The 243,793-nt window shown below is 47.0% G+C and overlaps 7 protein-coding genes across 16 annotated transcripts; 5 read left to right on the top strand and 2 right to left on the bottom strand.

Moving 5' to 3' along the window:
* Positions 1–3,658: 3,658 nt before the first annotated feature.
* Positions 3,659–117,200, bottom strand: PI4KA (phosphatidylinositol 4-kinase alpha). The gene is made up of 55 exons (XM_007091068.2): positions 116,909–117,200; positions 101,316–101,432; positions 96,876–96,969; positions 94,360–94,448; positions 92,334–92,406; positions 91,467–91,726; positions 90,869–90,935; positions 87,047–87,195; positions 85,340–85,405; positions 84,678–84,774; positions 82,862–83,053; positions 82,244–82,344; positions 81,257–81,386; positions 80,136–80,268; positions 78,779–78,874; positions 78,229–78,412; positions 77,673–77,776; positions 75,101–75,269; positions 72,855–72,905; positions 50,980–51,088; positions 50,483–50,619; positions 50,167–50,300; positions 47,098–47,180; positions 39,637–39,707; positions 39,429–39,553; positions 38,128–38,209; positions 37,820–37,903; positions 36,510–36,599; positions 34,260–34,379; positions 31,114–31,206; positions 29,525–29,681; positions 29,166–29,293; positions 23,898–24,056; positions 23,464–23,615; positions 21,941–22,048; positions 21,183–21,310; positions 19,691–19,810; positions 19,450–19,529; positions 19,159–19,352; positions 18,063–18,153; positions 17,524–17,691; positions 16,756–16,809; positions 14,033–14,153; positions 12,249–12,378; positions 11,231–11,301; positions 9,927–9,999; positions 9,771–9,841; positions 8,606–8,715; positions 8,047–8,151; positions 7,829–7,954; positions 7,269–7,389; positions 6,629–6,788; positions 5,756–5,845; positions 5,221–5,304; positions 3,659–4,117 (listed from the first exon to the last, which is right to left on the bottom strand). The coding sequence occupies exons 1-55, from the start codon at positions 117,098–117,100 to the stop codon at positions 4,066–4,068; spliced, it is 6,345 nt and encodes a 2,114-aa protein (XP_007091130.2). The 5' UTR covers positions 117,101–117,200; the 3' UTR covers positions 3,659–4,065.
* On the top strand, positions 59,201–68,233 carry SERPIND1 (serpin family D member 1). The gene is made up of 4 exons (XM_007091067.3): positions 59,201–60,119; positions 64,134–64,407; positions 66,354–66,498; positions 67,396–68,233. The coding sequence occupies exons 1-4, from the start codon at positions 59,201–59,203 to the stop codon at positions 67,585–67,587; spliced, it is 1,530 nt and encodes a 509-aa protein (XP_007091129.3). The 3' UTR covers positions 67,588–68,233.
* A 176-nt stretch (positions 117,201–117,376) lies between the features above and the next one.
* Positions 117,377–143,671, top strand: SNAP29 (synaptosome associated protein 29). Its single transcript, XM_007091070.3, has 5 exons — positions 117,377–117,811; positions 126,866–127,062; positions 132,856–132,941; positions 135,329–135,427; positions 140,315–143,671. Exons 1-5 carry the CDS (start codon positions 117,575–117,577, stop codon positions 140,470–140,472), a joined length of 777 nt encoding a protein of 258 aa, XP_007091132.2. The 5' UTR covers positions 117,377–117,574; the 3' UTR covers positions 140,473–143,671.
* Positions 143,672–163,325: 19,654 nt separating this feature from the next.
* On the top strand, positions 163,326–200,456 carry CRKL (CRK like proto-oncogene, adaptor protein). 3 transcript variants are annotated; one of them, XM_042961498.1, is made up of 4 exons: positions 163,326–164,239; positions 174,836–175,301; positions 194,280–194,384; positions 195,462–195,577. In XM_042961498.1, exons 1-4 carry the CDS (start codon positions 163,929–163,931, stop codon positions 195,465–195,467), a joined length of 888 nt encoding a protein of 295 aa, XP_042817432.1. In that variant the 5' UTR covers positions 163,326–163,928; the 3' UTR covers positions 195,468–195,577. The 3 variants fall into 3 exon arrangements, with proteins under 3 accessions (XP_042817432.1, XP_042817431.1, XP_007091128.1); XM_042961497.1 differs by lacking the exon at positions 195,462–195,577 and having other exon boundaries at positions 194,280–195,016; XM_007091066.3 differs by lacking the exons at positions 194,280–194,384; positions 195,462–195,577 and adding an exon at positions 196,858–200,456 and having other exon boundaries at positions 163,335–164,239.
* Positions 200,457–206,247: 5,791 nt separating this feature from the next.
* On the top strand, positions 206,248–220,930 carry AIFM3 (apoptosis inducing factor mitochondria associated 3). Of its 5 annotated transcripts, none has more exons than XM_042961829.1 (22): positions 206,255–206,303; positions 206,527–206,712; positions 208,174–208,294; positions 208,734–208,902; positions 213,039–213,252; positions 213,501–213,610; positions 213,827–213,936; positions 214,032–214,076; positions 214,305–214,401; positions 214,478–214,590; positions 214,871–214,957; positions 215,390–215,481; positions 215,590–215,720; positions 215,812–215,927; positions 216,041–216,112; positions 216,189–216,252; positions 216,844–216,920; positions 217,036–217,153; positions 218,561–218,659; positions 218,943–219,018; positions 219,568–219,672; positions 220,587–220,723. In XM_042961829.1, the coding sequence occupies exons 4-22, from the start codon at positions 208,872–208,874 to the stop codon at positions 220,624–220,626; spliced, it is 1,797 nt and encodes a 598-aa protein (XP_042817763.1). In that variant the 5' UTR covers positions 206,255–206,303; positions 206,527–206,712; positions 208,174–208,294; positions 208,734–208,871; the 3' UTR covers positions 220,627–220,723. The 5 variants fall into 5 exon arrangements, with proteins under 5 accessions (XP_042817764.1, XP_042817763.1, XP_042817767.1 ...); XM_042961833.1 differs by lacking the exon at positions 220,587–220,723 and adding an exon at positions 219,246–219,259 and having other exon boundaries at positions 219,568–219,645; XM_042961831.1 differs by lacking the exon at positions 214,032–214,076.
* Positions 220,931–221,012: 82 nt separating this feature from the next.
* Positions 221,013–239,475, top strand: LZTR1 (leucine zipper like transcription regulator 1). 4 transcript variants are annotated; one of them, XM_007091064.3, is made up of 21 exons: positions 221,013–222,100; positions 222,571–222,633; positions 226,032–226,088; positions 227,556–227,635; positions 228,127–228,235; positions 228,732–228,815; positions 229,851–229,908; positions 230,499–230,638; positions 232,582–232,783; positions 233,258–233,413; positions 233,554–233,664; positions 234,043–234,135; positions 234,317–234,412; positions 234,492–234,651; positions 234,862–235,031; positions 235,334–235,490; positions 236,378–236,504; positions 236,598–236,747; positions 237,409–237,514; positions 237,601–237,681; positions 237,962–239,475. In XM_007091064.3, exons 1-21 carry the CDS (start codon positions 221,901–221,903, stop codon positions 238,076–238,078), a joined length of 2,517 nt encoding a protein of 838 aa, XP_007091126.2. In that variant the 5' UTR covers positions 221,013–221,900; the 3' UTR covers positions 238,079–239,475. The 4 variants fall into 4 exon arrangements, with proteins under 4 accessions (XP_007091126.2, XP_042817761.1, XP_042817760.1 ...); XM_042961827.1 differs by having other exon boundaries at positions 234,492–235,031; positions 235,379–235,490; XM_042961826.1 differs by having other exon boundaries at positions 234,492–235,031.
* Positions 239,476–240,214: 739 nt separating this feature from the next.
* On the bottom strand, positions 240,215–242,954 carry THAP7 (THAP domain containing 7). The gene is made up of 5 exons (XM_042961834.1): positions 242,879–242,954; positions 242,627–242,706; positions 242,051–242,206; positions 241,121–241,261; positions 240,215–240,929 (listed from the first exon to the last, which is right to left on the bottom strand). Exons 2-5 carry the CDS (start codon positions 242,704–242,706, stop codon positions 240,365–240,367), a joined length of 942 nt encoding a protein of 313 aa, XP_042817768.1. The 5' UTR covers positions 242,879–242,954; the 3' UTR covers positions 240,215–240,364.
* Between the last annotated feature and the right edge of the window lie 839 nt (positions 242,955–243,793).

Genomic DNA, 243,793 nt, shown 5'->3' with positions numbered 1-243,793 from the left:
GTAGGAGATTCTCAGCTTTAGTGGACACGTCAGTTTTCCAAAGTGGTTGTAGCAGCTTGCACATCCACCAGCAGCTTCAGAGCATCCTGGTTGCTCCACATGCTCACGACACCTGATACTGTCTTTTCTGACACGCAGGTGGGTTAGTAGGTATCACGTTGTGGCTTTAACTTGCATTTTAAGCTGAACACCTTTTATTATTATTCAATGGCTCAAGATAATCTGTTTTGTGAAATGCCTCTTCAGCTCTTTGTCCATTTTTCTAGTCTGTGTCTTAACTGATTTTTAGTAGTTTCTTATAGAAGTCCTTTGAATATAGATACATGTACTGCAGACATCTTCCCAGGTTTGTGGCATGCTGGTTTTTTTTTTTTTTAATACTTTTTAAAAGCTGATTTGTTTGCATAATCTCTACACCCCACGTGGGATTTGAACTCATGACCCCAAGATCAAGAGTCACATGTTCTACCGACTGAGCCAGCCAGGCACCCCTGCCATCCCTTTTCAGATAGTTGAAATTAGTTTTTTTCCTTTTATGATTAGTGCTGGTTTTGGTTCTAAGAAATCTTTGTGTGTCCCAAAGTCATCAAGCCTGTATTTTCTCTTCTGTATTTTTTCCTAAAAGCCTTAAACTTTACCTTGAACATACAGCTCTACATTCCACCTGGAATTTTTATGTCTGATGTGACACAGGCACTGAGGATTATATTTGTTTTTCTATACTGATATCCAGTTGATGTGACACCATTATTGAAAAGACTATTCTTTCCCTACTGCCCTGCAATGTCTTTATGTATGTGGGTCTATTCCTGGACTTCTTTTCCATTGTAAACCACATTGTCTCAACTACTGTAGCTTATGGATAAGTTTCGATATCTAGGCTTGTTGGTCTTTAAGATTGTAATAGCTGTATTTTGACCTTTGTATTCCCATATAATTTTTAAAAAATATTTGAGAGAGAGAGAGAGAGAGAGCACGAGCAGGGGGAGGGTAGAGAGGGAGAGAGAGAATCCCAAGCAGGATCCAGACCCAGCATCGAGCCCGACATGGAATTCGATCCCACAACCCTGAGATCGTGACCAGAGCTGAAATCAAGAGTTGGGCGCTTGACTGAGCCACCCAGGCGCCCTTCCCATATACATTTTAGATGTGCCAGTTTCCACCATAAAACTTTCTGGGATTTTGATTGGTATTTGCAGTGAAACTACAGATCGATTTGGGGAGAATAATCTGTGGGATGTTGAATCTTCCAATCCATGACTATGTTACTCTATTCGTTTAGGTCTTCTCTCAACAATTGTACTTTTCAGTATTTCTTCTTTCATTAGATTTATTTTCTGATATTTGATGTTTTAGGATCCAACTCTAAATGATAGTTTTCTTTTGTTGTGAGATATATGTTGTACACATACACACACAACTTGACTTTTGTATATGAATCTGTATCCTATCACCTTGACTATAGATCATATTTATCATCTGGATTTTCACGTACACAAATGCCACTTCTGAGTTTTGTTTTTCCTTTCCAGATTCTTAAACTGTTTCCTTTTATTGCTTGACTGGGCTGACTAGGGCCTCCAGCACAAGGTCTTATAGGGTTGTATAAGGCACGTGTATACCTTGTTCTTTATCTCAGAGGCACCCAGTGCTCACCTATAAGCAGGATGGGTTTTTTGCAAACACATCAAGGAAGTTCCTGGTCCTCGGGGCATGGCTTTATTTCTAGTATACCCTATCCCAAGTGTAGACCAAATTTCCCTAATAAACTCCTCAGAGGCATCAGGCTCTTGGGTTAGTCTTTAGTCACCAATGTCATCAAAACAGGGATATTATTGTTCTTAAGACTGATTTATAGAACTTAGGTCTTTTAACTTATTTTTTAAGTAGGCGTCACGCCCAATGTGGGGCTTGAACTCACAACCCTGAGGTCAAGAATCGCATGTTCTACTGACTGAACCAGCCAGGCACCCCTGTTAAGATTATTATTATTTAAAGAAAAAGAGTAGGCAAGAGGGGAAGAGAGAGAGGGAGAGAATCCCAAGAGGGCTCCATGTTCAGCACAGAGTCTGATGTGGGACTTGATCCCATCACCCTGGGTCATGATCTGAGCTGAAATCTAAGAGTCAGATGCTCAACCAACAGATTTATTTGGTCCCCTCTCCTCCACCACCAGTTAAGATTTTTAAATTTGTTTTCAGTCTCTAAAGAGACCTTATTTTCTTGTCAGCTCACAGATTTAGATTTTCTGCCCAGTATTATAAATAGCATTTCTAATTTTTCAAGATATATAGTTTGCCATAATGCCAGAACCGTGTATGTTGCATTTGACTTCCTTTTTAAGGCCAATTTGACAAGTCTTTTCAAGGAGTGTGGTTTGAAATATTTCTACTATGTTTGAATATATTTCTACCATTTTACAATGTGTTTATATCCTGCTTTTTCTATGCTCTCCCCACCCTTATGTTCGGGTTGATCTTTCTCCAAATTACACCCTATTTTCTGGTATCTTTTTAAATTTTTTTTTATATTTTTATTAAAAATATTTTAAATGTTTATTTTAGAGAGCGCAAGCAGGGGAGGGGCAGAGAAAGAGGGAGGGAGACACAGAATCTGAAGCAGGCTCCAGGCTCTGAGCTGTCAGCACAGAGTCTGACACAGGGCTCGAACTCACGGACTATGAGATCATGACCTGAGCCGAAGTCACTCAACCGATTGAGCCACCCAGGTGCCCCTGTAGACTGCTTTTTGAACAGGCTTTGCATGAGGAATGGGGCATGAACCGTGAGATCATGACATGATCATGACAGTGTCTCTGCCCGTCAGGATCATGACATGAGCCAAAATCAAGAGTTGGACGCCTAACCAATCTATCCGGGCATTCCCTTTTGAATTTTTTAACTTACATAATTGGCTTTTTCATACTTTTTTTTTTCTTTTTTAAGTAGGCTCCACACCCAACATAGGGCTTGAACTCACAACCCTGAGATCAAGAGTTGCATGCTCTACCTATTGACTGAGCCAACCAGGCACCCCATATTTTTTTTGAATATACTGCTCAGGACTCAACTGTGCTTCCTGAAGCTGAGTATTTATGTTTATCACCAACTCTGGAATCCCACTGGAAGCTGACTGGAGCTTCTCCTTCAGCTTCCCCTTTTGCTTTATTTTGGTAATTTCATTGTTCTCTGGTTTTCTCTTCATCTAGATCTACTGCTTAAAGTTAAAAATGCTGTTTAAACTTTAGTGACATTTCCAGTTGCCCTGTGTCATCCTCTTCTTTTAGTTTGGGGTCTTCCTATCTGCTTAATTAGAGGGTCACAGTGGGTGGGAGTAGGTGGCTGTTGGGGGCTGGCTGCACAAAGGTTTTTGAGTCCTAGAGCAGAGGCAGGACATGGAGCCACACCTGTGCTGGCAAGAGACACAGATGGGGCGGTTGGGTGGCCTTTAACAGGAGCCGGAACAGAGCAGTTCAGGAAAATGCAGTGTGATTGTTGGTGCATCTGCGCTGTGATGAGTCAGTTGTGAAGCGCATTAACCTGGGCCCCTAGAGGCTTCCCGGTGGGCTGCACTCCGGGTGGGAGAGGGAACACTGCCCTGCTCCCTTCCCAGCATATCCAGGAATCACCCCTCAGCTGAAGGTACACCTGGCACTCCACACTTTTGCTGGTTTTTATTTTGTTCACATTGGTTAAATCTTAAGTTGAATATAATTTTTTATACACAAGAAAATACTTCATGTACCTAGGGAATGTGTTGGGAATGTGTCCAGTGCAAACGAATTATTCACACCCATGCAGAGAGTGTCGCCAGAGGATTGTCAGTCATCTTAGCCTCACATGTCACATGTGGGTCACACTAGGAAGGAATGGATTGCCAGGCTCTGCATGGTGGACTTTTGTCCTATTTGTCCTATAAAAATAATCCCAATGGATGGAATGATGGGGCCACCAGCAGTTCACCCCCTTTGACCACGCACAGCAGCCAGGATGGGGCTGTGCTCTCTCAGCTCTATGATTGTGGGATGGCTGGGGGGTAGCCATGATAGCTGGTCCAGCTCCACCCTCAGTAGGGGATGTCGTTCTGATAGTACTGGATCATGTCGTAGGTCCGGCTCCTGGAAGGAGAGTGGAGGGAGAGTGGAGGGAGGCTGTAAGGAGACTGTCTCGGGTCTGGGTCCCTCTCCCCACTGCGTCCTTCATGTCTGCCTGGAGAGCTGCATTTGGGAAGTGCCCCTTTTCTCCTCTCTGAAGGTGCAAATGCAAAATCGCAGACCCTCTAGCCTCCCTGCCAGCCTCTCTTCTAGGGACACTCCTTTCCCCACCTGTGACAATGACTGTGTGAGCCCCTTTCTGCTGTCTCCTCCTGGGCCTCCTCAGCCAAAAACCACTCTGTCCCACACTCTGGTAGGGGGAGTGTTAGCCAAAGATATTCGTGTCCCCAGACACAGTGAGTGACTCTGCCCCCTGGCCTGGCACGTGGCACGCAAACGACAGCTCATTCTCCTCCTGTCACACCCCGCAACCCACGCCCGTCCTACTCTGCCAACAAAACAATCGAGACCTCCCTCGTCCTGCCTTTTACACCCCTCTTGTCATGTTCCTCATGCTTGCCCTTGAGCTGCCTCCCGTTCCTCTGCTCCTGTTAGGCCCACCCCAGCCGGCTCGCCGTCTTCCTCGGATTCCATGTCTGCACCTCCCAGAGGGGAAGCTTGGCTCCCTGACTGCCCAGGTGCTCAGCCGCTCTGCCTTCAGAACTGGAACCCACCTCTTCTCATGGCTCCACTATCATAATGGCCAATTGGCCTGTCTCCACCCTGGGCCACCTGTCACTGCCCAGGCAGCAGCGTGAGGAAGGTGTGGGGAAGCAGGGGCGGGGCTGAGGCCTCTTCTGCTCCTCAGCCAGCCCACTGGGCTGTGCTCGCCTCCTTGCATGCCCTTTGCACCAGCAGCTTGCTTGGCCTCGCAGGCTGGGTCCCAGGTGGGCATGGTTTCTGGCCTTTAGGCCTCTGTTGGGTGTTCCCCTCAGCATAGCCCTGGCCCCTCTAACCCAGTACCCTGTCACTCCATGAGGGCTCCCTTCAGGACTTGTGGTACAGAGTACCCTGGGACAGCAGCATCTTCGTCACTTTGGCCCAGGCATGGCCCCACGCAAGGTGCCTGGAGAACATTGGTGTGTGGCAGCGGGCTCCGGAGGGGAAAGTGGAAGGGGGAGACTCACCTGTTACTGAGGAAGCAGCTCTGAATGACCTTCATGATGAAGTTCGCAGCCTCTCTCTCGGTCATGTTGGGGCTGAACCTGTGCCTGGGGGGCGAGGGCTGTGTCAGGGCTGTCCCCTGCCACCTGTGGAAACTGCTCCCTCTAGGCTACTCTCCCATGGGATGCGGTCTTGCTAACAGACCACTTAGCATTTGTGGGAATTTGTTCCCTCCTGGGAATAGCTGTAAGGGGGAGGGGCACTGTTCCCAGCTGGCTCTGGAGGGCCTGTCCCCTTCCCCAGCAGAGCCTAGGGCTAAGCCGCTGCAGCCTCAGGCTGGAGGTAGGGCCTGGCACTGCATCCTTGAGAAATGAAGGGATACCTGGAACATCCGCAGCCTGGTGCAGTGACAGCGCCTCACCAGGAACCCTGTCTGCTCTGGGGTTCTGAGGAGAGTGCTTGGCCTTGATAATGATCACATTTACCAGCACTTGAGAGGCTCCCACCTTGAGGGGACAACTGCCCCCCAAATGGCCTGCGCATCTGCCCAGGACCTACTTCAAGAGCTTGATTGTCTGGCCACGGAAGCAAGGCAGGCCGGTGTCCAACATGAGAGTGACCAGAGAGACAACTGCATCCATGTAGGGCCTGTGGAGAGACGGAGGGAAGGGGAAGGAGGCTGGCCTGAGCAGGGTGGCCTTGCCTGCACTCCTGCAGCCCAGCCACCACCCAACAGCTGCACGTAGCAGCCCACCTCCCTGCAGCTGCCAGGCGGGGGCCGCTCACACATCCTTGAATGGGCTGAGCATCCTGTCCCGGTCTGCCCACCTGAGGCCTCTGGCCATGGTTTCTGTGCCTGGCTGAGGAAGCGCAGGCGTGCAGGGCAAACATACCCTGACCCTCCTTTTCTCGTGGGGCAGGTGCACTGAGTGGGCGTGACGCAGGCTCCAACAGACTCTGGGTTGGAGTCCAGGCTGCTGTGTGGCCTTGGCTCTGTGACACTCTGAAGCCAGGACAGTAAGTCTTCAGGGTGCAGCTGGGAGGTGGCAGATGCTCACACTTGGGTGAAGGGGTGAATGGCGTGCTCACAGTGAGGAGCCCAAGGTGTTGGCAGGCAAGGCCACACCCAGGAGACTACAAAATGTGGTGGGACACTGACACCCGGAGCACTGACACCCAGAACAGAGACACTGGCACAGGTGGGCAGAGTGGTGATGGGAAAGCAAGGCCCAGGCTGCCTGGACCAGTAGGCATCCTCTCGCACCTGCCTTGCTCTCTCTGAACGGCAGTCCCTTGATCCACAAAGGAGCCTGAGACAGCCCCATGGGACCTCTGAGGGATCTTGCAGGACAAGCGGCACCCAGGACTGGTGCCTGACCACCCTCCTCCCCACTGTCTCGGTACCCCCACTGGCCCCTCCCTGGGGCTCACCGCACGGCCAGGTAGCCACGGACACACATCTCCATGAACCATTTGAAGGGCGTGGCCTCCATCTTGCCCCCCATGATCATCACCATCTCATCGGTCAGCTTGATGTCTGGTTCCCAGCCAAGGTTGCCACCCGGTGAGCTTTCAAACATGAAGCCAAAGTCTGCAAAACCCCCAAAGCCATTCGTGACAAGATCAGATGACAGGGCAGAGATACGGGCGTGCTTCAGCCAGGGCTTGGAGCCACAGGCTCCCCATACCCCACGAGCTGGCCACAGGCCATGTTTTCTTGGAGATGGTAGGGGCAGTGGGGCGGGGGGGTGACAGCAGGCAGGAGAGAAAAGAGGTTATGGAGGTGGGGAGCCAAGCTGGAGCGGAGATGAGACTGGCCCTGGGGCCAGATGAGCTGTGCTCTCCCTGGTTCCAGTTTTCAACCCCAGAGTGCCCCATGCACTGTGGTACCACTGCTACTCGCCCCCACAGCCTAGTGGCCAACAGCTCTGGTCTCAAAGCTGGACTTGAACCCTGACTGGCTGGGTGACCCGAGCATGCTTGGCTCCTCTGTGGGATGGGGATTGGTATCCTGCCCTGGGCTCTAGGGGGTGAAGGGAGAGGAGGAGGGTGGCTCTGGGAGCTGGCTGACCGATGTGGATGATGTGGCCCTTCTTGTCCAGCATGATGTTGCCGTTGTGCCTGTCCTTGATCTGCAGCAGGAACAGCAGGAGGCTGTAGGCAGCCATGCTCCGGATAAAGTTGTAGCGAGCCTGTGTGGAGAGGGCCCAGGTGCTCACGGATGGCCCTAAGGCTGTACCTCCCAGGACCTTTGGGCATTTTCCTGCCTTGTTCCTGGGACCCCAGGGCCTACAGGTGTTCTCTGGGCTCTTGTTTCTAGCCTTGGAGGTAGAGCCCAAATCAGCAGGCCAGATCTTGGGAACAGGAGTGACAAGTGACTGCGTCTGGGGGTTTAGGGGTTTAGCCCCTTCCTCCCACACCCACGAATTTGCTTTCTTCTGGGGAGTCCATCTCAAGGTTCCTTTGAATCCCAGAGAAGGTTATGAGGTGCCGTTGTTTTACCCCCAAACGTACAAGGACTCAGAAAAGCAGGGAAAGTGGGAAGCAGGGTGCTGGCCCATAAGCAGTGCTGGGAATGGTGGGATGGAGAGCACAAGCAACCTCTGGTCTGGGGGCTGCCCCGCTGGTCACCTGCTGGAAGGCCAGGGTGGACTCGTCCCCATACTGGCGTGTGAAGTAATCATACATGCCGAAGTCCGTCTGGCGGCCCAGCTGGTCCCGAGAGGTACAGTCGGGGATGCACTCAATCACTCCGCACTGGAGAGGAAGGGCCAGGTGCTGAGGCCTGCAGGCAGGACCTGTCTTGGCCTAAGGCATCGGGAACACCCCCTGGGCTCCTGGGAACTTACCCCAGGGGCGGTGGCCACCACCCGGTATGGGAAGACAAAGAGGTCCAGGCCAACCAGCTGGAAGATGTTCTTGAAAAGGTCAATAATCTGCAGGGCCAGCATATCCTGGAGACCAGGGAAACAAGGGGTGGTCAGCTGGCCGCCTCCTGTGCTCTAGTCCACATGACTGCTAGTAGCCCTGCCAGTGAAGAGGGAGAGAGGGAAGGAGAGAAAAGGGAGGCCATGGCCAAGCAGGAGTCTGGAGCATCTGGCCTCACTGCACACCATGCTGGGCTGGGCTCTGACCACCGGGCACCAGGCTAGACTAAGGCCATGCTGTCTAGTGGGGGATGCAAGTCAGGAGTGCCTGTCCTCCGAGGCAGTTCCCTCTGGGCGGCCAGGGGATGGGCAGTGGGTGGGAGCTGCTGGAGAGACCCCTGGGTTTGGCAGAAAGCCCTGGTTTCCTCTGTGGCACCTCAACCCAATGTGGGAAACAAAGATTGTGGTTCAGCATGTGAGGTGTGACCCCTAAATGCACCCGGAGCCTTGGGAAGAGGGCAGGCCTGGCCCCACTCACTACCTGTCGGCAGTCATCTCCCACTTTGAAGATGGCCGCCTGCCATGAGATCTTTTGGCCATCAGCCTCCTGTGTGCCACACTCGTCCTCAGAGTCTGAGCGGCACCGAAGACCTGTGTGTGGGCGGCGGAGAGGAAGCCAGTTAGCCTGGAGGCAGGGAGAGGCCCTCAGGGCCAGGGCAAGTCCTGCTCACCTGCCTGGAACCCTGGGAATCTTGGGGATTGTCTCTGCAAAGCCCCAAGGAGGCCAAATGAGGCCCAGGAGACAACTGGGGTCAGCAGATGGAGCCACGGGGCCAGGGATCTCTTCTGAAGAATGTTTAGGCTTAGATGGAACTGAAGATAGAGCCCCATTTTCATTGGAAATGGGGACCCAGGTATGTCTGGGATCAGCAGAGGGCACTATGAACTGGAGGGTAGAGGTGTGTGTCTGTCTGCATCCTGGGGTGCCTGGGAGGACCTGGGGGGCAGAGTGCAGGGAAGGCCATGGAAGGCATGTCCCCATACTGGCAGGGGACCACACCTCCTATTCTAAAATTCATGCCCACTCAAAACTGCAGAATGTGACCTTTTTTGGAAATAGTATCTTTGCATATGTAGTCAAGTTACTGAGGGTTAGGGTGGGCCCTTATCCAATGACTGGTGCCCTTATCAGATCAGGGAAATCTGGACACGGGGACACAGGGAGAAAGCCTTGAGAAGACAGAGGCAGAGGTCGGAATGACGAAGATGCCAAGCATCACCAAACTTGCCAGCAACCACCAGAAGCTGGGAGAAATACACGGAACAGATTCTACCCATCTTCAGAAGGAGCACGGCCTGGCCGACACCCCAATGTGGCACTTCTGGCCTCCAGAACTGTGAGAGAATAAATTTCTGTTGGTGAAGCCACCCAGGCTGTGTCACCTGCACGGCACCCCCCAAAGCTCTGGGCTACTCAGCCTCAGGAAGGTGCCTCCTGGACTCAATGGCTGACCTGGGGCCAGTCTCCAGGTGTCTCTGTCACCGTATATAAGCTCTGTGCCATTCCTAAACAAGGGCTCAGACCCAGCGTGGATGGATGTCATCTTTCACAGGGAGCTGGTAATAAACTAAATATGCCCCCTAAAACTGGCATCATCCAGAGAAAACACTTAGATCCCAAACCGTGTCAGAGTTTCTTCACTGACCTTCTTTTTCGAGTTCACTAACACCACATCGTTTCACTTTAAACTTAGCCAGATACGGGGCTTTTGCAGCACTGCAAAACAACAGAAGGAACATGGGTGCTGGAGCAAATGAGAACTTTGTGCAAGGGAACTGCCTAAAGACAGGCGGCCTCTCACCTCTGCATGGGTGTCCCGGACTTGTAGTCGATGTCCAATACAATGGCCTCGGGGTTGCTGGGCAGGTAGCAGCCTGTGCAGGGACAGAGGGCGAAGTTACAGGGAGCCCCTAAATGACTCCCCGCCCCCAGATGGGGCTTCTAGGTCCTCATCTGAGGCACAGATATTTTATCCTGTGGCCATTACAGGTCCATCCTCCCTGATCTGTGGTCTTTTCCTGGACCCTTCCTGATATCTAACAAAGGAGCTGCCACCTCCCAGGAGACACTTCTCCAGGAGGACACACCAACACTCAGCTTTACAGACTTAGCACACTGCTCCTCGGGGCCCGACTGGCCGACCAGTGCCAGGTGGGGAGCTGCCTGCTCTTACAGGGCATGTGCAGGAGCTTTCTACACTGCCTCCATTTACGTGGAACACCCTCAGTTCTTATACTCACCCACTGGCTGTAGCTCCCCTCTCTCAGCACACATGTCAAGTAGGGAGGACAAGAGAAAGCCTATTCCTGGTCAAGGAACTGGCAGTTCCCCTGGGGGGCTGGGGTGTGCTCCCTGAGACCCAGGAAGCGGGGGAGAGATCCTGGCTAGGGAGTGGGCTTCTAGGAGAGGCCCTGACACAGGAAGTCCTGGGACTCTTGGGAAGCAAAGCGAGGCCTTGCTGTGGGGTCAGGTGGGCTTTGCCACCAGGGGAATGAGGGGCAGAAGGAACATGCTGTTCCCTCAATGCCCTCACACCATCCTTCCCTGGCCAGTTCTGGTCTCTCTCCCAGGAGCACAATCTACTGCTCTGCCCTGGAGTCCTGGCTGGCTCCCCAGTGCCTCCAGGACAAGACCCGGCAGCATGGGCTGCAGGGGTCTGGGAGCCTGCTGACCAGGGAAACTGCAGCCTGTGTGGATGTCGAGCTTCTTTGAGCTGAGCTACTGTTTACACTGGGCAGGGCAGGTGGCTCAACAAGAGTCAAGGAAAGGTCAGCCAGTGTGGGCACCCTCAGCCCAGTACACCTGTGACACTCCCACCCATGCCCACAGTCTGTGCAGCCTGTGTTGCTCCTATTCCACTGGAGTTCAGGAAATTTCTAGAATCATGGCTGCCAAGGACAGTGTCTGGGCTTTAAGAAAAACAGAAAGCAACAAGGAAGATAAAGAGTATCTGCTGAGAAGTAGCTCTCAGCTCACCAGGCGCAGATTATGGAGAGGGACACCAGTGCCCCAGGGCCCAGGCTCATGTGGGCTGGCCGCCTCCCTGATCCCGGTGCCTACCCACACTGCCCACCCACAGGAAGAGGCCCATCTCATCCTGCTCACCAGGCTGCACTTTTACTTCAGACAGAGCCGACAGGCATGCCTTCTTTCTCTCGTCGCCTTTAGGGTAGGGCCTGAGAAACAGGACAGAAATGCTTTGCTTTGTCTCTGCAGGAACTGGCCTCTGGGGCTTCTGGGGGACAGCCCAGAGCCCCTCCTGTCTGATTCTCCTTTCCTCTCCTCCTAGTTTTAGCTACTACTGAAGGCTCTGCTAGACCAGTTCTTCCCAGACCAGGGTGGAGTTTTCTGGCTGTCACTGCCGCTTGCCTGTGTGGGGTGTGTGCATGTTGCTGTCAGAGGCACACAGGGGACACAGTTGGCTCCGGGGTCTATGCTCAAGTGCTGGCTCTGTTGTTTACTTGCAGCATGACCTTGGGCAGGCCCCTTTGTCTTTCTGCATCCCTAGGATGAGGATGACAGGGTAAAGTGGAATCAGGTGCCTGACATGATGCCCAGGAAACACCACCTCCCACTCCTTTATTTTTGCGGGCTAGAAGCTGCTGCATCACCGCTCTACTTAGTACCGGGCCCAGAAAAGGGCCTCAGGGCACACAGCCTAGGTCACTTGGTGACCAAGGGGCCAGGGAACAGCTCACGGAATGAGACACTTGAGAAAACAGGAAGCCAGTGCTCCCCCTGCCAGGGCCTCTCCCAGGCACTTGGCCAGTTGACTCCAGGGCCCCGTCCCACATAAACTGGCAGTGCCACAGATGTCCCAGGATGGCGTCAGCCCTCACAAATGGATGGCCCAGGAGGTAAATCAATAAAACAATATTGGGAGTTACAAATAAGTCTGGTTTTCCTAACACTCTTCAAAACTTGGAGAGAGCAGAGTGGCTTCAAGTTAGGGGACAGTATCTAGAATGAAAGATATGTTTTCTGAAATTTGCATGGCTGTGCATTTTGCTATACTTTCAAGAGACTTGAATTGCCAGGGCAGTGATTCCCAACCCTGGCTGTTCATTAGAACCAGTGTGGGCCCTCCATGCAATTCCCATAGGCCAGGACTGATGCCACTTACTTGATGATAGCAGACACATTGGTGATCTTGTTAAAGAAATCAAATTCCCGCTGGTAGAAGTCCTTGGCTGGGCCTGACAAGGAGCCTGTGATCTCCTCCACTAACTGCTCCAGGAGGTCGCCGATGTCAGCTGGCAGAGAAACCAAGAGGGTGAGCCTGCAGCCGTGCCACAGAAGGCCCTCAAGGAAACCCCACACATCTGCCAGATGTACAGTCCAGATGTCCAGGTGTCCCCCAGCAGCGAGGTCAGACATCCTGAGTGTGGTCTGCAGATGCCTGGAGGGTCCCTGGGACCCTTCAGCAGGCTCCCACCAGTCAAAACCACATTGACAGGCTGTTTGCCCTCCTTGCGTAGACACCTGCGAGGCTGTGCACAAGCCATTGGCCAAGGTGCTGGTGGTCACTGGATCCTTATGGCTCTGCTCCCACAGTATAAACAAAAGCCAGTGTCACTAAGAATATCCCTGGTGACGTGATGAGCATTGACTAATCTGACTGAACTCTACCCTGAGTGTATCTTTCTAACATTCTGTGTGTGATGAACTGGACAGTGTCCAGAGCCCCCTGCTGTATGTGAAGCACGCGGATGCTGTGGTCTCAAGGAACAGCATCTTGTGTTGGTGTGACTTTCGGGCTGAACTAATCTCTTTTTTCAGGGAACATCATTTTTTACTTGAAAGAGTGACTGACAGACAAAAGTAGAGTTATTTGGACTTAGGTACATGGGAGATATTTTCTTAAAAATCAACAAGTCGAATCTGCCATTTAAGGAAAACTACAAAGTTTTGGAAAACTTGCATCTGTGCCGGTGAGCTTGACAGCTCCCCACCACTTGACAATGTTTCTGTTTGGTAAGGCCAGTGGGGCACAGGCAAATGTGAGTTTGAATGCTGTGAAATCCTGTGGGGGGTGTAGTGAGTGCTGGGTAGACCAATGGGCTTCAAAGAAAGAGCACGAGAAACTCGCTGCCATGATTTCAAATCCACATCACAATTCACCTTTAAGAAAACTATCACTTGTTGTGTTTGGTGCAGTATCAGCAGAGACTACGAGACCACCTATAGTGACCAGAAAGACCACTAAAATGGTCCTCCTTTTTCTAGCCACGTGTCTGTACCAGGCTGAATTCCCCTCATTTACTTCAACCAAACAACAGGGTAAATGCAGAAGCAGAATGAGAGTCCTGCTGTCTTTTACTAAAGATGCTGTGGCATTATTACAGACATTAAAGAGATCTGTAAATCTGTAAAGCAACACCACTCTTCTTATTTTTGAGTTTGAGAGTCGTTTTTCATAAAAATGTTATTTACGTTAATATGTGATGGGCTTGTATTATTTTTTAAATGTCTTGGTTCTCATGTCTAACATTGGTTAACACTGAGAACCAAAGCCCACATAAACCAAAGGTCTCCGGGGGCCTCACTAGTTTTTAAGGGTGTGATGATGTGAAGATGTGGGCAACCTCTGAGGACTGCCTTGGGTGGTTGCCTCGCCCCCATATGGAGTCACTGGGTCAAGCGCAGGGTGAGGAGAGCCTCGGCCTGACCAGGAGGCTCTCACATGTGCTTGGGGAGCTGCAGGATGGTGCCAGGGTGGGCAGGACGTCTGGAGGGGAGGATAGCAAAGCCTTCACGAAGGAGGAGGATCCTGCTCCCGCTGGGTGTTCAAAGGTGAGAATTCCCACCAAAGGATGGGAAGCAGAGGGAACCATGGGCTGGGACAGCACGGGCCTAGGAGGGTTAAAGTTGGGGGGTGAGGCCTGAGCGAAGATGACAAATACTCACGGTCCTTCTGGTGCCCTTCTTCATCCAGATAGATGTTAGTTTTCATGTTCCAGATAAACTGGTGTGCCAGAAGCTGGGATTTGGACGCTGCCCACAGAATATACTCCCGTACGTAGCCCATCTATAGGAGAACAAGGTCACCATCAGCTCAGGCCTGGGCGCCTCTCCACCACAAGACACTCTTACCCAGTGTAGGAGTAGACTCCTAGCACTTGCAGACCCAGCAAGAAGGCCCAGTGGTTTCCGGCTGTGTGAGCAAGCTTGTCTGGTTATGTGTGAGCCCAGCCTACATAGGCCAAGTTCCAGCTGGCTAGCTGGCCGGTGGGGCAGATGGAGCCCCACGTGATGGTGTCTTCAATATAGGAAGGAGCCGGCTTTTGTTTCCCCTGTGACTTCCCCTAGATTCTAAGAACCATGACTCTCCAACTAATTTCTGCTGTTGTCAAGTATGAGGAATGAGTAGGTTGGGGACTAAAACTCAGTTATAAGCTGGTTGTTTGGAACAATGTTCCACAGTGATGGGCAGGTTCCAAAAAAATTCTAATACACAGATACTTCATGAGTTGACACACGATGGCCACTATCCTAAGGACCTTTCCTCTTTCTTCTTCTTAGTCGTATTCTACTACTCATAACTCCAAGTTTTAATTGCCCTTTTTTTAAAATTAAAAAATTTGCTTGTTTACTTATTTTTGAGAGAGACAGACCACAAGTAAGGGAGGGGCAGAGAGAGGGAGACACATAATCCAAAGTGGTCTCCAGGCTCTGAGTTGTCAGCACAGAGCCCATTGCGGGGCTCAGACTCACAAACCATGAGATCGTGACCTAAGCTGAAGTCAGACACTTAACCGACTGAGCCACCTAGGCATTCCTTAATTACCCTGTCTTAAGGTTTAAAAAGGTGCTGGCCTTTCTGGAAGACTCCTGGAGGAGTGGCTTCTCTCCTCCCACCACAGTAGTCTGTGGCCTCCCATCTGGTAAAGTATTTTGGGGACAGATGTCCTCAACTTGGCTGGGTGGGCTTACCTAGTAGGTTAAACTTCAAATAACTCCTCGCTATGGGTTTCCCACTGCTAACCCAGTAAAAGGATCTAAAGATAAACTATGAATATTCAACTTGTAGTCTGCTTAAAAGTTTGTGGAGTTTCCGAATTGGTGGAGAGGCTGGGAGAGCCAGGCGCCTGAAGAGCGTGGAAACTCCACAGCCTTCCCACATCCCTTGCCCTATACTGCCCTCGCACCTGGCTGTTCGTTGATTATGTCCTTTTATGATGCACCGGTAATCCAGTCAGTTTTGCTGAGACCACAGAAGGGGACTCAGTGCAGTAACGAACAGACTACAACAGGGAAGTGGAAACCGGCAGCCGTCTGAACAAGGAGGAAGTGTCATCAGTCACTGAGGCCCACCGAGGCTTCTAGCTTTGGGAAAGGTTTTAGCATTTTATTCTTGTGTATCCTTTCTTTTTTTCATTTTAAAAAATGTTTATTTATTTTGAGACAGAAAGAGAGTGTGAGTGGGGGAAAAGTGCAGAGAGAGAGGAGAAAGAGAAAATCCCAAGCAGGCTCTGCACTGTCAGCACAATATCAAAACCACCTGCTCAGAATTGGAGGGCTTTTGGCAGCTACCTAGCTAAAACAGGACTCAGTGTTTCAAGAGAAGTTGGCTGCAGTTCTAGAAGCACTTTGGTCTATGGACCAAGACAGAGCATCCTGCCAATCTGGGAGGAAGAAGCTAGCCCTGGGATACCCAGCCACAGTGCTCATAGCCACCACAGTGAGACACAGCACTTGCTGCTACTGCAAGGACTCAGCCAGGACACAGGGGAGTCTGGTGTCTTATGCAGTGGGGAACAGAATCAGCAGGAACAGGAAAGGGGCAGATGTTGCTGCTACACTTAGACTCAAGCACAGGTCAGGGGGCCAGTGCTGGGATGAAGCACGGGCAGTGTGGGTTCTGGGTTGTGGTCACCTCCAGAGGGGTTTCTGTGCCAGGCCCTGTGGTTAGGTATCTTATGTACAAGTGCTATATGTGATGGGTTGAACTGTGCCCCCCAATTCATGTGCTGAATTTGTATGCCTTAGTGCCTCAAAATATGATGGTGTCTGGAGACGGGCCTTTAAAGAGGTGATTAAGTTAAAATGAGATCATTAGGGTGACACTTAGTCCAGTGTGGTGTCCTTATAAGAGGAGATTAGGACACATACACACAGAGAGAAGACCATGTGAGGACAGAGGGACAAGGCAGCCATCTGCAAACCAACCCTCAGGAGAAACCAACCCTACAGGCACCTTGATCTCCAACTCTGAGCCTCCAGAACAATGAGAAGTACATTTCCATTGTTTTAACCCCCCACTCTGTGGTTCTCTGCTATAGCAGCCCAAGCACACTAATACCTCCATCATTTTGTTTGAGCCTCCCTGCTTCTGACTGAAGAAACGAGGGAGCTAGATTCAGGGACTGAGGAAGTGGCTAGCAATACTTCTAGGGCCCACCCACCCTGCACAGCAGATGGGGCCTCAGGGTGAGACAGGGTGAGTGGGGCCTCCTGGCCATGAGCACCGGCCACAATCATGGTGGGGGTGTGTGTGAGAGGAGCTCAGAGACCAGGTCACAGCTTGGCAGCCCTGCTTCCAAGGCCCCATCCCTGTTGCTGAGGACCCCCTCCGGACTGCCCAGCACGGCTCTCAGAGGGAAGGACAGCACATGTTGGCACAGCCTTACCTTGTCATACCTGAGGGCCTGCACAATCTGGGGGATGTAGAATAGGATAGCATCCTGCAAAGGAGGAGGACAAGTGATAATGACTTCCAGGAAGGGAAGACAATTCCTTACCTCCAGGAAGGTGATAACAAACTCAACACAGATGGCTGTCCCAGGGCCCCACTCCAACCTGGAACAGCCCTGATGTCACTGAGCCCATGGGATACCATCTCACTGGAGATCACAGAGGACTGAGAACTGCGGAAAGTCCAGAGGGTGGCAAAGAAAATGGCCAACGACTTGAAACACATGATGGGTGAGAAAAGGCAAAAGGAACAAGGCTCCTGTGCCTGCGATGACAGGTGAAGTGCCAGCTCATGTATGTTCCCTGCTGGGGGCCTGCTTGGGGACAAGGGCTGAGGTTCTAGCAGACCCCTGTGTTGGGGCCTCCACGAGTCAGCTACCAAATCTGTCACTGTGGCTGTCTCATGGGATCCCCCGACCTCCCAAAAGCCCACTGCTGGAACCAAACTCAAATTCAACTTCCTTCTGTAACTCAAACACCAAATTAAAATTAAAAAACAAGTAATACCAATAAACATATCTGAGTCAGAACTAAATCTGTCTTCTATGACTGCCTGGACAGAAACAGGGTGAAGACATGCTCTAAGATGGACCGATGTTTCATCAGGCCTACATCAAGTGGAGATAAAGCCTGTCCTTACTGTCTCCACCTAAACACTGCCAGATAGTCCCACCGAGGCTGATTCAGGCAGGATGTGGGCTCACCGGAGGGAAGGACCGCAGGACTTTCACCCCGTACTGGGCCGTGAGAGGGTGCGGTGGGTACATGCTGGAGAAGTAGGAGAGGCCTGTGGGAGGGTCTGCGGGTGCCCAGCACAGCACATGGCTGAGCTCAGGGGCGTCGGCATCGATGGTGTGCCAGGTGACCAGAAACTAGGAAGGAAGCAGGGAAATGGTCTGGCACAGGGAGTTCCTGAGGGCCCTCTGGAAATACCCGGCCCCACCCCATATCTCAGGGATGGCCCCAGATGATAATAATAAAGCACTTATAATAATGTGGGGAAATACTTCTCATATATTATGTAAAGTAGCATAATTTCAACTAGGGTAAAGTATGTTCGATATTTTTCTGCTGTAAGCATAATAAATGCCTCATTTGAGAAGTGGAAAACACAGGAAATTAGAAACATCATTCTACCACTGAGGCTGCTAGGTTTTCCTAACACTTCTAGGTTCCAGGTGTTTCTGGAGGCAGTTCTGTTTTTGTGCAGTTTGAGCCCAGGCCCCAGCACGTGCTATACTACCTTGATAGCTTCGGGAATGTCACTAACGGCTCCTGGGTCCAACCGAACGAGACGGGTCACTTCGTTGCCGATGGCTTCTGTGTTCTTAAACCTAGGGCACAAAAAGGGTGTGAAGGAGATGGCCTTTCCTGCCTCCATGTAACGGGGTGGAAGAACCCTGAACTGGAGGGATGCAGATTAATGCCAAGTGACCCCTAAACACTCTACACTACTGACATATTGGTAACTCTGAACATGAATGTTTGTAATAAAGAGCACTATGATTGGCTATGACAAAATGCCAGAACTATCTAAAACAGGAATTATCCTATATTCCTCATTCAAAAGACATCCCCTTCTATAGTCCTTGCTTTCAGAACGCCCCCTTGCCCTGGCCCCCAAAGCAGCCTGTCCATGGCATGGCGAGGCCACAGGCCAGAAGGTACATCCATAGATGGGAGGGTGGATGCAAGTTTTTAGGGGTCATGACCCCAGGCTAACACAAGGTAGACTTTCCATGAACACTGTCAAGCTGTGGTCCTAATCCAGAGGACTGCATTAGAACCAGAAGAAGGAAGCAGTGAGTAGGCAAGTGTGTGCTCAAGGGAAAGAAATGTCCACTCCTGGACGTGGGGTGGATGCACTCCCCCTGGTGGGATTTAACACAGGGGCCTGGGAGGCCCCTCTCAGCTACTGGTTTTGTCCTTGGCAGAGCTACCAGGGAGAGTTCACAGGACACTCGGTTGCAGGCCACCTCCTGTGAGTAGCCTGCTGAAGACCTCTGGGAACAAAGCCCAAAGGATCCCCAGGCCTGCTTCCCTGTAGTGACAGCCTCCATGTGCTTCCTTTCTTCCTTGAATAGGACTGCAGCCCTGAATGTGCTCTGATGTTTCCTGCTTGGGCTCTGGGATATTAGGACATCCCAGGCAGGAATCCATGCTGTGTAACCAACCACTGCATAGAGAGACTGGGTCAACATCCAGGGCAGAGGACCAGACCACTACGATTGCTTCCCCAACCATCCTTGGCAGTGACCACGTCATATTCCTTCCCACTCAGGTACCCTTGGACTGGACTCTGGCAAGGCCCTCATCAGGCAGGTAGGACTAGGGCCCACCTGGCTGGCAGCTGCACGGCCAGGTAAGGAGAGATGCTCCAGGCAAGGTTAACATTGTCTTTCCACTGCTTCTCGCTCAGGCTGATATATTTGGACCTCCAGTTGGCCACGCTGTTCTCTCCAGCCTGGTCCAGCTCCAACTCCGGGGCCGACAATGGGTTGTACCATGTGATGAGACGCTCAATCTCAGTGGCCTGGTGAGATGAGACATCGATATGCCATCTGCGTGCACCCATGTGCCACGCTGCTCCTGTCCTCAGTGCTGTGGGCATATGGCAGGTGTCACCTTACCAGCAGGGACAGCAGCAGCGTCCTGCGCTTCATGTAGTACTTGTGCAGCTGGGAGCCCCGGTTAGTCTTCTTGGACATGCCTGTGGAGAAAGAGAAGGCACAAGTGTGTTATTCAGAGTTCACTGACCTACCCTTCATTTCTAGAACCTAGAAGAAGCTGTCTTTCAGCATTCTGCCCACTGTCTGAGCTGCCAGGATATGACTCAGACCCAAGGGACCTATCAGCAAACCTTTAACCGACCTGACTTCTTTGAGATGGTGGACATGCCACTGGACAGGGGGTAGGTGTTGATCCAGCCTTGAGTGGCCTGTTGCCGAGAGCCAACCGCTATGTCCAGATTGCTCCGGGTGTCTTGGTTATCTGTGGGCAAACACATTACTGCTTCCAGAATGAGGTGTCTAGACTTTCACCAAGGGCAGGAAGGGAGAGACACGGTGTTGAAGAAATGATTTGCAGAAGAAAAACAACAGCCAAGATTTTTGTTTTTTTTAATATAAGCTCTACACCCAATGTGGGGCTTGAAGTCATGACCCCAAGATCAAAAGTTGCATGCTCTACTGACCGAGTTAGCCAGGTACTCCTAGGAAGTTTTTAACCATTCAACATGTAAAGCCTACTAAAATGTATTACATTCCTCCTAGGATTCAAAATGGAATAAAACAAATGTGAGTGGTGATACTGATAAATTACAAACAGCTCTCTCATCTCTAGCATCATGTTGCTTTTTAATACGGTGGCAACTTGGGACCCTTGCAGGCAGGCAAGAAGAGATGCTGGCCCTGCTCTATGTGGAGCCAGGAAGTTGACTCCGGAAATCACTGCTTGCTTTTCCCTTTCCTTTTTTCTTTCCCTTTCCCATTTATTGATAGAGAGCGAGCAAGTTGGGGAGAGGGGCAGAGGAAGAGAGAGAATCTTAGGCAAGCTCCATGCTCAGTGTGGAGACTGATGTAGGGCTTAATCCCATGACCTTGGGATCATGACCTGAGCCAAAATCAAGTCAGACGCTCAACTGACTGAGCCCCCCAAGTGCCCCATCCCTTCCTTTTCCTATAGTCAGGTTGTCAGCTGTGGGTCTGTCTGCAGAAACTGTACTCCTCACCCCTAATTTGTGCTGTGTAATCAGCTATGTGCTCAGAGAAACAAGAACATGTTTCTTTGTGGAGGTTTGTGGCTTGCTTACACCTTACCTTTTCTTTAACCTTATCTACCCTAACTTGCTCCTATTCATCTTTGAAGCTCAGCTGTCACCTCTTCCAAAAAACTGTCCCTATCTCCCCAACTCTGGTGGGCCAAGTGCCTGTCCTTGAGGGGTACTCCCATGATCCCCTCATGCTGACATCACCTGTAGATTTGATTATCTTCTACCAGATGAGAGCAGATGGTGCCTTATTCATCTTGGCATATGGGACTTATCCAAGTATTGGTCTGTCAGATATGCAGGGGGGGGGGGGGGCTGGTGAACTGGGCTGGTGCTGGGAGAAGTTACATGGAATGGCCTCTGCTCAGGGCCTTCTACACTCATTCATGCTTGTCAGCTAGGGCTGGAGGACAAGTGGTGGCCAGGCAGGCTTTGGGCCTCTGGTGACCATGCAGCATGGCTAAGGCCTGGGCTCAGTGAGACTCTCACTATTCTAACCAGACTCCTTCAGGGCTTCCCACTGCACCCCACTGTCCCGCCTGCACCTATGTGTCCCCACCACCCACGAGCAGCTGTGCTGAGAACAATGCTCACCTGGGGGAACAAGCTGGCTGGCAGTCAGGTACTTCTTATCAGAGAACATGGCTGTCCAAAATTTAATCATAATGCTTATGTCTTCACGTAGCCTCTTTTCTCCTTGAGTGGGGAACTTTGGGGGGCAACTTCAAACAACCACAAGAGGACAAGAGTTGAGTGCCTGGAGTCTGGGACTAGAAGCCACATGTATTATAAAGCGTGTGAGAGGTGACACAAGTGGTCTCTTAATGACCAAAGGTGAGCCCAGAGCTGGTCATCAGCAACAATTATCTCATTAATTTGCAAGGAAAAGCGTGATGATTTTCTGAGCTTTCATAGTTGCCTCCACCACTATCCCCAGCACCGTCGACAGCCCTTGGCTGCATGGTGTGCTTGTGGTGGGTCCTGCAACTGCAGCTGTCTCCATACAACACAACCTACACACTCGCAGAGCCCCGGGCAGCGGGTGATTGCAATTCTTTGAGCAATAACCACTCCTAGGAACTGGAAAGTTAAATGAATGCACAGTTGAGCTGGGGGAAAACATGTGTGCATCTTGTAGAGAGGCTAGCTCTAACTAAGTGCACACATGGAAACATGGCACAGGGCTGAAGATGTTCAAATCCTGGACCACCAGAGCCACAGAACAAGGAGGGCAGTGCATAAATCAGGCAAAACCATTTCTGCCGTGACTTCCTGGGATCTGGGACAACTGGGGGCACTGGGTGCAGTGGGCTGTCACTGCACATGGTGCACAGCACAGCTGGGGGAAGTACCTGAAGTAGTCAAAGGCGGTTGAGTAGATCTTCTCGCGAAGCACGTTGCGAATGGTCGCGTTTGGGACCACATCGGCGTGCAGAAGGGCCAGCCCCAGAGTCAGCAGTCTACAAGAGAACACTGGGGGCTGAGTCAGAGTGTGGAGGGCCCAGGAACGTCCCAGGGTCCCTAGCTCCTGTGCAAACCACTTGGCCCTTGGGCATATCTCTGGATGACAGAGCTCTCAGGTGCCAGGACTGTGGCACCAGCCAAGTTACTGCCATTCAGGTTTATTGTACCAGAAATGTCTCAGGAAAGGTTTTTTAAAACCATCACTTTAATTGGGGGCAAATGAACAAGTTGTGTGTTCATCTACCTTGGCCAGAAGCTCGTCTATCTCCAAACTATATGCAAACTACTTCCTGAGTGCAGTCACCAATAAGTGCTACAAAGGTTAGAACATTTAATTCAAGCTAAAAGAAAAATATATTTACCAAGCACCTGGTTTCTGCCAGGTCAGGGCTACTCAATGGGCATCTACAGATGGTGTTGGTCTGTGATGAGTTAGTACAGAAACTGAGGGGATTACCCGCTCATTTCTATAGCAATTTCACATTGTTATGACAGTCCAGTGTGAATCCTTTCCTAGTAATTCATTCTCATGCATTTTATAAAGGTACAGGTCTATGATGGGCAGGAAATGAAGGGAACAGAGTACTAGCCCTTCCCTGCAGTAGTCTGAGAAGCATGGTCCCAGAGGGCTGCAGGAACATGGGTCTGGAGCTCAGGGGAGGGGTGGAAAGAACTGGTGTTGGCAGTGGGCAGCAGGAAGGGGTACAGGCAGGAAGAGTGGCATACTTTGAAAGGGGGCCCCTCACCCTTCCTCCAACTGACCACCCAGGCACCTGAAGGCTGTCCCCACACCAGACTGACCCTGCCTGCTGTGTCCATAGCACCTGGCCTGAGCCTGCCCACTAGGCCACGTACCCCATAAAGGGGGTATCCCCTGGTGGGGTTGATATTTTGCATGTCTTGGCAAAAATCGACTTGCTGTAGTCAGCATGATCAGAAGTTTTCCATGAACATTTCAGAGGAGTAAAGTGACTGCCCTAAGTCACTGCCAGCCTCCCAGTCTGAGCTTGTCATACCTGGGTTCTGCTACATCACCTGTTTTTTAATCACCACTATGTTACCAAAATCCTTTTGCTGCTATCCACCCCCAAACAATTTAGAAAGGCTGCCCAACATTTGGTTGCCCAAGGTCCATGAGTGAACCACCTTCTTGAACACTCCCCTGCTGAGGACAGCATGCTGGCTGACTTCCTCAGCCCTGGAAGGGCATGGAAGGCAAAGTCATTCCATTCAGGTCCCCTTCCCAGGAGCCCTGCATGTACTAGGGGCTTGGTCAGTTTCTGGCAAAAAAAAAAAAAAAAAAAAAGACCAAGCATGGGAACCTCCTGTGGACTACAGCACCAACAACTCTGGTAGAAAATTTCACCCACACCGTCCCTGCCACCATCATAGGAGGAGGAGAGGCTCTCACTTGAAGCGAGGCCCGATGGCTGCCACGTGACGGTTCATGCTCCCCTTGGCCCCACCGATGTTCAGGGACATGGAGCGCTGCAGCAGGCTGGAGAAGATCTCCACTTGGTCGGAGCTGCAGTACTTGGCGATCTCGAACCGCTGCACCAGGAACTGAGTGGGAAAGAGAACATGTCGCTGCTGGGGCCTGGCCTGCCCACCTACAGAGCCAGCATAGCCAACTGATGTGGGGCTCTGGGCCAACAGAATGGTGGGTATGGGTCTTCGGGCAAGTGCAATGAGTCCAGCAGAGGCCTGGGCAGAAGGCAGGAACAGCCAACCCTCCTCCCCAGGTAAGGCGTCTTAAACCTGGAGTCCCATGCTTACTGGGCCACTGGCCCCAAGGGGAGCCCCTGACCTCCTGCTAGGGTGGGCGGAGCCTGAGGAAGCACTTACGTCAATCCAGATGTAGTGGGGGGTCACTTCGGGGGCACACGGTTTGGGTTGACTGGCTTCCGATGCTGCCAGGGGGTCTGCTTCCTTTATCTCCGCGGAAAACAGGCCGAACTTCTGCTCCACTGTCATCTGCCAGGCTCCTGCCATCTCCCGCATAAACTGCAAGCATACAATGACCATTAGTGCCTCTGCGAAGCATAGAAAAGTACTTACTGTTGTTTAATTTTAAAAGGACTATGTGCTTAATGAACAAAATAGAAAACCAAAGAAAGTATGAAATAAAAAATAAAGATCACCTATGATCCAACTTCCCAGCCGTTTTCTACTAAAAAGCCCATTCTCGAAATATCAGTAGGCCAGGTGCTATAGTCCTGCTTTGTGGTGTCAGCACACCTGGGATGTGCCTAATGCCACGTGGACTCTCAACAGGCTCCGCCTGGCTGAATCTTCCTAATAATCCTGAAACCATCTATGGTTCCAGAGGTGAGCAGGGCCTCCAAACTAGCAAAGGCAGGACTGGATTTTGCTTCTGGAGCCCAGTTCCTTTTCTTCATCCCACGCAAACCCTGCACATCAGCTTCATGCCACTAATCAGGCCCAGGGAATAACTGCGGGAGCCAAACTGAGTCTGCAACTGCCACCGGGTGGTTCTACAGGGGAGCAGCCTCCCCTTTTGGCCTGACAACACCAGGCAGCAACATGGAGGGCATCCAGACCCGTTGCAGAGAGGCGGCAACTGAGGCTTGGTGCCCAGGGTAAACGCCCTGGCTCCTGCCCAGTATCCATCCCTGCCTTTATTATGGTTTTATTTAGGGAGGCCAAGTAGCTGGTCACCAGTACCCCCACCCAGGCTTCTGCTGGTTAGGGTGGTCAATGGTTCTCATTAGCAATAATCTAGTGCTAGCTGACATCAACAGACATCGACTGAGTCAAGGTCAGGGCAGCTAGCATCCTCTACCCTCCTTCTTGCTTAGAGGCATAGAAGCCATCTGGAGGTCCTGAAGGTGAGGACAGTCCAGATGCTAAGGGTGGCAGAGTTGCAAATGTGAGCCAAGCTATCAACGAGCTGCACGTGACACCAGGAGCATAGCCCCTGGTGGTCAAGGCATTGTGTCCAGTTTCTGTTTCCTGCAGCCAAATGTAAGTCTTATGTTAGAGGAAGAAACCGCAGGGCTAACAGGCCTGATGAGCCACAGTCAAGGCTGCACGCCCACTCATTTGTTGAACATGCACATCCTGGTTGCTGCCTCTGGGCCTGGTTGCTTCCCCTCCAGGCTCTGGGAATGGAGCAGTGAATAAGACAAACATCCACCCAGTTTACAGCAGGCTACAGACAGCAAGAGAAGATACAGATATTAGACACTGATCAAAGCTAAGGGGGAAAACAGAGCCATGAAAGGGCTTGGAAGAATGAATGAATCGATGGTTGTGTGTTCTAGAACAGGGTAGGCAGGGGACAGCTAAGACAAACCCTGAAGGAGATGCAGGAGTGAGGAATGCAGCTGCCTGAAAAGAACACTGAAGGAGAGGGAAGAGCTCTCCCAACCTAAAGCAGGAGCACGCCTGGAGGGCAGGGGCAGTAGGGACCCCAGTGTGCCTATAGCAGGTCAAGCAAGGGGAGCAGAGGGGCCTTGCAGATTACAGAAACAAGTGTGCCTTCTACTCTGAGTGGGCATGGGCAGCACTGGCAGGTCTGGGGCATAGGGGGGACCTGACACGACCCATATTTTACTGACTTGCTCTGAGCGCATGTGGAGAAGGCAGAGAGGGCCTGGGTAGAAGCAGGGAGGCCAGGGCCTGCCCTAAGTCCAGGGCAAACGAAGGATACTGGGACCAGGGGGCAGGAGTGGGATGCTGGGAAGTGGTCAGCTTCTGGATATACTTTCAAGGTAAAAAGGTAAATCTGACAGGATTTGCTGAGGGTCATTTGTGGTTAGTGCAAAAAGGGGAGTCAGGGATGGCAGTAAGGACTTTGAGCAGCGGGAAGGACTGTCATTCACAGAGATTTGGAGGCAGATGGGTGGAGGTGAGGGGTTAGTTCATTCGTTTTGAGTCATGAATTTGAGCACCATACCAAGGGATCAGCATTCTTTCCAATCTTAGTGAGATAAGGGCCCCAGACTCTCACAAGGAAGATCTTCATGCTGAGATGAGCCCAACAAGCTCATAGCTCTCTCTCTCCCGTGACTGCAGGAGACATCAGGATTCCATCAGTGACTGTCTCTAAAGTTGGAGTTATGAATGATTTTCGTTTTTTTCATTATGCTCATATCTTCCAACTTCTCTATAATGAACACACATTGCTTTCATAATAGAAAAAATTAAAAACCAGAAGCCAACAATACAAAAGACACTGAAACAAAAGTTAAGTCTGTCCAAGATGTTGCTGGGCCTGGACAACAGGTCCTTGCAGAGGTAGAGACAGGGAATGAGAGGAGATAGATGGACTTCAGTCCCAAGTGAACAGCAAGAATGATCTGGAGGATATAAAAACCATGCCTATCTGGACGGCTGAGGAATCGCAGATGAGAAAGCCACAAAGAACTGATTTACAGAGACTTCACCAGGAAGCAGCAAGCTCCAGCAGCTCGTGGGCCAGTGCTGGGTCTGGACACAAGTGAGTGGACAAGGCCTGCCAAAGGCCAAGATACCTGAAGCCAGCAGAGCTCCTGCTGATAGCAGAGGAAATAGATCAGAGTTTAAAAGATCCCAAATGAAACAGCAATTTGCTTGACATAAAATCCTTTCATGACCCCTCTTCTCTCATTTTTTTTTTTTAATTTTTTTTTTTTTCAACGTTTTTTATTTATTTTTGGGACAGAGAGAGACAGAGCATGAACGGGGGAGGGGCAGAGAGAGAGGGAGACACAGAATCGGAAACAGGCTCCAGGCTCCGAGCCATCAGCCCAGAGCCTGACGCGGGGCTCGAACTCACGGACCGCGAGATCGTGACCTGGCTGAAGTCGGACGCTTAACCGACTGCGCCACCCAGGCGCCCCCCCCTTCTCTCATTTTGATGGGGGAAGGGGGAAAGGGAGGTGAAATTGGGTAAAAGCAAGAAGAATCCATCCTTTTGGCCAAGACTAACCCCTAGGGGTCAGTGACCTTCATTTTAGTCACCTGACATAAGAAAGACCTATATTCTGGGAAAATAAACAGCAGTGCCCCTCAGTCTCCACTGCTTTTCTTTCCTTAAAAAAATTTTTTTTTAACATTTATTTATTTTTGAGAAACAGAGTGAGACAAAGTGTGAGTGGGGGAGGGGCAGAAAGAGAAGGAGGGGCAGAATCTGAAGCAGGCTCCAGGTTCTGAGCAAATGGTCAGCACAGAGCCTGATGAGGGGCTTGAACCCACGAAATGTGAGATCATGACCTGAGCCGAAGTTGGACGCTCAACTGACTGAGCCACCCAGGTGCCCCTCCACTGCTTTTCTATATACAGAGTCCAGAACAAAACAAAAACATTTAAACACTAAAGAAAAAAAAAAATCAACAGAAACAAACCCACAGATGACCTTGATACTAGAACAAACCAGATAAAAATTTTAAAATAAATATTACAAATATGACCAAATATTTATAGGTAAAGATGAAAAGACTAGGTGAAGACACAGAGAATCTCAGCAGAGAAATACAAACTATAAAAAAGAAACAAAAATTTTATGGGGCACTTGGGTGGCTTAGTTGATTGACTTTGGCTCAGGTCATGACCTCATGGCTTGTGAGTTTGAGCCTTGCATCAGGCTGCTTGCTGCTGTAAGTGTGGAGCCCGCTTCAGATCCTCTGTCCCCCTCTCTCTTTGCCCCTCCCCCTACTTATGCTCTCCCTCTTAAAGTAAGAGAAGAGCACTCCCAGCCAAAAGCAGGAGCTTCTTTTAGTAAAAAAACAAAAAAAAAACAAAAAAACAACAAAAAAACCCCCACACACATACAAAAATTCTAGACCTGAGAATTACAATATCTGAAATAAAATATATATAAGATGGCTTAACAACAGGAAAAATAAGGTATTAGAAAATAGCACTAAACTGGAAGACACACCAATTAAAATGAACCAAAATGAAATGAGAGAGAGATAAAAGTGAAAAGCACTGAAGAGAACATTAATGATCAAGGGACAATATGAAGTCACCAACATATGTGTGTGGAATTGAAATCCCAAAATGAGACGAGAGAATGGAGAAATATTTAAAGAAATACTAAAATTTTCCAAGTTTGATGAAAAAATCTAAATCTCTAAATTTAAGAAGCTCAATAAATCGCAAAGGGATAAATACACAGAAAACCACATACCAAAGTCAAACTATTAAAAATTGAAGATAAAAGGAAACATCCTAAAAGTAACCAAAAGGAAAAACAAAAAACAGGGAACAGAAAAAGAAAATACCCCTTTGACCACTTATCTCAATTCATCTTAAGAAACACAGAGAGGCACCTGGGTGGCTCAGTGGGTTAAGCGTCCAGCTTCAGCTCAGGTCATGATCTCAAGGATGATGGGGTTGAGCCCCGTGTCAGGCTCTGTGCTGACAGTTTAGGGCCTGCTTCGGATTCTATGTCTCCCTCTCTCTCTGTCCCTCCCCTGCTTGCGCTTTCTCTCTCTCTCTCTCAAAAATAAACATTAAAAAAAAAAACAACAGAAAAGAAGCTGCCAAATTCCCTGTTAGGAAAATTAACGAGATCTGCAAAAAATACAACAGTTCTTAGGTATTCATCCAATCACCTGAAAGGGTGTGTATCACCTTACCTGGGGGCTTCCTCCAGTAGCAACTTCAGAACTATGGACACCAGGAAGGCTGCCCCTACCAAAGGTAGCAGGCCAAGAGAAATGTCTTTGTGGACAAATACAAATGCTCCCAATTACATCCCATGTGTTCTACTCTCAGAGAAATGGCTCCCTCTACTGAGATTTTGAAAAACAACAACTTCTGGGCACCACTAGGATCCTTTCAACACACACACATATATATATGTATATAGTATATAGTGTGTGTGTGTGTATGTATGCATACATACATGTATGTATGTATGTGTGTGTGTGTGTGTGTGTATATATATGTATACATATATACATATACATATGGTCACTGTGGTCTCCATTAAGCCTGGTGGTTAGGCATTAATATCACAATCTTACATACAAGGACACTGAGGCCTCAAAGGGTGAGGGGCTTGCCCAGGGTCTCCAAGCTTGTCAGCCAAGCAGCCAGGCCAAGCTCTCTCCATCTCTGATGAGCCCCACCCTCAGGAGCTGAACACAGCCAGTGTCCTACCGGCACTTCCACTCCATTCTTGCCAGCCAGTAGCCACTCCCAGCAGGCCAGGGCAGTCTCCATGCCATGCTCGTTGAACATCCGGAGGGGACCCCAACACAGATGATGGAGGAGCTGTGGGTCACAATCTGCAACCAAACAAATGCTGTTCAGAAGAAGCTTTGAACAAAGGCTGAATCCTATGCTTGCCTCCCCACATCAACAAGACAGAGCACCAGGTGGGCCAGAGATTGTTTACTTCCAACCCTGGGAAACATCACAGAGATCTCTATTGGGGGAGCTCCAGCTCACTAAAGAAGATGAAGGTAAATACTCATTTCTAAATGAGCCCAGAGTTCCCTAGTGCCTCTGTCTGTTACCTTTGCTGCTGATGAGCATTGCTGTCAGCTTGAACATGGCCTGTGTGTAGTGCTGGGGATTACTGAGATCTAATGCTGTATTCAGCTCCTGGACCATCATTTTGTTCAGGTCAGATATCTGGCCAGTGGCATCTGAGAACCGAATCATTCCATACACCTGCAAGAAGCACACTCGTCAAGAGAATCATACATAATCCAGGCATATGGGCAAGGTGTGACTAGAGTCTCACTCTCTCATACTGGAGCTTGTGGGTACAGACAGTGACAGACTTGTTTCAACAATGCTACCACTGCTCACACCTTTCTAGGGAACTTGTCTTTTAGCGCTGTGTGTAGGCATTCCCTTCATTCTAGATGGTCCCTGAGGGCAGAGACCTGGTCTTGTCAATTTCACATTTCAGTAGCAAACTCCAGGTCTGAACCATGATAGGGCTGCATGAACGTGGGCTGAATGAATACAATTAGTGACTCAACCAAGAGCATCCTTACTATTTTTAAAGTTGTACATCATCCCCCCCCGCCAAAAAAAGTATGCTGCTCTCTTATTTATAAGACTTGACTATATAGAAAGAATCTGACTCCTTCCAAAAACCAAACCTACCCCCAAAGACAGACTTCCCACCACCACCTAGGTTATCAAAACAGGTGGAACAGGCCCTCAGAGCAATTCCCAGCAATGGAGGATGTAGGGTCAGCGTCAGCCTACTGGAGAGAGGAGCCCACCTGCCCAGGGCCCAGGAAGAGGAAGAGCAACTGCTGGAATGAGGGAGTCGCAGAGTAGGGGGGGGAAGACCCCACTCAAGACTAGGCACCAGTGGACTTGCAGGGACCTCTAAATAATGGCGTAGACTAGCGTCTGTGTTTTTATAGATTCAGAAACTGAGGCCCCAAGTGGTGAAGCAACTTGCTAGGCTGGGCTAAAGTGTGGCGTGGTAGACAAAAGCCCTCATAGTGATAAGATGTGGTTCCCGACCTCACTCTGCTTATGCGACTCTGGCAAGTTACTTCATTTTGAGAACTTCAGTTTCATTATCTGTGAAACTGGAATAATAGTCTGTATACCTTACTAACTGCCCCAGTTAGTACACAGCACTCAATGAATGTTTGCTGCCACTTAAAAAAGAAAAGCCAGAAAGGGGCACTTGGGTGGCTCAGTCCGTTAAGCAGTCGACTCTGGTTTTGGCTCAGGTCATGATCTCACAGTTTGTGGGTTCGAGCCCCACAATGCTGTGCTGACAGTGAAGAGCCTGCTTGGGATTTCCTCTCTTTCCTTCTTTCTCTGCCCCTCCCCGACCTGCTCTCTCTCAAAATAAATACATAAACTTAAAAAAAAAAAAAAAAAAAGAAAGAAAAGCCAGAAAAATAGAAAGCTTCAGCATGGCCAGAGTATATGTACATGAGGTCATCCCTTTGCAGAGGTGGTAGGTGGTAGTCATAAATGCTGCTGACTGGGCTGGTGAGTCCCAGGGCCCCATGGCTTCAAGTCCACATAAAATGAGTAAGTTCCAGAACCTGAGCTCGTTTTCCACTGGGAGGTGACTGGCAGTAGAGTGAGAGGAGACTTTGAAAGCCTGCGTCAGGATACGTACCTCGCCTGCATAGCGGTTGCGTAGATTCAGGGATGCCATGAAATTGGAATAATCTTTCTTCACACAGGCTGGGCGCTCTGTTAGCTGAGTTGCCTACAGAGAAATATCAAGAATTATTTCAGACCATTACCACATGTTTTCTTTGTGTTCACTATGGCTAAGCTTAAGTCCAATTAAGAAGTGAAGTTCAGATCCAGAGGTTATTAAAAATCTTCTATGCTGACAAGCTAATAAAATGAAATACTTTTAAATTTTTTTTTTAACATTTATTCATTTTTGAAAGAGAGAGACAGAGCATGAGTGGGGGAAGGACAGAGAAGAGAGGAAGACACAGAATTTGAAGCAGGCTCCAGGCTGTGAGTTTTCAGCACAGAGACCGACACAGGGCTTGAACCCACGAACCACGAGACCATGACCTGAGCCGAAGTTAGATGCTTATCCAACTTAGCCCACCCAGGCACCTCAAAAAGAAATACTTTAGAACACCTTCCAGTCTGATAAGAACCAAGGAAAAAGAATTTAAAAACATTTTTAGGATGAAAAATTTTCTGTGGAAAGCAGCTTGTGATAGAACTTCACTTTGCCACCCTGACTGCTTTCATCCCAGTGGTGAACAGGTCTTTTGCAAGAGAAATAATCATCAGATCATTATGAAAATCATCATAATCTGCAATGAAAATGCTGTGAAGTTAGTGCTCCCGGACTGTCTCCTCTGTGGGTGCGTGCTGGTGTGACTTGAAGATGGTGAATGGTGAAGTTGAGAGCATAGTGACAGTGAGCAGAAGCCAGCAGGGGCTTGGAGATACCCAATAGCTGCCAACAGTCTAAGAGCAGAAGACAAAAGGGGCGCACTCTGAGTACAATGGCAGCCCACAGGATGGGGAAAATATTTTCAGACCCCCCTTCACTTCCTCTGCTTCAGCTGCACCTCCCACCACTCGGGGTCCTGATGACTGCTCTCTCTTACCCTGGCTGGTCACTGCTACCATGCTCCTCACTGCCCTTCCCAACATCACTGAAGACTAAGAACATGCACTGAAGATTACCTTTCACCCCTTTAGCGCCTTTTACTATAAACCAACAAAACCTATCCACTTCTTGACATTCAGGTCCCACTGGGGAAAATGAATCTCTCAATAGTTGAAGTTTGAGGGATTATTTTTTGGAGGGAGCAGGCAGGTAGGGAGAAAGAGGGTCAAGAAAAGAAAATATGAAATTTGGGAAAACATAAGCAAGAACAAAAATACATGATTTTCTCATAAAATTATTAAGCTGGTCTATTTTGCAAAAGGTCATGTAACACTACTTTACATTTTTTGGAGACAGTGTGGCCTATGGCATCAAGCAGGCCTACACTGGAACCTGGCTCTGCCACCAACCAGCTATGACGCCCTAGGGAGGCCACTTGCTGTCCCTTAGCCTGAATATACTCCCCTGCAAAAATGTGGAAAACAATGGCCTTTTCACCAGGGATTCCGTGATATCTGCGCAGCCCCCAGACAGCAAATGGCCTGCACTGCAGCCTACCTCCCTCCCTGGTAGAACTACTCCAACTGTTTCGGCTCAGACGTCTGGTGCAGTGTGATGGGGAGGGCAGCCCTACAGGAGTTTTCTGACAGTCTCTATGCAGCAAGAGCCACTGGCCTGAGACCATGCTTCTCAAACACCCCCTAGGAGCTGCTGTTCCCTGAATGCCATGGGGAGATGTCACTCTGGTGGCCAGCAGGCTCCTGTGCTTTTCATGGAGCAGGGGCAGGTTGGCCAGGATCTCCATTACAACCAACAATCAGAACACACAATACATATATCCTTTCCTCCTCAGCAATAGAAAAGGGAAAACCACACCTAAATCTCTTTTTCTACAAAAAAAAGATTTAAATCTTTTAGGAAAAACTGACCTCTTACAAGCTAGCCTAGAAGAGGACAAGGAGTTGTCAAAGGCATTCTAAGGCATTCCCACTTCTGGCCTCTGCTTGTGTCCTCAGAGTGGTGGAGACCCAGCTCAGGGAGCTGATCTTACGCCGCTGGGCCTGGCCTGTGAGCACAGGGTGTGCTGGTGACACTGGTATCTTCAGAGAACATGGAGTGACCTCTGTGAGAGCTCTGAGGATGACACGGGCTGTGAGAAGACACTGGCTACCTGTGGCACTGCCCCAGCCTCCACAAGGAGGCTGAGAGCCCCCAGCCCGCCTAATGGGCTCCTCCCTTCCTGCTTAGACTTGTGGCCATGGTGAGAAGTGGCAGCGCCATCCTCCCTCCTCTGCACCCCCACCCTATCATGTCAAAGACATGATAAAAGACAGGCAGCAGCCTCTCCACCTCTCCACCCCGAGAGAGAGAGTTAAGAGGCACAGAGTTAAGAAGCACATAGCCACACTTGCTTGAGACAGACATCATGGTAGGCCCTAAGGCTGGGAGACACCAACATGCAACACCGCCAGTCAGATCACCTGCTGTCAATCTGCTACTTTGATCCGAAACTCTGATTTAACTAAGAAAGCACTACTTCACGGACGTGCTGCCCTCTAAAGTGATCTTCAGTGGAACAAGACCAAGTTGAAGATGTGTGTGCCAGTATGCTTTGGCACCTGCTGAAACAGGAAAATCCAGCAAACGTTTCCAATCAACATGACTATAAGATAATGCTGACCTTGTCTCAAAGAGATCAGTTTCCTTCCTTGTGGATACACAGAAATCCAAATCTGATATCATTAATGAATCAAGAAACAGTAAGGATGGGGAGCCTGGGTGGCTCAATTGGTTAAGTGTCCGACTTCGGCTCAGGTCATGATCTCATGGTTTGTGGGTTTGAGCCCTGCGTCGGGCTCTGTGCTGACAGCTCAGAGCCTGGTGCCTGCTTCAAATTCTGTGTCTCTGCCCCTCCCCCACTCATGCTCGGTCTGTCTCTCAAAAATAAATAATATTGAAAAAAAAAAGAAAAGAAAGAAAGAAACACAGTAAGGAAATGCCTGTTCTACTAACCTACTCTCTCTGAACCTGAGTATCTTACATGGGATTCCAATCTGCCTACTGCTAGCATGGCCGCATATATCAGAAAAAGCTACATATCAGCTTTGGTCTTGCCCCTCATATTGTGGCTCCCATTGCTGAAGGAGACTCCTGTTCCTCAGGAGGCACACACATACCCCGAGAGTGGTGTTCTGCTTGTTGTAGCCGGCAAAGTGAAGGATGCTTTCGGTGGCCATGGCCAGCCCCGTGTGCTGGGACAGTCCTGACACCCAGTTCTGATGTTTGTTCAGATATTCCTGAAGTCAGAAAAAAAAAAAGGCTGTTTTACTTTAAAGGTAAGAATAATACTTTATAAAATAAAGTGTGAGGTAGTAGAGCAAACATTGGTTCCAATGTTAGGTCCATCCCTTGCTGTGGGACCTTCAATAAATTAAAGCCCCCCCTTCCCCAACTGACTCTTGCTCATGTGTGAACGAGGACGATTTCCCCAGAGTGGCAGGCACACAGTAAATGTGACAGGACTGTTTATTCTTTGGACACATCCTTGCTGAGAATCTGCCACCTGCCAAGTCCTGTGCTAGATACCTGGAAAACAGTTGTAGAGTTCTAGTCCCACTGTCAACACGCAGGCAGTTGTACTGCTTGCCTGAGCAGCCCTGCTGTGAAGGAGCGACCCAACAAACAGCTGGAAGGCAGAGTAAGGGCCAGAATCTGCCTGGCCAACTAGTGGAAGGGGACACCTGGCAGAGCGTGGAGATGTGAGAAGGGCTTCTGCTCTGGGGACCATCAGGGGTCAGGGGTTAGCACTGCAGGAGCAACAAGTACAAGGGCTAGATGGCAGGCAGCCAGCCTGGGCCAGAGATGGGCCAGGCCTGAAAGGCCTTGTGTGCCAGGTGGAGTTTAGAGTGAGGCACAGGACTCCCCTCAGGAAAGTGCATGTGAGCACTGAGTTACAAAACTGTGCCAGTGGTTTTGGAGGGTTTATGGAGCCCCAGAAACCCAACCATGGACCCCGTGGCGATGGGGAGTGGCTAATGAGCAAAGGTAGCAGATTTGCTATTGACACAGGCCCAGCATGGTGGATGACTCAGGACAGGCTACAGTGACGTGTCCAGGCGGGTCGGGGACACTAAAGGTAGGCAGTGAGGGCCTGACAGGAGGTGGGGTAGGGTTCAGACAGACTAGATGTCCAGGGGAAGGGAAACAGAGCCTGGGGCAACACCAAAGGGAGGCCTGGTAGAAGTACCAAGACCAATTCAAGCCTCAAGCTTGTTCATTTTCCACTCCTTTCTTGGGCCATGGTTGAAGAAATAAACAGCTCTCCCAATTAAGGCCTTTTTTTTTTTTTTTTTGCTTAATGAACCCTTTTAGGAATGAAAGGGGCTTCCCCTGTTTAGAGCTCAGCCTTGGGAGCTGACGCCCCTTTCCTCCATGTGAACCAAAAGAAAAGTCAGTTCCCAAAAAGGAACAGTTTGAAAAAGTACCACAGTCTGAAGAATACTAGTGTATCCACTAGACAGTGACAGCTGTCAAGCTATAGGCATGGCCTAGTTACCAGGCCCATCGCTGTCCAGCTTAGCTGCTGAGTGCCTGACAGAAGGCTCCATTTTTTTCATTTCCCCAATTGCTCTAACCTCACCACTCCTACATCTTTGTGGAAGGAAGAACTTTAAGGCAACACAAGGCACCACCCATGGGTTCTTGCAAAATGTGTTTCCAAACAGCCTCCAAGCTGCTCGGTCCTTCCTGGATTCTGAACACAGAAACACTTTGGAACTAGCTTTATCTTAACAAATGTTGCTGAGGTCAACTTCACATGCTCCTCTAGATGCACCTTCTCTTTATTAAGCCAGATTTCTTCTAGTGGGATTTTTCTTCTTTAATCCCTTTTCAGGTGACTTTTTCCTCTCATGAATTGTGGTATTTTTGGTCCATCTCTGCTTGACCAGAATAATGGCTCACTTTGTAGTCATTTGTGTTCACACGTCAGCACTTTGGTCTGCAAAGGCTCATGTGCAACTCCACATACAGCCTGGATAGGGCTCTAATGGGACAGCAGCCTCACTCCAGCTCCAGCATTCGGCAGAGGTGCTGCTACTAGACTGGCAGGCCTCCTCACTCGCGCCCGGCCTGCCACACACCTGGCACCTACCTGGTGTGAGTGGTCAGTTCCCTGGGTCTGCCTGCCCACAGATCCCATCACACCTGCCCCGCTCACCCACAACCAGTACCCTTACCCCACAAGGTGTTCCTAACAAATAGCAGCCTCTGAGGTCTCTGTTATTCCCAGACACTAGGCTAATGTTTTTGGTCTCTGTTTATGCACATTAGCGCTGTTTCTATTTTGAGTTCACAGTCTATGAAAGTTCTCTGGATCACTGGAAGGAGCTTAACAAAATTGCTTTTTGGTGATTTCAAGAAAGTACCTGTAAGTGGGACTTGGTGACCGTAGGTGCCCACTTCATTGCCTCCTGTAGGATCATTCCACAGCGCGCCGCGAAGTCCTTCACGATGCTCTGGAAGAGGGTGTGATCAAGCCGAGGTCAGTGTATCTGGGCTGTCAGAGGATGTCAGCTACAAACTGTATTTAGTTACTTTTGAGGGCTGAAGTCATACCCCTAAAATGCATGTGTTGAAGCCCTAGCCCCCACTACCTCAGAATGTGACTGTATTTGAAGATGGTGCCTTTAAAGAGGTAATTAAGGTAAAATGGTATCATATGAGTGGACCCTAATCCAATCTGACTGTGTCCTCGTAAGAGAAGATTAGGACACAGGCACAGAGGGAAGACATGTGAGGACACAAGAACACGACAACCATCTAAAAGCCAAGGAGAGAGGTGTCTGAAGAAACAACCCCGCCAACACCCTGACCTCAGATCTCCAGCCCCCAGCACTGTGAGAAAACAAATTTCTGTTATTTAAGCCACTCAGTCTGTGGTACGTAATCATGGCAGCCCTAGCGAATGATTAGAGTGACTACGTTCTAACACTGAGCCTTGGGGTATAGGGCACAGACATCCTGGTCTGTGGTCCTGGTGTAAGGCTGGGCGGCAGGGCCTACACTAACAGTGCCTCACACGGCCACTGGGCAACATATGTCCTGAGTCATTAACTGAAGGAGAACGCAGGCCATGGCAGGTAAGAACCAGTGCAGGGGCCTCGTCACCGTGTGGGGAACTCCCTGCCCACAGCTGGAGGCCCAGAGGTTGGGACATGACCTGGCCCTAGGTCTGAGCTGTGGTCTGAGCTGAGCTTCAGTCAGCCACCATGAGGGCTCTGAGTCAGACCTCGCACAGCACAGCCTCCTTATCCGGAGCTACTTACTCCATCTATTTCCCACAGCACCACAAAAGGCGAAGTCGTTCCTCACTACCACAATGACAGGTAGTCTGCACACCTCACAGCAGTGAAGTTCATCTGACAGTCATACTTGCTCAGGCAGCTTTGAGAAGCTATAAACTGACAGGCAGCAGAAAACCTCTTTGGCAGCTGAACTAAGAAAGGGCTTAGAGTCAACACGGCTGTGGGGCAGGAGGAAGCTTAGTAGACAGTCCCAGCTGGGAGTGAGTCAGCACCCCACTCTTATTGTGAGACTTTCTCTCCTGCGGGCTGGGAGAGAACGCTCACACCTTAAACTTCTGGGGACTGAATGACACAGTGTGTGCAATGTGCCAGCCCTGACACTAGAGAAGGCAATGAAAATGGCTGTTAATTAGGAGACGGCTGCCACCTACCTCTCGGGCTTCACAGGTGTCTGGAACAGTGATCCGATAGGGGGCGTCAGGAATGTCGTAGTAAGGCTGGTCCTTGTGAATGTCCTGAAAACAACCAAGCTCCCTTTTCCAAACCACCTTCCCTGGGTGCCTCTGCTCATGCTGGGCAGCGGTGTTTGCCTCCATTCCCCACACCTGTCCGGTCTGTGACAGGCTTCCAAACTTACTGCAGCTCATTGGTAAAGGCCAGGACGGGATCTGGCTTCCCCACCCCCAATTTGGCCACTTGCAGCATAAATCAGGCTCTGGTATATGGCAGGGACACTCACAGCGCTCAATGACAGTGACAGGGTCTGGAGGATGTCCAGCATGGTCTTCAGCACTGTCCCGCTCCAGAGCAAGTGGGGAAACCTGCACAGACAGCCATATCTCAGGGTCCAGGAGACAAATCTTCAAGGAATCTGAGTTCCTTAAAGTGCTGCCTCGAGGGGTGGGGCAGGGTGGGGTAAAAGCCCCACCTCCTGCTGCCCAGCTGACGGTTGGAGGAGGTCAGGAGGTCTCCCAGGCAGGGCACTCTGTCAGAAACACCCCCTAGGCACTTGCCAGTCCCACTCTTCAGAGCCTAGATGTGGCCTCACGTGACCTGCTCTCAACCTAACATTGATACTGGCTGGGACATGCTCCCTCACTCCCCAAAGTGATCCTCCTTGTTTTTGACCAGGGGTCCCCAATATTTTTACATGATGGCAAAATAGAAAATGGCCATATTTGCATGACACTCTAGCTCAAAGAGAAGAAGCTGCTCCTGGATGTGGTGGCCAGGGTGAGGGGAGCAGACTCTGTATAGCTGTGACTCATCATGGCCCTCTGCTTAGGAGGTCCAGCTCAGACACATGTCATACACGTGCTAGACTTGCTTTCTGGCCCTGCCTAGACCAGGCGCACAGCACCTGCAGCAGGCTCCAGAACTCCTGGACGCTTGCATGGAGCTGAGGGCAGGCCCAGCGTGGCTGTTTGCTGCCTCTGGCCTTTACATTGCAGACAGGCTGGTCCAGCCCACCTTTGAGGGTTCTCGTCCATGTGGGGGCATGTCCCTTGAAAGTCTGCTTTGGCTCCCAGCACAGAGAGCCTGGAGTGGAAAAAGGTCTGTGTGGGCTCTCCTTCCTCTCTGAGGAGCCTGGAAGACACTGATTCTACCAGGGACCTCTGGCTGGGCTCTGGGGTAGGAGATATCGCTTAGGATGGCTGTGAGCTTCCCAGAGTGAGCCCAGAGAGGCCCTGTGGCAGGGGAGGGTGGGATGCAGAGACACAGAGACATAACACCCCTTGTCAGGAGCTGCACTGTAAGTAACATCAATAGCTCAGAGTAAGTAGAGGTTTCAGGACCAAACTTCAGACCCTGCAGCAAATTCCATGACATTCTGAGGGAGGCCGCATTGCCATTTGAGAGTTTAAATTCTGACTCCAATTTTGCTGCATTGATAATGTAAGGATGGTTCTTCCCTGATTCTAAACCTAGAGGTGCGCGCACACATGCGGGCTCTCTCTCTCTCACACACACACACACACACACACACACACACACACACACACACACACACACACAGCATTAGAAGGAAAATGAGCTTACTTATCCACTAGACCAGACAGATACTTGTCTGCCACCCTCCGTATCCTCTTGTGAATGTGGTTGAAGTTCACCAGGAGAAACTGCGCATGCCGCTCCAGCTCTTCCTCATTTTCCTTGGTCTTAGCCTGGAGATTCAGAAGAGACAGGTACAATAGGCGCCCTCCACATGCTTCCAGCAGACACACGCTCGCGCTCTGACAAGGCTTACTTTATCTGCCATCATGTTTAGGAAGGCATCAAATACTTTGTCTGCGACGGCAATCACACACTGCATCATCCCTGAAATGAGGAGGGAGTTTCCATGGGTCAGAAGCATCAAGAGAAAGAGACCAATCCTGGCTACTTTCAAACATAGTGTTTAGAAATGATTTTGGATTACAGACAAATGGCAGAGAGAGCACACAGTTCCCACATACCCTGGACCCAGTTTCTCCTGATATTAGCAGCTCAACTTGTCAAAACTAAGAAGTCGACACTGATATACCGTTAGCTCAACTTCAGGCTTTATTTGGATTTCCTGTTTTCCCACTAATGTCCCTTTTCTGTCCCAGGATCTAATGAAGATGCCATGTGGCATTACCCATCAGGTCTCCTTTGTCTCACACAATCTGTGCTGATTCCTTGGTCTGTTCTTGCCTTTCATGAACCGGACACTTCTGAAGAGCACAGGCATTTTGTAGGATGTCCCTCAATTTAGGTGTGTCTGATGTTTGCCTGTGATTAGACTAAGGTTACAGGGAAAGATTTTTTTCTTTTTTTGTATTAAGTAGGCTCCACACCCAGTGTGGAGTTCAATGCAGGGCTTGAACTCACAACCCTGAGATCAAGACATGAGCTGAGATCAAGAGTCAGATGCTTAACCGACTGAGCCATCCAGGTGCCCCTGGGGAAGATACTTTGAGGTCATGCAGACATCTCATTTCTCTTCAAGATTTTGCCCACATTTTAGTATCTGTCAGTGGGATGTGCTTGCAGAAGGCACTCTGGCTCTCACTAGGATTTTGTTTTCTTCATTTTTTCTACTTTTAGTAATTGGGATTCTGTAAGGAAGTTCTGTCCCTCTTTCCCCATGTTTGATGTATTCAATCATCTAATCAGTATAGACTCATAGATATTTATTTCAGTCACTGGGTCATAATCCAATACTGTCATTATTTGCTGCCCAAATTGTTCCAGCTTTGGCCATTGAGAACTCTTTCGGGGAGACTCAAGTCCTTGTGACATGCCCACATCCCTTTTCTTTTCTTCTTCCTTTCCCTTTTTTTCCTTTCACAGGACCTTCCTTTCTGGCACTACAAGGTGTCCCAGGCTCATCTTGTATTTTCCCTGCCCCAATTCTCTGTAGAATCAACCTTTTTTTCCTTGGACACTTGGTTCCTTTTAATGCAGAATGGTATTTAGAAAGCAAGATCTGAGCACTGGATGTGCTTGTTGCCACCAGAGTACAAAGCAGATTTTTTTTCAAGTTTATTTATTTTGTGACAGAGCGAGTGAGTGGGGTAGGGGCAGAGAGAGACGGAGAGACAGAGAATCCCAAGAAGGCTGCACACTGTCAGTGCACAGAGCCCAGTGAGGGGCTTGAACTCATGAACCGTGAGATCATGACCAGAGCTAAAATCAAGAGTCAGATACTTAACTGACTGATCCACCCAGGTGCCCCTATAAGGCAGATTTTAAAAAGCAACAGTACAGCACAAGCATCACAGTGCTGATGTAATAAAGTGCTGCTTGCCCACCAGTGCTGTCCCACTTATCCAGTGTCCTTTTTTTTTTTTTTTTTTTTAAAGATTTTATTTGGGGGTGGCACAGTTGGTTAAGCATCTGACTCCTGATCTCAGCTCAGGTCATGACCTTACAGTTTGTGAGTTTGAGCCCTCCATTGGGCTCTGCACTGATGGCATGGAGCCTACCTGGGATTTTGTCTCTCTTTCTCTCTGCCCCTCTCACTTGTGCGCACGTTCTCTCTCAAAGTAAATAAACTTAAAAAAAGTTTTCTTTAAGATTTTTTAAAAAGTCATCTCTACACCCAATGTGGGGCTTGAACTTACAGACCCTAGATCAAGAGTGGCATGCTCTACCAAGTGCGCCAGCCAGGAGCCCCATCCAGTGCCTTTAGGCTGGCTAAATGACAGAGCTGTAAGGTCAGCAGGGCAGAGAGATAAGGAGGTGCCGCACCTCTGTGCCCCAGGCAAAGCACAGAGCCGGAAACACAAAGATGCATCGCATGTGTTTTTTATGAGGATAAATGGGCCCCCAAAGCTCTCAGACATGGAAAATGATTAGTGTGATGTGGACAGATGCCCAAACAGGGAGAGGCTACTTTCTCAGAAGTTGGGTTGGTGGATGAAATCTTGTTTGGAGGGGTGTGTTTAGTGTAGTATCTTTTCATATAGCTCTAAGGAAACTGAAACTGTAAGTTTCTAATAAAAAACAATCAGATAGTAGTGGTCAGATGCCAGTCATCAACGCCCAGTAGCCTCTCTGGAGATTTTTACTTAAAAACAGCCACTTTGCTTTTTGCACTTTCCTTTTACACTTTAACTTGGGACTACCTCGGTCTTAGTCTGCACCGACTGACTAGGCAGCTGGCAGGCTGCATTCCAAGAACACATGGAGGCTGGGCTCACACCTGCACAGAGGAGGTGCCAGCCCTCCCCTTCGCAGGCTGCTAGATGCTTCTTATAACCTCCTTCCTGCTTGGTTCTGAAAACTCATGAGTAACACATCTCCATAGACATGTCCTTCCCACCTCTCATGTTTTAGGAGAGAAAAGGAAGAGGAAAGTACACTCAGTAAATATACATTTATTGGCTTAACCTAAGTGCCATACTCAGAACAAAAACAAATAACCCATTTGGAAATCATGTGGAAGAGTATGGTGTACTGTGAAAATTAAAAAGTGTCCATAAGGTGCACATCAGTTCCAGTGCAATTATGACAAAGTAACAGAAAAAACAGACCTTAGGAGAGAGAGGATGACATTTAGCTTTAGAAAGGTATCTTATTCTGTCTATAGATACTCTCAATAGGAGGCTGGCAAAATGTGGTAGGTTCTTAGGCCCCTTTGGGCTAGTAATCTCAATTTTTTTGTTGCCTACCTTCCCTCCTAGAGCCAAAGAAGCTCAGGGTGACCCAACTGTCTAGCACAAAACAACTGTTATATAAACAATGGGCATCTGGGTGGCTTGGTCGGTTTGGCCTCTGACTCTTGGTTTTAGCTCAGATCATGACATCACAGTTTGTGAGTTTGAGCCCCATGGAGGACTCTGCACTGGCAGTGTGAAGCCAGCTTAGGATTTTCTGTCTCCTTCTCTTTGTGCCCCTTTCCTGCTTTCTTTCTCAAAAATAAATAAATAAACATTAAAAAACAAAACAATGGGTGGATGGACAAGGGGAACAAATCAATGAACAGCTCAGTCAGTGGTTAACAGTGTCTCTACTATACTCTCAAGTGGTCCTTGGGCATGTGTGTGGGACTCTCTGAATGTGGGGCTTCCTCTTCCTGTGTCTACACCCTGGTGGGAGGGGTTTCCTACCTTACAAAATTGCTTGCCTGCATCTCCCACCATGGCCTCTAAAGAGCTCCTCCTCCTCTAATCCTTCCCCCTACTGCCAGCAGGGGGAGCTTCCAGAACCCATACACTACTTCCTTGCCTACTCCACAAAAATAAATAAACGCACCTAATTTCCTGACTGTCATGTAGGAGTGATGTGATAAGGGTTCTATAAAGGACTTACTGGACAAAGGTCTTATATGAAGCAGCACCTCAGAACCTTGGGGTGATTTTATTTTTTATTTTTAAAAGTTTTATTTTTACGTAATCTCTAGACCCAAGGTGAGACCCAAATTCATAACCTGGAGATCAAGAGTTGTACTCTCCACTGACTGAGCCAGCCACGTACCTCCTTGGGGTGATTTTTAAAAGGATTTCTTCAAGGACTGATTTTTCAACAATAGGAAAAATGGCAGAAAAATTATCTGGGGATTAATTCTCTACTGGCAAGAACAAGTTGATAGATTCTTCAGAGTGCCGAAAGAGCCTAAATGTCCATCAACTGATGAATGGATAAAGAAATTGTGGTTTATATACACAATGGAATACTACGTGGCAATGAGAAAAAATGAAATATGGCCTTTTGTAGCAACATGGATGGAACTGGTGAGTGTGATGCTAAGTGAAATAAGCCATACAGAGAAAGACAGATACCATATGGTTTCACTCTTATGTGGATCCTGAGAAACATAACAGAAACCCATGGGGGAGGGAAAAAAAAAAAAAAAAAAAAAAGAGGTTAGAGTGGGAGAGAGCCAAAGCATAAGAGACTGTTAAAAACTGAGAACAAACTGAGGGTTGATGGGGGGTGGGAGGGAGGGCAGGGTGGGAGGGAGGGCAGGGTGGGTGATGGGTATTGAGGAGGGCACCTTTTGGGATGAGCACTGGGTGTTGTATGGAAACCAATTTGACAGTAAATTTCATATATTAAAAAAATAAATAAATAAATAAATTAAAAAAAAAAAAAAAAGATTCTTCAGAGTGCCAATGACTTCTGGCATGGAAAGGTCTCCTCTCTACTTAATAATAAATTTATTGATTTTAAGAATTGTCAATTAGCAGTCTTTGAAATATTTACCCACACAGTTAATCAATCAGAACTCATGGCCATAATGTACCCAAATATTTAAGCACAATTATAAAACTGATCAAGTTCTTCTAAGCATATAATTAAAACATAGGTCTAACATTTCAGAGTCTCTTATATTTTTAAACACTTTAAAAATCAACACAGAGACCAAAGCAATGATGCTTAAAACCTGTCAGTGTCCTTATACTCAAACTGGTTAAACAGTGCCTATACTATGCATTTAATTTTTTTCTTTGCTATCTTTTTTAAATGTTTATTTTTGAGAGAGAGACACAGAGTGCGAGTGGGGGAGGGACAGAGACAGAGAGGGAGACACAGAATTGGAGGCAGGCTCCAGGCTCTGAGCTGTCAGCACAGAGCCCGACGCAGGGCTCAAATCCACAAAGTGTGAGATAATGACCTCAGCAGAAGTCAGACACCCAACGGAGTCACCCAGGTACCCCTATTTTTTTTTTTAATGTTTATTTATCTTTGAGAGAGAGACAGAGAGACAGAGAGACAGAGAGAGACAGAGAGAAACAGAGAGAGACAGAGTGTGAGTGGGGGAAGGGCAGAGAGAGAGGGAGACACAGAATCTGAAGCAGGTTCCAGGCTCTGAGCTGTCAGCACAGAGCCCGATGTGGGCTCGAACTCATGGACCGTGAGATCATGATCTGAGCCGAAGTCGGACGCTTAACTGACTGAGCTACCCAGATGCCCCTGTTATCTCAATTTTAATAGCTCTTCTTATTTTCATTCCTATTCTTATCTTAGGTTTGCCCTACTAGAATTCCAGTAAGTATAATATTTTAGTACCATCAGAGAGTTTCAATTATTTCTCTGTTTTCCCAGGAGTTTGCTTTTAGGACTGGTTGCAGCTGAGACCCTCTGTGCACTCAGGATCTGAGGACATTTGCATCATAGGACTTGCAAGTCTTTGTGTTTCATATAGATTTTCCTATTCTGAAACCTTCCCAGAAATGATGTGGCCCTTAAATCGGATGTTGCCCACAGGTCCTGACCTGCTGCCCTGACATTCTGACCTGGCCTGATGACACCACTGGAAACATTCATGGTCCTGAGCAGGGTCTCCTTATAACCAGCATGAACCATACTGAGGCATGAAGCCCTCGTGGAAGGTCTGGGTATCCTCACAATGAAGTCTCTAATAGCTACTCTCAGCTAACAGAGCACTTTTAACTAGCCATTCTGTGGGATGTCTCTGCCTATCACCTGCTGGGCACCCTTTCTACCTGTCAACTCTTGGAGACCAGGCATGACTTTATCGTGGGTGCCATGTCTCTCCTTGAACTGTGTAGCTCTTTCTTTGTGTTCCCTCTTTCCTGATTACATAAGAGAAACAACAACCTATCTCTACTTCACAAATACTTAGTGGAAAAAACAAACATTAGATATATATATCCTATGTATTATGTTATCACTACATATTATATCATAACATATATATAATATGTGTGTTATGTTATATGTGTGTATACACACACACACATTAGCATAACATATATATATGTTTTTTAGCATAACATATATATATGTTTTATATATATATATAAAACCTAGTATATTTGGATATACACATCCTAGTATATTTGCCCTTCTTTTAAGCAAAATATGTATTCATGTTCAAATTATGATACTTTGCCCACTGGGAGTCCTTTTATTTTTTTAAATATTTATTTTTGAGAGAGAAAGAGAACGTGCAAGTAGGAGAGGGGCAGAGAGACAGGGGGACAGAGGATCTGAAGTGGGCTCTGCACTGACAGCAGCGAGCCTGATGTGGGGTTTGAACTCATGAACTATGAGATGACCTCAGCCAAAGTCAAACGCTCAATCAACTGAGCCACCCAGGCACCTAGGAGTCCTTTTAAATTGGTTCTTAGTCCTCTTTGCCTGCTCTGGACATTTTTCCTATCTATCTATCTATCTAAACATTTATTTATTGGGGGGGAGGGGCAGAGAGAGGGAGACAGAGGATCCGAAGCAGACTCTGCCCTGTGAATGCAGAGCCCAATGCAAGGCTTGAACCCATGAACCATGAGATCATGGCCTGAGCCAAAATCAAGAGTCAGCTGCTTAACTGATTGAGTTAAGCCACCTAGGTGCCCCTACTCTGGACATTTAAAAAGCATAACTGCTCCCTGGCAACAATAAGATGCTCCAGGTTCATCAATGATTATTTGAGAAGCCCAGGATCCTTTCAGCATGGGATAGTATTAGAGACTGAAATTTGGGGGCTAGAGCATACTCAAGCATTGAGGGTAGGCAAGAGTGATGCTCCTTAAGGCTATATGGTTATGTTATACATTTTTGTTGTTATTTTTAAAAATTTATTTTTTATTTTTTATTTAAAAAAAAAATTTTTTTTAAACGTTTATTTATTTTTGAGACAGAGAAACAGAGCATGAACGGGGGAGGGGCAGAGAGACAGGGAGACACAGAATTGGAAGCAGGCTCCAGGCTCTGAGCTGTCAGCCCAGAGCCCGACGCGGGGCTCGAACTCACAGACCGCGAGATCGTGACCTGAGCTGAAGTCGGACGCTTAACCGACTGAGCCACCTAGGCGCCCCTAAAAAATTTTTAAATATTTTACATTTTGAGAGACAGAGACAGAGCATGAGAGGGGGAAGGGCTGAGAGAGTGAGAAACAGAATCTGAAGCAGGCTCCAGACTCTGAGCTGTCAGCACAGAGCCCAATGTGGGGCCCGGACCCACAAACTGCGAGATCATAACCTGAGCTGAAGTCGAACGCTCAGCCAGGTGAGCCATCCAGGTGTCCCTTGTTTTTTAAAGGCAATAGAAGTTTACTAAATATACTGCAAGAGAGTGGCAGGCAGGACAGCAGAGAAGAGGCATGAGGCAGTGGTGTGGAATATACTGCTAAGGTTCTATGTTTTATACTGACCTTTCCAATGTAGTATATAACTTCATAAAACTATTTTCTTCACAAAGACAGAAAATTGGTAGTATTCCTTTCTATACTATTAAAGCTCAATTCATCATTAGAGTACCACAATAATCGACTTACCAGATTTGTCTTTCTGAATAGCTTTATCTTCAAAGTAGCAGAACATTACCTGGAAGCGGTCAGGATCTGTTGAACGTAGTACCCTAGCAAGGAGGACAGTTTTGAGTAAATTTTAAAAAATCCAGGCCCTCCCTATCACAGATTTGGTACTGCCCAGAACTGCTGAGGCCATGAGGAACCAAGTGTCATAGACTCACATGGACTTTCTGGAGGACAATATCCACCATCTGTCATAACATTCCCACACTGTTCACCCAGCAACCCACCACTAATGATGCATCTTAAGGGTAATGTGCACAACAGTGCTGGCTGAATGTCCATCAGTAGGAAACTGGTCAGCGACACCAAAGTACACCTATTCAGTGGCACAACATGCAGTCACCAAAATGAAAGATAACTCCAGAAAAACATCGAAGATGCACTATTACATGAGAAAGCAAGGTGTGGAGAAAATGGGTACAGCATAATGTTAGTGACAGGTTGCCGAAAGGCCTCCATGTGCCTTCTGTGTGTAGGATATTTATGTTTGCATTTAAAATTTCTAGAAGGAAAAGTAAAACTATCAACAGCGGGTATCTCTGAATTCAGGGCCTGGGAAGTGAGACTTGTAGTTTTCATCTTTAGCGTCTTCTGTACCATTTCAATATTTTCCTTCTCTTTTTTTGGTTTATGCATCGTTTTTATTTTGAAAGTAAAAAATATCTTTTACTTTGGGGCAAAGATAGAAAAAGAAATGCATGCACTTGAACCATAGTCCCTGTGAAGGGCCATTCAGAGTTTGGGGGGCTCCACTAAGATAGTGCGGCACATGTGCACACAGGCAAGCACTTGGTGGAATCTATCTGTGGGCTTCTGCACCAACCTTTTGTGAGTCAAACTGCAGTAGGGCAGGCTGTGTGGCTTTAAGTGCATGCATTCTCAAGTGTTCACGTTCACACAGCTTTTATGTAATTGCTCACGTTGTCCACCTCGCTGTTTTAACATTCTCCTAATAACCAGTGGCTGGGAGTCTGAGCCAGGTTCTTGAATAAAGGCTTCAGGGTTGCTTCTCTGTGCTAACAGTGCTCGCAGAGGCCTGGCAGGCAACCTGGAGTGGGAACTGGGTTCTTGGGAGCTGCCTGTGGGCCGTCCCCTTATGGTCCTGCTCTACCAGCCCACTCAACAGCCTGTCGTGAGACCCCATTCGTGGGCACACTTGTGGGGAAGCAGGAGACAGCCCTGCTGGTGGGCACATGAGGCTGAGAGGGTCTGGAGACATCGCTTGTAGCCATTCAACTTAGGAGCAAACAAGGTTTTTGATCTGTGTTGGTTTGCTTGTTTTGTTTTGGTTGGGTTTCTCTTTGAAAATATACTCTTTATAATAAAAAGGATGAGAGAACTACACTAAGATGCTATAGGGAATGGTGGTGAGGTGAGTAGTTTTTCCTCTCCACTTATTTCCAAATTTGTGTGTAATGTTCTACTACTTTTATTAAAAAAAAAAAAAACAAAACTGTAATGAACAAAGAAAAGAAGGCCAAAAGCTCCTTAGCTCTGTGGGACTTTGGGGGAGAATGGTTCACTAGTTTTTAAATTTTGCTCTGTTGTGGCACCCTCAGGCTACCAAGCGGCCGGGAAAGGAGGACAGAGCTGGAAAGTAGGGGCTCACTCCCACTTACCCAAAAGAGCCTTAATCTAGGTTATATGTTGAGCTTCCTAGCAAGAGGTCTTTTACCAGAGGCTTTCATGGCACCAAACAAAGGTTTAAATAGTGGCATTTCCCAAATATTCCCCCTTTTAAGAACTACCAGTTTACTTTTCAAACCATTTGGTAAGGTTTATCCTATAACTTATTACACCTATCATGTGACTTCAACAAACAGATTATGTGTAACCTGACTTTTTTAAGTTTATTTATTTTTGAGAGAGAAAGAGAGAGACAGAGCATGAATGGGGGAGTGGCAGAGAGAGAGGGAGACACAGAATCGGAAGCAGGCTCCAGGCTCTGAGCTATCAGCCCAGAGCCCGACGCGGGGCTTGAACTCACGGACCGCGAGATCGTGACCTGAGCTGAAGTCGGACGCTTAACCGACTGAGCCACCCAGGAGTCCCTAACCTGACCTTTTTTGATGACAGGGATGCATCTTTCTGTAGCTAGTGTATTCAGCTGCAGCCCTATGGTGCCTCAGAGCTTACCATGGTGAATCTGTACCATCCACATAGGCAGCTGGGCTCTGAGCATCCTAGCTGCTTCCTCCAGTCTTCATTTACAAGAGGCAGCATGGCACAGTGCTTAACAGACTTGGATCTCAATCCAAATCAGGGTTTATTACCTTGGGTAACTTACTTAACTGTTCAGTGTCTCAGTTTCCTCATCTGTAAAATGGGTATGTAATAATGCCTACCCCATAGGCTTGTTGGAGAGCGTGTCAATACAGGCAACTTAGCACAGTGCCTGGTACGGTATAAGTACTCAATCTATGTTAATATTGGTGTTGTTATGATGACAATTATTACAGTTGTTAGGTCTGCTATGGTTACATATGTATCTTGAGCATCTGCTAACTGTGGGACTGTTTTGGGACAGGCCCCTTCCCATTTCCAATTTGCTGTTTGTACTCAGCTGTGATCCTGGAAACCAGTTCAATGAATGTCTTAGAACATTTTCAGTGAGGGCTGATCCCTAACAGGGGCTCTTAGTCAAGTGGACAGAGTTTGAAATATCTATCGTGATGGCTCAGAAGCCTATTCCCTATAAAGAGAGGATAAATAAGAGAGTTATAAGATGTGGTGTTTGGTGCTCAGGAGGGAGGAGCACACAAGAAAAGCAGAGGGTGTTTTTGTTTTTTGTCTTTTTTTTTTTTTTTTTGAGCAGCAGGCAAAAGTTTATTAGAGTATAAGATTAGAAAGTAAGAATAATAGGAAAGCTCTCTTTACAGAGACGGGACATTTGAAAGTGACTGCCTCTGTTTTTTGCTTTTTAAGAAAGCTTACATGTCTTAGGAGGAACTGAAGAGTCCCACCCCCAGAAGGCACAAATATATAAAAATTAGCTCCAGGGGCTGTATTGGGAGGTAAAGGCCTGTATACCTCATATATTCCAGCCGATAAACAGACAGGAGATAGGTGGACATGGCAAAGTCCAGCTTGTTGATGAGGGCGGACACTTCGGGGGCAGGGTCCAGCAGGTTGATGATGGTGCTGCGGAGCTCACTCAGTTCAGCCTAGGAGGAAATAAAAGGCTCAAGGGCTCACACAAGCACCTGGAGGGGAAAGCGGCCCTCCTCCAGGAGAGGTGGATAACATGTGATAACAAGGACAAAGAAAGGATCTGCCCATTGTTCAAGAAAGCTTAGCAAAATCCCTGCCCTGCATCATCTATCCTTGGCAGGGTGAGAATCCTTACAGGGGTGACTGTGTCGTTTTTCATGGCCGAGTTATACTGGAGGACGGAACGCAGTGGTTCTTTGCTGGGAAACGTGAGCAGGGGTGACTTGGTGGCTATTTCACAGACCCCCTCGTACCATTCTTCTGGCCAAAGTCCTGCAAGAGAGTGCCCATGAGTGAGACCACCACCTTGCTCAAGAATCACTATAGAGCAGTTGACAATGACCATTTCTACAGTCGTGGGTCCTTTGCTTGAGCCAATTACCCCAAAATGGGGCACAGAAATGAGTTTGTCTTCTAACTTGGATGTTTTTTTTTTTCTAAGATTCATGGTATTCTTAGAACCCTAAAATACACCTGGGAAGTATAACATTTGCATACACACTTGTAGGAAGCAGCAGCTGAATTTGAACTAGTTTTGAATGCATACACATTCATAATTAGGTAGAGTCCTACTTCCACCTTTGTTTTCACTCTGCACTCTTGTCTTCCCCAGAAGAGCAAGTATTGCCCTACCTGACCCCTCCACTGCGAATCCCATCAGCACAGAATAGAGCCAGAAGTCCCGGAAGAGCTTCTGCAACCGAGGTTTGGCTTCTTTGATGGGAGGCAACCTTCGGGTGAGCTGATATACCAAGGACAGAGGGAGAAAAGGAAGTTATTTGCTTGTAAGCCCTAAAACCTACAGATGTGAAATCAACCACAGATTCATTCTCCCAGAACCTGTCAGTCATTTTGGGTAGGAAAAGACACACTGAGCAGTGACCAACACCTCTTGATCAGTTCACTGGTAAATACTCACCCATTCGGCAAACATTTATTGAGTAGCTAATGTGCACCAGGCACCATGCCTGGGAGGTGAAAAGCCCCATTCCTGCAGAGGACTTGCTGCCTAGTTTGGAGGCAGGTGAGGAAATAATCACAGTGTGGCAGAGATCCTGGAGAAGGTGTCATGGGTCTCAATGTTACTATGCAAGGAACTCTTAGCCAGGCAGAGAAGAGAAAGCAGCCCATCCTGGGTAGGGCATGGAGGGCCTGGGGAGGCTGGACCTCAGGTGAACAGTTGTGACTGAAAAGAAAGTGTGATCGTGAGAAATCTCGTGGATCAAGGAGAAGTGGTTTTCAGATCTTTTCTGGCAGCGCAACTTTTCCAAACAATAATCTTGGGCAGAATCCCAAGATGTAAAACAGGTATAGGCAGAGTTGCTTAGGCACAGGAGTGAGAGGCTGAAGTCCCTGCATCCTTGCTCCAGGTGGTGTCCCGCCCAGTATAAAGCAGGCAGTAGCTTGTAGTTATGCAAAAAATGTTAAATTTGTGCACAGCACCTCACCTATTGGACAAACTGGTCCTCACAGAACCCCCAGAGGACGTCAAGCCTCCTACGGTGATAATCAACTTACGATGAGGGGTCTCTGCAACACAAACATTCATGAGTGCCAAGTATGGGCCAGGGTCACGGGGTAGGACACATGATGATACCATTGCTGGCAGGGGTGGGGGATCACAGAGAGAGATGGGCACCTAAACCCATGACTGGTAAGGACTATATAAACTGGTACACTATTTCCTGGAAAGCAATTTGGTAAAATGAATAAAAAATTCTAAATAATCCCATCATTTCACCAAAAATCTCCTCTCTAGCAATGTATCCAAAAAAATCTGAGTTAGGCACAAAAATGTTGTAAGATTTGTTAGAACAGAAAAAAAAAATAAGGGCACCTGGGTAGCTTAGTCAGTTAAGTGTCTAACTCTTGACCTCAGTTCAGGTCATTATTTCACAGTTCTTGGGTTCAAACCCCAAGTTGGGGACTGTCAGCACAGAGCCTGTTTGGATTCTCTCTTTCTCTCCCCCGCCGCATCCCTTCCCCTGTTCATGCTCTCTCTCTCAAAATAGATAAACTTAAAAAAAAAAAAAAAAAAGAGCTGGACGCTTAACTAAGTCACCCAGGCACCCCTGGATCCTGGATTTTAAAAAGCTATCAAAGAAAAATAAATAAATAAAAAGCTATCAAAGAAGTCATGGAGAAATCTGACTGGGATATGGCTGATATAAGAGAGGAGGATTGATTTTCCTAGATGTTAACAGTGGTGCAGAGTAGGGCAGAGACCCTTCCATTTAAGAGACAAAGCTCCAGCGCCCAGGGCTGAAGTGTTATGACTTCCACAACTCCCTTTCAAATACCTCAGGAGATACCCTCAGGGGGTGCACACACAGGGAATTAAGCAGATAAGGCAAAATAGTAACTGTTTTATCTAGGATGTTGGTATATGGATGTCCATTATTCAATTCTTCCAATTGCTCTGTATATTTTTAAATTTCATAATAAAAAGTTGGTGGGGCACCTGAGTGGCTTAGCCAGTTGGTTAAGCATCCAACTCTTGATTTCAGCTCCGGACATGATCTCATGGTTCCTGAGTTTGAGCCCTGCGTTGGGTTCTGTGCTGACAGTGCAGAGCCTGCTTGGGATTCTCTCTCTCCCTCCCTCTCTGCCCCTCCCCTGCTTGCTCTCTTTCTCTCTCTCATAATAAATAAACTTAAAAAAAAATTTAACAAAAAAAAGCTGTAAAACATACCTAACCATAAGGCAAGCCTTGTAACTAGAAAGAAAACAATGGAGTATGTGTGGCAGAAGGTACTGATTTACAGTGGGGGCCAAAACTATACACCTCCAATGGGGAACAGATCCAAAACTGTCAGAATTGTCAAGAAGGGCTGTCAACACTCAGTTACATGATCAGAAACCTAGATATGTAAGGGGCAACTGGGTGGCTTAGTCAGTTAAGCATCTGACTTTGGCTCAGATCATGGTCTCATGGTTTGTGGGTTTAAGCCCTGCTTCAAAATTCTCTCTCTCAGCCCCTCACTCACTCACACTATCTCTCTCAAATATAATAAGAATAAGAAAAAGAAATCAAGCTATGTAAGAAACATTATTTATTAGTTTAAAATAATCTAAGCAATATATACTCATAGAAAAGAAATTTCAGCAAAGAAGTACATAGAGTGAAAAAGGAACACTTTCTACCTGCCTTCCGTGTCCAATGTTAAAAGCTGGCTGCATCTCCTTCCAGACCTTTCCTGTGAATAAACTATGTGTGGTGAAAGTGATAATAGCTAACATTTACTGAGCATTTACTGAGCGCCGGGTGCCATTCTCTGTGCTTTCCACACATTATTACCTCATTTAATTTTCACAGCAACCTTATACAGTAGGTATAACTACTGTTTCAGAGAGGAGAACACAGAGGGCAGGAGGTGGGATTCCTGTCAGAGTAGCCAGTTCAGCCTTGGTGAAGCCCAGAGCAGATGGTGTGAACACAGCAGCGATGTGGTGGTCCAGAGAGACAACTTCCATGCAGAAAGAACAGCCAGTGCTAAAGCTCTGGTGGGGGGGGGGGGGGGGCAAGCTTAGTGTGTGAGAACAAGGTAGAGGTGGAGGGAGCTGGCCTGGAGCAGATTATTAGATCCCTGAAGATTCCAGACAGAGGTAATGGACACTCTGAGCCAGCGTAATGGTGCCCACACTGAAGTCCTAGTACTGAGTAGGAACGATGAAGATTCTGAGAAAGCAACGTGTGAGTAAAGCTACTGAGTGCTAACCTAGACCCAAATCCAGCCACTCTTGCCAGGTCTTGAACACAATGGACAGCCCTTTACATGCCAGAAATTTCTCAAAATGAGTAACACACAGACGCCCTGCTATGGGCTCCTTAAGAGCACCTACAGAGTCCTCAGAGAGTTATGTTCTCCCTTTAGAGGGTCTCTGGGTGACAAACACACTCTCAGGTACTAAAATCAGGGAGCAGCACTCTGTGACAAGTTGGTCTTCTAGGCAATCCAGAACATTCCTATAATAACATTTTATTTATTTATTTATTTATTTATTTATTTATTTATTTAGTGAGAGAGACAGAGGGAGAGGGAGAGATGGGGGGGGGGAGAGATGGAGGGAGGGAGGGAGGGAGGGAGAGAGAGAGGGAGAGGGAGAGGGAGAGAGAGAGGGAGAGGGAGAGAGAGAGGGAGAGAGAGAGGGAGAGAGAGAGGGAGAGAGAGAGGGAGAGAGAGAGGGAGAGAGAGAGGGAGAGAGAGAGGGAGAGAGAGAGGGAGAGAGAGAGGGAGAGAGAGAGGGAGAGAGAGAGGGAGAGAGGGAGAGAGGGAGAGAGAGAGGGAGAGAGAGAGAGAGAGAGAGAGAGAGAGAGAGAGAGAGAGAGAATCTTAAGCAAGCTCCACACTCAGCATGGAGCGTGACACAGGGCTCAATTCCACAACCCTGGGATCATGACCTGAGCCAAAACCAAGAGTCATATGCTCAACCAATTGAGCCACCCAGGTACTCCAATGATGTTTTAGATTACAGAATTTAAAATTAATTTTATGTATTTATTTATTTACTTATTTATTTTATTTATTTATTTAAAAAATTTTTTTTAACGTTTTTATTTATTTTTGAGACAGGGAGAGACAGAGCATGAACAGGGGAGGGTCAGAGAGAGGGAGACACAGGATCAGAATCTGAAACAGGCTCCAGGCCCTGAGCTGTCAGCACAGAGCCCAACGTGGGGCTCGAACTCACAGATCGCGAGCTCATGACCTGAGCCAAAGTCGGCTGCTTAACCGACTGAGCCACCCAGGCGCCCCTAAAACTAATTTTAAAGAGTGATCCTAGCCCCACAGATCCCTGTGAATGCCTAGGACCCGAAGTTTGGGAAGCACTGTTTGGTAATACCCTATCTGTCCTGCAAGCCTGGCACAGAACACAGTGAGTGAACCCTGACTGAAGAAAGTTCGGTGCCATGGTCTCCTTATGTTATAAATCACTCATCTCATTCCCTTCCTTCACTTTTCACAGAGGGACATGCTAATAGAAGCATGGGGACATGTGCCTAGTAGCCGCATTAGCCCTGGAGACCAGGGCCAGGTCAGACATGGAGATCATCCCAGTGGGAGAATTCAAAGCTAGAGGGCAGGCAGAGGGCCTCTGCTTTCAGGGGAACATTATAGCTACCCCCAATGCAACCAAGCCTCCAGAGCTCTGAAGAGTATGTCAATTATGTGGTGGCTTCAGCAAGGACTGTGTCCACAAGCAAATTGACACAGTGACAAGTCAGGGCTTCAAAACACCAGCTGCACCAGAACTGGGGCAGAGAAGTCAGAAGTCACTCAGCAGAGATCAAAGACACAGCCGAGGGGGTTTGTGCTGACAAAGCTAGTTGAATGGTGTTTGATTTAGGACATATTTACTTTGGAAAATACCCAATACCAGCCCAGCATCAAAGTTCACATTGAAACCCTGCTGGTGACCTTGGCTCATTTCATCTCTGCCACACTTCTCAGAAGCACAGAGGTGAGTTGGGTTTCTGACATTTCTGCTGATTATAAACTCTTATATGCGGTGGTTAGAGATGGGTAACTGGTGCATTTCTCTATCAAACTACAAGTTCAAAAAGCTTTCTACATCATCCTAAAAATGGAAAAATGTTTTTATTTTTTAGTCTGCCTATTGTAACATTCGTCAGTTACATTTTTGAGACAATTGACAAAATTGGAACAGGAACTAGAATAAAGTATTGTGCCTATGTTAGATTATTTTAAGTGGATAACTGTACTATGATGGTGCATGAAAATATCCTTGTCCTTAGGCACTTTTCCCTAAAATATTAGAATTTAAAGTGAGAGGGACGTACAAGTGACCTATTGTCAGAAAGTTCAGAAAAAAAAGAGTACACATGTGTGCCTGTGTGCACACCCATATACACACACACACACGCATACACACGGAGAGAGCCATAAAGCAACTGTTCTAAAATACAAAAGCTGGTGAAATCTGGGTGTACAGGGGTTGTTTTTTATGCTGATCTTTCAACTTCTGTAAGTTTGAAGTTATTTTAAAATGAAAGATTTTTTAAAAAAACTTCAGGCAGTTACTTCTCTCCCAACACATCTGCCCTCTTGGGGCCTGAAGACACACCCTGGAGGGACTAGGGTGTCCAGATGTTATGCTCTGATGCGTGATCAAAAAGGCTAAACCTGTTCCATACAATTGGCATGAGAAAGCGCCATATAAAGTTCCCAGAAAAGCAAACTTTTGAATGATTTACCTTTAAAAAATATTGCTTCTCTTCAAAGACAGTCATCTGGATTTAAACACAACTTAGTGATAGTTTTAAAGTGTCTTATATAATTCTTAATAATAAATGGCAAAATGACAGGAAGATGGGCCTTTTAGATCCTTAATTTAAAAAAAAATTTAATACTTATTTACTTCTGAGAGAGAGAGAGGCAGAGACAGAGACAGAATATGAGCCGGGGAGGGGCAGACAGAGAGGGAGACACAGAATCCAAAGCAGGCTCCAGGCTCTGAGCTGTCAGCACAGACGCCGAAGCAGGGCTTGAACCCAGGAACCGTGAGATCATGACCTGAGCTGAAGTTGGACACTTAACCGACTGAGCCACCCAGGTGCCCCTTAGATCCTTAATTTTAATCCACAAACAATATCAAAGAGCTTTTCTCCTTCCTCTAATAAGGGAATAATGAACACTATTTTTGGCTTTTTATCAGATAATGCAGAAACAGGGTATAAGAAGCTTCCAAATATACTACATGAATACATGAAAAAAACATGAATGTCTTCATCTCTGCCTCCTTATCTGGTCTCAGATTCCTTTTCCTGAACTCTTACTCATTCACGTTACTGTTGTTGTTTTCAACCTTGTTTTTATCTGAGAAGGATCCTTTTAAGTGCAGCCTAGAAAGGAGACTTTCATCACGTTGCTCACTTTCTTCTCTTTTTACAGTGTACTGCTATCAATATTCACGCCCAATTCTGTCTGGAAATTGGGCCCAGTTCTACCTGTAGCCAGACACATTAGAAGTTGTTTCCCGCAAGTGGGATAGGTGTGCAGCACGGTAGCCTCAGCTGGGTGCTGGTGGGGTGGGGGGGCGGTGTGGGGCAGGAAAAGACAGCGGACATTTTCGAAGTCAGAAACTGTGATTTGCCTTCTCCAAAATGTGTGATTCAAAAGTCTCTTGGTGGTGATTAGAACAGCATTTGAGCCGACTATTTTCACAGTACCATAGGGGAAGACCCAAGGAGGGAGACTAGGGGGCAGAGAAACCAGTCCTGGTGCTTCCAGGCAAACAGGTGGAGGTTCCACTGCCACGTATAGTGACACAAGGCTCAGTATTCTGGTATGTAAAATGCTGGAAGGATGAAGTTAAGTTGCACAGATGAAGTTCTTTGTATAGCACCTGGCATTCAGCAGACACTCTATCAAGAGCCACTGCTGTCATCAACATCAACAAAACCAAGAGCTTCCCAAGTGGAGTATCTGTATAGCTAGCCCCATTTCCAGGCCTAACAAGTCCAAATATTTATTTAACAGGTGCCAGTAACTCTTATCTGGCTTGGACTAGAAGCAGATATTCTGGTGATCAAATATCTACCTAACGGGAGATGGTTACACACACACAAACACACACACACACACACCCGAAACTTTACAAGACACAATTCTTCCATCTGGGCTCTTCAGAAGTGATGCTGGGATCACGTGTGATGGTGTAGCATTAAAAATGCCTGCTGTTGCTGTCCCAGAGAAACACAGAAGCATCAAATGATAGTTCATCTACCCAGGATGTAATTATTACACAGGAAGTAAGCAAGAGAAAGGTAAAGCCATTGGCAGGCAAAACTGATTTGACAAATCAAGGCACATCCTTCCTTGGAACAAGGCAAGGGATGGGTAAATAAAGACAGGCTTACTTACCACAGCATATATATTAAAAATTTATCTGGTTGATTTCAATAAAGGGACTGCCCCTCAGGCCTTTTAGTAAGAGCTGACATTACCCTAACACAGACCTTCTAAGTCTGGTAAGATTATTTCTAACTCAATGCTAGAAGCAGTTAAGTAATAAAGTTTTAGTAGTTCTCCTGCTAGCAGTGGGAGCCAAGTAACAGATGCAAAGAAGACAGCACATCTGCAGTAAGCCATATAACCTCACAGCTTCTGGGGCTCCAGGGGAAAGACGAGCCACCAGTCACCTTTCATTAGGCACCCAGAGGATCACTACATTACAACAAATTCCAAATCTTATGCAAATTACACAACCCCAAAATAATGACACAAATTTCACATTATCTTTAGGATATCTGTTTTCAGAAAAGCCTGGCCCGCATACATTTTGCAACATCTCCACTCAGGCCCCACCTCTTGGTGAAGCTTGGTGAAGCTCTCCTGGCACCCTGCTCCTACCACAGGAAGCAGAGCCGCACCGCAGCTCTGCACCCCTACCTGCTTTGGTAGTGTCCTTATGAGAGCCCCGTGCTGTATTGCACATCTGCTCCCCATCAGGCGGGCAGAACCCTTTGGTGGGGGAGACCTTTGTGCCTCCCGTGCCTAAAATATGTTGTTTGGAAACAGAAGACAAAGTTTAGTGAATGAATGAAAAAGAAACTCCCTGGGAATGCTAAGCCCCCAGGATTCTATATGGTTTTAGTTTTGCAAACCTTAAAGAAGGGATTCTCAAGTAGGGGTCCACAGATCCTTCAGGCAGGTTTATGAAACCACACAAAATATTAGTTACCTGTTTATCTTCACCAGCTTCTCTTAAAGTTCATGATCCTAAAATGGTTAAGCACTCTGACTCCCAGGGCACCTTCCTGGGTCAAAACCCAGATGACTGCTTGTCATCTGAGCAGTGTGGTAGCAGGTCCATGAGGCCACCTCTCACCATGTCATTGGTTTTCTCTCCCAGCTTTAGCTCTGCCAAAATGAAATGCCCATTCCAACCCCTCATCATTTCTCTCATCCTAACGTCTATATGTGGGAGCAACAGCCTGGCTGGTCAGCTTGAGAAAGGAGGGGAAGATTCTATATCCGCAGACCCCCAATGGGGGCAGTTAAATAGCAAAAACCTGAGCATGCCCCTTCTCCCTGCTGACTTCCACAAGGAAAATACGGTCACCAACGACTGGATCCCAGAGGGGGAGGAGGACGAGGACTACCTGGACCTGGAGAAGATATTCAGTGAAGATGATGACTATATTGACATCATCGATGCGGTTTCGCCAACCGATTCAGAGGCTGGCGAAGGGAACATCCTCCAGCTCTTCCAAGGCAAGAGCCGAATCCAGCGTCTCAACATCCTCAATGCAAAGTTTGCTTTCAACCTTTACAGAGCACTGAAGGAGCAGGCGCGTCCTTCCGACAACATCTTTATAGCCCCAGTGGGCATTTCCACCGCCATGGGTATGATTTCCTTTGGCCTGCAGGGGGAGACCTATGAACAAGTGCACTCGATTTTGCATTTTAAAGACTTTGTCAATGCCAGCAGCAAGTATGAGATCATGACCATTCACAATCTCTTCCGTAAGCTGACTCATCGCCTCTTCAGGAGGAATTTTGGGTACACACTGAGGTCAGTCAATGATCTTTATGTCCAAAAGCAATTTCCAATCCTGGATGACTTCAAAAGGAAAGTAAAAGAGTACTACTTTGCGGAGGCCCAGGAGGCTAACTTCTCAGACCCTGCCTTCATATCGAAAACCAATAACCACATTCTGAAGCTCACCAAGGGTCTCATAAAAGACGCTCTGGAGAATATAGACCCAGCTACTCAGATGATGATTCTAAACTGCATCTACTTTAAAGGTAAGAATAGCTGAGGCACCTGGGTGGCTCAGTCGGTTAAGCATCCGACTTTGGCTCAGGTTAGAATCTCATGGTTCGTGGGTTTGAGCCCTACGTTGGGCTCTGTGCTGACAGCTCAGAGCCTGGAGCCTGCTTCCGCATGTGCTCTCTCTCTCAAAAATAAATAAACATTAAAAAAAGAAAAATTTAAAGGTAAGAATAGCTTAAGTTTCTCAAAACAAATTCGCAACATACTTTTAGTGCACAGATGGACTGAACATCAAGAACTATATTCTAGAGGCTCCTGGGTGGCTCAGTCAGTGGAGTGTCTGACTTCAGCTCAGATCATGGTCTCATTGTTCGTGGGTTCAAGCCCCACATTGGGCTCCATGCTGACAGCGTAGAGCCTGCTTGGATTCTCTCTCTCTTCCCCCCTCTCTGCCCCTCTCCCATTCATGCTCGCTCACTCTCTCTCAAAATAAATAAACTATACAAAGTATTTTTAAAAAATGTTCTAGCTCTGATTTATCCAGGAAACCAAGACACAGGTTAGCTCACAGGGAAGACGAGGATGGGGTGATGGTGGCAGCTGACACTGAGCCCTAACTCTGTGCTTTATGCTCACTGAATCTCCACCAAAACCTTGTTATTAGTGTTGCATGTTACAGATGGAGCCGCTAAGGCACAGAGAAGTAAAATGAGGCTCCCAGGGCACACAGTCAATTAAGGGCAGAGCCAAGGTTGTCCCAGGTTGCTTTGTTAAATTGGAAGAAAAAATGAAAAACCTTTTTAGAATTTGGCCAGCCTAGATTTGAGGGTTTTTGGGGTGTTTTTTTTCATCTCCTTCCCCAATTATTGGTAAGCAGGAATATGGACAAGAGGCTGAAGACAGATGTATGAAAACTGTTCAGCTTGACTAACTGACATGAACACCTGCAACTCCTTTTTGGGATACTTATGCACTAATGGGCAGGAGGGGGCGGGGAAATATACTATTATTTCTAGACCAACTGTTCTGTGCCAGTCAAGAAAGGAGGACATTCCCCAACCCCACACCACTATGCACGTAGGACCCCTGGGATCCTAGAAATAAATTGGCAATGGACTTGTAAAACCCAGACCTCTTTCATAGTGCCCTCACTGGGACCTGAACCAGAAGAAACCTCTACCCCACTCTGCAAGCCTAGAGAGCCAGAGGGCAGACACAAGGAATGAGTCTACATCTCAACGACTCATGGTGACACACAATCACTCTCCTCTCTGCCACCAAGAACTGGCAGGCACCAGCTAGAGTCAGTCCCCCAGGCCTGGGAGGCCACGCTTCTTCGCTACTTAGCTCCAGTGCTGGTTATAGCAGCCCAGGGACGTGAAGGACAGGAGACCTCTCTTGGCTGCTGCTCTGAGGTGGTGGGGCTGCTGAAGGTAAGCCGAGACCTCCTCACAGCTGTGTCAGGTAGGCATTCTGCCAGATGGGCAAAGTAGGGCTGAAGCAGCCAAGACCACAGGAGGGACATGGAGGCTAAGCCAGGTCCCTGGGCTTCCCCCCCAAATGCCAGGCACACCGCTGGCCTTGTGGTGGGTAGATCAAAGGCTGAGGCTCTAGCAGGCTTGTGACAGACACACACACACATAAACTATATATACAGTGAACACATACATATAATTTTTATTACTGGCTGTAAGTATGTCTTTTGGAAGTGAGCAAACTGGAGTGTAAGCCCTGGCCTCACCACTCCCTATTCATGTGGCCTCAGGAAAGTCATTCAATGTCTCTGCGACTCAGTTTCCTCACCTTTATCACAGAGATGACAACATCTACTCTAACAGGGCTGTGTGCAGGACTGCAAGAGACAGTGATACAGTGCTAGCCCAGTATGTGGAATGTGGCAGGAGTTTAATGAACTTGAAGGAGTAAAACTGCAGATGTCAATGTCATATAATATATTAAATAGGTATGATATTGCTAGTGATGTTTACTCTGCTTCTATGGGCAACTAACCTATGTTTAGGAATGGCTTTAGAACAGCCAGTGTAAGTTACTTGGGCAGCATCAAGGCCCTCAGTCTTAATGGTCTGTGGGGCACCCCGGACACGAATGCCTATGCATTAGGGTAGCTGGATGATTAGGAATAGACAGAGAAACACAGCAGCAAGCCACTCGTGCCAGCATGGGCTTCAGAAATAACTAGGACAGTCAGTTTATGACCTCCTGCACACAGTGACCAGTGTAATGCCAAAGGGCAAAAGTGGCAAATATATGTGCGTCCTTTTCCCCTCATGTTGGATAGTCACTTAATTTAGTGTTGGAATCAGAGGGATGAAATGCTAATAGGAGTTAGTCTTTCATTGATGCTTATCAAAAAGAAAGGAAGGTCTAGAGGTGTACTTTATTTTATTTTATTTTATTTTATTTTATTTTATTTTATTTTGAGAGAAAGAGAGTGTGTGTGTGAGTGGGGGAGGGGCAGAGGGATAGAGGGAGAGAGAGAATCTTGGGCTCCACATCCAGCTCAGATCTGACACAGGGCTCAAAGTCATGACCGTGAGATCATGACCTGAGCCAAAATCAAGAGTTGGACACTTAACTGACTGAGCCACCCAGACGTCCCTAGAAGTGTAATTTTAATCACCAGCTTCTAAATCTGTTACTAATTTGATTTTTAATTACAAATGTTATAACCACATTGCAAAGCCAATAAAAACAGAGGTTGGGCCTCAGGAGGAAGTCAGAAGAATCCTAGGAGACATGTGACATCCGTGGTTGCAACAACCTGGGGGCAGGGGGAAGCACCCCTGGAATCTCAGGGGCAAAGGTCAAGGATGCTGCTAAACACCCTACAAGGCAGGACAGCCCCCACAACAGAGAACTTCCCAAATGTCAACAGTGCCGAGGCTGAGAAGCCTGGGGCAGAGGCCCGCACAGGGAGAAGGAAACCTAGCTCCCATCACAGGCAGGCTGTTTAAACCTCCTCCTAAAGAACCTCCAGCTTACCTCATCCCAGCAGTTCTAACTACCAACTGGAAACCTAGAACAAGTTACTTAGCCTCTTTGTGCCTCTGCTTCCTTGTCTGTAAAACAGGGCTAATAATAAAAAGCATGCACCTCATATGGTTGCTAGGAGGAAGGAATGAGTGATCCAGGAGAGATGCTTAGGGGAACGCAGGCACACTGCCAGTTCTCCATTGTCAGTCAGCAGTCATTAGTAGCTACCAGCACCTTAGAGCTAAAAGAGAGGCGTGCCTATTCCTGGATACAGTGTTACACCGGAATCTTTTTTTTTTTTTTTTTTTAGTTTAGTTATTTATTTTGAGAGAATAAGAGTGAGAGAGAGTGTGTGTGTGTGCAAACGAGGAAGGGGGGCAGAGAGAGAGAGGGAAACAAAGAATCCCTGGCACGTTCTGTGCTATTAGCATAGAGCCTGACCTGGGGCTTGATCTCACAAACCATGAGATCATGACCTGAATGGAAATCAAGAGTCAGATGCTTAACCGACTGAGCTATGTAGACACCCCACACCCAAATCTGATGTGAAGATCTGATGGCATCATCAGTGTGTGCAGCTAGTCCCTATGGAATCGCAGAGTGGAAAGGATGAAAGCCATCAAACTAGAGCTGTCATGAGAAAAAAGCTACTCTTTTTATAGATCAACAACAAGCAGAGGTCCAGGCATGTTAGGCATCTTGCTAGAGTCAAACAACTAGTTAGTGCCTGCATCTACACCAGAATTCATTCCAGTCTATTTCTCTACCATTATACGCTTCCTACAAGTATGTTAGCATTCTGACCTTCTTGGAATCATTTAGAACAGTGGTCCTCAAAGTGTGGTCTCTGGACCAGGAGCATCAGCATCACCTGGGAACTTGTTAGAAATCCAAGTTCTTGGCTCAAATCAGACCTACAGAACCAGGGACTCTGGGGGTGGGCCCTGTAGCCAGAACAAGTCCTTCGGGTGTTTCTGTTGTACACTTACATGTGTGGACCACTGCTTTAAAATAACATTTTAATAAAAGCCTTGTTCTTGTTGACTTTACAGGATCCTGGGTGAATAAATTCCCAGTAGAAATGACACACAACCACAACTTCCGACTCAGTGAACGAGAAGTAGTCAAAGTTTCCATGATGCAGACCAAGGGGAACTTTCTGGCCGCAAATGACCAGGAGCTGGACTGTGATGTCCTGCAGCTGGAGTATGTGGGGGGCATCAGCATGCTAATTGTGGTCCCTCACAAGCTGTCTGGGATGAAGACCCTTGAGACACAGCTGACACCGCAGGTGGTGGAGAGATGGCAGAAAAGCATGACAAACAGGTACTTTAAGCTGAATGTTCTTTTGATCTCTGGGAGGCTGGGAGAGCCCAGGAATACTGGGAACTTTGGTCATTTTAAGAAGGAAGCTGTGTGCACAAAAAAAAACAAGAACTGTTACACTGGGCCACTCTTGTTAATTCAGCCCAAATTTCCTGCTGAGAAGTAATCAGAAAGCATCTGTGAGAAACACATCTGCCTTCCCTATGACAGTTTCAGAAGTGAGGGGCAGGTGACTTTGTGCCAGTATGGAAACAATCCTGGCTCTGCCATCTAGTTGCTCTGTGGCTTTGAGCCCTGGCTTTGTCATCCGTAAAGGTAGCATGATTCCATGATTTCCCAGGGTCACAGAGAGAAATAAATAGAAATGTAATATTGAGCATCCCTCACAGCGCCTGGTGCCTGAGAGGTGTTCAACAAAGATGAGCTTTCCCTTTCCTGAGCAGGAAATCCTGTGGTCCTTGTAGCCTATTAAGGACATGTCACTCATGATTTTCCTCTTACTATTTATTACTCCATAGACAAAACTACAGGTTTTAAATATTTACTATGACTATTAGCGGATCATGGCAGAAAGAATAAAAAAGTTGTTTTTCTGCTTTATTTAATACTGGCTAGGCCCATATTAAGATATGAATTTGGTTCAGATTTCCTTTTGGGACAAGAATACAAAGAAATGAGGGATGCCTGGGTGGCTCAGTCGGTTGAGCATCTGACTCTTGATTTCGGCTCAGGTCATGAAGCCAGGGTCATGGGATTGAGCCCCATGTCGGGCTCTGAGCTCAGCATATGGCCTGCTTGAGATTCTCTTTCTCTCTCTCTCTGTCTCTCTCTGTCTCTCTCTGTCTCTCAAAAAGAAAACAAAAAAAGTCCCCTCTTGTGCCTGCATCCTTCTTAACCTCACTGCCCATGACCTCCTACCCTGAGCCAGGAAAGCCTAACCAGCCTGTCCATTCCATTCCTCAAGCCACCCCATACTGGCCTCCAAACAGCATTCCCAAAACACCCTCCCACTCCGCCTCCTCTTCTCATAAGCTCTCTGTGGGCTCCCTGCCCATGGGATGTGGCCTAGCTTCTTGGCTAGGCCCACAGACACAGCCCCCATCTAACCTGCTCCAGCCCTCCTCCTCTTTCCTCCCCACCTGCCAAGTGCCCCATTGTACCCCAGCCAGACCACAGCCTTAAGCTCCCTCCAGGCTTTGCTCATACCATCTCTCAAGCTGTGGCAGCCTCCAGGCCACAGGAATATCCCTCCTCCCCATCCCCTGTTGGATGGCTCCAGTACTTAGATCTATTCTAGTTGTTCAGACATTATCATACCACCTTTACAATTCTGTTGCTCCACACATGTGAGTACTGGCTTGGCAAAAGGAAAGCAAACTCTTGAAAAGGGGGACCATGTCTGATGTCCTCTTTATCTCCTTCATGTGCTGGACTTGGCCCTATGGGCACTAGAGTTGCTGTTTATCCATAAGGACTGAATGTGTTGAGGCAAGGACTGAGAACATTTAGCACTGTCTGGCAAATGAAGGCTTCTTTTTTCAGTACACTGACCAGATATTTAATTGCTTACTTAACGAAATAAGAAATGCCTAAAATCAAGGACCCAAACAAGAGAATTATTTTAGATACCCTCAAACCATAAACCAGTAACCATTCTGCTGCTGGCCAGGAAGGCAGGATGTGAATCCCACAGTATGGAGGAAATGACTGCACAGTACTAACCATACCTCCATTTTAAGGAACTGGAATCATAATGGATGGTCTCTCCCAAATCCTCAACTGACAGTACTAGGATGTGAATTTTAAGAAGTGCTGCATTAATTCTGTGGTAAAAGCAACCTGGGGTTGGTGGGAGAAAGGTAGGTTGTGGACATCTGAGGGAAAGACATGATTCTTGTATAACTTGTGGTTCAATAAAACTGGGCCCCCTTTCCTTCTCTGATCAGAACTCGAGAGGTGCTTCTGCCTAAATTCAAGCTGGAGAAGATCTACAACCTGGTGGAGGCCTTGAAGTCAATGGGAGTCACAGCACTGTTTGACAAAGACAGCAATATGGCAGGAATCTCAGACCACAGGATCACCATCGATCTGGTAATCTCTCCCCTTGTCCACCCTCTGCACCTGACCCCAGGATCTTCCCCCAGCAAAGCCTCCCTCCTGTCTCAGAGATGCTCAGGGGTGCTGGGTCTGCTCTCCCTGGGTCTGTCAGGCACTGAGTGGGCAGGGTAGTCTGTTTTAGGGAGCACCATGGTAGCCCCCATTCCCACTGACAGCAGAAAGAGATGGGGTGTGTGCTCCAATCTGTGAAATACCTACACCCAGCTGAATCATGAAAGGCTCATTAAATACATGCAGAGACACTGCATGACCTGCATGCTGAACTTAACACAACCACAGACACTTCACAAAAAAAGAGAGAATACCAGTCCAAACAACATGCAGATCGAGGCCCAACCCTTCTGGCAATGCACCTAGAGCTGCTCTCTTGCTGGCAGACCACTCATACTGTCACCAGTATGAGCGACTGTAATGTTGGAGTTTAAAGATACACACTGTTTAGGGGCGCCTGGGTGGCTCAGTTGGTTAAATGTCTGACTTCGGCTCAGGTCATGATCTCATGGTTTGTGAGTTTGAGCCACGTATCAGGGTCTGTGCTGGCAGCTCAGAGCCTGGAGCCTGCTTCATATTCTGTGTCTCCCTTTCTCTCAGTCCCTCTCCCACTCAAAATTTGTCTCTCTCAATCTCACAAAAATAAACATTAAAAAAAAAAAAAAGATACACAGTTTACACAACACAGGTTCTGAGCACAATTACTGCACCTGGAAGGAGGTGAGCAAGACCTTCAAGGGTCCTTCTGACCAGCTGTGGTTTGGGCCTTGTATGCGGTCTTTCCACCCTGAATGAAAGGAGACTCCACTCTATTCTCTATCCCTCCCTCTGTGTGCCCACTGATGGGATCTGACAACTTTCCTTTCCATTTTCAAACAGTTCAAGCACCAAGGTACCATCATGGTGAACGAAGAGGGCACCCAAGCTGCCGCCGTGACCACTGTGGGGTTCATGCCACTGTCTACCCAAGTCCGTTTCACTGTCGACCGCCCCTTCCTGTTCCTCATCTATGAGCACCGCACCAGCTGCCTACTCTTCATGGGGAGAGTTGCCAACCCCACCAAGTCTTAAAGGTGGAGGTCTGGGCATTTCAAGTGTTTTGGGGCCACTCTGTAATTCTGGTTCCATTCTAACAATGAGAACGGAGATGTTTTGCCATCATGGCTTTCATGGTTTATGCTACCATTCTGAAATCGAGGCCCATAGGAGACAAGAAATTTACAAACGACCAAGAAGCTCACTGGAATCAGTTCAGCACAGTGAATAATGCCAGCAGTTCATAGAAGTTAATGTACCTGTGACATGTCAGCTGTTACCTAGAGGGTGTCAACAACATACAGATGGGTTTACTCCCTCCTCCTCAGTGCAAACCTGTGGAGGTCCTGCCTGCACACCTCCTTACCCTGCAGTCCCCGTCCTTGAGCATTTGGCTCTATTACTCAAATTACCAGCGCTCCTCATCTGAACACAGAACACAGAAATGAGCTGCAGGACTAATTTCTCACCTCTCCCAAGGCTGGTGCCTAGGACAGACGCAACCTCATGACATTTAAGGGGTGACCTGGGTGTTAGCGCTTCATTCTCTCGAGGTTCAACCTTCCAAACTGATGCTAAATGTCATCTATATTTCTGCTATCACCTCACTGCTGCCCAGAAGACAGCATGTACACATGGCCATGCTTCCTACCTTAGCGATAAATAAATATCGCCACTTTTACTGTGTCTGTTATAATTTTCTATTTTTTCTCTATTGAGGCTCAAATAACTACGAAAAGCCAAATTCAAAACAGCTGACATCCCTAGGAATGACAGAAGTTGACAATAAGCAACTTGAGTTCTTCACAGTGACTTATGTGCTACACATGGGGCATGTTCCTCAGGATCAGGATGTGGTGAGTGAGGGGGCAAAGATGTTGTAGATGGGGCTTTGTGGAAATTCCTGAAATGCTAGTCTTTAAGTGGGGCACATGCTCCAGCTTTATGCCTGGACACAGGGAGACCGTCAGACAACTTCCTTTAGTAGGTCTGGTTTGAGAAAACAGGTGGCATCTGAGGAATATGTTTCCAGATCCTTCCTTACTTGGATAAGACGAGTGGAATCCAAAAAGGCTGCTCAGAATTCAAGAGTGGGGGCACCTCTGCAGTCTGGGGATTATGGGCAGTGACAGGGAGAGCATCCCAAGTGCTGTGTGGCTAACTCTGACCCCCACAGGAGAGGTTTTCTCTTCCCTTTTCTGCAGAGGAGGAAGACCAGGGTTTGAGCACAGGTTGGCTTGACTCCAGGGTCACCCGTGGAGTCTTGTCATAGAGGGTTTTAGACTCAGTGAGACCGATTCCAGTTATGGGGCAGCAAAAGCAGAGCACCTCATGCTCCCCATGGTAGGGGGCGCTGTGATGGGTGTGCAGGCAGGTTATCACTGAATCCTCATACCAGCTCTAGGGGTTCAAGCTGTTACCATCTTCTTTTGGCAGCTGAAGAAACAATTAAAGGTCACAGAGGAAACATGATCTGTCCCAGGCCCTCCTGTTAACTCTTAATACACCTCTCTACCTGCTTCCTTCCCAGCTTCCTGCACCAGAGCCTCCACCTCCTGTATTTACTGACCAGTGCAGGACTGAGGCTATGTCTTTCCCTATCACAGTCTCCTGTGCTCTTGGGAAGCCCTGAGCTTGCTGACACCCCACTCCTTGAATTCCTTCTCCAATTCACTTCCACACAGTCCTTTCAGGAAATGCTTGCCCTGCATTTTTTTTTCTGCTGGTTCCTCGTGCCCCTCCCATTCCTAAATGTGGCTCTCTCAAAAACTCTGCCTGTAGCCCTTTGCCATGCCTGTCCCCTACCCAAAAGGCAGCCGTCTCCCTTCCAATGTGACCTGTCCCACTTCGCTGGAGCCAGCCCTCCTCTGTGACCTGGCCCAGGTCAAGGCCCTCCATCCTCCATGCTTTTCATTCACCTACATCCACTCAGAATGCACTCAGACCCCCTTTTTCAGAAACTAGCTGATCCAGGTTTTAAGGCCATAGAGTATTAATTCAAAGCACAGACTCTGGGCCAGGCTGCCTGGGTCCCAACCCTGGCTCTGACAATTAGCAGCTGTGGGACGCTGAGGCAAGTTCTGTGCCTCAGTTTCCCTACCTATAAAATAGGGATAATAACAGCACCTACTTCGCAGCATTGTTATAAAAATTAAGGGAGTTAATGCTTGGAAGGGGTTTACGTGAGTGTTTGGTGCCTAGCAAGAGTTAGGTAAGGCCTTCTTATTACTATCTTTGGTGAGAAAGTACCTAGCCCAGGGGTTCCTAACTGGGGGTCCCTGGGTGGGTTTCTCCCACTCAGCTTCCTGAGATTAAATGCAAAATCTTGTGAAGAAATGCCTTTCTATGGAAAGAGAGGGCAAGGCTTTCAAAGGAGTCCATGACCTAAACTCTGTCAGTTCACAAACCTAATTTTACAGGCACTGAGAGAATAAATAACCTGCCCAAGGCTACAAAAATGACTAGTGGCACAGGTAAACTAACTCTCAGTGAAGTGCACAAATGTTTTCTGAGCAGGAAGCATATCTTATCAAATCACTGGTTTATGACAGTGGAGCACACAGGACTCTAAGCATTAGATACCTTTCAAGGTGCTTAATTAACACCTTGGCTAGACACCAAGAGAAGCAATTTAATCAGGATATTTCTAAAGAAATACTTTTCACAAACTTGCAGGTCAAAGATCACCAAACCTAAGCTCTGAAGGAGCCTCAGAGATAACGTGACCTGGCCTCCAGTGACTCCCTCCAGACTCTTAAGGTTACTGATAAGTCACTGATAAGCTGCATTTGGACAGACACCCAGGCTTCCTGCCCCAAACCCACTGGTTCTTCCACTGAACTAAGTACTTGGAGACACTCATCAAAAGATGCAAAACAGAGTACCTTTTTCCAAAAGAAAGGAAAGAAAGGAAAAAAAGAAAGAAAGGCAAACATTCTTTAAAAAACGCTTTGGAAACTAGTTTCTCCCAGAGGGTCCAAGGGGTAAACCAGAAAGCAAATACAAGATCCCATGATCTCTGTGCTCTTTGTTGAGCAATAGAATCAAATATTTGTTTCCTCCCCCGTAATATAACCATTAACTTTTGTTAAGACTACAATACTTATTCTATTCATGTAAAAGGTCACTGCAGTGGAGTAAACAAAGTACTTTAAGTGAGTGTGTGCTTGCCTATCACTGCTAACAGTCATGCCTACACTGACCCAACACTTCAGAGGTTCATCTCCATCTTTTTGAGAAGCTCTGTGAGCAGAGTAAGCATAGAGAAGCTGTGATGCTCACCCAGGATCACACACACAGTACCAGGAGTCCAACCCCAACGGTTGTGATCCTAAACCCTATGTATTCCCAGCCAACCTCATCAGTCATTGCTCCCAGGAAGTGCAGAGTGCCCTCTATGAATTTCTTCTATGCATTTATTTAAACTCTAAATGATAACAGCTACACATGCTGTACCCATGTGCCTGGGTCACAGAATTCTGGTGTTCAAACTCACTAGAATTCACTGAATCGAGTGTCACCCCAAACATGCTTCCTGGCTGCCAAAACCTGCTCTCTCATGGAGCCTGCTGCCAGCCCTTCTTGCCTCTAATAGGCCAGAAGAGTGCCATGGACTTTATGCCCCTCACCTTTCCCTCCATCCAAACAAAGGATCCATGTACAGTGGTACTTCTAAAACACAATTGTACACTAGTCAATATCAAGTATAAAGAGAAAATGTTTATGTTTTTAAAAACCAATGGAGATGGTGATGAAAAATACTGTGGCTGAGAGTCTTGGCCATTCTCAAATCCTCAAAGCCTGTGGGAGAGCACCTGATCACAGGTATGAAGGTGGTAAAATTCCCAAGGGGAAGTGAAAAGCCATCATTACAGGGAGGCAGCTACAGGTGCAAGCTACACAAGCAAACTTGTAGGCCCCCTTGTCCCCTCAGGCACATTCAGGAAAAGCAGACTGTCCTGACCCAGATGCAAGCCAAGTCAGCTCCTGCTCCAGAATTGGCCACTTATAGGGTGAGGGAGAAAGGAAAGGACAGGCAGAAGGAAGGTGAATAGAAGCAGAATGCACCACAATGTGCAACCTGTGACATCTTAAAGGTAAATGATAACAAACCAGTCAGTTTGTTATTTTTCACCCACCTTGGCCAGCTAAAATCAGACATCTAAGGTCTCCAGATTCTGAGTGATGATGTAGAATGCAATAAGTACAGAAACTTAGATCAGCAGAGGTGCCTCTCTGTCCACCTGCCTGACCTCTAGGCCCCTGGGTCACCCTGGCAGCTTGGGAGGTCAGCCCCTCTGGCGTTCCATGTGAAGGGACATGCATGTGAGTGCTCAACAGTCAAACTGCTGGGGGTGGGGTGAAGTGGGAAGGAACTGGAAGGCAGAATCAAGGGCTTAACTAGAAGGTAGATTTAGTGGAAGCTAGAGAATCACAGATGAAAACAAATACTAGAACCTGGGGCCCTGACTTAGGACTGGCAACTGGGAACTGAGAAAGGGGAAAACAATTTCCACAAAGGTCATATGGGAAGAGGTGGCTGTAGGTTAAGACAGGACAAAATGGAGACAGCCTCTCCACCATGGAAGTGCTATGGCAGAGGATGGGGCCTATGTTGGGAGCTGCCTACCATGGCAGTGGGCGGGACTGTACCCCAAAGTATGACCAGCCTGCTGTGTCAACAATGCCCCCACAGAGCGCACTGAGGGCTGCAGCTCCAAGAACCAGGCACCGTGCAGAGGCCCCAGGACTCATCTCACTGGAGGGGACCGAGAGGGGATGGAAGCAGAGCCTGCCCACCGTCAGTCAGAGGCACCAGAACAGGTTGTGAGACACAGGACAAACCCAGAGTCACACCTCAGACTTGGGAGCCACACAAGAGGGAACCACAGTGCGTTTCCTGGTCAACTGGCGAGGCGGCTCAGACAGAGCACGGAGAAAGGGAGTAAGGTGGTATGGCCACAGCAGGCACCTACCAATAGGACAGTCCCAGAACAGCTGGAGGTGGCACATGTACAGAATCACTGTGGCCCCCACGCAGCATTCTGCTAAGGAATTTGTGGTGTACCACTAGGCACCACTGAAAATATGGTCACGGTATCTGAAGTTTAAAACCACTCAGTTGATGGGAGGTGGGAGGGAGGGGAGGGAGGGGAGGGAGGGGAGGGTAGGTGATGGGTATTGAAGAGGGCATCTTTTGGGATGAGCACTGGGTGTTGTATGGAAACCAATTTGACAATAAATTTCATATATCAAAAAAAATAAAAATAAAAAATAAAACCACTCAGTTAATGAATACTCACCACAGCGATTACGGGAATGAGTACACCCAAGTTCCCCGCACTGCTAGAAGCCTAGAAAAGAATGGAATCGAGTCATCGGAAGCATGTATTTCTTTCATTAAAAGAGAAAAAGACAAACATAGTGTTAATTTCAAAGAAATTATGAGATACATACAAAGCGATATATAAACATGCTCAGCCATCATCATTTTAATAGCAAAAAAATGGGAAACATGTTAACCAGAACGATTACATAAATCATGGCCCCTGTGTATAATGAAATACCACACAGCTGTTAAAAAGACCGCTTTTGGGGCACCCAGGTGGCTTAGTCAGTTGAGCATCTGACTCGGTTTCGGCTCGGGTCATGATCTCATGGTTCGTGAGTTCAAGCCCTGCATCCCCTGCTTGGGATCATTTCTCTCCCCCTCTGTCTGCCCCTCCCCCATTCCTTTCTCTGTCTCTCAAAATAAATAAACTCGAAAAAAAAAAGACAACTTTCTGAAAAATATTTACTCATCCTTGGAAAGTCCCCACAGCAAAATCAGGATTTCAGAGTATGCTATAAGTCCCAATTATGTAAAATAAATATATTTGCATAAAAAAATCTAGGAAGGAGAGCACCTGGGTGGCTCTGTCAGTCTCTGTCAGTTAAGTGTCCAACTTTAGCTCAGGTCATAATTTCACAGTTTGTGAGTTTGAGCCCCACTGACAGCTCAGAGCCTGGAGCCTACTTCGGATTCTACAGTTCCTTCTCTGTCTGCTCCTCCCCCACTCATACTTTGTCTCTCTCTCTCTCACACACACAAAAATAAATAAACATTAAAAAATCTAGGAGGAAGTCTTTCAAAATGTCAGTAATGAGTAGAGGGATTATGGGTGCTTTTTACTTTATTAGTTATAGGTTTCTGCATCTTTTCTATAATAAACATATATTCTTTCCAAGTTATGGAAAATGTGGGGGTTACTTAAAAAATAACTAGAAAAAAAAATGAATAACTCTAAAAGGTAGGTTCCTGGAGGCTCCTGGGTGGCTTGGTTGGTAAAGCGTCCGACTTCAGCTCAGGTCATGATCTCACAGTTTGTGAGTTCAAGCTCCATGTCGGGTTTATGCTGACAGCTCAGAGCCCAGAGCCTTTCTCTGCTCCTCCCCCACTCGTGCTATCTCTCTCTCTCTCTCTCTCTCAAAAATAAATAAACATTAAAAAAAAATGTAAAAAAAGAAAAATAGAAATCAGTCACCCAGATTACTGTCGGAGGAGTCCAGCAGAGGAAGGCTAAATTAGAGTGAAGGGTTTCAGAACCCCATATTGTACCAGCTACTCCCCCTTGGCCAAGATTTTCACACAGAGGGCTCCTTTTCATTTAGTTTCCAACTTAGCTGTCACCTCCTCAGAACCTCACATAGCCCGATCTAAAATGCCCCTCACCTCACTGTCCCGTTTTGTTTTTGCTGTCTGCAGGAGAAGGCAATTTGCCTACTCACTTCCATATCCCCAGCACCCACAACAAGGGTCAAGAAACTGTGGCCGATGGCCAAGTATGACCCACCACCTGTTCTTAGAAATAAAGTTTCACAGGAGCACAGCCACCCACCCATTCTTTAACTGGCTTTATGCCACCAGAAGAGAGCTTAGTTGCAGCAGAGACTATATGGCTCACAGAGCCTAAAACAAATATAATCTGGCCCTTTACAGAAAAGGTGAGCTGATCCCTGATCTAGGCACACAGTAGGCAAACAGCAACTGTCTGGGGAAGGGGAAGGGGAAGGGGAAGGGGAAGGGGAAGGAGAGGAGGGGAGGTGGGAGGAAAAGACAAAGGAGGACAAAGGTGGGGAGTCTGGAAGAGAGACTGGTGCCAACATGACATGTCAAAGGGGAGATGATGGGAAAGGAGGCTTAACCCACTTCAACCCCCCTAATCTATTTGGGACCTTGAGACCTGTCGTTTTGTCTGTCCCTGTGGACCTGTCTCCCTGGAGAGCCCAAGATTAGGTCAGATCGGGCCCTTCTCATGTTGTCACTGAGTTCTGATGAAAGCCTCAGCCCCCTGACTTCATGATGACTGAGAGAAGAAAGAGTGGGGTCTGGGGGAATCCACACTAGGTTGCTGTCACTTACCACCCTGGGCTGAAGGAGGTAGCTGCTACTAGCCAGACATGGTCCTACAAAAAAACCACCCTCTCAGGATCCCTGAGAAGGAAGCTTAACCCCTTTGTTCTTGCATTTTACCAGATGCCCCAGGGTGACTGGCCTCCTCCTGCCTACCTTCAGGGCGGGTCCCTTCTCGCTGGCCCGCTCGCTGGCGCGCTTTCCCTCCAGCCCCAGCTGCACAAACAGCTCCAGCAAGTTCATGAGCAGCTCGTCCACAAGGTGCTCGTCCTGGATGTTGGCTGCAATGTTGGCCAGGGCATTGATCACTGCCAGGGAGCAGTGCCTGGTGGAGAGAGAAATGACAGCTGCCACAACACAAGGGCCTACACTGCAGGGGTGAGGCTGACTAACTCTTGCCTCATCACACCCCTCTCAGTGCCTGTGAACAGAGGAGCCCTCCAGAGGGGATGAACCTCTCTGTGAACACCAGCTCCTAAAGGAAAGTCAGCTGCTATAGAAATGGCTTTAACCTCTCCAGACATGCATTAAGGACCTTGGGGAACTGTTTAGGTTCCAGGAATCCACACCTATGGAACTTGTGAAGGTCTTAGGATACTGTTTTCTGAGTGTCGAGAGCCCATTACATAGCTAAAATCCTGGCTGGACCCTGCTTTCCTTTCAAATTATAGGTACCCTTAATTCACTATTACCATCTATAAAACTTTCCTTTGATGATCAGGTTCTTCCCCACGCTACCTCCAGCCCACAGCATTAGCTCACATCAGACACTTAGGAAGCACTCAGTGGCTCTGGGACAACCTACATCAGGACAGTGCTGGCCCCACGTAACCCCTGGACATGAAGCTGATGATGCCCTCCCCAGCCAGAGACAGCAAACCAGCAAGGCTGGCCTGGCTTCTGAAGGTGCTGGGGGCAGCCAGAACCTGCCACTTGCATGCTATGTGACCCCAGGTGAGAGGCTCATCTTTGAGTCTCAGTTTCCCCCTGAGTAAAGCAGGAATAAAATAATTCCTTCTTCACAGGGTTTAGGAGGAATGAAACACTATGTGTGAAATACTGAGCACACCATACCGTCTAACCCCTGGAAATCTCTGAGCAAACAGCACCCCCTTCACAGACACGTGAAATCCTGGGAGGTAAGGGAAAATAAATGGCAGTAAAAGCTTTCACTGGTAAGGAAGAGGACAAACCACTTCTAGTGGCAGTATCAGAAAAGGCTTAATGAAAGAGTGAACTGGAGTCAGAAGTTGAAGAGTTGGTAGGCATGGAGAAGGCCAAGTACTGCCCACAGCAGTAAGACAGAGGCAAGGGTCAGAAGGAAAACAGCAGGGGCAAAGACACAGAGGAGAAGATGTGAAGGCCAAGGAGGTACAGGAGTCACTTTCAGGACAAGGAAGCAATGAGGGAAAGAGTTGTTTTGGTCCATGTGTCAGTTTCTTCACAGAGACCAGAATAGATAAAGGGGAGGTGAGCTGACTGCCTCCCTAAACTAGTCCTTAGGCTGTTCTGGTAGCCTAGGCTCTCAATGGAGGCAGTGAGAAGGCAAAGAAATGACAATGCCAAGAGCTTGCATTTATCGAGAGCTTTCCCATATATGATCTCAATTATCCACACAACTAGAGACAGGCATTCATTTGACAGATGAAAATATGGAGGCACAGAGAAGGTGAGATCATTTTTGGAGGTCACACAGCCACACTCCCACCCACTAAATTGACTCAGAGAGAATTTCAGAGCGAGGCCTGCATGTAACGATCAGGAGGGGAGACCATAAATGCCAACAAAAGGGCAACATCTCTTCCTCCCTGCCTCACCTCTCTGTCCCTCTCTTCCCTTGATCTGTCAAACTCTATTGAGATCCTCCATATATGGAAAGATGTGCCCTGCCCTTATGACACTCCCAGTAAGGGCAAGGAATAGACAAGGAAGCATATCTTGGACTTCTGGAAAAACCAGCCAGACTTTACACAAATATCAAACATGTAAAGATGTAAAATGTCTACTCCCTTTGGCCCTCCAAATTCCACCTCTGGGAATCTATCCTGAGGAAAGCATCAGAGACACTCACAGATATGCAGCTATTAGATTGTTCAACGTAGCACTTGCCAGCAGAAAAACTGGAAAATAACATCCAAGCTAGGGACTAGTTAGAAATATCTCAGTGCTGGGGCACTTGGGTGGCTCACTTGGTTGGACGTCTGACTTTGGCTCAGGTCATGATCTCACGGTCTGTAAGTTCAAGCCCCATATTGGGCTCTGTGCTATAGCTCAGAACCTGGAGCCTGCTTCAGACTCTGTGTCTCCCTCTCTGCCCCTCGCCCACTCACGCTCTGTCTCTCTGTTTCAAAAATAAATAGACATTAAAAAAAAAATCTCCATGCTGCTATATGATGGAACACTACACAGCCATTAAAGATGACAGGCACATGGAGGAACGTTAATGGCATGGCTTATGTGCTGTTACATAAAAAAGTGGGTAAGCTGGGTGGACACTATGAGCCTGTCTGGAGTCACAGAGGGTTTGGGGTAATGACACTGACATGGTCAGCTCCAGATGGCAGTCGCATGGGGTCTTCCCCTCCTGGTTGTGAATGCACTAATTTGAAGCACATAATGCTTTTGTAGGAAGAAAAGTTTATTCAAAAAATAAATCCCCAAACTTCACACTTTCAAAGACGGCTAAAAACTGTCATGATCTAAGTGACAATGAGGTCTAGAGAGTTACCTATAGCCATGATCCTTGTAATCTTTAGTAGCTGAGTACACGACAGAGCTGGCCTTCACACTAATCTGCTGGAAGAGATTCCACACTTCCTGATAAATGTATTGCTGGAAGAGAGTGAGGGACAGTTAAACCATGTCATGACTTCTCCATGAAAGCACTCCTTGATACATGGAAAAGGCCCCATCATTCAGAGGGAAAGCTTCTGGAATCATGCATGGACCATAATAAGGCCCTGAAAGACCATCAAGGGCATCCATTCCTAAAGTTTTAGGCAAACCTCAAAGGCTAAAAGGGAGATGGTTTCAATGTAAATCCTATTACATGTTATTAACATCAGCATGAAATAAGTTTAAAGAAACCTCTTTTATCCCTAGCTCTTATGGAACCATGATACTATTCTCTTTTACTTGGAAAAAATCTCCCTGTTCAATGTCAAGACAGTTGTGAGTATTTAATTCTACAGGGTAAATTTAATCTATTTTAACATTCCTGATAGTCAAAGGAGTGTAACAAAGCTTGCATAGGGTAGTGGGTTTCACAGCAGGTCCTGCCTTACGTTTCCGGTGATAACCAGGCAGCCTAGCTGGTCGATGATGAGAACGTCAAGGGGGGAAGGGGGCTGGCAGAATTTCTGTTGCAGGATCTGCAGAATTGGTTCCATGACCTTTGGGGTGTCCCTCAGGGCCACCGCAATGTGTCCCAAGGCTCGGATGGTGTGGTCAGGAATCAAGTGAGCGTCTCTATGGGAGGGAAGAACAGAGGCATTCTCAGAACAGTCTTCTGGGAAACGAAACCCAGAAGCTTCACAAGCTACAGCTAACAGGAACAAACGTTACCACAGTCATCTGACAGTGGCAGCCTGGAATTGTTAACTACCAGAAGAAACATAAAGTCCCTGGCACTGGGCAGTAAGACAGACATCTTTCTCTGCTCCCAAACAGTGGTCCAGGATTGATACTCTACGGTAGGTTTGAACTTAAATCCTGGGACAGATCTGATGCACAACTCCAGACTGCAAGAAAGAGCACAAACATGCAAGACACCGGGTGGCTCCCCAGGTAGGCCTGCAGGGAACACCTGGCTGCCCCCTCAGGGATGGGACGTACTTGTCACTCTCCTGGGAGATGTAGAGCCGGTTGGAGAGGCTGGCCAGGAAGGCCTCCACGATCACTGGGTCCACAGTCAAGCCAGCTTTCAGGCACCTGGGACATAAGGAAACCCACACAGCACTGGGTATCAGAACAACAGATGAGTGTTTTGTGTTTGCTTTTTCCCCTTTGTCAGGTCTACAGAGTTTAAAGAACTGCTCTGAGCATTTTTTCCCCAGAAATCTGAATGAAAGTCATTACATAGAATGAATTCAAAGAATTGCTGCAGATTTTTCCCACTTGATAAATATCTCAGTCGGAAACAGTAACTTCATTATTTGACCAGAACAGTTTCCTTCAGAATGTTACACTCACCCTAATCCCAATTTAAAATTTCCAGCACTGTTCCTTAACAGAAGTCACAGTAACTAATTCAAGACAGATGGTCCCAGGACAGCTGAGGGAATATTAAATATTATATCAAGGTTTTAATAGTATGGAGAAATGCTTATTTTCTAAAGAAAAGGGGAACTTTTAAAAGCCCGTAAGGACACAAAATCTTTTCAGGCATCTCTCACTCTCTGCATCTGTTTGGCTCTGAGGACACAGGCAGAGAAGAGCATGTGTCTGATAGAAAGGGGCCACCACATTCTCTCAATTGGGCTTCCGACAGCAAGGAGCCAGAATTCAGATGGAAAGATATATTTTCACATAAATCAGAATATGTGTGGTTCCTGAGTTCGGAGAGCAAGAGTTCACATAGCAGGAGCCTGGGCAGCAAGGTCACGTGATCATATAAACCGCATTTCTTATACTAAAAATTACACAGAAGAAAAAAAGAAGAAACGTGACAATCTATTGTTACTCTGGATGGCAGGCTGATGGATAATTCCTTTCCTTCTACTTTTCTATACATTCTATAAATTTTCTGTTTTTAATTACGTTTGTGATCAGGAAAAGAAAAGAAGCTTTATTTTTTTAATATGAAATAATCCCTCTTTTTAAATCAGCTATAGGTTTAAATAATCAGAAACAAGCTTTAAAAAATTACAAATCTGGGGCGCCTGGGTGGCGCAGTCGGTTAAGCGTCCGACTTCAGCCAGGTCACGATCTCGCAGTCCGTGAGTTCGAGCCCCGCGTCAGGCTCTGGGCTGATGGCTCGGAGCCTGGAGCCTGTTTCCGATTCTGTGTCTCCCTCTCTCTCTGCCCCTCCCCCGTTCATGCTCTGTCTCTCTCTGTCCCAAAAATAAATAAAAAACATTGAAAAAAAAAATTAAAAAAAAAAAATTACAAATGTTTCTTATTTTTTAATAACTGTATCTAAAACTTGTTTCCTTCCTCCCCAGGTCACCCTTCCCTCTGGCTGGTCTCCCACCTGCAGATGTTGTCAATGGCAATGTCCCGGAGCTGCTCATACATGGAGGGTTGGCTCTTCTTTCCCGACATGACATTCAGGGTTGACTCAGAATGCTCGTTGGTTACACTGATTTTTATATCATTACCAGCAACTAAATGTAAAAATTCAAGTATGTATCTAGTTAAGCCTGTCATTTCCCATCCCCTTTTCCATAATTCAAAATCAAAATAATATGCTGATGATTTTTAGCTTATAAAAGCAACCCCTCTAAAATGATTTGAACAAACATTTCAGAAACAAAAGTGAGAAGAGAAAGGATGAAACAAACATGTTTAAACAAAGGGAAAAATATTTAAGTTGCAAAGTGATAAATATGTAACACAGCAATTTCTTAAGAAACAGTTCAAAAGTCCTGATGAGCACCCACAGGCACCCAGCCCCGAGGGTGAGACATGCCCTATCACCAAAGGTTATCTAGCTAACGTGCAAAACCGGTAAGGGTAGGGGGTGAGTGTGAGAGCAGGAGCCTTAGAGCCACAGAGACCCCTACTTGTCCCGGGGTCCAGGGAAAAGTCTTTCACCTGCTGAAGACTGGGTTTCTTCATCTGAAGGGAGAGAATAAAGCATCCACCTGCACAGGACTGGGTGGGATAAGCAATACATTAGAGCCCCAGCAGGTGTTAATGAATGCTAATGGTTACAGGTGACCAGATTTGCTCTGAACCTGTGCCATTGTTATAGAAACATGAAAATACACTCACAAGGCAGGGATAGGGACTAGCTGAGATGGAGCATGGACAGTTCCTGGCCCAGTGTCTGGGACACATTGGATTCATGCTTTATACTGCCTCAGTGACAGAGAGAGCTAAAACCCCTCAGTCATAGGAGTATATGCAAGGGGAGGGTGGAGGAAGGAAAGAACTGAAGCCTGGAGGGGGTCATGTAGGGAAAGCCATGAAGAAAGGCGTGAAGAAGGAATGAGCCAAAGTACAGTGCAGGGTTGCAGCCCAGCCACAACCTCTCAGTCACAAAATGATGGTGGGCTTGCACACAAGGTCATGTGGATCTTTTCTTGGAGCCTCAAGAGCACATGGCGCATAGGGACTGGAGAGATAGCTTTGGGTACAGCCATCCATTACCTGTGTGGTATTGACTGTGGCACTTATAGAGCTTCACCAGCACGGGGGATGGAACAACCAGGAAGTCCCGCAGAGACGGCGTCACCGAATGTACCACCACTGGGAACCTCTCACACAGGCGGCCCAGACCCTGTAACACACCATCGACCTGTCACACAACCCAGGTTGTGGCCGGCTGAGCAGGTCCAAGCAGTGAGACGCTGAATGCTTCAGATACACAAGTTTGACCAGAAACTTCTAAGGTCAAATCTCCCAAGGCCACTTTGGCCATGGGGCAAAACAAGACAGAAAAAAAGGAGGGTCTAGACTCTGCTCAGCCTAAAGGGAGATATATTGCTAAAGTGTGTCCATTTCTTTTGGAAACAAATTTAGGGGAGAAAGGGTATACAGTATGATTTTTGAACAACGGCAAATTCAGAGTTACTGGGGTTTGTATTTCAGCAAGATAAGAGAGCAGAGCTGGCACTGTAGACCTCAGGAGATGTCTTCAACACTTCGCCTGCGACCTTGGGAATGGCCCAGTAGATACAGGGCAGCCTCTTCACAAAGAAGTACTCAGTTGTGCCTGGAAATGACAGAAATCCCTGGCACACTGTCAGCAGTGACTCCCACTCATTGGTGAACTGTGTCCATAGCAGGCTCTAGTTCAAGTTCCTAAAGACAACAACAGCTCAAGGGTGCATAGGTGGCTCAATTGGTTAAGCATCTGATTCTTGATTTTGGCTCAGGTCATGATCTCATGGTTTGTGGGACTGAGCCCCATGTTGGGCTCATCACAGCACAGAGCCTGCTTGGGATTCCTCCCTCTCTCTCTGCCCCTCCCCCACTCACCCTCTTTCTCTCAAAATAAACAAATAAACATTAAAAAAAAAAAAAAAAAGACAACAGCTCAGACTCTGCTGCTGGTATGCTAATCAGAGCCTGAATGATGTAACAAGAAAGCTTTGTTGATGGGATCGAAGCTTCTTCAGTGTCAGTGAGACTGACCTGCAGACAGCAGATAAGCAAGGGCAAATGGGCAATGATGACTTTGCTGGATGTCTTAGACTGCAGCTTCTCAGACAGCTTGATGCAAAGATTTTCTGCACCTAAATTCAAAATCAGAGGAGGGTGTGGACAATTAGCAAAGGTAAATTTTACAAAATACATGTTCACCAATTAATCACATAACTAAAAGCCCAGAGGCATACTTTGTGCAGGCTTTATTAATAATAGGTGGTTACACCAAGAAGTATTTACAGGCAGGCATCCTTAACTGAAAACTCATCTCTGTTCCTTTTCTGTTGTTGTGAAAACACCATCCTGCATTGTATGTGACTGCTCTCTCCTCTCTGCTGACCTTGAGCCTCTTGTCCTCAGTGCTCTGCGCGTGGCAGCCATCCACAGTCTGCTACGTGCTTCCCATTCTGCTGTTCACCCTAGACAAGCACCTTTTCCTCCAGCACGGAGCTCCCACTTCATATAAAAGCCTCAAAAACCAGCAGGAAGCAGTGGAAAGAACACACAGACCCTGTGGCCTTGCCCATCACCTCCTCCCATGTCCAGTTTCCTAAACTGGGGGACAAGACACCAGACATCTGGGGCACAGCAGACGCCAATGCTTACCTTGCTCATCCTTCACAGCCCAGACCATGAGGTCCACACAGGCAGCATTTGCCTGGCAACGCAGCTTGAGGGGGCTCAGCTCATTGTGGATCCGGTCTGCATCATGCAGAATCTTCTGAAGCTCCCCCTGGCTCGTGTTGAACTGCTCCAGCACAAAATCATGGATCTCCTTCACAAAGGAGGTTGGGAGGTCTGTGGGAAAGAGAGCAGACATTGCAGGTGGAAACAAAACCACCAAAATTCAGGCAGCAGCTCTATGGTCCTTCTCTAACAGATACCCAAGAGGAGTAGGTCTGCCACTGGCTCCTTTGGTTTCAAGAGTGCCCAGTGGGAAGAGCTTGAATAGGCTGTGCTGCCTCTTGGCACACATGCCACCTGGCACTCAAAGAAAACGACCATTTCCCAGGGAAGTGAGAGCCATGTTGTGTTTTAAGCAGTCAATATACTAAAACCCATATGTATGAAACACAGAAACTGGCATGTATCATCACAGACACTGGTCCAACTAACAATAAGAAATACTTTGGTGATTTTAAGTTTATTTATTTAATTTTGAGAGACAGAGCAAGTTGGGGAGGGGCAGAGAGAGAGGGAGAGAGAGAATCCCAAGCAGGCTCTGGGCTGTCAGCACAAAGCCCAATGTGGGGCTTGATCTCAGGAACCATGAGATCATGACCCAAGCCGAAACTAAGAGTTGGACACTCAATGACTGAGCCACCCAGGTGCCCCAATTCTTTTTTTTACAAGAAGGTTGTTGGCTATCAGCTAAGTGCAAAAACTGGTTGCAGTCTGAAGAAGAGAATTCCCTGGCTACAGGGCTGGATCTTTGGGGTACCCAGAGTTCACAGCTTCTTCAAACTCTCATCCTTGGGGCCTGAAAAATCAGAAGAACCTCTGTGATGGGCACAAGTCAGAAGAGCCAAGGAAGCTGGCAACATGCAGCTCAGGTGGGGAGAGAAGCCTCGGGGTTCCTGGGGGTCAGGCTGAGCCCAGTCCCCTGCACCCTCATTTGTGAACTTAACATTCGCTGGGGCCCCAGCCAGACTCAATCCCAGGAGCTCTTAAAATTGAATTAGGAAAACAGCTAACTAGATTACAGTACATCTGCTTGACTGAATATTACACACTGATCAAAACTTATGTTGAGGGGTGCCTGGGTGGCTCAGTCAGTTAAGTGCCAGACTTCGGCTCAGGTCATGATCTCAAGGTTCATGAGTTCGAGCCCTGCATTGGGCTCTGCACTGACAGTGTGGAGCCTTCTTGAGATTCTCTTCCTGTCTTTCCCCCTCTTGTGCTCTCTCTCTCAAATAAATAAACTCAAAAAAGAAAAACTTATATTGACAAAAAGTGCTCTGTAACATAAGAGAAGAATGCAGAAAACATGTTTTAAAAATGTACTAAAGGGTAACTGGAAGGAAGGGCTAAACTTGTGTGTGTGCACATGCTAAACTATTAAGACACTTTTTCTCTGAGTTACAAGATTATAAGTGCCTCATTTTCTTATTTTTTAACTTTTTAAGATATCTGAAATAGACACGTTGAATTATATACATATTCAGGTGATCAGGACACTACAATATGGCCATGTCAGGAAAGCTCCTGAGGAAATAAATCCACCAAAGAAGCTGTCATGGATGGTAAAAGGGGCACAGGATTATGAGAGGTTTTTTTTCTTGCTTTTTTCTTCAAATCTCAGTAATGTGACATGTTACCTATGTGTTTTTAAGTGGCCCCAGCAGAAAGGAAGCACAGACCTGCGGCAGTGGCCTGGAGCCTAGTGTCATCATTGTCACACGTGGGCACAAACCACCTTTACCTTTCATGTAGTACAGAGTGTCACGTAGCATCTTGAACATGGCCACGTAGAGAGGGTCGCTGAATGTGGTGTAGTAGAGATCAGCACTAGGATTGGCCTGTGAGGGAGCAGAGGCACATGACCATGCTACAGAAACTCTCCCCTGGACCTCCCTTTGCCTTCCAGGGAGAGGCATGGGTATTATACCCCTGATGTAGCATTAGAGAGACAGAACGACCGTTTATCATGATTCACCACTTGGAACACTTGAATTATTCTCCTCACACTCTCGAGCATCGGCCAGAGGAAAACAATAGATAAACTCAAGCTATCCAGAGATGCCTATGGGGGGCTGCTCCCTGCATCCCAGAAGGGCGAACCACCCTTCTGGGCTGAATGCTCACTATCTTTGGTCGTCTTATGGGAAATGAAGAGAAAGACAATCAAGGGGCCACCAGACCGCTGTGAGATGATCTATTAAAAAGAACCGGCACAGAGCAAGCTCTCGGGTGGCAGCTGCATTGCCATTATGGGGACTAAGCTGGAAACTCACCGACAAGCCTGTCTCTCCAGCCACCCGCCCTATACCCCCCGCCCCCCCCAAAAAAACACCCTTCCTGTTTTCTCCATGCACAAGTTCATGTCAGGCTGACCTCAGGGTGGCGCCCTCAAAAGGGACGTACCTCTATCACGCTGGCTACAACTGCATCCAAGGACTTGAGAACAGGCTCCTCGACAATCTTCTTCACCTATTAGGGAAATAGGATCGCATGAGGCACCTGATGAACACAGTGAGAGACAGGAATGGCAGCTCCTTCAACTAAAGAACAAATCATGCTGACAGATAAATCCACAGAACGAGTGTGAAAAATGGGATGGAAATGACTGGCCAGCAATATACTCATTATAGCTCCACATCAAACTACACACACAAAATGTCCTTAATTCTGCCATCACTTGGATGTGTTTTCTTGCCCTTGATTGGGAATAACATAAAAACAGGAAAGGAACCAACTCCCTCAAATTTGCTGACATTAGATTTCCATTTCCAGAATGTGAAAGTGTTCAGACTCGGCATCACTAACAATTTACCCAAACCTTCTCCCAGACATCAGGGACACCTTCACAGATGGTCCTCAGCCCTGATGACTCTGCCTCTTCCCACAGGCCTCGTGCACTGGCTCATCTGAAGCTGCCTAGGTACTCAGAGTACAGCATACATTCTAACAGAAGATATTATTTCTACCCGGTCTCTGTACCAGCACTTAGTACAGAAAGGAACCATTCTGTCAACCGCGGAACATCTGGGTAAAAACAGCCTGCCACCCCCACGGTAGTACTTAAAGAAGTTGATTTTTTTTAATGCACAATGATAAACAACATTCCAGGAGAAGAAATGAAAAATTGCCTAGAAGAAAAGCTAACCTTGAGAAGTTAAAATAACCTGGAAAAAATAATTTCCTCTATGAAGAGTCTGAAACATGCAGCCTTCAGTTGGGATTTTTGACATGATACTTGAAAGCCACTTGATCATCTGAGAAGGCCACCCAGGCCATGTTCCATTTGGGACATGTAACTAGTAATTCATTGTGGCTCTATCCTCAGTAATTATTGCCAATGCTTTAATGTCCTCCTACATCTTCAGCCTAAAGCCATCCTTTTTGAGTGACTTCTGTTCACACGCCACACTAAAGGAGATGGCTGCTCTCTCTGGCACATGCTTCGTGCTTTCAAAAGTATCGTCCTTGTTCCCTCTCATTCTTTCCAAAACAGAAAATCCCATCTTTAGGGTCTGTCCCTGATAACATCTCCACCCCTACCTACCCACTTGAATCTATTTCGAAGCAACCCAGCTCAATCATAACACCTTCAGAGTCCCTGGATCAAAGACCCATCTATTTTGGGACTGGGACAATGGCACCAATGTCTTCTCTGACTTCACTTCAGCGGTCATTCCTAGGTACCCAAATATGAAAAATTTAGGTTTTGTACTGATCTAAAAAGAGCAGCGCATGGGATGGAGTCAGGTGTAATAGGAACTAGACTGGGGATCAGACTCCCTGGGCTGAGCCCTATCTCTGCCCTTTGCCTATGGTTCCTTGATGTATTTGGCACTGACTGCCTTACCTCTAAAATGTGGATGAATGGCTGCCTCTCCCACACAAGTGCTGCAAGGATTCAGTAACAATATAGCACACAAATGACTCCACGAATACTACTCTCCTTCCTTCCTTAATCGAAAATTTACGACTTCTAACTGGTGTTCTGAAATACTGAAAATCTCCTAGTTTTTCTTAAAAAAAAAACAAAAAAAACCACAGGCCAACACCACTAGCAATTTTACTGCTAGATGTACACAGGATCTCTTGTTCCACCAAAGCTTTCCTTACCAAGTTTAAGAGTTCTCGAAGCATTTCTAGTGGAATACTGAATTCCTTATAGGTGATGCCATTGAAAAGAGGAGAAACTGAAAAGCTGGAACTGATGGTGGAGAAGTAGTGATCAGGCTCCAGGGCACTCCCATCAGGTAAGCAAGATACTGGCAGAGGGGAGGAGAACCAGAAAATCAGTCACGTTAACAAACCACCAGAATACTTCCTCAAGCTGATCAAGCTGACTCCTCAATAACCAACAAAAGTGTACAGTTTGCTTTTGTTTATACTCCAATCCTTTGTTTTTTAATTAAGAAGTAAAGGCTGGAGGGCACCCGGGTGGCTCAGTTAGTTAAGCATCTGACTTCAGCTCAGGTCATCTCTCACAGTTCATGAGTTCAAGTCCCACATCAGGTAAGCTTGAGCCCCGCTTCGGGTGAGGCCACTTCTTTCTCTTTCTCTCCTCCCTAACTCTCTTTCTGCCTTTCGCTCACTTGCACCCTCTCTCTCAAAAAAAAAAAAGGTGGGGGGCGGTAAAGGCCAGATTTCAAACACTTGGAGAGTGATGCCACCCCTCTTGGGGGGGTGTTTCAGGTCAAAGCTCAGATATAATCACATCCTAGTATTTTCAACACAGACAATATAACTTAATGTAGGAAGAAAAAAATTACATCTTTTTAAAGGTTGACAGATGCAAACATTTGAGGTCCACAGGACCCCAACGTATTTTACCACCAAAATTAGGACAAAAATGCATATTATTAGATGTTTCAAAATCAGAAAAATAAAGTCAATCATTGAACACTTATGAATAAAGTGTCCACATGTAAGTGAAATCATGCTGTTTATTTTCTTTTATTTTCTCTCCATGTTTGGCTTATTTGATTTAGCATAATGTCCTCCAGGTTCATCCACGTTGTTACAAACAGCAAAATCTCCTTTCTTAAGGCTGAATAATATTCCATTATAAATGTGTGTAAACCGTAAGATCATGACCTGAGCCGAAGTTGGATACTCGACTGACCAAGCCACCCAGATGCCCCATATACAAGTTTATTTTTTAAATAATAATAATAATAACAACAACAATAATAATAAATAAGGTAAGAAGTTTGTGATCAGAGGGCATTTCCCATATAGACGCTATGAAATAAGGACTAAGTCCTGTGTGGCTGAGCTAGCCAGTGTGTGGTGGGCAGAGATGGAGGCAGAAGACAGGAACTGCACAGCCAAGGATCAAGGGTTTAGGATTTATGCAAGGGGAGGGGAAGGAGTCATTGAAAGTTTTTAAGCTGGAAATGAAATGATCAGATTGGGGCACCTGGGTGGCTCAGTTGGTTAAGCGTCTGACTTCAGCTCAGGTCATGATCTCACAGTTTGTGAGTTTGGGCTCCATGTTGGGCTCTGCACTGACGGCTCAGAGCCTGGAGCCTGCTTCAGATTCTGTATCTCCCTCTCTCTCTCCCATTCCCCCTCCCCTGCTCATGCTCTCTCTGTCCCTCTCAAAAATAAGCAAATATTAAAAAAAAGAGAGAGAGAGAAAGAGAGAGAAATGATCAGATTTGTGCTTTAAAAAAAATAAAATAAAACAAAACAAAACAAAATAAAATAAATAAATAAATAAAAAGAAATAACTCATAGGGTGCCTGGATGGCTAGACGGTTGGCTCAGTTGGTTAAATGTCCAACTCTTGGTTTCAGCTCAGGTCATAATCTCACAGTTGGTGAGTTTGAGCCTCACGTTGGACTCCCTGCTGACAGTGCCCTGTTTCCCTCTCTCTCTCCCCCTCCCCTACTCACACTGTCTCTGTCTCTCTCAAAATAAATTAATTCATGAAAGAAAGAAAGAAAGAAAGAAAGAAAGAAAGAAAGAAAGAAAGAAAGAAAAAGAAAGAACTCTTTAAAAAAATTCTCACAGCTCTGTGGAAGTGGAAGAGGGCCTGGAAAGAGAAGAGAGACAAAATGTAAGAAAAATCAGAGTCAGGGCACCCTGGCCGGCTCACTCAGTAGAGCATGAGGCTCTTGACCTCAGGGTTGTGAGTTCGAGCCCCACATTGTGTATAGAGATTACTTAAAAATAAAATCTTTAGGGGCGCCTGGGTGGCTCAGTCGGTTAAGCGGCCGACTTCGGCTCAGGTCATGATCTCGCGGTCCGTGAGTTTGAGCCCCGCGTCAGGCTCCGTGCTGACAGCTCAGAGCCTGGAGCCTGTTTCAGATTCTGTGTCTCCCTCTCTCTGACCCTCCCCCATTCATGCTCTGTCTCTCTCTGTCTCAAAAAATGAATAAACGTTAAAAAAAAAAAAAATTAAAAAAAAAAATCTTTAAAAAAAAAAAAAGAGGGGTGCCTGGGTGGCTCGGTCAGTTAAGCATCCGACTTCGGCTCAGGTCATGATCTCGTGGTCCGTGAGTTCGAGCCTTGTGTCGGGTTCTGTGCTGACAGCTCAGAGCCTGGAGCCTGTTTCAGATTCTGTGTCTCCCTCTCTCTGACCCTCCCCCGTTCATGCTCTGTCTCTGTCTCAAAAATAAATAAATGTTAAAAAATAATAAAAAATAATAAAAAAATAATAATAAAAAAAGAAAAAAGAAAAGAAAGAAAGAAAAGAAAAGAAAGATCATAGTCAAACAGAGGCACTCAGGCAGAAAAGGAAGAAGGAGTAGTGTGCTTCCTGCCTGTTTCTTTGACAATGAAGTGCACTTCCAAGAGGAGGAAAATCATCTGTGGAACTCACCACTGAGGCAGAGAGGATGGCACAGAGGCTGGCCTGAGCACCGCTGAGTGCCGGCCTGCATCTGCTGAAGGAGCACAGAAAACTCACACAATCAGCCCACACCTGGGTGCACCCCAATCCTGAGGACTCACTAGAAGTGCTCAAAGGAGGGCAGCCCCAATAGAGAAGGACCCCTGAGTACAGAGAACAGAAGAAGAGCTGTTCACCAGGGAAAAAGAAGCCTCTGAGGGCACATCATGGCTGTCTTCAGATGCCCCCAGGACAGGCAGGTGGCCAAGGGGCTGTTTAAAGCCTAAAGGGATATATTCAACCACAAGTGATTCTCTCTGGGAGTTTGAGTGGGTGAGCTTGGCCCCTTTACATTTTAACATACACACAGACTATAACATAGGGTACATTCTTACACAGCCAAGAGATACTCTATGCAACACTGCCCACATTTATTTGAGTTCAGATTCTCCCCTCATTTTTTTAAAATTCCCTTCACATCTTTCAAGATCCTATTGAGAAATGCTTTTAATAAGTAGCATGATCCAAAGATGGAATAAGTGGCATTGTGAGGCATGGCATTCTGGTTTCCCCACTTCCTACCACTTAACCTGAGTCTTACTTTCCTTGAAGATAAGGTAGAGGTGATTTTACCACATGTCTGACACTGTACAGGGCTGTCATATGAATCAAATTCAGCAAATTATGTGGAAGTGCTTTGTGACCCACAAAGCTCCATAAAAAGTACTACTCATATTATTGTATTTTTAAAAAATATTATTTGCATACTTAATGACCTTCCAACCAAAAAAAGAGAAGGACCTACCATTACTACTTTCACCTGAAAACCAGCGCTTTCCTAGGATAATTTATTAAAATTCTGATAGCAGGCACATGGGGTCTGTATATTATTTTCTGCACTTTTTTCCATATTTGAAATATTTTAAAATTAAATTTTAATAAGTCTGAACAAAACTAGAAACTAAATGCCTTATAAAAGCTTGACTCTCTAGATGCACAACAGCAGAACACTAGTATTAGCATCTTTAATGTCACAAGAACTCACAGTGAACCTGCCCGCCAAGTTACTAGGTCAATATTCTGGTCAGAAAGGTGAAGCCCACCTTCAAAGTAGTGAAAAGCAGATCCTCCAGGGGAGCTGGGAGGGGGCATCCCACGTTCAGGGCTGACCTGAAACACAAAACCACCTGACATATCAGAAAACGCCAAACCTCAGGCAGTTTTGCCTCAGAGAAGGTCTCTGCCAGCCCAACATTTGTACCTCAAGTCCTAGTTCACACCTCACCTCCTCCCCGAAGCCCACCTTAGCTACAGCGTTCTCTACTATATATCATATGCCTAAATTCTTTGTGCCTAGCCATATATTTTATACATCATTACTGAGATGAATTCTTCTCAGCATTTGGTGTCTTTATCTTGTGCCCGTGAATCAATTATATACTTCTTAAGGGCACCAACTGTCCCCCACTCAGAATAAAGCTTGGCACCCAACTGCTAGGAAACAAATACTTCATGACTAGGAGATTAAATCACTTCTAAATCTTCAATAGTCAAAAGAAGCCTTTATTTTACAGAGATTTCCAGTGAGAACCTTTTCTCTTTTGTGAGTTTCCTTGAATAGCACGCGAGTGGGGTTTTTTTCCGAGTGAGTACTTCACAAGACCTGACCTCTTTGCCTGCCTCCCAGGAGCACAGCCCCACCTGAGAGATGCTGGACACGCTGCTGGTCTTCCTCTTCAGGGTGCCCTCCTGACACACTGTCAGCAGATTGCTGGGGAGGATGGAGCGGAAGTCATTGAAAGATCGCCTCCGCACACCTTCAAGCTCCTCAGGGACTCGGAGGGAATGAGGAGGGACTTTGGGGAACAGTTTTGACAGGAGAGACTCTTCCGTGTTGCTGTAACGCCCAAATGCTCGTGAGATTCCTATCAGGCATGGGATCGCGTATTTGCAAAGGTATTCTAGAAGACAAAGAGAGAATGTTCCAATACCAGAAAGTTCCCTGGGAGAGAGCTGTGCTGCACCAGCTTGTAACACTGGCTGACATCTCACAACCTCCCCCTACCCCCAAGTAGGGGGTCAGAACAAGTCATAACAACAGGTTAGCCTTAAGGGCTGACATTAACAACTTCAGACTACATCTCCATCACACACAGCTGCTCTTTTTGGGAGGTCTTAATCTGTTCATGGTACACTCAAATCAATAACACAGATAAGTCTTGTTATCAGGTACCTTTACTATACTTAAATCATATATTTCTTCCTCCTGGGATGATATAGGTAGCCTCATACTAGAGGCAGTCAGGCATGTTACAGGTGAGGAAACTGAGGCCCAGAAAGGGTGAGGTGACTTGTCTAAAGTCACCTGGCATTCAGGTAGCAGAGCTGTGCTCATGACCCCCATGTGACCTCTTTAACACACAACAAAGGCAAACTAATATAGGAAGGTTTCATCCATCAAGTACGTAAATAGTAAAGAACAAAAAAAGAAGACTGGGAAAAGCAAGGGAAAAAAATAATCACAAACCATTAAGGAAAAAAAAAAAAGGCTTGGATCTATAATCATACCTTTTTCTTGAATCTCCAAGGCCTGGCACATTCCCAAAAGAACATGCAAAACCTGCAAAAGTGCCTCTAAAATCTGTAACAGCCAAGGAAACAGAAAAGACAAACTTATAAATAAAATCGGATAAGTACCACAAAATTCATTCAGAATTGGAAGGATCTTTAGACAATATCTTGTCCAACCCCATATGTGATACATAAAGCCCCACATGACAGCTCTGCCAAGTGGCCAATCAGTTGACCTTCTAGAGACAGAAACTTGCCCTCCTGGGTTGGCCAAGAGCGCCTCCTAACTCTGGGCCAATGTTGTCCTCTGGGGCTTGTGACCACTGGCCTTGGAGCTACACCTTCCATATTCGAGAAACAGGTGATAGGACCCCAAATCTCTTTTCATGGCTAAATATCTCTAGTTCTTTTAATCCATTTCTTATGATTACAAGTCCTTCATGATCCTGAGTGCCAGCTTCTGATTTCACAGTAGTCCCATGTGTCAGAAACAGTCTCGAATTGTGGTGCTCAGGAAGATACATTAATATTCCAGGGATGCTGGGACTCCCCCTGAGTAATCATCAAACTCAACAGAGATTCTAGCCTTCCATATACATGACATCAGCTGTTCGGCAGCCACTTCACAATGCTGGCTCAAAGAGCTCACTGATATGTAAAATACTTAAATCTTTTTTGCACATGCTGCCAACTCTACTGATGTTGGTATTTTTCGCCTGTCACTGATGTCTACAAAAACTCAGGGGATTAGCTTTAGCTCATTATACTGGTCTCTGATTCCCAGCTTTGTATCATCTACAAATGAAACAACTTCCCTTCTGAATTTTCATTTATGGCCCTGGCTCCTTTTGCTTCAGTGTATAGGGCAGACCTAGGGAAGACTCCTGCTGGGCCAGCACCCTGTCACCCTCTGGGATGGCCCTTTAGGCAGCTTTGCAAACTTTCCAAATTGTTTTGGCCCTCAGCCCATATTCCAGATTCAGGATGTCAGGAGGAGTGTTTGTCTAAAGCCTGGATGAAGATCAACTAGACTGTATCTACCTTATTTCCCTCTACTACCAGTCTTGGAAATCCCAGACAAAGAAGAGAATAAAATTGGTCTCATACAACGTGTTCCTAATCAAGGCAAATTTCTGACATTTTGCTAATGTTAAATGATGCTGAGTAACATACAAAGACTTGAAAAGCAATGCTTTCTCCACTTTGTGTACTGAAGTTACGCCATCATCTTTAGCATTGACATTTTGATAAATGTTATTTACAGAAAAGCCCTTAATTTCTAGCCTAACTTTTGAAATAATGATACATGATTCTAGTAGATCTAGTTATCTCTTTAGCCAACTTACAAATAAAGAACGTAAACTAAGAAAAAAGAATGGAGAAGAATGTTAATGACAGAAATACTGACAATAGAATTTACACTTTGATATTAAGAGATTTTAGAAATTAAAAAACAGATACAAGGACTCAAAAAGCATAGCTAGCTGGGAATATTTAACATATAGACAAGCAACCAGGCACTCCTTGGCAGGTCCTGAGGATAGCAGCATATACACACTGATTTTTAAAACAAAAAATCTGATGAAGAAAAAGTTTAGATTATGATCGTATTCTTTGTTTAAAAAGGAGGGGAGTATGAAACGCACTTAAGTAACATTTCAACAAAATAAATTCAAACAAAAAAAAATTAGGGCACTTAAAATCTGGGTATAATTTCAACAATCTAGATCATTTCCTTCCATGAATGACTTCAATCTCCAACAGGGATTGTGAGCCATCAGGAAAGTCAGCTGCCTTGGACTTGTGCTGCCTACCTCACAGAATTATGGGGAGGGCTGGATGAAAGAAGACTCAAGTGGTCACTGGGTATTGTTAGTATATATTTAACATTTCTTAGGTGTGTTAGTACAAAATAAATCAACAGAAACAACCAAATCACTTCAAAATTTTATTTACTCTTTTCTGTTACTTTGGGACTCTCTTTGATCATACAGAAATGCACTCCAACTCACCACACACTTACCTCATCCCGAAGTGAGGGGTCCCTATAAGCCACATCAGACAGCAAAGTGACCAAGCAGAAGCTGAAACTCTCTGCAACCGGGAGGGTGGCTGGAAGGTACACAGACACGAGTCAGATCATTACCACTGAGACACTGGGCTACATGTACTGGCCACCTGATTCAGTAAGTTCCCTTTCTCACAGGATCTGCCAAGGGACCAGTTTATAGGGGTGGCTGCCCTCAGTGAGGTGAACCTGAAAAGAACAGATGTGGGCCCAACATGTTTGCTGAGAAATACCTCTAATTTCTTTTAATAGAATGCTTTGGTTCAACAAACTTAAATGTTTCTGAGCCAGTTTATAGTTTGAGATTATACAGCTCTCTCAACATAACAGACTCCATTTTTTATTCCTGACCTAAATTTCTACCTAGGGTGAGAAACCAATCTTGATAAAGTGTAAGAAATGGTATATGAGGCTACCTGTCAAATACCAATTACCACTACTTTAAACTAAATTGTTTATATTTCTTCTCTGCTTTATTTTGACAGATGGAGAAAATCCTAATAAGAGCTTCCAAAGATTTGCTCTATTCCTAATAGGTTTTTAAGCCCATCTACTACCGAGCCCCCTCATTGGGAGGTTCTCAGGAGCATGGACTCAAGGTTGGGAAGGGATCACTGTACCTAAAAGACCAAAGCTAACCAGTACTTCTATGGTGTGCACCTTAAAAATGTCAGAATCACTGCTGTGTAGATCCAACTGCTATTAAATATTTAATCAATTTTGAGCGTTGAATTTAATCAAGGACAGAGAGCTGCCCACTGTCTTATGGATCTATTCATAGTACATGGCAGAAGACTGTTATGTGTTCACTTCCATACTTATAATTTTAAGATGCAGATCTAGGTCCTTCTCAAACTACAGTGTGATCAGGATCACCTGGAGGCTTCCTTGTCCCAGACTTCTAATTCAGCAGCTCTGATGCAAGACTGAGAATCTGCATTTCTGACAAGTTCTGACACTGAGGCTGCTGATCCAGGAATGCCACTTTGAGAACTACTGCTCTAGAGTTTAAAGGTCTAAATCATACTGCCTTCGTAAAAAATAAAAGATTGAAATGTTACCCAATAATTGGAGATTTATATATCCCTAACAATGCTTCAAATAATGCTAACACTTACATTCTAATAGGAGTCCATGTACATAGAAGCAGTATTTGTTTGGAAAGGAAAGAAAATAGAATCAACTTCTACTGGTATTCTACTTCTCCCCAGGTTAGATAACAATGGTTGACAGAGAGATGTTTGACTTTTTAGCAATGCTTTCTATCTAATCTGTAGGCCTTTAGGGTGGGAGGATGAACGAAATAGGGGAAGGGGATTAAAAGGTACAAACTTTCAGTTCTAAAACAAATAAGACATAGGGATACAATGTACCACATAAGGAATATTGTCAATAATAAGTATCAACTTGGTATGGTGACGAATGGTAGCTAGATTTATCACTGTAATCACTTTGTAATGTATATACACCTCAAATCACTGTTGTATGCCTGGAACTGATATAATATTGTATGTCAACTACATTTCAATTAAAAAAATTGTAGTCCTTTGAATTTGAGGATACATGCATAATCTGGGGTCTGTCAGTTTTAGGCATAGTATGTTACCAGAAATGATGAAACCCAAAGAATGAGAGGACTAAGCTGAGGCAGGATGTTCATGAGATCAGCAAAAGCCACCCTTAGCAGGCTAAGCCCACCCAACAAATTAGGGCCGTGCCACCAACCAAAAGAACAAGGGCTTTCTTTATAGACACCAACCCCTTGCTTTGTCTGAAGGTGGGCCGTGGGTCTCACAGAGGGAGACTATAAGAAAACTTTGGTCTCCAGGGTCGTGATCTCTAAAATGTTGGTGGTGTTCCAAACTGATTTGGGAGTCTTGGGAAATCAATGTATGGGAATATCAGTGTTACAAGTGCTTAGCACAATGCTTGGCACATAGCAGGCTTACTACCATTTTCAAAGGTGCAAAATTTAAAACTCAGCCAACAGCAACAAAATAATAAACTATTTATTATTTATAGCGAACATGGTGTTCAAATCCTGGACATCCATCTCACCCTTCCTTTTTGAGCAGCAGTGATGAAATCTGGAGAACTGGCCTCACTCCAGGAGTGAGCCTATTCATCGAAGGGTAAGAGAGACAGGTTCAGGGATGGGCAGGGGACCCAATTCTGGCAATGAGACATGAGAAAAGGTTCCCGCAGGTCTCCAAGTTCCTGTTCACTCCCAGAGTACAATACAAAGTCAGTTTTCTCAGCCTTGCCTTTGCCCCACCTTCACCATGGACTCTGGACAACAGTGAGTAAGCATAGCCCATGTTGCTGCAGGCAGGCAGCTGCCCCACAGCCAGGAGTGGAACCAGCTAGAAACACTGTACTTGATGCATTAACATGATTAAACATTTGATCTTTACAGACTGTGAGCATACATGTTCTTCCCTGAATTCAGGGAAAATGTTATACAAAATTACCTCTGCCTTTCCGAGCTGTGCTTTCTTCTACCCAATACACTTTCGGAAGACCTTTAAGCAGTCGGAGAAGGTAAGGAACCACGGAATCTTTATGCTTAAAAAAAAAAAAAACACATTTAATACAAATGTGGCTGGTAGCTTTTTAGTACTAAGCCTAAAGCAAAGCATACACATCCAAATCATCTCAAATATGGATGGTCCCATGGCATTGCACCCTTCCTATTTCCATGTGGTGGCAGCAGGGGGCGTCCGAGGTCATCCCATAAGCCTGCACTAGGTGCCTAAGGGAAGGGCTACAACCTGCTCTTCTGCTCTGAATGTCCAGCCTGGTTCTGGCCTCCTCTGGACACTGGGCCCCTACGAGGGCCTCTCCAGAAGGTATGTGTGAGCACACACTCTCAAAACTGCCTCAGTAAGAGTATTCAGAAAGCCCCCAAGCCTTTCAGTGGGCCCCAGGATCAGATTCTCTGGACTGAGGGAAGCTCACAGCCAGAAGCTTTTAAACTTGGTGATACTTCTGTTATTCATGGCCTTTGTCCCCTTTTCTTTTTTTTTCTTAATTTTCTGCTTCATGTTTCCTTTTGCTTCTATCTGAGCATTAGACTTAATAGCCATCGTTAGCCAATACAAAAACTACTTTCTTCTAGTTTCCAAACTAGCCAGTCAACATGTAACTTCACAATCTTCCATGACTGGCTCTTTTGGCTGTTTCCCTACTTATAACGGCTCCAGTTAAGGATTAGGTAAGTGTGCTCCTGAGAAGAGGAATACCATTTGGTTCTGAAATACTGATAAACACATGTGGTGATATTGAAAACATGACTCCACGGGGTTCCTGGGTGGCTCAATTAGTTAAGCATCTGACTTCAGCTTAGGTCATAATCTCACAATTCTTGGGTTCAAGCCCCACATCGAGCTTGCTGCTGTCAGCATGGCGCCTGCTTCGGATCCTCTTTTTCCCTCTCTCTCTGCCCATTCTCTGCTCATACTCTTTCTCTCTCAAAAAAAAAAAAAAAAAAAAAGAAAATAGAAAAAAGAAAAAGAAATGAAAACATGACTCCAAATTCTGTGACACTCCAACTGAAAGGTGGAGTCAAATTCACTTCCTCTAGAAAATGGGCTGCCTTAGTGACTTGCTTCTGGTGTTTTTAGAAAGTACAGCTGATCCTCGAACAACAAGGGTTTGAAGTACACGGGTCCACTTATATATGGCTTTTTTACAGTATTGTAAATGTATTTTCTCTTCCTTATGGTTTTCTTAATAACATTTTCTTTTCTCTAGTTTATTGTTTTCAGTAAGGCTTCTGGTCAATAGTAGGCTATTAATAGTTAAATTTTGGGAGAATCAAAATTATATGTGGATTTTTCAATGGCACAGGGGGTCAGTGCCCCTAAACCCTACATTATTCAAGGGTCAGCTGTGGTATAAATGAGACTGACTTCCTAGGTTACGTTAAAAAAGCAGTGCAGCATCCATCTGCCTTTCTTTCAGGACACATGCCCTTGGGACGCAGACATTATGTTGTGACAGACAGACAGGGGCGCCTGGGTGGCTCAGTCGGTTGAGCATCTGACTTCGGCTCAGGTCATGATCTCGCAGTTTGTGGTTTCGAGCCCCACATCGGGCTCTGTGCTACCAGCTCAGAGCCTGCAGCCTACTTCAGATTCTGTGTCTCCCTCTCTTGCTGCCCTTCCCCTACTCGCACTCTGTCTCTCTCTCAAAAATAAATAAACGTTAAACATTTAAAAAAAAAATTTTAAGAAGGGGCGCCTGGTGGCTCAGTTGGTTGAGCACCCAACTTCAGCTCAGGTAGTGATCTGGGTTCATGAGTTCAAGTCCTACGTCAGGCTCTGTGCTGACAGAGCCTGGAGCTTGGTTTGGATTCTGTGTCTCCCTCTTTCTCTGCCTCTCTGCTGCTCACACACACACTCTCTCTCTCAAAAATAAATTAAAAAAAAAAGTGATATAGCCCAGGCCACACGGAAAGGTCATGTACATAGGGGTGCCCTGGCTAAGAGCCCCAGCTTAGGTCCCAGCAACAGCCAGGATCCATGCCCACACATGTGCATGAACGAGTCTTCTCAGGTGATTCCAGCCTCTAGCTTTCAAGCCCACCATGTGACACTGAATGGAGCAGAGACAAATGACTCTTCTGAGCTCTAATTAAATTGCAGATTCATGAGAAAAAAATAAATAAACAAATCTGTTGTATTAAGCCACCAAGTTTTGGGGTAGTTTGTTACACCATAATAAATAACCATGACAAATAGAGAACTTTCTTTTCCAAATGCAAAACTTTTCCTCTGAATCACATAAAGGAGTTGGTTACATCTGTCCAGGATCCCAGTGTACTAATAAGCACAAAACTCTGAAGGATGTGCACGGCCAGGCTCCCTGCAGAGGAAGTGACCCCAGGTGTTCTCCCCTGTATAACCTGTTATGGCTTTTGTAGCATGTGGTAGTAAACTACTTCTTTTCATTTAAAAAAAAAATTTTTTTTTAATGTTCATTTATTCTTGAGAGAGACAGAGACAGAATGCAAGTAGGTTAGGGGCAGAGAGAGAGGGAGACACAGAATCCAAAACAGGCTCCAGGCTCCGAGCTGTCAGCACAGAGTCCAACGCAGGGCTCGAACTCATAAGCAGTGAGATCATGACCTCAGCCGAAGTCGGACGCTCAACCGACTGAGCCACCCAGGCACCCTGGTAGTAAACTACATCTGCTACTATGGCCACAGCAGCTGCCAGGGTGGCCCACTGACTAGACGTGGAGGCCAGTAGCACAGTCCATCCTGGATGGAGGCAGGGAATATCAACACCAGGTGAACCAAGAGAAAGCTGGTTACTAGGGCTCAGAGGGCTGGCAAAGAGTGCCGGGCTCCTTTCCTAGTGTCCATGAGGCCAACGGGATTCCTGGAAACACTGGCAGACTGTATGGCTCAAGGGACATCAGCTGCCACCCCAAGTCCTGCCAATCCTTACCAGGAACCCAAATTACACCAAAGGTAATTTGTATTCATCTCTTCTATGCCACCCTAAAAAGCCTACTACAAGTATTAGGGTCAATCTATTAAGGTCAATCTTTAGGTCAGTCTATTAAGTAAAGTTTGCCAAAGGTATTTTCAATTAATACACATTTGAACAGCAGTTTCTCATACAAATTATTTTTAAAATCATTTTCCTTGTTTATACTTAAATTTAAATAAATTTAATTTAATTTAAATAGGACTTTGCAAATAGAAAAGTAGAAATGATTTTTTCTTTTCACACTTATAAATAAATAGAAAGAATAATTAAAATGCAGTTTATGTGCATCTAATTTTGGTTTTTCATGGGGCCCTGATCAAATAACCTATTTAATTTTTTAAATATTACTCTAAAATTAAAATGCTTATTTTTTTACAAATGTATAACTATTCTGTCAAAAATATTAATCCTTGTTGAAGTAGAATTCCAGAACACATAAGCGTTTTTAGATAAATAAAAATTCAAATATCAGACATCATTTTTTTCCTAGCACAGCATGATTAAACATGGAATTAAAAGTGATTCTTGATAATGATAACAATAAATAAATAAAAGAGTCTGTATTCAGTGATTAATCATTTGCTTTAATTAGCTTTGGGAAGTACTAAAAAAACAAAAAAACAAAAAAAATGGCCACATCATTTTCTATTGGAGCCACAACACTGATTTTTAAATTACCTCTAAAGGACACAGTAACATGTACTCTAAAAGTTATATCTATCACAGTTCTTTTTTTTTAAGATTTTTTTTTTTAATTTTTAAGTAATTTCTATACCTAATGTGGGGCTCGAACTTACAACCCCAAGATCAAGAATCACATGCTTGACCAACGTAGCCAGCCAGGCGTACCTATACCTATCACAGTTCTGAAAAAGATGGTATTATGTCAAAATTATCTCAAAGAACCCTATCTTTTCACAAAGAAAAAAAATGGTTACTCTGAGTTTGACCGATAAATGTTTGACCTTAGATTAAAAATCAAGTCTACCCTGGAAGGCACACAATTATTTCACAAGCATTTTAACTAACTTTCTGGCAAAACACAACAATCAAAATCCATATACATATATATATATAGATATATACATACATATATATATATATACATACATATATATATACACACATATATGTGTGTGTGTATATATATATATATATATATATATATATAAACTTAATATATTCACACAATTCAAAAAACAAAATTTCCTAAGAAGGTATACATTAACTAAATTAATTAAATCACACACCTCAACCTGTTCCACCTACTCTGCCTCACTATCACTAACCACCTTTATTAGGTTTGTATGCATTCTTCTAGTACTGCTTCAGGTAAATATAACCAGGTACAAATTTAAATTCTAATTACATTCCCCCTTTTACAGAAACACTTTTAATGTAGTAAAGACGTACCTGAAGATCAGATTCAACGAGAAAAATGCCCAATGCAATCACTGCATCTCTCCGTCGTTCATCCAATTGGAAGATCCCATGGAAATCTACTGGGCACATACAAAGCAGCTTTTGGACCTAGAAAATGAGACCACCAACAACAACAACCAAAAACCCATAGATTAAAAAAAATATAAACCCACATTCAGAATATAAGATATGAACAACAGCATAAACACCAATGAGTCTATATAACCAGTAAGTCATTCTTTTCCAATTCAAAGGTCATAAAAAGATCATTTCCAGCTTCTGAAATGATCACGCACATGCTCCCAAAACATATATGCACTGAGAAGCTTGGACCAAGGGTTAAAATGATGTACACACAGAGGAAGTAAAGCACAAGAGCCAATGTCTGCATTTCAGAGTCAGAATAATCACAGATCTCCACTACTCAGTGGTACTCAAAAGCACTTTACCCAAACCTACCTACAGTCGCAATGCCTCCCATACTGTTCATTAAAAGATTAAATGTGGGGGAGGGGGGAGATGAAATGTGGGTAAAGCACTTAGGGCAGTGCATAATACATACTATGCAATTAATAAACAATATCTGTTGTTACTGGATATGCCATAAGAGTGGCTAGCAGAAGCAGATAGGCAGTAAATCAGCAATTTATTGAATATATGGAAAACTTAGAATTATTTTCAAAACAGTAAATACCTGACATAAAGGAACTAAAAATCTGGATTTGTTATGAATAGGAAAATAGGTGATGCCTATTCACCTTGAAAATCCCTGCCATAAGAACGCTTGAGCAGAGCATTCAGACACATCAGGAGGCCTCAACTTTGCTGTTTTGTTATGGAACCAATGAGAAGTCATTCACTGACATTCATACAGTTTCTTGGGATATTCTAACGGCAAAGGAGATCAAGTGCAACGCTTGAGATTTGCTTTGAAAATTATCAATTATCATTGCAAGTTAAAAAAAGAAAGCATAGGGGCGCCTGGGTGGCTTGGTTGGTTGGGCGTCCGACTTCGGCTCAGGTCATGATCTCACGATCTGTGAGTTTGAGCCCCGTGTCGGGCTCTGTGCTGACAGCTCAGAGCCTGGAGCCTGTTTCAGATTCTGTGTCTCCCTCTCTCTCTGCCCCTCCCCTGTTCATGCTCTGTCTCTCTCTGTCTCAAAAATAAATAAACGTTAAAAAAATTTTTTTTTAATTAAAAAAAAAAAAAGAAAGCATATTTTAAAAGGGCAAATACACAAGCCAGAAAGAGAAGCACCTTCTAACTTGAAGAGAAGTAACGTTCTTTGTCTTAGTAATCTTTCTCTTAGGAATGATTGTAAAGAAATAATTAGAGATCTAAAGCATTCTGGCAGAGGCTGCTGGAGAGACAATACAATGGGAAAGAGAAAGCAGGGATGCCCAGAAGTCCAAGTTCAGGTAGAGACTGGGAGCCTGGCTTGTACTCTAATAGCAATGCAAAGCCAAAGCCAAGGAGACAGTCTCACAACTTCTTTAACTCCAACATCTTAATATCAGTGAATCAACTCCTATTTGTTTTTTAAATATTTTATTTTTAAGTAATCTGTGGGGCTCAAACTTACAACCCCGAGATCAAGAGTTGCACACTCCACCGACTGAACCAGCCAGGTACCCTAAAATAACTCCTATTTAACTACAACTCCCCCTCCCCGCCCCAGTAACTACAATTTCCCCAGGAGTCTCAAACCAAGTAGGAAAGTTTCAGCCCTGACAAAGACACCTGTGACTGCACACAGGCACGGCAAAGACTGAAGCAGGTACCACATGAAACGAGACCCAGGAATATAAAGTTTAATCTCACAAAATGGTCTTGAAAATATTTCACAGCTCTGTGTAAATAAAAATCAAACTTATTAAATTACTTCATTAACAACAACAACAACAACAAAAATCACACAAAAAATGGAAGGTGAGCTTTTCTTTTCATTGAGCATAATTTCTCTAAAGACATCCAGAATACATGATGCAAGTTCAACTACTTCACTGAGATGATGCTCACTTGGATTTCAGACCTGAAGACCTCTCACAACTCCCAAATGTAAGCAGAATCAGAGATGGAGAGCTGAAAGAAGTTGCACACTCATCTGCCAAGTCTCCCCTTTCAGGCAGATCATGTGTAATCCTATCTTTGTTTAATAGGTTAGGCAACTAGGCCCAGACAGGTTAAGTACAATCTTAGACAATAGGCTCTTAACTAGATCCTCTCTGACTTTTGTCTCTCCCTACTCCAATATAACTACTCCCAGCTCATGCACCTTCAACAGCTTCCCACCCCAGTGAACACTCAATGCACACTCCCAACCTGGCAATGAAGGTCCTTCCCAATTTGCCCCAAACACCCGGGCCCTGAATACCGAGCTCACTTCTCCCTACCTGGCCTTTCCATGGTTTTCACCCATCTGCAACATTTCATTCAACCTGCCTTATCTCACCTATAAAAATTCTATCCATCCTTCCAAGATCCTGTCTCCCATTTCTCAAAGCTTTCTCAGACCCCAGTAATGTGCTAAGATCTTTCCCATCACACCTCTCAATACCCCACCAAGAATAACGTAATTTTCTTGACATAATTATCTTTTTAAAAGTCTTATTTCAGAGTTACTTGTATACTTATCTTCCATTCACTGCAGACAGGACTGTGTTCGCCTCATCACTGCCCCCCACATCACTGTATCCAATGCACCCTACACGTTCCAGAAACTTAACAACTATTTAGTGGAATTAAAGGGGCTGAAGTCACAGGGATTTAATGAGATAGGAAGGAAAGTAAAAAGAAAGAGGACCACTGGAACCCAGCCATCCTACTGTAGGGCTTAACTATGTGGTGTCATTTGTCATATAACCAGTACTGGGCACAGTGCTGGCATGCAATTGGCACTGAACAAATATTTGCTGCATCATTAAATGAACGGGGGGATGGATGGAAGAATAATCAGGTTAAGTCATGTATAATATGTAGTCACACTCTCACAATCTTTACAATCCAGCCAGAGTTATACAACCAATAAAAAGGCCACAACTAGTGAATAATGCAGGTCAGAAACTAAATGATGAGGGCCCCTAAAAGCCTGGCACCAGGTCTAGGCTCTGATGCAAAATGCTCTTGGACACTGGGACTCTTGTAGGGGGAAAAAAAGTGAGGACTTGAACCCGGGTCCTACAGAAGTCATCACATATCAGACAAGGGAAAATCAGTTCTGCTGGGTGCCAGTCTCCAAATACTAATAGTCAATAGTTATTGAACATTGATCACATGTGAGGTGCTGGTTTGTATTTATCTAATCCTCACAATAGTGCACTATTTATTATCTTCATTCTATGGATGAAGAAACTGAGACACAGAGAGGTCAAAGTTCTAATGCAGAATAAAGCATTAATGCTGCAATTTAAAAGAATGAAAAGAGGGGTGCCTGGGTGGCTCTGTTGGTTAAGTGTCCGACTTCGGCTCAAGTCATGACCTCACAGTTCATGTGTTTGAGCTGTGCTGACAGCTCAGAGCCTGGAGCCTGCTTCGGATTCTGTATCTCCCTCCCTCTCTGCCCCTCCCCTGCTTGCAGTCTGTCTGTCTCTCTCTCAAAAATAAACATTAAATTTTTTCTTAATTTAAAAAATGAAAAGAAAAAACACTGATTTTCTTTCAGAATTTTACAATCAACTAAAAAGTTGGTTGTTTTTAGGGGGTAAAGGGGAGTAGATCCTGCATTATTAAAGGTTGTTAAGCTCAAAATCTGACAGTGGTGGCCATTTACAAAAAGGATCCAAAGGGGCTCTGGGCAACACTTTGAGGAAGTTGATAAGTCAATGGACGACCAGGAGGCAACAAAGGTAACTCACTTAGACTTTGCTAAGAACTCTTGACAATACTTTAACCGAAGGCTATTAAAGGAGAAAGACCACAAGGTGAATTTAGACTGCCAAGGTAAAGAAATGCCAAACCAAGGAGAAAACAAGGTGCCCCCACAAGTCTGAACCACTGGGCAGAGAGAACTGCAGATGAAAAGTCAAAACATAACAGTGGGTGTAGGTAAAATATTTAGGTCAAAATAAACCTACCAATAATAGCATTACATGTTGGATAATTAATGAGTTTTTAAAAGAATACAACTTTTGTTATCTGAAACCTCTGGGAATAGTCTTTATAGAGAAACAAAATTCCCTGAGAACAAGAGATTAAGCTTTAAGTATTAGTGGCAGTGTTTCGTTAAATCTGTTTTTTTTTTTTTTTAATTTTTTTTTTAAACGTTTATTTATTTTTGAGATAGGGAGAGACAGAGCATGAACGGGGGAGGGTCAGAGAGAGAGGGAGACAGAATCTGAAACAGGCTCCAGGCTCTGAGCAGTCAGCACAGAGCCCGACGCAGGGCTCGAACTCCCGGACCGCAAGATCGTGACCTGAGCCGAAGTCGGACGCTTAACCGACTGAGCCACCCAGGCGCCCCGGTTAAATCTGTTTTTTAAAAATCCCCCCCCCCTTTTTTAGTTTATTTTATTGGAGGAGGAGGGGCAGAGAGAGAGGGAGAGAGAATCTCAAGCAGGCTCCGTGCATGATCCCACAAATCACAAAATCATGACCTGAACCGAGATCAAGAATCAGATGCTTATTTGACTGAGCCACCCAGGTGACCTGTTAAATCCGGGTGTTTTTTTTTAAGTTTATTTATTTATTTTGAAAGAGAGAGAAAGAAAGCAAGCACGAGCAGGGGAGGGGTAGAGAGAGAGGAAGGGAGAGAATCCCAAGCAGGCTCTGTACTGTCAGCACAGAGCCCAATGCAGGGCTCCGACCCATGAACTGCAAGATCATGACCTGAGCCAAAATCAAAAGCCAGACACTTAACTGACTGAGACACTCAGGCACACCTAAATCTGATTTTTAGTTGTCTTTCTCAAATGCACTATCCCCATCTATGGAGAACACTGAACATAAGCTAACATTTCCTAAGTGACTGAGAGCTATCATGATAACAGTGATTATAACAAGATTCACATGGGGCTGCAGATGCATGTGGAACAGCACCTGCTCCTACAAGCAGTCCTGGATGAGGGTTTCATTAAAGATGTTCTGTTGGCTGTGATCAATTAACATGGCTTTCTACAACATCCAACACAAGTAGAACTCCATGAGCCTTTACACACAACGAATGAGTCTCCGTTTCTTGAGCCCAGCTCATGTGCTTGGCAGAGTACAGCACATACAAATGCATGTCTCTGATTCCTGACACATCGTTTCACCAGGCAATGATCAGGGGAGCTGTACGGAGTTGTGATTTTCATTCCAACTCTAGCACTTCTTATCTAAGTGACCCAAGGTAACTGACAAAACCTATCTGAACATTTTGACTTTGTATTTCCTTCTGTAAAAGGTGGACAAAACAGCAAGTGTGTGTATATATATAAATCCACAGAATCTTGCTAATGTCTTAAAATTATGCCAAGGGACGCCTGGGTGGCTTAGTCAGTTGAGCGTCCGACTTTGGCTCAGGTCATGATCTCACAGCTCATGAGTTCGAGCCCCGTCTCGGGCTCTGTGCTGACAGGTTGGAGCCTGGAGCCTGCTTTGGATTCCGTGTCTCCCTCTCTCTCTGCCCCTAACCCACTCGTATCCTATCTCTGTCTCTCTCAAAAACAAATAAACATTAAAAAAATAAAATAAAATAAAATAAAATAAAATAAAATAAAATAAAATAAAATAAAATAATAAAACTATGCCAATATTGATTAAGTCTTCTCCCCCAAGTCTCAGTTTTCTCTAATGTAAAAGGATGACCAGATAGTTTTTTTGCAATGTCTGCTCTAGCAATAAAATCTTGTGATCCAAGAACTTCTGCCTGTAGCCATGAGAGATTAATAGGATCTGGATTTACCTTCCTGCCATAAAACAACTAGGAAAATGGACAAATACATGAAACCACTGATTTCATACACTGGACAAGGAGCACAGGACTATAATACCTGAGAGACAGAGGAAACAAAGTGAGCCCTATGACTGCCTGGTTTTCTGCCAAAAGACATATCTCAGACCACGGAACAGGAAAGGACATCCCAGTCATGCAGGTCTAAGTGGAGGACATCCCAGTCATGCAGGTCTAAGTGGAGGAGATAGAAGTAAGAATACAGGAAGTCTAAAGCAGGTGGAAATTCTGAAGAGGAGAAAGCTAAACAAAAAAATCTCCAGAAATCATAGCAAGAGTTCCCTTGAATTTTTGATGAATACTAACACACACTAGTATAGGTGATATTCCAAGAAGTTGGAAAAGAACAACCAGGGAACTGCGTACTGAATAGTTCTCAGAGTTCATATATAGCTGAGAAGAGTCTGAGTTACTCCCAGCCAGAGTGGAAAGCCCTCAAAGCATTCAGTAGAAACCTCAAAAGGGCCATACCTTAGCAGTGGAGTTAAACTATCCCTGTAGCAAAAGCTAATATAGACCTGCCCTAGCAAAGTTTTAAATTAGCTTTGTAAAATTAGCTTTGTAGCTTTCCTGTTTCTGTGGTCTGAGATATGTCTTTTGGCAGAAAACCAGGCAGTCATAGGGCTCACTTTGTTTCTTCCGTCTCTCAGGTATTATAGTCCCGTGTTCCTTGTCAGTGTATGAAATCAGTGGTTTTATATATTTGTCCATTTTCCTAGTTGTTTTATGGCAGGAAGGTAAATCCAGATCATTATTCGCTCAGAAAAAGCATCTGAAAAAATTCCACACTTCTTCATGATAAAAACACTCAACAAACTAGAAATAGAACTTCCTCAACTTGAAAAAGGGCATCTATAAAACACTCACAGCTAACATCATATTTAATGGTAAAAGGCTGAACGTTGCCCCTGAACAGGAACAAAATAAAGATGTCCACTCTCACCACTTCTATCCAGTATTGTCCTGGGGGTTCTAGCCAGGACAATTAGATACGAAAATGAAATAAAAGGCATTCAGATTGTAAAAAAAAAAAAAAAAAAAGTAAAACTATATTTGCAGATGACATAATCTTATATAAAGAAAAAACTAAAAACATATTAAAACTAAAAAACAAGTGCAGCAAGGTTGCAGGATACAAGATCAACGTACAAAAATCAATTGCAATTAGAGTTTCAGTTTTACAAGATGAAAGAGTTCTGAAGGTGGATGGTGGTGATGGTAGTAAAACATTATGAATGTATTCACAAAAACCATTTACTTTTGCTTCCTGGCACTTGTTAGCGTTTTCAATTGTACTTGTAATTTTTTGTTTAATGCTTGTCTATCTCCATGCCAAACTCCATGACAGAAAAACAATGTCTACTCATTCAATCCCTCTAATAGGTCCCTTCAAGGCCTGGCACACAGCAGGCACTCAAAGACTGAATGAATGAATGAACAAACGAACGAATAAACAAATGTCACCATCGTTTGTTTTTATAACAGTACATATAGCCTTGGCTGGCCTAAATCTAGGCTTCCAGACCAGCTTTACACACAGAAGTATTCAGGAAAAGAGAACAGCTTCAGCAGCAAAGATAGAGCCTCTCAGAACTAAGTGAATAAATGCAAGTGAGATCTGAGGATTTTTGCCTCAACCATGTATTTTATCACATAAACATAAATAGTGTTCTGACTGGCTTGGCAATGTTCACAAAAGGCCTTTTCCCAAAATTCCAAGATACATGAAAGAAGCAAATACAAAAACAAATAAATATATAAATAATGAGGACAATGAAGTGCACAGATAAATTTCAGCAATTTAAATCAAAGATAGGAATAGCTGCTGGTGGAAAGGACTGAAGGCAACCACATCCCCCACTAGGTACAAACTGCAAACACAGCAGAAAAGAAAATCTGCAGTAAGGAGTAAGAAATAGAATATTCTTGCTCTCTTGGGGAGTAAACAACTAGTGACATGTCAATTCCAAGACTCCCTAAGGGCATCAATATAAACAATATGGTCATAATAATCTTCTTAATGCACATTATTCTTGGCCCTGAAATATTGAAGGGCTCTTCCCTGTCTCATCAATTCAATACAAACTCTTGAGTCTGGGACTACATATGAAGCCATCTGCTTTCTTCTCCACTTACATTTCCATTCTCTAAATATACTATATTTCTGGGGCACTGGGTGTCTCAGTTGATTAAGCATGCGACTTCAGCTCAGGTCACAATCTCACAGTTTGTGGGTTCAAGCCCCACATCAGGATCTCTGCTATCAGTGTAGAGCCTGCTTCAGATCCTCTGTCCCCTACTCTCTCTCTCTGCCCCTCCCCTGCTCTTACGCGCTCTTTCTCTCAAAAATAAACATTTAACATAAACATTTTAGGGGCGCCTGGGTAGCTCAGTCGGTTAAGCGTCCAACTTCGGCTCAGGTCACCATCTCGCGGATCTGTGAGTTTGAGCCCCGCATCGGGATCTGTGCTGACAGCTCAGAGCCTGGAGCCTGCTTTGGATTCTGCGTCTCCCTCTCTCTCTGCCCCTCCCCCACTCATGCTCTGTCTCTCTGTCAAAAATAAAATAAACATTAAAAAAATTTTTAAATAAACATTTTAAAAAACTAAAAAAAAATACTCTATTTCTTTTTTTTTTTTTAACGTTTATTTATTATTGAGACACAGAAAGACACAGAGCATAAGGAGGGGAAGAGCTGAGAGATGGAGAGACACAGAATCTGAAGCAGGCTCCAGGCCCTGAGCTGTCAGCACAGAGCCCGATGTGGGGCTCAAACTCACAAACCACGAGATCATGACCTGACCCAAAGCCAGACGCTTAACCGATTGAGCCACCCAGGTGCCCCCCAAAATACTCTATTTCTACTGAACTCTATTACTGCTGTTCCTCATTTTCTTCTGTGCTTTGCTTTCTTCTATCTGAAATGACCTTCCCTTACCAACTACTCTTGGCATTTACAAACGTCCATTCCCATCACTTCCAGGCCTTCCATATTTAAAATCTCTGCCTAAAGTAACCTCCCAGCAAGTGCCCATGATGCTTTCATTTTCTTAGAGCATGTTTCACTTTTTTGCCTTCTAAATTTCCACATACCTGCCAAGACTCATGGAGAGTTCTTTGGGGGCCTGAAGAAAAAATTATCTGTACTTCCCATTCCCATGCCAACAAAGTGCAAAACAGCTAAATATCTTCACAGAGGAGTTTTATTGAAAAGCCATATGGTCCATCATCAGCTCCTTTCTGGACAACTGGCCAGCCCCCACCTATCACTACTTCTACTTGTTATAAATTATTTGAGGGTTAGGATTGTGTGCACACCTAGACCCAACTGTCAAAAGAAAAAAGATACCCAGAGCAGGCACAGCTAGAAGTCAGTACCCAAGCAACAATACCCTGAATTCAAGTTTCCACATAGCAGAAAACAAGAGCACAATGTCACACCATCATTTCTGTTTCATGGGTTTTTTGGTTAATTTGTAAAATATCACTATCTTAGAATCAAAAGAATAATGTCCCCTTTTATGCTTGCAGAGTTAGCAGGAAAAAGTAAATAAAATCCAACAACAGTGAAACTATAAACATGCACAAGGTCTCTTGCTAATGCTATCTACCATAACTAAGTATAATCCTTTGAAAAAAGTTGGGCAGTAAACATCAAGACCTATCCACATTTAACACAAGAATGTAATTCAAAATTAGACAAAATTCTAAGTGTATAAACGCACAATTTTACAAGGGAAAAACTAGACAGCCTAAACAGAGAAATCCTTAATTTTGATCTGTCAATAGAAAATATGACATGCAGCCATTAAAATAATAAATATGGGCTATTTTTGAAAAAAGCAATAAAGTGGAGTGCCTGTGTGGCTCAGATGTTTAAGCGTCTGGCTCAGCTTATGATTTCACAGTTCTTGAGTTCGAGCCCCGCTTCAGGCTCTGTGTCTCCCTCTCTCTCTGCCCCTCCCCTGCTCATGCTCTGTCTCTCTCTCAAAAATAAATATTAAAAAAAATTAAAAGAAAAAAAGAAAAAAGCGGGGCACCTGGGTGGCTCAGTCGGTTAAGCGTCCGACTTCGGCTCAGATCATGATCTTGTGGTTTGTGAGTTCAAGCTCCACATTGGGCTCTGTGCTGACAGCTCAGAGCCTGCAGCCTGCTTCGAATTCTGTGTCTCCCTTTCTCTCTGCCCCTCCCCTGCTCATTCTCTGCCTCTGTCTCTCAAAAATAAATGTTAAAAAAATTTTTTTTAAATCAAAAAGCAATAAAATGAATATAGCTAAAGACTAAAAAGGAGGCCTAAGAAATTAAAAAGCTAAAGGGTTAGTGTTATGGGCTGAATTATGTCCCCCTAAAATTCATATACTGAAGTCCTCATCTCAGGCACCTCAAAATGTGACTGTTAATTTGGAACTAGGGTCTTTATTAACACAAGGTGATTAGGGTGGGCCACTCCTATCAATCTGGCTGGGGTTCTTATAAAAAGAGATTAGGATACAGACAGGTACAAGGGAAGACTATGCGAAGACACCAAAAGACAGCCACCTACATGCCAAAAAGAAAGGCTTCAAAAGAAACCTTCATCTTGGATGTCTAGCCTCCAGAACAGTGAGAAAATAAATTTCAGTTGTTTAAATCAATGTGGTACTATGTTATGGCAGCCCTAGCAAACTAGTATAGTTAATGTGGCATGATTACAGGTAAAGACTTTTTCTTCTTCCAATTTCTTCTTAAAATATTTTACAGCTGGTTTAACAATAGTTCTAACATCATGAATTCCCTCTACTGATGCTAATTTTCTCTTCTCTTATCCTATACATGGTTGTTTTGAACATAACTTCACAAAGGAAAGGGAGCGAGGATAGAAATTTTCAGCCTCATGATGCTGAAAAAATGCCAATACCATGATTTTTCCTCCATGGCAAACCACTCTAAAGGAGTGGGTAACTATGAACTCCAGAAAGCCCAGTGTCCTGAGCATCAGGACATACATTCCTCCAAACAGAGATAAGAATTAACCAGCTCATCTTCTGGAGCACAACTGTCCACCAGGGAGGGGTCTGGCCTGTCCCTAATGCTGCAGTGCTATTTAAACACCACACTGAGTTAGCTAAGACACCTCCAGATTCTGGCAGTCTAACTGAAGAAAAGAGAGGCTATTTTAGGACATGGAAAAAGATTCTGATCAAAGCCTCCTGAGGGTGGGAAGAGAGATGGAAGGGCAAGGAATGCTGCCTACTTTTCAGCTCTGCTGGGAACTCTCCATGTCCCAGGGTTCGGGTCCATTAGTATGATACAGGCCAGGTAAGAAAAGGCAGGAACAGCTCACCCATATCCTGGATACGAGGAGTACAACCAGGCAGATCCAGGCAGAAGCTTCTTGGCAGGGGTGGCTTAATAACATTCTTAAGACAGATGAGAAAGAGGAAAGCAGAGCAAGACTAGCAGGCAAAAAGAAATCAGAGAGAGGGAGACTGGAAGCCAACCGTACATGGAGAGTCCAGTGTAGACAAGACTCTCTTCTTGTCTATTTTGTTCCTCCACCTTTCTCCCAAAGGGAGATGGCTGAGGACTGCATGGGACGTGATCCCTCTAGGACACAGATGGTGTCCTCAGAGGCAACCTGCAATCCTGAGAGTGCGCCTCAGGGCTATGGCTCTAGTCTTAGGCGCAGCCTAGCAGCAAAAGGTCAAAGCTTAGATATGGATAAGAGAATAGACACCCAGGAGTCTTGGGTTTGACTATCTGAATATGGCAGGAGTCTGGTCACCAGACCTGCGTTACAACAGTAGTTAGGGGGACTTGCAGCAAGTCTGACTTGATGCTGATCACCTGGGCAACCTCATTAAAACTGTTTCTTATTGGGGCACCTGGGTGGCTCAGTCAGTTGAGCGTCTGACTTCAGCTCAGGTCATGATCTTGCAGTTTGTGGATTCGAGCCCCACGTTGGGCTCTGTGCTGACAGCTCAGAGCCTGGAGCCTACTTTGGATTCTGTATCACCGCCTCTCTCACTCTCTGCCCCTCCCTTGCTTGCTCTCTGTATCTCCCCAAAATAAAATAAAAACATTAAAAAAAAACCAACAAAACCTGTTTCTTATTGACCTGGCCTACCAGGTCAATATTAATTAGCAGTAGATGCTCAACAAATGCTTTCTGAATGAAACAGTGAATTAAATAATTAAAAGAGAAGTAAAATCTACTTAGTAGCAATAGGCTAGGTTTCACAGCCTAGACTTGATGTAGGTGAGTGGGGTGAATAAACACCACTGTGGCATGTAGATAGACAAAGATAAGGAAAGTTATGTCATTAATGTGCCCCAAGTGCCATAAAACTATGTCAGGGCTGCCTGAATTACCAATGTCTAAAGTGAGATGTCAGGTCTAACTCATAAAACTTAGCCTTCCTCAGCTCAACCCTATCTGGACCAAGACCCATTAAGTCCTCTGCCTTCTCTTGGGTGGGGGGAGGAAGAGAAAAAAAAACAGAAACAAAAAAATGAGAGAGGTTTTTCAACATTCATCTCCCCACTTAAGTCCCCACCTTCATTATCCTGGTGGGTACTGAGAAATTCCTTTACTCTTAAGAACCTCAAGAAGATTTCCCTAGGAACACTGAAGGCTTATTGTCCATCGGTTTAAAGTCGTGGAATGTAGTAAGCAGCCATATGTTATAGGACTAAATAGTAACAACGACCCTCAGCATAATCAAGTCTTAAGATCCCAGATAAGAAAAGAAGAATCTACATATATGTGACGGAATCAGCCATCTACAGAAGCCTTCTCTAAGAAAGAAGTTATTTCAAGGTCCCCAAGACCACTCACACATATATAATCATACTCGTAGCTAAATTTTATTACAGTAAATTATATTACAGTGAATTTATCAGCAAGAGAAAAGGGCAGGTGGAATCTGGGGAAAACTGTGCATGGGCTTCTTCATGTTCTCTCCTTCCTGTAAAGGTATACACTAAGCATGCTCCCTTCTACAGCAGCAAACAATGTAGTGACCTGTGTGCTACATCTGTACCTAGGGAAGTCTAACAGAGACACAGCAACCAAGGTTTTTATTGATAGACACAAGCACTGTCTGCCTAGCAACCATTAAAATCCCTAATTCCAAGAAAGAAAGAAGGTGTTCAATATAAATCACATTAATTATACGAAGAGTCTAGGCACAGTGAACCACTCTTATCAATTAGGAAATGGAGGGAACAGTTCAAGTGCTAAGTTCCCAGATGTGAACCCAGGACTGACCTTGCAAGCAATCCCTTCTGCAGCCTCAGGCTTGCTCAGTTAACTCTTTTCAGATTTGTAAATGTTGCCAATGAGAATGAAGTATCTCCCAAACTAAGAGATGGTATTGGGGAGCTGACAATATAAAAACTGCATTTTTTTTAAATGTTTATTTATTTATTTGGGGGGGGGGAGCACATGGGAGGAGCAGGAGAGAGGAAAGACAGAATTCCAAGCAGATCCCATGATGTCAGTACAGAATCCAATGCAAGGCTTGAACCCATGAACCGTGAGATCATGACCTGAGCCAAAACCAAGAGTCAGACACTTAACCAACTGAGCTTCCCAGGCATCCCTAAAAGCTGTATTAATTAGTTATAAAATATATTGTAATTTTGATGACTGAAGCAGTTACTATAAAATACAAAGCTAACGGCGTTGTAATTACAGAATGTTCTTGTAATTATCCAAAAAGGCCGAAGAAGGCCAGTTGAGCTTAAGGTGCATTTCTCAGAATTACTGAGTGGGAATAGGTCCCCTGCTAGAACTGCAGGACTGGGCTTTTTGTTTTTTTGGTTTTTTTGATTCTTATGTTTATTTCTTTTTGAGAGAGAGAGAGAGAGAGAGAGAGAGAGAGAATCCAGAGCAGGATTCACGCTGCCAGTGCAAAGCCCAATGTGGGGCTCGAACCCATGAGCCATAAGATCATAACCTGAACAGGTCGGACGCTCAACTGATGAGCCACCCAGGTGCCCCTGCAGGACTGTCTTCTTAAAGATCACCCACTCCCCTGCAATCTCTTCTCTCTTCTTCAAGTCCAGCAAGCAAACTTCTGATAGGATTTTTGGTCCTCCTACCAAGAAGAGAATGTGCTGACTAGCTGGCATGAATTTTATTTGATAAGCCAGCACCGTGGTCCATCAGTCAGGCTCATCCAATGATAACAGTTCTTAATCATTAGGTATCCATGTGCCTGCCTTTATTTGTGTCATTTTGTTGATCCTCATAATACTCTTAACTAATACTGTCCTTATATTTTGAAGAGAAACCAAAGGATCATACTGGGGAACTGACCTACCCAGAGTCACACTCATGTAAGCAAACGATACAGGATTTAAGTCAGGTAGTCCTATCTCTAGAACTCATATTCTTTCCATTTTATTGAATTCCTCCTTCAGTCAGAAGTCAGGTTGGCATCAGTCTCCCAGGACCTGCTCACCCTGCGGTAAGTGAGAAATCAGGTTTAAGAACCCACAAAGCCAAGGAAGGAGTAGGTCACTATGACAGAGTGCCTAACACAGCATTTCAACTTCACCACTCACCAGAGCCACAAAACGACCCTGAACTGCTAGCAGCAGGCAGGTCTCCAGTCTCCCTACTCTTAGACAACAGATCTCTTTCCATCTGCCAGGAAGATGTGTGAAAAAAGAATCCCATCCCTTCAGTGCTAATACACTTTAATGAGTCTCATCACACCATGGGGGGCGGAAAGAAAGCTGACATTTACTGTTCACCTATTCTGCCCAGGCACTTTATGCTTTGAACTCATTTACTCCTCAAGAACCACTTCATTTCATACACAAGGAAACAGGCTCTGAGAATTGAAGTAACTAGCCCAAGAGGACAAACAGTGACAGTGCGGGGACCAAACAGGTCTGACTCTGATATCTCTGTTCCTTCCAACATCTGAGCCACACCTTTGAGTCGCCTTTCACCTTTCTCCCAAGGAAAAGATACCCCCAGCATAAGTTGTCCTTTCTCCTCTGAAGGAATCCTGGGTTGTTCTCTGCCTATGACAGTTCATTACCCCTTCCTGGCCACTGTCCCTTCTTCACACACCATCTTTTACCCAGTCTAACGCTCCCTCTAGACTTCACGGAAAAACAATGCGCGGATTTGCATTTTAGAAAGCACTTTCAGATTTAGAAAGCACTTTCAGATTTACCATTCCACTTGCCCTTCACAATGATGTGAAGTGGGGAAAGCAGGTGAAAGCAACTCCATTTTATGAGAAAGAAATCTCTCCAAGGTCACGGAATAAAAAGCAGAGGAAGTCGGGAGCAGAGCCCCAGGTTTTGACCCTGGTCGTTTGCTCTTCCCACTGCTTCTCACTGCCTGCCGCCCCTGCCCCTGCGATGTCACAAGGTGCTCCCTCGGCTCAAACCCCAAACCCTGGCCAGTAGCTCAAGTCCCTCGTCCGCCACCCACCCGCAACGTCCCTACCTGCCCAAGTCCTTCCAATCTTCTCTCTTCACCAGCCCCATGGGCCTCCTCACCCCGCCGGCTCCCTCCCATCACATATCCCCTCCAGTCACAGGAAGCTCGAGACCCTCTCTCGATCTCCCATAGACCCTCGCCCCGCCTCCTCGCTTCGCCACCCTAGACCGCTTCTCCTGTCAGCTCGCGGCCCAGGCGGCCAAGGCTACCTTCTCCAACGATGCCGGTCTCTGCACGGCCAGGGAGCGGGCCAATGATAGGACCGTATTGAAATAGAAGCCCCGTGAAGCGCCGGAACCGGAGCCGGAGCCAGAGCTGCCGCTGCCGCCGCCGCCGCCGCCGCCGCCGCCGCCGCCGCCGCCGCCTCCTCCTCCTCCCCGGGCCACGGCCGCCGCCATCATCGCGCGCGCGGCGGCGCTGCCGGCTGGCCTCCCGCACCCGCCTGCGAGCGACAGAACTCACGGCGCAGGCGCGGCGGCATCCGGCTTCCCCGCCACGTGACCTCTGTTGTCGACACTGGGTGGGGCGTGGCCGTGGGGCGATCCCACCGCTGGAGGGGAGAGACAAACCGAGGGGTAGGCTGAGGTCGCGTACACAGGGCGTGGTCCCCCCCAAGCCGCCGGGCAAGATGGTCAGCTCCGGAGGCGGGGCCTCCCTCGCAAGGCCGGCGGAAGGAGCTCGCTCCGCGACCGGGGGGTGGAGGGGCGTAGAACTTCTCTGGACGTCGGGCCGCGGAGACTAAGGGCTGCAGAGCGGTGGGTGCTTCCCGAGGGCCTCGGGAGGGCGGCCTGGACCCCTGCGGGCCTGCAAAAGCCGTTCCTCGCCTTGGCCACGCACCTCCCTTTCCTGCCCAGACCGAGACGAGCGGCGGCACCATGTCGGCCTACCCCAAAAGCTACAACCCATTCGACGACGACGCAGAGGATGAGGGCTCCCGGCCGGCCCCGTGGAAGGACGACCATGACCTCCCCGATGGACTCGGCGCGCCCACGGACAGGCAGCAGTACCTGCGGCAGGAGGTGATGCGCAGGGCCGAAGCCACGGCCGCCAGCACCAACAGGTCCCTGTCCCTCATGTACGAGTCCGAGAGGATAGGCGTCGCCTCTTCCGAGGTGAGTCTTTGGCAGGGCTGGGCGGCCCTACCAGTCTGAATTGTCACACGGGGTCAAGAAACGTTCACTTTGCAAAGAGATGTGTATCTTGAGTGCTTGAAAGAGGCAGTTTGCCCCCAGTAATCTTCCATAGTTATTAGCAGAGCTCGGGTTAAGGAAATGGATTTTCTGTTTCTTTTATATAATTTCCTGCCCTTCAGCCATCCCTGAATGGCTGAAGTGACCCATGAGACCCTGAGTGACCCAGAATGGGTGAAGATTGTGCGTGGTGTGTGAAGCGTCAGCAAATGGGACTTGAGTTCTTTCCTGTCACTGACCACTTCTCCACTTCGCCAGTAGAGATGATGATGTCTGTCTGGACAATTGCTGAGTAAGCCATAATCCAAGTTTGGTCGAGTCTAGGGCCTTGCCTTTACTTCCCAAATCCAGATGAAGATGCCCTAGGTAGTGTATGGTTTGTGACAGTCCATTGCTCAATTCACCTTTGTCAATTCTTCTTTCCACCCATGGAAGATTTCAGGGACCCTAAGTGAGAATGGTTCTTCCTTAGGCTCCACATTTTCTCCTTAGCCTACTAATGAAATGGTTTTGTTGGAGCATTTGGGTTTTTGTTTTGTTTTGTTTGTTTTGTTTTTTTAAGTTCTTAAAAATGTAATAGTAAATCACTGGTATATGAGCTGAGATTAATTTTAAGCATTTGTAGTTGTTTGTTTTTTTTTTCCCATGACCTGAGCCAAAATCAAGAGTCAGTCATTCAACCAACTGAGCCACCCAAGCACCCCATTAAGCACTTGTAGCTTTGAAACTTAGTGCTGGAAGCTAAAATGTTGTCTTCCTCTGTGGGTCTCTGTGACTCTTTTCTCTGGCAAAGTTTATTCTGACCTGATTACTTATAGTGTTGGGCAGTTTGAGGTATGTTGATTAATTTCTCAAATAGTCATCTGGGTCATTTCTCCATTGCCACTTTGTTGGTTGTTTTCCTTCCCTGCTTCTCCCTATTACAGTATCTCTCATTGGCCCATCTTCCTGTCTTTGGTCTCCTTAAGGAAATTTAGGTGTAGTTTTTATATCTCATATCTACTAGATTCCTGTGTTTGAGTTTAAATGGAAAATGTTGACTAAGATTTGGGAAGATTGCCTAAGTCTTAGGGCCCTACTAGAGGAATTACTTAATTGCGGGTCCCAGGTCCAAGGAAGCCAAATAAGAACTGTGTGAAGGGACATCTCTGGAAACGGTGAGAACAAATGAAATAGAAAATCAGAATGATAACAAATCATGGCAAAGGATAAACTTGAATCTGGTATTTAAGGCTACGATTTAGACAGGAGTGAGGAGGGGGAGAAAGAAGAGCAAGAGGGATGTTCCTAGGGCAGAGAGGAGCAATGCAGAGGCACCAGCCCACCACCAAAGCTCCTGGGCTCCAGTAGGGAAGTGATGCACAGGTTGCATTCAAGGAAAGAGCCCAGAGGAGGCAGCCTAGGAGCCTTCATGGTCAGAGGAAAGTCTTTTCTTCAGAGGGAAGGAGAATCACGAACATAATAGAGATGAGTGGTTTCACATGGATCGTGGTGACACCGCCCCCCGCCCCATGCTGCCCCTAAAGGTCCTTCTCTTTGTGTAAAGGGGACTGTGAGAACAGAGGCAGAGTGGCACCTCAGGCTTGTGAGGCTTGGACTGAGCCAAGTTGGCATTGCTCTGAGAGGTACATTATGATCATGACTGGGTAGGTGACAGACAGGCACTGTCATCAGTATAGTGACACTGAATTTTTCCAGGATTGAGTCAGTTCTTAATTATCAGAGGCCTTGGGAGGCTGGAATGGTCAGCTCCCCCCTCCCCACCCCACTCTGTACTCTCCAGACTGCCTTTGAATCACTCTTTGATTCCAGTCAGAATGGGAATGGGGCTGGGGCTGGTAAGCTCTTCCTGCCACTGAGTGTACATTGTGGCTCCCAGCCGACCCAAGTCACCTGCTAACCTCCCAACATAGAGCCCCTGTGCTGAGCCATGCCAAAACATGATAGGTTCTTATAGAGGATTAAGAGTTTGCAAATATTAGGTTGGGAAGACATCATCCCAGGTTGGCTGAAGTAGGAAAATTACTGAGTCTGGTCAGCTCTAGAGAAGGAGAGCTGTCCTCCTCCTGTGAAACCTGACAAGGTTTGTTTCTCACAAGGAGTCTAGCCACAGGTCATGACCACCAGGGGCCAGAATTAGTCAGAGCAGAGCAGGTTGTACTCAACTGGCCTGGTAGGCACAGTCCAGAACCATAGAGAGACTCGTAGGCCACTCAGCAATTCTTCTGTGTTGCAGGCATGATTTATTTATTCTTTTCTTTATCTATGGTTTAGCTATTATGAAGCAATATCCAGTCACATAGTTTAAAATTTAGAACACACAGAAGACTGAAGTTTCCTCCCACTCCTCTGCCCCCACAGCCACCAGTTACTATCAATTCCTTCAGTGTCCTTGTGGAGGTATTCTATCTATAGAGACATATCTATAGTCCTTTCCATTTATTTATTTATTTATTTATTTATTTATTTATTTATTATTTACTTTGAGAGAGATGTGGGAGGGGCAGAGAGAGAGAGGGAGAGAGAGAGAGAATCCAAGGCAGGCTCCACACTGTCAGCACAGAGCCCGATGTAAGGCTCGAACTCACCAACTGTGAGATCATGACCTGAACCAAAACCAAAAGTCAGATGCTCAACCGACTAAGCCACCCAGGCACCCCACTTTTTTTTTTTTTTTTTTTTTTAATAATTTTGACTTAAGCAGACACATTCTGTATATTTTAGTCTGTGTGTTTCTTAATAGGTTTGGAGGTTATTCCCCAGCTATCTATAATGCACTGCTCTTTTTTTTTTCAAATAGCTGTTTCATATTCTATTGAATGAATGACTTGTATTTATGTAGCCAGTCCCGTAGTGATAGCCATTTTGGTTGTTTGCACCTTTGGGCAAGCCTGTGGAGACATGCCTGCCCGGGGTGTTCCTTGTTCCCTCTGGCAGCTGAGCATGCTCCTGTGTAGTTTTGTGAAACCTGGGATCTCATTTCAGGGAAGTCCAGCAATAAATGTTAGACCAGAGCCTGAAGGCTGGTGCAGTAACATCAATGGAATGGAAGTGGTGTTTGGTAGGCCATCACACAACCATGTAGGCATGGCTGACCACTTGCCTGACTGGCAGACCTTAGTGTTCAACCCCTCCAGAGGTCAAGCATGTGGCTGAAAGCCCCCATCATAAATCACATTGTTAGCATAAACTATTTGGCCTACCCTAAGGACTCAGGTAAATAAAGATACTTTTATCGGGGCAGTCTAAGGGCAGGGAGCCAGGCAAGGCCTTTCTTTAGAACATGCAGGGTGTAGACAGCGCAGGCCTGCTGAGTTAGTCCTTTAGTGTGGGCCCCCAGTCAGCCTGCACACATGCGGTGAGGAGCACCAGCGTCTCCACCTTTGCCCTTGGATTTTCATACAATCTAAGACTAGGTTTGTGTTTTCATATCCACTCTATAGTACTGCAGTAAGACGGGGCCCCACTTTGAGCATGTTCCATGCTCATGTGTCCCCACCAGCACTTGTGTATGTGTGTGTTCCACTGGAAAGGAAGTGACATAATGGAGATGAATTTCAAGTTTCTAGATTCAGCTTACTGATTCCAGATTGATTTCCACCTACTTATCATTCAATACCTGAGTTTATTTTTTTCTTTTTTTAATGTTTATTTATTTTCAAGGTGGGGGAGGGGCAGAGAGAGGGGGACGGAGTAGCCAAAGTGGGCTTTGTGCTGACAGCAGAGAGCCTGGTGTGGGGCTCAATCTCATGAACTGCAAGATCATGACCTGAGCTGAAGTTGGATGCTCAACTGACTGAGCCACCGAGGTGCCCCCTGAGTTGTTGTTTTTTTTTTTTTTTTTTAAGTTTATTTATTTATTTTGAGAGAGAGGTGAGGGAGGGGCAGAGAGAGAGAATTCCAAGCAGGCTCTGCACTGTCAGCACAGAACCCAATGCAGGGCTCAGTCTCATGAACCATGAGATCGTGATCTGAGCCAAAATGAAGAGTTGGACATTCAACCAACTAAGCTACTCAGCTGCCCCTCGATACCAGAGTTTAATTACAAGTTCAATACAAGGACCTTAGTACTGATATTTTCCCTCAGAACCTCAGGACCTGACCTGGTCAGGAGGACAACTAGACCTAACTGATCTTATGAGATGCATCAGCTGTGAATTGCAGTTGGGATCTAGTGGTCACTGCTGCCCTCTGTGATGCCTGCTGGGTCCTGCCTGGCATTCCTCCTACTCCCTCACCTCATGCTCACATTTCTCCTCCTCTCTCAGCTCCCCCAGCTGGCCCTGCTGCTCTGGGCTTCCCCCACTGCCCAGAATCTCTTGCCACATCCCAACCCTTTGCCTCCCTAACTTCAACTTTCAGTTTCCCCTTCAATGTCGCTTCATCAGGGAGCCTCCCTAACCACCCACCCCACCTTAAGTCAGGCAAGGAGTCACTGTGAGGGGCCTACCCTGACAGAGCGGCCATCGTGTGTGTGTAGGATAGCTTTCTTTCTGCCTACCCCGAGAGACTGTAAGCTTGCTTTCTCTGGATTCTCAGCACTGCAGTGTCGTCAACCAATGAAAAGTCAAATTGAACTTGACTCTTTGTGCCCTCCACCAAGACTGTAAGCTCTGTCAGGGCAGAGATCTGGGGCTGATTGGTTCACCCCTGAATCCCTAGCACCTGGAACTGTGGCTGGCAGAGAGTAATATCTGTTGGTGGATATCTTGCAGGACCCCTGTCTGTGTGTGTTTTCTATCAGCAAGGATTGTGTGACGTGTTCACACCCTCACAGCTGGGACATAACCCATCTGGCAAGAAGTTGCCTCATATAGGACAGAGTATGCCCTCACAGGGTCTTCAGCTATCTTTTGCTTCCTCTTGCTGTATCAGGAATCCCTGTTTGACAAGAGCCACAAACCAAAGGGGAAATTGAGACATCCCCTGTCTGTGTGCTGTCCCTCAGCATAGTACCATTGGCCCAACCAGATCTTTTCTCTGACCATTTTCTTTTTCTAGTTTAACTTTAGAAAACTCCTTTTGGTTGGGAATGCAAACTGGTGCAGCCACTCTGGAAAAACAGTACTGAAGTTCCTCAAAAAATTAAAAATAGAACTACCCTATGATCCAGCAATTGCACTACTAGGTATTTATTCAAGGGATACAGGTGTGCTGTTTCAAAGGGGCACACTCACCCCAATGTTTATAGCAGTGCTGCTGACAATAGCCAAAATATGGAAAGAGCCCAACTGTCCATCGATGGATGAATGGTTAAAGAAGATGTGGTATATATATACAATGGAGTATTACTCAGCAATCAAAAAGAATGAAATCTTGCCATTTGCAACTACATGGATGGAACTGGAGAATATTATGCTAAGGGAAATTAGTCAGAGAAAGACAAGTATCATATGACTTCACTCATATGAGGAATTTAAGATACAAAACAGATGAACATAAGGGAAGGGAAACAAAAATAATATAAAAACAGGGAGGATGACAAAACATAAGAGACTCTTAAATACAGAAAACAAACTGAGGGTTGCTGGAGGGGTTCTGGGAAGAGGAATGGGTTAAATGGGTAAGGGACATTAAGGAAGACACTTGTTGGGATGAGCACTGGGTATTTTGCATAGGGGATGAATCATTGGAATCTACTTCTGAAATCATTGTTGCACTATATGCTAACCAACTTGGATATAAATTTAAAAATAAATTAATAAAAAAAAGAAAACTCCTATTGGAGCTCAGGGCTGGGGAGGAGGGTGGATCGCCTGTAATGCTGACATCTGAGCTTTGCATGCATACCCTTTACACTGAGTCCATTCTCTTAAGCTCCGCCCCCTCCCCCCATAGCCACCCTTGTCTCTCGATGACCTCCATTCTCAAAGGCAGCAATGATGATAGGACATGGCCCCCCTTTTAGGGGATAGGAGGATGTCTGGAGACTGGAGTGTTTGAGGCCTGCCTTCATAATGGCTGGTGCGGGGTCTACCTAGCTCATCCTTTCTGTCCTGGCATTCCTGATATTGCTCTGCCAAGCCCTTCTTTCTCTTTAGTTAGAACTAGGTCATAAGCACTTGGAGCCTGGTCCTTTCCTCAGCCTCAGGAGGAGTTTAGCAGAAGTTCCTCCTCTCCTGGCCTCCTGATCAGGAGATCACCTTTGGTGAACACCAGCTTCCAGTTCACAGACACTTCCAGAGACCAGAATAGCTCTCACTTCACTGGCCTTCCAGCCTCACAGCAAGACAGGCCACCTCATGGATTTCTCTTCACTTCGATCATAACATCTAAGTAAGACATTTGGTTTCCTTACCAAGTCAGCACAGTGGCACAGACTCGGAGTTTTTGAGAGACTGTGTCAGTTGTGAACAGAAGAAAATAAGGTCTCACTGTGAACTGGGGAAGATTTTGTCAGCTATTGGTCACTGCTGCCACTCTCCAAATTGAGGTCGGGAGGCTGAGGCGAGAGGGCAAGTGGTTGGTGAGATGAGCCACCACAAGAGACCTCACTGTCAGGGAGGCCAAGGACCTGCCTCCTAGTACAACAGAGTCCTGACCAGCACTCCCACCCCCAGTTGCCAGGCCACCTCCTGGCACATGCTTTATCTTCTGCAGTGGGAAAAATAGGCTAGTGGGACTGGACTATGAGCAATACATCAATTCAAAAAACCTGTGAATGCTGGAGAAAACCATTTCGATCCTAATTTACATCTCTGCCTTATTCCAGAAAAGACTTACCTTAGAATGGACAGAAGTTGGGGCACCTGGGTGGTAGTCAAGTATCTGATACTTGGTTTTGGCTCAGGTCAGGATCTCACATGAATTTGAGCCCCACATTGGACTCTGTGCTGATGGCTCAGAGCCTGCTTGGGATTCTCTCTCTCCTTCTCTCTGCCCCCCTGCTCACTCTCTCCCCCCCCCCCCCCCGCTCACTCTCGCCCCCCCCCCCCCCCCCGCTCACTCTCTCCCTCTCTCAAGGTAAATAAAAAAATAAAAAGAACGGACAGAAGCTAATAATACTGAGGTGTTGGAAGAAGGAGAGACTCTAGATAAATTAGCTGCTCTGGGGGTTTTTTGTTTTTTGTTGTTTTTTATTCTTTCTAAAAATGAGCCCTCATAAGATTTGACCACAGTCCAGAAAAGAGTTTTCCTTTTGCTTAAAAAAAAAAATCTGATGGTTTCTTCAGACATGTTTCATGAGCTGGTGAAAAATAAATGTTCAAAGCTGTAAAGCTTAGAAGTTATAAGTTTATTTCCAACAAGAGTTCAGTTCCAACTGCCTAAAGCTTAGAAGTTATATGTTTATTTCCAACAGGAGTTCAGTTCCCACTGCCTGCATGGCTCAGTCGGTTAAGCGTCCAACTTTGGCTCAGTTCATGATCTCATGGTTCATGGGTTTGAGCCCTGCATTGGGTTCTGTGCTGACAGCTGAGAGCCTGCAGCCTGCTTTGGATTCTGTGTCTCCCTCTCTCTCTGCCCCTCTCCCACTCCCCACTCTGTCTATCAAAAATGAATAAATGTTAAAAAAAAATTTGCTCAGGACTCTGTTTTTAGGTATTAAGAGAGAAATCTCTTAGGATTACCTGCCATAGCTAATATAACTGCTGAACCACAGCAGATGCAGGGTTAAAAGAGGGCAGGGGCTGCCTCAGGAAGTAAAACAGGGGAAGTTTGAGAGTCTTCTGGCTGGAAAGGCAGATCACAGAGAAAACATGGCTGGAATGGCCTGAAATAGAGGCCAAAGCAAGTTTGGCACAAAGAAAGGAAGGTGTTAGTGTTGCTGAGGTGGTGAGTTCACATCCACCACCAGAATCATATCAGCTCTTGAGGAATATGGTCCAGGCTCTCCCTGTGGCCACAGAGTGTCATTCACTTATCCATTTGGCAGTCCTGCAGCAAGCTGCTGCTCTTGGTGAGACATTGGGGACCTAGTGAAAAAGTGGGTCCCTGTCTCATGGAGCTTGCATGCTGTAAAGAAAACTAAGGTAGGTTGAGGGTGTAGAGAGGTGGGTTGAGGATAGAAGTTCTACTTTAAAATTTTTTTTTTTTAATGTTTTTATTTATTTTTGAAGGACAGAGAGACAGAGCATGAGCAGGGGAGGAGCAGAGAGAGAAGGAGACACAGAATCCAAAGCAGGCCCCAGGCTCTAAGCTGTCAGCACAGAGCCCGATGCAGGGCTCGAACCCACAAACTGTGAGATCATGACCTAAGCCGAAGCCAGACGCTCAACCGACTGAGCCACCCAGGCGCCCCTAGAAGTTCTACTTTAGAGAAGATGTTCAGGGAAACTTCTCTGAGGAATGGCCTCTGAGCAGAGACCTGAATTAAATGAATAGAGCCATACCAGTATCTGGATGAAGACCATTACAGGGAAAGAAAGTAGCATGTAAAAGGCCTTGGGACAGAGTCACATTTGTTTCAAGTTTTGAAGCTGAAACTATGGATGAGTTGGAATCAGATAATAACAGGGCCCAGAAAGGACCCAGAACCTAGCCTGTGAAATAATTTTAAGACATGGCCAGGGCCAGGTGACTCCAGTGTCCCAGTAGATATCCCATATGTGAAAAGGGGGAGTATAAGAGCCATAGGCCAATGGCAGGGCCAGGTCAAAGCCTGTAAAGTTACAGGGTTATGGGGGCCAGGAAAGGGGGAGGGCTAGAAAGTGTGCTACCCGTCCAGGCCCTGCACTCTGGCCCCTGCCGGCACCCTTCATCCATCTTAACGTGGTCCTGTGAGCCAGCATTATATGGGCAGGAGGGAAAAAGAACTCAGGAGCAAATATGAAAGAAAGCAGGTAGAGGCAGGACAGGGAAGGGCAGAAAAAGGAATGTGTTGTCGGAAAGGATAACGTGCTCTTCGCAGATGACCGCGTCTGTGCCTATATGTGCTCACTGAGGGTTTGTGACAAACCTGCTGTGTATGGTCCTCTGCAGAGAGGAGAAAATTACAAAATGGTATAATATAATGCCATCACCTCTTGTTTTCCCCAGGAGCTCGTCCGTCAGCGAGGCGTCTTAGAACGCACAGAGAAGATGGTGGACAAGATGGATCAAGATTTGAAGACCAGCCAGAAGCACATTAACAGCATTAAGAGCATGTTTGGGGGGCTTGTCAATTACTTCAAATCCAAACCAACAGAGACACCACCAGAGCAGAATGGACCCCTCACCCCCCAGGCCAGTAGCAGGTGAGTGGATCTTTAGCCATCCCGATATGAAGCAGCTGAAAGTGGGGTTTAGTGCAAATAGTCAAGATTTCCAAGCCACTTCTAGTGCCTTAAAGGGATCCAAGGTCTTTGTAAGTTGCCAATTGTGAGGGATTTGTCTTCACACGTTTTGAATTTTTTTAAGTTTATTTCTTTTTGAGAGAGAAAGAGCACAAGCAGGGGAGGAGCAGAGAGAGAAGAAGACACAGAATCTGAAGCAGGCTCCAGGCTCTGAGCTGTGAGCACAGATCCCAAAGCAGGGCTCAAACTCATGGACTGTGAGAACATGACCCAAGCCGAAGTTGGCTGCTTAACCAACTGAGCCACTCAGGTGCCCCTTTCTTCACACATTTTGAAACAAACATTTCTCTAGGGCTTCTGATTATGTTCATTTGATTGACATCCAGTCTGCATAAATTGGGTCTCCAATAAAATTAAATTTCTGCTCCAGTAATTATAAGTTGAAAGAATGTTCACCTCAAAAAGCTTAATCAGTATAAGTGTGATTCATTTCACAGAATTTTTTAAATTCTTTATAAAGTCTTTTTTTTTTTTTTTAAGTAGGCTCCATACCTATCATGGGGCTTGAACTCAGTATCCTGAGATCAAGAGCCACATGTCTACCGACTCAGCCAGGCACTCCAGAATTTTTTTTTGTTTTAAGATTTTATTTTTAAGTAATCTCTATCCCCAACATGGGGCTTGAATTCAAAACCCCGAGATCAAGAGTCACATGCTCTTTCGACTAAGCCAGCCAGGTGTACCTTAAAAAGTCTTTAGAGGCGCCTGGGTGGCTCAGTTGGTTAAGCATCTGACTCGATTTCAGCTCAGGTCATGATCTCACAGATTGTGAGATCAAACCCCACATTGGGCTCGGTGCTGACAATACAGTGCCTGCTTAGGATTTTGTCTCTCCCTCTGCCCCTCTCTGTCTCTCTCTCTCAAAATAAAAAAAGTCTTTATATTTAACATTTCCATATCTAATTCAGTCTGGCCATTGATTTTTGTTTTATTTTATTTTATTTTATTTCATTTTATTTTATTTTTTAATGTTTATTTTAAGAGACCGAGTGCGAGCAGGGGAGGGGCAGGGAGAGAGAGAGAGACACAGACAGACAGACAGACAGACACAGGATCTGAAGCAGGCTCCAGGCTCTAGGCTATCAGTGCAGAGCCCAATGCAGGGCTTGAACTCATGAACAGTGAGATCATGACCTGAGCCAAACTTGGTGCTTGACTGACTGTGCCACCCGGGCACCCCACCATTAATTTTTATTTTAAAATTAGAAATTATTTTTCTCAAAATTTTCAGTTAGAGGTATAATAAATCATACATAAGATTTTGGCAGGTATTTAAATATCACACGTATGAAGTTGAGAGTCAAGTTTCTATTGACATAGATTACTACTGTTCATTTCTCAGACCATTGTATCTACTTTTTATTATAGAACAATATGGTCATTATAGAAAAATCTGTACCTTACCTACTATAGCATGAAACCCCAAAACTTTGTTTTTCCCTTCTTCAGTGTTTTCATAGTGGCAATGACAGTGTTCATTTGGTTGTGTACCCTATTTCCATTTAACCCAGAGAAACGTTTGATGTAACATTAATGTACAGGTTTCATAGCCATGTCTCTCTGTTTATCTTTCAAATCTGGAATACAGGAGCGCCTGGGTGGCTCAGTCAGTTGAGTGTCCTACTCTTGATTTCAGCTCAGGTCATGATCCCAGGGTCACGGGATCGAGCCCCATGTCAGGGTCAGTACTGAACGTGGAGCCTACTTAAGATTCTCTCTCCCTCTGCCCCCTTCTCAGCTCTGGCACTCTCTCTAAAATAAAAAAAATTTTTTTAAATCTGGAATACAGAGCGATTTTTTAAGATAAGTTTTTTTTAAGTTTATTTGTTTTAAGAGAGAGAGAAGGAGAGTGCAAGCAGGGGAGAAGCAGAGAGAGAGGCAGAGAGAATCCCAAGCAGTCTCCACACTGTCAGCGCAGAGCCCAGTGCAGGGCTTGAACTTAATGAACCGCGAGATCATTACCTGAGCCGAAGTCAAGAGTTGTCCAACTCTTACTTAAGAGTAAGTTGGATGGCTTAGCTGGTTAAGCATCTGACTTAGGCTCAGATCATGATCTGGCAATTCATGAGTTCAAACCCCACGTCAGGCTCTGCACTGAGCGTGGGGAACCTACTTAGGATTCTCTCTCTCTCTGTCTCTCTCTGTTTCTCTGTCTCTCTCTGTCTCCCTCCCTCCCCCTCTTCCTCCATCCCTCCTCCTCCCCCACTTGCACTGTTTCTCAAAATAATAAACTTTAAAAAAAAAAATGCATACTTGCGGCACCTAGGTGACTCAGTCAGTTTAGTGTCTGACTTCAGCTCAGGTCATGATCTCGAGGTTTGTGAGTTCGATCCCCACATCTGACTCTGCTGTCAGCTCAGAGCCTGCTTTGGATAATTTGTCTCCCTCTCTCTCTGTCCCTCCCCCGCTCATTCTCTCCTTCTCTCTCCCTCTCTCAAAAATAAAATGTTTTAAAAAACGTATACCTGATGTACAGTACAATACACACATCTTAAGTGTGTTTACACTTCCACTAAACAGGTCACTGTTTACCTGTATGTATATCTATGTAACCACCACCCAGATTAGGACATAGGGTATGGTAGAGAAGAAATTAGGAAACTATTTCCAGCTCACAGTAGCGCTGGGGAGAAACAAATGCGGGTGAAGGAATAGGTGTGGGGGTTGTAGCAGAAAGACCAGGCAGGCGAGTTGTTGGGACTTATGGAGAAGGTGATTGGTGGGGGCCCCAGAGGCTGTTTCCTGTGGATACACTAGCCAAGGTCATGAGGGTTTGTTTGTGGTTCGGTTATAATCCCCACCCATCCCCAATTTTCCAGGTTGACCGTAATTTCAAATCTCTGTCACTTTTTTTCCACCAACTGGCATAGTTTCTGGCGTTTTTTTATTTTTTTATTTTTAATTTTTTTTTAATGGGGTTTTTTTTGGTTTTGGTTTGGTTTGGTTTGGTTTGCAGTACACAAATCAGAACGATGTTTTGTGCCCTCCTTTTTGAGTTTCTGTGTTATGTAGGAAGTTTAAATGTCTGTTTGCTTTGGACTAAGACCTCTGTACCTCACATGAGCTCAGCAGCAGAGCCAGCCCTGGGAGAAGTGGGAAGCTGACAGGTTTGTGATTGGTGCTTTCCTGTGTCCCACATGCCACTTCCCAAAGGCTTCTTAGGGCTTGTGCCCCACTCCCCCATCCACCCACCCGGCCCTAGTCACGCCATAAGAGCCTTTAAAGTCCTGGGGCTCCTAAGACAACTTAACTTTTGCGGGGAGCGTCTTGAAAACTGGAGGCCTTCCTGACAGAGATGTCCCAGTAGTGAAGCAGCCAGAGTTACTTCAGGGAGGTGAGCCTCTGAGTGCCTGATGTCACCTGCCACATCTGGCCTTCTGTCCAGAGATCAGCCCTAGTCAACTGTTGCGTTCTTGCCATTCTTTAGTAAATGCAGGAAAGGAAATCTCTTAAATGAAGCAACTGACTCTAGTTCACCTGCTCCCCAAATGTGCATTGAAGGTATCCATGCAGCTTTGTTGGAGAGGCTGATCCAGTGGCCTTACACGGGTTCCTTCCTTCATGGGTGCCAAGCACTCATGCTTTGCAGGCCAGTGCCTGTCCTAGAAGACAAAGCTGCAGGAGAGAGGTCAGTCTGTTGGAAGGTGCAGAGGAGGCAGGTGATCAGTGATGCAGCGGAGGCCCACAGGAGGGGGGCTTGGCCCTGGGAACTGAGGCACCAACCTTTTACATGGACTCAGGATTGCACGGGAGCCTGCCAGTTAAAGGAGGGGAAAGTGGCAGACACATGACAGTCTAAGCACAAGAGAAGCTGGGATGAGGGAAGATATTGGCTGTTTCTAGAGCGGGAGCCCAGCAGGCTCTTGACATTGAAGCCTGGGCTGCAAAGGTGTCCGTGAGCTCCTACACCCCTAACTTTGCAAAAATCACTATAATGTGTAATTGTTTCTATAAAATAAGTTGAATCTGTGATTCTGTCAAAAAACCCCTATTCCATAAATGCAGGGATATTCTCATATGAAAGCTTTCAAAAGAACTTTCTTCTCTTCACACTTCTGTCAAGTCACTTGTTTTCCTGTGTATATCCTTATCACCCAAACCCTTTGGTTTCTAAGTTGTATTTGTTTTTCGTTAAGCCATTTTTGTTCTTGCTGATAAAGCTTCATAAGCTACTGCTTCCCATTTCCATTTAAAGCTTCTGGGGAGGTCCGTTCAGATCATAGATTTAACCACTCCCTAAATGTAAAACTCTAGCTTATTTAAGACTTGGTTTCTAACCAAGAGCCACCACTCTTTTTAGACTTCTTTCTTCTCTTCCTTACCATTTCTGTCACTATCCCTAGAATTGGCTTTTGTGCGAGGAGCCATTTTTCACAAAGAAGCCAAGTTTTGATCATTTAAGTGTTACTACCATGTATATATGAGTACATAGGAAAGAAGTCAGCTTTGCGGTATATAGGCTGGCAGTAGCCAGGTGGGCTCAGCTGCAAACACCTCCCACTTGCACTGGCCTGGCCATACATGGGGCTCACAGTTGTGGTCATAGAAACCAGCTGTGTGTTCTAGACCTCCAGTCACTGCTTCTGAGTAATGAAATCCTCAGATTTCAGGAGGCTCTGCTCTGTTCTGTACATTGCTGAAGCACTGGGCACCTACAGAGCCTTTAGCCCGATGAGGTCCAGGCTTGCTCTGGTGGGGAGCCATTAAAGACTTTCACCAGAGAGGTTCATGCAGGCTATGTCAGAAAGATGCCCGGCATCTTTGGATAAGGATTGGAAAGGTGGGAGGCTCATCCATATAAGGATAAAGAGACAAGCCAGAAGGAGGGGCCAGATTTGGGGGATCTCTAGGGGATCGAGAAGATGTTTGTATGGCTTGCTGGGAGTGGAGCTGTACAGAGAAAGGGCCTACGTGGAGAATGGTTGGTTCCCAGCACGGCTGATGAAGTGGCCAGGCTGCCGGTCAGCAGGGTAGAGAAGAGCAGACTATGCAGGAGGCTCAGGTTTAGGGGAGGGAGAGTCCCTCTCATGCCTGCAGGGTTTCAGCAGGGTGTCAGGCACAGTGTGAGGATCTCCAACATACCGAGAGAAGTCCCTATCTGTAGCAGGAGTCGGTAGACTGAGCTTTGCGGGCCAGGAAGCAAAATCAAAGATATTTTGTAGGGATTTATATAACAAAAAAAATTTTTTTAGTGACAGAATTCAAAAAATGAAAATAATAATTGAGTACGATTCTTTGTAACAGATCTAATGGGGAGAATGAAATTATTGATGGAGGTTCAAAGTTAGTGTTCTCTGTCGTATAATCCATTGCCAGTGGTCATCTATAAAGGCTGCTCTCTGCCAGTGGCTGTACAAAAACAGGTGGTGGGCCAGATTTGGCCCATGGGTCACGGTTTGCTGACCCCTGGTCGGAAGATATCCATTTGGTCTTTTCGTGTGCTTCTCTTCCCCCTGGTCCTGGGATTCTCATTTTCCTGAGTGAGGGCCACCTAACCAGATGCCGTTCTTCTAAAGCAGGTGTCTCAGAAGCTCGCTGTGCTGCTGGCAGGACTGCCAGGAGCTGCTGATGAATATCCCTGCTTTGGTCAGAGGTGACATTTGCTTTTTGCCCACAGGCATTGCTTGAAAAGACTAACTACACTGTCATAGGTATTTTCTCTAAGTTTTCTCTTTTCTTGACTTTTATCCAAAGATTGAAAGAAGCCATAAGTACCAGTAAGGAACAGGAGGCACAGTACCAGGCCAGCCACCCAAACCTCAGGAAGCTGAATGATTCAGGTCAGTGGGGACCTGTGCTTGGCCACACTTGGATTCTGTGGGGAGACCTCTGGATTTAGTGTTGGTCCTGGTGGATTGGGGGCAGCAGAAACCCCAGCTGCTGTCATGGGTAAAGGTTGTTAGGGACCCAGTGCCACTCCCAGGGGGCTGGAAGTGTATGTTAAGGCATGGCTCATCCCTCACTCTGTGGAGGGTGAAATAAGGAAGTAGGGGCCTGTGTCCCTTGAAAATGAGCCTGCCCACCATTAGTTCCTACCCTGTGTAGCTCCAAGCTCTTCCAGCACAGAAAAGAAAACTGTAGGAAAGCCCCTGTGGTAAGGGGAATAGCCCCCCAAAGATGCCCATGTCCCAGTCTCCACACCCAATGAATATATCTGGTTATATGACAAAAAAGGAATTACAGTTGCTAATCAGCTGATCTTGAGACAGGAAATTATTCCTGAGTTAACTGGCTGGGCCCAGTGTAATCACAAAGGCCCTTTATAAGTGGAAAGGGAGGCAGAGGAGAGACTGTCAAAAACTGGAAGATGCTTGGCTGCTAGCTCAGAAAATGCAGGGAGGGACCAGCTGCTAATGATGCAGGTAACCTCTAGAAGCTGGAAAAGGCTAGGAATCACATTTTCCCCAAGAGCTTCCAGGAGGAGCACAAATCTGTTGACACCTCAGTTATAGCCCAGTGTGACCCATTACTGGACTTCTGACTCCCAGAACTGAAGGATAAGTCTGTGGTAGTTGTTGCTCAACACAGGGAGACTCGTGTAGCTTCTAAGCCCAAGTGGGTGGAGAAGCAGCAGCATGAACAGGCGTGCAAGGTCGATTGTATTTGATGTCCTAGTGCCTTGTTATCACATGATAGTCCCAGAAACATAATACCCCTTATCTGGAAAGGAATTTAGGCCTCCTGGGAGTCCCTGTGGACCCTTAGAAGTCCAGGCACATTGGAGCATGCTAGAAACCAGATGCTTCCTGTGCTGCCTTCAAGGAAAGCAGGGCTCATGGTGGACACTCCGGAACCCACTACTCTTGGTTGACACAGCTAAGAAGAAGCCTGATGAAAGCAGAGCTTGGGGGTCAGGAAAGATGGACATCAACACAGTTCAGTGTGGAAAGGCAAAAGCCATGGGAGACATGAGAGAAAAAAAAAACTAAAATGTGTAAGGCCCATGGAAAGTCCAAGCTTAATATACCCTGAAGAAGTAGAAAAGGAACCCTGCACCCAAAAGATACAATTTTAAGGCATTAAAGGGAGTTTTAATTTGTATTGTGTGTAGTAACCTAAGAGTCAAAAAGAAAAAAAGGATACCATGCATATCCGTAGATTGTGCTAGAGGAAATACACTAAGTCTAGAAAGAGAAGTTTCCCCAGAAGATATAAACTGGGATAATAGGGCTTTTCTGTGTGCATTCAGAAACTGCAGTTCAAGGAAGATTTGGGGCAAGTGTGCATTATTGACATTTCTTTTTGCTTGTTTTATTTGAAGTGAAAAGACAGCGTAGAAATACATTTCAGGAAGAGAAGTCATCCACAATCCCATTTCTACAACATAGCTATTTTGATTTTTTTAATTAAAGTTTTTTTTTTAAGTATTTGTTTATTTATTTATTTTGATAGAGAAAGGGTGTGTGCACAAGCAGGGAAGGGCTAGAGAGAGGGGGTTATGGAGGATCTGAAGTGGGCTCTGTGCATACAGCAGAGAGCCCGATGTGGGGCTCGAACTCATGAACCATGAGATCTTGACCTGAGCTGTGAAGGCTGACACTTAACCGACTGAACCACCCAGGCACCCCGCTATTTTGAGTTTTAAACCTCGTCGTGTAGACCTTGTTCACAACCCCAAGTAGTTTTGCATTGTTGTAGTTCTACTGATGTCTCATTACTTGTATGAGTCTCTGTTCCTTTCCCCGGCTCGTGTCCAGGGTCTGTCTAACCAGGTAACTGTAGGTTGAGGGTCTTTGATCTCCAAAAGGGCTGCCCCCCGCCAGGCTCCTCTCCCTGCCCCACAAGCCTGCCCAGTGCTCCTCCCTCATGCACTTTATCCATCCCCACACTCACCTCTTTGGGTGACCTCATCCCTTCCGCCTGTTTTCCAGATTAAGATTAATTTTGTGGGGCTCCTGGGTGGCGCAGTCAGTTATGCATCCGATTCTTGATCTCGGCTCAAGTCATCATCTCACAGTTCATGAGTTCAAGCCCCACATTGTGTTTTATGTGGATGGCGCGGAATCTACTTGGGATTCTGTCTCTCCTCTCTGCCCCTCCCCCACTTGTTCTCGCATGCTCTCTCGCTCTCTCAAATAATCTTAAAAAAAAAAAAGATTAATTTTGTGAAGCAGTATTTCAAGACATGTTAGTTAACCATTCTCCTGGTGTTTCTTTCCAAACTCAGACTCCATCCCTGGAGGGGCTGGTCCTGCTGCGAGTACTGAGGCTTACCCAAAGAACCCACACCTTCGAGCCTATCACCAGAAGATAGACAGTAATCTAGGTAAGACCGGAAGGCTAGCTACACCAGCCTCCTCAGGTCACTTATTAAGAACACTTGTCTTCCAGACAGCTTGTGCTGGGCCCAGCCAGTACACCAGTAACCACCAGTTTCTCAGGACCAAAATGTGGTGTCTGCCACTTCTTCCCTACATGTCAAATCCAATATGAGATGTGAGTCATAGCTATCTCCCCTCTCTCTCTCTCTCTCTCCCTCCCTCCCTCCCTCCCTCTCCCTCTCCCTCTCCCTCTCCTTCTCCCTCTCCCTCTCCCTCTCCCTCTCCCTCTCTCCCTCCCCCTCCCCCTCACACTCTCTTTTCTCTCTCTCTCTCTCTCTCTCTCTCTCTCTCCCTCTCTCCCTCTCTCCCTCTCTCCCTCTCTCTCCTTCGCCTTCTCTCTCTCTCTCTCTCTCTCTTTCTCTCTCTCTCCCCTTCGCCTTCTCTCTCTCTCTCTCTCTCTCTCTCTCTCTTTCTGGAGTCAGTCTACTTCTGTCCATCCTTACCTCTCATCTGGGCTATGACAGCCACAGGGACTAGGAGTCCCTGGGAGGCCACACAGTGCAGCATTGAGAATACCCCATCACCATCATCTCCCCTGTGCACCAGGCACAGGAACAGAACCTGTCTCTGAGGATTGGGGAGAGGGTTAGATGAGCAATACCATAAATCCCATAGGGAACTGCCTGGTCTGTAAGAGTTGGCCACTCATGTGGCCACTGCAGCAGACACTGGCCACACAGCCAGGCTCCTTGAATTCTGTGTCCTTTGCCCAGCCTCTTGCCCCATCTGCCTCTCCACCCCTCCTGCCCTTGTCACTTGTGGCTCCAAGTGCCTTCCTGCCTCTGCCTGGAGTGTCCTTCTTCCCCGCTGTTTGCAGGCCGGCTCCTTCTCATGCTGTGGGCCTGGCTTTAATGTGCTGTGCCTTGTCTTAGTTCTGTATCTGCTGGCTCGTCTGGTGTCTTCCCAACCACACTGTAAATTCCATGGAACACAGGACTATTTCTATATTGTCATCACTTTACCCTGGCCTAGTAGGCAAGCACTTGATGATTCATTTTTGAATGAAGGGAGAGAAGCCAGTTACTTAAAGTTCAAGTGGAGGAGTGTGTGTGGGCAGTAGGAGCAGGCGTGTGAGCGGTTCCATGAGTTCATTCTACGTGGTGTCTCAGATGTGCTGCCCCTCTAACCTTCACCCCCTGAACAGGAACCTCCCCCATGGCTACCTGGGTCTCCATCAGTCTCCCACCCCTGTTGGGAGATGACAAAATGGGTGAGATCCAAAGTAAAATCTCCCCCTACCTTAAAGGTATCGAGTAGGAGACAAAACTGAGACCCCTGGTGATGCACATTGGGCATCTGTGCCTAGGCTTCCTCTTCCTCTCCCCCCACCCGCCCCACCACAGGAGGGACACTGAGGGCCCCTTCCCTTATTTACTCAGAGCAGTGCCCATTCCAGAGCCCTGAGCAAATAGCATTACAGCATGTTAGACAAATCCATATACTTCCTTGTCAACATTTAGCCTTTGTTTCTGAGTATTTAGATTCGTTGTAGAAAATTATGAAGTTAGAGAAAAAAAAAATTATGAAGTTAGGTAAATGCCATGAGGAAATAAACACTTAGAAGCCTATTGTCCAGCGGTAGCCACTGATTTGGTATCATCTACTTTGGATGTACATGTGTACACATGTGTGTATTCAACGTCACAGTACTGGGGGTTATTTAGTATTACATCCTGCCTTTTTTGTTTACGTGTTGAACCCTAAAATTTTTTTCTTGAAATTTTTTTGACAAGCCCCACTTCACCAGTCCCATCCCCTCCTTTTGGACGCTTAGGTTATTTCCATCCTTCTCTACTGTATATGATCCTTTTGGGAGCAAATCATTATAATCCTATAAGTAAATCTTTGGCTGCATTTGTAGCTGGATTGCTAGAATGGAATTACACAGGGAAAAGAAGTCTCCTCCTGAGCATTAAAAGAAATCTTCATGGAAATAAGATGTCAATTGTAGAAAATAGACATAAGCAGGAACAATAAAAGAACTACTTCGCCCACCCACAGCTCACAGTTTCCCTCGGTGTGAATGTCAGCACTAAACCTGCCCGCCGGTAGCAGGGGAGAGGGCCCATCTCCACACTACACACCCAGGCAGGCTTCCATCCCAAACTCCACCTGCCCTTTGCCTTCAGAGCCTAGGAAAGCCCCAGGCAGCCAGCTCTTTATTGGGTCCTCTGGACTCTGCCCTCCAGAGCCAAAGGCCTCAGCCAGAAGGTGCATCTGCTGGGATGTGACCACTCCAGAGCCACACAAAGGGACTTGAAGCCCTCAGTCTTCCGCATTGAAGGTTTCCCCACCCAAATGGTGTCACTGGTGCCAACTGAAGAGAGGAGGAGGAGGGAGACCTATGGAAGGGTACAGAGTTTAGGGAGTGAGGCAGGAAGAAGGGGTAAGTACAGCCCATCCCTGGAGGCTAAGGGGGTACGATTGGCATGATCTTTGTAATCTGGGCAGGCATGTGTGGCATGCCGAGAAGGGCTAGGGTGGCACTCAGGAGCCATTGGGCCCACTGACACAGGCTGTGCCTGGCTGCCCTTCACAGGTTTGCTCCTTCCTTCCTACCACACCCCCTGGCCCCTGCCTTTATCTCAGGGACTAGTGCAAGTTCCCTTCTGGCAGCAGCTCCCTTGTTGGGTGGCTTTACTTTATCACATACCTTTTTTTTTTTTTAATCTCGGTATACTTATTGCTTGTCCTTTGCTGTCCCAACAACCAGCAAACTCCCTGACGCTTGGGGTGACCTCATAGGTTTCACTCTCCATGGAATACAAGATCAAAGGTTTCAATAAATTCAAGAAGCATAGAGCTAAGGACAATTTTAAAAACAAATTTGATTCTGCTTAGATTTGTGGTGCTAGGGCCAAGTATTTGCGTAACCTGACTTTTCTTTGTTTAATGTTTTATCTTTAATTCAGCCGTAAGAAGGCTTATGAAGCACCTCTTCTTCTCTCTTCCCTCTAGTTCTTTCTTGGCCTGCTGTTGCTAGTAAAAGGACAGAGGGCAGCTCTGGGCATGCCCCCCATTTCCACTCTGTGCATTGCACACATACGTACATACACACACACGCGCACACGTATACACACACAGCCATGAATCCTGGGAAGAGGCCATACTACCTAAGTCCACTCTGGCAGAATATTGAAGTCAAGACTCACCTCTGCAGTTGGCTCAGCCCCATCAGGGGACCCCACAGTGCCTCCAGCATCTCCCTTCAGTTCGCATTGATCCTAGTTCACCTTTATGTCACCTCTGCCCAATACTCCCTTCATATACTGTTAAGTCCAACCATGGCTTTACAGATGTTATCCATCTTAAAAACAGATGTGGTAGTGATTTTTTACAATTATTTGAAACAAAGGGAAAATATTCATCACAGGACAGCATATGGAAGGAAATAGAATGAGTTCAGAAGGAACCTGACACCAGAGTGGCTAGTTGTGGCAGAGCCACTCCCTGGGGACCTGCCTCTCAAAGGAGATTCCCCTCAGCTATGATCTGAGTCCTGGGAAGGCCAGAGCACAGATTAGGAAAGGGGTCAGAATTTGAACTCAGACCCAGTGGGACTGACCTGGGTTTCTCCCCATACTGCACTTGCCCTGCTTAGACGTGGGACGTTGACCCCTTGTGTTTGGACTTGAACTTCAGCAGTAGTGATGTAACCTATTGCTAGTGCTGAACCTTTGCCAAAACTTGTGTGCTTCATAGTCCCCTTGGGTCTTGCCCCAGTTGGCATATCTGAAGGGACCTTCAGCTCTTTGTTCCTTTTGACATGGGGACCCTGGACTGCAGGGATCTCTGCAGAGATCCCTCTGCTTGTGCAGAGTCCACTGTCTTCTTTCTGGCCGCAGAGTAAGCGAAGGAAATGGTGCCAGCCAGATTCAGGTTATGTCATACCCACAGGACATATACAGCATCGATGTGTTTGTGGATCTGAGCAGTGGTAGCTGAGAATGAACTAATGTGGGAAAATGTGAATTTTCGTAACAGAGGTGACAGGACCTCACAGCATTCAGGTGCAGTGGAAACATTTGCACTTCATGGGTTTTTTGGGAGAGTACCCCAGGTGGCAAGGCAGGGATAACACCCCTATTTCTCCTGCCACCTGCAGAGTGGAAGGGGCGGTGGGATACAGCCTTCTCTGAGGGGATCCTAGGACAGGACCAACCTGGGTGCAGGGGCTCCCTTTGGACAGGGGCTTCCCAGGTCCATCTCTCAGATGTGTTTCAAAACAGGAATCCTCATACCTGCTAATCCAGAACTGTGCTTTGATCGAGCTTTAGAGAGCTGGAGATGGAAGGAAGGAAAGCTGGCAATGTTGAGTTTACCCACCAACATGGGGCTTTTGCTCCTGAAGAACAAGCCAGTGGGTCTGGCTATTAGTTACCTACATACTTCTCACAGATACTCATCATGGGGTCTGGGAAGGGAATGTGTTTTCCAGACCCCTCTGTACTTCTCTTTTCCTTGGGTACTAACTGATCTTGCAATGTGCTGCAACCTACTAGAACATTCAGAGGCAGCTGAAACATTCAGAGGCAGCATTTTTTTTAAGCACAAAAAGATAAACAGCATTGTACAAACAGTGGTTATCTTAGGCTGACACCTGGGGGAGGAGTGGCTTCAACATTAAGCGCAAATTGCTTTATATGGAGTAAGCAGGTTTTCTTTTTACTTGCATGTGTTTTGGAAAATGTAACCAAAGCCCTAGAGTTTTATCTATCTTATGAGAAGGAGGACTCTGTAAGTGTAAGTATTGCTGAGCACCTGCCATGGACCACACAGCAGCTGCAATGCTGTGACTTTGCTCAGCCCCGTGTCCTTTCCCTCTCCCACAGATGAGCTGTCCATGGGACTAGGCCGGCTGAAGGACATAGCCCTGGGGATGCAGACGGAAATTGAGGAGCAAGATGACATTCTTGACCGCCTCACAACCAAAGTGGACAAATTAGATGTCAATATAAAAAGCACAGAAAGAAAAGTTAGGCAACTTTAAAGACAGAGAAAGAGTTCCACTCCATTGTGACGAAAAGAGCCGAAAGATCTTTTAAACTCCCCAAAATTTCATTTATGTTGTTTTAGTATGTAATGTACCATGTGTTTGCAAATGTTATAATTATAGAGTGGGTCCTAGGAGATGTTGTTAGGAGAAGTGTCTGTCCCAATTTTTTTAGAGCCATCATCTCTTGATTCTCTGAACTGAATGCTCAGAGCTGTAGTCTGAGCACAGTAGCATGGCCCTGAGTACCTTGGGCCTTTGGTTACCATGCCAGAATGAGAACAAAAAAGTTGCATTTCTCAATTTAACAAGCATATGGAAAGATGTGGGCAGAATTTCAGTCTTGGAACCACCAACCTCTGTTCCTGTTTGCTGTATTTCTCATTTCTTGGCCTTACGGTGAGTCAGAGCACTGAGAGACTGTGTAAGCCAGTTGTTTGTGGGGGATGGTCCTTCCCACACCTTGGCTTACCATTCACGATCCTCCCACTCCCACACACACACACACACACACTGAGCACATTGCGATTCTCTCAACACACCCTCTCACCACCCCCCGGAAAGGATCAGTGTTAGGTTCACATTGTGATCCTCTCAACACCCTAAAAGAATTAGTGTTCAGAAATGGAAAGTATCAGCATTTGCTGTTTGGTTGACAAATGTCACCTTTCCCTCCTGGCCTCCATCCTTGGCATGCCTTTTAATAGGAGGTGTTCAGATCCTCCTGCTCTCTGTGATGCCTGGAAATATGCAGGGAATCGGTTCAGCCCTGCTTCCCTGTGCACTCTCACTTCTAAGTCGCTGTCTGAGGTTAGGGACAGATGCAGCACTGCCTCAAGTCTATCCAGCTAGCCGATTGGGGGCCCTCTACAGTTTGTGGGAATGGAGCATCATACAGACCATGCCTCCACTGTGTGCTCCTCCCCTCTGGGAGCATCTTGACCCAGCCTGGGGGATGGCAGTGTTTATTCAGTGCCTGGGGTCCCCTGACCTGCCTAAGATTCCTATCCATTCTTCTTCTTGCAAGATGACTTGACTCATCACTTGGTTCTTTGCCACCCAGTTTGAGGACTGATACTCCACATACAATGCTGACTTGCATAGAATGACTAAGCTTTAAAAAAAAAAAAAGCCCAGACATTATCATTTTAAGTGGCCCAGCTTGTTCTACACAAAGACATTAATCTGATTACAGAAATAAATTTTAATTAATGCTTTTAAGTGATTCTTTTTTTTGTAAAGTGACATTAATTAAAATTGACTTCTGTAATTAGATTACTGTCTCGGTGTTGGTGTCTCCAACAGAATAATTGAAGCTATAAGACCCTTGTCTTTTTAAAAAGCAAATTAATTAAACTTTTAAAAGATAGTGAAAGGGGCTGATTTTAATAAGATCAGTTAGGTCAGAAACTTTATAATAGTGTGCTTCACCTTGACACATGGCACTGTCTGTGTGACCGTCACCAGTTTGGTTCTGGAGCCTATAAACAAAGTCCCTTAAAGCAAAGGAAATCTCTGAAGTGCTACAGCAAAGTATTTATGTAGCAGTTCATTTGTAGAAGTTCCATCCCTGCATGATATTCCTAAAAACACAGCTTCCATTGGCAGATAGAACTTTGTCATGTTCCAGCCACCTCATGGAGTCTGAGCAACATCATTATGAATATCTCAGCACATGAGAACACAGAGGTGGTCAAATTAGATGTTTATCAGATGAGCTGATCACTCTCTTGATCAGTGGTAAAGGAAAAATTTTAAACATATACCTAGCCCAGATAAAATGAGTTCAGAGAACTTTCAGCAAAAAGGCTGCTGACAAGCATGAGGCGAGAATGCAGAGCAGCCTGTGTGTATATTTCCACTCCTAATTGTTTCCGATTTTTTTCTAACACCTTCCATGTATGTCATCATAGATGTTTCTGTTCATCAGGCAGAGACTCATGGAGATTAGTCATTATACCTCAGGCCTAAACTTAATTTTTCAAATAAATACATGTAAAGGCCACAAACATTCTCTTCCACAGTCTTACATTTGTATGATGAGATTAGCGATTTCAGTGACCTGAGGCGAAGTGGCACCGAATATTTTGCCCCTTCCCTGTCTTTTGTTAGATAATTGAAGCCAGTTGCCCCCCCCCCCACTCTTTCTTTACCCACCCCCAAGCATATGAAAGGAAAGCACCGTCACTTTTCTAGAAATTGTCTTCTGACACATTAGACGTATATTTAATCCACTCTTGTTTAGACCCTTTTATTCTAAGGCCCTGGCCAAGGGACTCTCCAAGCTAGATGCTGGCCACCAGCTTCTTTCTGCTGGGTCTTCACTCCTGCTCACATGCCCATGAAGGACCAGTTGCCGATTCTACTTTATTAAGCAATGTTGTTTGCATTTTCAGAGAACAAAGGGAAACATGGAGCCTCCAGAATCTTTGCACATGATGATTATGATCAAAAAGAACATTCTACCCTCTAGACTAGACGACATACCTATCTCATGGAGGCACTCCAAGGTGCCCAGGCTGGAGTTGGCTGTGGGTGAGCTTTGTTACCACAGACAAGAGCAGTGAACTCACCCTTCTTACCAGATAGGGTCTATAGGACAGGTTCTTATTTCCACAGTCAAGCTGGAAACAAACTGTGCCTTCAAAAAAGTGGCTTTTCTAACTTTAGGTTGGTTATATGTTAAGTGTGCTACTAACTTAAAAATAAGTGCATTCTCTTCAGAGGAAACAGTTTCTAACATCTAGTGATCTGTAACAACACCAGTGGAGCTGCCTTGTCTTTTCTGTATTCTGTAGGAAAGGAGACCTGAATTTAACTCAGGTGGCAAGAAGAAAATTCATAAGTGCATTTTTATTTCTCTTTCTCTAACTTCTGTTTGTGAATATGTCATTTTAAGGGTACACTACACCAATTTAGTAAAAAAAAAAAAAAAAAAAAAAAAAAAAAAAACGCTTACATTTTTGCCTCTATAGGCCTTTTCTCAGAATTTGTAAAGTTACCACTGTTGTTAGCATCTTCAGCTCTGATGATGAAATGTCTTGTATAGAGAATGATAAGCCAGTCATTCAAAGTGCTTGGGGGGCGGAGGGGAGGCTTTTTGTTCAGAGTCTATCAGAACAGCCCCTAAGCTCCATGCCTTCGACTCAACAAATGACCATATTCTGGAAAATAAAATGTGAAGTTTTTAAAATCAGATTGTCTCTTACATAGTCATTTTCAAAGAGTGGGTGGAGGGACTCCTTCATGTTGAGTCTTCATATATTTGGTCCTTGCTGCCTTATGAACAAGCTTCCTTCTTGAAACCTTCTCCTTTCATCTTTCAGAGTATTCTTCTGATCTGTCTCCTACCTCCCTGACCACATTGCAGTACTGTCTAGATATGGGCTCGGCAAAGTGCTAAAGGGCCAGAGAGTAAATGTTTTAGGCTCACAGGCCAAACAATCTGTCATAACTACTCAGCTCTTACATCATGGCACAATAGCAGCCAAAGACAATACATAAATAAAAGAGAATGACCGTGTTCCAATAAAGCTTTATTTATGGACACAGATTTTTTTAAGGAAATTTAAATTTCATATATTTTCACATGTCACAATATCCAATTATTTTCCTTTTTTTTTTTTCAATCAACTTAAAAACATAAAAACCACTTAGTTCATGGGAGGTACAAAACATGGTGGACTGCCCTTGGCCCACAGGCATAATAGTTGGCCATACCATTTAGACTGCCACTAGGTACTCCTAGGAATGGGAGAATGAAGGATGGCTGGGCACTCTATTCTACAAGTGGGTCCTGTCAGGACTCCTGGCCCCTCTAAACATCATAGTTCACCAAAGAAAGAGCAGACCAGCCTAACCTTGACTCCACTGTCCTGCTTCCACCTTCACATCTCACCACAGGTGCAGGAATCACTTCAAGATTTGAAAGTTCTGAGTAGGCACCTGGAGGCTGGACTGGACCATCTTGAAAATCTTAACCTGTCAGTGGACTGGCTACCTGTGTCCCAAAGACCACTCTGGTTTTATTGGATATCATCTTTGGGCATCATTATAGATAAGGAATGATGAGAATCTGAACATGGGCAGCAGACTGTTGTGGGAATACAAGGGAGAGATGTTACACAGAAAGAAGCAAAAGCAAAAAAAAATCAAGGTGGCTCACATTTGGGCAAGTAAAGGAAAAGCTGGAGTTTGGGTTGTGGGTGGGAGAGGACATGAGGAAGGTAGGCAGGTCCCAAATGCAAGGCCTTATGGGCCTTATCAAGGAGTCAGAGTACACTGACCTTCCTTGACAGGGAGGCACTGACAGATTCTAAGCAAGAGAGTGACATGACCAGATTTGCATTTTGAAAGGACGATATAGATACATCACTGCATTGTTTATAAGAGCAAAAAAGCCTGGAAACAACCTAAGGAAATGATAGAATAAATTGTGGCTCACCCCCAGCTGCAGTAGACAGTTGCAGTTATGAAAAGTTTTCAGAGCATATAGAATAATGCAAAATTTACATTATGGGGAAAAAATGGACATAAAATTCATTACTATGGTCCCAATTTTGTGGAAAAGCAAACCAATATGTATACTGCAGGGAGGGGGGAAATCACCCTATGTCAGTGAGAAGAACAAGATGGGAACAGGCTAAAGAGAAGCACTTTGTAATGTTCCAGGCAGGAACTGGAGAGAGGACCCACACTAGAGCGTGGCAGGGAGGGAAGTGGGTGAGTGGGCCCCAGAGAGCCTTAGGCAGAGCAGACTTTAGTGATGGATTTTCCAGTGAGGGAGGTGTTGAAGAGAACACTCAAGTTTCTGGTCACAGGAACTAGTAGCAGACAGTTTCATTTCACTAAAGGAATACAAAAACACAAGCAAGTCTGGGGTTATGGTCAGAGGAACATGTTGAATTTAAGAGCTTTGGGACATCCAGACAGATTGTAGGTGCTGAGCCAATGGTTATGCACAAAACAGGCCAGGATCCCTATTCTCAGGGAACTTACATTCTCATGGGAGAGAAGATGATCCACAAATAGGAAAACAATTAGTATGCTAGAATTCACCATGCAGGTCTGGGGCTTGGGGGAGAAGTGGGAAAGATTCGGGGAATTTTCAGATTATAGGTGGTGATTAAAGCTGAGTAGGTGAAGGAGTGCCCCAGAAGAGTGAGAGGGAGCTGCACCTGAATCCTGGAAATACAGACACTGGAGGCCAGAAGCCTTGAGAAGAACCCAGCTCAAGGGGCACCTGGGTGGCTCAGTTGGTTAAACCACCGACCTTTGATTTCGACTCAGATCATGATCTCAGGATCGTGAGGTCCCTACTGACAGTGTGGAGCGTGCTTGGAATTCTCTCTCTCTGCCTCTATCTCTGCCCCTCCCCAGCTCACATGCTCGCTCTCTCTCTCTCTCTCTCTCTCTCTCTCTCTCTCTTTCAATAAATAAATAAGCATTTTTTTAAAGGTGGAAAGAGAAAAGTGATCAGAAAGCAAAGGCAGATGGAGCACCTGGGTGGCTCAGATGGTTAAGCGTCCAACTCTTGGTTTCAGCTCAGGTCATGATCTCACAGTTCATGAGTTCGAGCCTCACATCGGGGTCTGTGGTGATGGTGCACAGTCTGCTTGGGATTTTCTCCCTGTCCCTCTCTGCCCCTCCCACATCTCTCTCTCGCTCTCTCAAATAAAAAATAAAACTTTAAAAAAAAAAGAAAGAAAGCAGAGGCAGAGTTCCAAGGAGGAAGTGATCAGCGTGCTCAAATACTAGACAGGAAGAAATAGTAAGTCAGAAGTGTTTCAATGGAGTGGCTTGGGTGGAACCCAGATTATAAGGGCTACAAAATGAATAGGCAGCAAAGGGGGAGATTACTCTCTTAAACATGGCCGTGAAGGAGAAAGACGGGGTGGTAAACTAGGAAGGCGGTAGAAGACAGGATCATGGGAGAGTATGGACCTTATGTGAAGGCTAAGAAGAAAGAGGTGAGGAGAGACGGGAAAGGTCAACCACAGACCCGAGAAGAGACACCTCTTCCCAGAAAAAGAAATAAAGAAACAATGTAGACATACACACTGGTGTTGTGCCCAGGTAGCCATAACCAAGTACCACAAACTGGTGACTTAAGCAACAGAAATGTATTGTCTCAGTTCTGGAAGCTAGAAGTTCAAAATCAAGGTGTTGACAGCATTGGTTCCATCAGGGTGGTGAGGGAAAGCTCCACCCCAGGCCTCTCTCCTTCACATTTAGGTGGCCATTTCATGTTCATATGACATTCCCCCTGTATCTACACATCATCTTTCCTCTGTCCACCACTTTGTGTCCAAATTAACCCTTTTTTGAAGGACACCAGTTGTTATTAGATTAAGGCCCACCCTAATGATCTCTGTAAAGGCCCTATCTCCAAATAATGTCACATTCTGAGTCACTGTGGGTTGGAACTTCAGTGTGTTAATTGACATGTAGACACAGTCCCACACAGCTGGGAAGGAGCTGACCTCTGACAACCTTAATTTTCTGTGTGAAGCTGAAATAGGTGGGAGCTAAGATAGAGGATGGAAGCAGTAGATTATCAAGGGAAGGACTGTAAAAGACCCAGCTAAGACAGGGGACTCAGAAGGACCCTGGCAATGAACACATTTCACAGATCTTAAAAAATAAAAACAGAATAGTGGGGTTTCTAGCCCTGCAGCTCCCTATAGGTTTTAAGGCTGCTTGGCAGCAGATAAGAGAGACTCCTTACAATGTCACCAGAGTTCCAGAGCAGGCCTCTGTTCTGGGACAGAGGTAAATTAGAAATCAGAATTCTGGCCTATGGCCTAAGGCAATGGTCTGGTTCCTTGACCAGAGTCACAAGGCAGAAGTCTGGGTGCTAGAATGGGCTCAGATCAGAGGAAGACTGGAAGCAAAACTGACTTGACATTGATTTTTCCACTTAAAACTCTACCAGAAGAATGACCTGAAGTCTAGGCAGGACTCAACTTAAAAGTAGGCTAAGAGCAGGGAGTGAAGCAAGTCATTACAAATGTACAGGAAACTGCTTACCCCACAGAGGCAGCATTTAAAGGGGTTACAGTGCCCACTAAGGCCAGAGATAAACCTTTGAGACCCAACAGCACCTGCAGGCCAGTTAGAAATTAACTTAAAATCAAGTTCTGCTGTGGGTTGATTCGACTTTTTTTTTTTTTTTTTTTTAATGTGTTTTGTTTTCAAGTTTCTGTTTTCTGAGACAGGCTAATGCTGGTCATGTCATTCCACCACTTAAAACCCTTTGTTGGCTCCCATTGTGGCTATGACAGAAGTGTCATTTAGGGAAGCCAGTTGGTCAGCTGAGGCAGCACATGACAAACCTCTGTTGCACCAAATATGGTGGGCCCTGAGTCCCCAGACCCAGAGGTGGCTAGTTTCCTGCGGATGCTAACCAAAATCACAAAGAATTTTAAAATGAGAAGGAAATCCAGGGGTGCTTGGCTGGCTCCATTGGAGGAGCATGTGACTCTTGATCTTGAGGTCATGAGTTCGAGCCCCACATTGGGTGTAGAGATTACTTAAATAAAAACTTTTAAAAAATGAGAAAGAAGTTCCTAAGTATTCATTTACAACAAGAAATACAAGAAATATAATTGTCAAACAATTTGAACTGGGATGTAAGCTCTGTAAAGATGGGAACTCTAGAGTGTTGTGCCTGGCACAAAATAGACAGTAGGTTTTTGTTGAGTGGATGGTTAAAAAACAAAACAAAACAAAACAAAAACGAAGGAGGGGACAGAGAACAAGAAAGTGAAATTCTTGGCCAACAAGTAGTGAAAAAGTACTCAACAGGGGTGTCCCGTTGGCTCAGTCGAAAAGAGCATGTGACTCTTGATCAAACTCAAACTCTTGTGAGTTTGAGCTACAGGTTCAAGAGCCACAGGTTGGGTGTAGAGATTACTTAAAAATAAAGAATAAAATCTTAATAATAATAACAAAACTTTAAAAAGAGTACTCAAGGGGTGCCTGGATAGCTCAGTCAGTTAAGCGTCCCACTTCTGCTCAGGTCATGATCTCGTGGTTTGTAAATTCGAGCCCCAAGTCAGGCCCTGTGCTGACAGCTCAGAGCCTGGAGCCTGCTTCGGATTCTGTGTCCCCTTCTCTCTCTACCCCTCCCTCGCTTATGATGTCTCTCTCTCTCTCTCTCAAAAATAAATAAACGTTTAAAAAAAAAAAAAGAGTACTCTAGGGCGCCTGGGTGGCTCAGTCGGTTAAGCGTCTGACTTTGGCTCAGGTCATGACCTCGCACTCCGTGAGTTCAAACCTCACGCCAGGCTCTGTGCTGACAGCTCAGAGCCTGGAGCCTGCTTCAAATTCTGTGTCTCCATTTCTCTCTGCCCCTCCCCCACTCACACTCTGTCTCTGTCTCTGTCTCTGTCTCTCTCTCTCTCTCTCAAAAATTAACTTGAAAAAATAAATAATAAAGAAGAGTACTCAATATCACTTAACAGGGAAATGCAAATCAAAACCACAATGAGGTAGATATCAACTCATGCCTGTTAGGGTGGCAATTATAAAAAGACAAGAAAAAGCAAATGTTGGCGAGGATGTGGAGAAAAAGGAACCTTTCTACACTGTTGGTGGGAATGTAAATTGGTATAGTCACCATGGAAAACAGTATGGAGGTTCCCTAAAAAATTAAAAATAGAATGGGGGGATGCCTGGGTGGCTCAGTCAGTTAAGCGCCCGACTCTTAATTTCAGCTCAGGTCATGATCTCATGATTCTTGAAATTGAGCACCATCGGGCTCTGCACTATAAGCATGAAATATGCTTGGGATTCTCTCTCTCACCCTTTCAGCCCCTCCCCTGCTCACATGCTGTCTCTCAAAAAAAAAAAAAAATACAATCTTTACCAAAAAAATGATAAAAATAGAACTACCATGTGATCTAGTAAATTCACTTCTGGGTATTTATCCAAAGGAAACAAAATCACTGTCTCAAAAAGGTATCTGCACCTGCACCTGCCATGTTCATAGCATTATTTACAACAGTCAAGACATGGAAAGAACCTAAGTGTCCATCAATGGATGAATGGATAAAGAAAATGTGATACACACACACACACACACACACACACACACACACACACACACAGTGGAATAGCATTCAACCAGAAAAAAGAAGGAAATTCTGCCATTTGTAACAACATGGATGGGCATTGAGGGCATTATGTGAAGTGAAACAAATCACAGAAAGATAAATATCATATGACCTCACTTATGCATGGAATCTAAAAAAATAAACACAGACACAGAGAAGTTTGGGGGTTGCCAGAGGCAGGGGTGGGGAATGGGTGAAATGAGTGAAGGTGGTCAAAAGATATAATAAACTTCTACTCATAGAATAAATAAGTTCTGGGGATGTCATGGATAGAATGGTGACTCCAGGGGCAGCTGGGTAACTCAGTTGAGCGTCCGACTTCAGCTCAGGTCATGATCTTGTGGTTCATGAGTTCGAACCCCACATTGGGCTCACTGCTGTCAGCTTGTCAGCACAGAGCCCACTTCAAATCCTCTGTCCCCCCTCTCTCTGCCCCTCCCCCACTTGCACTCCCCCCAAAAATAAATATTAGAATGATGACTACAGTTATTAATACTATATTGTATATTTGAAAGTAAATCTTAAAAGTTCTCACAAGAAAAACATAACTCCATGAGGTGATGGATGTTAACTGTGGTTAACCATTTCCTGATATATACATGTATGTAATCATGTTGTACACCTAAAGCTAATACAATGTTATATGTCAATTATATCTCAATAAAACTCAGGGAGAAATGTGAAATTCTCATTGTAACTGAAAACCCCATTCTCTCTCTGTAGGAATGCTATTGAGCCAGGTTAAAATCTGATGATAGCTTAGTTCTTATTCCTTCCTTAGGCTGAGCCTCACCACACACAGCCATGCACATCATGCGTGCTGAGTTTATTCATCATGTAAATGTCCATTATCTCAGGATCTTGTAAAGGGCTGCTTTTTCTGAATTCCAGTAAGGAGAGGTTTTAGTCCACATTTGCTTGAATGGCTACCTAGACATTTTTTCTTCTTCCCAATGACAAAGCCACAGTCACGTTTGGTCTAAGTCAGGCACGGCTCTCCTATTCTTTCTGGTGCTTGCTTTAGGAGTGGACATGTGACCCAGTGGGGTGGGGATGGGAAGGGGAATCTCTTGAAAGTCTTCTGGAGGAAGTGCTCTTTGCTCGTAAAAAGGAACACAAGGTTCACCTAGGTGGCTCCATTGGTGGAGCTTCAGACTCTTGATCTCAAGGTTGTGAGTTCAAGTTCACCCACGTTGGGTGTGGAGCTTACTAAAAAAAAAAAAAAAAAGTCCTTCTTCCACTGGCACTGTCATGACTGGATGTGAGGCCTGGGGTGCTTGCAGACATCTGGACACCAGCCAGAAAAGAAGCCAAAATCTGAAGGTGGTTAGAACCAAGAAAATCACAGAGAAGCAGACCTAGGGTCTGGATATCCTGCATCTGGAGCTGCCCTACTACAGACTTTGTGTTGTGGAAAATGACAAATACCCTTACTGCTTAAATTATTTTCAATCAGGGTTCCTAATTATTACAGCACAAAGCTTGCCTGGCTACGATGGTTATGCCATGAATCCTTGATGAGTAAATTTTTGTAAGATCCCTGAGTCACTCTAGTATTGCAGGTATGGACTGATCAATTGGATTGCCTAACCCCAGGAGGTGTAGACTGCTTTTTTTTTTTAATTTTTAAATATTTACTTATTTTTGAGAGACAGACAGAGGATGATTGGGGAAGGGGCAGAGAGAGAGGGAGACACAGAATCTGAAGCAGGCTCCACGCTCTGAGCCGGCAGCACAGAGCCTGACACAGGGCTCGAACTCACAGACTATGAGATCATGACCTGAGCCAAAGTTGGACACTCAACCGATTGAGCCACCCAGGTACCCCTGTGGACGGCTTTTTGAACAGACTTTGCATGAGGAATGGAGTGGGATAATCCTAGGTGATCTGGGGGTTTAAACAAACACAAAGTCGTCTTTTTCAGAAGCAAAGATGGCCAGGGGAGCCACTATTATAATGGGTAGGAAATAAAAATGTGGAAACGGGGACCTACGTTGAAAAGAAGTGTTCATGATTTTATAGCAGCTTTTGAGATTTTAGTCTTGTTTTAGGGAAGGGGAATTTGGGATTGAAGTCTCCTGTCTTCTGTCTACATCATTCACAGGAGATTTTATCCTTACAGAGATGAGAGTACAGTGAAGAGCAGTTACAAGGTACTTCCTCAAATAAAGATGGTTGACACAAGACTCCTCACATGTAAGCACTGAGTCTGTATTTACGCAAAGATTTCTAGTTCTCACTCTGACTGTTACAGAATAACCATATACCTCCTATGATGGTATGGCTATATGGCATGAATGCTATGGTTATGAATTGAAAGTTATTTTATAATGAGAATCAAACTATCAGTATTACTAAAAAGGTGGGATCTCAGCTATAGGTCAAGTTCTCACAGGGTCAGTCACCACTGTCCTATGAATCACGGAGGGGAAAAGATATTTCTCTCAGATGAAAAATTGAAACTGAGAAGGAAAGCCCCAGGAGGTGCGAGTCTGATTGTACATTAGGATTAGCTGGAGTTTTAAAAACTACTGAAGGTGGTCCTTAAACATATGTGAAGTTGCTCAATCTCATTCCTAATATGAAAAAGGTAAAATAAAACTACTCTGAACATTTTTTTCACATATAAGTTGCAAGGATCTAGAGTCAGATATATACCATTGACTGATGAATGGATAAAGAAGAGGTAGGATAGGGGCGCCTGGGTGGCTCAGTCGGTTAAGCGTCCGACTTCAGCTCAGGTCACGATCTCGCGGTCCGTGAGTTCGAGCCCCGTGTCGGGCTCTGGGCTGATGGCTCGGAGCCTGGAGCCTGCTTCCGATTCTGTGTCTCCCTCTCTCTCTGCCCCTCCCCCGTTCATGCTCTGTCTCTCTCTGTCTCAAAAATAAATAAAATGTTAAAAAAAAAAATTAAAAAAAAAGAGGTAGGATATATATACAATGGAATATTACTCAGCCATCAAAAAGAGTGAAAGCTTGCCATTTGCAACAACATGGGTGGAGCTATGTCTTATGCTAAGCAAAATAAGTCAATCAGGGAAAGATAAATACCATACAATTTCACTCACATGTGGAATTTAAGAAACAAAACAGATGAACATATGAGGGGGCAGGGGAAGAGGAGGGAGGGAAACAAACCACAAGAGGCTTTTTAAAAAATATTTATTTATTTATGTATTTATTTATTTATATGTTTATTTTTTTTTGAGAGAGAGAGAGTTCTTGTGCAAGTGGGGGAGGGGCAGAGAGTGAGGGGGACAGAGGATCTGAAGTTTGCTCTGTGCTGACAGCAGGGCTCAAACTCATGAACTGCAAGATCATGACCTGAGCTGAAGTTGGGCGCTTATCCGACTGAGCCACCCAGGCACCCCTATTTATTTTTGAGAGAGAGGGAGAGAAAGCAGGGGAGGGCAGAGAATCCCAAGCAGCCTCCACACTATCAGTGCAGAGCCCAACGTGGGGTTCAAACTCATGAACCATGAGATCATGACCTGAACCCAAAGCAAGAGTCAGATGCTTAAATGACTGTATGTTAAAACTAAATTTTAGGGGCACCTGGGTGCTCAGTTGGTTAAACATTCAACTTCGGCTCAGGTCATGATCTCATGGTTTGTGAGTTCGAGCCCTGCGTTGGGCTCTGTTAACAGCTCAGAGCCTGAATCCTGCTTCGCTTCTCTCTCTGCCCCTCCCCTGCTCATGCTGTCTCTGTCTCTCTCTGTCTTTCTCTCAAAAATAAACAAACATTAAAAAAATAAAACTAAATTTTAAATAATTTTTTAATAAAGTTTTAAAAATTGGACATACAATTTCACCAATATTCTCTTCTACTTCTCCTCTACTTCTGAGGATATGGGGATTCAATTCCCTGGTCCCCTTTCATTGAGGCTTGGCATGTGACTCATTCTGATTCATAATTCTGCAAACAGAATTAACATACATCCTCTGGGCTGAAGCATTTAATAGCTGGTGTTCTTAAATGAAAGAGACTCTCCAGTTCTAAAATTCAACTACCGAGGGAGAAGGTCAAGTGTTTGTTCCACTTGGTGTACCTTCAGGATGGTGGAGCTTCCACCAGCCTGGATTGCTGAGTTGCTGCACAGAGGAACACTGCCCTGTCTGCTTATAAGTCAGAAATAAACCTTTATTGTGTTAAGTCACTACATGAGTCCGGGCTAGTCTAACACACTGTCAATGAGGCTGTGGGGAGAGAGGCATTCTTCTATGTTACTGCTGAAGGACAAAATGGTATGATGTTCAAGAAAGGAAATTTGACCATATGTACCATTTATCCTTTAATCTTTTAGGAATTCATTCTACAGAAATACCTACTATTGCAGATTGAATGTTTAATGCCCCCCAAAATACATATACTGAAATCTAATCCTTAATGTGATGGTATTAGGAAGTGGGCTTATGAGAGGTGACTAGGTCATGAAGGTGGAGCCCTTATGAATGGAATTAGTGCCTTTATCAAAAAGACCCCAGAGAGTTCCCTCACCCTTTCCTTCTGCCATGTGAGGACACAGGAACTAGGAAGTGGGCTCTCACCAGACACTGGATCTGTGGATGTCTTGATCTTGGACCTCCCAGCCACCAGAACTGTGAGAAATAATTTTTTACATATAAGCCATTCAGTCTTTGGTAGTTTATTATGGCAGCCCAAACTAAAACACCTGCATACTTATGAAATTATATGCATACAAAGTTATACACTGAGGTACTGTTTATAACAATAAGAACTTGGGAATAATTTGAATATCCATCTACAGAGATAGGTTAAATAATCTATGGTATATCTTCACAGTGGAATATTATGCAAATGTAAAAACAAACAACAAAGAACACCTCTACACACTGATAATGGAAATGTTTCCAAGATATATTATTAAATTTCTTAAAAGCCAGATGCAGAAGCATGGATATAATGTTTCCTTTACTTGCATAATGAATCACTTGTGTAATACACAAAAGGCAAATAAAAGTAGTAAACTATAGGGGCCTCCAAGATAGATGGTATAGGTGTCTAATTTTTTTTTTTCATTTGAACCATATGGATGCATTACCTGTTTGTTTGTCTTTTTAAATATAACTCAGGTCTCTGAGTCTCTTGAGATGGGGCCTGAGTGTTGTGTTTTTTTGTTTTTTGCTTGTTTGTTTTTATGCTGCCCAGGTGAACAAATGTTCAGCAAGATTTAAGAATCACTGCTTTACATCCGTCTCAGTCTCAGAGAGGCACAGTTTACCCTTGAACAATGTGGGAGTTAGTTAAAAATCCTGTGCAGGCAAAAATCCACATGTAACTTTTGACTCCCTGAAAACTTAACTACTATAGCTACTGTTGACCAGAAGCCTTATAGTCACATAATTAACATGTATTTTGTATGTTATATGTATTATATACCGTATTCTCGCAACAAAGGAAGCTAAAGAAAATGTTATTAAGAAATATTAAGGAAGAGGGGCACCTGGGTGGCTCAGTCGGTTGAGCGTCCGACCTTGGCTCAGGTCATGATCTCACAGCTTATGCGTTCGAGCCCCACATCGGGCTCTGTGCTGACAGCTTAGACCCTGGAGCCTGCTTTGGATTCTGTGTCTCCCTCTCGTTCTGCTCTTCTCCCACTCACACTCTGTCTCTGTCTCTCAAAAATAAATAAATGAAAAAAGAATTGTTTAAGAAATATTAAGGAAGAGAAAATGCATTTTCTGTAGTACTGTACTGTATTTTTTGACAAAGATCCATATGTGTATAAGCAGACCTCTGCAGTTCAAACCTATGTTGGTCAAGGGTCAACTGCAGCTTTTGTGTTGTGGGTGTGGGTAGTTTTTGGTCTTTTCTCTATGTCCTAGAACCTAACTGGTGGCTCAAAACCCCGTTATGGGTGGAATACTGTCCCTAGATGAAGGAACTCCATCTGGATAAATGTTGACAGTGCTGTGGGATGTAACCATGGATCATGTACCAGGTTGTCTAGGGCTGAATGCTATGAAACAGGGCACTGGCCAGACGTAGAGATAGAGTAAGATGCAAACAAACACTGACTCTATTTATCATGGGTGTGAGGTTGTAATGAGGGGCCTTTCTCAGGGGAGAGTAGGCCTATAGAAGTTGTGGCAGGGATTCTAAAAAATCCTGGGTCCCACTGGGAACAGGACAAAGACACACACGTTCAATATGGAAGATGGCAAACAATGTCCAATGGGCTGAATGTAGACCACTGGCTTTTTGTATGGCCTTTGGCCAAAGAATAGTTTTACATCTTTAAATGGTGGCAGGGAGGGGATCAAAAGAAGGATATTTCATGACACATGAAACTTAGGTGAAATTGAAATCTCAGGGTCCATAAAGTTTTATTGAAATAAATCTATACTCATACCCATTGGGATAAACCCACATGTTGTTTATGGCTGCTTTCCTACTACAATGGCAGAGTTGAATTGTTGGGATAGAGATTAAATGGCACTGTTATCTCTTTGCACTCTGCTTAGCTCTGTGCCCTACAAATTGCCATGATACAATTATAGCTCAACAGTTCCAAATGCCATGTGTTGACATTGTAGCACGGCATTTTATGTTTTTACTGCTTGTGCACATCCATTGTGAAAAGAAGAAAGGCAAATTCTGAATATCACATTTCTAGGGCAAAGTGGACGGTAGATTTTTGTTAATGAATTACATGGCAACACACTGGGTTTATTATACAGTGATGCTCTATCTGTGCTAACGTATATCACCTTACACTAAGTGGTCATCACAGTGTCCCCAACTCACAGGAAAACAACAGTCAGAAAATTTGGGAGTTTTCTCATCAGAATTTCTTCACAAAAACAAATGAAAATGAAGTTGCAAGCAAAGTAGGTTTCCAAGTGGCTCATTGGTTAGCCAAAGAAAGCTGCTTACTAATGCTAATTAAATTGTGTTTCATTGTAGCAGGCAAAGAAATATGTCCAGAAAAAATACACTCATTTTAGACTCTTAGTCATTCAGTGAGAACAGTTGCTCAAAAATTAGAAGACACTGGGAGTATCATCAATAGTCAACTAAAAACAAGACAGGTTCTGGTTCAAGATGGTGGTACAGGAAGATCCTGAACTCGCCTCCTCCCACAGACTTACTGAGTCTACAGCAACATATGGAACGATTTCCTCTTTAAAAAACCTAAAGGCTGGTTGAATGGCAACTACACTTGAGGCAAATGAGAAGAAAACACTGAAGCAGGTAGGAGAAGCTGAGAAACAATTTTGCCATAAACCCCACTCCTGTGCAGCAAGCCACAACTAGGAGAAAACTCAAATCCCACAGCTTTTCCCTGAGGAGCCTCATGTCAGGTACCTCAACTTTTAGGACCTGCACCTGAGAGACAAGCCCCCAAAATACCTAACTTTGAAAAACAGTGTAGCTCACATCCCCAGACTCAAGATTGTAGCGATCTGAGAGATAGCTCTTAAAGGGCCTGTGGGGTTGGACCTACCTACCCCAGTTCCCGGCTCAGAGGCAGCCCATGCAGCCAATATTTAAAGTGAAAGACGCTCGGGTGCCCTGAGTGGCTCAGTTGGTTAAGGATCCAACCCTTGATTTTGGCTCATGATCTTATGGTTCATGAGTCTAAACCCCACATGGGGCTCTGCACTGACAGCACAGAGGCTGCTTGGGATCTTCACTCTCTGCCCCTTCCCCACTCACGATCTCTCTCTCAAAATAAATAAATAAGCATTTAAAAAAATAAATAAATAAAATAAAGTAAAAACAGCTCACCTGCTTATTTTGAAGTGTAGGCCTGAGGGGCAGGCTTTTGTACCTAACCATCATCAGGTCTATGAAGTTTTGTCAAAGATAGAAGCTGAATATCCTGACTTGCCCTACTACACAGCATTTTGATGGCTTAGCAGTGGTAACATTTTACTGCAATTTTTTTTCAGCTTAGAGCCTAGATTGAAATTTTTCAGAACAGAGAACTATTCCAAACCATCATTACTGAAGAATTGGAAATTAGCTTTTGCTACAGGCTTGATAGTGTTTCTCAATGAATTCAACCTAAAATTACAAAGCAAAGCAGTGCTTATATGTGAAATGTGTACTGTAACAAAGTCATTTTGACAATAATGTTTTGAATCACAAATAATGTAAAACAGCTTTATATACTTCCTGTAATGTCAAAAATTAGAAGAAGCAATATCGCCAGACCTTGATGTCAAGTGCAGTGGAAATTTCCATATTTCAAAATCCATTTCATTGTGCAACAGAGGAGCTTCCACCTAACCTTCAAATGGAAATGACTAATCTGTAACTAACAAGAAGCTAAACGACAAACATCAGAAGAATCTAACAGAATCCTATATATGTCTTCCAACAATAAATATGCTCAATTAAAATCATGCTCATGGACCAACACCAGTACTGGCAGTACCATCTGGATGGAGACATTTTCAAAGATGAAACATGTAGTATCATTACAAATCAGCATTTATAGCTGAATATTTGATGATAGGGAACACTAAATTTGAGCCTAATTAAGCAAAATATTATCCCAAACAAAAGAATTCCATTCTTCTCATTAGCATACCTGGAGTATAAAGAAGTTATACTCAACTGCTATCATATTTTGAATTTCACTTAAAACATTTGTGGGAAATTTTTTTCCTCTTGTTACACAAGTACCTACATAATATTGCCTTTCCTCTTCGCCTGCAAAGCCTAAAATATTTACTATCTGACCATTCATGGAAAAATTTGGTGACATACCCCCAGTGTAAAGAATTGAGTACAATTGGTTTCTTTGAGCTAAGTGTGAAAGGGAATCAGTGCCCTCTAGTGAAAGGATCATCCTGCTCAGAATTTTACTAATGGCATTCCAGAATGCTCTAAAATCCAGGGGAAACAAGAAAATTTGCCTTCCAGCCCACAAGTGGCTAAATGACAAGAAGGTGGACTTATATAAGAGAGGTGACACAGCAATTATAACTATGTTAGAAAATGGCAAGGAGAACATGACCACACTTGCAAGCACTAGAAAATGGCACCTGGCTGGCTCAGTCAGAAGAGCGTGTGACCCTTGATCTAAGGTTATGAGTTCGAGCCCCATGGTGGGTGTAGAGATTACAAAAAAAAAAAAAAAAAAAAGAAAAGGAAAAGAAAACTTAAAAAAATAAAAACCACACTAGAATAAGGTCAGGCCAGTGCTTTCTATAGTGGCCAATAGAGCTTCTGGATATGGCAACTAAGTCTAGTTCAAAGATACCACCCCGTGAAAGAAGTGATTATTACGTTGATATTTTAAATAGCTTGGCATGGAAAATTGTGAGGGGGATATGAACATTATTAGTATTGTAGTAGGAAAGTAATAGGAGGGGGAAAAAAGCAAATCATTAATAAGCTCCTTTTTTTGTTTTAGGGAGATAAACTTAGAAATACATGTAGGGCTGCCTGGGTGGCTCGGTCAGTTGAGTGTCCAACTCTTGATTTTGGCTCAAGTCATGATCCCAGGGTCATGGGATTGAGCCCTGTTGGGCTTCATGCTGAGTGTGGAGCCTGCTTAAGATTCTCTCTCTCTCTCTCTCTCTCTCTCTCTCTCCCTCCCTCTCCCTCTCCCTCTCCCTCTCCCTCTCCCCCTCTGCCCTTCTCCCCTACTTGTGCTGTCTCTCAAAAAAAAAAATATATATATATATATATACACATACATATGTGTATATATATATATATATATATATATATATATATATGTAAAACATGGGGGAATAGTGACTGAGAACAACTGATAAGAGAAAATTTATTGCATAGGAGGAAAATATCTCAAAAAATTAGGTTAAGAAATGCAGTAGATATTCAACAGGTCAACCAATCCTTGTGGAGAAAGCATCTGAGAACTGCTGACCTTATCAAGTCAGTGAAGTAAATATATCAAGTATGCATACCTACATGGTCAAGCTTCTTCTTCTCTCAGAATCATTGATAGAAAAGAATCAAGGACAGGAGAAGGGACAGACCCTTGCTCTTCTCATGTCCTCAGTAAGGCAGCAACATAGGAAGACTACCTGGCTTTAACCATCATCAGGATTGGACCTGCCCAGATAGGGGAGAACAAAGTCAACAGTAGGTTGTCCCAAGATTGTGCCCTTTGCACAGAGGCAGCCTCAGGGCTAGGAAGTAAGGGATCTGGACAAGGTACTTGAAAAGCTTTGTCAGTCCTTTGAGACTAGATTGTAATTATCTTAGAAGAAAAATCTAAGTACAATGCCATCTGGAAACCCTGGGAATGAGCAAGCTCAGGCAGAATCACAAATCTTTATGTTACAGCAACCTCTCCCTTTTTTTTCTTAATGCTTCCTTGTTGCTTCTCCATTCACTTCCATTTTGTTATATCTTAGCATCTAGAAACACTTTTTGGAATTAAAAAAATTTTTTTTATGTTTTCATTTTGTTTTTGAGAGAGAGAGAGAGAGAGAGAGACAAAGCATGAGCAGGGGAGGGGCAGAGAGAGAGGGAGACACAAAATCTGAAGCAGGCTCCAGGCTCTGAGCTGTCAGCACAGAGCCCAACACGGGGCTCCGAACCCACAAACCACGAGATCATGACCTGAGCTGAAGTCAGACACTCAACCGACTGAGCCACCCAGGTGCCCCTGGAATTTGTTTTAAAGCTTGTCTCAGCTGTACTAAGGGAAAGTAAAGCACTTTTAAAAATGTATTATGAAAAATTCCAAACGTATAAAAAAATAGAATATACTATAATTCACCCTTCCCATCCTGCCCCAAACACACGTCTTGTTACCTAGCTTCAACAGTTACCAACACAAGGGCACTCTTATTTCTACCTTTATCCGGGCCATACTCCATCCCCCAGGGGACTATTTTGAAGCAAAAGGAGAGGCATTTTGATCCATCTGTAATATAAATTTTTCAAGAGGGGATCATGGCACTTTGGCAGCTGAATGATGGTACTATCTGAAATCCAAAAAGAGGGACAAGTCCAACCACTCCTCTGTATTATAAGATTAATATTCCTTCCTGGTGTTAAAATTTACATTGGAAGACCTCAGTTTCCTGATCAGCAAAACAAAGAAAATGGACTAAATTATAGGCAGTTGTGTAACAATAAAGTGAGACTGACTCTGAGTCAGGAGACCTGGCTCAGGAGTGCCAGCTCTGCCTCTTGCAAATTATATAATTTATAATAACTTATGTCAGCAAGTCACTTAACCTCTCTGAGCTTCTGGATCATCTATAAAAAAGGATTTCATGGGACTTTGGTTGGAGTGAGTAAAACAATGTATTATGCAAAGTTTTGTGAATTGGAAAACACTATATAAATTAGGTATTTTTGAGTTATTTAGTTAAGTACAAAATGACTCAGATTTGAGTCTGCACATTAGGAAAACACTGATGGCTATTGACAGAAAAGGGGAAGCTGAGAGGCACAATTTAATCCAAACAGAAGATAAAACATAAGGGTAGATATAGGGTTAAATAAACCTCAGGTCCAAAGACCTATTTTAAATACATTTATTATGTTAATTAACAGGAAATAGTGACAAAAATCACCTTACCTTTACTACAATAAATCTTCTTTGCTCTGGCTTCTTCTCATCGTTATCCACCTACATTCAAAAACCATTTATTTTAAGTATATATTATGTGCTGGGCACTGTGTTGGGCACTGGGAATACAAAAAATAATAGTAAAGGAGGCCTTCAAGACATTCTGATTAGGACCAGAGAGATGTTTATAAACAATCACAACGGAAAGTGATAAGAATTTAGGCTGTGATCATAGAGTTTGCATAGAAATTACAGGGTGTGGTCAGATTCTGTTCTACTTTTAGAATATACATGCTTCCGTGTCACCAATAAACAGGTGATTCCTAAAGCCTTCATTATTAGCCTACCAAAGGAGAGGCTGTAGAGCGATTAAGCACTGAGCTTCTACACACAGAGGCTGGAGACAAAAGTGCTATCAAAAAAGACCAAGAGGGGCACGTGAGTGGCTCAGTAGGTTAAGTATCTGACTCTTGATCTCAGCTCGGGTCTTGATCTCAGGGTTCTGAGTTAAAAAACAAAACAAAAACCAAACAAGTATATTAAAGAGAAAGAAAAATTGTATTAGTGGCTCAGAAGCTTAAAAAAAATAAAATTTAAAAAAAAGGGATTCTTTCCACAGATTTTCAGTATAGACACATAGGGCCAGGTAGATCAAAGAAAATGCTAGGTTCAGTGGAGATCAGTGATGATTTCCAAAGGTCAGTTTCAAAGTAAGGGTAGAATCCAAATAAAGGCTGGGCAAAGAGTGGCTGATGATGAAGTGGTAAAATCTGGTAAGAAAAGGTAGCTAGAAAATCAAACGGAGAGTTTTCTCCCTACCCTCATTCACCCATTGAAAGATCTGCACACCTTTAGGCTATGGAGGCAGAAGCCCAGATAGAGGCTGAATAGTAATAATTAAAAGCTCTTATATGATGTTTAATATGTGCCAGGCACTATTCTAAGCACTTTACATGTATTAGCTTGTTAAATATATGAGGCATAGAATGATTAAGTAATTGGTCCAAGGTCACCCAGCTAGTCAATGGAGCAAGATTTGAATCTCAACAGTCATCTTCAAATTTTGTGCTATTCAAATTGTACCTGAGTCATGACAGTTTTTGGAAGATGAAAACCTGCTTATGCTATGTCACAAAAGGCACTAGACCTTGACATCTCCCCTTTAGCTTACTCTAAGATAGATATCACCTATCACCCTAGAATCCAGTATATGATCAACTTGGATGCAAACAGCCAAAATGAAATTCCATTGACAAAGGGATCTAAGTATGGGTTTGTGTTGCCTGCGTCTCCCTTTTTGGACATGCTTTCTTGTCTGTCCAGTTCCAGGGATGGTGCTACCAATAAATCAGGCACCAGTAACCTGGTGGTTTTTCTGAACAGTCATTCATTCAATAAATATTTGAGCATCAGTTCAGGTCCAGACATTGTGCTAGGTCCATAAGTGAACAAGACATACAAGATCCCTGTTCTCTTAAAATTTCATTCTAGGGCGGGGCGGGGAAACAGGCTAGGAGGTCCTGGCGGGAGTAGGGTCAGCCAAGGACTGGGAGATTCAGAGAAGCTGCAGAATCAAGAGCAGATGAGGTCTTCAGGCCACGCCCGGAGGCGTTTGCGTTTCACTTGTATCAATCAAGCGCTAATTAATGATGGCCAGACTGCACCAGACTGTGGACTTCCTAGACCGTTTACTCCTTTCGATATAACCTCCACAACCCCCCAATGCTGCCTGTCGAGTCTCCTGGCCACTCTGGGTCCCTTAACCTATCGGGCCACTTCGGGTCGAGGCCACCTCGTCCCTGTCTGCTGGTCACCTCAGCCCCCGCGGTCATCTCCTTCCAGAACCACTTCGACCCATTGGGCCTGTCCGCCCATCGGTATCCCTCAGGGCGGGTCCCCCTGAGCCCCTAGGCCGGCCAGGTCACCTCAGTGCCACGCCTCCATGGCCAGAGATTCGGCGTGTACGTTAATGCTTTGTTCCCAGAGCAGGTTTTCGAAATGCCGCTCCCTCTAGTCTCCAGCTGTTTTCCTGCCAGCGCTGGGAGAGCCGGCCGCGGCAGCGCCCCCGGCGGCGCACCGCAGCCCAGGAAGAAGGGAGTGGCCGCCACCACCACCGCCTCCCCCACCTCCCCCGCCTCCCCCGCCTCCACCCGGAACGCGGGAGCGGCCGCGAGTGGCGCACGCCCCGACCGTCACGACCGTGTTCCTGATTGGTGGAGCCGGGCGACGACAAGGGGAGGGCCCAGGCGGCAGCTGGGAGCCGGAGCCCGCGCGTGCGCAGAGAGAGTGCGCTGAGCTGAGGGGGAGGTGGCCGGCCGCTTGTCCTGCGTCCGCCATTTTGTTGCTGTGGCTCTTGGGAACGGGCTCGGCAAAGCCGCCCCGGAGGCGCGACGCTTATAGGAGTCCGGTTCTTTGCGTGGCGGCGGGTTTCGGTGCAGAGTCGTGGGGGGGCGCGGAGTCGGCGCGTTCCAGGCCAGGAGTGATTGGAGGCACCCCGGTACTCCGGGCAGCCCGAGAACCCCGGGGCGGCCTCCGCTGCGGCTCGGCTTCGCCCGCCCCGACCTCGGGCTCTGCTCCGCATTCCCCGGGCCGGCTCCCTCCGTAAGGCGGCCCCGGAACAGGCGGGCGGCGGCGGAGGATGCTGCGGGCCCGGAGCCGAGAGGAAGGTGGCTCGGCCCTCTAAGCGCGCCTCGAGGTGTGCCAAGAGGCCCTTCCTTGGCCGCAAAGCCGTCTGTCGGGCAGAGGCGTCCAGAACAGAAGAGAGCAGCCGCCGCCCCGACTCGCCGCAGAGCCCCGGCTCGACACCATGTCCTCCGCCAGGTTCGACTCCTCAGACCGCTCCGCCTGGTACATGGGGCCGGTGTCTCGCCAGGAGGCGCAGACCCGGCTCCAGGGCCAGCGCCACGGTATGTTCCTAGTTCGCGACTCCTCCACCTGCCCTGGGGATTATGTGCTGTCCGTGTCCGAGAACTCGCGGGTCTCCCACTACATCATCAACTCTCTGCCCAACCGCCGTTTTAAGATTGGGGACCAGGAATTTGACCACTTGCCGGCCCTGCTGGAGTTCTACAAGATCCACTACCTGGACACCACCACCCTAATCGAGCCCGCGCCCAGGTATGCGAGCGCCCGCGTCCTCGGGCGCACAGCCCACTCCGACCGCGGAGGAGAGTCGAGAATGGCAGGGGCTTGTCCGCTTGGGATCTATCGAAGAGTTGGGGGAGGGGGGTGCGGCGAGGGGCGATTGAACCCGTTTCACCCCATTCTGAACCCAATTATTTTCCAGAAGGCATTCTGAACGGAAGGCTAGTGTCAGGATCTGGGTCACTGAATGCGGGGATGCGTTTTAAACATGTTCAACGGTGGTTTGCATAGTTAAAATGCACGCTTTTTTTTGCCCTTTGTCATATTATCTATTGGCTTATTCTACTACAGCAGAATGTTTTATTGTTGTTTTTAAACCTTTTTTGGACCACAGACTTATTTGAGAATCTCAAAGTAGTCGTGACTTTCCCCCCTCCCTAAAAATGTCCGTACACTCAATTTTGCACACTACTCAAGGTTCTTGCAACTCCCTGCTCCAGTTTTAGAACTCTTGGACTGCAGCCTTTGGAACAATCGACAAATGAAAATGCTTGAGCGTTCAGAAACAAAACCTTTAACTGTGAAACATCAGAACTATATATTGATAACTTGGTGCCAGGTTTGAATTAATGCCAGACACCTTTTGTTTTATAATTACAGAAATTTTAAAATAAGGTGTATTGGCTTCATCTAAGACATATTTTTAAGTTTTTATTTTATAGTTTACTCCCAAGCTGGATCATTAATAGGTCAGAAATCAATCTGGTTAAATTCTAAGGAGGGATAAGGTTATAATGTTACTTACTAAAGGACAAATTTAGAGCAACACTTTCTTAATTCTATGCAAGTTTAGTTTCAGATATGCTTTTTGGATATTTCTGAGTCTAATGATTTAATATTAAAGTTAAGCACCCAAGGGCTCCTGGCTGGCTCAGTTTTTAAGCCACCAACTTCAGCTTTAGGTCATGATCTCACGGTTTGTGAGTTCAAGCCCTGCATTGGGTTCTGCTCTCACAGCACCCAGCCTGCTAAGGATCTGCTCTCCCTCTCTCTCTGCCTCTCCCCTGCCCCCCCAAAATAAATAAATAAAGTTAGGCCTCCAAAGTGACTCCGAGCATCAAGCATCCTCCTTTTCAAGTAAAGTGCATTGTTTTATTTGATTACTTGCTTTAATTTGTCTTTAGTATTTTCTCACTTTTATTTAAATTATGCCAAATTTGAACTGAAGAAATTGCCTAGAATTTTTATTTTAATAAAAGGTATTTTACTGCCCATTTTGCTTTTTGAACATCTGTTTAAAAGGGATAGGGTGCTAATACTGGTTTTTTTGGAATGAAATGTTTCTGATTTTATAGATTCGCTGGCAAGATGTTGCTCTGAGCTTTAACCATTAAAAGCTATAATAATTAAGGAACCCCCACTGCATGCGTAAGTGTTGCTTCTGTGGAATAAGATAGAGAAGAAACAAAGCCATGACGGTATCATGACTGTAAGATTAACTGCTGAACCAAATGGACTTTAAAAACTGGGAGAAAGTGATTATAAATCAAATAGTGTATAATAAAGACCTAGGCACCAAGAATCTGATTAGTGAAATCTCCAGGTCCCCAAAGATGCTGGCAATTAGAGTCAACTTTGAGCATAGTATAATTCTGATCTAAGGGGTTGGAGAGAATATTAGAACCAACTGTAATGAGATTTTTAATATGTTTAAGTGAATTCTCCAACTCATGGAGGTGAATTATGTCATTAATTTCAGGCATTTATTAAGCCGTGTTATGTGAAAGGCACTGTGCTTGCTTTGAGGTGACAGATACTATTAATACAGCTGTTTGAGAAAGTGTGAGTAAATGGTTGAATTCCCTCCTAGAGAGAAAAGGGAGTATGCTGCAGTGGCTTCCCATTACCAACAAAAACAACTCCGCATTTTTCATACATGTGTCTTCCCAGATACCAGACATAACTTTATGTTTTTGTTGCCTGTCCTCCTCCCTCTCCCCTACCCGTTCTTCCTTTAGTGCAGCCCCACTAGCCAACTGGGGCTATTGGCTCTTTCCCTTGATTGCCTAACCCCCACTCCTCGCGTATTGAAATCTTAACTGCTGTTCTAGGCCCCTCAAATAATAAGCCCTCCCGCTTACACTGCAGCTTTAATTGTTTTTCCCTTCTCCCTCTTTTTGCTCTCTGCCCCAGGCATGTTGCTGTAATTTAGTTTCTTGTTTTTCATTGTGATCAGAGGGTGATCACAATGCTGGTTGGATTAGATCCTGACTGGATTTACTTTCTTAATCTTTGGACTGTCCTTCAAGCTTGAAATTCGCCGATTTGGTTTAATATGTTTTCAACCTTCAGAAAAAACTAGAGGTATCCTGTAAAGCCTTGACCAAAAGCAAGTCAGTTTAATGCCTCTTCACACCCAGGGCCGCCCAGGTGGTTCAGATGGTTGAGCATCTGACTTCGGCTCAGGTCATGATCTTGTGGTTAGTGGGTTCGAGCCCTGTTGTCAGCATGGAGCCTGCTTCGGATCCTGTGTCCCCCTGTCTGTGGCCCTGACCCACGCGTGAGCCTTCTCTCTCTTTCTCTTTAAAAAGTAAACATTTTTTAAAAATGCCTCTTCACATCCAAACAAGATAAATTAAGTGGTTTAGTTATTTAGGCGTCAGAATTGAGCTTTTAAGGCCAAAGTTTCATGCCCCTTAGCTTTTTAATTTTGCTTAGTGAAAAATTATAACAGTATGACTTCCTCAGAATTTGAGGACTGGTGCTTGTTTCCTAGTCTGATCTTTTTTATTGGAATGTTCCTTAACATTTAGTTTTGTATTTTCAAATGTTTATGAGCATTATATGTCAGTGATAGAAGTTGAGAACAATGGATGGCAGACATACTTTTTCCATAATAGAACTTATATTTTAGTGGAAGAGACCAACTAAAAATTAGGAAAATAAATAAAATACAAGATTAATAAATGCTATGAAGAAAATGCAGCTGGGCAGAGAGAATATAATAGAAGAGACCTACCTGATGTAGTGTGGTCAGAGAAACACGATGTTAACTAAGGGTAGAGAAGAGGCAAGCCTTGGGAAGGCTTGGATTAAGAGAAGGGGAAGAACCTTTCAGTCATAGGGAAGAGCTTACACAAAGTCCAGAGGTGAAAAAGATAGTAGGTTGGTAGTGGTGAGAGTTTTGTTGTTTTGTTTTATTTTGTTTTAGAGAGCTCAAACTGGGGAGAGGAACTGAGGGGGAGAGAGAGAATCTTAGGCAGACTCCATGCTGAGCCCGACACAGGGCTCCATCCCACGACCCTAGGATCATGATGTTAGCCAAAATCCAAGAGGGACTCTCAAAACTGACTGAGCCACCCAGGCGCCCCGGGAGTATGGTGCTTAAATAAGGGGGTCCAATAAGAGTTATGAGATATAATGATCAAGATAAGGAAATTGGATTTTAATTAAAGCACAGTGGGTCCCGTGGAAGGAATTTGAAGCAGGGGAGTCCTCTGGGGTTGTCACTGCTATTCAGGTGCAAAATGTTCATGGCTGATAACATATATGTGTCATAGTTCATACAGACTGACTTGAGCTATGGCTTGGAGGTGCCTGTTTTGGAGTTAAGATTGAGTTGCTGATGGGAGGGGAGTGGGGAATGATGAGGAAAGAGAAAGAAGAAACCAAAATGACTTGATACATTAGTAACTTTGTATCTTCTCAGTTTATCTTATTAATTCCTTTTTGTATTTGTGGGTATTCCTGTGGTGGGTTTTAAATTAAATTTTGTTTTTAATTTAAGAAAAAAACCTCCAAAAGGTGTTATGTCTTGTCAGATGGCTTTTGTTGATTTTGAGTGACCTTAAAGGATTCTCTTTCAGCATGTGAGTGTACTTTTTATATTACAGTTGGTGAACAAAACCTTTGGTGGTTTTCACCTCCAACTTATTTGAGTATAAACATTTTTAAGATTCTGTTCATTAAGTTATAGTTAGTATTCAGGTAAGTGCTAGTGCTTCTTAATTTAATGGAGGTGATTTCCAGTTTAACAACAGAATGTTTCAGAAGATTCCTGAGTGGATTGTTTAGATATGAAATATGTTTTCCTGTGGTTTAGAAACTGTGCTTTGTATAGCTTACTTTGCTTATAAAATCTCCAGTTCTTAGCTTATATAGCTATATGAAGGCTAGGAGAAAAATCATGAAAAGTAAAGTTTTTTAATTGAGGCAAGTTGACCCTTAGAGAAAATATTTGATTTTCTCAACAGACATTGCATGTTACATGTATTTGGTAACATAGAACTAACATTGAATCAAAATAATCCCTGTCAAATTCTTGAGAAGATTACTGGTACTGGGATTTTTTAAAGGCAATTTCCATGCTATCTAATATGATAGAGTAGCTGGAAAAGGATGCCCAGCCTAGTCTGAGTGCCCAGAGGAGGGCCCTCCCACCTGTGAAACAGAAGCCAAGCCTTGCATGGACCAGAGGATGCCATGGGCATCATGGTCACACCTCCTCCCACATCCCCTGTTCCAAATATTTGAGGGATCTAAAATCTGGACTTTTATAATTAGGATTGGGGGAGAAAGATTACCAGTAATTTTGATTAGCATAGAATTTGGCACCATGAATAAACCTTTGGTTTTCTTCTTACCGGTAGTTAACTCCTCTAAATTTGATTCAGATGAGATACAAGAACATTGTCATTATGCTGGGAATGGAAGTTTGCCCGGTTAAGAGTTGTGACATGTAAAGTACTGGTAGGCATTTGATTTGTGATTTTTTTCTCTTACTTAAGACTCAAATACAGAGATTTGTTTTTTTAACCTAAGATAGAATTTTTCTTTTGACTTGAAGAGTTGGACTAGATTATTTCTAGGTTTCCTTCAGGCTAAAATATTTTAGTTTTTCCTGATAAGTAAAAGGGGACAGTGCTAATTAGTGGGAGTTCAGATTATTTTAGAGTCTGAGCTAAGATCATACCACATAAGGTGGAGCCACTAGGCATGTGGCAACTAGTCTGGAATGACGTCCGAGAGCATGAGTGGAACAGTGGTGAACTGAAGAGGCTTGGAGAGCAAACCAAGTGGCATACAGGATTTCTTTGTATAACAGAATTAAACCAGATATAGGGAATTGGAGTGCTGAAGTTTTTGTGTTTTCAGAAAGAAAAAAAAAAAAAGAATAGGGACAGTAATGGGAAATGCTTCTCTATGTCTTTGGCATTTTATTTTTATTAGCAGGAATTTCACTGTATTGAAGCCTACTCTATACCAAAACCCACTACTAGACTCAAGGCATATAATGGGAGTAAATCATGGTTTTAGCCCTTAAGAAGCTCAATATATTGAACAAGTTAAAATAGAATACCATGGGAACTTAAAAGCAAGGATGATCAACTGGGGGGTCAGAGAAGGCTTGAAAGAAGAGGTGAGAAGAAGAGAAGAGGTGGTGGCAGTGCCTGCTAGGGAAAGGCACAGTTGTAATTAATATGAGTGATGGGCAGTGAAATAGGAAGGAAGAATAAATACTAAATTATAAAAGGCCTCCTATGCTTTGTGAATAAATTTAACAGTGGGAGCTATCTAAAGTTTTTGATGGCTGGGTGACTCAGTAGAGCATCCGACTCTCAATCTCAAGGTCATGAGTTCAATCCCCACACTGGGCATGGAGCCTACTTAAAAATAAAATAAAGTTGTTTTGGGTTTTTTGTTTTTAATGTTTGTTTATTCTTGAGAGAGAGAGCACACAAGCATGAGCGGGGGAGGTGCAGAGAGAAGAGAATTGCCATGGCCAGTTTTACTTTTTAGAAACTGCTCTGGTGTGAGACTGGGTAGGGGGAGAGTCTAGGATGTGGAACTAATGAAGGCCTGTTACAGGAGAAGGGATTGTGAAAAGCTGAACTCAAAGACCTTTGGGACTATAAAGTGGAAACTAACAGTTGTTGCTGGGCAATTGCATGTAGAAGGTGAGGGAAGAGGTATGACTTCAAGAATGATTCAGTGGTGTCTTTAATTGAGAGAATAGAAGAGAATTGATCAGGGTGAGGGGGGATGATTGTTTTCAGCAGGGAGAATCTTTTTGAGATGTGTACTGGAAGCCAGGTTTAGCAATCTGATGGGCTTGTTATTGAGAAGAGAATTGGGGGCTAAATGTAGATTTGGGAGTCTAAACTTAGGGAATCCACAGAGTGAACAGAAGAGGAGCTGTGGAAGGGAGTGGAGAGGCAGCCACAGGCATAGAGAGCTATAAATGATGCTGTGAATGTCTAGGGGTGGAAGGGTGAGGTTCTCAGTATTCAGTGCTTGTTTCGCTAGAGACGTTCTTAGCCAGTCTTCTTAGAATTGTTTTTCTTACCTATTTTGTTTTGTTTTCCAACTTTTTACTATGAAATATTTCTGTACATAAAAGAGAATACGTACATGTATATAGTAAGAAAAATCTTCAAAACCCATTTGATTGACTTCTTTAATATTTTTTTAACGTTTGAGAGACAGAGTGTGAGCGGGGAGGGGCAGAGAGAGGGGGAGACACAGAATCCGAAGCAGCCCCAGGCTCTGAGCTGTCAGCACAGAGCTCATTGTGGGGCTTGAAATCTGAGACTGAGATTGTGACCTGAGCCAAAGTCAGATGCTTTACCAACTGAGCCACCCAGGCGCCCCCGTGTGACTCCTTTAAAAAACTAGATTACCAGTACCTTTGAAACTCTCCTCCCAGAAGTTGTATTGCTTTTGCATGAAGAAAGAAATTTTAACCTTAGAAGTTATTAACACTCAGGCTTAAAAAAAATGTTTTATTTGTGCTTTATACATGAAGCTGAGATGCTTTTAATCTAAAGGAGAGGGGGTTCGTTGACATTAGATAAGAAGAGGCAATTTCCAGTTAGTCATCCAGGGCCGCCTTATTCAATAAGCTATAGGCTGTATAAGTTAGGGAGAAGCATGTGTATGTTTGTTTGAATGGGATTGGGAAACTCTTTACATATAAAATTTAAAGAAGAGTTGACAGCTGCTCTTTTACAGTTTTGATCAAGGAATAAATCAAAATGATTGAGAAACAGTGAATTGTTCCAATTTTACGTTATGTTTAGGCTGTGGGGCCTAATAGAAAGGGCAAGATAAGCTGTCCTGTCATCATGGTTTCATGTCTACAGTGGAACTAATGTGTAATTTGCAGGAAATTTTGATGAATATATGAGTTTGAGGATGTGGGGTGGAAGACTTTGAATTTATGTCAGGCACATGGCTGGGAGATTGATTTGGTGTCTAATTTAAGATCTGTGCATGTGCTGAATCAGGAGACGAGCCCCATGGTCACTATAGCGATAATAATGGTGGAGAAAGTAGAAACTATCTTCCATCTCTGTCAGATTTGCATGTATCCCCCTCGCCAGAGAAGTATTAAAAGATGAAAACACTCTCTGCTCTTTTAACCAAGTAATCTAGACAAAGAATCAGCAAACTTTAAGGGGCCAGATAGTAAATATTTTAAGCTTTTTAATTTTTATTTTAATGTTTATGTTTTTATTATTTAAAAAAAAATTTTTAATGTTTGTTTATTTTCGAGACAGAGAGAGACAGAGCATGAACAGGGGAGGGGCAGAGAGAGAGGGAGACACAGAATCTGAAATGGGCTCCAGGCTCTGAGCTGTCAGCACAGAGCCCGACGTGGGGCTCGAACTCACGGACTGTGAGATCATGACCTGAGCCGAAGTCGGATGCTTAACCGACTGAGCCACCCAGGCGCCCCTAATGTTTATTTTTTGAGAGAGAGATTGACAGAGTGTGAGCAGGGGAGGGGCAGAGAGAGAGAGAGGAAGACACAGAATCCGAAGCAGGCTCCAGGCTCTGAGCTGTCAGCACAGAGCCCAACGCAGGGCTCGAACCCACAAACCGTGAGATCATGACCCGAGCTGAAGTTGGGTGCTCAACCGACTGAGCCACCCACGCACCCAAAATATTTTAAGCTTTGTAGGCCATATAGTTTCTGTCACAGTTTCTCAACTATGCCCTTAGAGCAGAAAAGTAGTCATACACAATACTTAAAAGAATGAGTTTGTCTCATTTATTTTAAAAAAATACAGTAGACTGAATGGCACAGAGGCCATAGTTTGTAGGTCCCTAGGCCAGACTCAGTTTTTGTATAGTGTACTGAAGCTAAGAATGGTTATTGTATTTTCCAAAAGTTGTATTAAAAAAGAATATACGACATAGGCCATATGTATAGCCTGCAAAGCCTTAAACATGTACCAACAGTTTACAGAAATTCCTCAACGTCAAGGGCCTTGCCAGCAAAGCTCCTGGGCTGTACTTAAAGGAATGAGCAGCGTGCCCCGTGAGGTGTGGAGAGGCTGGGGAAGGGAGTGTTTGAACTCTTGGGCCTCTAGTCTTTTTCTGATACAGAACCAAAATATGTAAGCCTGTCTTCAACAAAATCTTTCAACTTCAAAGGGAACTAGTCTTCAGCTTTTATTCGTTCATCAACTCCTTGCTTGTTCTGCCCCCTAACAGAACTCACTCTTTCCTTTGAATACTCCTTGACCCTATCAACTACTGTCATGACCCACAGTAATCACACGTTGTGCTTTGGTTGCCTTCTAGTCTCTGCCTATATTAAATTGGCAGTCTTTTAAGAGCAAGAACTTGGTTTTAATACATTGTTTGTCTCTCAAGTTCTTAGTACATAGTAAGTCCAGTGGATACCTACGTAGATGAATTTGATTAATGTTAATCCCCACTGAAGCTATACTAGTGTCCTCACAATTTGTGTTGTAGAACTAACTGCTTTTAACTTTTAAGTACACAGACAATGAAAATACCCTTGGAGGGGGTCTGATTTGGAACTGATTGTGTTTTTAGTAAAGGTATATGAGATTTATGTAGTACCACCCAGACTTCACAGATTGTCTGTGGCCTGTGAAATAGGAGCAGGGTATACCTTAAAGAGGGTGGGGGTGGGGAGCTAATTGGATGCTCAGTAACAGCCAGGAACTGTCGTGCATGTTTCACATACAATCCGACATTGATTCCCATACACTCAAAAGATGCAGGGTTTGTTCCTGAGGCTGACTAGCTTAGAGGTTATGAGTGAGGACTCTAGAACAAGACTGCCTGAGTACAAATCTAACCCTGAGTTGGCATTGGCTTCCTCATCTGTAAAATGGGGATACTCACAGAATTGACGAGAGGATTAAATAATTTAAAGTTTATATAGACTGCAGATAGTGCCTGGCATAGGTAATAAATGTCAGCTCTATTACTGTTGCTGCTCCTGCAGCTACTCCTGCTGTCTCCTAATCACCGTTGTGTAGTATATTGATTACTGTTAATTCAGTAGTCCACATACTATATTAAGCAAGTCATTTACGTTAAAAAAGAAACAAGTTTGGGGGGCGCCCGGGTGGCTCAGTCTGTTGAGTGTCCAACTTTTGGTTTCGACTCAGGTCATAATCTCACAGTTTGTGAGTTCAAGCCCTGAGTAGGACTCTGGGCTGAAAGTATGGAGCCTGTTTCAGATTCTCTCTCCCTCTCTGCCCCTCCTTGGCTTGCTCTCTCTCTCTCAATAAATAAATAAATGAACATAAAAAATGTAAGTTTTGCCAAATTATGAAGACTGCCTTTTGAAAAGTAGTGTGGCAGTGTGTACCAAGGGCCATGAAAATGCCCATGTTTTTTAATCGGAAATCTAGGCTTTACAACAATCTAGTATGGAAAAAATAGTTCAAAAGACTTCATGATGTTGGTGATCAGATAGGGAGAAAGAAAAACTAAGTATCCAAAAACATGGGGATGCTAAGTTGTTGCAAGCTCACAGAATGAAATGGTGCCCTGCCATAAAAGTAATCCTGTAGATCAGTGATATGGCAAACACCTGTAGTGTGATATTAGGCAGAAAAACTGCCACGGGCATACACAAGACTCTTTTAAGAAATAAACTTGGCCAGTGGGAGGGGGTAAAAAGAAAAGGAGAATTGTACCTATCATAATAGGGCAGGAACTGTGGGATTTTTAAAAATTTATTATTTTTTAAGTTTATTTATTTTGAGAAAGAAAGGGAGCATGCAAGGGGGAGAGGGGCAGAGAGAGAGGGAGAGAGAGAATCCCAAGCAAGCTCCCCCCTGTCAATGTGGAGTCTGAACTCACTAACTGAGATCACAACCTGAGCTGAAACCAGGAGTTGGATGCATGCAGTTGACATGTGATTTAACAAGATGTATTGAGGATGCTAAACTTCTGTTGCAATACAAACTACAGAACATAGGGGCGCCTGGGTGGCTCAGTCGGTTGAGCGGCCAACTTCGGCTCAGGTCATGATCTTGTGGCTCACGAGTTCCAGCCCCGCGTCTGGCTCTGTGCTGACAGCTCGGAGCCTGGAGCCTGTTTCGGATTCTGTGTGTGTCTCTCTCTCTGCCCCCCTAACCCACTCGCATTCTGTCTTTGTCTCTCTCAAAAATAAATGAACATTAAAAAAGAAATAAAAAAAAAAACTGCAGAACATAAAACAGTGTGATAAAATTTCTTAACTAAGAATATAGCAAGGAAAAAATTCATCATAGAGGAGAATGATTTATTTAAAAGTTTGAGAAACACTGGTATAGAGTAATATCTTTCCCTTAAGAGTAATGTTCTTTCTCTCTTAAGGTATCCGAGCCCACCAATGGGATCTGTATCAGCACCCAACCTGCCTACAGCAGAAGAAAATCTGGAATACGTACGGACTCTCTATGATTTTCCTGGGAATGATGCCGAAGACCTGCCCTTTAAAAAGGGTGAGATCCTGGTGATAATAGAGAAGCCTGAAGAACAGTGGTGGAGTGCCCGGAACAAGGATGGCCGAATTGGGATGATTCCTGTCCCTTATGTTGAAAAGCTTGTGAGGTCCTCACCACATGGAAAGCACGGGAATAGGAATTCCAACAGTTATGGAATCCCAGAACCTGCTCATGCATATGCTCAACCTCAGACCACAACTCCTCTACCTGCAGTTTCCAGTACTCCTGGAGCAGCGATCAACCCTTTGCCATCCACACAGAATGGACCTGTCTTTGCAAAAGCCATCCAGAAAAGAGTACCCTGTGCTTATGACAAGACCGCCTTGGCATTAGAGGTAAAATTTACAAGGCTGGTTTTTTGGGTCTTTTAACAGTTCGGTTTTCATTTTCAGTTGTAATTTCATTTCTGCAAAGTAATGACTGCTGATTTAAGGTTCTGTTCAGGGGAATAAGAGAACTGGGTGATTTTGGAAGATCCACTATGAGTGTCCCATGTGACTCTTTTGTCCTTTCCCATTCTTTGTTTCTCCCAAGGTGTAGTCTCTCCTAGGTTTAGTTTCACGGTAGTTGGTGTTCTTTCCAATAAGGAAAGATGATGGTTTAATAAACACTCATGACCTAGAGACAAAATCAGCATACAGATAGATCTGTAGCTACTTGTACAGTTCTATATTTCTCTAACATTGTGACCGACTGAGGAAAATATGATAAATGTCTTAGAATTCCTCTTCAGCTAGGCAGAGAAATGTTTACAATAGCTCAGATCTTACTTAGTAGAGATTTTGTAAATTACAATAGCATGAAATAAAGCTTGAACTTTTTTTTCGTTCCTTTTTTTTTTTTTTTTTTTTTTAGTAGGCTCCTTGCCCAATGTGGGGCTTGAATTCATGACCCTGATTAAGAGTCACATGCTATACTGACTGAGCCAGCCAGGTGCCCCAGAACTTGAACAATTGCCAAGTCATATTCTTTAAACCAAACGTTAACTGCCTTAAAAAAAAAAAAAAAAAAAAAAGCTTTGGGGTTCCTAGGTGGCTTAATAGGTTAGGCATCCAACTCTGGTTCAGGTCATGATCTTGTAGTTCATGGGTTCAGGCCCCACATTGGGCTCTGCACTGACAGTGTGGAGAGCCTGCTTGGAATTCTCTATCTTTTCCTTTCTCTCTGCCCCTTCCCCACCCACTCTTTGTCTCTCTCAAAAATAAACTTTGGGGGGGTGGGGAGGGGTGGTGTGTGTGCCTGGGTGGCTCATTCAGTTAAGCATCCAACTCTGGTTTGAGCCCTGCATCAGACTCTGTGCTGGCAGTGTGGGGCCTGCTTGGGATTCTCTCCCTCTCTTTCTGCCTCTCCCCTGCTCATGATTTCTTTCTCTCTCTCAAAATAAATAAACTTGAAAAAAGTTTAAAAACAGACTCTTCAATGCTTAGCAAAAAGTCTTGAAGACCGTTGTTGATAAGCCAGTTGAGGGTATAAAACTACGTATTACAGGAGGTAGAAGTTTAATGAGACATTTGATACACCTGGAGTGACCACAAATAGCACAAACCCCAGGGGAAGAACAGAAGGATTTGAAAAATAGGAATTTTTAAAAATTCCTATTTTTAGAGCAGTCCTGTATATTTTTCGTGTCATTTTTCACTGAGGTATAAAATGCACATAGCAAGATGGGCCCTAAATGTTAACATACCAGAACATGGAATTTGGTGCCACAAATCCTAGCTCTTTTATTTATTGATAAGTTATGAAAATGCTTTATGAGCCACAAACTATAAGGTAATCATTATAATATGATTAAATACTCTTTCTTAGTATTATCAAATGCATATATGTTTGAGAAACTAGAATTAAGCTAGTGATTGTTCTTTGTGTGTTCACCCCAAGGTCAGAGTAGAGCAGGGTTGGGGGACAGCCCAGGTGCATGACAGAAGGATGAAGTAATGGAGCCTGTTGATTCAAAAAAGCAGAACTTAACCCACAGAACAGCCTGCTCACAGATAAAAGCTAGCATTGATTTGTTCTGTGATTTTTTTCCGTTGGTAATCCTCAGTTTCTCTGGACCAGCAGTAATGTCTGACTGAACTACACCTAAAGGTTTGTTTCAGAGTCTAATGACTTTTCCCTCTCGTGTTGGGTTTTAAGAAGGAGTGAGCATCTGAGGCTTGTGGCAGGGACCAGGTCTGGGGAGGACCCACATGCTTTCATGCTTCCTGGTAGAGGAACAGGAAAGAAACCAGACTGAATCCTGGCTGAGTAGGCCTTCCAGCTTTCTCATCCCCACACAGACCTGCCCCTGCACAGGTACACGCCTCTGGCCTAGTTCACACGTCAGCACCCTAAAATTATGTAGGGTGTTCTGGGCTCTAAACGCTTTCCAGTTTGCACAGTGATTTCTGCCTTTTGAGGCATTTTCACATCTGTTGTCTCATCATAGGAGTAGAGAGCTAGAATTCAGAGAGTTGGTGTGACTCGCATGTGTTAGACACATTGGGGTTGAGGCACCCAGTCAGAATTCCAAGAGCTCCATAGAGGAAATCAAGAATTGGGCTCTTAACCTGAGCTAGGGTTTAAAGCCTCACTCCATTTAGGCCACCTCCCTGTTGACCTTTAGCTCTAAGATGTACATGCATTTTAGAAGCCCATACCTCCTGTGTATTATTGCCTGGAGTGTGCATAGGGGGCTTGTAGAATGCAAGACCAGGTACTACAATGGGGATCATTTAGAACTTAGTGAGCGGATACCAGGGTAGGTGCCTTAGACCAGGATGAGGTGACAGAGCCTAGTTAATGATGTGTATTTTAAGATAGCCCACATACTTGGCCATTATGCAGCTCTTCTTGTCTCTCAGACCCCATAGAGAGGTCTCTACACCTGAGCTGCCTCGTGACACTACCCCAGCTGTGTAAGCCTCATCAAAGGCTTGCTTTGGTGCTTCACTGAGAGAGTGTAAGGGGGACCTGAGAAATAAACCTTTGCTAAATTCCATTTAATTATATTTCTCATTCTATATATTTAAATGAGACTTTTGGCTATAGCATAAGTAAATAGTTCTTTGAGTTACGTTATCTTCTAAAACTTAGTGCTTGTCTGATCTTGTTAAAAACAACTCTCTTGAGACTTTTGCAATTAGGTTACCAGGAAAAGTATTAAAATAAGAAAGGTGAGACAAGTAGGACAAAATGTGCCAGTAACTGAAGCTTCTTTATTTCCCTTGATAGTATTACCGAGAACAGTGAGGGCTTAGGTGAACTTTATTTGGTGAATTATTTCATGTGTTTTTTCATAAAACTTGATTTTCAAAAGAACATTCATGCAAGTAAAGAGATATTTTAAAACAGGTTTGTGTTTATCCATTTTTGTCTCTTGCTGACCTCTTTTCAAGAAGTGAGTTATTCCTTGGGGTTTAATTTAAAAAGGAATACTTGGTACCTGTGTGAGGTGATTAAGGTGGGTCACCCCACTCCTTGAAAACAGCAGAACTCTCCCATGCTCTTGGTGTAGTAGAGCTGGAAAGGGCTCCTGAGAAGCAGATCAACCCTACAAGAACATTCTCAGGTCAGGGGAAGTGATACAGCCCTTTCCAGAAGTATACCATGATCAATAGCAAGGGTGCCGTTGTCATTATGTATATATTTTTTAATGTTTATTTATTTTAGAGAGGGAGACACAGAATCTGAAGCAGGCTCCAGGCTCCGAGCCATCAGCACAGAGCCTGATGATCATGACCTGAGACAAAGTTGGACGTTTAACCGACCGAGCCACCCAGACACCCCATTATAAAATACCTGTAGTCACAGTTATCTGATACAGTAAAAAACAAGATGGTTAGGGAAAGATCATGTACCTGCATTCAAGTCCTGGCTTTTCATGGTGTGATCTTGGGCAAGTTACTTAAGTTCTTTTGAGTCTAAAAGACACCTTCCTTCTGAGAGTTGGATAAATTATCCATTCATGCAATTAACCTGTGAGGGATATCTTGTAGGATCCTACCACCCAGGTCCTTACCACCTAGTGAGAAAATAGAGACAGAAACCAGCAGTGTGATAAGTGCTCTAACAGCACAGAGTAGAGGGAGAGTGGAGAAGGGAGTAGGAGATGGGAGTGTGCGTGAGTATTGGTCTGGGAAGCCTTTCTGGAGGGGGTGACCCTCAAACTGAGTTTTGAAGGATGAACAGAAGTTAGCTGGGTGAAGTGTAGGGAGACATTTTTGGCAGAGGGAAGAGCTTACTTGAACAAGACTTAATACCACCGAGTAGCTGCAGGTTGGTGAGAGCACAGGATATGTTGGGCAGAGGGCAAAAGTGAACAAAAGACGAAGTTGAGGAAGTTGTTGCCATATCATCAAAGGGCTAGGCTGAGGAGATAAACAGTTTTCTTCTGTTGCCTTCACTGAGGCACAGAATAGCCAGTTTCTCACAACTGATGGAGGTTCCAAAGTTTGCAGGGAATTTACATTTTTAATGATTTTTAGGTAGTATAGAGCAGATGTTTGAGTCTCCCTATAATAGTATTATTCTCACACACTTGTATTCCAGTACACTTTCCTGACTAGAAAAGAAAGGGAAGAACTTTCTTAGCATTGAACTTAATTCTGGGGCTGCACACCCATGAATATTTGCTGTATGAAAATTTGTGTCCAAGCATCTAACTGGAACCTTGGTGGAGCATTCCCCTGTGGTATGGGTTTAAAACAAACAAACAAACAAACAAAAAACCACCCCACAATTGGTGACAGTAGGGATCTATGGGAATCAAAGTCAGTGGCACAGATTCTGTGGAGGAAGAATAACATTTTCTCCAACTGCAAGTGAGGCTTAAAGTGACTCAGGATAATAATATCCTGATATGTATTAATAATATATTAATATTATTATTAATATATAATATATTATTAATATATATTAATAATAAATCAATAATAATGATAATAGATCATTTAGTGTGCCCATCTTCCTAATGCTTTAAGCTTTCTGCAGCGTCTAAATTCATTGGCCCTCTGGTCTCAACTTGGCACTTCCAAAAACACTCACCCCTTCCAGCAGAAAGTTTACTGAGTAGTTACTATGTGGCAGGCCTTGTTAAGGAGTTTGGAGTTCAGTAGTGAAAAATACAAAGGTCTCTGTCCTCGTGGAAGTTCTAGAACAGAGTCTCATAAGCGGTTCCTTCTAGCTCTCTGTCAGGGAAAGACAAATCACTATGAGTCCCCTTCCTGTATTTGCTTAGCCCGATGTTTGGCCTTTATTATGTGGCCCTATAGTTACCCCTCTTGTTTTTTTTGCGGGGGGGGGGGGGGCGGGGCGGTGAATACATTTCTGTATATTTTTTGTTTTTGTCATACACCGTCTGTACAGTTACCTGAATCTTTTAAAATCCTGATGATGTCATCTATTATATTGATCATCCCCCTCAGTTTCATGTTAACTGCAGATTTCATAAAAGCACCATCCAGATCTTTGTACGAAAGTCCTCCTCTGCAGCCTCCTCTGATCTAGGCCACTTGTCTAAAAAAAGACAATGAGGTTGGTCTGGCATGACTTGTTCTTGGTTGAGCCCATACTGCCTTCCAATCATCTGTTTGCTAATTGCATTTAGAATTTTGTCCAGGTTTGATTTCATGCTCACCTTTTACATTTAATAGAATGTGCCATCGTCCCTGTTTTAACAAAACCAAGAATTCTGACCCTTCATATGTCTGCCAGTGTCCTGTGTTGTAATGCTCTATGGCAGGTGACCAGATTTGGACTCTCATTCCTGCTTGCCAGTGTGTTTGGTCAGTACTTAGATGTCTGTCTTATCGGTATAAGGACACCCTTTCATCTTTGGCACATACTTTTTTATGATGCTCAGAGTTCTTTGTGTGAACTCACCAGCATTCTCAGGATACTTGCTGTTTACTCCCATTGTGATTGTGTTCATACTGCTTTTTGGTTTGTCTTCTCCAATTTTGAAACCCCTTGTCATGGGATTACATCTGGCTTCTGAATTTTCTGAATCTTCCTAAGACCAATGGCACCACTTCTTTCAATGGCCTGGAATTCTCAGGTTTCTACTTTGGTTCTGCTTCATTGGTTAGAATTAAATTCACATTAGCAGTTTCTTCATCTATCTTTCTGACTGAGATCAAGTTGTCTGCAAAGTAAATGAAGGTTTTAGTAGTACTAGTTTTATTTTTCAACGTCTCGGATCATTTGTGAGTTCGTCTGGCTGGGTCACCTGTAGAGTATATCCACAGTGATGGCACGTCTGTGCATGGTCATCATCAAACATCTGACTCAGCTCTGGAGATCTGTTCAGGGTCCTAGCCTCGTAACATAACAGGGACACTCTGTCTTACCTCCTGTCACATTCCAGCAATGGAACCTTCTCACCAAGGTTTGTCAGATGCCCACGAGCTCACATTCATCTTTTAATAATCTCAGAGCTTTTCATCAGGCCTGATGGGCTCTTCCTCTATCCTTCTGTCATTGATGTTTGTTGGTTATGCATCTAGTTTTAGGAATTTGATTTACTTCTTCTGTACCAAAACTTTTTTTTGTTTTTCCTTAATCACAGTACTTTATCAGAAGTAGGAATCTTTAGGGGCACCTGGGTGGCTCAGTCGGTTAAGCATCCAACTCTTAATTTCAGTTCAGGTTGTGATCTCATGGTCGTGAGGTCAAGCCCCATGTCAGGCTCTGCACTAGGCATGTGGAGCCTGGCTTAAGATTCTTTTTCTCCTTCCTCTGCCCCTTCCCCCACTTGTGCATGTGTGTGTTCTCTCTCTCTCTCTCAAAATAAAAATAAGTAATAAAAGTAAATTTAAAAATGAAAAAAGTAGGAATCTTTAGAAAGTCCCTTAGAATTTTAGAAAGGTCTTGTTTGTATGTATGTATGTATGTATGTATGTATGTATGTATGTATTTTAAGTAGAATCCACGCCCAGACACTTAACTGACTGAGCCACCCAGGAGTCCTGAAAGTCCTTGTATTTTTAATAACATTTTTTTTCTTCTAACTTACCATGATGTCATTGGGTTGTGCATTAGAGAAGATTATCTTTAAAAGGTTTTTATTTCTCTTCCTTAATGTGTAAATTGGGTGAGAATACCATGAAATTGAGGCCCTGGTATGGTTCAGACAAGGCCTGCCCCAGCCTAGTCATTATGCTGACCTTAGTTTTCTGTATGTAGTAATAGCTATTGAATAAAAAGAATCTTCAGCTAGGGGCTTCACAGAGTATTTTAGTTAGTCCTTGTGGCTGCCTTATGTGGCTGCTATTATGTAAAATAGGACACTAGTCCTATTTTACACACTTAGGACTTGAGGTTGATGTCATCTGTTCCCACTTTCACAAGTGGTATATGGCAGAGCTAGGACTCAGCCCACAGTCTTATTTTTGAATAGGTTTATTGAGGTGTAATTCACACATTATACAATTTACCCACTTAAACCATACAACTCAGTGGTCTTGATTGTGGCTCTTTTTTTTTTTAATTGTAGAATACGTATAACAATTTAAGTGTACAGTTCAGTGGTGTTACAGTCATAATGTTGTGCAACTGTCACCACTATTTCCAAAACTTTTTCATCACCCTGAGCAGAAACCCTGTAACCATTAACCAGAAACTCCCCTCTCCTGAGGCCCTGGTGAACTCTAATCTACCTTTCCCATATGTATGAATTTCCTATTCTAGATCTCATGTAAATGCAATCCTACAATATTTATCCTTTGAGTCTGGCTTGTTTCAACTTAGCATAATGTTTTAATGTTCATCCATATGGTAGCATGTATCTTTTATTCTTTTTATGGCCAAATGATATTCTATTGTATCAATATATGCTACATCTTGTTTATACATTCTTTAGTTGATGGACATCAGAGTTATCTTCACTTTTCAGTTATTATTTTTTATTATTATTATTTTAACATTTATTTATTTTTGAGAGACAGAGCACAAGCCGGGGAGGGGCAGAGATAGGAGACACACAATCCAAAGCAAGCTCTAGGCTCTGAGCTGTCAACACAGAGCTGGATGCGGGGCTTGAACTCACAAACCATGAGATCATGACCTGAGCCACCCAGTCGCCCCTGTTTTCAGTTCTTTTGGATATATAGCTAACAGTAGAGTTGCTGGGTCATATGGTAACTCTATGTTGAACTTCTTGAGGAACTGCCAAACTGTTGTGTACAGTGGATGTCTCACCAGCAGTGCACAAGGTTTTCTACATCCTCACCAACGCTTATTACTTTCCAGTTTTTAAGTTTTGATTTGTATTTCTGTAATTACTAATGATGTTGAACATCTCATATGCTTCTTGGACATTCCTTATATCTTCTTTGGAAAAAATGATCAAGTCCTTTGCTCATGCTTTAATTGGGTTGTTTGGTTTTTGTTGTTGAGCATTAAGAGCTCTTTATATATTCTGGATATTCAACTTTTTTTTTTTTTTTTTAATTTACATCCAAATTAGTTAGCATATAGTGCAACAGTGATTTCAAGAGTAGATTCCTTAGTGACCCTTACCCATTTAGCTCATCCCCCCTCCCACAACCCCTCCAGGAACCCTCAGTTTATTCTCCATATGTATGAGTCTCTTCTGTTTTGTCCCCCTCCCTGTTTTTATATTATTTTTGTTTCCCGTCCCTTATGTTCATCTGTTTTATCTCTTAAAGCCCTCATATGAGTGAAGTCATATGATTTTTGTCTTTCTCTAATTTCACTTAGCATAGTACCCTCCAGTTCCATCCACGTAGTTGCAAATGGCAAGATTTCATTCTTTTTCATTGCTGAGTAAAACTTCATTGTATATATATATACCACATTTTCTTTATCCATCCATCCATCCATGGACATTTGGGCTCTTTCCATACTTTGGCTATTGTTGATAGTGCTGCTATAATGTGTCCCTTCGAAACAGCATACCTGTATCCCGTGGATAGATGCCTAGTAGTGCAATTGCTGGGTCGTAGGGTAGTTCTATTTTTAGTTTTTTGAGGAACCTCCATACTGTTTTCCAGAGTGGCTGCACTAGCTTGCATTCCCATGGGTATTCAACTCTTATCAGATGTATGCTTTCTAAATGTTTTTTCCCCTTCTGTAGTTTTTCTTTTCACTTTCTTGATAGTGTGCTTTGGTGCACATTCTTTTTTTTTTTTTTTTTTTTAATGTTATTTTTGAGAGTGTGTGGGCACAAGTGGGGGTGGGTGGGCAGAGAGGGTGAAAGAGGATCTATCTGAAGCAGGCTCTGCACTAACAGCAGAGAACCTAACGTGGGGTTTGAACTCATGAACCATGAGCCAAAGTCCGACACTTAACTGACTAAGTCAGCCAGGTGCCCCAATGCAAATTCTTAATTTTGATGAAATCCAACTTACCTAGTTTTTCTTTTGCTTGCTCATGCTTTTAATGTCATATGTAAGAATCCTTTACCAAATTCAAGGTCATGAAGATTTACCCCAGTGTTTTCTAAGAGTTTAATGGTTATAGCTCTTATATGTAAGTTGTTTATCCATTTTGTTAGTTTGTGTATACGGTTTGATGTAGGGGTCCAAATTCTTCCTTTTGCATATGGAAATCCAGTAATACCGGCATCATTTGTTGAAGAGATTGTTCTTTCCTTATTTGAATGAACTTGACACTCTTGTCAAAAATCATTACCAAAGATGTATGTGTTTATTTCTGTTCCATTGGTCTGTATGTCTATCTGTATGCCAATACCACACTGTTTTGATTACTGTGGAGTAGCTTTGTGGAGGAGTTTTGAAGTCCAAAAGTATGAGTCTCACAACTTTGTTCTTCTTTTTTCAAGATTGTTTTAGCTCTTCGGGGTGTCTTGCAATTCCATGTGATTTTGAAGATCAGCTTTTCCATTTCTGCAAAACTGTTAGAATTTTGATAGGGATTGTGTTGAATTTGTAGATCCTTGGATAGTGTTGACATCTTGATAGTACCGAGACTTCCTATCCATGAACACAAGATATTTTGCCATTTCCTTAAGCCTTTTATTTTTTTCAGCAACGTTTTGTAGTGTTCAGTGTATAAGTGCTTCATTTGGTTAAATTTATTCCCAGTTACTTTGTTCTCTTAGATGGCACTGTAGGGGTGCCTGGGTAGTTCAGTCGGTTAAGCATCCGACTCATTTCAGCTCAGGTCATGATTTCATGGTTCTGCAGATTGAGCCCCATGTCAGGCTGCACACTGACAACACAGAACCTGTTGGGGATTCTCTCTCCCTTTTTCTGTGCCCCTCTCCCACTCATTCTCTCTCTCTCTCTCTCTCTCTCTCTCTCTCTCTCTCTCTCTCTCTCAAAAATAAATAAACTTAAAGGTTAAAAAAATTTTTTTTTAAGATGCCACTAGAGTGCCTGGGTGGCTCAGTCACTCAAGTTGGTTGAGCATCCGACTTAACTCAGTTCGTGACCTCATGGTTTGTGAGTTCAAGCCCCGCATCAGGCTCACTGCTGTCAGCTTGGAGCCCACTTTGAATTCTCTCTCTCTCTCTCTCTCTCTCTCTCTCTCTCTCTCTCTCCCTCTCTCTCTCTCTCTCTCTCTCTCTCTCTCTCTCTCCCCCCCCTCCCCCTCCCTCCCCCCGCCCCCCCCCTTCCCCTGCTTGAGCTCTCACTCTCAAAAATAAATAAACCTTAAAAGAAAAATGCCACTGTATATGGAATTCCGCGGGTTTTTTTAGTTGTTTTTTTTTTTGTTGTTGTTTTTTGTTTTTAAATAATCTTTACACACCCAACATGGGGCTCAAACACACAACCCTGAGACCAAGACCCGTATGCTCTACCAACTGAGCCAGCCAGGCATCCCTAAGTGAAATTGCATTCTTAATTGTTCATTACTGATTTATAGAAACACAAGTGATATTTGTGTGTTGATCTTGTACCCTGCAACTTTGCTGAATTTTATTAGCTCTAATAGCTTTCTTGTGGAATCTTTGGAATTTTCTATATATAGGACTTTCTCATCTACAAAAGGAGATAGTTTTACTTCTTCCTCTCCATAGCCCACATTCTCTTGCATCACAGGATACTGGCCTGTGATACCTTTAACCCTTGGCCCATCTTAAAATAAATCCCTATGTTTGCATAAGAAGTGTTAACTGGTAAGCAGCCCTCCTAAATCAAGATGCTGCCCTGAAGGATAATGGGAATTTCAAAGAAGAAAATAAGTCTTCAGTATTAAAAACCAGTAAATATCATCAGTTGTAGGAGAGAATACATGCGACTACTTGACTGCTACTCAGGGTACATGGACAAAGAGGGTTGCAGCCCTTAAAAGCCTCTCCAGTTCTGGTAGCTTTGATTCAGGTACTGGTGCACAGAGAACATAAAGGTAGCTGTTAATACAGGTGAAGACCCCAGGCAGCTCCATGAGGGCAGGCCTGTTGTCTGCTTTGTTCTCCGTTGTATTCCTGGCACAATAATAATCACTAGTTGTTGAACAAGTAAATGAATGCAAGCCACAACTAGCGGGATTAAAACTGCCTGGTGGTTGTAGGATGTGGGTTTTTGTTGTGTTTTATACCTTTTTTGGGTTATAGACCCCTTTTAGAATCTGATGAAAGCTTTCTCCAGGAAAACTGTACATTAATGCACTTACATACAATTCCACATATACTTTCAGGATGTTTTTTGATATCTGAGACACATTCGTGTCACCCAAGTTAGAACTTCTGATTCCATCGTAACCCATTGTGCTTCTGATCTTACTTATTTGTAACCTGAGTGTACAGTCTGAAAATAACTGAACTGAGGAAGCAGAAAGCTGCTGTGGTAGCCAGTGCTTGGGCCCTCCAGCTCTTTGGCTACTCTTGGAATCAAGTGCGAGAAGTCAGGCATTAGAGTTATTTCCAGAGCCCTTCTGTTCATGCTCTGGACAAGTAGACCTATAGGAAACTATTTCCAGCACCAGGAAGTGTCCTCTTGCCTTCTTGCATGGTCCTCACCAGACACAAAGAATGGGACTAAATAGTGTCCTTCCGATGTGTGGCAGTTCTAATAATTATTAGGATTGTCATAGGTGACATTCCTAGTAAGGTTGATGCATACGGTATGTGTGTCTTCTTGATCTATTGATAGAGTTAGCCACATCTTCAAGTACAGTTCTCCTTGAACTGAGTTGATACCACCAACTTCGAGATTGATCTCTCTGAAGTGAGCGTTTCTTTGGGCTCAGTCTTTCTGCTGTGAAGCCAAAAGAAGGGCATTGTACCAGAATCAGGAGTGATGAGAGCAGCAGCAAGATGGCATATTAGGATCTGAGCCCAGTCTTCAGTGGAGCCATGAAGAAGCTGGTCCATAGCCAGGCCTGTAATTGTGGGCAGCAGGCAGCATAACATAGCCAGGGCATCTTTTCTATATTGGTGTTCTGGGGCTTGTTCCCCTTGTGAAGGGCCTCGGACTGAGCTAGAACCAGCATGAGAAATGACATGCTGTTTTTTGACATGTGAGAGCTCCTGCAAGGCCAGAATGACACATTAATGGTCAGGTGGCCATCAGATGTCCCTCACCCATTCTCTCTTCCTAACCTGAACCTTGACTTCTCTCTATTGGTCAAGGTTCCCTGGGTCAAAACAACAGATCCTCCTATTCTCCGCAGCATGGACTCAGTGCAGTTTTTCTTCCACTTGTTGCTTTTTTTTCCTTTCTCTTTCCTTTTTTCTTTTTCTTTTTTTTCCTTAGAGTGTGTGTGTGTGAGAGAGAGAGAGAGTGTGTGTGAGAGGGGAGGGGAGGGAGAATGAATCTTAGGCACAATCCACACTCTGGGTGGAGCCCAACACGGCTCAATCCCACGACCATGAGATCATGACCTGAGCTGAAATCAAGAGTCAGATGCTCAACCGACTGAACCATCCAGGCACCCACACCACCACTTGCTGTTTTTTATACTGTTTATTCTCTAACAAACATTCATTGAGCATCTACCATATCTGGACAGTAGATTATTTATTTTCTATACCACAGTGAAGACAGAGGTTCCTTGAGGATGGGAACTGAGCTACAATAGATCTGTAGTAAATCTTATTAAATTGATGATGTAGAATGGTTTGGTAAGTATTCTGTAAAGACTTGTCAAAATCACAAGTTAATTAGAAAGCATGAGGTTTCAATGTTCTTGGCAGTTTTGAGTACTTGACTCACCTTCACCTTCTCCTTCCCATTGTCTTCTTCAGCTGCTTGGTGTCCATCACAGTAACCTATTAGACCCCCACTTTTCAGGCCTGCCCCTCATCTTCTCTCATTCTGATATGGCATCTTTCCCATCCCATCATCAGTTTTGGGAGGACCCTTGTTACTAACAAGGTTGAAAACCCACCTTAATACAGTTCTTCTCCATACTGATTCCAGTTCTTCCCAGAGTGCTTCCAGCTGGGAACATGAGCATAAGTGTGGGGGTTGGATTCTATTCTGGAATCCCCACTCTGATAACTGCTACCATTTACTTAGCTGAGTGGCCTGGTTAACAATTCCCCTATAGTACTTCCTCTGATTATTACAAGAACCTGTCAAAGTCAGAAGGAAACTGAGACTTGGACAGCTTGAGCATTCTGCTACAGACATATAGACACTGGAAGTGGCAGATGCAGTGCATCAGTCCAGTTCTGCCCTATTCCCAAGTACATAGCATAAGCCACCACAGTGCTACTTTGTACCTGTTTTAGGCATTCAAGGTATTGCTTACATCCTGTTATTGTTGATCTTAGACCTTAGTTTTAGGTAGGTCTAATAAATTCAAGTTGCATCATATGTATCCTGAATACACAATATAGAACCTAGCCCAGTTCTCTGAGCAGAATAAATGCTCCATCTACAGTGGCCTAGAGAGACTTCCTGCTCTCATTGTCTGCGTGTGCAGCTCTATAAGGTAGTTATGAGGGGACTTGGATTGTCCTTGGGATTTGATTTTGATCAGGGTTGCTTACGTGTCTTCAAACTGGAAGAAGAGAGGAAGTCCAAGGTTTCTTAGGACCAGCTTGGCAATAGCATCTTAAGATGTGCAGTTGTAGAATTGCATTTACATCATGTCCTTGCATCTGTCCTACAGTCAATATCTGAGGAAGAGCTTGGCAAGTTTGAGAAACTGAAAGAAAGCCACTGTGGTTGGTCCGGGGGAGGGTGGAGGCAGTGCAGAAAGCCATGGAACAAGGTCAGAGATGGGAAGAGTCAAGCCAGATTAAGCAGAGCCTCGAAGACTGGAGTATGGATGTTGCTCTTGTTCAGAGAAAAGGTGTTGGGGGTTTAAAAGGCAGAGCAGTGACCCACTTATCTTTATATTTTTTAAAGGTCTGTCTTCTGCCCTTAGGCCCTTGTGCCTGTTACTCCAGCACCTTGCTTCTCTGCTTGGCCATCTATCCCCAGCAGGTGGGGGACATCATCCAATAATTTTCTCTTCTCTCTTTAACCTTGATTCTGCAGACTTCTCCAGAAAGTAGTTTACAAGAGACCTGTGACTTGGAGTGCAAAATGAGCAAAACAAGTTTCCTCCTTCAGAAAGTGCCATGTGGTGTGTGTTAGGGGTGAGGAGGTGACTGTGGAAGCCTCCTTGGGCAAGTCTGCCAGAAACCTGGAAAACAAGGCACCTGACCCGACCTGACAGAGCCTTGCTTTCCACAAATGCCAGATGGGAAGTACCCACCTGATAGTGGGGTTATTTTATAGAATACCACAAAAAAGGAGGGCTAAGCAGCAGGAAGTGAGAAGGGTGGGTGAAGTCTCCCACTTCAGGTGCCATAGAGCATCAGAGGTAACACCTGAACTTGTGCTATTGACTTTGGACTGTCAGGTGTTCCTTGGTAAAATGGTGGGAGCAGTAGTCATTGTCGTAGGTAGGGCCTGGTTGTAGAAGAGCAGGGTGATTGGGAGTTGGGCTGATTGGGCTGGGGTGACATGAGATGACAAGCCAGATCAGGGCAGGATGGCTACACTGGTAGAGCCAGGTAGTGAGAGGCTGGGGGAACCAGGGAGGGGGCCTTAGCTGGAGGGATGGACTCACCCAAGATGTGAGAGAGGGCTGCCCCAGGCCAGGTTTTCAGGAAGGTGAGACCTCGTTTCCTTTCACATTTATCAAATATCAGCTAAGGCAGGCTAAGATTACAAACTTCAGGCAAAATGTAAGCTCTCTGGGCATCTGGAGTGCAGTTGAAGATAGGGAAGACATAGATAAAATAACAAAATTCCAGAGTATTTTTTGCAGGACGTCAAATGAGTGGAGCAAATAACTTCAGTCACAGGGCCCAACCTCTGCCAACAGCCTTTAGCCCCATACTGTAACTTTGTTTCTTTCCAGTTTCAGCTCATTCTTGCCTTACTTAGCCTTTTTTTTTCTTTTAACATCTTGGCAGAGTCGGATCTGGCTCTGAGTGCCAGCCTACTTACAGACTGCCCAGGTGCCCTAGGGCCATCGTCCCTTTGTACAGCAGAGTCCACCTGGGTGTTTCTTCACCTGGTCCCCATCCCTTTCTTCACCAAATCCTCTCTACAGGTATATACCCACACATCCTCTTACTTGTCCTTGCCTTTCTGTGTATTTATTTTAATACATTCATTATATTTTTTGTTTGTGGTAATTAACAATAACTAGAAGTTCATTTAGAATGATGTCTGGGGCACCTGGGTGGCCCAGTCAGTTAAGCGTCCGACTTCAGTTCAGGCCATGATCTCGCAGTTCATGGGTTCAAGCCCTGCATCAGGCTCTGTGCTGACAGCTCAGAGCCTGGAGCCTGCTTCATATTCTGTGTCTCCTTCTCTCTCTGCCCCTCCCCCATTTATGCTCTATCTCTGTTGCTCTCTCTTTAAAAAGTAAACATTAAAAGAATTTTTTTTTTTTGATGATGATGTCAATAGTTTTCTATCCGTGAGTTTTCATTTCTTTCCTATTTCATTATTTGAAAAATAGATCTGTTTTCTTAAGTGAAAAGGAGATAAGGGAAGAATGTTGTGTGTGAGTGAGAAAGGCCAGGCGGTGAAGCTCCTCATCTCGTTGGCCTCATTGTGCTCCAGACATGAGACAGCAGGTTCCTGTACTGAAAGGCTCAAAGAGGGCAAGGTTCTAGAGCAGGTGCAGTACAAGTTTGAGGAAATTGGGAAATGTGGTCTGTTGGTAGGGGTCTAGATTTGTAGCATCTTAGTAGCTCCTGCCTTTAGAAGGGTTCTCTCTGCTTACCTAGACCTGATTTTAATTTGCGGGTTCACTTTCATTATTGTATGTTTGTGCTTAAACATTATAATTTTTTAATGGAATAAGATGGTAAGATTGAACATAAACCATTTTTCCAGATTTCCATCAACTTCAGCTTCCAGCTACATGATTTCTGTAACGTCTCTACTATATATAACTCAAGGTTCTCATTCACATTAGAACTTACTTATACACAGATCTGAAGATTTTCATTATTAGAAATAATCATAATTAGGGTTTTCCCTTTTCATGACCTCTGTATGGTAGGAGAAGGGTATACAAATTATAAAACTAAATCCTTGGTCCACTTCATAGAATATGAAATTTTTCATAATTATCAGAAACATTTGGGGCACCTGGGTAGCTCAGTCAGTTGAGCGTCCAACTTCAGGTCATGATCTCTCAGTCTGTCAGTTCAAGCCCCATGTCAGGCTCTGTGCTGACAGCTCAGAGCCTGGAGCCTGTTTCGGATTCTGTGTCTCCCTCTCTCTCTGCCCCTCCCCAACTCATGCTCTGTCTCTCTGTCAAAAATAAATAAATAAACATTTAAAAAAAATTTAAAAAAATAACCATTTGTATGATTATCCTAGCTATGAATAAAAATGACATTTCTCAGAGCTCCTGGGTGCTCAGTTGGTTAGGTGTCTGACTCTTGTTCTGCTCAGGTCATGATCTCACGGTTCATGGGATCACACCCCACACTGGGCTCTGTACTGCATGGAACCTCTTGGAATTCTCTCTGTCTCTCCCTTTACCCCTCTACCCCTCTCCCCCGCTCACATGCTCTCTCTCTCTTTCAAAATAAACATTAAAAATTTTTTCTGTTATCCATAAATTAAAATAGTACGACTTGGAGAAAGTAATTTTGGACTCCAAGCACTAATCATAAAACAGTCTATATATTCAGAAGTCTTTAGTATGTCTCAAATATTTTAAAACTTAATTTTTATTATTAAATCAATTTACTCTCCTTCAAATTATTTCCTTTTAAGGCAAAACCAAATAAAACCAGTCTTTTCAGTTGTAACTTTTTTCCACTATTTTAAAACTTAATTTTTTTTTTTTTTTAAATTAGGCCCCACACCCAATGAGGGGCTTGAATTCATGACCCTGAGATCAAGAGTCACATGCTCTACCAACAGAGCCTGGCAGGCAGGCGCGCGTGCATGTGCGCGTGCACACACACACACGCACACACACCCTCACCCTCACCCCTCACAATTTAATTGAAAAAAAATTTTCTCTTAATGTTTTTGTTTGTTTGTTTGTTTGAGAGAGAGCACACACATGCAAGGGAGGAGGGGTGGGACGAATAGGATCTGAGTCCGACTCTCTACTGTGACAGCAGAGAGCTCAATATGGGGCTCACAAACCATGAAATCATGACCTGAGCCGAAGTCGGATGCTTAACCGACTGAACCACTCAGTGCCCCTACAACTCAGTTTTTAATGCAGATCTCAAAAATAGAATTCTCAGTTGTTATCTTCAGATTTTAATTGTTCAACGAGCTGAATTGTTTCTGTTGAGCTCATGACATGAATTTGAAAATAATTATAATAATCTATAAATATATGCAATTGGCTTTTTACACCATTTTTCTCATATACATACCTACTACTGAATACTGAAGTACATTTTTTTTTTTTGTCTTAGAACTTTTATCATATAAAATCTAATTCTTGGATGCCTTTGATGGCTCAGTTAGGTGGAACATGCAACTCTTGGTCATAGGTTGTGAGTTCAAACTCTACATTGGGCCTGGAGCATACTTAAAAAAATAAAATTAAAAAAAAATCTAATTCTTCATTACCAGGTTAACTCTTTGTAAGCCATCCTACCATTGAGTTGAATTAGTGGTTTTCCTGAATAAAGGGTTTTGAGTCAGAATTTAGACAGGGAACTTAGAGCAGTGTTTTTTTGTTTTTTGTTTTTTCATTTACTGATTTTCTACTGTGTTCTAATCCGGGAGCCTCATGGGATAAAGTTCTTTTTTCCGTTTTCATTTTGTCGAGTACTCAAAATAAGTTGGTTTCCATAAGGCAAGAGGCTTCATTTGGTAATAATGCTGTTTTCCGTGTAAATGTAGTGACTTCATTGTTATTTCTCAGTAGGTTTGAGGAATTACAAGTAGAATAGTAAAAGCAAAAAAATGGAGGATGAGGAGGTAGAAAACTCCAGTCTGCGTTCACAGAAAGAGATTGTGAGGATACACCATTAAGAGTAATGGGTGTCTTGGTGAGAAGAACTTGAGAGGGGGAGGTTGAGTGGTCCTGGGCCCAGGTGGGCCATGCTGCCTTTGCACTGTGCAAGATGGCAGGGACACAAATGGCCAGGACTGGATGCTGACTGGCTTTTACCCCTGCTTCATGGTGAACCAGCCTGTGACCTTGTAAACATTATTATTATTATTATTATTATTATTATTATTATTATTATTATTTTGGTGTTTCTGTTTGGTCCTAGTCTTTTTTGTTGAGGGAGAGAGAGAATCTTAAGCAAGCTCCACACTCAGCGTGGAGCCCAGTGAGGGGCCTAGGATCCCCTGGGATCATGAGCTGAGCTGAAATCAAGAGTCAGACGCTGAACTAACTGATTGAGCCACCCAGGTGCCTAGTCATCTTAGAAACTAATTCAAGTGGGGCGCCTGGGTGGCGCAGTCGGTTAAGCTTCCGACTTCAGCCAGGTCACGATCTCGCGGTCCGTGAGTTCGAGCCCCGCGTCAGGCTCTGGGCTGATGGCTCGGAGCCTGGAGCCTGTTTCCGATTCTGTGTCTCCCTCTCTCTCTGCCCCTCCCCCGCTCATGCTCTGTCTCTCTCTCTGTCCCAAAAATAAAAAAAAAAAAAAGTTGAAAAAAAAAAAAAAAAGAACGAAACTAATTCAAGTGACTGTTTCAAAGACTACCTTCCTCCTCTGGATTTGCTTCAGAAAACATAACCTCCTTTTCTTCAGAGGGTAGTGACCCACCTTGTAACCCAAGAGAGGTAGTTGTGGCTCCACCCAAAGCCTCTGAGCTCCAGGGCTTTGGAGAAGGGACCAGGGGTAGGAGGAGGTCTGCCTTCACACTTATGGAGGCAGCCTTAATGGCCCAGATCTGTGTGCACATGAACTACTAAAGCTGCCTTGTCATCCCTGTGATCTTTGATCATTCCAGGCCAGCAGTCAGCTTGCTGGACCAGTAACTTTAGCAGAAGAACCTTTTTTTCCAAACGAAATACTGCATGGAACCCCACTATATGTCAGATATAAAAGTTTTTATGTAAGTATAATTTTTTTTTTTTAAGTTGAGATTTATAAGAATTAGCTAAAAAGGCATTTGGGACAGTGGACTATTACAATGGGCAGGAAAAAAACATGAAATAACATGGAAATAACATGAATGACCAGTGCAGTCTGATCCATCTTAGCATTCTGTTTATTTCTGAATGTGTTTTGTTGCAAGTCGTGATAGGTGTCTTGTAGCTTTTACCTTGCCATTTGGGGGAGTCTTCAATCAGACACAAAGCAAAAGAAGCTTCATTCCAAGGAAGGTCTGCATGAAAAGCAGCTAGCAGGGCAGCACAGGTTAATTTGGCAGTGGCACATTTCAGTGTACTTTTTCCTACTATAATTTTATAAAATACAATTTTTAAAAGTTGAAATCCCAATCAGACATTTGTTGAGCCCTTAAAACACCTCCCTAGAGCTTTGTGGGTCTCCAGAACAATTTGAAAACCATTTCCAAAACAAAATTGCTGCATTCCCCTTGATGAGTAGAGCTGCCCCTAATTGGTGCCTGTCCTTTGATAGTAGATAGAATTCCTACCACCCTGCAGTTTAAAATAGGCCTTAAGCGGCTCCTGGGTGGCTCAGTCGGTTAAGTGTCCAATTTTGGCTCAGGTCATGATCTCATGGTTCGTGGGTTCGAGGCCTGCATCAGGTTCTGTGCTGACAGTTCAGAGCCTGGAACGTGCTTCAGATTCTGTGTGTGTGTCTCTCTCTGCCTAACCCTGCTCACACTCTGTTTCTCTCTCTCAAAAATGAATAAAACATTTTTTTTTTTTTAATTTAAAATAGGCCTTAAAAGATGCTCAAAGCTGAGCTTCCTTCCCTCTGTGACTGCCCCACAGAGGGGAGGGGAGCCAGGAATGGACAACTCAGGGAGACATTATTGCTGCTTGGGGAAAGCAGCATGGTTACTGAGGTTTTGGTGACAGCAGTTCCACCCCATGTAAATTAAGGCGGAGACACATTTTGTGTGTGGGTGGGTGGGTGTGTGTGTGTGTGTGTGTGTGTGTGTGTGACTTCACTGTAACCATTCTCAGAGAGTTAAGTGTTCATTTCTGTCCTGTTGGAGTTTTAGTAACCAGGATGGGGAGAAAAAAGGGTGCTTTTATGCTCAGAAGCTGCTTCACTTACTATATAATCTTGGCACCTGAAGAGAAGTGCAGTGAGCTTATTGGTAGGTTCCTTTGGATAAAACAGTGTGTATTATTTAAAATAAACTTTCGGGGTGCCTGGGTGGCTCGGTCAGTTAAGCGTCTGACTTCGGCTCAGGTCATGATCTCGCGGTTTGTGAGTTCGGACCCCGTGTTGGGCTCTGTGCTGACAGCTCAGAGCCTGGAGCCTGCTTCAGATTCTGTGTCTCCCTCTCCCCCTCCCCTGCTCACACTCTGACTCTCTGTATTTCAATAATAAATAAACGTTTAAAAAAAAAAAAAGTAAACTTTCTTGGGGTACCTGGGTGGCTCAGTCAGTTAAGCGTCCGACTTCGGCTCAGGTCATGATCTCACAGTTCGTGGGTTCGACCCCCATGTCAGGCTGTATTCTAAAAGCCCAGAGCCTGAAGCCTGCTTCAAATTGTGTGTCTCCCTCTCTATCTGCCCCTCCCCCACTCTGTCTCTGTGTCTCTCAAAAATAAATAAACATTAAAAACAAAAACAAAATAATAAAGTAAACTTTGGGGTGCCTGGGTGGCTCAGTCAGTTAAGCTTCTGACTTTGGCTCAGGTCATGATCTCACAGCTCCTGAGTTCGAGCCCTGTGTTGGACTCTGTGCTGACAGCTCAGAGCCTGGAGCTTGCTTCAGATTCTGTCTCCCTCTCTCTCTGCCCTCTCCACGCTTGTGAATGTGCACATGCTCTTGCTCTCGTGCTCATTCGCGCGCGCTCTCTCTCTCTCTCTCTCTCTCTCTCTCTCAAATATAAATAAATGTTAAAAAAATTATTTTCTTTTAATTTTTTTAAACGTTTATTTATTTTTGAGACAGAGAGAGACAGAACATGAACAGGGGAGGGGCAGAGAGAGGGGGAGACACAGAATCTGAAACAGGCTCCAGGCTCTGAGCGGTCAGCACAGCGCCCAACGCGGGGCTCGAACTCACAGACCGTGAGTTCATGACCTGTGCCGAAGTCAGACGCTTAACTGACCGAGCCACCCAGGCGCCCCCCCCAAAAAATTATTTTTAAATAAAGTAAACTTTCTTTGGGGGGCGCCTGGGTGGCTCAATCAGTTGAGCATCCATCTTTGATTTCGGCTCAGGTCATGATCTCGTAGTTCATGGGATCGAGCCATCTCTGCACTGACAGTAGGAAGCTTGCTTGGGATTCTCTGTTCCCTCTCTCTGCCCCTCCCCTGCTTGCACTTACTTGCTTGCTCTCAAAAAATAAATATTCAAAAATAAATAAATAAACTTTATTTTTCTCCTGTTTGCAGAGAAAATGCTGACTTTGTCTTCTTTCTCCATCCTTACAGGTTGGTGACATTGTGAAAGTCACAAGAATGAATATAAATGGCCAGTGGGAAGGCGAAGTGAATGGGCGCAAAGGGCTTTTCCCCTTTACACATGTCAAAATCATTGACCCTCAAAACCCTGATGAAAACGAGTGATTGCTGTTGCCTGTTTCCTGCTGCTTCATTGTTCTGCCTGTCATAGTCTTCTTTGAAGTGGGAAAGCATTCTCTCTCATAGGCAAGTTACACTGCATTGCCGATGTCCAGCTTTCTGCAGAGTGGCGGTCTCTCACACCCATTTGGAATGCACACAGTGGCTGCCTCGGCATTTGTATCATAGTCGTGTTGTCAAGAGTAGCCGATTTTAGAGTTCTTTTGGATCATAAACTGGAAGTACTGGTGGAAGCACACAAGTGGAGAGAAGTTGACGAGGAAAGGGTCTGTCTTCTCATCACTGCCCTGTTTGTACTTGTGACTGATTCTATCATGTTCATCAGATGGAGCTTGAGGCCGTGATGAGACATTGCACGTTGCTGTTCCACAGAGCAGTGGCTCAGTTGCCATTTTGTTTTTCGTTTGAAGAACAGAGCAAATGAACCTTACAGAAGAGGGAATTCTGTCCTTAACTCCCCAAATCTGGCTCTTCTTTTTTCCTTTTGGTTTGGTTTTGGAAGACTTAATTAGATTTGTGTGTTCTGAACAGGTTTTTAACTAGAGGGTTGGATTTTTGTGGTATTGTAAGGAATGACTCGTGCCTCTGAGCTTCCAAACTGAAGCTGCTGTAACTAAAGGAAAAAACAGCCCTGAAGCAGAGGCCTTTATTGTCTTGGTTGCCAATTGTACCTTGTTTTGCCATATTGCAAACAGCCCACAAAAGATCAGTCCTAGTGTGCCAAGCTGTGTGCATGGCCTCTTGGATTACATTGTCCCCAAAAGCATCAGAGTGAGGGGTGATTTGGGGAAACCTTTGCTTACCTTGTTTGCCAGTGACAGGAGCAATGTGGGGGGCGCACTTAGCCAATTTTCTGTCTACTGTTTCAGTGAATACACCCCTTTAAGGTATAGGAATTAAGTTTCTTTAAAAAATGAAGTTGTTCATAGAATCATTGAAATAATTAATGAATCTTTAAATTCTACTCACTGAGGCTCACTCCTCGCCACCACAGCCCAAGTTCACAAGGCTGCCAGAGAAAGATGGTGCTGCTAATACTGGTTCCCCAGTCTGTATGTCTCTGATGCCCTCAGGCAAAGAAAATGTAAGCTCTGCAAATTGGTTAATGCATTTAATGTCTCAGATTTTAGTCACTAGGGAGAACCATTAACCATTTAGCAATTTGATGTTATTGTTTCCTTGTTAGCTAAAAAAAGGGCTGTTCATATAAGCCCGCTTGATACAAATGTGTGGCTGATCCCTCGACTGGTGCACATAGCAGATTAGGATTCTGGAACCTTCATGCAGTTCAGTCTGCTCTCCCTTCTGGAAACTGGTGAAGACAGGCCTCAGCTCAGAATGAATACAGAAGACCTAGAAATGTAGCAGCCACCTAATGAGTAACTGCATCATTTGCTGAGCGTCTGCTGTAGCCATGGCCCTGTGTCCCAAGGGTCTTAGGTTTGGAGGGCTAGAGCGATATATTCTGATGACGGAACCAGCAAAACAACCATTTTTTCAGTCTGTCTTTAAATCCATATTTCATTTGGCTGGTATCTGCCATATGGAAGAATCTTGAAAGTGTTCTTGTGATAAAGTTAATGATCAGTTGGGAAAAAAATCACTGGCTGCCTGTCTGTGGTCTTCCCAGAAAAAAATGCAATCTGCTCTCCCTAGTCAGGGAGAACTGTGGCCACTTCTTGCTCTGAAGGTGCCTCTCCATTGTAGTTGCCTCATACTCATTTCAGGCCCAGCCTAGCTCCCACAGTAAGTGGTACGTGTGTGGCAGCATTCCTGCTCTCTGCCTGGACGCAGCACTTGCCTTGCAACCAGTGACCCAGTACTAAGGGGGTTGTGAGCATTATATGTGCCTTGTTTAAAGAAGGCACAAACCTTAAGACTTTTTTTAGCCAAATTTAGCTGAGGGGCTTGGTTCAGAGTATAAGAAGTATATGGCCATTTTGGAAAGCAGGGTTTCCTTTCAGCTATGTCTGCTGGCCCATGGCAAGACCCACCTCGTGTAGAGCACTTCAGAATCAGAACACCCCACAAACCTACTTTGGCTTCATAATAAGTCTGCTTGTCACTTCAGCCCACGTACATGTCTCCAGGGCTGCCCAAGAGATTGGGAGCCTGAAATATGGTGAACCTTGAGTTCTGAACTCTCAAGATACGTGCCAAAAGTAGTACCTTTTTGACTTAGGACCTTATTAGTTTTCTCATCAGGCAGGGAAATTCTCTTCATCACACTAAATATACAGAAGACTGCATCCTTGCCTCAGCTTCATGCCTGGGTTCCCCAGTGATTGGGAAAGACTTCCTGTTTCAGAAAGCAATGCGAATCTTCCAGAGGAGCTGCCTTGCCTCCTTGGTTGGTCTCCTTTTAAGATTGTTCATTATTGCTACTTGGCTCTGCTCTACTGTGTGTCACCTAAGAAGATATTTGGATATTAAATTAACTCGGGAACTGAACAAATTATGAAGGGCATTGACAGTTTGATTCAAAACTTGTTTATCCTGAAAAGGACCTCCCATGCAGGAGTTGTTCTTGTCATTTCTTCATGGTGTGTTACCACCTGATGGCATGGTTAGAGAGGAGCACGCGTTGACTAGCTGCCATTTGACAACTTTGGTCACCCAGACAAGACACCTTCTGTGCTCATGTTGGAAAACTGAAAGGGGGGGAAAGACAGCTGCTCCCTCCTTGGAGCTGAAGGATCCCTGGCTCCATGCTAACTTTCTTTTACAGCTGTTTACAGACAAGACAGGCCGAGGCAGACAGCCACTGCTCTTGTAATGTTTGCTCAGAGGAATATGACCATTTTATTTTTGAAAAGGGATGATATGTTTTTTTGCCAGGTGTTTATAATTTAATCCTTTAATATTATGTTCATTAACCTCTTAAAATGAGTGACTTTTGATTGTTTTAACACAGTACCTAAGACTAATGCTTTCTGTGGACACCACTGAGCTCTGCCTCAAACTCCACCCTCTGGGACCAGAGACCTAACTCTGGTTAACTGATATCAGTGTGGTAACTGAGCTGGTTGTATATTCTAAAAGAGTAGAAGGACAGTTCCCTGACACAGGGTTGTTGTCTCTGCAGGAGGAACAGTGGCCTTGCTTCTAGACGGTCTTCACTGTGTGTTTTAAAATGACAACAACAACAACAACACAAAACTTTTGACCTGTAACTTAAAGATCATAAACTTCAGGCAATAATATTTTCTGTGTAAGCTTTTAAAATTATTTTTGGGGATCATAGCTTGTTTTATTTTGTGCTATAAAATTAACAGTATTAAATGACTTATATTCTTAGAACATTGAGTGTCTTTTCTTAACAGATTAGTGCCTTTTTATTTTTGTATTCATTTTACGTTACTGATCCCGGCATCAGAACCCTTGTTTCCATGGCCTGTTTGTACATTGTCTCAATAAAACTTGCATCAGCCGGTGGTGGCAGCAGCGGCTTTGGTGTTTCGGTGTCTCCTCAGTGCTGCCTGGAGGCTCTCAGCCCATATCAACCTCCCAGTCAGTTTAGCACCTGATGAATGCCTGTGAAACACAGAAACAACTGGTGCCTCTCCTAGGGTGCATCTTGCTTTGGCCCTTCCCCACACTTGGAGCCCCCTACAAAAGAGAAACCGCTGGTTCCCAATGTGTGAGCACAGTAGGTGCTGTAGGGGGCTGGTGCTCAGTCTTGGCCTTCTGAAGATGAAGCAATAGTTGCCACAGTTTACACCACCAAGGTCCCTTCTAGGCACCTGTATCTGAAGACGTCTGTTAAATATTTGTTCAGCACAAGCTACCCAGGGTTGAATGGTTTCAAGTGGAACTAAGTCCTAAAAAACAAGCAGCCTCTTCTGTTTCTGTCTATATATAGCCTTCCTGATAAACTCCAGGGACCTTCAGGTAGACAGCTGGAGGTGGGGGTAGGGATGACACTTTCCTGACACATCCCCTGAGTCAGAGCCCTGTTCTCACACATAATTTGTGTATGTATTGAGAGGTCCACATTTCTTTGTAGTAAAACCTCCAAAAGTGAGTTTCAGGAAGTGATACCAGTCCATATTTATGCTTAAATGTACTCCCTAGCTTCTACTTTCAGGGTAGTGCAGAATTTGAAAGAAAAGTTTGCCTTGAATGGGAATACAAAACTGTTAAGTCATTCTGGAAGACACAGTGCCCTAGAGACACCTTTGAAGAATACTTGGTTTGAAAAGGTGTATTTTGAGCAGCAGTACTGAGCTGGGTACCTCTGTGGCAGGAAAAACCCTTGGAAATGGGACCAGGTGAGGGTGGCTGTCCCTCCACCTTCCTCTGCTGAGTTAGCCTCAGTGCACACCAGCAGAGGCCAGTGCCCAGATCTTGAAACCTCACTCCACAGTAAAAACTGTGACATTGCTGCGCTTTTCACATGGTCTCCTCCTTGGTCCTTGTTCTGGGAGGCTCTTCTCTTGCCTAGGCATGGGCCCTCTTCCCCAGCCCTTTCTCGGGATCTGACCTTGATCTTGAAGTCTCCGTGCACACCTTGGTTCCCCAAGTCTTCGCAACCTAAGCTGGAGGGAATCCCTGTCCCCGCCCTAGAGAGCTCATAGTGCAGACGGGGTGAAGGTGGCTCGAGACAGTGGGAGCTGCTGTGGAGCCCTCGGTGGGTTCAGGATGGCTTCTTGGCTGCTTAGGGGAAGAGAAATCAACGAAATCCGGGTGGAGGGAACAGCTCAGGGCTGGAGAGTGCCTGGCTTTGTCATAGCCCCTGGAGACCTCAGGTGACCTGCCCTTCCTCGATCCCTTTTTTAAGTTCTCCAGAGGTGTATGCAGCCAAGTTTGAGAACTACTTGTGCCACTGAAGCCCCTCACTCCTGCGCCTCCAGCTCTCCGAAGTCTTGGGCCAAGGGGCTGTGGTCTATGTTCTGCCTGTGCTAGGAGAGCAAGACTGGAGTCCGCCGGGGCGAGAACCCAAGCCCAACCCCACGGGAAGACTGCCAGTTGAGATTGCCAGTTGCCGTCCCGCCTTTAAGCGAAAGACCCTGAGGGTAGAAGACCCGGACGCCTTCGGACAGCAGTGCGCGGGCGCGGCCCACACACACCTGGTACTCCCAGGAGTCCTGGGCTCGAAGCCCGGCTGCAGCACGTACTCCGGCGCGGCTGCGTCACCTAGACTCCGGTTCTCCGCTTTTCGGACCGGCTCTGGGGACCACCACCACCGCGTCCTCCAGACCCCTTCCACCCGACCCCGCCACTGCCCACGCCTAGATGCGGCCGTCGGTCCCGGGGGCAGCCGCCGCTGAGTCGGGGGCAGGAGGACAATCACCCGGAGGGATGGAGAGGAGGACCCCGGGAGGGGTGAGGGTAGAGAACACAGTGCACTGGGGCCGCAGGAGGCTCCCTCCCCGCCCTCAGGTCCCAGAAAGGGTTTGCCCTTTTCCGGACGTTGTCCAGAGCGCATGGCTCTCGGGTGAGGTCCCCGGCGGCTGGAGAGATCGCGGGCTGTGGGGTCTGGCTACCCTGGGCTTCCTGGTGGCAGGGCCGAGGGCCAGGTAGGGTGGCAAACAGAAGGTGGGGAGACCGAAGCGGGGCCCGGTGGCCGTCAGCGCTACCCTTTTCCGGACGGCTTCCCGGGGCCAACGAATTTGCCCTCGCAGGGCTCCTGGGCTCGGGGCCCTACGAAACCTGGGTCCTGGCGGCTCCGGAGGGCAGGGCTGGTGTGTCTCAGCTTTGCCTTCTCTGAAATGGAGGCGGGCACAGGTGAAGGAGGGGCTGGGGGCGTGGCTAAGGCGGCGCGCTTTGAGGGCAACCTACACCCACCCGCCCGAGAGCCCCGCGGAATTTGCTGTGCAGGCTGAATCTGAGGCAGCGGCTGGGTGGGGGCGGGGGGCGGGGATGTCCTCTGAGTGGGCTCCAGGAGCTGCCCACCAGCCGAGTCCTGGAAAGAGGGAGTGAGTGAGTTACTGGGAGTCTGCCCCGTAACTGCGTCCAGGACGGGCACCAAGAGGAAGAGAGACCTGGGCAGGGGCTGTGCCAGGCCCAGTGACCAGAGGAAAAGGACCCAAGCCCCAGTGCCAGCCATTCGCGAATAGTGGTTTGAAGCCCACTTGAGCTCCCCCAAAACAGCTCTGAGGAGTTTGGGGGATTTGACTTTGGCTTCAGCGTTGGAGGAAAAACATCCATAGGATGCAGCATTCAAAATACGGGTATCTGAAGAAGCACATCCCTTCCACTGTCCATTCCACTCCCCAGGATCTCCCTGTTTCTAGTTTATTATGTATTATATATTTGATAATATATTAATATAATTATGTATATTTCCAGAATTTTTCTATAACATACAAGCAAATATACCTCTGTAAATATCCTTTCTAAATGTTTTCTGTTCAGAAAGGTAGCATAGATTACTTACTTACTGTTCTGTACCTTGCTTTCCCCAGTCTGTTTTAAAGATTACTGTCTTTGTTCTTTTTCACCACTGTATAGTACCACATGATATACATGTACGGTTACTCATTCAACAATCCACTATTGATGGACATGTATGTCCTTTCCAAGGAGGTCAGGTGCATTAAAATGAGCTGCTCCAAGTGGGATTGCTGGATCAAAGGCTCTGGGTATTTGCAGTTTTTAGAGGTGTTGCCAAATTGCCCTCTGTAGGGTAACTTACACTTTCACCAGAGATGTATAAGAAAATATTTACAACATTTTTCCAAACCCATTGTAGACCCGTTTTATGGTTGAACAGTATTCCTCCACGTGGCTGAGGTAGCTTAAACCAGGACATTTGTCATTGAGGGTGTGGAAGTTGTTGCCAATCCTTCTGATGATAGAAAATCTTCAGGTCTAAGTAAGGGCCACAAGGGCATGGCCCACCTTCCAGCCCTCAAGCTGACTGTGGCTCAATCCTCGCCCCAGGTGCCTCCTGACCTTCTGGTCCCTCTGCCCCATTCCAACCCAGTGCCAGTCCTACTTGTTGGTGTGTTTTTTTACTGAAGACACATGGGGTGAAAACCCCTCACCCAGCTGCTCTTGGGCCCTGTAACATACCTCCATGCTATGCTCCTGCCCAGAACTCAGCACCCAAGCCAGTCTGGGCTGGCACATTTTGAATTCCCCAGAATTTACCATCATACCTCCTTGCCTTTCCCTGGACATTCCTTCTGCCTGGATGCCCATCTCCTCTCTGTTGAACTCCTAAGGGCCTGTCTGTCCTCAGTCCTTGCCACCCCCTAGTAAAACCCTTCTGGCCTTTCTCTCCCTCCAGGAGGACTAGAATTAGGACTGGGTACCCCATAACCTGGAAACAGGACAGTCCTGGCAGCAAGCCAGCAGCTTGGGGAGGGCCATGGTGGGGCTGAAGAGGTCAATAGGAGCTGGAGCTGGCCTCCACAGTCAGAGAACCCAGAACGGTGTTCACACTGTGTAGACCAACCGGGCTGGGGGGAGGATAGGCTTCAGTAGCTACAGCAAGTCAGGGATGAGCCTGGGATATGGGGTTTGTCTCAGGCTCCCCGAACTGGAGATCCCCTAACTTCTGTTTCTATATGAATGAATCACCCTGTAGCTGTGGGCACAGCTGGCCTTAACTCAAGCGTTGGCTGTGCTGTATCAGCCCCCAAGATTTCATGGGAGTCAGTTAGATAAACTTAGGTCTCTGTATCTGGAAATCCACCTAAGTCTGGCAGGGAAGAGGCTGGCTGCCCTCAGAACCCCAAAGCTCAGGTAGGCCCTGCTGACCCTCAGACTTGCCTCCAGGGGGCGCCAGTGTCAATCCCAATGTTCAACATTGCCTCTATCTCATGTTCCAAAGGATCTCCCTACACACCTTGGCGTCCAGCCCCTAGTCTGAGGGGAACCGGGAACAGGAGAAACTGACAGGAGCTGGTAGATGGAAGGAGAACAGAGACAGGCTTGGACAGGGATCACCTACACACACCTGCTTCTCAAACCTTGGCAACCCCCTCCCTGCCTTTGGGGTGTCTGCTAGGTCTAGGGGTCTCTCAGCCACTTCAGGTCACCTTACTACATTTCAGCCTGGGGTTCCATTTCCCTCTTTGCTAACATCCCATTGGATGTTTTCCAAGCCAGATGTTATGGTCTTGCCCTGCCACATTTCTCCTCCAGGCCTCAGCCCCTCACCCACCTGCATAAGTGTGACCCATGCAGGCTCTGGTCCTGCCCCTGGGTGAGACTTAGCCTTCTGAATTCCCCCATCTGTAAAATGAGGGAGAGTGTTGCTTGTCCCCCTGGGCAGGGTGGGACATAAATAAAGGACGTTCTCTGAAGGCTGTATCTGCCTGGCATAGGTGACTGTTACTGCTGTTGTTTTTGTCATCCTTACAGGAAAGCAAAGTCCAAAAAGGGGAGAGGTGGCAAAAAAAAAAAAAAAAGAGAACCCAACACGAGCCACTAAAGGAGCACTAATAAGACACAGAGTTGATGGGCCCTGATGTGTTTAATGATAGATGTGACATCACTTCCCCAGAAAGTATCATTCATTCATTTCCCACATAGTCACTGAGTTCCAGTTTGCTGGAGGTACAAGCTCAACCTGAACACAATGCGAAGATCAGGACAGTCAGGACAGTGAAACAGGGGGTAACCAGGAGCCAGGATATCAGGGCCTGATCAAGTTCCAGTCTGGGGAGGCTGGTCAGGGAGGGCTTCCTGGAAGAGGGGACATACCGTCAGGGGGCATTATGATTTATAGGAATCCAGGAAGTTCTCCTGATATAATGACAGATGGGAAAAAGAAAATGTAATAAAATATAATTTAAAATAGACCGTATTAAGTGTAGGGAGAAGGCAGACCAAAGAGACTGAGCCTCCTAAGGTAGTCAGGTTACCTATGGGGTAGTGGGAAATGATTTGGATTTTCCTTCTTGGGGAGCTTACTCCGGGTGATTCAACTCCCACTCCCCACGTCACTCCGCCGCCGACGATTCGAAGACTTAGGAAAGAAAGAAAAGAAGCAAGAATCAGATCCGGTGCGCTGCCCAGCTATGCGCCCCTCTAAGGTCCAGAGGATCCCTGGGAACCCAAACCCCGCCGGCGGCGTCCATGGCCAGAAGGGCCCCCGAATGCCTCCCCATACCCCGCGACCCTTTGTGAGGACTCTGAAGCCACCGGCCTGACCCCTGACCTGGAACCGACCCCCAACTACCAGCAGGGACCCGGCGGGGCGGTGCTGGGCGCCGCGGGCTTCCCGGCCGCAGTGTCGCCGCAGCGCCGGCCCCGCCCCCGCCCGCTCCTCCCCCCCCTCCCCCTCCCCCCCAGGCGGCCGCGGCCCCGAGCGGCTCCAGAACGGAGGCCGGCGCCGAACCCAGGTGAGCGCCCGCCCCGGGGACCCCAGGCCCCTGACCTCTGTCCCCGCCATCCCGGTTCGGCTGCCGGGTCTCGGCTCCACAGTCCCCGCGACCCGGGCTAGCTCGCGCGCGCTCTCAGATCTTGGACCCCGGGCCGGCGCGTTGGGGGCTGAGGTCGGCAGTCGGGGAGAAGAGACATGCTGGAGGCTGGAGCGCCTCTGTTCCTTCTCTCCTCCCCCGCCAGGCCCTTCCTCGCTTGCCGCGGGGCCCTGCGGTGTACCCGTCCCCCTTCCTGGGCCGTCCGGTTTGGTGAGGGCACCTGGTCCAGCGGGAAGGCTGCAGGAAAGATCTTCCCAGATAGAGGGAACTGCACGTGCAAAGGCAGGGAGAGTGCACGGGAGTTTTGCGCCTGAGCCCAGCAGGGGAGCAGGTGAGGGCAAACTTGAATTCCATCCCAAGGAACGCTAGAAGGAACTGAGGGCCCCAACTGGACAGCAACCTCCCCACTGCTGTTTCTGTCTAGCCTGCACTGGCTTAGGGGAGGGTGGTGTCCCTGTGAACCAGGACACAGGCTCCTGGTGGATAGTTAGCACTTGGGCACTGTTACAACTTTTCAGCATTGGGTAGTTTGTAGGCAAGGGACAGCACTCCACAAAATCTTGGCGGGGGGGCGGGGGGGGGGAGGTGCAGGGCCCCCTCCTGCTGCAAGAACCTTTGCCCTTGAGGCAGCAGGGCTCCAAGCCAGCCTGCACAAGGTAGGCCTGCGGAAGGTTCAGTCCCCAGCAAGTCTGTTTCCAGGGCCAAGGCCCTGGAGGGTCTGAGATACCTGGGCACCTGGGAAGGGAGAAACAGCCTAGACAGGTAACTGGCAGCAAGTGAAAGTTCCACCTTTTCTGACATCTGTGGCCCAGCAGATGAAGCCTAGGCCAGGCAGGAAGGAGGTAGGTATGGCTGAGCCAGAGGAGAAGCCAGGATCTGGGGAGGGGCCCCCTTGTGCCCAGGAAGGGGACAGGTGGGGCAGGTGGTAGCCAAATCTTACAGACCTGCCTTGGTGATGAGAGGGTTAAAGGGCATCGGTATGCCCAGGTGGCCTTTAAGTACCACCACCTCCTGAATTATAATGGGTGCCTCTAGTGCAGGTTACATCAGATGCCAGGCAGTAGATTGTCCTTCCCAACTTTTCCTCCTGTCTTCTTGGCCCCCTTGCTCTCAGGCACCCACTCAAAGCCCTTGCAGGGATCTGGGCAAGACCAAATAGGTGCCAGCCCCACCTCCAGTTAGACTTCAGGAAGAACTTCCAGGGAAAACAGAAAGGATGACAGTTGGATGGACTGGGGGAAGATCATTTGTAAACAGGGCAGCTTTGTCCCAGGCCTTCCAAAGTCCAGTCTGTAAGCTGAATCTTCCAGAAGGCCCACCCTGTGGCCTTGAGGACTTTGGCTGCAGGGATCTCTTTGCTGACCAGGTGACCTCTCCCCATGGCTTTGTGGCTTGCAGGGTGATATGGGGGCTTCCTGGGTCCCCTCCTATCTTGAAACTAACCAAGGTGGGAGGGAAGTGGGAGGCCACCTGGATGGCCCTGCCTGCTGCCTGACCTTGGCAAGCCCTTGGCCCCTCAGTTTCCTCATCTGCTGTTGGATGTGATCTCTGCACCATAGGCCTGGAGGACATTTGTGAAGGGGGGAGGTGCACAGGGTGGGAGCTCATGACTGCTGGGCCTGGGCTGTGTGCCTGGCCTCCCTTTCCCCCAACCCCATCAGGCCTGGGCTGGCCGCCCACTTCTATTCACCATGGAGCTGGGTTTCCCTGGGGACAAGTAGCCTGGCCCACCCCACCCCCACCCCACCCCCTGACGCGCGCCCCCAGTCTCTCCTGGCCTAACTCACACTAGGAGGAGGAGTAGAGGCTGGGCAGCCTCTTGGACCCCTGCCCCACCCCACGCCCTGCCTTCCAGGGCTGGTCCACCTCTGGGCTGGGCCAGGAGGAAGAAGCTGTGGCTGTCCCTGGAGGAGGTGGGTATCCAGGGGCTGCCAGCCGGGTGGGGGCCAGGGCCTGGGAAAACTAAACATTACCCCCACTGCAGGAAGGAGAAACCCCTGGACCAGGAAGGCCAAGGTGCCCTGGGGTTTGACCCCAGGCATTGTGGCCTCCCTAGCTGCTGGATTTTGAGTGGGTTGCAGAAATCAGGATTTACTGGACAAGGCAGCTACACCTAAAAGAATGGCTGAGGTTGGAGCAGAGGGGCTCCCCAGGCAGTAGGCACAGCAAAGATGGGAGGGGAGAGTGAGGCCTCAAAGGGGAGGTGCCACCAAGGTCCCCTACATGGTTCCTAGCTCAAATGTGCTTGTCCTCCAGAAGCCCCTCCCCTAGTCTGTCTCTATCTCTCTGTATCTCTACTCACATTCCCCATCAAAGCCCTGGTCCCTACAGATGCCTCTGTCTCCCCTGCAGGTCCTGGAGGCAGCTCCTGCTGGGATGGCGGCTCCAGCATCTTTAAGGGCCACAGGGGGTCCAGCCCCACCGGGGGCACCCTAGGACTCCCACAGCCATCTGTGCACCTGCCCCCCACTCATCTGTGGGCCACTCGCCATGGGTGGGTGCTTCTCCAAGCCCAAGCCAGGTACCTCCTCTCTTCTTGCCTCATTCTCCCCTCCCTCCTCCTCCCTCTTCCCTCCTCCCCCTCCCCCCTCTGCCTCTGAAGTAGGTCAGGCCGGGCGGCAGCCGGCTCCGAATGTTAATTCCCTGAAGGCTGGAGGGAGTGGGGGCTTGGAGCCATTCTCTTGGATCCCCTCCAATGGGTCCCCCTCTTTATTTGGGGATTTGGGTGTTTGTGGTGGGAATAGCAGCTGAATCTTTCTTGAAAAGTAGAAGTTACCCGTTCCTCCTGCCCTGGGGGAGGGGAGGGGGGCAGTGTCCCCTAGGGTTGGGGAAGAGGGACTCTGAGGACACCCTCAGCCACTATGTGACCCAGGGCATGCAAGTTACCTCTCTGAGCCTCAGTTTCACTCTCTACAAAATGAGCCTGATCTCTCAAAGTTGCCATGAGGGTGGAGTGTTCACCTCTTCTGATGTCCTGTGTGACCTTGGGCCGAATTTCCCCATTTGTGCATGAAATCCTGCCCTGCCTGGCCCAAGAAGTTCTGGCCAGAGGTGGGGGCTTCACAGATGCTAAGGGAGACCCAGGTCTGCTCTCCATGGAGACCCCTGTCTGTTGGGCTCTCTCTCCAGCCCCTATTTTCCCTCTTCTCTCTTCACAACACTCAGGAAGGCAAAAGAACGGAGGCATGTTACTGGCCTCTCTAGTGCCTATTCAGTGCCCCCGCCCACCTGCCACCCAGGCCACCCTGCCCCAACCAGCTCGCCCCAGCTCCCCTTACCTGATACCCATCAGCTCCATTACCTTGGAACACATGAGCCTATTCTCTCTTTCCTGGGTCTGAGGGAGAACTTGGGGCAAGAAGAGACCTTTGATGCCCTGCCAGGCAGAGGAACACCCCCTTCACCTGCCTCAGGAGCCAGCTCTCCCTCCCCCCATGACTATGCTGTGGGTACCCAGCCCTGGGCCTGATCCTACCACCCTTCCTGCTTCCATGTATGACTTGGGCAAATGATGTCCACTGTCTTGACCTCAGCCTTCCTCCATCCGAAGTGGGCAGAAAAATGCTAGCTGGTCCCAAATCTGGCTCCTGTAGGACTACTGGGCTGGCAGGAAGCCAAGAGCAGAGGGTGCCATCTGCAGTTTCTTGTAAAGGGCCTCAACAGGCTGGCCTGCCTGAGGCCCCTGGCCCCAAGTTCCCAGTTCAGGAGCTGGCCATTCTCACCACCCTAGAGGCAGTGGTAAGAACTTGCATTCTTGAGCCTAAATTCAGCCCTGCCCCTTCCTGGCTGTGTGGCCTTGGGCAGGTGACTTCACCTCTCTGTGCTGCTGTGTTCTCATGTGTAAGTGGGGCTAACCGTTTTGCCCCCCACCTCCACCCCCTCATGCAGACTATTGTGCTTAGCACAGGGCCTGGCACACAGGAGGCTGTGCAGAATGTTACTATCCCCTCTTTTAGGAGCTAGGTTCCCTGCTTCCAGGACTCCCCTGTGGAGCTATGGCAGAAGGGCAAGATTTTAGACCCCAGGCACTCAACACTGGGCAGGTCAAGGGTGAGGCTCAGGAAATTTCAGGTTGTGGGAGTGAGAGCATTTGGGCCATAGAAGTTCAGCTGGGGTCAGCAGGGGCTATAGGGAGACCACAACAAGCCCAAGGTCTTTGTGCAAATTCTTCACCTTCTATCTTGCTTGACTCTGACTTGGAGCACATCAGCACACATTTCCTGAGCTCACTCTGTATTCCTTGTGTTCCATTGGCTCTGTGTTCCTGATAGGAAGTATTCCAGGCCAGACCCACACTAAGCTCAGAACTAGGAGGAAGTGCAGCTCTCTTGGCATCTGGTCACTTGCCTTTTAATAGGACACAAGTGCTACCTAACAGCTTTCCCTTTTTGCCATGGCTGTCAGGAAGCTCAGAGCTCACCAATAAAATGCTACTACCCAGCTTTATCTGTTGAGCTTCTGCTCTGGGTTACATATATTAAATCCTTCAGCATTGACTATCACCAAAGAGGTAGGCACTGTTCTCTGTTTTATAATGAAGGCGTCTGCAGTCCAAAGGGGCTAAGGCAGGAGCCCATGGTCACATGGGCACCTGGGAATCATTTGCTAGGGTTGATCTGGCTCTATGGGTGAGCAGAGACACCCTCTCCATCCACCTTTACACTACTGTTCCTGACTTAATGGCTTCCCATTAGACTGCGTCAGCGAGCTCCTTGGAGCCTTCTGGAAGGAGGTGGAGGATGAAAACAGCCTGGCTTGGTTGTTATCTGGGCCCCTGCCAGGCTGTTCCTGTGAGCTCCCTCTCTACGTTCACATAGCTGGTGTCAGCTGAGTCCAGGAGTATTTTCCTTTTTAATTCTTCTCAAAACATTCTAACATTATTACATAAAGTATGGAAATGGAGGCAAAGAACCTACCCCACCCTAAACCCGCACCCCTCCCCCTTCTCCCACCTGATACAACAGCTTCAGCTTGGTGGTGTGCTCCCTTCCTGCCCAGCTGGAATCATGGAGGAACCTCAACCACCCCCCTTCCCCTTCCCTCCCCTCCCACGCCTGGGCCAGGCTAGGGGCTGAGACTTGAGGATAAGGAGGGGGAGGGGTTCTACTTTCCCAGGCTTCAAGCCAGTGGGGGATTAGCTCTGCAAGAGAGGAGGGACACGCAGGGAGTGGGCAGCCAGAGGAGGCATCACCTGAGCTGTTCAAGTGGATGGGCAGCAGTGAGCCAGGGCAGGGAAGAATGGCAACCCAGACCAAGGAACTGCCTAGGCAAAGGCCCAGAGGTGTGACTCTGTGTTTATTTCTGGAGTGTCAGGTCTGGGGTGGAGGGGAGAAGAGGTGAAAAGGGGAGAGGGCTGGAGGCTCTGGTGCCTTGGGACTTGGGACTCCTTGGACTCCTGCTTCCTCATTGGGCCCATGCTGTGCCAGGGGCTTAGCTTCCATCACTCAGCCCAGGAGGCCAGATTATTGCTGCTAAAAATTCTGTTTATTGTTTCCTTCTAATTAGAAAAATACCCCAGGCACATTGTAGGGAATTTAGAAAATGCAGAGAAATATACAGAAGAAAATGACAGTCTCTGGCTAACTGACTGCTTAGAGTAGTCGCCACGGGCACTCTGGGGAAGCATCTGCACCACAGAAGCTTCAAGGTGGGCCCCATGCCCCTCTGTACAGTCCCTGTGCACCCATCCCTTTGGGTACAGTTCACCTCCAAGGCCCCACACCCTTGCACATGAAGGTGTTGAAAAACCAGTGCTTGGCAAATGATGGATTCTTAAACTGGTGAGCATAGCTATTTTAAGAAGTTGAAAATACTGTGTGTACACTTTTTTTTAATTAAAAAAAAAATCTCAAACCTATGGGAACATTGCAAACAGAACAACAAAGCCTTGGTTTCCCATTACCGAGATTCACTGGCCGGGAAATGAGCCATACCCAGGTTTGAACGCCCTGTTCTCCCTGGAGTCAGACCCTAAACGTGCCCCTGATCCTTCAGGGATGTCCTTCTCCATCAGGGACTGTGCAGTTGGAATCAGAGCAGGATTCAGGCCACCAGGGTTCTTCCCCCCACATAAATTCTTAGAGAAAAGGCAATTTCAGGGTCAAAGGAGCTCCATTTGTGGGCCCCTCACTAATTTGTTACTGAAAAAGAAAACATGCAGGAATGAAATCAAGCCAACCCAGCTCACCTCCTGCTGTCTCTGTTCTGCTTCTAGCTTGTTTTTTTTTTTAATGAAAAAAAAATTTTTTAAGTTTGTTTATTTAGAGAGAGAGAGAGAGAGAGAGTGCAGTGCAGGCGTGCACACATGATTGTGCTTGCTCCTGAGCGGGGGAGGGTCAGAGAGAGGGAGGGAGAGAGAGAGAATCCCAAGCAAGCTCAGCACTTATGAACTGTGAGTGTGGGCTCGAACTCATGAACTGTGAGATCATGACCTGAGCCGAGATTAAGAGTCGGGTAATTAACCAACTAAGCCACCCAGGTGCCCCTGCTTCTTGCCTGTTTTAAGGCTCTTTGCTGATGTTGCAGATGGCTTTCTGGAGAGGTGGAGGCACAGGAGAGAACTCAAACTCAAAGGGACCAGCCTGCCCAGAGCCTATGGGGTGGGCAAGGAGGTGGGCAGGGCTGGAAACTCACAGTGCTGCCCTGTCTACCCTACAGTGGAGCTCAAGATCGAGGTGGTGCTGCCTGAGAAGGAGCGGGGCAAGGAGGAGCTGTCAGCCAGCGGGAAGGGCAGTCCCCGGGCCTACCAGGGCAATGGCACAGCCCGCCACTTCCACACTGAGGAGCGCCTGCCCGCCCCTCACCCGTACCCTGGTGCTCAGGACTGTGTGGAGGCCGCCATCTGCCATGTCAAGGACCTCGAGAATGGCCAGTGGGTGCTGGGTCTAGTGGGGCAGGGAGCAGTCAGAGGGCCCAAGATGGGAAGGCATGGTGCAGGCCATGGATGGGGTGGGCTGGGAGGCCTGGAGGGAGCCCTTGACGAGCACCTGCGCCAGCCACCACCAGTGTGGCTTCTCCTGGTCTGGGCCTGCTCCCCAGAAAGCTAGACTCTGGGAAGAGGTGCCCACCAGAGGTGGTGCCTGGTGTCTGGCCTGATGTCTGAGTGCAGCCCCTCCCCAGGATGCGGGAAGTAGAGCTGGGCTGGGGGAAAGTGTTGCTGGTGAAGGACAACGGGGAGTTCCACGCTCTGGGCCACAAGTGTCCACACTATGGTGCACCCCTGGTGAAAGGTGAGCTGTCCCAGTACACACAGGAGGTGGGGTGGGACCTCCCTGAAGGGTGGTTGGCCACTGCACCATCACAGGCTGGCTTGGCTCTTCCCTGGACCTCCAGGGTCTCATCTATTAGTGGGGGTCTCCTGAGCTGTGGGGAGGGGCGAGCAGCTGCTGGAACACAGGGGAGGGGAGCTGTTGCCTGTGGCCCCAGCCCAGCACTGCTTCCCTTAGGTGTGCTGTCCCGTGGCCGGGTGCGCTGCCCCTGGCATGGTGCCTGCTTCAACATCGGCACCGGTGACCTAGAGGATTTCCCTGGCCTGGACAGTCTGCACAAATTCCAGGTGGGGCCAGGGGGGCAGTAGGGTGGGAGCCTGGGGGTGCAGGGCAGGGGATGGAGCCCCCCAAAACCTGGTCCTGAGCAACACAGCCCTTGCAGGTGAAGATTGAGAAGGAGAAGGTGTACGTCCGAGCCAGTAAGCAGGTGAGGGCGTGGCTTGGGCTCAGGCAAAAAGGAGAAGTGAGGAGGGCATCTTGGCCCAGGGATCAGCATGTGCAAAGGCCCTGTGGCTGGGGGCAGAGTGAAAACTGTACAGTGGGGATGAGGCTGGACTGCAGCAGCAGGACCTGGCCTGCTGGGATGATGGCATAGGGAGGATGCCATTCCATGACTCCAGCTCCCAGCTGCCTCTTGCTCTCTGGACATCCCCAGGCCTTGCAGCTACAGCGAAGAACCAAAGTGATGGCCAAGTGTATCTCTCCAAGTGCTGGCCACAGCAGCAGCACCAACGTGCTCATTGTAGGCGCAGGTTGGTGGTGAGGTTATGAGGGGTAGGGCAGGGTGGGGGAGAGGTGGTCCCTTAACCCACAGCACCATCCCCTCAGGTGCAGCTGGCTTGGTATGTGCAGAGACATTGCGGCAGGAGGGGTTCTCAGACAGGATCGTCTTGTGCACACTGGACCGGCACCTCCCCTATGACCGGCCTAAGCTCAGCAAGGTGGGAGGAGGGGCAAATGGGAGCCCAGGCAGGCCCCAGACCCCTAGCTCTCTGGGCACAGTCAGGCCCTCTCAGCGCCTTGCTTGTCACCCCTTGGGGGTCTGACCAGCTGCCTCTCTGCTCAGACCAGGCCTGTTTGTGGTACCCTATAAAGATGTGGGTTTGGTGAATTCCATTCTGCAGCCCCTTTGTGACCTGGGCCCAGCTAGGCATTGGGTCCTCCATTGCAAAATGGAACACTGGCCACCTGGCCTTATCTCAAGATAGCTATCTCCTGCAGTCCCTGGATGCACAGCCTGAGCAGCTGGCCCTGAGGCCCAAGGAGTTCTTCCGAGCCTATGGCATCGAGGTGCTCACCGAGGCCCAGGTATGGGGCCAAGACTAAGAAACAAGTCTGGGGAAGGCTTAGTGAGAACCACAAATGATGTGAGGCCATGCAGGCCCCTGGAGGTGTGTGTGGTGGGGGGAGGTGTTCTGCCCTCTTGGCCCTGATGTCTAGGCCCTCCCGGGGGTGCTCCAGGCCTGGAAGGCAGCACTGGATATTCTTCCAGTCAGGATTGTGGGCACATGCAGAAATCTGTTCAGAGCTGGGGCCGGAGAGCATAAGGATGGCTTTGAGGGGAAGGTGATGTCAGAACCTTAAACAGTAAGGAGAAGCCAGGTGAGGGAAAGAGGACCATCCAAGTGGCAGGAACAGTGCCTGTGGAACCTCCTGTTCAGAGGGTCTGGCAGGAGCTCGGAGGGGCAGCCAGGCCCAAGTCCACGGCCAGGCCCACACTCTGCCCGGCGGGGGTTGCAGGTGGTTACGGTGGACGTGAGAAACAAGAAGGTTGTGTTCAAGGATGGCTTCAAGCTGGAGTACAGCAAGCTGCTTCTCGCACCAGGGAGCAGGTAGGAGGGTGTCTCCCCCTTGTACCCTGTTGGCACTTGGCAGGGCACCAGCCAGCATGCGAGGGATTGGGTGCCGGGAGCCCCTCACTGATGCTGGCCACATCTCAGCCCTAAGATGCTGAGCTGCAAAGGCAAAGAGGTGGAGAACGTGTTCACTATCCGGACACCTGAAGATGCCAATCGTGTGGTGAGGCTAGCCCGGGGCCGCAACGCAGTGGTCGTGGGAGCTGGCTTCCTGGGTGAGCAGCCGGGGCTGGTGGGGGCAGTGGTCAGGCTGTCATGGCTGGTCCCAGGGTGCAGGGTGCTAGACTACCATGTACCACCCCTTAGGGATGGAGGTGGCTGCTTATCTGACTGAAAAGGCCCACTCAGTGTCCGTGGTGGAGCTGGAGGAGACACCCTTCAGGAGATTTTTGGGGGAACGTGTCGGTCGTGCCCTCATGAAAGTAAGCCCACTCTGACTCTCGACACCTGGGCTGTCAGAACTCCAGGCACCCAGCCCAGCCCAGCCCCTGGCTATGCTCTCATCCATGGCCTTCTTGCCCACCTTCCCTGACAGATGTTTGAGAACAACCGGGTCAAGTTCTACATGCAGACAGAGGTGTCTGAGCTACGGGCCCAGGAGGGAAAGGTGGGCCCTTCTTCCTGCCCCTTCTCCCCTGTTCCCAGGAGCTGGGCCTACCTGCTAACCCGCCCCCTCCCCACAGCTGAAGGAGGTCGTGCTGAAGAGCAGCAAGGTTGTGCGGGCTGACGTCTGTGTTGTGGGCATTGGTGAGTGGGTGGGCAGGCAGGTGCAAATGAGCACCTGCACATGCTCCAGAATGGCCTTGGGCCAGTCTCTTCCCCTCCCTGGGCCTTGGTTTTCACATCTGTAAAATGGGTACCCCAACCATACCCACTTCACCAGGCTATCAGGGAATGGGTGTTCCACATTTAGCCAGGGCTTGGCATGGAGGATGCTCCCAGTGACTGCTGCCCACAAATATTCGACTCCACAGCCTGCCCCATGTGGGCTGCAGAACACAAACAAGCCTCAAACTGCTCCAGCTGAGGTGCCAGTTTGGGAAAGGACAGAGCTGGGAGGTGGCAGCCTAGGGGCTGGGAAGGTATGGCATGCTGACCCTACCAAGGGCTTCATGGAATTTCTCAGAGGAGGTGATACATGAGGCCGCATGGGAGGCACAGGGTCTGTGAGGGTCCAGGCAGAGGGGACAGGATGCATGAAGGCTGCAGGATGGGCAGCCCATTGGATGAATGGTCTGGGGCTGAATTGTGGTGAGTGAAGGGTATGGGTCATGGAGGACAATGAGGTGGGAGAAGGGAGGGACCAGGGAATGGACATGGTGGCCCCTGTCTTGTCAGGTGCGGTGCCTGCCACGGGCTTCCTGAGGCAGAGCAGCATCAATCTGGATTCCCGAGGCTTCATCCCTGTCAACAAGGTGGGGCTGGGGGGTGGTGGTGGCGGGGGCAGGCAGGGTGCTGGGCCGGGGGTAGTGGCATGTCCAAGTCAAGGCCACTGTGCCACCCACAGAGCCCTGGGCCCTCTCCCCACAGATGATGCAGACCAACGTTCCGGGCGTGTTTGCAGCTGGCGATGCTGTCACTTTCCCCCTCGCCTGGAGAAACAATCGGAAAGTGAACATCCCACATTGGCAGATGGCTCATGCCCAGGGTATGGCCAGCCCTGCGGCAGGATAGGGGATGGGAGGCTGTCCCAGGGTCTCAGCTTCCCCCAGGCCCACTCCTCAGTTGCTGGCCTTGGGTCCCGGTCTCTGGGTTAGACATTCAAGGCTTTGTGGTGGCCTGTCTGGGAGCCTCCTCCAGGTGATCAAGCCAGCTGACAGGGCGCCTGGGTGACTCAGTCAGTTAAGCATCTGACTCTTGATTTCAGCTCAGGTCTTGATCTCAGGGTGTTGATCTCAGGGTTGTGAGTTCAAGCATCATGTTAAGCTCCTCACTGGGCATGAAGCTGACTTAAAAAAAAAAAAAAAGCTAGCTGACAGAGCAAGCCCTGTGGCCCATCCACAGACGCCCCTCCAGTGCCCTCAGGACACCCCACCCAACTAGCCACAGTGTCCCACCCCATCCTTCCACCAGCCCCTCCTTTCCTTTCATCCTCACCAACCTGTACAGTCACCCAGGGAGAGAGAAAGGGATTTAGTAAGACACGGGCCACCTTCCCACTCAGTGCTTCTGTCTCCCTTGGGCCACTCGACTGGCTCTGTGAACACAGTTGTTTCATGCAGGCCCCTGGGAGGCAGCCATTTGGGCCTGGAAACTTGGGCTCAGTGGAGAACTGTTGTGCTCTATGACGAATAGCTCCCCCACCACACACACACACACACTTGGTGGTCACCATGCCCCTGAAGCCTCATTTACTGTGAACACCTGGTCTGAGTCCCTAAGATGTAGGTACAAGCAAGTTAGCTGCCTCGTGGGGAGGACCACCTGACTCCCTGCGCTCACCTCTCCTCTCTCACTTCACATTATCTGAGCATCTGCTGCCTGAAATCCCACTCCTGGTACCAATATCTGCTCAGGTTCAAGGTCTAAAGTTGGTGCTGGTTTTAAGGAACCAAAGACCACTCATCAGTCAAGTACAATTAAGGTTTAACTGGGAGGGTCTAGGAGGCTCTCATAGCCCTCCAACTACAGGGTCCAGTGGGGCCTGGGAATATGAACTGGGAAGCACCCACGCTATTCTCTGGGGCCCTGGGTGTGGCTGTCATCCCTACTTCCCTGGGCACTTGTGCCCCATTCTTCAGACCTGATGTGTCCGATTATTGTCTGGGTGCACACCTGAAATGGAGGCAGCCCAACAACGCCAGGAAACAGACCTTCTAGATGTGGGGCACTTCATTCAAATTCTCTAGAGAAGCAATCTAAGTGACTGGCTTTGAGCCAGGTGTCTCCTCTGCAATTGAGTGTGGGCAATGGGCTGAGCAATGATGCACCTGTTCACCTCTGGGAAAGCAAGGAGGAGTAGCTCCACATGTCAGAGGTCCCCAGAGAGCCCCGGCAGGCAGTGTAGGGGTGGCCGGGGCTAGGGTCGGGGATCTCATGACCCTGAGTCTTACAGGGCGCGTGGCGGCCCAGAATATGCTGGCGCAGGAGGCGGAGATCAGCACCGTGCCCTACCTGTGGACAGCCATGTTTGGCAGGAGCCTGCGCTACGCTGGTAACAGAAGGCCCGGGCAGGGGCGGGGCCAAGTGCGTTTAGGGGTGTGGCTAAGGTGTGTGCGGAGCGCAGAGGTGGAGCTTGGAAGTTCGGGCGGGGCTATGAGCATCCTAGGGGCGGGGCCGCGTCAGCTGTAGGAAGAGCGAAAACTGATTAGGGGTGGACTAAAAGGACCACCTAAAAGGACAAAGGGAGCAAGGCCTGGTGGGGTATTCAGGGGGGATTTAGGAGGCCACAGGACGCTGACCCGGGGGAGCCCCATCCCCTCCTGTACGGCCCACAGGGTACGGAGAAGGCTTCGACGACGTCATCATCCAGGGGGATCTGGAAGAGCTCAAGTTCGTGGCTTTTTACACCAAGTGAGAGCAACTGGGTGGAACGTGGCAGCCGCTGAAGCAGCGGGAGCTCGGTCGGGAAGGGGAACTCATCCCAGAGGAGCTCTGCTCCAGAGGAGGGGACTTACCTGAAAGATGGACCAAGTGGCCAAGGGAGGCAGCTAGGCAGGAGACCCACCAAGGGAATGTGAGGAGGTGGGGCAGTAATAACTCCAGCAGCCACGCACTGAGACAGGACATTTTATCTTCAGGACAGCAATTTGAGGTGGGTGTTGACTCCTGCTTTGACGCTGAGGAAAATCACACAGGTAGAGAGAGAGAGTGGTGATCCCAGGAGTGGAGCCAGCTCTGAACTCCACTGAGGAGAAAGACTGGAACCTCAGTGGGCCTCTGGCAGGATCCTAAAGCCCATGCTGGGCCAAGCAAAGCAGGGAGGGCTGGGTGCTCAGAATATTTCTGTTGTCCTGGGTAAGATCACTCCCTGGGCCCCAGTTGAAGAGGAGTACATCAGGGTCTCTAAGAAGAGAGGCCACTGCTGGGCAGTCCTCAGGCTCAGTTACTCTGTCCCTGCAGAGGCGATGAGGTGATTGCTGTGGCCAGCATGAATTACGATCCAATCGTGTCCAAGGTGGCTGAGGTGCTAGCCTCGGGCCGTGCCATCCGGAAGCGGGAGGTGGAGTGAGTGTGGGCTTCAGAGATATGGGGGTGGGGGAGGGGGAGGAGGTCCCCTAAGGGACTGGTCCTTGGTAGCCAGCCACCCCCATAGCCCTACAGAGCCTTCCCCCTATTCTTGGTCCACATCAGTCTATGGAACATCAGGACTATGGGGTGGTTGGGACAAGGGTTGTGCTTTGTGAATGGGCTGGTTATTTGTGTTCTTGGGGGATAGAAGGGGAAAAAGCTGTTGTCCCAGGGCAGGCCCAGTGCTGTGGGGAGGGGTCAAAGCCCTTGGTCAAAGCCATTGCTTAGGCAGTTACCTGGCATGGGACATCCAACTGGACATGGTTGTACTGAGACTGGCAGAAGCTAGGGAGGTAAAGGCAGCTAGTGATGCCTCTGGGGACACCCTACATAGAGTTGTTGGGTGGTTTTTTTGGTGTCTGGGAGACACTGGATGTCAGCTATTCCCCTCACCCCAGGCTGGTGCCAATGGGAGTCACCCTGTAGGCTTAAACTGCCTGCAGAGAGGCCCCCTCCCCCTGCCCAGGGACTGGGGAAATCCTGGAGGCCACGGGACAGGGGTAGGCCTCAGGCTGGAAACAATGGAGAACCAAGAGGGAACATGATGAATGACATGCTCTCTTCCTGGCCTTCTCTCTATCTCTCTCTCTTGCCTTCGAAAAGGCTGTTTGTGCTGCACAGCAAGTACGTGGTTCTCTGTCCTTCCTGTTGACCATTCTGAGCCTTTCCCACCTAAGCCCAGAGCCTGTACCCCATGGTCTTTCCCTCTATGCCTAAGTACCCATTCCTGCTGGGCACCAGGGCCTGGCACAGAGCAGGCCCCCTGCTGTCCTCAGCGATCAGCTGTTCATGGTGCCAAGTGGGGAACCCTCTGTCTTCTACCCTGACTCCTCCTCCCCTCATTCCTGCAGGACCGGCGACATGTCCTGGCTCACAGGGAAAGGATCCTGAGCTCGCATGCAGCAGACTTGGGCAGGCACGCTGGGGCACCAGGGACAGAGGCCAAGCCTTGGGGGCAGGTGCCAACCTCCAATTTCCCAGGATCCCCCAGGGCAGAACCTGAGCCTTCCCTGTGCTTGCCTTCGGTTGCCTGGCTCACCTCCAGAGAGGCTTCTGCTGCCTCCAGGAGATGCTTACCCCCCAAGGCCTCAGCTGCCACTGATGGCTGACAATGGAGGCAGGACAGGCCTGTCCTCTTCTCCCTTTCTTGAGACTGGTTCCCTACAGGACCCTGCAACATATTAGATATTATCTTAAAATTAAAATGCACACGTTTGCAGATCTGTGTGACTTCCATTGTAATCGGACAGATACTCATGGAGAAAGCACAACCACACCAAGGAAGTTTGGCCTATGAGCACTCAGAGGAGGTAGCAACTGATGCTACCCCTAAGGTTAGGAAAAGCTTCTCTAACCAGTGTGTTGGATCTGGATTTTCAAAGAATGGCACTCCAGGTAGAAGGGACAGCACATGCCAAAGGTTTGAGATGGGAAGTGCTTCTTCAGGGGTCAGAGGCAGCTCGCACTTGGCAGTTTGGGGGCATGTGCCTACTTAGGGCTGTAGGGGCTGGGTCCTGAGACAATCCATGCTTTTCATGGCAGCCAGAGCTTCAGGAACCCCCATTTCGAAGGTAAAGAAAATGAGGCTCTGCTATTAACTAGGAACGAGGGTCTAGAGCCTCTGTGCCACTCTGCCTCCTAGCCAAGGGGAATGTTGAGGGCGAGACGCGGGGGCCAGAAATGAGACAGCAAGCCGGAAGGAGATAGTCGTGCTTCCTCCTAGGCCGCTGTGAGACCGGAGCCCTCCACCCGGGATCCCGGGAGCGGCGGACGATCAAGGCCGAGACCCGCGCAAGCAGGGCATGCCGGGAAGTGTGGCCTATCTCCAGGCGGTGTGGGTCGGGCCTGCGGCGGGGCAGTGCAGTCCAGGAAGGGCTGGGGACTAGACGCCGCCCTCACTGGAAGGGGGAACTGGGCGCGCGTACTTGGCGGTAAATGATTCCCAGGGGGTTACACGCTCTCTGCAGGGCCAGTTCCCGGAGGCTGTGCTGGCCCGCGGAGTCAGGAGGAGCGCTAAGCTGGCCGGGAAGCGCGTGCAGGCGGGAGTGCGGCGCCGGCCGGAAGTGTGGTGCGGTTGGCACAGTGCTCGCCGGGAAACGTAGTCCCGCCCGGGGCGGTGGCCTCACGTCCCGCGGACCCAGTGGCCGAGCCGGCGTGGACCCGGGATGGCTGGGCCGGGGGGTTCGGGGGGCCCGATCGGAGCCGGGGCCCTGGCAGGCAGCGCACGGTCCAAGGTAGCTCCGAGCGTGGACTTTGACCACAGCTGCTCGGACAGTGTTGAGTACCTGACACTCAACTTCGGGCCCTTCGAGACAGTGCATCGTTGGCGGCGCCTCCCGCCCTGCGACGAGTTCGTGGGGGCCCGGTACGGCGGAGTTCAGGGGTCTTGGAGTAGGAGGGTGTCTGAGGAGGTCTTGGGCGGGGTCCAGGGACCGAGGCCGGGGCGTGGTGTCCAGGAGCGGGATCTGGTGATGGGGGGTGGGGAGGAAGTGGTGGTGTCCAGGATGATGTCCAGGCCAGGGGAGGGGGTCCTGAGGGAGTCCTGGAGCAGCGTGGCCTGGGGCAGGTACTAGAGTTAAGCTGTGTTTGTGGGTCTGGAGCTGGGGTCCCGGGTGCTCTGCAGTGGGGTGGGGAGTCCAGAGAGTCCCAGGGCAATGTCTTTGGTTCCCATATACCGGGTCTTGGGGTACAGGTGGAATTTAGGGATTTCTATCAATCTTGGCAGTTGAGAAGTGTTACCTAATTTCTGCACCAGCCCGGGTGCTTAGTCTCATTCCTTGGGTGCCCCCAGGAGGGTCCTGGACTCACTGCCACCCACCCATTCTTTCTTTCCAGGCGCAGCAAGCACACAGTGGTGGCCTATAAAGATGCCATTTATGTATTTGGTGGAGACAATGGGTGAGTGAGTATGAACATGAGGGTGTTTGGACCAGGGAGGGAGGAACATGGTGGTTCGGACAGGGTTAGCTAATCACTCCGTCTCACTTTCTCCATCTTTGAGGTTACCTGGCCTCAAGGTCCTCAGCACAGCATTCAGTGGATAGCACATGTTTGGGACACAGAAATGTTCCTCTTGTTCTGGGTGGACACAACCTTGAAAGAAACACATCCACCCTGGCAGTCGCTCTCACCAGGCACTTTTCCCTTCACTGAACTTCTTTTTGGGCCTTATCCTCATGCTCACATGGCAGTGTTTGGAGGACACAGTTTTATTTATTTCTCATATTTTCCACTTTTTGGAAAGGTTTTCCCACCTGCCATAAATTCCTGGGAAACAACTTTCCTGACACCGACCTGATGTTTTTGTTGGTGGGCACACCTCCATCCTATGAACTGTTCCCAGTTAAGTTGTGGTTGGTCTCCTTTGGTGAGAGATAATGGCTGAGGTAAACCTTTGGTTTGTGCAGCTGCTTTCTTCTGGTGGTGTTTCCTTAAGACCCATTCCCAGAGGGAAAGAGCTATTTTAGCTCTTATCATGGGCTGGGCCATGTTAAATACTGGGTGTGGGCATAGCAGGCCATGCTTGCAGAGGAAAAAGGGCTCTGATCTGGGCAGGGAAGCCCAATCTGGAGGGGTTGATGACCTGAAAGATAAATAGGAGTGACTCAGGGAAAAGAGGAAGAGGGTTCCAATCGGAGGGATCCGCCTGGGCAATGAATGACCCAGAGGTGGGGGAGTACAGAGTGGCACCAGACCTGGAGTTTGGGCAGGGCATCCCTCCTCCATTAATTCATTTATGTCATCAGGAAAGGCCAGGGATGCTCACCAGGGGTCTGGGAGGCTTGGGAACCTGTTAGATGTGGGGCTGAAGCTTGGTCTCCCGGATAGACCAGGCTCAGTTCAAGTTAGAGCTTTGTGGCTTTGAGCTCAGGCAGGTTTGTTAAGACCACTAATCTGGTCTCCTCCTTTGTATATGGGGTGGCCATATGCCCTGGTCCTGAGGGTCAGTGAGCACAAACCTGTGAAAGACTCAGGACAGGTTTTGCTGTACTGAAGGTGCGGTGTTTGCACATGACCAATTCTGCCCATGAGTCTGTCCCTGCCTCTCAACCACAGGACTTGGCCTGAAGCCCAGAAGGACTGGCCTCTGGTTGGTTCTGCAGCCTTGTTCCTTCAGGACTCCCTCTGCGGGGGCTGACCTGGAGCTAGTAGGGTACAAGGACCCCATGAGGACCTGCAGACTAGGCAGAATGGTTTCCTTGGGCGGGGCCCTGGCTTCTAGCCTGTCTCCCCCACAGCCTGTTTCCCTATGAGCAGCCAGAGGGATCCATTTGAAATGCAAGTCTCAGTGTGTGCCTCCTGAGCACATAATCCTGGGATGGCTCCCCTCTCTCTGAGTAAAAGCCCAAACTGTCCTGGCAGTCTGAGAGGCCCTATACACTTGTGCCTGCCCTGCTCCTCTGCCTTTGTTTTACAGTGGGCTACACCACTGCTTTGCTGTGTTCTGATTGAACCAAGCATCCTCCTGCTCAGGCCCTTGTACTGGCTGTTCCCTCTTTCCCAACCCTTCCTGCCTCTCTTCCGAACATACTGTGAGGGAGGCCTTCCTGACTGCCTGGGTCAACTGGACTGTGGCCCTCCCGTCCCCTTCTGCACCTCTTACTGGCTCCATGGTAAGAGTACAGACCACATAGATTACCTCAGAGTTATCTCAAAGCACAAAGATGTTTGTTACCTGTCTCCTCCACTGGGGAGAGACCTGAACCCAGCACCCAAACAATTCAGTAAATGTGTATCACATGACGGGATGAAATAGGAAAAGGCTCACAGGTGTTCACTGCAGGCTTTATGAGAATCCCCCAAACCAGAAAAGGCCTGATGTCCAGTCCAGGGCAGTGGGTGGGAACATTCCCAGGAGTGTTCTATAGCAGGTAGGGTTGGCATGGTAACTGTGTAGCAATAAGCAGAAATATCTTTGCTATAATGTGGCATTAAGAAACAGGATTTGTCTCACTCTAGTTGCAACTTTGTAAAGATTGAGTACAAAGAAAGATGGGGCTGCCTGGGTGGCTTGGTCCCTTAAGCAACTTTGGCTCAGGTCATGATCTTACAGTGTGTGAGTTCAAGCCCCTCATCTGGCTCTCTGCTGTCAGCACAGAGCCCACTTTGGATCCTCTGTCCCCTCTCTCTCTGCCCCTCCCCCTCCCCTCTTCCACTTGCTCTGCTTGTGCTTGCTGTCTCTCTCAAAAATAAAAATAAACATTTAAAAAAGAAAGAAATAGGGGCACTTGGTGTCTCGGTTGGTTAAGCGTCCAACTTCGGCTCAGGTCATGATCTCACAGTTCTTGGGTTCGAGCTTCATGTCAGGCTCTGTGCTGACAGCTTGGAGCCTAGAGCCTGCTTCAAATTCTGTGTCTCTGGCTCTCTTTGCCCCTCCCCCACTCACACTTTGTCTCTCTCTCTCTCTCTCTCTCTCTCTCTCTCTCTCTCTCAAAAATGAATAAACGTTAAAAATTTAAAAAGAAAGAAAGAAAGAAGGAAATAAAGAAAAAAAAAAAAAAAAAAAAGAAAGCCTCCTGCAGAATCTGAGAGGGGTAGAGAGAGGGCAAGGAGGGGCAAATGGGAGAGGGGAAAAATTATAGTCACATCTCCGTTTCCCAGCTCCTGGCTTCCAGGCTGCATGGCCTCAGGCAGGCCCTTTATCTCCCAGGCTGCTTCCTCTTTTGTAGAGACAGGTGGAGTGTACAGCCCCCTGGTGCAGATTGAGGGAAGGGTGCAGGGGGTGCCCCATACAGGCCTGGGTGCTGGGCTCCTGTTGGTTGACTCCCTTCTTCCTTCTTACTGACAAGGGCTGGGCAGTAACTTGCAGGTCTTAGTGGGTGGCCAGTGGATTTGTTTTCCATTTTATTGTGCATCTTTAACGTAGTTACACTGGCTTTGCAATAAAGAGGTGGAAGGAATATCAGAGAGGAGGAAAGGGGCCTCCCCTGGGAAGCTCTGCATTGTGGCACAGCCTCCAAGAAAGAGGTGCTGAGACATGGGAGTGGGAGGAGGGGTTCTAGAGCCTGGGGTGAGGTGTGAACCCTCAAGCCAGCTGCTGGGTAGTTGGGATCAGACTTTGGACCCGACCCCAGGCAGGCGGGTCCCTGGCAGCCTGGTACCCGCACCAGCTGGGGAGCATTCTTTGTGGTCATCACTCTGGTCCCTTGGGAATCAGCTGGATTCCCTAGGGAATCCCTAGCCCTGGTTGGGTCCCCACAACAGTCCCCACCCCCATCCCTGGGCCGCAATGTCCATCTCCTGGGTCCTGGAGAGCAGACCAGAACTGACCCCACTTCTCCCTGGCTGTCTTTTAGGAAGACCATGCTCAACGATCTCCTGCGGTTTGATGTGAAGGATTGCTCCTGGTGTAGGTACGTGGTCTCCGGGCCCCAGGTCCCCCTCTTTCCCCTAGAGGTCCGTAACACCATGCTGGGCCCTGATTGCGAGTAGAGTCATGCTAGGGAGAGCTAGGGAGAAACTGCAAGGAGACAGCTGTGGTCCTTAGTCTTTCCCTCTCTCTCCTGGGTTTCTTTTCTAGTCCACGACTTGGATTGATTATTCTGAATCCTGTTAGGTAAGGGGATCTGTTTGGTCTGGTTGCTGGTCCTCAAATTCTGCCTCCAGAGAGCCCTTCAGTCACTGGGCCTGTTTCCTGGGCCAGCGGCTGCCCTGGGAGCCAACATGGGTGGGGGTGGGGAACGGCTGCTGGGTCTTTTCAGGACTGACACTGTGGGGCCCGTCTTCTGCCCGGAGACCCCACATGGGTAGTGGGCAATACGAGAGCTCTGGCTTCCTGCCACGGATGGCCCTCGCCCCTGTGCAGCCTTGGGCAAGACATTTGCCCTCTCTGAGCACTGCATATTTGTGCCCATCTCCTCCGGTCCAGCCCTACCCAGGGGGAAGCTCACAGCTGAGGGGGAGAAAGGGATCCCAGGATTAGAAGATACTGGGTGTTCTGAGCTCTACCATCTGCTCGTGCAGGAGCACAGACCCTCTGAGTCCCCTGGGTGCCCCACTCTGCAGGAGCTGTGTGTGCAGCCCTCAGTCCCTAGCAGTCCTCTGGGGAGTGGGGGGGGGGGGGTGTCTCACCACCCCCATTTGATGGAGGAGATGTCCAGGCCCAGGACCCATACCTGCCAAGCCTGGAAAACCAGGGTGGCATCACTGTGCGCCACCCACCCTCTGCCCAGGAGACCTAGGTAGTGCTGATATTGCCAAAGAAATTTGTTATTGTTCCTCTCACACTTAGTTTTATAATATAACCAATAGTTACAGATTAATGTTTAAAATCACTCTAAAGACTTTACAGTCCTTTACTAATAATTGCTTAAGCATAAAAGTCTGAAAAGGAGCAGCCCCAGGGAAGCAGTATAAATGGGTTTTTAATTCCATAAATAAAATGCATGGACTACCTCTGTGGAACACAGTGCAGCTGTAAGAACACAAGTATAGCTGATTGGAGAGTGGCAGGAAGACCTAGTCACATTTTACTGTTAAGCTGAAAAAGCAGATATTACAACATATCTACCATGTGATTCCATTTTCATAAATTACTCGGAGGCATAAACATGAATAGGAAAGGTGACGGGGTGGGAGGGTGGTGGCCTCAAGGTATAAAGGCTAGTTTCTGGCAAAGGGATTATATACAAGTCTTAATTCTGGTTTTGTGTTTTTTCCTTATTGGCAACTTTTATTATACGTTTCTATATAATGACAGAGGTATTACCTACAAAACACAAAAACGAAAGGAATCAGGGAGGTGGCAGGGGCTGCCCTGTGTGGCATGGACTGCACATCTGACCCCTGCTGACACCCACTCTCCGTTTCCCCCCCACCAGGGCCTTCACCACAGGCACCCCACCAGCCCCCCGCTACCACCACTCAGCCGTTGTCTACGGGAGCAGCATGTTTGTATTTGGTGAGCTGCCTCTCCTCTCCTGGGCACTGTGCCCTCTTCTGGGCTCACAGCACCCTTGTCCTGCCCCAGGCCTGGGGCTCACATGCTGTGCATGGCCAACTTCTCTCTGTCCACACCTTGTCTTTCTCTGCTTGAGTCTTGAGTTCCTGCACTGGTTTGGGGGCCTCTCAAGGGCCCCTGTGGCCCTATGTGCCCCTTTCCCTAACTGTCCCAATTTCCCAGGTTTAGAATTGTCTGCCTCTGTGACTGGGCTGGAAGGTGGCTCTCCTCCCTCCTCTGTCACCCCACCAGGGGCAGAGCACAGGGTTCTGCTCATTTATGTGTCCCCAGAGCCTACCACAGTCAGGCACACAGTAGGTGTTCCCCAAAGTTTATGGAGGGAGTCCCAGAATACATCTTAAGTGAGGCCAGATTCTGCCCCCACCTCCTGGGGTTTAGAGACTCTGAGATGCTGCCTTTGGGTGTGACAGTTTCTCCCTCTCTCTACCCAGGGGGCTACACTGGGGACATTTATTCCAATTCTAACTTGAAGAATAAAAACGACCTCTTTGAATATAAGTTTGCAACTGGCCAGTGGACAGAGTGGAAAATTGAAGGACGGTGAGAGACTTTGCTGAAGCCTTTCAGGGTTGATCCAGTGGCTACCGCATTGGGTCCGTGGTGGCAGCCGGCCTGGGATGTGGCCCCTATAGCATTACAGAAGAAGAGCCTGAGACTCAGAGAGGCCTGAGTTCTGCTCATTCCCAGCTGTGCCTGTTTGAGGCCCTTGCCCTGTTCTTAGATTCTCTCCTTTCAGAGAGCAGAAGGGACCCTGATGTACTGCTGATGGGCGCGTCTCTCCTGTTTTGCAAGCATCCCCCTTTGATATTTTGGTGGTGGCTGGGAGAGGGCTTTACCCTGTGGGCATCTGAATTCCTTATCCCACTGCCCTGCCTCATGAGCTCAGCCTTATGACACCCAGATGGCATCCCAGAGCCCCGGTGTCAGCAAATGTAGGCACAGTGGCCCTGGGGTCCCGGCTGGTGTTATGGGGCCACGAGGTTCAGGTCTGTGCTGGGTGGCCTCGCTCCTCACCCCCTCCCTCATCACACTACAGGTTGCCGGTCGCTAGGTCTGCCCATGGCGCCACGGTATACAGTGACAAGCTGTGGATCTTTGCTGGCTATGATGGCAATGCCAGGTAGGTGGTGCCCAGCCCGTGCACCCGGCCCCTGAGCAGCCCTGTAAGTGTACCAAGGCCCAGAGCGGGCCTTCCTGGCATGGGAGGGCTCAGGTGGGGGTTTCTCAAGAGGGTAGCGTTGTGGACAGGAGGGACGGGGTGGGGGGCTGGGGTGCCTGGGTGGCTCAGTCAGTTAAGCATCTGACTTGATTTTGGCTCAGGTCATGATCTCACTGTCAGTACGGAGCCCACTTGGGTTCATCTCTCCCTTTTTCTCTGCTCCTCCCCCACTCATACATGTGTGTGCATGTGTGCTCTTGCCCTCTCAAAATAGATAAACTGAAAACAAAAAGGACTGAGGGGAAGAAGATGGGTAGGATGGAGGTGAGGGGCAACTGAGTGGAGCTCTTGCCCAACCCGACAGAGGTCAGAAGGCCTGGCACCCCTGAGACCCCTCCTGGGGGTATCTGAGGAGGTGGCAAGCCTGGCCCATTTTTGTGCAGCTATCTGAGGATGTGCTGCATTTTTCTAATTACAAAAGTAGCATGTGATCATTCCCCAAGACTTCAGCATTATAGAAACTCCAAGAGGTGGGGCACCTGGCTGGCTCAGTCAGAAGAGTATGTGAGTCTCAATCTTGGAGTCATGAGTTCGAGCCCCAGGTTGGGTATGGAAATCACTAAAAAAAAAAAAATTATTTTGAAACAAACAAACGCTCCAAGGGATGCGATGTTAGTGGTGGTTTCTGCATGTGTTGCCTCTCTGAAGTCCTCTCCAAGCCCCGGGGGTCTGCTGAGTGGGACTGACCCTGCTACACTGGCTAGACGTTGTGCTTAAGACCACGTGTTCCTCTCTGGGCTGGGGGGATACCTAGCAGGGATTCAGTGCATCCCCCCCGGCCCCGACCCTGAAGCCCCCACCTCATGGCTACTCCATAGGCCCCTGATCAGAGTCCTGCGTGATGTGTCCTTCTTCCCTGGAGCCATCTCTCCCGGCCAGGCCCACCCTGCCACCAGCTCCAGCTGTGCAGATGCTGACCCCTCTGTCCTAATGCAGGTTGAATGACATGTGGACCATTGGCCTCCAGGACCGGGAGCTCACATGCTGGGAGGAGGTGAGGGGTTTGGGGGGCTGGGGCAGGCAGGGAAGGCAGGGGCTTGGGGGGCCAGGGTGGGGCCTGTAGGGAGGGGAGGGGCAATGGGGGGGCAGAGGTGGGGCAGGGGAGGGGCTGCTTTGTTCTCTTTGCCAAATCCTAGCCTGTCCTCAGCCTCACCCTCCCTGCTGACTTCCTGCCCAATTCCAGCAGCACTCACCTAGTGACTAAATCCTCTGTGCTTCAAATGGCAGCGTGTCCTGGTGACTGGTGCCACTTAGGTAGAATCCACCCTCATTTGAACACAGCAAGTTCAGCATGCTGTCTGGTGTCCTGCTCCCTGCTGTTTCTGGGCAATCTGTCCATCTGCTCCATTCTTTCCTCTGGAGTTTCTTTCCCCCATGATGATTTTTAGCCCTAGTTGTTAAAAATTGGGCCCATTTAGGTGGATGAGGTGGGGCTTTAAGCTGTTCCATAGAACTTAATCTATGAACCCTCATTCACAGAAGTTTCAAGAATGAAAGTAGTCCCAGTTCAGCAGTGTAAGTAAGTCTCGACCCTGTGAACCCGGTCCCATGAGGGCTCGGGCTGAGCTGCCTTCCCTACCCCAGGTAGCGCAGAGCGGTGAGATCCCGCCATCCTGCTGCAACTTCCCAGTGGCCGTGTGCCGGGACAAGATGTTTGTGTTCTCAGGGCAGAGCGGAGCCAAGATAACCAACAACCTCTTCCAGTTTGAATTTAAGGACAAGACGTGAGTGTTCTGGTGGTGGCACCCACATCTGTGTCTGGAGCTGTCCTCGTGAGCTTCTGACACAGCAGGGCAGGGTACCCTTCCAGAGCAAGGAGGTGCAGGTGCCTTCATACAGACTGTGCAAGCAGGCTCCTTAGGGTGTGGCTACAGCTCAGCAAGATGGGGCTCATCTGGCTTCTCTCTCTGTCCAGCGTGAAGGACGGCTCCTGCCCCGCAGACGGCCTGGTCAGTGTCACCAGTAACAAATGTGGCTGGAATAGATCTCATACGATGGCAGAAGCTTGGAGGGGTGCTCAGGCCCTGAGAGCGTCCAGCCTATGCTGTCCTTGACCAGTCCTTGTAATGGGGACTGAACCCTGGAGGTGGCACAGACTGGGTCTTGGCTCTGGGAGTGAATGGAGGGGAGGGAACAGGGAGCTTCTGCTGTAAGCCAGGGAGGCTCAGGAGGGGACTTGGAGTTGCCCTGGAGCCCAGCACTGTCCATTCAGAAGGAGGAAGGTCAAGGCATCTGAGGCAGAGGGAATCCCACTGACACCCACCCAGCTCTCCTGTGGCTCTCATGAGGGCAGCCGGGCTTGAGCCAGCCTGCCTCTCCATCCTGGCCTTGGTGCTCACAACAGTGGGCAGCAAAGAGGGCTCAGCACCAATAGGAACAGACCTGGTGAGGTGAGAGGCATTGGAAGCAGAGGCCAAGAAGGCTCAGATGTGGGGAGGGGTTGAAGGGCAGATATGCAGGCTCTGGATAGGTGGACAAGTGGCTAATCTGGGAAGGGTGCTCAAGGAGGTACAGGTATTGGAGGAGACGCAGGGCCTGAGGACTGTTCAGGGATGTGGGGGCTGAGGAAGGTGCATTGAGGGAGCAGAGGGCTGTGGGTGGGGGACCCAGGCCAGAGATGGGGGGCAGAGCTGTGGCTGGGGGCAGAGTGGACAGGGGTAGGAAGAAAACCAGGGGAGTATGGCCACCAGCACCAGTCCAGGCTGGGTGTTAGGAGATCCCAGGGGCCACTGGCAGCAGAGGAGTCCCACGGGGTGGAGTCAGTGTGGTGCTGCCTTCCTCGGGCTGGCCTGCTCCCAGCCCCCAGACAGCCACCTGCCCAGTGTCATGCCTGTGCCCTTTGCTCCCACACACACAGAGGTAAGAGTGAACACGCCCTGGCCTTTAGGCTGTGCATAGGTGGGCAGATCTTGTGGTGTGGGCATCACATAGGGCCCATTCCCCATGGGGCCACAGAGGGCTGCTGGTGTGAGGCACTTAGCACTGGGGTCCTTACAGAGCATCTCTGCCCTACCCCATTCCCAGGGGCATTCAGGACCCCTGCCACCTGGAGATGGGCTTTGCCCAGGCAGGTCTCCTGCATGCTGGACAACCTCCCCGCAGCAGGGGCACCTGTCAAGCCCAGCATGTGCCAGGTGCAGGGGTCAGCATGGAGCCAGATGGCATGGCCCACCTGGCCAGGATCTGTTTGGGTTCCAAAGAGGATACATTGGAAGCTGTTGGGGATTCCTGGGAGGGTAGAGAATGTAGGAGCAGCATTGGGAGGTGGGGTCCTGGTGGCTCCCAGGAGCAAGGACTTGGCTGTGGGGATCATCCCACATGTTGGAGTGGTGGACATATCTCCATTCCCCCAGAGAGTGGAATTGCCTCACCATACAGAGGCTGGCCACCCCTCCTGCCTGCCACTGCTGCTGGTTTATAGCTGGGAGACAGAAAAGGACTCGGGCACGACCCCATGGTGGGCTGAGTGGACCTAGGCAGAGCTGGTGCCAGAGCAAAAGGGGATGCCCTGCAGTGCATGCCCTCCCTTGACCTGGCTGGTCTCCCCAGGGGCTTCAGGGCACTTCCCAGCTGGTGCCTGCTGTGGGGAGGCCTCAGAACCCAGGTGGAGGCTGTGGGGGAGCAGGAGCCCCCACTCTGGCACTAGTTTACTGTCATGTGCCCTTAGGTGGACACGCATCCCCACCGAGCACCTACTCCGTGGCTCCCCACCACCCCCACAGCGGCGCTATGGGCACACCATGGTGGCCTTTGACCGCCACCTCTACGTGTTTGGGGGTGCGGCAGACAACACACTGCCCAATGAGCTGCACTGCTATGATGTGGACTTCCAGACCTGGGAGGTTGTCCAGCCCAGCTCAGACAGTGAGGTGAGTGCTTCTGGGCACAGGTGGCCAGGGTTGCCCAGGCCTGAGGGCTGGGAGGCCTGATTCACCTGCTCCCACCACCCTGCAGCTCCTCACAGCCTCAGAGGGCTCCCAGGGCTCTAGATGGCCAGCAGGAGCAAAGCCCGGATGACTGAGGCCCTCAGCCCTGGACGCCTGCCTTGACCAGACCCTAGGCCCTGGGCCCTTGTTCTCCATCTTGCAGCCTACAGGCTTTTAACATTTCACTTCCCATCATATCTGCATGGTGCTGAGGATGTTCTCCCAGAACGTCCACCCTGACTGCTGCTGGCTCCTTCTCAGCCGTGCTGCGAGTGCCCTCATCCTGTGGCTCTTCCCCCTCCCAAACCTGTCCCCACAGTGCTCTCACTCTTGAACAGGGTCAGCAGGAGGCTGGTCTGTGGTGCCTTGCCTGGCCCTTGCTGACTGGTCCCATGCCCGCATGTCTCTCCCCTCCAGGTCGGTGGGGCTGAGGTGCCAGAGCGAGCATCTGCTTCTGAGGAGGCGCCTGCCCTGGCCTCTGAGGAGCGGGGTGGCTTCAAGAAGTCCCGAGATGTGTTTGGCCTGGACTTTGGCACCACCACAGCCAAGCCGCCTGCCCCGCCGGCCTCAGAGGTGAGGGTTGGCGCCCTCGCTCCTCTCCATCACTCCCTGATGCCAGTCCTGTGGTCAGCCTCTCTCACAGATAGGGAGACTGAGGCTTAGAGAAGTACTTGTTAGGGTTACTTATCTCCTCCCCTCCCACCTCCACCCAGCTGCCAAGCGGAAGGCTCTTCCACGCAGCTGCTGTGATCTCGGACGCCATGTACATCTTCGGGGGCACCGTGGACAACAACATCCGCAGTGGGGAGATGTACAGGTTCCAGGTGGGGCTCATGGACCGACTGCAGGGGAGCCAGCCAGGGTGGATGGGTCCCAGATGATGGAAACTGAGGCCCCGTAGGTAGGGGTGGGACTTGTCCAAGGGGGCCAGAGCCAGGGGTCTAGTGGGATGGCAGCCTTCCTGAGGAGTCTGGAAGACAGGGTGGGGAACTCTAGGCCGAGGGCAGTCTGAGGGACCTCTGTGCAGGGTGGGGTGGGTGGGGCAACATTGGGGGCTCACAGTGGAGCCAGTGGAGGCCGGGGAGCAGGCTTGGGCCAGTGGAGGGAGCTGGGCTGAGCTGGGCTGGGCAGTGTGGCTTAGAAGGGGGCAGAGCCTGGGCCAGTGCTGGCTTCCCTGGGCAACACTGGGTCTCCTCCCGCAGTTCTCTTGTTACCCCAAGTGCACACTGCATGAGGACTACGGGAGGCTGTGGGAGAGCCGCCAGTTCTGCGACGTGGAGTTTGTGTTGGGCGAGGTGAGTGCCTTCCCTATGCCCAGCCTGTCCCCTGTACTGCAGGGTGGAGGCTGTGCCCTGAGGCACTGCTGGCCTCCCCCTTGTGCCTGGAGTCCTAGAGCCCTTACCTGGCTGTCTGGGCCTCCGTCCCAGCCAGGATGAGGGTCCTGTGCTCCCCACCAAGGTGTCATTCTTGCTCCAGAAGGAGGAGTGTGTGCAGGGCCATGTGGCCATTGTCACCGCTCGGAGCCGCTGGCTCCGTAGGAAGATCATGCAGGCGCGGGAACGGCTAGCCCAGGTGAGGTGCTGCCCAGTCCCTCCTGCCAGGACAGTGGCATCTGTGGGGTGCCCCTGAGCTCCCCTTCCTCTCCCTATAGAAGCTGGAGGAGGAGGCAGCCCCTGCTTCCAGGGAGGACCCTGGTGCAGCAGGGGCCCGGCCACCCCTGCTGCACGTGGCCATCCGTGAGGCCGAGGCCCGGCCCTTTGAAGTGCTCATGCAGTTCCTCTACACGGACAAGATCAAGTACCCACGGAAAGGTGCGCTGGGGGTGGGAACAGGGTGGACAGGCGCACAGCCTGAGGCCCGGCGGCCACCACCACTCATGTCCACTGGTATGGTTGAGTTGCCTGATGACCCAGACCCACACTCCTCTGAAAGAAGCCCTGGACCCTGTCCTCCCCTCCACCCTGCCCCGCACCTTCTCCCTCTCTCCATGACTCTGAGGTTCAGGGAGCTCTTGGATGCAGGCCACGTGGAGGATGTGCTGCTCATCATGGATGTCTACAAGTTGGCACTGAGCTTCCAGTTGTGCCGCCTGGAGCAGCTGTGCCGACAGTACATTGAGGCCTCCGTGGACTTGCAGAATGTGCTGGTTGTGTGTGAGAGTGCCACCAGGCTGCAGCTGGGCCAGCTGAAGGTGCGGGCCGGTGTGCATGGCCCACCCCACCTACCACAGGCCCCCATCCCCCACTGCCAACACCAACCCCAGGCTGCTGACCCCCGCTGCAAGCCCCCCCGCCCTGCTGCTGCCAACCCGCACCCCAGGCTGCCAACTCTCGCCACAGGGCCCCCATACCCCGTTGTCAAACCCTACCCCAGGCTGCCGACCCCTGTCACAAGCCCCCTGTTCCCTGCCCCGGCCCAAGTCCTCCTGCCCAGGCTGCTGCCCCATCGGCCAAGGCCTGACCCTGCTTGCCTGCTACGGCTTGTGTGTCCCAGGAGCATTGCCTGAACTTCGTGGTGAAGGAGTCCCACTTCAATCAGGTGATCATGATGAAGGAGTTTGAACGTCTCTCTTCCCCACTGATCGTGGAGATTGTGCGGCGGAAGCAGCAGCCACCTCCCCGTGCTCCCTCAGAGCAGCCTGTGGACATTGGTAGGGATCCAGTCCCCATCCCTGAGGCAGCAGAACGGGATGGTATTCATCCTGGGTGGAGACTTGGGAGCCATGGAAGTACCTGCCAGGCCCTCAGGGTGGGGTGTGGGTACCGGGGGTGTCCAGAGCGCTCCTGGGGCTCCTGCATGGGCAGACAGGGAGGCAGGTCAGGCTCATTGGAAGGAAGAGCTCCTGACCTATGGGGCATCCTACCACAGCTGTGTGCCTGAGGGCGGAGAATCTCCTGAGTGCGTTTCCAGAGGTGGGCACGGGTCCCGCTCTAGTGAGGGTACCTGCCCTGACTGACATCAGGTTTGACAGCTCTGTTGGGAGCAGTGTGCTCAGGGTCAGTGACTAGTTGCAAGCTTCTTTTCTAGGCATGCCCACCCTTTGGGGCCTAGTGAGAGGTAAGCTCAGTCCAAAGACTTCAGACATTCCTGGTAGCTCCCTGTGCCCACCTAGTCCGGGAAGGGACATCACAGTCTCCTTCATCCCCTGACTCTCCCTGGGGTCTGTGCTGCATCTGGCCATTGGCCCTGGGTGACACAAGGAGGGACACAGTGCTTGCCAGACCCAGAGGGGGCTCAAGCATAAGGGTAGGGAGGAGGGTTCAGTCGGCTGAGTTGGGGAGATCAGACTCTGGGGGTCGGGCAGGCCTAAGGGCCGTGTTTGGGGCTGAGGGGAGAAGGTAACAGGGCCTGTTAGTGCCTCAAGGGCCAGAGTGAGCCTTCTGGCCTGGGAGATGTTTGTTCAGGGAAGCAGCATGGGCAGATGTCTAGGAAGCAGTGCCTGGGGCCCTGAGGCCCAAATCTGATGGCTGAGTCTGCAGAGGGGCAGGAGGCATCTGCTCGGGGTCCCTCTACACCAACCCCTGCCCTCCCTACCAGGCACATCTCTGATCCAGGACATGAAGGCATACCTGGAGGGGGCAGGTGCAGAGTTCTGTGACATCACTCTGCTGCTGGATGGGCACCCAAGACCGGCCCACAAGGCCATCCTGGCCGCTCGCTCCAGGTGGGTGGGGGTGTGGCTGCAGGGCAGGGCAGGGCAGTCCCGGGCACAGCTTCTGTTTGCCGAGAGCCAGGACTCAAATGCCCCTGTCTGCAGCTACTTTGAGGCCATGTTCCGGTCCTTCATGCCCGAGGACGGGCAGGTGAACATCTCCATCGGGGAGATGGTGCCCAGCAGGCAGGCCTTTGAGTCCATGCTGCGCTACATCTACTACGGCGAGGTCAACATGCCGCCCGAGGACTCTCTGCATCCTCCCTGCCATGGGTGCTCCCGGGTCACCTCTGGAGGCCCGAGTCCCCAACTTAGGCAGCTTTGGAGCCTCGTGGGTCGGTTCTGGCCTAGCGATTTCCTGAGGATTTCCTGGTACCTAATACTCTCCCAGCAGTTGGTCAGCAGGCACAGAGAGGTTGGCAGCCGGGAGGGATGGGTGGGTTCTTGACTCTCACAACTGCCCAGAGGAAGTGGTCCTGTGTTATAGGTGAGTAGATCACCGTGGAGTGATTCCTGGTCGTGTCACTTCATGGGGGCCTGCACATGGGTGCAAGATGCCTTTCAGGGCTCTGTGAAGCCACAGTTAGTTCTGCAAATGTGCATATGGCTATTTTCCTGGGAGAGGATTTTGGGTTTTCTTTGGATCTTGAATAGGGCCTTTGACCCCCTAAGTACTTCAGAGTCCGTGTAGAGAGCAAATCAGTGTCCTGCCTGGATTGGAGCCCTTGTGCTGGTCCCTTGGGGTGGGGGTGGGGGGCGGTTTCCTTGTTCTGAGCACACAGGAGGAGGCAGCCACCGTCTCAGGCTTCCTCTGCCCCTGGTGCACGCGGGGCTCCAGCTGCACCCTCCCAGGGGAGATGCACAGGTGGCGGGAGGACGAGCTCCTTTGGCTGGCAGCTCCTTAACCAGCCCCCAGCTACCTGTTTGCGGCTCCCTACTATTACGGTTTCTACAACAACCGGCTGCAGGCGTACTGCAAGCAGAACCTGGAGATGAACGTGACAGTACAGAATGTACTGCAGGTAGCTCGGCGGGTGCTCATGGGCCTTCCTGAACCTGGGTGGGTGGGGGAGGGAGGGGCAGCACCTCAAGGAACCTGCCGTTCCAGATCCTGGAGGCAGCTGACAAGACGCAAGCACTGGACATGAAGCGGCACTGCCTGCACATCATCGTGCACCAGTTCACCAAGGTCAGGGCCCTCCCAGCCCAGCACTCACTGCCAACCCATCTTTAGGACCCACTTCCGCCCGCATTAGCCTTGGCCAGGTGTGGGGGTGGGGGGTGCGTGGAATCTGCTCATCTCCTGCAGCACTGGTCCCTGGGGTTAGCCAAGCAGAGTACCCACCCACTGGCCATTTGGAGTCAGCCTGTGCCGACTTGGTTGAGCTCCTGCGAGACTCTGGAGCCCAATCTGGCCCTCACGGGAATCCGGTTCCATCCTGTTTGGGCCTTTTGGTTGCCTCCTGCAGGTGTCCAAGCTGCCCACACTGCGCTCGCTGAGCCAACAGCTGCTTCTTGACATCATAGACTCCCTGGCCTCCCACATCTCTGACAAGCAGTGCGCAGAGCTAGGAGCTGACATATGAGACCCCATGTGGTGCTGGCCCACTCGAGAAGAATAACCATGCCTGTTCCTGCCCTGCCCACTGCAGACTATGCTGGCCACGCTCAGGCCTCAGGTGGAGTGGTTGGACCTGCCAGCCGAGGGGCAGGGTGCCCAGAGTCTCCGGAGGGAAAGAGGACATGGGGGGCTCTGGATGCCCCATTTCACTGCTAAGGACAACTCCCACAGGGAGTGATGGTAAAACAGACCCCCTGGGTGGCACCCTCTCCTCAGTTGGAGGTGTGGGTGGGAAGCCAGGGCCCAGCAGTGGGGAGAGCCCACTGTGGAGCTGGTTTGAGGCTGCCCATCCAGCAGGGACTGTGTATGGCTTGTGGGTCTGGCTACTGGATCCTATTGCCCCGAGACCCCTCTGATGTGGGCTACATAGTACCCCCTCACCTTCACTGGGGTTGCTCTAAGGGCCCCTACTGTCATCCAGAGCTTGGGGGTGGACAATAGTAACAGGCAGATGAAATCTGACTCAGGATGAATTTTGTGAAGGGCCCTGATGCCGAACTGGGCCTTAGCTTCCAGAGGGGCTGCAGGATCCCACTCCACTGTGTGCACATCAGGAGTCCCCAGTTGTGCCAGGGAGACGTCAGTGAAAGTGCCCGCCCCCCCCAGGTCCCCATCTGTCCCTAAGTATTTATTCTTTGTCATAGACATGCCATTAAGACCACAGTAGTGCTACCTATTACACCTCATGGGTACAGGCCCCACGGGTGGACTCTGGCCCTCAGCTGTCCCTGAGCTGGGGATGGATCATGTGGCCCAAGTGCTTGAGACTGGCCAATCCCATCCCGTCTTCTATCCGTGTCAGCAACTCCCAGCCACATCTAGGGGATACCCAGGGATATGGGGTGGGGAGGGGAGAGGGGTTGTGGCAGAAATCCTGAAGTCCCAAGGCCGCCTTGCTCCTGCCTAGGCTGGGAAGCTAAAGGATTGGGCACCATGTCCTTTCCTGCCCCCCAACAGAAGGCCCTGTGTGAGTCCACCCTAATACAACAGGCACTTCTGCCTCCTCTCTGGGAACAAGAACCCCAGGGATCCTTCTGCCCTGGCTGCCAAGAAGCCACGTTGGGGGGAAACAGTCCCCCTTGTCTCCTCCCTCCAGTTGCATCCCCATGCAATGGCACTTGCCACTCCTTGGCCCTTGCTGAAGAGCCCCAGATGGTGCCATGTAGTTGGACAGGGAGCCCTGGTCCCAGGTGGGCATCCTTAGGCAGGAGTCCATCCATAAGGCTGCCGGCAAGCTAGGAAATGGCCTGGCACAAGATGAGCCTTGGTGAACTGCAAACCCTGCTCTACAGTGGACCCTTGTAACTGGTCGTTTGACTTTTTCTTCCAGACATGATATGAATAAATGAAGTTACACACCAAGGACCCTAGAAAGCCAATTTCACAGCATTGTGTGGCACTTTCCAGGACTAGAGAGAATTCAGCTATGCTCTTGGGGCTATTGTAGCCACAGCCAGCAGGGAGGTCATGTGTGCAGTTGATCACCCTGCACACTGAACTGTTTGCCACAATCACAGACTCAGGGAAGCCTACTTTCCAGTCAGCTTGAAGAAAAATGGGGACTCCAGTTGAGGCCAGGATTGCTGTCTTCATGCCTGCCTCCAAGTTTCCCCCACCTCTTCTCAGACCTCCGGGGACTAAAGTGTCACTTGCTGGGCCCTTACTACTTGCCAATCATAGTAGCACTAGGTCAGAAATTGCCATCTTTGTCCGTTTTTCAGATGAGCCAGGCCCAGTGTAAGTGGGTGGCTGGTCTGCAGGCTGGGGTTCAGATGTTGTACCCTACTGACTGCTGGGCAGATTAGGCTAGTGGATAAAAGCCATGCAGGTGTTCTTGTAAAGAGACTGACTCTGGCCTGGGTTTCAGAAATGTTTTCAAAGGGACTAGACTACTTCTGTCTGGGCTGTTTCAGGTATCAAGGAGAGGGTGCCTGGCACTGTTGCTGGCCTCTGCTCACACCATCCTGTCCCTCAAAACCCTGTGGGGACTGGAGTTGCATGAGGTGGGGTGGGCAAAAAGCTGGATTTTCTGCTCTTCACCGCTGAGAGCTTGGGTAATTGGGGAGGGGCCCCAGCCCCTAGCTGAGCCAGATAGCAGGGCCTCCTAGAATCCACTTTATTATGGCATCTGGCAGGTCTGGTGGACACAGCTCAGATGGGGTCCTTCTCCAGGTGGATTCTAAGGGGGGGAAGAGGCTGAAGCCCTAAGAGGCAACCTCTCAAGTCAGCCCCGGGCCCAGCAGCCCCTCACTCAAGCCATGCTGTTGCTCAGCTGCATGGCAAAGTCCTGCACATGCTCCTTCAGAGTCTGGCGGGCATCTGCCTGTGCCCGCTTCTCCCGTGCCCGCTCTTGCTGCAGCTTGTTCAGCCGCAGCCGCAGCCGCTGCTCTCGCCGCTTGCAAGCCTGCAGCTGGCGCTGGGCCTTGTCCAGGGCATCAAGTGCGGCCTCAGCCCGCCGTTTCCAGAGCAGGGCACTGCCCACCTGGTAGCTGTGCTCATTCTGGATATAGGCTCCGGCTGGGGGTGGGAGACGAAGCATGTAGGCTGAGGGGGAGACAGGCCGTGGCTCAAGGGGGGATGGCTGCCGCTCTGGCTCCCGCTCCGGCGAGGGCTGGGCACTGCAGCCTGCTTCATCTGCCTGGGCACCCAAGGGCCCCAAGAGGTCTGAGAAGGGGCTGCTGAGGCCAGCCTCCAGTCTCCCAGTGGGGGAGGCAGGCAAAGCAGCAGGTGCTGAGGCCTCTTCCACAGGAAAGCAGGCGACATCAGCAGGTGGTGGTGGAGAAAATGGAGTCGTGGGCCCACGGCCCTCAGAGCAGCTGAGAGAAAAGAGAGAGAGAGAGACACTAATAGGCCAGGCCAAGGCCTTCCCAGACTCTACTTCACCGGCCCACCCTAGTCTACTCCACTGGTTTAGAACCCTGTCCAGCAAGACTGCTGGCACACATCCTAAAGCCCAGTCTCTCAGATTTGGGGTGGGAATGGGGCAACCTCCACCCACAGCACATACCGCTTCCTGCATCGCCGGAGCCGGCTGACGTCGGGGGGGCCAGGTGGGTAACTGTGCCCCTTGGTCTTGGTTGTCCGGCGTAACTTGGAGAAGGACTCAAATATTGTGGGAACTGCCCCCTCCTTCAGCCTGTGATACCCGCTGTGGGGAAAAACAGCCTGGATGAGGTGGACAATAAGCATTGCCCCCCAGGGCCAGCTGCAGGGCACAGAGCTAGCATGCCCCCAGCACCCCAGATCAGGCTCTCCCATGCTAGCACAGTGGGAGGTGGGTAGGCATGTTGCCAGCACTTAGTTTAGGGAATGCCACTTTAGGTAGAATTACACCAATCTCTTTCCTGCAGGGCTCTTCAAAATTAGATGTGTAAAAAAAGACTGTACTAGAACTAGGCTGACCAGCCAAAACGAATAATTTCATTGTGGGAGCGCCTGGGTGGCTCAGTTGGTTAAGCATCTGACTTCAGCTCAGGTCATGATCTCACAGTCCGAGAGCTCGGGCCCCGCACCGGGGCTCTGTGTTGACAGAGCCTGGAGCCTGCTTCGGATTCTTTGTCTCCCTCTCTCTCTGCCCCTCCCCTGCTCACGCTCTGTCTCTCTCTCTTTCTCTCAAAAATAAACATTAAAAAAAAAATTTTTTTTAAAGAATAATTTCATTGTGGATTTGCTGGGAGGACTGGGGTTCTAAAGAATAGCCTTTGAAAAAGCTAATGTTTTCCTCTCCTGTCTCTAGCACAGTTACCCTGAGGGGGTGGGTCTTACTGTCACTGAGGTGCAAAGCTGGGAAAAAGCAGCCACACCGCGTAACCAGGTCGGCCTGGGCTCCAGCCAGTGGCTTCAGGATCGTCCTCATCTGGCCGTACAGCTGCCCCAATCGGCCGACTACTCTGATGCTTCAAACCCTGCCCCAGTGACCACTGCCACAGAGGCTCACCTGATTCCCACCAGCTCAAAGCAGTTCTCCTCGAAGTGCTTGGAGCAGAAGTAGATGTACTCGGAAGCCGGGTCCCACAGGCCCTGGCCGCTGGGGTCCAGCCGCTGGCAGTTGGCCAGCCACAAGCCTCGCCTCGGGTTGTCCTTCTTGGGAAGTCTGCGGAGCCACAAACCAGTAAGCACCAGGGTGTCTGTAGCCCTGGGCTGAAGCTGCTCAAGCACTCCAGACGGCAAGGGCTGGTCATGCACACGCCACCACCAGACCTCCCTTCAACCCTGCCAGGTAAACACCGCCCACCAAGGTCCAGATGAGGAAACTGAGGCCTCCAGGAAAGCAACTTCCTTAGCGTCACCTGGCAGGTGAGAGTCAGAAAGCGGAGGGACGCAGGCTGGTGGACCTCCCATGCTTCCTCTCCCACCTAGGCTCAGTCGCACCCGCCCCGCCCCTCTCCCCCCTACAACTACAAGCAACGCGCCAACCAGAGCAAAGCGCACGCGCAATCGTGGCTCCACGAAGAGGGTAAAACCGGCGCAGGCACACGTGAGCCTTCGCGTGCCAGCACGCACGCGCGCTGACCTGTGGAAAGAGATGCCGCGGTTGCGCGTCTCGCGCGTGTCCCTTGTGCAGCAGCCGGCGGCGGAGCAGTGACGCGGCATCTGGGGAAGAGGCGGGAGCTTGGTCGTGGGCGGCTTTCCAGGCCCGGAAGGGCCTCGCGCCCCCAGCCGCCGATCCGCTCCTGGCGGCCCTGGCCTGCCGGGTCTCCCCCGGCCCGATCTCGCCCGAGCCCCGTCCCAGCCCGTTCTCCTGACTCCCGTCAGCGGCACTCACGATCTCGCCATTGCTGCGCCGCCGAAGTCTCGCGAGGAGTGGAGCGCGGTGGAAGTTGATACCATAGAGACTCGGAAGAGCGAGGCACTCGACCCAGGGGCGGGGCGAGGCGGGCACCGGAAGCGGCGGGAGCGTAATGTTGCTGCCAGGTCTGCGTCGTCCCACCCTCCCTGAGCGCCTGCGCGGTAGCACACTCGGGCTCTTTTGCCTTTTCAGGCCAAACTCTTAGCGGTCAACACCTCCGCACCGAAGGAGCGGCGCCCCGCTCGTTGGCGCAGAGTCCCCGTAGTGTATGGGTCTGGTGGCGCGGCAGCGGGAAACCGGCAGGGTCCCGGGATCCACGCTGGCAGCGCGGGAAAGGCTAGACTGCAAAAAGGAAACTCCCCAACTAGAAAAAGGGGCCAGGAGGGGCACCTGGGTGGCTCGGTCGGTTAAGCCTCCGACTTCGGCTCAGGTCATGATCTCACGGTCCGTGAGTTCGAGCCCCGCGTCGGGCTCTGTGCTGACCGCTCAGAGCCTGGAGCCTGTTTCAGATTCTGTCTCTCTCTCTCTCTCTCTGCCCCTCCCCTGTTCATGCTCTGTCTCTTTCTGTCTCAAAAATAAACGTTTAAAAAAAAAAAATTAAAAAAAAAAAAGGGGGCCAGGATACGTGATCAGTATAACCCGACAAATTCAGTGCCCATAGCTTATTCCGGGAGAGGTGCCATGGGTGGGCGGTGATGGGCAGAAAGCCCTCTTACAGTTCCTTCTGACAGGCACACGGCTGAGTTAGAGGTGAAAACAAAAAACTTCAAGGAATGAGAGCCTCACAGTAAATAAGTTTGCACTGGGGCGGGGCTGCCTCCCTGGACCCTCCCACAAGACTGGGTGAAAGTAGCCAATCCACATTTTAGAAGACAACCAAATTACTATTCC

Source organism: Panthera tigris, chromosome D3 (assembly GCF_018350195.1).
Source record: "Panthera tigris isolate Pti1 chromosome D3, P.tigris_Pti1_mat1.1, whole genome shotgun sequence".
NCBI lineage: Eukaryota > Metazoa > Chordata > Mammalia > Carnivora > Felidae > Panthera > Panthera tigris.
Note: the sequence above shows the minus strand (reverse complement) of the source record. Positions and strands in the feature narration are given on the sequence as shown.

What these genes read in the sequence shown, in the direction of transcription:
- CRKL (XM_007091066.3), top strand. Translation starts at nt 163,929, where the DNA reads ATGTCCTCCGCCAGGTTCGACTCCTCAGACCGCTCCGCCTGGTACATG. An exon ending in CTAATCGAGCCCGCGCCCAG is followed by an intron (nt 164,240 to 174,835) that starts GTATGCGAGCGC and finishes TTCTCTCTTAAG; the next exon opens with GTATCCGAGCCCACCAATGG. An exon ending in AGACCGCCTTGGCATTAGAG is followed by an intron (nt 175,302 to 196,857) that starts GTAAAATTTACA and finishes CCATCCTTACAG; the next exon opens with GTTGGTGACATTGTGAAAGT.
- LZTR1 (XM_042961826.1), top strand. Translation starts at nt 221,901, where the DNA reads ATGGCTGGGCCGGGGGGTTCGGGGGGCCCGATCGGAGCCGGGGCCCTG. An exon ending in CTGCCCCGCCGGCCTCAGAG is followed by an intron (nt 233,414 to 233,553) that starts GTGAGGGTTGGC and finishes ACCTCCACCCAG; the next exon opens with CTGCCAAGCGGAAGGCTCTT. An exon ending in TCGTGCACCAGTTCACCAAG is followed by an intron (nt 237,682 to 237,961) that starts GTCAGGGCCCTC and finishes TGCCTCCTGCAG; the next exon opens with GTGTCCAAGCTGCCCACACT.
- SERPIND1 (XM_007091067.3), top strand. Translation starts at nt 59,201, where the DNA reads ATGTCATTGGTTTTCTCTCCCAGCTTTAGCTCTGCCAAAATGAAATGC. An exon ending in AAACTGCATCTACTTTAAAG is followed by an intron (nt 60,120 to 64,133) that starts GTAAGAATAGCT and finishes TTGACTTTACAG; the next exon opens with GATCCTGGGTGAATAAATTC. An exon ending in CAGAAAAGCATGACAAACAG is followed by an intron (nt 64,408 to 66,353) that starts GTACTTTAAGCT and finishes TTCTCTGATCAG; the next exon opens with AACTCGAGAGGTGCTTCTGC.
- PI4KA (XM_007091068.2), bottom strand. Translation starts at nt 117,100, where the DNA reads ATGATGGCGGCGGCCGTGGCCCGGGGAGGAGGAGGAGGCGGCGGCGGC. An exon ending in GCCATTGACAACATCTGCAG is followed by an intron (nt 78,875 to 80,135) that starts GTGGGAGACCAG and finishes CTTATGTCCCAG; the next exon opens with GTGCCTGAAAGCTGGCTTGA. An exon ending in CAGACAATCAAGCTCTTGAA is followed by an intron (nt 5,305 to 5,755) that starts GTAGGTCCTGGG and finishes CTCGCCCCCCAG; the next exon opens with GCACAGGTTCAGCCCCAACA.
- THAP7 (XM_042961834.1), bottom strand. Translation starts at nt 242,706, where the DNA reads ATGCCGCGTCACTGCTCCGCCGCCGGCTGCTGCACAAGGGACACGCGC. An exon ending in CGCGGCATCTCTTTCCACAG is followed by an intron (nt 242,207 to 242,626) that starts GTCAGCGCGCGT and finishes GTGGCTCCGCAG; the next exon opens with ACTTCCCAAGAAGGACAACC. An exon ending in CTCCGGCGATGCAGGAAGCG is followed by an intron (nt 240,930 to 241,120) that starts GTATGTGCTGTG and finishes CTTTTCTCTCAG; the next exon opens with CTGCTCTGAGGGCCGTGGGC.
- AIFM3 (XM_042961830.1), top strand. Translation starts at nt 208,872, where the DNA reads ATGGGTGGGTGCTTCTCCAAGCCCAAGCCAG. An exon ending in TCGGTCGTGCCCTCATGAAA is followed by an intron (nt 215,928 to 216,040) that starts GTAAGCCCACTC and finishes CTTCCCTGACAG; the next exon opens with ATGTTTGAGAACAACCGGGT. An exon ending in TTCGTGGCTTTTTACACCAA is followed by an intron (nt 219,019 to 219,567) that starts GTGAGAGCAACT and finishes CTGTCCCTGCAG; the next exon opens with AGGCGATGAGGTGATTGCTG.
- SNAP29 (XM_007091070.3), top strand. Translation starts at nt 117,575, where the DNA reads ATGTCGGCCTACCCCAAAAGCTACAACCCATTCGACGACGACGCAGAG. An exon ending in TAGGCGTCGCCTCTTCCGAG is followed by an intron (nt 117,812 to 126,865) that starts GTGAGTCTTTGG and finishes TGTTTTCCCCAG; the next exon opens with GAGCTCGTCCGTCAGCGAGG. An exon ending in CAGGAAGCTGAATGATTCAG is followed by an intron (nt 132,942 to 135,328) that starts GTCAGTGGGGAC and finishes TTCCAAACTCAG; the next exon opens with ACTCCATCCCTGGAGGGGCT.